At 40.6% G+C, this 233758-nt stretch overlaps 2 protein-coding genes and 2 pseudogenes across 3 annotated transcripts; 2 read left to right on the top strand and 2 right to left on the bottom strand.

Moving 5' to 3' along the window:
* Positions 1065-5119, bottom strand: LOC100624717 (annotated as a pseudogene).
* On the top strand, positions 62231-83795 carry MSH6 (mutS homolog 6). Of its 2 annotated transcripts, none has more exons than XM_005662566.3 (10): positions 62231-62605; positions 70773-70975; positions 74565-74734; positions 75557-78101; positions 79733-80001; positions 81891-82008; positions 82558-82647; positions 83042-83196; positions 83307-83506; positions 83623-83795. In XM_005662566.3, the coding sequence occupies exons 1-10, from the start codon at positions 62346-62348 to the stop codon at positions 83702-83704; spliced, it is 4092 nt and encodes a 1363-aa protein (XP_005662623.1). In that variant the 5' UTR covers positions 62231-62345; the 3' UTR covers positions 83705-83795. The 2 variants fall into 2 exon arrangements, with proteins under 2 accessions (XP_005662623.1, XP_003354884.1); XM_003354836.5 differs by having other exon boundaries at positions 62236-62605; positions 70776-70975; positions 83623-83741.
* Positions 83762-179983, bottom strand: FBXO11 (F-box protein 11). The gene is made up of 23 exons (XM_003354838.5): positions 178941-179983; positions 114263-114390; positions 114053-114137; positions 113482-113626; positions 111803-111932; positions 109930-110013; positions 109718-109850; positions 108614-108720; positions 108418-108529; positions 108232-108338; positions 108014-108151; positions 96317-96534; positions 95085-95170; positions 94152-94246; positions 91783-91905; positions 91613-91698; positions 90647-90723; positions 90409-90552; positions 86901-87011; positions 86134-86241; positions 85713-85821; positions 85166-85264; positions 83762-85078 (listed from the first exon to the last, which is right to left on the bottom strand). The coding sequence occupies exons 1-23, from the start codon at positions 179161-179163 to the stop codon at positions 84949-84951; spliced, it is 2778 nt and encodes a 925-aa protein (XP_003354886.3). The 5' UTR covers positions 179164-179983; the 3' UTR covers positions 83762-84948.
* On the top strand, positions 132190-135283 carry LOC110260016 (annotated as a pseudogene).

Below are 233758 nucleotides of genomic sequence, written 5' to 3'. Positions count from 1 at the left end.
ATTAAATGAAGTATTGAACATAAACTTTTTTAAAATGTGCAAGTGTTTATTTTGATTACTCCTATTTGAAGTTCTTTTTCTTCTTCTTCTTCTTCTTCTTCTTCTGCTGCTGCTGCTGCTGCTGCTGCTGCTGCTGTACCCGAGGCATATATATGGAGGTTCCCAGGCCAGGAGTCAAATCAGAGCTACAGTCACCTGCCTACGCCACAGCCACACAGGATCCGAGCCACATCTGCAAACTACATCACAGCTGACAGCAATGCCAGATTCTTAACCCACTGAGTGAGGCCAGGGATCAAACCCCAAACTTCATGGTTCCTAGTCAGACTGGTTTCTGCTATGCCATGATGGGAACTCTATTTTTGAAGGTTCTTGTATTTGGAGAACAGCAAGGTATTTTATTATTCACTTCTTCCATTATTTTTTTTCCCTTCTTTTTTTAATTAAAGTGTAGTTGATTTACAATGTTGTGTTAGTTTCAGGTGTACAGAAAAGTGATTGGTTTATATTATATATATTTGTTTTCTTTGGCTGCATCCATGACATGCAGAAATTCTTCAGTCAAGGATCGAACCTGCACCACAGCAGTGACCTGAGCCACAGCAGTAACAATGGTGGATCCTTAACCTGCTAAGCCACCAGGAAACTCCTATAGATACATGTAGGTATATATATATATGTGTGTGTATATGTATATATACATATATTTGCATGTGTGTGTGTATATATACATTCTTTTTCAGATTCTTTTCCATTACAGGTTATCATAAGAACACTCTTTCTATTCTTTAAAAGATTTCCATGGGTGGGAATTCTGGTTGTGGCTCAGCAGTAAAGCACCTGGCTATTAGTCATGAGGATGAAGGTTTGATACCTCGCCCCCCCCCGCCCCCGCCTCAGTGGGTTAAGGATCTGGTGTTGCTGTGAGCTTCAGTATAGGTCAAAGACAGGCTTGGATCTGGTGTTGCTGTGACTTTGGCATAAGCCAGCAGCTGCAGCTTCAATTCAACCCCTAGCCTGGGAACCTCCATATGCCGCTATGCAGCTGATGCAGCCCTAAAAAAAGGAAAAAAAAATAGATTTCCATGGGTTAGCAAATTCACATTATTGTCATAACTATGTTTCAGAGTAATTCCAGGTGTGTCAGCAGATACATCATCAATCCACTTTGTATCTTTCTGTAATGCTGAAGCCAATAGCACTCTGCCTCTTGCATACACAGGGCAAAGTTGAGGGGGTGCTGGTCAGCATCCCCCAAGTGGCTGGAGCTTTGCAACAGGCATGCAAGCCACTGGCAGAGTCAAAGTCCAAATATGTGTCCAATCTCAGGGGTTAAAGTCTTACAGGAATGAAGCAGCAAAAGGTCACTTCAGGAGTGTAATCGTTATCAAAAACCAAATAGTCCCTTTGAAGATATTTTCTGCAGCTTCTTCACTCTGCCTTCAGAGTGAGATAAAAAACTACTCCCTTACCTGGCAAAGCTGGATATCTCCACACCATCTGTCAAAAAGGCCTGTCCCAAGACAAAATTCCAGGAGTCTCTTGGGTAGAGATCAGTCACTGTTATTCCCACAACACAGAAAGCATCTTCAGGTCCCTACCTGTTTAAGAACTTCAGGATGTGTCCCGCATGAATTGGGTTTTGTGTGTTCTCTTTGACTCCAAAGGAATCTTGTTGCAGAGACAGGAACCAGTTCTGGGAGTTTTACTGTGAAGCCATAGAAAAACACTTCAGGGAGTTCCCGTCGTGGCTCAGTGGTTAACGAATCTGACTAGGAACCATGATGTTGCAGGTTTGATGCCTGGCCTTGCTCAGTGGGTTAAGGATCCGGAGTTGCTGTGAGCTGTGGTGTTGGTCGCAGACGCGGCTCAGATCCCACATTGCTGTGGCTCTGGCATGGGCCGGCGGCTACAGCTCCAATTCGACCCCTAGCCTGGGAACCTCCATATGCCGAGGGAGCAGCCCTTGAAATGACAAAAAAGACAAAAAAGAAAAAAAGAAAAGAAAGAAAGAAAAACACTTCACTTCCCAGATAATTTATTCTTCACTGATCATTCTGATGTTTCCTAGAGATCGAATGCACTGGGTATAAAGACTGCATTTCTCTGGAGAGGATGAGTTTCTGTAAGGATCATTGAAAAACTGTTCCAAGTCTTGAGGAGCCTCAGGATGGGATACGATCCAATCTGATTGCAAATACAAGGTCATGGGTACAGAGAGATCACTGTCTGTTTGGAGGCAACATTCATCAAACGCTGTTCTGCCAGCCCCCGACTTATACTGTGACACAAGCACTGGGTTTTTTGAGATAAAATCTGCTTTTAGAGTCTGCTCAGAGGGCCACATTGTTTTTATCTTTAGGAAGGAAGGCTCCCATTGAAGTTTGTTCCTTACAAGGGCAGCATGCCTGGGCCGGGCTGGGAAAATATTGCAGGGTGTGTTCAACCCACCCCAGGCATCACCTGCCTCCTGGGAGGGCTCCTGTGCACATGCGCAGAAGCTCTTAGAACAGAGCCTAACATAGTTTGTTATTCTGAGCAGAAGGATGGTACAGAAATTAAGAACATGGACTTTGGAGCTACGTTGCCTGAACTTGAATCTCAGCTCTGTTACTATGTGACCTTGGGCAGATTACAGATTACTTAACTTCCCTGTGTCTCAATTTCTTTTTCTTTTTCTTTTTTTTTTTTTTTTTCCGGTCTTTTTGTTTTTTAGGGCTGCACCCGTGGCATATGGAGGATCCCAAGCTAGGAGTCCAATCGGAGCTATAACTGCCGGCCTACGCCAGAGCCACAGCAGCTTGGGATCTGAGGATTTTTTAATCTGTAAAATTGAAAATATAGGCGTTCTTTCTGTGGTGCAATGGGATTGGCAGCATCTCTGGAGTGCAGGAATATATGTTCAGGCACAGTGGGTTAAGGATCTGGTGTTGCTACGGCTGCAGTGTAGGTTGCAACTGCAGCTTGGATCTGATCCCCAGCCTGGGAACTCCATATGCCTCAGGGCAGCCAAAAAAGGAAAAAAAATTGAAATTATACTTCATCGGGTGTTTAGTTATTAAATGGATGTCGGTAAAGCACTTCAAGCAGGACCTGGTATGTTGGAAGTTTTACATAAATTTTAGTCATTTGTGTTATCCTGGGCTCAGGGAAGGGGAAGTAAGCCAGCAGTAGTGATAAGCTGACAGATCCTTTCTGGCTTCATCTGTGGATGGGACAAAGCCCCCCCTACTGTGAGTCAGGACCCTAAAGTGTGTTCCCACCCACTGTGCTGGGTGTGACCTTGAGCTGTCCCTTTTTGTCCCTCATCTCATTTCCCCTTCTGTAAAAATGTGGGGGCTGGGTGAGGGGGTCTCAGAGGTGGGGCCTTCATATTCAGTGATTGGGAGAGAAGCAGAGGCAGGGACTAAAATGACAAAGGAGAAATCTGAGATGACCTTTTGGAGCACCTGAGAGTGGACCCACAAGCAGGAATACTGCTGGCCTGGGGGCAGCCACCCAGTCACACTACTGGGGGAAATTGGGTGCTCAGGAGGGGGACCTTGGACTGGAAGAGATGAGCAGCCCCAGCCTCTCCCACTCCCCCATGCAAGCTCCTTGCCAGCTGCAGCAGTGTGGCATCAACCCCTTTTCCTTGCTCTAGCAATCTAGTTTACTGTGCAAGTATAAAATATTCATGCTGAGAGAGGCCCAGGAAGCTTCAGTAAATGCTTCCCAGGGGTTAATCTGTGCCGGGGGCTGGGATTCAGGGGAAAAATGAACTGTCTCTTCCTCCTCCTGGGAAGTGATGCTGGGAGGCGCAGGACACAGCTCTTGGGGAGAACATGATGCCCAAGGGGTTGTGAGCCGTGGTTTCTCAAAGGAGGAGCTTGGGGAAGAGCTGACCGAGGGCCCCAGAGAAGGGGCCATGGCCCTGGGAGAAGGGTCTTTTGAGACCACATTTCCATACTGACTTGGAGAATCTAGGAGGTAAGAGGGAGGTCTTGGCTGCCTCTGAAGGGGTGAACCTGCCAGCTGAACCAGGAGGAGGCAGGGCTTAAGGGTCAGGGATTGACTTCTTTGCTGGTGGCCCCCCTGGGGAAGGGCCTTGGGCCAGGCCTTCCTCAGAGTGACCCCATGGTATGGGGAATCCTTTTCATTACTTTTACAACATGCCCAAGACAGGGCCAGGTGCTAAACTAAGAAATTCTGTGGCACAGCTTGAGGATTCAGCATCGTCACTGCTATGGCTCGGGTCACTGCTGTGGCATGAGTTCCATCCCTGGCCCAGGAACTTCCATGTGCAGCGGGTATGGTCAACACACACACACACACACACACACACACACACACACACACCCCATAACCAAAATGAAAATGCAGCCCCTGCTCTCCCCATGTTTGAAAACACAGACCCAAATAGAAAATTAAAATACAGTTTAGCTCAGTGGTGAAAATCAACAAACCACACCAAACTAAAATGTCCAGCTAAAGAGGAGCATCCATACAGAGGGACACCCAGCAACTGTTGGAAAATGAGGCATTGCTTCGTGTGCTGTTCTGCAAAGATGTACAAGGAACATGAAGTGGGAAATAGCAGTGGAAACAACAGTTTCTAGAGCAAAGTCCCATCATGTAAAACCAAAAAAGAATATGCATGTGGTGTATGGGGGCGGGTGTGTATACTTGCCTATGCATACAATATTTTTTAGAAAAATACTCAAAAAAAATTAAAATGCTTATCTCTGGGCTGGCACCAGGCTGGTGAGGGAAGAGGAGAACTCTTACTTCTCCCTTGTACCCTTTTTCGTTGCTTGGATGTTTTAATCATAAACATACTGTCTTGATCTGCTTGAGCTGCTATAAGAGTACACCAGAGACTGGATGGCTTATAAACAACAGAAAAGTATTTCTCGCCATTCTGGAGGCTGGGAAGTCCAAGATGAAGGCACCAGCAGACTTGGTGTCTGGTGAGAGCCTGCATCCTGGTCCGTAGATGACTGTCTTCTTGCCGTGTCCTCAGATGGCAGGAGAGGGAAAGCAACCCCCAGGAATCTCCTTTATTAAGGGCCTTAATCCCATTCATGAGGGCTGCACCCTTATGACTTGATTACCCCCCAACCCTACCTCCTGATACCATTACACTGAAAGTTAGGATTTCAGCATATGAATATTGAGGGACAAACCTTCAGTCTATAACTCATATATTACTTTAATAATTTTAAAATAGTTTAAAAGGGAGTTCCTACTGTGGCTCAGCGGTAATGAAACTGACTAGTATCCATGAGGATGTGGGTTCTATCCCTGGCCTCGCTCAGTGGGTTAAAGGATCTGGCGTTGCCGTGAGCTGTGGCATAGGTCACAGATGCAGCTTGAATCTAGTGTTGCTGTGGCTGTGGTGTAAGCTGGCAGCTGTAGCTCAGATTCAACCCCTAACCTGGGAACTTCCATATGCCGCAGGTGCAGCCCTAAAAAAGACCAAAAAAAAAAAAAGTTTAAAAGGTTAAAATAATACAGTAAATATAATCACAGAAATGCACATAGAGCACATTCAGGTGGTGCAGAAGTAGGATGTAGAGGAAGTAAGTGGGCATAGAAAAAGTTTCTATGAAATCAAAGGAATTAGGTAAGAGCTTAAGGTGAGGGAGTTTTGTGGGTTTCTTCAACCTTGTTGACGAGGTTGGGCCAGCAATGAAGTTTTAAGACGTCAGGGGAGGGGAGATGGAATGGGTAACCAATAATATCAGGTAAAAGAATTATTGGAGTTCCTGCCGTGGTGCAATAGGATTAGCAGCGTTTGGGAGCGCTGGGACACAAGTTCAATCCCTGGCCAGCAGAATGGGGTAAGGATCCAGCATTGCCACAGCTGCAGCTTAGGTTGCAACTGCAGCTCGATCTGATCCCTGACCTGGAACTCCATATGCCAAGGGGCATCCAAAATAAATAAATAAATGAAAGAATTCTTGAAGTGCCCCTTAAGCCGCAAGTGAGTGAGAGCAGTAGATATTTGTAGGAACATCAAGATGCTGGCTTACAGAGGTTCCCATCGTGGCAAGGTTCCTAGTCGGCTTCTTCGAATCCGACTAGGAACCATGAAGTTGCGGGTTCGATCCTGGCCTCGTTCATTGGGCTAAGGATCTGGCGTTGCCATGAGCTGTGGTGTAGGTCACAGACACAGCTTGGATCTGGCATGGCTGTGGCTGTGGCCAGCAACTGTAGCTCCAATTCGATCCCTAGCCTGGGAACCTCCATATGCCTCAGGTGTGGCCCTAAGAAGCAAAAAAAAAAAAAAAAAAAAAAAAAAAAAAAGATGCTGGGTTTCAGGAGTTCCCACTGCAGTGCAGCAGAATTGGTGGTCTCTCTGGAGCATTGAGACACAGGTTCATCCCCAGGCTGGCACAGTGTTTTAAGGATCCAGTGTTGTCACAGCTGCAGTGTAAGTCACAACTGTAGCTGGATTCTGATATCAGGCCCAGGAAAACTCCATATGCTGCAGGGTGGGTAGCAAAAAAGAAACAAGGAATGGGGAGAAATACTGGATTACAGTTAGAAGCACAGGTCAGGGAGTTCCCATTGTGGCTCAATGGTAACAAACCTGACTAGTATCCTTGACGACTCAGGTTTGATGCCTGGCCTCATTCAGTGGAATAAAGATCCCATGTTGCCATGAGCTGTGGCAGAAGCCGGCAGCTGCAGCTCCAATTGGACCCCTAGCCTGGGAACTTCCATATACCTCGGGTGGGGCCCTTGAAAAAAAAGAAACAAACAAACAAACAAACAAACGTAGGTCAGGATCTAAAAGGGCTTTTCACTTTAATCCTTACAACAGCCCTTAGATATAGGTAGCTTCTTTTTTGTTTATAGATGTGGAAACTGTGAGGGATGGAGAAGTTGAGCAACTTGCTGGTGGGTAAAAACTGAGTACCCCACTCAAATCTGACTGACTTCAAAGCCTGTGCTTTTCCCACAAACTCTATAGAGATGCATTGGAACCCCTCTTCCAACCACATACATATACAAATCTCCAGTAAACAGTGACTCAGTTTCTGCTTCACCACCAGCATTGCATGTTCAGGTAGAAGTTCTGATGCACGGAGAATTCTTAACATCTCTTCTGGCTCATATGCTGCTCTTTTCTTCCTTTCAGTGGCCTTAGTTTTACTCCCCGCAGCAGCTACCCTTCAGTATAAAAGATACCCATTGTCACCTGCCTACATCTTCTCCAGAACAAACGTCTCTAGTTCCTTAAACTTTTTTTTTTGGGGGGGGGGCTTTTTAGGGCCGAACCTATGTCATATGGAAGTTCTCAGGTTAGGGGTCAAATTGGAGTGATAGCTGCTGGCCACAGCCACAGCCACAGCCACAGTAATGGGGATCCCAGCTGCATCTGTGACCTACACCACAGCAACACTGGATCCCCAACCCACTGAGTGAGGCCAGGGATCGAACCCATATCCTTATGGACACTAGGCAGTTCCTACATCATAGCAGGAACTCTGAATTCTTTAAACTTTTGATATATGACATGATTTCTAAACGCTTCATCATCCTGGTATCTCATACACAATGGTCAGCATACAACAAAAAATTACTAGACATTCAAAGAAGGAAAATATGAACCATACTTTAGAGAAAAATCAGTCAATAGAAATAAACCTCAAGGTGACAGAAACAATGGAATTATTAGGTGAACCAACCAAAGGTCCAACCAGGAAATAGAAAGCATGGAGTAATTTGAATAGAAAACATTTAATGTAAAGAATTATTGGACTTCTGTGGTGGCTCAGTAGGTTAAGGATCCAGTGTTGCCAATGCTGTATCTTGGGTCACTGCTGTGGCACAGGTTCAGTCCCTGGCCCAGGAACTTCTGCATGCCACAGGCAAGGTCAAAAAAAAAAAAAAAAAAGAAAGAAAAAAGAAAAAGAAAAAGATAGGGAGTAGTTAACTGATTTTTGACAAAGGATCCAAAGAAATTCAATAGGGAAGAGATTTTTTCAACAAATGTTACTGAAATAACTGGACAAACGTATGGGGGAAAATGAATTTACCACCACACACAAAAATTAATTTGAGATGGTTTATGGTCCCAAACAGAAGAAAATGCAAAACTTCTAGAAGAAAGCATAGGAGAAAATCATGAGCTTGAGCTAGGCGAAGCGTTCTTAGACTGGACTCAGAAAGCAGTAACCATAGAGACTGATAAATTGAACTTCATCAAAATTTAAATCTCTGTTCATCAAAAGGCAAGCTATTGGGATATGTCTAGATCCTACTCTATATTTGTAACTCGTATTCTGCCACGGATTTGTATCTAGATTATATAAAAATTCACATATCAATTAAGAAAACAATAAAAAATAGTGAAAGAACTTATTCACATCAGACATTTCACAAAGAAAGATATACAAATGGCCAATTAGCACATGAAAAATTTATAGCATCATTAGTCATTGGAGAAATGTGAAATTGAAACCAAATGATATATACCATTAGAATAACTAAAACTTCAAAGACTGAGAGTGATGATTGTTAGCAAAGACGTAGAACAACTGAAATTCTCATAACTGCTCATGGGAATGTAAAAAGATATAACTACTGTGGAAAACAGTTTCTTATAAAGTTAAACATATACCTGCCCTATAATCTAACAATTCCACTACTAGGAATTTACCTGTGAAAAATGAAAGTATTTATCTAGGTGTGTAGCCAAACATTCAGGTTTGATGCCTGGCCCAGGAACTTCTGCACGCCACATAAGCTATCTACTTTATTTTTTTTTATTTGTTTGTTTGTTTTGTTTTTTGCTTTTTAGGACTGCACCCATGGCATATGGAGGTTTCCAGGCTAGGAATCAAAACAGAGCTGTAGCCCCTGGCCTACACCGCAGTCACAGCAACACAGGATCTGATCTGTGTCTATGACCTACACCACAGTTCAAGGCAACGCTGGATCTCTTAACCCACTGAGCGAGGCCAGGGATTGAACCCTCAACTTCGTGGTTACTAGTCGGATTCCTTTCTGCTGCACCACAATGGGAACTCCACATAAATTATATACTTTAAATGCCCATTTTATTTGTAAATTTAAATAAGGTTGATTTTTTTTTTTTGGCACCACCACAGCAACCTGAGCCATAACAGTGACAACACCAGACCCTTAACTACTAGGCCACCAGGGAACTCCCAAATTTGATTGTATAAAGAGATGTATTGAACTTGATCTCCTTGCTGTACAGTGGGGAAAAAATTAATTAATTAATTAATTAAAAGCTTAAAAAAAATAAAGAGATATATTGAGCATCTACTAGATGCCAAATTGGTGAACTGTGAGGAAAGGATGAACAAAGAAGCAGTAGATGAAGATAGAGAAGAAAAGAAATAACAGATAAAGTCCTTAAGGAAATAAGAAGGAGGGAGGCTGAGTACTCAGTTGGCTGTGGTCATCATGGTGGACCCTGAGTCATGAGAAGGAGGACAAGGGAGGGAAGAGCTGGTGAGAAACAGGTGGAAGGACTGTCAGGCCGTGGCACGGTCCCAGCTGGGCCTGGCAATCGCACATTTCTGATCTCCCCAACGGTAGGATTTTTCCAGCATTGCTTGGTAACCTAGTGGACAGGACAGGGAGAGAGGGTCCATACTGTGGGGTGTTTAACAGCATGTGGCGTGGAAGGAGAAAATAAGAGTCGGAGGCATTGCCATGTAGTTGAAATGATACATGGGCGCTAACTACGCTGGGAGGGAAGGAAGTGCGGCAGGAGGGGAGCAGGTGGAGAAAATGAAGGCTTTGCAGGGACAAGTGGGACAGGGAAGAGGGCTGGAGGCAGAAGGCCTTGGTCAGGCTGGGTCTGGAGCTGACGATTTCTGGTCTGCTCCGCTTTCTCTTACAGACAAAACACTTGGGATTTCTTTGGCAGTCTTCCTTCATTTCCGTGAATTCCACACATCTATTGAAAGCCTATTGTGTAGTAATCCAAACTGTCTTGAAAAGGAAAGTTTGTGTAGGTTGCCTCTACCTAGTAGAAGACAAGTTCTCCTGAGGCTGTACGCACACAGCGCTATATCTGCCCTCCTCTGCAGCAAGCTTCACACTGCATTTTAAAACAGAGTGCAGGAGTTCTGTGGTGGCGCAGTGGAAACAAATCCAACTAGGAACCATGAGGTTGCGGGTTCAATCCTTTGCCTCGATCAGTGGGTCAACGATCTGGCGTTGCTGTGAGCTGTGGTGTAAGTCACAGACACGGCTCAGATCCTGCATTGCTGTGGCTGTGGTATAGACCTGCAGTTGCAGCTCCGATTCCACCCCTAGCCTAGGAACCTCCATATGCTGTGGGTGTGGGCCTAAAAAGACCAATAAAAATGAAATCGAATTTTGAGAGAATAAGAGAGAAAGAGAAATTGAAAAATGGAGAGGCAAAGAGGAAGGGAAGGAGAGAGAGAGAATGAAATGATGAGTGAATTGCTTGTCGGTGACGGGAGGAGAGGGGGAAAGCTCAGGGTGCAGCTGGAATGATGGACTTTTCAGACTTGATCCCCCAGGATCCCTCAGTAGGCACTGTGCTGCTGACCTTTCAGGCCCTAAACAACTGCACTTCAAAGGGCTGGACTCTGGAAATGGGATCTGCCACTGACCTCTGTACAGACACCTCCCCATTCCTCAGCTACCTGGCAACCTCACCTGCCCAGAGCACAACTAAGATGCAGAACATTTCTTAATGACTCTGCGGTATCACCATAAATGTCAGTGCAGCTCATACATTTCTAACTCAGAGCCCATTTGCCTTTGTGGGGACTCACTCGGCCCCCCAGATTTGGTGTGAAGATCACTCTAAATGGAGTTAGAGCAGATACAGAAGGAAGCCTCTATGAAGCTTCCCCTATCTGACTCAGAGGCAGAAACTTTGGAAGCGAAGCCGTCATCAGTCCCTTCTTCTGAGAAGCTTTGCTCCCAGGAGAAGACGAATCACTCTCACTGGATGAGAAATTACACACATTATCACAAACTTTCATATCGTCCCTCTGTTTCCCTAAAAGTCCGTTTGTCATTTGTCCTTCCCGTAGGAGCCCTTTCTCAACCCCTTCCCTTTCCCCTGATAAGTTGGTCTATAAACCCCTATTTCTCGATGTTCAGTGAGCCTCATCTCCCCCATGCCTATGAATAAAACTTGGGGTTTTTTCCCTCCTGTTAATCTGTCTCTTGTCAGGGAATGTTCAGGTCTCTGATCACCAGACCTAAAGTGGCAGAGGAAAAGCTTTCTCTCCCAAAAACTTCCTTGTGGTTTTAACCAGGCTTAGTGAACAGGTTTACAGGCCCATAGGGGAAAAAAAGACAGCACATTACAAGAAGAGAGGGATGTTATTTCAGGCAGAAGCCTTCCTTCAACTTCATGAAGTGACAGATGACAGCCTAACTGCTCAGGGGAAGACGGAAACATCTATATAAAAAAACAATAATAACCTCAGATCCTTCGCCACTTCACACGTCTTGATGTCACGAGGGCATCTGGAGTCACCCCACAGCCCAGCCACTGGCGTCTGTAATCAAGACCTTGTTTTAGCACAAACTGCTAAATTTCCATCAGAGTTCTCTGATGGGGAAGACAGATAAGAGCCAGTGCATGTCAGGAAGATGTCTATATAAGCCTTTTTAAACTGTCAGAGGGTTAAAGGGACAAACTCCATCACCTAGAAATCTCGGCTTTTACAGAATGATTCATTCTGCCAAGGTTTTACTTAGGAGAAATGGGAGAGGGAGGGGAAGGTACATTCAGTGTTTAGTAGATTATAAAACTACTGAATTCAACCAAATAGACAAAGGAAAATCAGCGGCTGCTTGCCTCCAGGGGCTCCTGAATGAGACCAGCAAGGGAGGAGTCTGTCCTACCCAGGGGCAGAGGCCTCAAAAACAAGGTCTAGGTCCTTGCTCTGCAAAAACCTCTAGATACACACAGTCACTTAACTCTCCAAGCCTCCGTTTTATCTTCTGTACAACGGAAATAGCAACCTCTAAGCTCCTAGTGTTACCAAACCATTGCAATGATTTCATGCAACTCATCTTACTTCCACAAACATCAGTTGAGAGTCTACTGTATGCTCTGCCTAGTGCTAGGTGAGCCCAGAAGGGAACAGAAAAATGAATAAAACAACTAACAGATGGTGTGAGATAATAGGAAATATATGTCAGTCTCTGTTCCTCATTTTTTTCCCTCTTTTTCTCTATTTATTTTTTCTTTTTTTCTTCTTTTTCTTTTCTCTTTTTTTAATTGTCACCCTCCATGGCTTCATATGGAGTTCCCAGGCCAGGGATTAGATTTGAGCCACAGTTGTGACATATGTCACAGTTGTGACAATGCCAGATCCTTTAACCCACTGGGCCAGGCAGGAGATCGAACCTGCCTCCTGGCACAGGCGTGCTGATCCTGTTGTGCCACGACTGAAACGCCACTGATCTCTGTTCTTGACACAGAGCTCCTGAAACCCTTGTAACTGCCTGAGTGAAAGCAGCAAATTGTGCTCTAATGAAGAGACTCCAAGTGGGCGCCTACACAGCTTCTGGATGGACGAACCAAACCATGAATAGAAGCTTGGAATTTTCAACCCTGCCTCCCATTCTCTTGAGAAGGAAAAGGGCTGAAAATGGAGTTCATGATGGATCGTTCGAAAGTGATGAAGCCTCCATAAAAATCCTAACTCTATAGGATTTGGAACACTTTCGGGTTGGTGAAAATGTGGAAATTTGGAGACAGGTATAACTGCAGAGGGTGTGGAAGCGCCATACCTTTTCCTCCTATCTTGCCCTATGCATCTCTTCTGTCTACCCCTGAGTTATATGCATCCGTGATAAAACAGTAATCTAGTAAGAAAAATGCTTTCTAGGTTCTGTAAGCCACTCTAGAAAATTAATTGAACGTAAGGAGAGGGTCGTGGGGACCTCCGATTTACAGCCAGTCAGGCAGAAGTACAGGTAACAACCTGGACTTGCCATTGATGTCTGAAGTCCAAGGAGGGGTTGTTGGAAGCCACAATCTGTAGCCAGTTGGTCAGAAGCACAGGTGGTCATCTGGGGATGGGGCAGGGAGAGTGGGGAGCAGTCTTGTGGGACTAAGCCCTCAGCCTGTGAGATCTAAAGCTCTTTGGGTTGATAGTGTCAGAATCGAGTGGAATTGTTGGACACCCAGCTGGTGTCCCAAGAATTGTTTGTTGAGGATGTGGGAAGAATCATCTCTGTACATTGAAAATTGGGACCCAGGTTGGGCCCCAGGGGGCCTGGTGGGTCTCAGCCTTTGTGCTTTGCCCCTCCAAGAAAGAAAGAGAGAAAGAAAGAAAGAAGGGAAAGGGGGGGAAAGGGAAAAAGAAAGAAGGGAAGGAAGGACGGACGGACGGACGAACGAACGAACGAAAGAAAGTTTAAGTCCACATAAAAATGCACCCAGGAGAGTACCTGATACATAGTGGGTCTCAGTGAATGTTATTCACTCTGTAATAATGATCCCACAACTCCTTCAAAATAAGCCCTGTGGCTTTTGTCCCAGCAGTTTCAGCTTCTATCAGAGGGTTTTTGCATATAGTAATTATTTGATAAATATATGATGAGTAGATGAATGAATCATAAGAAACCAGGAATGGAGGGAATCTTGACAGCCCATCTCAGAGCATAATCTCTTTGATTACTTTATATTAAAAAATACCTAAGCTTGGGGACCCCCTCTTTCCACCCTGACATCCAGACCATAGCTCTGTCTTGAAGCTAAGGCAAGCCTATTCTCCACCCATTCCACCCAGGGAGGCTCAGTGAGAGGCCAGTCTCTGGCTCTCAATGGTACTCTGACTTTACTAAATAATTCAGGCATTTTCTTAATTACCAAAGGCTTTAAACTCCCTCTCTGTCTTTTTGGGAGCCTTCCCACTCCTACAATTGGTACTATGGAAGTTGATGTCAGTATTTACAGTCTGACTCAGTAGTTTTCAAAGCTGTCCTGATCCTTCAGGTTAACAGACCAGACCAGAAATCTCTTTGACCTTGACAGAGCCTGTCTTGCAAAGAAGCAAGGCCTTGGAATATAGCAGCTACAGCAGGAACATCTTCTAACCTCCAGTCCCTCTGCCTGGGAGCAACACCCTGTCCAAGCTCCACCTTTTTTTTTTTTTTTTTTTTTTGTCTTTTTGCCTTTTCGAGGGCCGCTTCCCGCAGCATATGGAGGTTCTCAGGTTAGGGGTCGAATCGGAGTTGTAGCCACCGGCCTATGCCACAGCCACAGCCACAACCACAGCCACAGCAATGTGGGATCCGAGCCGCGTCTGCAACCTACACCACAGCTCACGGCAACGCCGGATCCCTAACCCACTGAGCAAGGCCAAGGATCGAACCCGCAACCTCATTGTTCCTAGTCAGATTCGTTAACCACTGCGCCACAACTGGAACTCCCCAAGCTCCATCTTGGATCCACCCAAGGATCCATCTTTCTTGTAAACATTTCCAGGAAAGAGATATAACTCTACCTTCCAAAACCAAATGACCCCTTGGTCCAGCTAATCTTTCCTCTTAAAGCCCCCGGAATCTGTCCGCTCCGCACCAACCCTCATGTATTTGTCATGTTTCAGATTCTCATAAATTCTCCCTTGAGCAAGAGCAATGCCTTCCCAACTCCAGTCTTCCCCTGATCCATCTCAGCCTCTGGTCCAATGAGATGACCCAAGTCACTTTTCAGTTTTCAACCCTCCAAAAACGCCTCATCACATACGGATTAAAGTCCAACACCCTTCAGAGTTCCCATTGTGGCTCAGTGGTTGACGAATCTGACTAGGAACCATGAGGTTGCGGGTTCGATCCCTGGCCTTGCTCAGTGGGTTAAGGATCCGGCGTTGCTGTGAGCTGTGGTGTAGGTTGCAGACGCGGCTCGGATCCCACATTGCTGTGGCTCTGGCGTAGGCTGGCGGCTACAGCTCCAATTCGACCCCTAGCCTGGGAAACTCCATATGCCGCATGAGCTGCCCAAGAAATTGAGAAGAGATAAAAAAAAAAAAAAAAGAGTAAAGTCCAGCACTCTTCAGATGGCATCCATGGCTCTTCACTGAGCTCTCCTGGCCTGCTTTGTCCCCTACCACTTCTGCCTTGCACCTCACTGCCTAGAGCCTCTGCGCTGTCCAAGATAGTAGTCACCCGTTGCATGCAGCTCTTTAAGTTTTAATTAAAATAAATCAGATTAAGAATTTAACTTCTTAGTTGCACTATCCTCATTTCAAGTGCTCAATAGATGGAGGTTACATAGTGAACAACACAGAGAGAGAACATTAACACAGAAAGTTTTACTGAACTCCTCTAGAAAAACCCAAGGGTTCATGTTTTTATGCGCATATCATGTGTTTTCACCTTGCCAGGACTTTGTTCGTGCCTCTGCCCAAAATCTGGGTGATTTCTTCAAGACTCAGTTCAGGGGTTATTTCCAAGAATCCTTGTTTGAAGCCCTAGGCAAGGGTGCGCGCTGGGCTTCTGAATTCTAATAGCTTCTCATGTGAGCTAATGTTTATCTGACTACTTACTATTTGCTGACATGTCTGTCTCCTCCATGAAACTGTGAGTTCCTCCAAGGCAAACAGCATGTCCCCAGTGCCAGTCAGAAAGCGGATGTCTGTTACTGTTGGCTGAATTCATCTGAATAAAAACCGTCGGCCGTGCGTGACCGCAGGGCAGGGTTTAGCTGTGTGTCAGCCAAGACCCTCAGGCAGAGAGAAACTAGTCCAGAGGAAAGGGGACTTAATGATTCAGTATTGGGGAAGTTTAGGCGTGGTTCTTTCTCCCTGTATGACCGGATCCAGGGACTCAGATTGTGTTATCATGGACCTGGCCCCTCCTCATCTCTTGGCTCTGTTGATTACCCTCTCTGCTGATTACTGGGGGCAAGATGACCCCCAGAACTTTGTTTATAAATATTTCCTATTTTGTAATCTCCAGGAAGAGAGACATTCTCTCTCCCAACCTCTACTAGTGGCTCCAGTAAGATGCTGTTGGTTCTTGCTTGAGTTGTGTGCCTTCCCTGAAGGCACCACAGTGGCCTGGAGTAATTGTTGGCTATATTACTCTAGCTCACGTGTTTTCCTAGAGTGGGTGATGGAATGGGTACAAGGTCATCTTGATTGACAGGCCACTTGGGAAAGGAAAGAGTCACTCAGAGGAACCAGAAGAGTGGGATGGAGAAATGCCGGGAGACAGGAGGGTCAGCTGGCTGCACCTCTCACTCTGGAAGGTGGACTCCTGCTAGCTTTCTGCTGTCCTTTGCACTTTTCCCGTCTAGACCAGACCCTCAGGGGAGCCACCCTCAGGTTTCAGCAGCCAGTAAAGGAGCTTGAATTTAGCTTTCTCTGACCTGGGAATACATACTTAAGGGAGCCTCTAAGGACACAAGATGTATTCTGGAAAGATGCCTTGTAGAATTGACCACCTGCCTTGTCAGTGCCCCATAAGCTGCTGTAAACTCTTCCCCTCCGCCTCTTTTTTATCCATTTAAAGTGTTAAGGTATATATTACATGCAGTAAAGTTCACCATTTTTAGTGTATAGGATTGTAAGTTCTGGGTATTTGGGGGGGGTTGTTTGGTTGGTTGGGTTTTGTGTTTTTTGTTGTTTTTTGTTTGTTTGTCTTTTTAGGGCTGCACCCACAGAATATGGAAGTTCCCAGGGTAGGGGTCAGATCTGGGCTATACCAGAGCCACAGCAACGCCAGATCTGGGCCACACCTACGACCTACACCACAGCTCATGGCAACACCAGATCCTTAACCCACTGAGCAAAGCCAGGGATCAAACCCATGTCCTCATGTATACTAGTTGGGTTTCTTAACCACTGAGCCATGACAAGAACTGAGTCTGGCTTCTTTCATTTAGTATAAGGCAATTGAAATTCATCCATGGTGTCCTGTACATAAATAGTTCATTCCTTTTTATTGCTAAATTTCATTGTATGGATGCAACACATTTTATTTATCTATGCTCTACTTGAAGGGCATTTGTTTCCAGTTACTGGAAATTATAAATCAAGCTGCTATAAACATATTTTCATTTCTGTTGGGTAAATACCTAAGAGTGAGTTTTGGGGGGTCAAATGGTAAATGCTTAACTTTATACAAAACTGCCAAACTGTTTTCTGAAGAGGCTATCATTTTGCATTCTTCCTATCAACTTAGGAGCACTCCAGTAGTTTAACATCCTCACCGGAACTTGGGTTTGTTGGGTTTTTTATTTTAGCCATCCTAACAGATATGCAGTGGATCTCAATGTGGTTTAAGTTTGCATTTCCCTAATGACTAATTATGATGAACATTTTTGCATGTTTTTTTTTTTACAATCTATATATTGTCTTGGGGAAAGTGTCTATTCAAATATTTTACCCATTTTTTAATGTTGATTTGAGTCTTTTTTTTAATTATTGAGTTTTGTGAGTTCTTTATATATTCTGGATTTAGGTCCTCTGTAAGATATATGTTTTGCAAACATTTCTCTCCCAGTTTTTAGCTTGTCTTTTCATTTTTTTAGAGTGTCTTTGGAATAGCAAAATTTCTTAATTTTATTTATTTATTTATTTATTGGGGGGGGCGCCTGTGGCATATGGAGGTTCCCAGGCTAGGGGGTGATTTGGAGCTACAGCTGCTGGCCTCTACCACAGTCACAGCAACGCCAGATCCGAGCCACCTCTTCAACCTACACCAGAGCTCACGGCAATGTCGGATCCTTAACCCACTGAGCAAGGCCAGGGATAGAACCTGCGTCTTCATGGATGCTAGTCAGATTCGTTAACTGCTGAGCCATGACAGGAACTCTCTTTTTTTTTGGGGGGGGGAGGGTCTTAATTTTAAAGAAACCCCAATTATTAATTTTTTTGTTTTATAGGTTATGCTTTTAGTATCACATCTAAGAAACCTCAGCCTAACCCAAAGCTACAATGTTTTCTCCTAGAAGTTTTACAGGTTTTTTTTTTTTTTTTTTTTTTTGCTTTTTAGGGCTGCACGCATGGCATATGGAGGTTTCCAGGCTATGGGTCTAATTGGAGCTACAGCTGCCGGCCTACACCACAGCAATGCCAGACCTGAGCCACATCAGCAACCTACACTAAAGCTCATGGCAACACCGGATCCTTAACCCACTGAGCAAGGCCAGAGGTTGAACCCACAATCTCATGGTCCCTAATTGGATTCGTTTCCACTGTGCCATGAGGGGAACTCCCGTAGAAGTTTTACAGTTTTAAGTTTCACATTTATGTCTATGATCCATTTGTAGTTCATTTTTTATAGGCCATGGAGTGTGGATTGAGGTTCTTATTTTGCATTATGGATATTATTCCAACACCATTCTTTTTTTTTTCTTTTTTGGTCTTTTTAGGGCTGCACCCATGACATACTGAGGTGCCCAGGCTAGGGGTAGAATCAGAGCTTTAGCTGCCAGCTTATGCCACAGCCACAGCAACGTCAGATCCGAGCCCTGTCTGAGACCTACACCACAGCTCACAGCAACACCAAATCCTTAACCCACTGAGCAAGGCCAGGGATCGAACCTGTGGTCTGCATGGATGCTCGTCAGATTCATTTCAGCTGTCCCACGACAGGAACTCCTCCAAGCCCATTCCTTGAAATGCCTTTGTCCATTGAATTATCGCTGCATCTTTGCCAAAAGTCAATAGTGCAGATAGATGTGGGTCTGTTGCTGGGCTCTATTCCGTCCTTCTGATGTCTTTCCTTCCTTCTCCACTGTGCTTTCTTGACTACTATAGTTTATGGTAAATCTGGAAAGCAGGTACTGTGAGTTCTCCAACTTTGTCCTTTTTCAAAATTGTTTTGGCTGGTCTAGCCATTTTGCATATATATATTTTGTTTGTCTGTTTGTTTGTTTTTGCCATGGCATGTACCAGCTTAACGTGGGATCTCAGTTCCCAGACCAGGCATTGAACCCTGGGTCACAGCGGTGAAAGTGCCAAGTCCTAACCACTAGCCCACCAGGGAACTTACCCTCCACATAAATTTTAGAATCAATTTGCAGTCTCCATTTTTCTCTGAGGTGCCCTTAGGCTTCCAGGGGCTGCTGGAGCAGGACCCACACCACTGTTCATGATTTAGCATGAGAGGTTCTAGTGTAGAATAATGGTTAGTTCAAGACTCTGGGACCAGACTTCTTGGACTCAAATCCTAGCTCCAATTCTTACTAGAACTTGGAATTCTTACTAGTTACTTGGCATTCTGTGCCTCAATTTCCACTTCTGGAAAATATAAAGAAAACAGCAGTACCTATTTTATAGAATTTTTGCGAGGATGGCAATAACACCTGGAAAACAAGAATGCCTGGCACACAGTAAGCCCTTGATACGTGTTGGTTATTGTTTATATATCTCTGTTTATCTTAGCCTTTCCCCTTCTCTCTGTTCTCCCGCTAACATCCCATGACCGCTGAACTACTGATTTTTCCTTCAAGGACAGTACTTAACAACCAGCTTAAAGCCACTTAACAGCCAGCTTATCACATTGCCATGGCCCTCCTGGAATTCAATATACAGATGTTCTTTGCTGTTGGACCTTAGCTGTTCCCTCTCATTATGACATTTATAGAAAATTTGCTTTGTGAGCCATATGATTTGGCTGCTAGTGAAAGGCTGGACTGAGCTCTGCCTACTGTGTCCCTGAGGCTGAAAGCCAAGCACAGTTATGACCCCATGACTGCCAGCAAACATGGCCTGTGCCTCGCCTCTCAGACCGGTTCCATTCTTCCTCCATCAGCCTGGCATATCCCAGAGGCAGGGACTTGGTGTCTTGTTACAGAAGAGACCCTGCAACCATGGACTCCACTTCCCCTATAGACCCAGGAGTTGTATGAGGGCAAAGCAGCACGGTCTTGGATCTACCACGAATCCCCAGCGGTATTCTTACCTTTCCCAGTGGAATGGGATGGCTGAGGGTTGGGCGTTATCTACTTTAATGCTAGATACTTTTTTTCTAAATTTTTTTTCTTTGTCTTTTTTTTCTTTCTTTTTTTTTTTTTTTTTTTTTTTTTGCTTTTTGGGGCTGCACCTGCAGCATATGGACGTTCCCAGGCTAGGGGTCAAATCAGATCTGTAGCTGAACTACGATTACAGCAACTCCAGAATCTGAGCCGCATCTGTGACCTATGCAGGAGTTTGTGGCAATGCTGGATCCTTAACCAATTGAGCAAGGCCAGATATTGCTTCATCTTCATGGATACTAGTCAGGTTCATTACTGCTGAGCCATGATGGGAACGCCCCTAAATTTTTAAATAATTTTTACAGTCATAGTTCTAAAATGGATTGCTTTTTTTTTTTTTTTTTTTGTCTTTTGTCTTTTTGTCTTTTTTGTTGTTGTTGTTGTTGTTGCTATTTCTTGGGCCGCTCCCGCGGCATATGGAGGTTCCCAGGCTAGGGGTCGAATCGGAGCTGTAGCCACCGGCCTACGCCAGAAGCACAGCAACGCAGGATCCGAGCCACGTCTGCAACCTACACCACAGCTCACGGCAACGCCAGATCGTTAACCCACTGAGCAAGGGCAGGGACCAAACCCGCAACCTCATGGTTCCTAGTCGGATTCGTTAACCACTGCGCCACGACGGGAGCTCCTGGATTGCTTTTTCATTGCTTTCTTTAAAGGAAGGGACTGGGTATCAGTTAACCTTTGCTTGATAATTCAAAGCCATAATCGTGTACACTAATGGCTTCACAGGGATGTCATGACTGGGGCCATTGAAGGCAGGTCAGCTGGAGTTCTCCTGTGGCTCAGGGCATTAAGAACTCAGTCAGTATCCATGAGGATGCAGGTTTGATCCCTGGCCTTGTTCAGTGGGTTAAGGATCCAGTGCTGGCACAAGCGGTGGTGTAAGTGGCAGATGCAGCTCAGATCTGGCGTGGCTGTGGTGTAGGCCAGCAGCTGCAGCTCTGATTTGACCCCTGGCCTGGGAACTTTAAATGCTGTGGGCGCAGCCCTTAAAAGACTCCACCCCTCCAAAAAAAAAGAAAACCCTCACAACTAGAAAGAGCAAAGCAGCCCCTGGGAGCCAGGTTCCAGGCTTTGGTGTCCTGCTGTTGACCATGAATGCCCCCACAGAGCATCAGCATTCAAGAAGATCACTTTGGAAGCCGAGTCAGAGCACGACATTGGGGCCCTGGGCAGGCTGCCCCAAAATGAGCCCCAATGGCGTATCGATTATTTTCCACCAAAGTTACTTAAGAAAAAGCCAATGCAAGAGGGACGCTCTGACCCTCCTCTCCATCTCCCTGAAAGTAGGAAATAAGCCTCTCATGTGAAAGGTGCCCTCCCTGCCTCTGGAGGTAGAAGAACACCCTTTTCAGCAGTGACAGGGATTTCTAGACATGAAGTTTCATACAAACCCTGACACTTCTTTATCTTACTACCCCAAGTCCAAACTCTGTTTGGATTCTTCACTAATTTAGAACCCAAAACCTATGTTTCTTTTTTCCCCTTTTTTTGGCCACACTTGCAGCATGTGTAAGCATCTGGCAAAGATTTACCCAGCAGTGACGCGAGCCACTGAAGTGACAATGCCAGATCCTTAACCTGCTGTACCACCAGGGAACTCCAAACCTATGTTTCTTTGTTCTGTCAATTCCTCACAAATTTATTGTTTCTTTGTCTAAAAAATATAAAAGCTGTCTGCTCAGGCCACTTCTTAGGTCCTCTTTCTATGAGAACTCTGTGCACATGAATTCAAATGTGTCTCTTTCTCTCCTGATCTGCCTAGTGTCAATTTCATTATTGGTCTAGCCATAAGAACTCAGATGGGGAGGAGGGGAAAATTGCCCCCCTCCCCCACAACAGCATGGGACTACTCACCCACCAATGCAGACCAAATAAGAACATTGTCCAAACCACAAAAATGACCAAACATCCCTCCTGTTTGTCCCCTTGATGGCTGCTTTTCTACCCATTACAGCTTTAGCCTCTCTGGATTCCCCTATCTTCTAGGTAAGAAAGATTATGATTCCCAATGATAGAATTACCTCCGCTTTCTGATGCTATTCAATTCAGAGCCACACCCTGCTTCCTTGAACCCTCTTCTAAATCACCAGCCCAAATCCCTCATAAATCCTTAGTGTGCAGTTCCGCAAGTTGTGCCTTAATTCCAAAAGGAGGCTCCCAGTGGAATTAAGGAAGGACAGTAGGTCCGTTGGAAAGTGTCCTGTGTCCCTCAGATCCCAAATCTTTGTAAAAACCTGGTTCTGCTTCAAATGTAGGTGAAGAGTAATCCATGAATCTATCACACATTTTGGATCAACACAAAATCCAATTAGGAACGGGGTAGTCCCTTCTTGCCTGCCCACCCCCGCCCCACTCCTGATTATCCTGAGAGGGATGTGCTCAGTTCTATTGCATTAAAGAGAAGAAGAAAATTTAACTGCTCAAAAAATTATTGGTAGAACAATGTCTGCCAACAGAGATTGCTTCAATAATGGAGCCCAAAATAGAGTGAACAAATAAAGCTGTCGAGACGTCTGTGGGTTTAGTTTCAGCAACCGTTCCCTGCTATTTAGAAGACATAAAAATGATCTTTGCAATGAGCAAGTCGCCTTTTATTTCCATAGGGGAAGTATTTCTCAACCCATTTCATTTCCTTTATGAAACAGGAAGCAAATATCTCACTCTTTTGGAAGGTGGTAGCAATATAAAAACACATCTGAGTGTACATGTGAGCCTATTCAGTCCACTGGAGTTAAAAGTTTGAAATTTGGTCTATGTTTTCAATGGGAGAAAAGAGAGCGGAGAGTCTAGATGATGTGCTTCCTTTCAGTCCTATGTTCCCAGGGTTAAGAAAGAATTTAGGAGTTCCCGTCGTGGCACAGAGAAAATGAATCCAACTAGGAACCATGAGGTTGCAGGTTTGATCCCTAGCCACGATCAGGGCGTTAAGGATCCAGTGTTACCGTGATCCGTGGTGTGGGTTGCAGACGCGGCTCAGATCCCACTTTGCTATGGCTGTGGCGTAGGCTGGCAGCTACAGCTCTGATTCGACCCCTAGCCTGGGAAGCTCCATATGCCAGGGTGCAGCCCTAAAAAGCAAAAAAAAAAAAAGGTATGTATATATGTATGACTGGGTCACTTTGCTCTATGGCCAAAATCAACACAACATTGTAAATTACCTTATACTTTAAATTTTTTTTTTAATTTTTATTAAAGCATAGGTGATTTACAATGTTTCCTTAGCTATATTTTAATTTAAAAAAATATATATATATGCGCCACAGGTGTGGCTGTAAAAAGATAAGTGAATAAATACAATTGTAAAAATTTTCTTTAAAAGAGAAAGAATTTAGGGCCCTAATTTAAGCAAAAAGGAAGTTGGCGGTTCAGCTCAAGCTGGAGACAGGAGCAAGTCAGGACCCCAATGCGGGGAGGTGGGGAGGCGGGGGGACTGCCTCCCACCCCTCCTCTTACTTTCTCAGGAGCTCAGAGGATCAGGAAGAAGCCCCAGACAGGAAGCCCATGGTAATTTTCCATTCTCCTGCTGACTGTGTTCCTAGCTGACTGTGTCCTCTCCTAGAGAGCTGCTTTGCCCTATGAGCAGGGGGAAACAATTATTTTCTCCAACATGGCAGTGTTTTCTTTTTCATTCCTTATTGAGCTGTCATTAAGTCATGAGCTCCTCTGGGGAAATCACTTTAATCTCTTTGGGGGTGGCTTACAAGCCCCTGAAGGTGATTCAAGTACACCCAGGCAATATTTCACCACTGAAATCAGGGAAGGAACTGTTAGGAAAACTCATTTGCGGTTTCACTCCAAATCTCTCTCTCCAGAGGTGGCCCTCAGCTGAATGGCCTCCCGCTGCCCCCTACCTCCTTCCAGCTGCCTTCAGAACAGCTGCATCCCTCGCGGTGTCTCTCCACTAACTGAGGCCTCACCCCTGCCACTGTCTCAGCTAACTGCCTAAGGCTCTGGAAGGCCATAGTGGGAACAGTGGGATCCCTTTCAGGGAGTTCTGCAGCTAAAGACACAAGATAAACCTTCAAGAATCAAAGTTATTGTGTTGGGTTTGCAGGGAAGGAAAAACATCTTTTACCGTGTATCTTTTGAGGTTCTCTGCTGATCTCTGTAACAGAAGACAGATGAACAGGAGAAAGGCGTACAGATGTTTTCAGTGTAGGTTTCACATGACCCAGGAGCCTAGAGCCTTCATGAGGAAATGACCCAAAGAAACAGTCAAACCAGAGCATTACGATGCTAGGTTTCATGAAGAGTGGGAATTTGTGATATATGAGGGCTGGGGATGTGTGATAAGGTATGAGCTTAGTGTATTAAGCTGGGGGAAATTTAGCAAGGCCTGTGTGTTCAGATTCCTCCCAGTCATGCCCCCATCTTTGGAGATAAGGGTTCTCCTTTCATGCAGGACAGGGAGGCCACCTCTCACATAAGGGTTTTATGCCCTGCTGCAGGGGAAGGACAGAGGGTCCCTCCCACAGTTGTTCTTTCTCAAACTCCTTCAACTTCATATATTAAATATGGGGGTTCCTGAGGTGGTAACAAACTCAACTAGGATCCATGAGGATATGAGTTCAATCCCTGGCCTTGCTCAGTGGGTTAAGGATCTGGTGTTGCCATGAGCTGTGGGATAGGTCAAAGACGCAGCTCAGATCCAGTGTTGCTGTGGCTGTGGCATAGGCCAGCAGCTGCAGCTCTAATTCAACCCCTAGCCTGGGAACTTCCATATGCCACAAGTGTGGCCCTAAAAAGACAAAAAAATAATAATAATAATAATTCAGTATGCCAAGGTGCCCTGTGATGGAGTAGCTTGTCCTGATAAGCATCCGTCAGGATTACAGGCAGTGGGGCTGACACTGCCACAGGAGACCCTGCTCTAGGCATTGGGGCAGCCTCTCTCTCTCTCTCTCTCTGTTGCTTTCCCTGCTTCCAATCCTGATGAGCTCAGCATTAACTTTCTAAATACACAAGGCTGACAAACACTTTTTATTTTATTTCATTAGCTTTTTTTTTAATTTTTATTGAAGTATATAGTTGATTTAAAACGTTGCAATAGGAGTTCCTGTCGTGGCTCAGTGGTTAACGAATTCGACTAGGAACCATGAGGTTGCGGGTTCGATCCCTGGCCTTGCTCAGTGGGTTAGGGATCCGGCGTTGCCGTGAGCTGTGGTGTAGGTTTCAGACGTGGCTTGGATCCTGCGTTGCTGTGGCTCTGGTGTAGGCCGGTGGCTACAGCTCCAATTGGACCTCTAGCCTGGGAACCTCCATATGCTGCAGGAGCAGCCCTAGAAAAAAGCAAAAAGACAAAAAAAAAAAAGTTGTGATAAATGGATGAGCAATGAGATCCTGCTGTATAGCACTGGGAACTATATCTAGTCACGTATGATGGAGCATGATAATGTGAGAAAAAGAAGGTATATATGTATGTGTGACTGGGTCACCTTGCTGTACAGTAGAAAATTGACAGAACACTATAAACCAGCTATAGTGGAAAAAAATAAAAATCATTCAAAAGAAAAAATAAATAAAATGTGATAATTTCTGTTGTACAACAAAGTGATTCAGTTATACATATATACACATCCATTCTTTTTCAGATTCCTTTTCCATATAGATTATCACAGAATATTGAGTAGAGTTCCCTGTGCTATACAGCAGGTCCTCAATCTCAAACCCGCAGTCCATCCTCCTACCAACCTCTCTGGTAACCATAAATTTGTTTTCAAAGTCTGTGAGTCTGTTTTTGTTCTGCATTGAGTTCATTTGTATAATTTTTGAGATTCCACATGTAAGTGATATCATATGATGTTTGTTTTTCATTAACTTCACTTAGTGTGATAATCTCTAGGTCCATCTGTGTTGCTGCAAATGGCATTATTTCATTCTTTTTTACGGCTGAATAATTTCATTCTTTTTTACAATAGAATATTACCCAGCCATAAAAAAGAATGAAATAATGCCATTTGCAGCAACACAGATGGACCTAGAGATTATCATACTAAGTGAAGTTAATGAAAAACAAACATCATATGTATTCTATTGTATATATGTACCACATCTTCTCTCTCTCTCTCTCTCTTTTTTTTTTTTTTTTTTTTTTTTTTTGCTTTTTTTTAGGGCTGCACTTGCAGCCAATGGAGATTCCCAGGCCAGGATTTGTATCAGAGCTGTAGCCGTTGGCCTATGCCAGAGCCACAGCAATGCAGGATCCCAGCCATGTCTGTGACCTACACCACAGCTCATGGCAATGCCGCACCCTTAATCCGATGAGCAAGGCCAGGGATCAAACCTGCATCCTCATGGATCCTAGTCGGGTTGATGAACCTCTGAGCCATGGAGGGAACTCCCATATGTACCACATCTGCTTTACATAGCATATCTATGGGTCTTATTTTTGTATCCATTCAGCCAGTCTATGTCTTTTGGTTGGAGGATTTAGTCTATCTACATTTAAGGTAATTATTGATATGTTTGTTCTTACTGCCATTTTGTTAATTGCTTTGGATTTGTTTTTATTGGTCTTTTTTCTTCTCTTTTTGTTCTCTTTTGTGGTTTGATGACTATCTTTACCAAACACTCCTTTTAACACTTGTAGGTTTCCCACCCATCCCATCTTCCAGAAATTTCTCCTACACAGAAGACATTTACTGAACAGAATTGTTAAAAACTTTGGGCTCCCTACTATAGATTCTGCCAACAGCCGTACTCTTGATTATTTTCAGGGCGATTCCTTTTCTCACCTATGAAATGGAAATGATCAAAGTATGGGTTAGGTTGTAGTCCTTGCAGGATCATTCATTGGACAGTGTAACAGGAGCCAGGATATTTCCAGAAGGTGGGAAAAGATTCTTTTTATATATATATATATATATTTTTTTTTTTTTTCTGTGAGGTCTTAGAGTTGAACTGTATACTCCTGGAAATAATTATTATATATGCTCTTTTCTCAGAGCAATGTTATAGCGTCTCTACCTCATTAACCTGACCCAGTCTAAGCTCACAGATCATGAGAACTGGAGGGGACCTCAAGGACCATTTAACTCAGGGATTCTCAGCTGTAGCTGTTCTGACAATCACTCACTGAACTTTTCAAAAATGACTGAGCCTGTGCCCCACCTCCAGACCAATTACATCAGCCTTTCTGGAGGCAGGACCAGGGCTTTCTTTCCTTAAAGGTGCCCAGGTGACTTCAGTATCCAGCCAGAATCCATCTCTAATGATCTGGCCCACCTCTGCACAAGGATAAGACAACATGGGGAGGTGATGTGAGTCAAACCGAAGTCTCACCGGAATGGGATCATATGGCTTGTGGCAGCCAAATGGGGGTGAAATCACTCAAGGCCAGGAGCATGGAGAACTGCAGGAGAGCCTGTCTCCATCATGTAGTCAGTCACCCGGTTTTGAACCTGCTGTTTGCCAAGGTCTGGACCAAGTCCTGGGGTAAAAGGATACAAAAATGAATTATTCACACTGCTCTCAAGAAGCAATATATAACCTGATGGACTTGACCAGATACCCACAACTGGAGGAGGGGAAAGTGGGCCTTGTGCTCAAAGATGTGCATTTATAATATTATCATAATTATTAGAGTAATGAATTCTTATGTGAACACTAGTTTATAGCTACACTGTGCCATGTTTTGACACCTTTAAGTTCAGTTTTTCAAGGAGATTGTAACGTCACAAGGAAGTGTCCTCATTTCAAGTGGAAAGAATAAGATGCAACCTCACACATTGGCTCTGGGCATATGATGATGGGTTATGTGCACAAATGAAAGGCTAGAAGGAAATGCACCAAACTTAACACACACTGGGAACAGGGTACTTCTTTTTTTACTTCTTCCTTTTTTTTTTTTCTCCATTTTTTATTTATTTTAAAATGAGCCAGTCCAGGGAGTTGGGACGAACTGGGTGAATGCCAAGGGCCATTCCTTGCCTGTGTAATCTTCACGGGCCCTGCAGTTTGAATCTCATCTGGGCATGGGCTCAGAGAGACCTGCCAGGGTCTGCCAGTGCACTAAGTGGAAAGTCAGAGATGGAACACAAGGCGCCTGTTTTGTAGTCTGGACCTTCGTGGGGCTGCACGGTCTGAACACGTGGGCAAGCCCGAGGGGTGGGAAAGAGGCTGTGATGAAGGCCTGTGCTCATTCTGTGGGACCAGGCCTGTTCCCAGAGGCCTGGGGCGAGATTTCCATCCTCCTGACTCCCACACAGGAATGAAGACCTGTGGGCAGCAGACCCTGCAACCAGGTGATGCAGGAATGGCATCTGTGGGACAGTGGCTCCTTCCACTGTCCCAAAATGATCCTTAAGACCATTTGTTTGTTCCAACCATGTGAGGCTGAGCCAGTCCTAGGAGCATCTTGGAGAAGGGAGGGCAAAGGCTGGTTGAAGGTGGGTATCTGGATGCCGAGACCTGATTAGTATTGAGTGAGGATCATATTATAATAGTTTAGGATTGATGGATGTCTGGTCAGGCCACCCAAGATGGCTATTCTCTTGCTCTTTTTCCATTCCTGCTGGACCAGTCCCTGCCTCACCTACGCCCTACTGACCTTCCCTCTTAATCATAGAGACTAATCAATAAACACCTATGTTCTTGCCTCCGGCCCCATCTACTGACTAGTCTAATCTTCAGATCAGAACTACCTCCATTAGGACAGTTTATCAAAGGGGTGGTGAGGGCCATGCCCCCTCTGCTGGTTTCCTTGGCAACTAATGAGCCAACCTGAAGCCAGTTCCCCCTATAACTGGTAACCTCTCCCCCCTACCTTGTAAGGAAGACCAATACCATGTCCCACCCACAGTCTACCATACATGGTGGGGTGTCACTCTCCAGGACTTTGCTTCAGAAGTTTGAGATCCCCATCCATTAAACCATTGATGTCTCTGTGACCCACCCCAGGCTCTTTCCTTAGTCTTGAGTCTGGACAAGTACAGAGCTTGCAGGCCTGTGGGGTGCAGCCCAACAATGGACATAGCAAGGCAAGGGTTTGGAGACAAAGATTTTGAAGAGTCTTGGGAGTTAATTATCTTTTGATGTTTTTCAGCTATTAAAATGAGGCATATTAAAAGTTTAAGAACTGGAATTCCCGTTTTGGCCCAGGGGGTTAAGAACCTAACTAGTATCCATCAGCATATGGGTTCAAGCCCTGACCTCGCTCAGTGCGTTAAGGATCTGGGGTTGCCAGGGGCATATGCTGCAGGTGCAACTCGGATCTGGTGTTTCTGTGGCTGTGGTGTAGGCCGGCAGCTGCAGCTCCGATTTGCCCCCTAGCCTGGGAACTTCCATGTGCCACAGGTATGGCCCTAAAAGAAAAAAAAAGAAAAGTTTAAGAACTTATTTGAGCAAAAATCATTCAAATTAGGCAGCATCTAACCAGCGTAGTTAAAAGTACTCCATGTACAAGGAGTCCCAAGCAAATTTTTATAGAGGAAAAAAAAAAAAAAGAAATTTTTCTTTGGCTATAGCTTAAAACCTAGTTAACTGTGATTAGTTGTCCCTAGGTTTTGATTTGTAACCGTGAGGCATTTACAGGCTTAGATTTTGGTTTGCTTATGTAGACTGCCCTCAGCCTAATAGCTTCCTTGCCTGATTAATTTAACACTATGAGGAGTTGATCTGTTTGATGTTTGTATAACAAGAGATCTCAGGGAGTTCTCATCATGGCTCAGTGGGAACAAATCTGACTAATATTCATGAGGACACAGGTTCGATCCCCAGCCTCCCTCAGTGGGTTAAGGATCCGGCATTGCCATGAGCTGTGGTGTAAGTTGCAGATGTAGCTCAGATCTGGAGTTGCTGTGGCTGTGGTATAGGCCAGCTGCTGCAGCTCCAACTCAACCCCTAGCCTGGGAAGCTCCACATGCCTCAGGTGGGGCCCTGAAAAAAAAATTTTTTTTAATTAAAAAAATAAATAAATGAGAGATCTCAACCTCAGCAGTTTTGACTTTTGGGGCCAAATAACTCTTTGTGGTTGTCCTTTTCGGTGTAGGTTTTTTTTTTTTTTTTTTTTTTTTTTTTTTTTTTTTGTCTTTTTGCCATTTCTAGGGCCACTCCCGCGGCATATGGAGGTTCCCAGGCTAAGGGTCGAATGGGAGCTGTAACCACCAGCCTAGGCCACAGCAACGTGGGATCCAAGCTGAGTTTGCAACCTACACCACAGCTCCCGGCAACGCCGGATCCATAACCCACCCATAATCCACTGAGCGAGGCCAGGGATCGAGCAGGCATCCTCACCGACACTAGTCAGATTCGTTTCCGCTGAGCCACGACAGGAACTCCCTCATTACCCATTTTATAGATAAAGAAATTGAGGCTCAGAAAAGTGAAGAGAATTGCTCCCATCACTCTGTGAATAGTGAGGTTGGTATCTGGATGCAAGAGTCTGGCTCCACATTAGGAAATCTAGCAATACTATTGCGTGGGCCATATTTATAGTCAATGAATATTTGTTGTTTATCTGAAATTTAATTACGTGTCCTATATTTTATTTTATAACGCTACTTGGTACTTTTTCTCTGACCCCAGGGGGCCAAGGCGAGAGGTGTGGGGATGCTGGTCGCTGAACCAGCACCGTACACTCCTGCTGGTATGGCGGACTGACCCAGGAGCCCTGGGAGCCTTGACAAAAGAGGAGACAGTGTGTAAAGCCTGGCTGCCCAGTCTCTGCTTTGAGCGCCTAGTGAAGAGTGACCCCTGGTGGCCACTGGGCGCCCTGCAGCCACGGCCGACCAACTTCTGCCCTGACCACAGGGCCTCAGGGGTCGCAGTCTGTTCTTAGTTCCCATACCCAGAGAGCTGATGTGCGCCCAGGAACTGTGGGATAGGAAGCCAGGCTCAGAGCTACTTAGGAGCCTTTTCAAACCCTTCAGCTGGACTGGAGGTTCATTCCCGCACCGGGTTAGCCACTCTGTCGCCCCCACGTGGCTGATCTGCAAAAAGCAAGTCTCTTAAGCCTCCTGAACTTCAAGGATCCAAGGAAGTGTTACCCAACCAAACTGAGGTCCAGTCCCACGCGCAGTAAAGCCAATCTACTGACACCGGGATGTGGCAAAGGAAAGTGCAGCATTTATTGTAACGCTATACAAGTAGTCCAGGACAGCTCATGCTCAAAAAACCCAAAGTCTCCCATGGGTTTCAGGAAAGCATTTTTAAAGGCCAGGTTAGGGGTGGGGGGGTGCCTCAGGGTGTGTGATCCCCTCATGCACAATTCTTCAACTGGTGGATTGTAAGGTAACAGGAGTTAACAATATCAACCATAGTCTCTAACCCAGGGGCTATGTGCCCAGTCATCAAGTAGTTAACTTCTTCCTTTTGATGGGGGAAAGGTTTACATCAGTAAAACAACTCAGGAAATGTGCATCAGATACTGTTATCTTGATTCTTCAGAGCGGAACTAAAGAAGAGGATATGGGGGAGGGTCTGCCCCAGGAAGGCCTCATAGGGTCCTGCTCGGTTACAGGACTGCTGAAACCCATACCCCCCTACCCCTTGTCACCCACAGGGCCTCCTGGCCCCTCTGCCCACTCCACTCTGTGGGGAGAAAATCTAAACTAAGGGCAATGCTGGAGGGAGGTCATTAAAACTAGCATCACAAGTCCTTTTGATGCCAGAAAGATATTACCGGAATCCGGGTTCTTGTTCACCCAGTAGAAGAATGAATTCCACAAACACACAGGCAGCAAGCCAGCGAAGTCTTTATTAAAGGAAAGCAAATAGCTCTCAGGGCTGCTGGGAGGGGGAAGAAGAGTCCCCCTGCCGCGCTCTTTATTGCCCTATCTGGGTTTTTATCCCTTAAAGATGGGGCGGGGTACCAACAGTAGGTCCAGAAAAATGCGGGGGTTTTTTTTCCCATTGGCCTTGATCAATTACCTATATCAGTCCGTATCCAATAGAGGTTTTAGGGGTGGAAATGTCCTGTAGGTCTCCTGGTTTCTTTGCCCTTTTCAAACTGAGTCACAGGGAATTAGGGATTAAGGTCCATCTAGGGCATAGGTACACTCCCTACAGTAAACAAGGCCTGTGGGGATGTTACTCCCTGGAGCCCTTAAGCCACAAATGTTCATCAATAGCCATATTAAAGAATGTATTGAAGCCCATGTTCCTCCACTGACTACCTGAGTTATTATTCTGCCTCACTTTTATGGGGTGGAGACCCATGGCTTAGCTTCGTAAATCTGCTTTTCAGTAGAACACTTTGGTGCTCTGCGGGCTCCACACGTCCCTCTTTGAGGACTCATTCCTTCCCCAGAAGTTTTCTGTGCCTTAACTGAAACTGCACAACTCCGAGTAGAACTCAAACCCAGGGATGGGGACCTGAACCCAGCCAAAACCCAGATGGGGACTTGAACCCACTATCTTCTTTTTTTTTTCTTTTTTTTTTTTTTTTTTTTTTTTTGTCTTTTTGCCTTTTCTTGAGCTGCTTCCAGGGCATATGGAAGTTCCCAGGCTAGGGGTCGAATCAGAGCTGTAGCCACCAGCCTACACCACAGCCACAGCAACGTGGGATCCCAGCTGTGTCTGCAGCCTACACCAGAGCTCACTGCAACGCTGAATCCTTAACCCACTGAGCAAGGCCAGGGATCGAACCCGCAACCTCAGGGTTCCTTGTTGGATTCGTTAACCACTGCGCCACGACGGGAACTCCTGAACCCACTATCTTAATTAAAATCATTCGCCTGGTGTCAGGTCTTACTGAGCCTCAGGTTCTTTGTGTCCCAACACAGAAAGAATTCAGTGAGAGACAGAATGATAGCTAAGAAGTGGATGTATTGAATTCCAAATGTGTCACTGTCTTCTGCAGTGCTGTCACTGTTCCCTGGCCATGGAACTCCATCTGCCATGGGGTAGTCAAAAAAGAAAAAAGAAAGATGAAAGAGGAGGAGGAGGGGGAGGAGAGGAGGGAGAGGGGAGGGAAATAGAGGGAGGAGAAGTGAATTTATAGAGAGATACACATTCCATAGACTGAATGCAGTCCTTCTCAAAAGAAGAGCCCAGCCCTGAAATATGAGGTGGCTTGTTCTGGGGTTTTTGTTGTTGTTGTTTCTATTTTGGCTTCCCCATAGCATCAGATCCGAGCCACAGCTGTGGCAAGGCCAGATCCTTTAACCCACTGTGCCAGGCTGGGGATTGAACCTGCCTCCCAGGGCTGCAGAGAGCACTGCTGATCCCATTGCACCAGTGGGAACTCTGAGGTGGCTAGTTTTTATGGGCTGGGTAATTTCATAGTCTAAAATGTAGGAGGCTTATTCCAATTATTTTGGAGGACCCAGGATTTCCAGAAATTGGGCCACTGCCCACTTTTTGGCCTCTTAAGGTCAGCCTTGGGACTGTCACGGTCCCTGTGGGCATGTTATTTAGCTAATATGTTACAATGAGCATGTCAGGGGCTCAAGGTCCACTGGAAGCCAACTCTTCCGCCATCTTGGACTGAGTTGGTTCTAACCAGTTTATATCATATCCTCAAGGGCTCTGTCGTTCTTTTAAAGGTTGTGCCCTGCCCTCTTTTACAACCTGTGTCAGGATATATCATATGCTATGGGTTAAAAATATGATCTACATGGGACCCCACTTTCTCAGGCTGTTGAGACAACACACCTGGACGTAGTCACACAGCTCAGAGTGCCTCCCACAGGAAACCCTCTTGCAGCCCTTTCCTCTGAGAATCGTTGGGGAGGTGATGGGGGTCCTGGGGACCCCTCCTCCATCGGGACCCAGCTTACCTTTCACGCTCTCTTTCTGTGTATTGGCCCCTAAGGTCCCATGAGCTTGGAAGAGGACTCAGAAGGGCGCAGTGTGAGACCACAGCCCTGGATGACATCTTGACTTCAGACGGGTGAGATCCTGCTCAGGCTCCTCGCAGAAACCCTGAGGTATTGGTACTGTTTCAAACTGCTAAGTGTGTGGTAATTTGTTATGCAGAAGCAGGAAACTAATATAGGCAGTGTCTACAGGCCTCCCCCTCGCCCTTGGTACCTTTATTCTGGAACATGCCCCCTAACCCCTGGCCTCCTTCATAACCAGAAAGAGCTAACTGAACCCAATGAAAGCCACGGCATGGGATGTGCTGAAAGGGAGGTCCCTTAAGTCCAAAGAAATCTGCCAGCACTCTGCCCTGCTCTAGCAGCTAAAATTCCCTGCTGCTCATCTAGCCAACAAATATTTATTGAGTGTTGTATCAGCTATGTTGTGGCAATCAGGCTGTATAGTAAACTATACAAAAACAGTGAGCTAAAATAAGTATTGTTGCTTGGGAATCTATAGGTTGGCTTTTTGGGGTTTCTGGTCTCAGGTGGCTTGACTGTGAGTCTGCGGCCAGTTGTGAGTCAGGTACGTAGCTCTGCTGATCTTGGCTGGCTCTGTTGCACATCTGAGGGCCAGCTGGCTGTGAACCACCTCAGCTAGGCTGACTTGGGCCTTCTCTGCTTCTTCTCACATCCCTTCAGCAGAATAGCAGGGAATATTCTCATGGCAATAGCAAGGACCCAAAAACGAACAAGCCCAAGTGCAGAAGGAGAAAGTGGAAATGCGCATGTGCTATTCAAGCCTCTGCCTCCTGTCACACTTGCTAATCTCACCTCGGCCAAAGCCACCCAGCCACAGTCCAGAGAAAAAGGAGGGGCCTACAAAAATACAAGAACAAAGGAGGCCATTAATGCAATCAGTTTACCCCAAAGGCCAAATATACACAAGCATTATTTTGGGTATTTACTTGTTTTTTGTTTTGTTTCGACCCCAGGCTTGGGGTCGAATCAGAGCTACAGCTGCTGACCTACACCCCAGTTCACAGCAACACAGGATCCTTAACCCACTGAGTGAGGCCAGGGATCGAACACACATCCTCATGGATACTAGTCAGGTTATTAACCTGCTGAGTCACAACTGAAACTCCTTTGGGTATTTATGTACAGTGATGACCATGCTTTTAAACTTGTAGTACAGTGGAAAAGATAAAATAAATAAACAGATACATACAATTAGAAAGTGTGAGTGGTATTTTGGATGAGAATAGTCAGTGGGACCTATTTTATTTTATTTTATTTTATTTTATTTTTATTTTAAAAATAAATAGTTTATTGGAGTTCCCGTCGAGGCTCAGTGGTTAAGGAATCCGACTAGGAACCATGAGGTTGCGGTTTCAATCCCTGGCCTTGCTCAGTGGGTTAAGGGTCTGGCGTTGCCGTGAGCTGTGGTGTGGGTTGCAGACGGGGCTCAGATCCCGCGTTGCTGTGGCTCTGGTGTAGACTGGTGGCTACAGCTCTGATTTGACCCCTAGCCTGGGAACCTCCATATGCCATGGGAGCAGCCCAAGAAAATGGCAAAAAGACCAAAAATAATAATAATAATAATAATAATAAATTTGGGGGATTCTCTGATGGCCTAGTGGGTTGAGGTTCATTTTCATTGCTGTGGCTCTGGTTGCTACTGTGTGGCGCACGTTCACTCCCTGGCCCAGGAATTCCCACATACTGCCTGTGTGGCGAAAAAGAAAAAGAAAATTAAAAAAATTAAAAAAAATAAAAGAGAACCTGAAATAAATGTTGCAACTTTCGTTTTTAAAAAAAAAAAAAGAATAATAAATTTGTAGAGAAATAACAGAACAAAGGAAAGCAATTTTATGCTTCCAAGAGTCATTCTGTGGGAAGGTACATATGTGGGAGGGAACTAAAGGAGTCAGGCTTGTTTGCAGATTCCTCTGGTGAGTGGGACCTTTAGATTACTGAGGACCTGGAGAATGAGCCAAGGAGAGAAAAACCAGATGGAGGGGACAGACGATGCAGAGGCTCTGAGCGGGCTGAAGTACAGTGAGCAAGGAAAGTGATGGCATAAAATAAGATTGGAGAAGGGGCAGGACCCAGTAGTATGGAGTTTGGATTGTATTCTAAGTGGGATGGGAATTCTCTAGCAAGTTCTTATGGGGAAGCGGGGGAGGTGACAACATAATCTGATTCGTGCTTTTAAAAGGTCACTCTGGGAGTTCCTGTTGTGGCTCAGCAGGTTAAGAACCTGACTAGTATCCATGAAGACACAGAGTCAACCCCTGGCCTCAGTCTGTGTGTTAAGGATCCAGCTTTGTTGAAAGCTGCAGTGTAGGTCATGGATGCTGCTCGGGTCTTGTATTGCTGTGGCTGTGGCTGTGGCATAGGGTTGCAGCTCTGATGCAACCCCTAGCCTGGGAACTTCCCTGTGCAGCAGGTGTGGCCCTAAAGAGAAAAAAAAAAAAAAAAAAAAACCAAAACAAAAGGCCACTTTGGCTATTGCATAGAGAATGAATGAAAAATGGGGAGATAGCAGCAGAGCAGGAAGACAAGTTAGGAGAAGGTGTTGGGGTTCAGAACGAGCCTTTCCCAACATGTGTCACTTTTGCATGAGGATTCTTCTGAGCTAAAGGCAGTTGAGACTCTGCAGGTTCAGGAGAAACTACTTCTTTCACTACCTAGAAGGATTTAAACTGAGGATTTTCCCCAGGAAATGAGTTATTACCAGAGATAAATTTTATGTATATGGCAAAGCAAATATCTAATTATCAAAACTTTCCTTATCGTCCAGAAATGACCCTCCTGTCCTTGAAAGCCCCAGGCCCCATCCCATTCCTTGGCTCAGGATGACGGGGACACCTCATTTTACCTTTCTGTCTCTGAAACTCTCATGTATATGCCTTCCCATACATACAAAATTAAGTTTGATTTTCTTCTGTTAGTCTGTCTCATATTGGACTTCCCACTGTGGTGCAGTGGATTAAGAATCCAGCTTCAGGGAGTTACCACCGTGTCTTAGTGGAAACAAATCCAACTAGTATCCATGAGGACGTGGGTTCAATCCCTGGCCTTGCTCAGTGGGTTGAGGAGCTGGTGTTGCTATGGCTGAGGCTGTGTTGTAGGCCAGCAGCTATAACTTGTATTCAGCCCCTAGCCTGGGAACTTCCATATGCTGTGGGTGCAGCCCTAAAAAGCAAAAAAAAAAAAAAAAAAAAAGAATCCAACTGCAGTGGCTTGGGTCACTAGAGAGGCACAAGTTTGATTCCCAGCCCAGTGCAGTGGGTTAAGGACCCAGCGTTGCTGCAACTTCAGCTCAGGTTCAGTCCCTGGCCCAGGAACTTCCACATGTTGCCGGTGTGGCCATTAAAAACAAAAACAAGGAGTTTCCACGGTGGGGCAGTGGTTAAGGAATCTGACTGGGAACCATGAGGTTGCAGGTTCGATCCCCGACCTTGCTCAGCGGGTTAAGGATCCCGCGTTGCCGTGAGCTGTGGCGTAGGTCACAGACGTGGCTCAGATCCAGAGTTGCTGTGGCTCTGGCGTAGGCTGGTGGCTGCAGCTCTGATTAGACCCCTTGCCTGGGAACCTCCATATGCTGCGAGAGTGGCCCAAGAAATGGCAAAAAAGACAAAAAAAAGACCAAAAAAAACCAAGTCCATGTCAATTTAATTCTTCAGCCAGCCAGAAGAACCTAGAAGTGTAGAAGAAAGTTTTCTTCCTCTTCTGCAGAGGATTCTAGGAGTAGGACAGAGATGGGAGGGGATGGCCTATGCTCTGTTTGGAGTGGAGCTGACAGAAGTTGCTGAGGCTTTGGATGTGAAGAGGAGGAAGAATCAAGGTCTCTGGTTGAACAACTAAGTGAACAGAGGTACCACTTACTAAGATGGAGAAGAGGCAGAGATCCTTCCCTTGGGAGGAGGGATCAAGGGTTCTGCTTTGATAGGAGTTCCCACTGTGGCTCAGCAGGTTAAGGACCTGATTTGTCTCCTTGAGGATATGGGTTCCATCTCTGGCCTCGCCCCGTAGGTTAAAGATCCTGTGTTGGCCCAGGCTTCCATGTAGCTCACAGATGTGGCTCAGATCCAATGTTGCCGTGGCTATAACATAGGCCACAACTCCAATTTGACCCCTGGCCCAAGAACTTCTGTATGCTGCAGGTGCAGCTCTAAAAAGAAGAAAAAAAAAAAAAAAGAATTCAGCTTTGACAGAGTTTTCTTGTGGCTCATCGGGTAAAGGAGCCAGCATTGTCACTGCTGTGGCTTGAGTTCAATCCCAGGCCCAGGAACTTCTGCATGCTACAAGTATGGCCAAAAAAACAAAGAAAAAAGAAGAGTTCAGCTTGAATGTTTGAATATGTTAAGTATGAGATGCCTGTGAGATAGCCAGAAAATTAGATATATGGGGCGAGAACTCCAGAAAGAGGTCTTTTTTTTTTTTTTTTTCATCTTTTTAGGGCTGCACCTGAGGCATATGGATGCTCCCAGGCTAGGGGTCAAATCGGAGCTGCAGCTGCCATCCTACACAGCAGCTCACAGCAATATCAGATCCTTAACGCACTCAACGGGGCCAGGGATTACACCTACATGCTCATGGATACTAGTCAGGTTCAATACCAGCGAGCCACAATGGAATTCCCGAAAGGTCTTTTGAGGTTGGTTCTTGCAAAGGAGGAAGCTGGTTGGGTGGGCAGAATTTGTGACTGTATGGATTGATGGGTTCTGGGGCAAGGGTCTCGAAAGAGTCTTGATCAGCCACCTGTTAGTCTTGATAAGTCATCTGCTTAGTTTCCAATCTTATCTTTCAGGAGCAGATATTTCCTGGAGCCAGCAACTGAATTATTTTTGCTTGGTCCTGGTATTGTTGAACACAGGGACGGGAAAGTGTGTTCATTTCAGTTTTCATCAGTAACTGAGTGTCTTCAGGCAAGTGCCTTAAAAATAATAATAGTAATACTATATGATGCCTACTCTGCTGGACAGTTCTGAGCACTTTATGGGTATTACCTCATTTAATTCTCACAACAACCCAGTAAGATGAGTTGTTATTTGCGCCACGTTACAGATGTGCCTCTTATTACTATTATTTTTTTAAGGCTACACCCTTGGCACATGGAGGTTCCCAGGCTAGGGAGTCCATCAGAGCTACAGCTGCCAGCCAACACCAGAGCCACAGCAACGTGGGATTCGAGCTGCATCTGCAAACTACACCACAGCTCACGGCAATGCCGGATCCTTAACCCACTAAGTGAGGCCAGGGATCGAACCCGCAACCTCATGGTTCCTAGTCAGATTTGTTTCCGCTGCTCCACAGTGGGAACTCTCAGATGTGCCTCTTTTAAACACAAACAGATTTATTAATCTGTCTGAGGTCACATGGCTGTCAAGTGGTAAATCTGGGTCCCAGAGTTCAAACTCTCCCTGGTTTACCTGATTAACTTCAGTTTCTCCTGATACACAATGAAAGGTCTGCCCAGATAAGTGCTGGCAGGAAGGGGAGTTGTTAAAGAAGGAATCATTCATGACACTTGTTAAAGATGATAAGGTAGGAGTTCCCATCTTAGCGCAGTAGAAACTAATCCAACCAGGAACCATGAGGTTTCGGGTTCGATCCCTGGCCTCTCTCAGTGGGTTAAGGAACTAGCGTTGCCGTGAACTGTGGTGTAGGTCACAGATGTGGCTCAGATCTGGCGTTGCTGTGGCATAGGCCAGCAGCTACAGCTCCGATTCAGCCCCTACCCTGGGAACTTCCACATGCGGTGGATGTGGCCCTAAAAAGACAAAAACAAACAAACAAAAAAGATGATAAGGTAGGCTTTATTCTAAAGGAGCCTTTAGGATGGGGTTTTGTAGTAGGGGAGAGAGATCATGTTCAACTTAGAATAAAACAAAGAAAAGTGGGTATTTATTGCCGAGGAGCAGGACAGTGGTTCAGGGGATAGAAGATTACTCAGAGGTAGAGTAATTCTTTGCTGAACTGACTTGGCAGGATTTTTGCTGAAGGCAGACCAGAGTGGAAAGGTAGCAAAGGGGGTCAGACCAACCGTGAGGGGTTTTCAGTAAACTGACTCAGTAGGAATCTCGTTACAGCTAGACAACGCAGAAATGAACAGGAAGCCCTACAGTCAGGGTCTAGTTGAGAAGAGAGTCCAGAGGAACCTGCTTCAGAGTTTGGTCAAGGAGAAAAGCTTTGTCACGTGGAAAAACTTTTCCTCTACCGTCTATATTAAGGTAATTCGGCCTTCGAATTGAACTGCCTAAAAAACTGAGTTGCAAGAGGAAAAAAAGAGTTTATTTCTGCATGCATTACCCATACAAGTGGGGACATTCAGAGCATAACTCAAAGGGGTGGTTAGGATTTGAGCCTTATATATTATTGAAAAATAAAAATCAAGAGTTCCCATCACGGCTCTGAAGTTAGGAACCCGACTAGCATCCATGAGGATGCTGGTTCGATCCCTGGCCTCACTCAGTGGATTAAGGATGCTGCGTTGCTGTGGCTGTGGTGTAGGCTGGCAGCTGCAGCTCCGATTAGACCCCTAGCCTGGGAACCCCCATATGCCCCAGGTACAGCCCTGAAAAGCAAAAAGTAAAAAAGAAAGAAAGTAAAAGGCTTTGTTGTACAGGTAAATGCAATGATGGTTGAAATGACAGAGGCCCCTTATGGGCTGGGACCCCTTATAGCAAATTTTCCAGAAAGCTGGCACAGCCAGATGAAAAGACTGCTTGGAATCCCAGTCTATTCAACTGGCTGTCAAATGTACACCATCTGTGTGCCTTCTGGATGGCAGAGACTGTGCTCTCAAAACGCAGAACAAAATGCCTAAAAAGATCAAGGAAAGGCACAGGGAAAGAAATGTCTAGAAGGGCTTTTGTTCCTTTAAGGTCATAATTCTGAAAAGATGTCATATCAAGCTGGCTTTCTTTAACTGGATATGCAAAAACCAGTTTTGCATAGTCAGAAAGAGTTCCATCTCACCCATTTTTACTTTTTTTTATTTTTTAAATTTTTTTGTTTTTGCTTATGGAGCATATCACAGCATATGGAGGTTCCCAGGCTAAGGGTTGAATCGGAGCTACAGTTGCTGGCCTACACCACAGCCATAGCAACGTGGAATATGAGCTGCATCTTTGACATACACCACAGCTCACAGCAACACCAGATCCTTAACCCACTGAGTGATGCCAGGAATTGAACCCACAACCTCATGGTTCCTAGTCAGATTCATTTCCGCTGCGCCATGACGGGAACGCCATCTCACCCATTTTTAGGACAAGATTTCCTTGGTTCCCAATTAAATAAGGATTTGCCAATATAAAATCTGTATGTACAGGAGTTCCCACTGTGGCATAGTGGGTTAATGATCCAACTTGTCTCTGTAGAGGCATCAGTTTGGTCCCCAGCCCAATGCAGTGGGTTAAGGATCCAGCATTGCTGCAGCTGTGGCATACGCTGCAGCTTCACCTTGTAGGTCCCATCTCTGGCTGGGGTTCGAACCCTGGCCTGGGAACTTCCATATGCTGTGGTGGCAGCGGCATCAGGGAGCAGCCAAAAAAGAAAAAATCTCTATGTACAAAATCTGGCTGGAGTGTTAGTTGTAAGTTGGCTTTCTATTGCCCCTCATTTTGTTTGAAAAACTCTATTTTTCATTTTTAAAGTTGAAATTGTCAGAGTTCTCTTGTGGCTTAGCCACTGGTTAAGGATCCAGTGTTGTCACTACAGTGACTCAGGTCCGTGCGGTGGCAAGGGTTCATTCATATACATATATATACAGATATAGATATAGACATATATAGATACACACACACACATATTTTTTTTTAAGTTGGACGTTCCCATTGTGGCTGTGTGATAACAAACCCAACTAGTATGCATGAGGATGTGGGTTCGATCTCTGGCTTCACTCAGTGGGTTAAGGGTTTGACGTTGCCATGAGCTGTGGTAATAGGTTGAAAATGAAGCTCAGATCCTGCATTGTTGTGGTTGTGATGTAGGCCGGCAGCTGCAGTTCTGATTCAACCCCTAGCCTGGGAACTTCCATATGCCTTAGGTGCAGGCCTGAAAAGCAAAAAATAAAAAATAAGCTGAATATGTCAGGGATAAAATTTACTGACGAAACTTTGTTGTGAGTCAGTGTGCTGCTTATGCGTTTAACTCCTGTAGCTGTCACCTGAGAGTGGTTTCAGCTCTTTTATTTGTGTTAGTTTCTCTCTCTGGCAGTCCAAAACTGCTGTGGGTGTTCAAGGCACTGAGTGGCTAACTCTGTTTTTGTTGTTTTGTTTTGTTTGTGGCATATGGCAGTTCCTAAGCTAGGGGTTGAATTGGAGTTGCAGCTGCAGGCCTATGTCACAGGAGCAGCAACACTGGATCCAAGCCACAGCTTTCAGCATCACCAGATTCTTAACCCACTGAGCAAGGCCAGGGATGGAACCCACATCCTCACAGAGGCTGTGTTGGGTTCTCAACCCACTGAGCCACAGTGAGAACTCCAGTGTGGCCAACTCTTTTTCTCTTTTTGTTTGTTTGTTTTGCTTTTTAGGGCTGGGCTGTACCCAAAGCTTATGGAAGTTCCCAGGCTAAGGGTCCAATCACAGCTGCATCTGTGGCCTAGGCCATAGCTCATGGCAATGCAGGATCCTTAACCCACTGAGAGGGGACCAGGGATCAAACCCAAGTCCTTATGGATACTAGTTGGATTCATTACCACTGAGCCACAATGGGAACTCCCAGAATGGCCAATCCTTATATGCGCTCCTTGGATGGGCAAGTTTTATATTAATGAGTGGGTTTTCCTATGGGACCACTCCATATATGAGGACTCTGCCTCCACCACTCCCCGTATGTTTCTCAGTTGCCCAAGAAAGCAATACTGACTGGGAGAAGTCTTGCCCCTTCTCTTCAGAGCAAAGCTCTCATGTGGTAACTTCACTATTATCTACACAAATTCTGTCAACGAAAAATGTCAGGTCATCTGCCTACCTAATCACCCAGTCAAGCCTCCTCAGTATCTTGCAGCTAAGCAAAATCATCCCAGTGTTTCTCAGGGTCTTTCAACTGAACAAAGATAAGTACCTCTTCTTGAGCCAAAGTTCAATAATATCCTACTCCTCATAGTGAAGAGTTTAACAACCTCTGGATAAACTCAGGATCTTCAGTCAAGGGTGAGAGGTCAGGAGTTCCCACTGTGGCTCCATGGAAATGAAACCAGCTAGGATCCATAAGGACATGGGTTCAATCCCTGGCCTCCCTCAGTGAGTTAAGTATCCGAAGGTGCTGTGAGCTGTGGTGTAGGTGGCAGACACAGCTTGGATCCTGTGTTGCTGTGGCTGTGGTATAGGCTGGCAGCTATAGCTCTGATTGGACCGCTAGCCTGGGAATCTCCATATGCTGTGGATACAGCCCTAAAAAAGACAAAAAAAAAAAAAAAGAGTGAATGATTAGGTACCAGGGGAGACTCACCCAAATTCTGGACTCATTGAGGAGGCGATGGATATAAGCAGCCCTACTGGTACCAAGGCTCTAGAACCTCACGAAGTTCAGGCAAAGGAGAGAAGTCTTTTCTGGGTTCCTATGTTGTTGCCAAAATGGTCAACTTGGAAAAAAAAAAAAAAACACATACACACAACATTAAGAGCTGTGGGTTGAGTTTATTCAGTTTCTCACTGAGGATTTACAGCCCAGGAGACAGCCTTTCAGGTAGCTGAGAAACTGTTCTGAAGAAGTATGGGAGGAACCAGAACACATAAGAACTTTTTTTGGGGGGGGGGGCTGTGAAAAAATGTAGTCAAGCATAAAAAGACTGCTAATCACAAAGAATAGACATTTCAAGTTGATTATTTTATTTAATTTATTTATTTTTTTGTCTTTTTAGGGCTGTACCTGTGGCATATGGAGGTTCCCAGGCTAGGGGTCGAATCGATCTACACCACAGGTCACAACAACGCTGGATCTTTAACCCACTGAGCAAGGTCAGGGATTGAACCCACAACCTCATTGTTCCTAGTCAGGTTCATTTCCACTGCACCACAATGGGAACTCCCCCAAGTTGATGATTGTAGTGCTTTTCTATGTATGAGAAGACGTAAGAATCTGAGGTCATTGGCAATTCTCCTTAGATACACATCTTAACAATCTAGGGGCTGGTATATCCAAAGTACAGAATGCTTCTTGTTTTTCTGCATCCCGAATTCCTTCAGGCACACGGTCAGCAGGTGACTGCAGGGGTGAGTGGCTTGAACCTTGTAGAACTGGAATGACAGGCAACATTTTTTTTCTCTATAGTATTAAGTCTTGGTTTGCTGATATCAGGTAGGAAGAAATTTTCCTCTACCTTTCTAGGTTCTTCTGACTACCTAAGAACTCAGTTGCCATGACAGATGAACAGGAGAAAATCAAAGTTTAATAACATGTATACATGTAAATCAACTATATTTCAATACAACTTTTAAAAATGGGAAAAAAATAACATGTATACATGGGAGATACCCAGGAAAACTGGATAACTCACAAAAATGACTGAAACCCTCACCTTAAATACCATCTTCAGCTACAGACAAAAGAGGAGGTTGAGGGAAGTGGTTTGGGACTTCAAAGGGGAGGAAGGAAGTGCTTATAGAGATGGAAAAGCAAGTGTTTGGTAAATAAGTGCTCAGTCATCCAGAGCCACTAGGACACAGTGAACTCTGATCACTAGGTCTTACAGTGTCCCCACTATACCAAGCCCTTATTCTTTCAAAATCCTAGGGGGTTCCCAACATGTATCAGCAGTAATGAACCTGACTAGTATCCATGAGGACGCAGGTTTGATCCCTGGCCTTGCTCACTGGGTTAAGGATCTGGCATTGCCGTGAGCTGCCATGTAGGTCGTAGACATGGCTCAGATCCCACATTGCTGTAGCTGTGGCGTTGGCTGGCTACAGTTCCAATTCAACCCCTAGCCTAGGAACTTCCAATATGCCATGGGTGCAGCCCTAAAAAGACCACACACACACAAATTTTAGGTAGTTGGGGGAAGGGCAAAGTTTCTTACTGAGTCTTTGAGCCTTGATTTTTTTTTTTTTTTTTTTTTTTCAGTTTGAAATAATCCACATGCCAGAGATTTTGAGATGGCAAATGTTTTCTCCTATACCTCTGTGGGGCTTAGCACATGTGACTCCATTTTGATCCTGTTGTTTCTTCTTTTTGGCCACACCCATGGCATTTGGAAGTTCCCCAAGGCAGGGATTGAACCTATGCCATAGTAGTGACCAGAGCCATAGTAGTGACAATTCTGGATCCTTAACCTGCTGAGCCCCCAGGAAACTCCATATTGTTTCTTTTTTTTTTTTTTTCCATTTTTGTCTACCCCACAGCATATAGAGTTCCTGGGCCAGGTATCAGATCCAAACCACAGTCTTGACCTAAGCCTCAGCTGTGGCCACTCAGGATCCTTAACCCACTGTGCCAGGCCAGGGATCAAACCTGCATCCCAGAGCTCCCAAGATGCCAATGATGTGCCACAGGGGAAACTCCCATATTGTTTCTTTTTTGACAATATCTAACTTAGTAGGTGAAGGAAAGTAAACTTTACCACCTCAAAATGTGCCTCTTGGAGTTCCTGTCGTGTCTCAGTGGTTAACGAATCCGACTAGGAACCATGAGGTTGTGGGTTCGATCCCTGGTCTTGCTCAGTGGGTTAAGGATCCGGCATTGCCGTGAGCTGTGGTGTAGGTCACAGACACGGCTCAGATCCCACGTTGCTGTGGCTCTGGCGTAGGCCGGTGGCTACAGCTCCGATTCGACCCCTTGCCTGGGAACCTCCATATGCCGTGGCAGCAGCACTAGGAAAGGCAAAAATACAAAAAAAAAAAAAAAAAAAAAAAAAAAAGTGCCTCTTTGGCATATTACTTATTTTAGGCTTATTATTTTTAAGAAAGAGCAGACAGAAGAAAAACTCCAAAAACTTTTGTAGAAGTTATCCTTTTATAAGAAAGGGAAATCTCTATCTGCAAGGGTGTTGCCCTCCCCGTGCCAGGAAGAGGAGGAATATCTCTAGAAACTGTTACCAATAAAGATGGCACATAGTAAATCTACATAACAAGCTTACTGTTATTTACTGTGACTCTCACTCCCCAAACTGGTCTCCCCGCCCCTCCCCCCCAACACCATTTCTTTTTTCTTTGGCTGAAGATAGTATATAAAGTGACAGCTTTGGCCATTTCAGAGTGTTACTCAGTTTTCCTGTAAAAGGGAAGTGTACATGTTGTTAAACTTTTGCTTGTCGCCTGTTAATCTGTCTAACATCAGTTTTCTTACTGGACCAGTCAAAGAACCTAGAAGAGTAGAAAGGAAACTTTTCCCACCCTTCCATAGAGAAAAGGGTGGTGCTGGAAAGCCTCCAATGAGAAGAACAGATAGATTTCTTTTGGAAAGATAAATGGGTTTTTAGGAGAGCAAAAGGGAGATAAGAAATTTTGTAACAGGAATTCCCGCTGTGGCTCAGTGGGTTAAGACCATGACTAGTATCCATGAGGATACAGGTTTGATCCCTGGTCTTGCTCAGTGGGTTAAATGATCCCACATTGCCATGAGCTGTGGTGTAGGTCACAGATGTGGCTTGAATCCCACCTTGCTGTGGCTGTGGCACAGGCCAGCAGCTACAGTTTCAATTTGACCCCTAGCCTGGGAACTTCCATATGTCCCAGGGGCTGCCCTAAAATTAAAAAAAGTTGGTGATAATGTTTGTTTCTGTAGGTGCCAGTGGTCTTTCTATCTTCAGGGCCATAAAACTTCCCAGGAGAGGAGATTTATTGTATATTTCCTCTTGGTCTTTCTCTTGGAAGCAGATTCACCTCAAAGAGAATGTATGGCTGTCTTCATTTCACGGAAATTTCTGCTTTTAGTAGATGAGAGACACTCTGAGATGGCTTCTATCTGTATTCATTGAATCTTAAAAATGTCTTCAGTTTAAAATAATCTTTATAACAGGAGTTCCTGCTGTGACACCAAAGGATTGGTGGTATCTCTGCAGCATCAGAACACAGGTTCGATCACCGGCCTGACACAGTGTGTTAAAAGGTCCCACGTTGCCGCAGCTGTGGTATAGTTTGCAACTATGGCTTGGATCTAATCCCTGGCCTGGGAATTCCATACGCCACAGGGTAGCCAAAAAAGAAAAAAAAAAAATCTTGGCGTTCCCGTCATGGCTGTGGTTAGCGAATCCGACTAGGAACCATGAGGTTGCGGGTTCGATCCCTGGCCTCACTCAGTGGGTTAAGGATCCAGTGTTGCCATGAGCTGTGGTATAGGTTGCAGACGCGGCTTGGATCCTGCGTTGCTGTGGCTCTGGTGTGGCCAGTAGCTGCAGCTCCGATTCGACCCCTAGCTTGGGAACCTCCATATGCCGCGGGAGCAGCCCAAGAAATGGCAAAAAAAAGAAAAAGAAAAAAAAATCTTCATACCAATTCTCAGGTTCCAAGTGGGTCCCAACAGGGCTTATCCAGTTCAATTATTCTTTGGCTCGCCATGAAATGACAAATGAAAACCTGAGATATGTCACAGGATGAAATATATGCCACAGCTATTGGGGCCATAGCTCTCAAATCATAGCTTGGTGTCTGCGAACTCAAGAGGCCATACTTTGAAACTGAAGCTACTTGATTAGGGAATGATGTGTTCAAAGGAGGGAGCTGCCTGGGCAGGTACTTCAACTGAGCTGGCAAAGGCTTTTTGTGTTACTGAATTCAGGTCTGGCTGCTCACTGCCTGAAAATCAATACTCAGGAGGCAAATGTTGGTAGAAATAGAAAGCACTGCTTTTAGGAGTTCCCGAAATGGCTCAGCAGAAACAAATCTGACTAGGAACCATGAGGTTGCAAGGTTGGATCCTTGGCCTGACTCAGTGGGTTAAGGATCCAGCGTTGCCGTGAGCTGTGGTGGCTTGGATCCTGAGTTGCTGTGGCTATGGCATAGGCCGGCAGCTGTCGCTCTGATTCAACCCCTAGCCTGGGAACTTCCATATGTCATGAGTATGGCCCTAATAAGCAAAAAAAAAAAAAAAGAAAGAAAGAAAAAAAAAGAAAGAAAGCACTGCTTTTAATCAGAAAGCCAACATTCTGGGGGAGAAGGTGGACTCGCATCCCAAATCCAACTCCAAAGAGTCTGCTTAGCCATGAAAATTTTTAAAGGGAATAGGGGAAGTAAACTCAGTTAATCATGAAGATAGAGGATCAGGAGTTCCCTGGACGTTCAGAAGGTTAAGGATCTGGTGTTGCTCTGGCTCAGGTTGCTGCTGTGCTGCAAGATTGATCCTTAGCTGGAGAACTTCCAACACAAGTGTGGCCAAAAAAAAAAAAAAAAAAAAGAAGAAGAAGAAGAAAGGAGTTCCTGTCGTGGCACAGCAGAAACTAATCCGACTAAGAACCATGAGGTTGCGGTTTGGATCCCTGGCCTCACTCAGTGGGCTAAAGATCTGGCGTTGCTGTGGCTGTGGTGTAGGCCAGCAGCAATAGCTCCAATCGGACCCCTAGCCTAGGAACCTCCATATGCTGCTAGTGCGGCCTTAAAAGAACAAAAGAAAAAGAAAATTTTTTAAAAAAAGGAGAAGAAAATGATGATAGGGGATCAGACGCCTTCATCTTCCACAATGTGCAGGCTTTCAGCTCCTCATGATCTTCCTTTAGATGCTCTCTTGTTCAAACAGTTTGTGAAATTACTGAAGGGGAAACTAGGAAAGAGATCTGGCCATCTGTTAATTACTTAGCTTTCATTTCTACTTCTTTGATTTACAGAAAGAACCACCTGGTTAGGCAAGGTATTGTGTAATCAGAAGATTTGGAAAGTGTGCTTGGGCCAGAGATGAGCAGAGCATGGTTTAAAGTTAGCTACAATATAGCTTTGCAAAAGTGACAAGACAAAAGGGGCCTCTTACAAGAAAGTTCTTTCCTATAAAGATCTCTTTCTTGCCAAAAGCTGCTTACCAATACCCGCTGGTCAGAATATTATTATGTTTCCACGGGGTCATGCGTAAAGGTCCATCTTTTGTAACTTCTGCACGTGGACATAGAGTGCCCTATTCTCAGAGTGGAAGACGTTGATATGGGTCTGTAGTCTCTCTGCTGATAATTTTAGCTACCTGTTTGCGTATACAGGCTAATCAAGTTATGATTATTTTGATGCCCACAAAGACATAGGTTATTTATTTATTTATTGCTTTTTAGGGCTGCACTCGTGGCATATGGAGGTTCCCAGGCTAGGGGTCCAATTGGAGTTACAGCTGCTGACCTACACCACAGCTCACAGCAACATCAGATCCTTAACTCACTGAGTGAGGCCAGGGATCGAACCCACATCCTTGTGGATACTAGTTGGATTTGTTTCTGCTGAGCCACGACGGGAACTCCCAAGACATAGGTTATTATGAGCAGTAGTGTTAATCCCATTCTCTTAAGGCCAGTTTTTTAGAATTTCGCAAGCCATAGACTCAGTACTGCTCAAAATGAAGCAGCTTCTGTCATGGCTGTAGTCTGGTCATCCTTCAGTTAGCTTTTTCCCTCTGGCAGCTGTTAGAGTATCTGTAAAACAACTCAGGAATGTGCATCAGACTGAAAGATTCTGTTACTCTGATGTACTATTCATTGACTGCTCTTTTTTTTTTGAGATTTATGGTTTTTTGTTTTTTGTGTTTTTGTTCTTGCTTTTGCTTTTTTTTTTTTTTTTTTTTTTTTTTTTTTTGTCTTTTTGCCTTTTCTAGGGCCGCTCCCGCGGTATATGGAGGTTCCCAGGCTAGGGGTCTACACCAGAGCCATAGCAACGTGGGATCCGAGCCGCGTCTGCAACCCACACCACAGCTCATGGCAATGCCAGATCCTTAACCCACTGAGAAAGGCCAGGGATCAAACCCGCAACCTCATGGTTCCTAGTCGGCCACGAAGGGAACTCCTGTGGGGTTTTTTTTTTCAGCCATCCTTCTGCATATGAAGTTCTTGAGCTAGGGATCAAGTGCAGACTAAGCTACGGCAATGCCAGATCCTTAATCCACATGAGCTGGGCCGGGAATCGAACCTGAGTCCCAGGGCTCTGGAGACACGAATGATCCTGTTGTGCCACAGTGGGAACTCAGAGTTATGTTTTATTCATCAGGCAATCCTAGGGTCTCAAGCCGGGGAGGCAGCATCTCAAGTAACCCTGAGAAAACTGCTCCAAGGAGGCGGAGGCGGGGAGAAGAGCCAGCATATATAGGAATTTTGCAACAAAAAGCAGGTGGTCTAAACATCAAAAGATTGTTAAGTAAAGCAAGTCAGATATCTCAAATTAAGGAATTTATCGCTTTTCTGTGTGTGGGAAGATGCAAGATTCTGCGCTTACTGAAATCCTTCCTTTGATAACACATCTCAGCTATCTGGGGCCAGAATCCTGTGTTCCCTCAGGGCATACGCTGCTAGAAGTGGCTGAAATCTGTTGGCTGCTAGATGGCAGGTATTCTTTGCTTCCTTTCAGAGTTCCTTCAGGGCTCACTGAGGCTATGATCTCTGATGACCATGATATCCTGTGTTTATTGATATGGCAGGCAGTATTTTATTTCTCAGTTCCTCCTCTTGTTCCAAAATTTGATCAACATTTGGGAGACATTTCATGACTGCATTTTGCCCCATGGCACTAGGAGGCTCATCCCAGTTCAGGTGACACTTCCTGTTGATATGACTGACACTCCAGGTGCTAATTTCTGGATTAAGTCCTGTTGATGATGAAAGATTCTCTGGATCCTCTGCTTTTATTTATTTATTTTTTTGTCTTTTGTCCTTTTTTGGGCCACACCCTTGGTATATGGAGGTTCCCAGGATAGGGGTCTAATCTGGGCTGTAGCCACTGGCCTACGCCACAGCCATAGCAATGCCAGATCTGAGCCATGTCTGCGACCTACACCATAACTCATGGCAACGCCAGCTCCTTAACCCACTGATTGAGGCCAGGGATTGATCCTGCGTCCTCATGGATGCTAGTCAGATTCATTAACCACTGAGCCACCGTGGGAACTCCTGGATCCTCTGCTTTATTGTCTAGTATGATCCAGAAGATGTTTTCCCTTGTTGCTTCTTTCCACACCTAGAATCGCAATATTATAATTATTCTCTAAGAGTCATAAATGTGATCTGTTTTCTCAAGATATTTAGCCATCATCAGTTTTGTCAGAGATCTAGTTACACATTGGGTAATGTCAGAGACAACAATCTCGTAAAACAGACAGGTTATAAGTAATACAAGTAGTTAAAACTGAAAAAGTCTTAGTACAGCAGAGAGACACAAATGAACCTGATCTTTTATGACTCAGGGAGGCCTAGGGGACTTTGGCTTTTCTACAGACAATGTAGACAGGGCCTTTGTACTTGGTGGGAGTGGGGCATGCAGGGTTCTGTCCTGTTCCATTTGTTGTTGGTGGTGGGTTTTTTTTTTTTTTTTTTTTTTGTCTTTTTGCCTCTTCTAGGGCCACTCCCATGGCATATGGAGGTTCCCAGGCTAGGGGTCTAATCGGAGCTGTAGCCACCGGCCTATGCCACAGCCACAGCCACAACCACAGCCACAGCCATGGGGGATCCGAGCTGCATCTGCAACCCACACTGCAGCTCACGGCAATGCCGGATTGTTAACCCATTGAGCAAGGCCAGGGATTGAACCCAAAACCTCATGGTTCCTAGTCGGATTTGTTAACCACTGCACCAGGACCGGAACTCCCGTCCTATTCCATCTGAATTGGGATTAGCAATGGAGATGTGAGCGAGAGCAGTGTGAAGGGCAGAAACTGCCTGTCAAAGGGAAGGGACTTACATTTACAGGGCACGCATATGCTTGGTAACTGTCTTTTTTTCATCTCATTCCATCCTCCCAGTAACCCTAGGAGGTAGATATTCCTTAATCACATTTATCAGATTGGGAAGACCAAGGCTCCACTGCAAATAACGTACCCAGCTAGACACCATTTGTATGTGAGGTTCCTGAGATCTAAACCAGGCCTGTGTGGCTTCAGAGCGGAGTAGTAGACTGAAGGCAGAGAGTAGGAATGGTGGTTACCTGGGAAGGGAGACTGTAGGAGAAAATGTCCTGATAAAAAGTAGAAAGGAGGGGAATTCCCATCGTGGCACAGTGGTTAACGAATCCGACTAGCAACCATGAAGTTGCGGGTTCGATCCCTGGCCTTGCTCATTGGGTTAAGGATCTGGCGCTGCTGTGAGCTGTGGTGTAGGTCGCAGACACGGCTCAGATCCCATGTTGCTGTGGCTCTGGTGTAGACCGGTGGATACAGCTCCGATTCGACCCCTTGCCTGGGAACGTCCATATGCCACGGGAGCGGCCCAAGAAATGGCAAAAAGACAAAAAAAAAAAAAAAAAAAAAGTAGAAAGGAGAGACCCCGCCATGATGACTAAGCAAAGTCCAGTCAGCTGCCCCAACCACCCCTCCCCCACGTATCCGCCTCTGTGAACTTTTGCTTCCACATCTACTACCTTGCCTGTCCTCACTCTGGTCCGTCCTGTCAAGCCAAGACCTGGAAGAACTAGCCCAGGAAACCTTGTGAAACCTTTCCTCGGGGCTCAGACTCTTGAGAGCGATCCACTCTGAGCCCGCCGGCATAATAAACCTGAGTTCTCCAGCTCTCCGAGGGCTCTCTTGGTTTCTCACTGGGTAAAAGAGATGCTGGAGCTGATAGACTGCGGCCACAGGGCTGCGGCACAGTGGCCATAACAAGACAAGGGCCAGAGCTCAGAAGCTGAGACCACATTCCGAACAAAAGGGCTTGCTCTAGGAGTTCCCTTCGTGGCGCAGTGGTTAACGAATCCGACTAGGAACCATGAGGTTGCAGCTTTGGTCCCGGGCCTTGCTCAGTGGGTTGAGGATCCGGCGTTGCCATGAGCTGTGGTGTAGGTTGCAGACGCGGCTCGGATCCCGCCTTGCTATGGCTCTGGCGTAGGCCGGTGGCTACAGCTCCGATTAGACCCCTAGCCTGGGAACCTCCATATGCTGCGGGAGCGGCCCTAGAAAAGGCAAAAAGACCAAAAAAACGGGGGGGGGGGGCTTGCTCTAGTAATAATTAGCAAAATACCAGGCAATTCTACCTAAGATAGCTCTGGGAACCAGCGAAATGCCTGTGCTAGTCCTTCCCCTTGGTGGTCTGAAATAATGGGAAAGTTTGTAAGAAAGAAGAATGCTGGGGAGTTCCCGTGGTGGCTCAGCAGTAAGGCACCCAACTAGTATCCATGAGGACTCGGGTTCAATCCCTGGCCTCACTCAGTGAGTTAAGGATCCAGCGTTGCTGTGAACTCTGGTGTAGGTCAGTCAGACAAGGCTCAGATGTGGTGTGGCTGTGGCTGTGTTGTAGGCCGGCAGCTGTAGCTCTGACTCAACCCCTAGTCTGGGAACTTACATAGGCTGAGGGTGAGGCCCTAAAAAGGACAAAAAAAAAAAAAAAAGACTGCTGGGAGTAGGGGAGGGGAGTGCTCTAGGCTGTGCAGGGTGCTGGCCCTTCTCCCATCACTCCAGGTGGTCTGGCCCTGTCCTTCCCGAGCCTGAGCCTCGGGCACTGCAGGGAGTGCCCTGGTGCCTTTGATTTCTGTCCCCTTGCTGCCTGAAAGAAAGACAGGATGCAGCTGTTGTCTCCTTTTACCTGGCTGCCACAAAGTTTCCCTCCTCCTCATTTCTCAAATAAAAATTACCCAGGAATGAGAAGTTAAAATGTGCCCTGCCATTCATCCGGCTGGGATAAACAAAGATAAAGCCAGTTACAAAGTTGAACAGGAAGCATTATTTCTCCCAGGGACCAGCTGCAGGGGTCAAATGCCACGAGGCCTCCTGCTTTTCTCCTCATGGAGGAGTCCGGTCTTCTAAAATCAGAGACCACCTGAAACTTAACTGTTGGAAATTTGGTCAGCAGGAATGAAACACCCTTGCCTGGAGCTTCTAATTCACTTTGACACAGGGAATCAGCTTCAATTTACCACCCAGGTGCAGCACATTAGGTAAGGATTTTTGGACACACTGTGCCACATTTATCTTAACAAAGAAACCCACCAGGAGTCCACCTTTCAGTCCAGACTGACTTTACACACTGCTTTGCTCTGAGCCTATCTAAATGGCTTCAGGTGAATTTCTCCTCAACTCCACCCTCCCCCAAAGCACAGAACTGTAGGTTTTCTTTTGTTTCCTCTGTTTGGTCCTTTGTTCCTCCTGTGCTGTGGAGTCTCCTGTGCAACTAGCCAAAAAAACCCTGATTTTGTCAGACTTTGGACTTGTCTCTGGTGATCCAGGGCTGATTACACGACGACAGTAGGGCCCTCACAAAACCTTCCCTTCTTTTCTCCAGACGTGACTTTATCTTCCAAGGCCCAAGACAAAGGCGAGGATTGTTCAGTCAGCCTGATCCTGGGATGGGCGGAGTGGAAACACAGAGCACTGCATTCTTCTAGAAAACCCTCAGAGCTTTCTTTATGTAACGCTGTCCCATTAACCAGTGTGCACGGAGGGGGCCAGCACTGGACCGAGGGCCTTACAAGGCCACCCACTTGATCCTCATCACAACCCTGTGAACTGGGTCCTGTTGCCATCATTCCCAATTTACAGGTGTAGAAACCGAGGCATGGAGAGAAGTTAACCTACAGTTTTGTGCTCTTAATATCTCAATACTTTTTGCACCAAGCCCCCTAGGCCAAAGAAATGCTTAAAGTTTCCATTTATTACGTTTTATGTCCACACAACTTAATAAGCATGTAAGTCCTAAATATTTATTTATTTTAATTGTTATGTCCTAATAATTTAGTAGCTGTTTGGGGAAAATTCCATATAAATTAAAAAGGAAAAAGAGGAAAAATAATATTTTTATTCAGTACATACTATTGAGATGTGTGTGCTGGTTGCACACTGCACAACTTCTCAAACTTTATTTTATTTTTCTGTCTTCTTAGGGGTGCACCTGCAGCATATGGAGGTTCCCAGGCTAGGGGTCTAATCAGAGCTACAACTGCCAGCCTAAACCACAGCCACAGCAATGCCAGAGCCTGAACCCACTGAGCAAGGCCAGGGATCAAACCCACAACCTCATGGTTCCCAGTCAGATTCGTTTCTGCTGCGCCACGACGGAAACTCCTCAAATTTTATTTTTAAAAAATTTTTAAATGTTTTCTGCTTTTTTTTTTTTTTTTTTTTGGTCATTTCTTGGGCCACTTCCTCGGCATATGTAGGTTCCCAGGCTAAGGGTCTAATTGGAGCTGTAGCCGCTGGCCTATGCCACAGCCACAGCAACTCGGGATCTGAGCCGCGTCTGCAAGCTACTCCACAGCTCACAGCAACGCCGGATCCTTAACCCACTGAACAAGGCCAGGGATCAAATCTGCAACTTCATGGTTCCCAGTTAGATTTGTTAACCACTGAGCCAGGATGGGAACTCCAATTTTTTCTGCTTCTTAAGCCCGTACCTACAGCATATGAAAGTTCTTAGACTAAGGGCTGAATCAAGCTGCAGTTGCTGGCCTCATCACAGTCAGAGCAACAACAATGCAGGATCAACCTACACCACAGCTCACAGCAATGCAAGACCCTTAACCCACTGAACAAGGCCAGGGATGAAACCACATCATCATAAATACTAGTCAGATTCATAACCCACTGAGCCACAACAGGAACTCCCTCTCAAATTTAAAATTAGATTTAGACATCACTGGCCTCATTCCACAGGGTACTCACTTTTTTTTTTTTCTTTGTCTTTTTAGGACTGCAAACGTGGCATATGGAAGTTCCTAGGCTAGGGGTCAAATTGGAGCTACACCACAGCCACAGCAAGGCCATATCTGAGCCGCGTCTGTGACCTACACCACAGCTCATGCCAACACTGGATCCTTAACCCACTGAGCGAGGCCAGGGATCAAACCCTTGTCCTCATGGACACCAGTTGGGTTCATTACTGCTGAGCCATGCTGGGAACTCCTGAATAAAGATTATTCTAAGCTGAAGACATTTAAGATTCAACAACATGCAGGAAGAAGCCTTCTTGCAGTTTCCTTTTTCTGACTAAAAGCAGCAACTTTTTTGGGGGGGGCACCCCTCTGCATATGGAGAATCCAGGCCTGGAATCAGATCTAAGCCATAATTGTGACCTACACCACAGCTTTGGCAGTGCTGGATACTTAACCCACTGTGCCGGGTCAGGGGTGGAACCTTTGTCCCAGTGCTCCAGAGACACTGCCAGTGGGAATAACCAAAAACAGTGACTTCTGAGAAATGAGGCTGCGATTCATTCTCTTTCCAGGGGAGTTTCATGACCATGAAGAAGACAGAAAGACCACTTGTACCTACATAAGCTATTATCACAAAGTTTCTAGTTTTGTATTTGTTATCCTAAAAACCCATTTGTCTTTCCCAAAGAATTCTTTTCCTATAGAAGTCCTTCCTATAAAAGCCTTTTTTTTTCTTTTTTTTTTTCTTTTTTCCTTTTCTAGGGCTGCTCCCTCGGCATATGGAGGTTCTCAGGCTAGGGGTCTAATCGGAGCTGTAGCCACCGGCCTACACCAGAGCCACAGCAACATGGGATCCAAGCCACATCTGCAACCTACACCACAGTTCACGGCAACGCCAGATCCTTAACCCACTGAGCAAGGCCAGGGACCAAACCCACAACCTCATGGTTCCTAGTCAGATCCGTTAACCACTGTGCCACGACGGGAACTCCTAAAAGCCTTTTCTTTTTTAAAAAATTTTTTATTATAGTTTATTTATAATGTTCTTCTGTACAGCAGAGTAACCCAATTATACATATATATATTCTTTTTTTTTTTACATTATCCTCCATCATGTTCCATCACAAGTAATCAGATATAGTTCCCAGTGCTGTGCAGCAGGATCCCATTGCTTATCCATTCCAAATGCAATAGTTTGCATCTACTAACCCTAAACTCCCAGTCCCTCCTATTCCCTCCCCCTCCCTCTTGGCAACCACAGTCTCTTCTCCATGTTCATGTTTCTTTTCTGTGGAAAGGTTCATATGTGCTGTAAATTAGATTCCAGATATAAGTGATATCATGTGGTATTTGTCTTTCTCCTTCTCACTTAGTATGAGTCTTTGGTTCCATCCATGTTGCTGCAAATGGCATACTTGTGTTCTTTTTATGGCTGAGTGGTATTCCACTGTGTATATGTATCACATCTTCATTAATCCATTCATCCGTTGTGGGACATTTTGGTTGTTTCCACATCTTGGCTATTGTGACTAGCACTGCAATGAACATAGGGGTGCATGTATCTTTTCCAATGAATACTTTGGCTGGATAGAAGTCTTTTCTCACTCTTTTCCTCACTAAGTTAGATACATAAGCCCCCAATTCTAACTACCCCTTTGAGTTACTCATCACTGAGCACTTCTGCATGTAGACACATTACATGAAAAGTAAACTCTCTTTTGCCAATCTGTTTTGTCAGCTTAATTTGCAGATGCCCAAAACCGAACCCTAAAAGGCTAGAGGAAATATTGTTTTACTTCCCCAAAGATATTTTTTTTTTGTCTTTTTTTTTTTTTTTTTTTTTTTTTTGCCATTTCTTGGGCCACTGCCACTGCATATGGAGGTTCGTAGGCTAAGGGTCCAATTGGAGCTGTAGCCGCCAGCCTATGCCAGAGCCGCAGCAACGCGGGATCCGAGCCGCATCTGCAGCCTACACCACAGCTCACGGCAATGCCAGATCCTTAACCCACTGAGCAAGGCCAGTCATCTAACCTGCAACCTCATGGTTCCTAGTTGGATTCGTTAACCACTGAGCCACGATGGGAACTCCTCCCCAAGGACATTATTAAAAGCAATGTTGAAACTGTGAAATACCTGACATCAATAGTCTTGCGCAGTGTAAGAGGTGTTGCTGAATTTCTCCTGAAATTTAAAAATACCCCATGGTGGGAGTTCCTTTCATGGCTCAGTGGAAAAGAATCTGACTAGGGTCAATGAGGCCGAAGGTTCAATCCCTGGCCTTGCTCAATGGGTTAAGGATCTGGCGTTGTCATGAGCTGTGGTGTAGGTTGCAGATGCAGTTTGGATCTCACATTGCTATGGCTGTGGTGTAGGACAGCAGCTTCAGCTCCAATTCAACCCCTCTCCTGGGAATCTCCATATGTCATGGGTACGGCCCTAAAAAGATAAAAAACAAAACCAAACCATGGTGCCCCTGTGAATTTGGTCTTGTTCTGTGGGATGCCTTGGTGCCCAGTTTGAGAACCATGGTAGTAGCTTAAATCACTATTAATGTGATCTAACATTGTCTATGAGCCCACTGGGACTGGCATACTATAAATGCTTGTTTTTTTTTTTTTTTTTTTTTCTGCAGTATCGGGGAGGAACAAATTTTCTTCTGTCCTTCTAAGTTCTGGCTGGCCTAAGAATTAAATTGAGTAAGTGATTAAAATTAACAGAAGAAAATCCAGCAAAAGTTTAATAATATTTATACATGGGAGAGGCCCAGGAAAACTAACTCACCAAAATGGCAGAAGTTTTCACTTTAAATATTGCATTCAGCTAAGGACAAAAAAGATGTTGGGGGTAGTGTTTTGGGACCTCAGAGGGGGTCGGCAATTCCCATGGAAAAGGAAAAGCAAGTGTTTGGTAAATAAGTGTTTGCTGGGCCAGGCTGAGCGTGGGACACAGTGGACTTTGATCTCTAGGCCCTGCTGAGTCTTCCCTACTACACTTAGCCCATACACTTTGCAGACATGTCTGGGGATAGCCCTATCCAGGAATAGGCCCTTTAACGGAATTCTTTCAGGCAGTTAAGGGGGAGATAATAAAAGAAACTTTCCAAGTATTCTATTTCTTTAAATTCATCAGCCTAAATTAATCCTCATGTCAAAGAGATACATCTTAGGGTGAAAAATTTTGTTCCCTACTCTCTCCTCTGGATGTGACTGTCTGATTCATAGCTGTATCTGCTGGGCCGACATCAGTGCCTGGCACAAAGAACCAAGTTGAAGGAGGTGTCACATGAGTGGGGAGCACAGGTGCAGAGAACACACAGTTAACTCTTGAGGAATATTTTACCTCCCCCACCCCCACTGATGAGTCATCTCAGAATAAATGTGTCCAGAATTTTGGATATAAATACCACTGATTCCTGCTCTTCTGGTTTTTTTCCCCTAGACTTCATGCTTTCTATTTCCACACTCTTTCTTCTGTAGAGAACAATGTAGCTCAATTAGGTTACTGTTTATTAAATACAGTCTATTCTCAACATAGCAGTCTGTGTCAGATCAGGTCATTCGTCTACTCAAAACCTGCATGGCTTCCCAGCTCACTGACAGTCAAAGCCGTAAGTCCAAGGAGGGCTTGGATGATCTGCCCTTGCCTTTCTTCCTTGACCTCATGAACTACTGCTCCCCACTCCCCCCTGCCCCACACCCCAGTTCATCCTCCTCCAATCATTCTAGCCAACTTGCTGTTCCCAAACTCAAGGTGTTTGCTCTTCACTTAGAGGCTGTTGACTTCTGCCTAGAAGGTTTTGCTCTTGGACTCATGGAAATGGTTAAGACCTCTCAAATGAGTTCTCACTGTGGCTCAGCGGTAACAAACCTGGCTAGTAACTGGGAGGATGCAAGTTCGATCCCTGGCCTCACTCAGTGGGTTAAGGATACAGCATTGCCATGAGCTGTGGTGTAGGTCGCAGATGCAGCTCAGATCTGGCATTGTCATGGCTGGCAGCTGCAGTTCCTATTGAACCCCTAGCCTGGGAACTTCCATATACTGCAAGTACGGCCCTAAAAAGACAACAAAACAAACAAGACTTTCCAAATGAGAAGAAGCAAAATCTATTTACTCAGCACCAGCTACATACAGCAAGGGAGTCAGCCACCGTGATTTGCATTTGGCAATGACTCAAGGGCATTGCTACAGGTGTTGCCATTCAGCTCCCTGGCCTGGTTGCTGCAGCTATGGATGACTTCCTGAGCTGGTTGCTGCAGACTGAAGCCAAATCACAATCCCTGCAGCAACCAGTCCAGAAGATGAAGACCTCTGCAGCAGTTGCCCCAGAACTGTCAGGACTTGGTCTGTGGCTAGTCAGCTTCTCTATTTTTTTATCCCCACTTCCAACTTAGGGCTAATCAGAGAATATGTTCCCCAAACCAATCGCAGAGGATGCTCTACTTCTAGTTCGCCCACCTCCAGCTTCCCCATGTCAGCTCCCTCCAGTCACAGGATACCCGAAGCCTTCCCTTTTTCACTATGAAGCTTTTCTACTCCTCTGCCTGCCTTTGAGTCTCTGCCAGAGGCCCAGTGGTAGTAAGAAGCTCTGAATAAGTAGCCTCTTCTGTTTGTTCCTAGTTGGGTATTCTTCATGTATTTCTACACACAATATGTACCTTCTGCGTGGAGAAGCCTGGGTGATTTCCCTCACCAAGGGATTATGTGTTTAATGATTCTAAGATGTGTGACTTCTTGCTTGTTTAATGGAGTTTGTGGGAGGCATCTAACTGTCCTCCAAAATTTGGTTCAAAGCTATAATTGTTCTCATTAATGATGAGGAAACAAGTTCAGAGAAATAAAATTGCTCAGTTATCTGGCTGGTGGGCCAGGGTCAGAGACTAGGTCTTGATTTACCCCACAAGCACTGGCTCATAACTTCTGTCCTATAACTGGCTCATTCTCCCTGAGCCTGCAGTTCCTCTTTGTAAAACAAGAATAATAATATCACATGAAATTGAGCCAAATGAAAGAGAATTTTTGTACTTCAAAAAAGGTTGAATATTGACAATTTCATACGGTTCAAACTAATATAAGGTTGTTGTGAGGATTAAATAACATAAGATGATGTTAAATTGAAGGCAGGATAACATTTCTATTAGTAACATGGGTCTCTAGAAACACTTCTCAAAAGTGTTTAAATTTCTACTCCATCCTTTTTCTAGCTGTTTGGTCTTAGGCCATCTGATCCATCTGTGCCAGTTTCTTCACCCATAAACTGAAAATATAATACAGGTCAACAATTCCTTACATGTAATTCTGAAATCCAAAAAACTCTAAAAAATAAACGTTCTGTGGCAAACTCATTTGGTAGCAAATTTTGACCTGAGCTGACCTATATTTTGACCTGAGCTGATCAATATTTATATTGATCTCACTTAGTATGAATAAGCATATGTTCTGCTCAAGAAACATTTGACTTCAGGGTGTTACCCCAGACCCTCTGGGGGTATCCTGTGTTATACCCTCAGAGGGAATAGTATTGTTTCAAATACTACTTCTGAAACAAAGTTGATTTTATTACTTGCCCAGCAAAGGAGAAATGTGTGGCAGAACACAGCCTCCTGCACAAAGCAAAGAGTTGATCCTAGACATGTTTGTACTAAAAGCACAGCTACTGCCGATTGCGGCTGGTTTCTGGAATTCTGGATTCCATAGTTATAACGTTTGGGATTAGGGCCAAAGAGCTGTCAGTCTTCCAACTTCTTTCCTGAATCTGAAGAATAAGAACCTTTTTTTTTTTTTTTTTTTTTTTTTGTCTTTTTCAAGGGCCGCACCTGGGGCATATGGAGGTTCCCAGGCTAGGGGTCTAATGGGAGCTGTAGCTGCCAGCCTAAGCCAAAGCCACAGCAACGCCATATCCGAGCTGCATCTGTGACCTACACCACAGCTCACAGCAGTTCTGGATCCTTAACCCACTGAGCAAAGGCCAGGGATGGAACTGGCAACCTCATGGTTCATAGTCGTATTCATTAACCCCTTGAGCTACAACGGGAACTCCGAAGAATGGGAACTTTTTATTCACAGCTTGTGACTTTTCTAAAATCTGAAAAATCCTGCATTCTGAGACACCTGGCCCATGAAGTTCAGATAAGGAACAGTGGGCCTGAAGTACTTACCTCTTAGGTTATTTGGAGGATGAAATTGGTTAATCTTTGCAAAAGGATTGGATTGATGCCTTGCAGAGGAAAGCAGTGTAGCTGGCAGATTTGTTCATCATAAAGGGCCTGCTACTTAGCATGAATTTGTAAAGTATTTATTTCCTACTCTGTGCAACGCTTTGAGAATATAACGTGAACAAGTGTGAACAGGAAATGTGATTTTCTGCTGAGTTACGTCTGGATCTTTTTTTTTTTTTTTTTTTTTTCGGTTTCTTAGGGGAAGCGTTCTAACCGCAGGATTTTTCAGGCAGGTGCTGGAAGACTGTCCCCTTGGGTTTATTCCTTGCACCGCGGCCACTCTCGCCTACGCGGTGCACACGCCGGTCCCCGCGTGACTGCAGCCCCAGTGACCCCGAGATTCTCCCCCCAAAAAGAACGTCTTTCCCGAGGAGGATAACCCCGCAGCCGCATCCCGCTTGGGCGGTGGTGCTCCACTCCCAACCAGTACCCCCTCAGGCCGGCCGTTTCCACCGCTGGGGGCGTCACCGCCAGCTGCCTGGCGCAGAGTGCCAGCCCCTCCTCTCCCCACGTCGCCTGGCGCCCGAGTGGGCGGGGCCGGACGCGCAGCGCCTATGACGACGCCCGCGCACTCCCAGGCGCCTGCCGATTGGCCTCTGGGGCCAGTGTTCCTCCCGCGGAGCGCGCCTCCTCCCAGATTTCCCGCCAGCAGGCGCCGCGCGTTAGGGTCCGTGCCTCTGGTGGCTCGGTCCGACTGAGCGGTTGGGCCTCGGCGACCTTCGCTATGTCGCGACAGAGCACGCTGTACAGCTTCTTCCCCAAGTCTCCTGCGCTGACTAATGCCAACAAAGCCCCAGCCAGGGTCTCAAGTGAAGGCAGCGCCCCCGCCGCTGCCGCCGGGGCCTCTCCTTCCCCAGGCGGGGATGCGGCCTGGAGCGAGACTGGGCCTGGCTCGGGGTCCCCGGCGGGCTCCGCGTCGCGGGCTGAAGCGAGGAAACTTAACGGAGGGCTGCGGAGGTCGGCAGCGCCTGCTGTCCCCGCCAGGTAGCGGGGTGGAGGGGTGGGTGTGGGGAGGTTGCCTCAGGGGCTTGAGGGGCGCTTAGCCAGGCCCTGGGCTCCGAGGAGGTGGGGCTGCACAATTGGCTGGAAAGAGTGCGGGGACTGAGTTTGTAGCATGGCGCGCGGGGGGTGGGGTGGCGGTGTAGCTTGTAAACAGAGTGGGAGGAAATAGGCCGTGCTGGAAGAAGGGTTGGAGGGCAAGAAGGGTTGGTTGGAGGGAACGCGCCTAGTTTGTTGGTAGGGGAGGAGACGCGGTCCGCCAGGTGGGGGGGCTGGGTGGGTGGGGGGATGGAAAGTGCTCGGGTAGGGAGGAGAAAGGGGAGATGGGAGCGTTGGGGGTGGGGCGGGAAGGGAGAGGAACCAGCCTCCTCCGCTAGGGGTGCGCCCCCGCCCCCGGGCCCCGAGGGAGGGAGGGGGTGGTGCCGGCCCGCGGCAGGGCTGGGGTGGCGGGAAAGAGAAATCTCTTTTGGAGAGGCTGAATGCCTACAACCTGCAGGCCACGGGGGCGCGGCGTGCCGCGAGTAGGATTCCCGGAGGTTCTGAGCTGGGGTAGTGAGTTGGGGGGTCCTGTAGTCGTTCGAGGAACAAGCTCGGAGGTTTGGATAAGAGCCTCAGATGCCAAGGCTCTAAGGGGGCGATGGGCCCCCGGCTTGGATATGTGGGTTGTGGTGGGGTGGACAGCGAGTCGAGAGCGCGGGGGTGTGTCACCTCGTGGACCAAGGGGCCTGATTGGCCTGAGTGAGGATTACCCGGGCCGGGGCGCGCAAAGTGCTGGGATACCGCTGGGTCATCCCTTTGGTAGACAGCCTATGCACAAAAACAGAAGGAAAGTTCAGGAGCAGGGTTAATTTTGACACGTGTCGAGTTGAAAAAAATGTTGAATTTAGAAATAGCACATCTTTTGTTGACGATTCCAGGGGAGATGGAGCGCGGGATTTTCTTCGGAATTGAGTGTGAGCATCTAAAGGCCCTCTGGGCTAGGCTGTATGGACGCGGTTATGGGGAAGCCTGCCTGGAGGTGTCCTCCTCGCCCTCTCGGCAGTTCGCTGCAGTTACCAGGGCTTGGCTGGCCTTTGTCGGAGTAGCGGGCGACATTTTGAAAAGCTCGCATTTACTGTATCTCGGATACTGTCTTAGGCATAAAGTGTAATGGTAGCCGCCTGAGAGGATGAAGAAGTAGAATTACAGAAAAAAAATAACGCATTCAAGATCAGAGAGTTGTTTCATGGTTCGGTAGTTGATTTCGAATGTCCCGAGTTTTAGCTGTCCTATAGATTTTTCAGTCTGAGTATGATTATAGTGTTATCCTTCTTTAAGCGACCCTTTCATGCAGTTTATAGTTTTCTGAAGAATAGCAGGCTATGCCACCCCAAAATATGCTTCTGGCATAGAGATTATTTTGAGCTCATTATGTTTGAGAAACTGGACACACCGGAGAGGCTCTGAGAACCTTAGAAGTTATTCTTCAGCAAGGCAAATTTACATTTAAAAAGGAAATGATCCTTTGTCTCCCTCTCTGAACTTGAAGAGAAAGAAGACTAAATCACAACCATACCCTCGTTGTTTTTTTTTTTTTCTTCTTTTTTTTCTGGTAACCTCCCTTAACTGTCCCGCCTCCCCCAACAACAACAAACATCTTTCTTGTGTCTTTAGTTGGGGTGGATGTTTAACTCTGGGAGTTAGTTTTCCTTATTATCTCCAGTGTATACAGGGAGATAATAAGATAAACTTTTATCTTGCTCTTTTATTACAGGGGCTCTTAGCTAAGAACTCAGAAGGGTAGAGGGGAAAAATATTTTTCCTTCCCTACATGTGCATCCTCCATAACAGACTATTTTTCATGGTGAGAGATGCAGTGTGTTATGTTTACTTAAATATCCTGCATCCGTTCTAAATGGACAGAGTATTTATTGTATGGTTGAGCTTTATGTATTGAATAGGGGATGCGATTTATTTTTGAGATCTGAATTTAGGAGACTTGTAAAAGTGTAACATTGTTATACTAGCCCTCCTGCTATGGGGATTTTTTCCCTAGTATTCAAGAATGGTGGGCATTTGATATTAGGCTTATAAAGAACTTTCTAGTGTATAGGTTTGGCCTTTGTTCAACAAATGTTAATGGCCTTTGTTCAACAAAAGTTAATGTACCGCCTCTGGCAGACATAGTATCAGGCTTTGTGGATCCTGAATATAACACTGAACAGGAAACAGGACAGTTGAAAAGGAAATTCTAGAGCAGGAGCAGAATGTAGGAGGTCTGTCCTTTGGGGATATGTATGGGTCTGATTGGCTTTCACCTCTCTAGGTTGAGACCAGAGGACAGATTGGAATTAGCCTGGAGGTCGAGCGGGTTTTAGGAAGCCAGTTCAGGAAGGGTAAGGTCTTGAAAATTGAGGGTAGAATGAAGAGCAGATGGGCGCCTTAGGTATGCAGGGATCCAGTCACGAACAAGCTGAGGGGCCACAGAGACTTAACGGACTTTTTCTGAGTGTCAGTTGAAAGCTTTCAAAGATGTTGAATATCTTATGGACACTGGTCCTTTGGTTTCCTCTTGTGCTCCAGTGTTACAGTCTTTGCCTGTTTTTTTTCCCCCTAGTTAGTCAGTCAGATGTGATGCAAAACTCTTCATCTGGGTTGATGAGAGGTGAGGAAAGAGTTGAGGTGACATCAGCTTGAGTTGAGTAAAGGGCTACAGAATGTCAGTCTATGCACCTTGGACCACCTTCTCAATACTTTTATTTTTTCTGTAGTTGACTGATTGATCGATGCCAACATATGGAAGTTCCTGGGCCAGGAATTGAATCTGAGACCTACTGGCCACTGAGCCAGGCTGGGGATTGAATCCTGGCCTGCGCAGTGACCCGAGCTGCTACAGTTGCTTTCTAACCCACTGTGCCACAACAGGAATTTCTCTGTAGTTTATTAAGACCATAATTTAAAGAGCTGTGAGCAAGGCTTTTAACCACTTAAATTTGACCATTTATTTGTTTATTTACTTAGGCTGCCCTGCAGCAAATGGAGTTCCCCTGCCGGGGGTCAGATCTGAGCCTCAATTGTGACCCACACCACAACTCTGACAATACTGGATTTTATAACCCACTGGGCTGGGCCCAGAATTGAACCTTTGTCCTAGAGGTTCAGAGATGCTACAGATCCCATTGTGCCATTGCACCACAGTGGGAACTCCAAGTTTGGCTTTTTAAAGCATGTCTTAGCAGAGTTCCTGTGGTGGTGCAGTAGTTAATGAATCTGACTAGGAACCATGAGGTTTCTGGTTTGATCCCTGGCCTTGCTCAGTGGGTTAAGGATCCGGCGTTGCTGTGAGCTGTGGAGTAGGTTGCAGACGTGGCTTAGATCCCGAGTTGCTGTGGCCCTGGTGCAGGCCAGCGGCTACAGCTCCGATTGGACCCCTAGAGCCTGGGAATTCCACATGCTGTGGGAAGCGGTCCTAGAAAAGACAAAAAGACCAAAAAAAAAAAAAAAAAAAAAAAAAGCTTGTCTTAGTTTACACAATTTCATTTCAGTAATAATTGTTGATTGTAAGAAAGGAGGAAAGTAAATTTTAACGTGTATGCCTTGTACTCATTTATAGACAAGGAGTGGTATGTTAAAATTTGACAATTTTTTTTCCTAAGCCTTTGATTAAAGATTACTATCTGCCCTAGTTATAGGTGCCTTTCCTGAGATTTTTTTTTTTTCAGAGTTAAATCTATTTGTAGCAGTATATTTTTCCAAATAATATCACACCTAATATAATATTGGTCATTGTAAGAAAAGAATTCAAGCTGTTAAAAAAGTATCATTGTGGACTCAGTTTTACAGACCTAACTTATGTAATTGATATAATTGAAACCAGTATTTAAAAAGATGCTGAAGTTGTCATAATTTGGTTATTGGAAACCTCTTTTTTTTTTTTTTGTCTTTTTCGCCATTTCTTGGGCCGCTCCCATGGCATATGGAGGTTCCCAGGCTAGGGGTCGAATCGGAGCTATAGCCGCTGGCCTGCACCAGGGCCACAGCAACTGGGGATCTGAGCTGCGTCTGCAACCTACTCCACAGCTCACAGCAATGCTGGATCCTTAACCCACTGAGCAAGGGCAGGGATCGTACCCTCAACCTCGTGGTTCCTAGTCAGATTCATTAACCACTGAGCCACGACAGGAACTCTGGAAACCTTTTAAGCTGGCTTTTATTTTTTTAACGTTACCTCAAAGCTTTTTTCTTTTTCTCTTTATGGCTGCACCTGCAGCATATGAAAGTCCATAGGCTAGGGGTTGAATTGGAGCTGCAGCTGATGCCTATGCCATAGCCACACCGTGTCCGAGCCACATCTGTGATCTTTGCTGCCGCTTGCAGCAACACTGGATCCTTAACCCCATTAATCGAGGCCAGGGATCAAACTCTAATCCTCACGGACACTGTATAGGTTTCTTAACCTGCTAAGCCACAATGGGAACTCCTAGGCTTCTTTTCCAATAATATTTAGGAGTTGGTATTAGAGGTTAGCTTGAATGATAACTAATATGGTTGCGCTAGACCTAGTGCATAAGTGATGGATGGCATAGTTACTCAAGCTGAAAGAAAGCGAGCCCGGTATATGGGCAGAGGTACAGGTAAACAGGTAGGCATGATGGGAGCCCTTGGAATTAATTGCTCTGATTGCTTTTTTCTCAGTACTCGGTACTGCTCTAATGGTCCACTTTGACAGGTAGATACAAACTGAATAGTTTGATCTCTAAAGTTGATTTGAGAGCATTTTCACATTTGTGAAACTTGTATGTATATATGCATACTTTTGTAAGATGTAACCAGTCTTTTATCTATAGAAGCAGATTCTATCAGTACTTTGGTATCTATGATTCTTTTTTTAAAAAAGTAGATAACCCAGAATGTTGCTTATAAATTTGGGGCACAACTAGTAATCAACATCAAGGTTATGGGCTAAAGAGAGAGCAAGAATAGTGTGATTTTTAAGTCAAAAGTTTAAAGATCTGTTCAGTGTATATTTAGTCTTATGAAGTCATTTCTTGTTTTTTAAATTGTATGAAGACATTAACATTAGTTTTTCTGAGCTTCAGCTTTTCCTCTTAACTTTTTTTCACTGTCTTTAAAATCCCCAGACTATCAAACATTTAAGATATGCTGTTGTTTTAAAAACACTTGTAAAATCATAGTTGAATCTTATCTATAAAGTATAACATAAGATAATTTCAGTATTTATTTTGGCATTTTAGCTTGGACTTTAGGAATAGTCCATGCTTTTTACATTGTACTTAATACCTAGGTGTGAGGTGACTTTTTGGCCCATTTATTTTCAAATTGGACTTGCATAGGGTTCGATGATCATTGTTAATGTTTAACATAGTCCTAATTGTATGAAAAGAGAAGGATATTAAATTGTCAGAAATATAGAAATATAGCCAAATATTAAAATACAGTAAAATCAGTATCCGACTGTTTTAACTTTTACTTATTTATTTATTTATTTATTTTTTTTGTGTGTGTGTTTTTCCTTTGGTCTTTTTTTTTTTTTTTTTTTTTTTTCCCACTGTACAGCAAGGGGGTCAGGTTATCCTTAGATGTATACATTGCAGTTACAGTTTTTTCCCCCAACTTTTACTTATTTATATATAAGAATATATAAAAGAATATAGGTAAGACATGTATAGGGTTTTTTTGGCCATGCCCATAGCATGTGGAAGTTCCCCAGGCAAGGGTCAAACCCACACCACATCAGCAATCTGAGCTGCAGCAGTGACGTCAGATCATTACCCCACTGAGCCACCAGGGAACTCTCCATATGCACATTTTTTAAAAGAAAGGAATGCAAAATAATACAGTTACTATTTTTTTTTTTTTTTTTTTGCTTTTTGCTTTTTAGGGCCACATCCATGGCATATGGAGGTTCCCAGGCTAGAGGTCAAATCGGAGCTGCAGCTGCAGCTGCCGGCTTACACCACAGCAATGTAGGATCTGAGCTGCATCTGTGACCTACACCACAGCTCACGACAACACGGGATCCCTAACCCACTGAGCAAGCCCAGGGATCAGACCCACAACCTCATGGTTCCTAGTCAGATTCATTTCCACTGTGCCATGATGGGAACTCCCAATAGTATAACTTTGAAGACTGCTGGTGGTTTCTTTTTTCTTTTTCTTTTTTTTAAATGGCCAAACCTGTGGCATACGGAAGCTCCTGTGGTCAGGGATTGAATCTGAGCTGGCCTCTGCTGCAATGCCAGATCCTTTAACCCACTGAGCTAGACTGAGGATCAAACTCCACCTCGTTGACAAGAGTTGCTATGGTCGGATTCTTAACCCACTGCACCACAGGGGGAACTCCAGGAAGACTTTTAAGTTTATGATTGGGCCTGATTAAGGTGGCCTCAATTGACTGTTCTCACATGTGTAAAACATTCTTTTTTGTAGTATGCTTATTTTACTTTTGTAGTTTTTCAGCAAAAGCATTTAAGCAGGCTTAGAAAATCTTTGTGTATAGTACTTGGTAGGGTTTATCAGTTGTGGCCTCTATCACTGAGGACTCTTCTGTTAGCTAGATGCTTCTGTTCCTCTCCCTCCCCTTACTCCCTCTCTCCCTTTCTCAGGAAACCTTCAGGACTAGATCAGTTTTTGTGAAGATTGAATCTTCTGTTGATTGTGTAGGCATATGTACTCATCATTCTGGGCACTTTAGGCACTTCTCTCTTGACAAGAGTTTTTCCAGAAAAGTAGATTCTAAGGGATGGGTTGGGTATAGTAGTGTGCTACATAGCTTTTGGAGTATTTGGAATACATTGGAGCTTAGCTGGAAATAGAGTACTTTTTGTTTATTTTTTATGGCTGCCTGTGCAGCATATGGAGGTTCCCAGGCTAGGGGTCTAATTGGAGCTACAGCTGCTGGCCATGGCCACAGCCACAGCCACACCAGATCTGAGCTGCATCTGCGACCTACACCACAGCTCATGGCAATGCTGGATCCTTAACCCGCTGAGCGAGGCCAGGGTTTGAACCCCCAACCTCATGGTTCCTAGTGGTATTCATTTCCACTGTGCCACAACGGGAACTCCTGGAAACAGATTCCAATTGAAGTCTAATGAGATGATGTTTAATAGAGGTAGCAAATTTATGTAGTTGGTGTATTTGGTATTTTATTAACAATTTGGGTCAGATTCTGTTCCTACTATATACCATATTGTAGTACAGGTGTTAATTATTAAAATTTGGGGAGTTCCCATTGTGGCTCAGCGGTAAGGAATCCAACTAGTATCCATGAAGATGTAGGTTTAATCCCTGGCCCTGCTCAGTGGGTTAAGGATCTGGCGTTGCCATGAGCTGTGGTGTAGGTCACGGGTGCGGCTTGGATTCCATGTCACTGTGTCTGTGGCATAGGCTGGCAGCTATAGCTCCGATGCGACCCCTACCCTGGGAACCTCATAATGCTATGGGGGGGGGTTGCCATAAAAAAGCAAAAAATAAATAAAATTTGGAGAGCATGTACAATTAATTTATGCTTTTTTCCTGTTATCAGTGATTTTTTTTTTCTGTCTTTTTAGGGCCTTATGGCATATGGAAATTCCCAGGCTAGGAGTCGACTCAAAGCTGTAGCTGCTGGCCTACACCACAGCCACAGCAACGCAGGATTCAAGCTGTATCTGCGACCTACACCACAGCTCTAGGCAATGCTGGCTCCTTAACTCTGAGCGAGGCCAGGGATAGAACCTGCATCCTCATGGATACCAGTCAGGTTCATAACCTACTGAGCCACAATGGGAACTTTGTATCAAATATTTGGCATGGTTTTGAATGATTCTGAGATAGTTTCTTTTTTTTTCTTTTTCTTTCTTTTTTTGGTATTTAAAAAAATTTTTAAACATTACTCAATGAATTTCTGAGATAGTTCTGACCTTAATTCCAGAATTCATTATATTTGTGTTTGTCTTAATAAGTATTGTGATATTTGCTTATATTTTTAAAAAACCTTGAAAATCTGATTTAAAAAAAATCATTCTGCAATCTCTGTACCTAAATATTAATGACAGGAAACTTCAAAGGAGTCTTAAAAATACCTTCCTTAGAATTGCTTATTTGTAGGAAACTGCCTTTAATGTAGCTTAACCAAATATTAACCAGGTTATGTATCTCTTTTCGGCAGCAGTTCTTGTGACTTCTCACCAGGTGATTTGGTTTGGGCCAAGATGGAGGGTTACCCCTGGTGGCCTTGCCTTGTTTACAACCACCCTTTTGATGGAACATTCATCCGGGAGAAAGGAAAGTCTGCCCGAGTTCATGTACAGTTTTTTGATGACAGCCCAACAAGAGGCTGGGTTAGCAGGAGGCTATTAAAGCCATATACAGGTAAGAGAGTCACTTCACAGATTGTGTATGTTTGGGAGAGAGAGTGAGCATGCCTGTACACGTGAGCACAAGTGTTAGTATCTCCCATATGGTGGAATTAAGCATATTTTACTCCAATAAATTGGTGAAAGCTTCTAGCATGGGACAAGGATAAGATGTAGCTGGTCTTGATCCATTTGGTAGGTTGGATTGGAATTTTTATTTCTGTCCTTTTGAGAGACTGACAGCAATATCAGACCCTTAAAGGAAAAATTATTTCATCATTGGATCTTGTGATTTGGACCAAAATGCCAAAATCAGACATGAAAAGAGTAAATTAAACAGTGTTCCGATCTTAAAGGCTCCAAAAGAAAGACAGTGCAGTCAGGATGGGTAGCATAGCTCACTGACATTCTCTAGGACAGATGCTGATACATGCTATATCTGACCTTCAAAATCCTAACCTTAGGAGCACATTTGAGTTGAGTTTCACATCAGACTTCTGGAACCCTAACTTTCTCTTCCCAGGTTGAACCTGTTTATCAGACATCAGTGGTCCTGCATGTGTAGCTCCATTTGGGCTGAGTGCACCCTATCAGTCTGTGGAATCGTACAGCGCACATGCAGTGTGATTGCAGGATGCGGTGCCTGTATCCTCAGGCATGTACAAGTCTCTCTGTTGTCAAGAATCTCCAGGCTAGACCGTGTTGAACTCAATGTTTTGGAATCAGAGCAATGGTTGGTTCTTCCAGAAACCTCTGGGAACCATGCCTTTTGGTCTTGTTCCTCATGCAGTGCTCCTCATCCTGCAAGGCAGGGCGCGTATACTGAAGGAAATTAAGTCTACACAGAAATCTGGTATGCATGATAGAAAGAGAATAAGGATATTTGGTTATTCCCCACTAATTTGCTATATGATCTTGGTCAAGGTAACTTAATTTCTGATTCTGTTTGCATATAAAATAAAATTAGAAGAGTTGGAGCAGATAATAAATAAGGTCTTTTTCCAAGACTAATTAGGAGATTCTAAACAAAGCTTTGACAGAAAAATATCTTTAAAAAGAGATTTTTAAAGTTTACATTTATGTTGTAGTTATTTTATACAGCACCTCTGTGCATACTGCTCTTGTTCTTTCTTTCTTTCCTTCTTCCTTCCTTCCTTCTTTGGCTGTACCTGTGGCATATGGAGGTTCCCAGGCTAGGGGTCCAGTCAGAGCTATAGCTGCTGGCCTGTGCCTCAGCCACAGCAACATCAAATCTGAGCTGTGTGTGCAACCTACACCACAGCTCACGACAACACTAGGTCCTTAACCCACTGAGCAAGGCCACAGATCGAACCCACAACCTCATGGTTCCTAGTCAGATTTGTTTCCACTGTGCCACGACAGGAATTCCCAATAGTATAGTTACTTTGAAGACCATGATGGGAACTTCTGCTCTTGCCCTTTAAATTTCCAAATTATTGCAATACATGTGTGTGAATAAATCAGCAAAGAGGCATAGATAAAAAAGGTAGGTCTTGGAGGGCATGGTCTTAGAGTTGTAGTTTGTACCTGAAGCTTTGGGGAATTATGACACTAGATAGGTGGGAGGTGAAGCTCAGCTGCAGCAGGTACTTGGGGAAAAGTTCAGAGCCACCCTGTATGATTTTGATTGTTGTAGTTTGTAGTTCTGGTGCAGCTCTTTAGAGAAAAGGGAAATTGCAGCTTTGTCTAGTTTGAGCATGAAAGTTGCTAATTCTCTGAAATTTAGGATGTCCCATCAGTTTTAGTATGTAGGAAGAAGGGAGTTAGTTTTGTTTTAGTTTTAGTTTGTTTGGATCTGTTAAGTTTAGACAAAATCAGGTTTGTTATCCAATTATAGTTACATTCATGTAGAACAAGAGAACAGATATTCCTAGTTATGGCTCTTGGAAAAAAAACCCCAAACATTTCTATACAATTTGACTTGTGATCTTCTACATCAGCTTTTTGATCAATGGATAGAAATGTCATTTAATACTGTAGCTCTTTGAAGTGGCATAAAGGAAGAGTTTTAGTATAAAGCAGAGCAGGACGTTTGCGCCAACTGTTTTGAAAAAATTTAACACATTCAAAGTCTGAACTGGATTACCCTCCGAAAATGTTAGGGTTTCTTAGAGTAGGGTGTGGCTTTTTGTTTGCTTGTTTGTTTTTGTCTTTTTAGGGCCGAATGTGTGGCATATGGAAGTTCCCAGGTTAGGGGTAGAAGCTGAGCTGTAGATGCTGGCCCACACCACAGCCATGGCAATGGGGGATCTGAGCCACGTCACAGCAATGCCAGAACCTTAACCCACTGAGTGAGGCCGGGGATTGAACCCGAAATCTCATGGATACGTCAGATTTGTTTCCACTGAGCCATCACAGGAACTCCTGTTGTTGTTGTTGTTGTTGTTGTTTTATAGCTTATCTAACTGCCTTGGGAACCCACTTATTTTTGCTTCATTTAATTGACAGTGTAATTTTTGCCTTTTTTTTTTTTTTTTGTTTTTTGTTTGTTTGTTTTTTTAGGGCTGCACCTGCAGCATATGGAGGTTCCCAGGCTAGGGGTTGAATCAGCTGTAGCCGCCAGCTTACGCCACAGCAATGCAAGATCTGAGCTGTGTCTGCGACCTACACCACAGCCCTGGCATCGCCGGATCCCTGACCCACTGAGCGAGGCCAGGGGTGGAACCCAGATCCGTTTCCTCTGTGACACAACGGGAACTCCTGTTTTGCCTTCTTGAAGTAATTTTTTTCAATGGTCTCAAACGCCTTCTATATAATTAATTAATTGATTTTTACAGCCATACCTGAGACATATGGAAGTTCCCAGGCTAGGTAGGGGTTGAATTGGAGCTGCAACTGTAGGCCTATACCACAGTCACAGGAACACCAGATCTGAGCCACCTCTGTGATCTAACACTTCAGCTTGAGGTAACGCTGGATCTTAACCCACTAAGAGAGGCCAGGGATCCAACCTGCCTCCTCACGGACATTATTTTGGGTTCCTAACCCGCTGAGCCATAATGGGAACTCCTCAGACCCCCTTTACATCTCATGAAGTGTTTTGGGTCCACAGTCAGAGCTCATCATATGGTCCTGCGTGACTCAACAGTTAAGGCAACTGAAAGGAGGTGGAAATAGGTAATTTCAGTTTCACTGGTGGTTTTCCCCTGAAAATCCCTTCCTTATAGGCTTTCTTGATCTATCTGTATCAAAAATAATGGGACATTTGGGAGTTCCTGTTGTGGTGCAGCAAAAACAAATCCGACTAGTATCCGTGAGGATGCTGGTTCGATCCCTGGCCTCACTCAGTGGGTTAAGGGTCTGGTGTTGCGTGAGCTGTGGTGTAGGTCACAGATGTGGCTTGGATCTGGCGTTGCTTTGGTTGTGGTTTAGGCCTGCAGCTACAGCTCCAATTCAGCCCCTACCCTGGGAACCTCCATATACCGTGGGAGCAGCCCTAAAAAGATGAAAGAAAAAAAATTTATACTTGATTGTTGTCATTCTTCATTAGGGCAAGGATTGTACATTGAGATAAATATCCAGCCAACAGTTTATATAATAATCACACACACATATTTATCTATCTCTATATGTATGTTTTTTAGGTTCAAAATCAAAGGAAGCCCAGAAAGGAGGTCATTTTTACAGTGCAAAGCCTGAAATACTCAGAGCAATGCAACGTGCAGATGAAGCCTTGAATAAAGACAAGATTAAGAGGCTTGAATTGGCGGTGTGTGATGAGCCCTCAGAACCAGAGGAGGAAGAAGAGATGGAGGTGGGACTTTGTAAACAGGTGGTTTACAATGATAGGAGAGTGATGGAAAGGGGGAAGGGCATATTAGAGTGATACTGTTATTTTACTTGTATATATTTGCAAATATATTTATGTAGTACTCATACACACTTCTGTACATCGCTGCACTATAGTTTGTGTTAGATTACTCAGAATTTCAGCAGCCTAGCACCCCTTTTACTTAAGTTTTCAAGCCTGCTGGAAAAACACATGCCGTAAGAGGTAGTTCCATTTTGGTAATCAATACAGAGAGCTAGGGACAGTGAGAACATGGTTGGTGATAAAATTGGTCATGGTATCTGGTAGTAAGCTTCTATATGAGGGTGTGGAAATTAATTATCCAGTTTTACGCTCTAATATTTTTTGTTGTATTTTGTATTGGTAAGAATAGAGGTTGGGCATTTCCATTGTGGTTCAGTGGTAACGAACCTGACTAGTATCCATGAGGACCTGGGTTTGATTCCTGGCCTCGCTCAGTAGGTTAAGGATCTGGCATTGCCATGAGCTATGGTGTAGGTTGCAGACTCAGCTCAGACATGGCATTGCTGTGGCTGTGGCTGTGGCTGTGGCGTAGGCTGGCAGCTGTAGCTCCAGTTCGGACCCTTAGCCTGGAAACTTCAGATTTGTTTCTGCTGCGCCATGACCGGAACTCCTGAAATTGATACTTCTTGAGAAAGAAGTTTATCATTTCTGGAGGTGGGTTCTTCTCTTGGTATGTGCAGTTGCAGCATACTGAGAGATAGTCCACAGCTGTGTTGTCATTTTCCAAATTTTGTCTTTAAATACTCTTTCTTTGCCTGCCAGGCAGGTGCGCCTTATGCATCAGAAAAGAGTGAAGAAGAAAATGAAATGGAGAGTGAAGAGGAAGTACAGCCTAAAGTGCAAGGATCCAGGCGAAGTAGCCGCCATATAAAAAAACGAAGGGTCATATCAGACTCTGAGAGTGATGTTGGTGGCTCTGACGTGGAATTCAAGCCAGACACTAAGGAGGAAGGAAGCAGTGATGAAATGAGCAGTGGAGTGGGAGATAGCGACAGTGAAGGCCTGGACAGCCCTGTCAAAATTGCTCCAAAGCGTAAGAGAATGGTAACTGGAAATGGCTCCCTCAAAAGGAAAAGTTCAAGGAAGGAAATGCCCTCAGCCACCAAACGAGCAATTGGCATTTCATCAGAAACCAGGAGTACTTTGAGTGCTTTCTCTGCCCCTCAAAATTCTGAACCCCAGGCCCACATTAGCGGAGGATGTGATGACAGCAACCGCCCCACTGTCTGGTATCATGAAACTTTAGAGTGGCTCAAGGAGGAAAGGAGGAGAGATGTGCACAGGAGGCGACCCGATCACCCTGATTTTGATGCATCCACCCTCTACGTGCCTGAGGACTTCCTTAATTCCTGTACGCCTGGGATGAGGAAGTGGTGGCAAATTAAGTCGCAGAACTTTGATCTTGTCATATTTTATAAAGTGGGGAAGTTCTATGAGCTGTACCACATGGATGCTCTTATTGGAGTTAGTGAACTAGGGCTTGTATTCATGAAAGGCAACTGGGCCCATTCTGGTTTCCCTGAAATTGCATTTGGCCGATATTCAGATTCCCTGGTTCAGAAGGGCTATAAAGTAGCACGAGTGGAACAGACTGAGACCCCGGAAATGATGGAGGCACGATGCCGAAAGATGGCACATATATCGAAGTATGATCGAGTGGTGAGGAGGGAGATCTGTAGGGTCATTACCAAGGGCACACAGACCTACAGTGTGCTGGAAGGTGACCCCTCTGAGAACTACAGTAAGTATCTTCTTAGCCTCAAAGAAAAAGAGGATGATTCTTCCGGCCACACTCGAGTGTACGGTGTATGCTTTGTTGACACCTCTCTGGGAAAGTTCTTTATAGGTCAGTTTTCAGATGACCGCCATTGTTCCAGGTTCAGGACTCTAGTGGCACACTATCCGCCAGTTCAAGTGTTGTTTGAGAAAGGAAGTCTCTCAACGGAAACGAAGATGATTCTGAAGGGTTCATTATCCTCTTCTCTTCAGGAAGGTCTGATACCAGGCTCCCAGTTTTGGGATGCAGGCAAAACTTTGAGAACTCTCCTTGAAGAAGGATATTTTACAGACAAGTTGAATGAAGACAGTGGGGTGATGTTACCCCAGGTGCTTAAAGGTATGACATCAGAGTCTGATTCTATTGGGTTGACACCAGGAGAGAAGAGTGAATTGGCCCTCTCTGCTCTAGGTGGTTGTGTCTTCTACCTCAAAAAATGCCTTATTGATCAGGAGCTTTTATCAATGGCTAATTTTGAAGAATATATTCCCTTGGATTCTGATGTGGTCAGTGCTTCAAGACCTGGTGCTGTCTTTGCTAAAGCCAATCAACGAATGGTGCTAGATGCTGTGACATTAAACAACTTGGAGATTTTTTTGAACGCAACAAATGGTTCTCCTGAAGGGACCCTGCTAGAGAAGATTGATACTTGCCATACTCCCTTTGGCAAGCGGCTCCTAAAGCAATGGCTTTGTGCCCCCCTCTGTAACCCTTATGCTATCAGTGATCGTCTAGACGCCATAGAAGACCTCATGGTTGTGCCTGACAAAATCTCTGAGGTTGTAGACCTTCTAAAGAAGCTTCCAGACCTTGAGCGGCTACTGAGTAAAATTCATAATGTTGGGTCTCCCCTGAAGAGCCAGAACCACCCAGATAGCAGGGCTATAATGTATGAAGAAACCACATACAGCAAAAAAAAGATTATTGATTTTCTTTCTGCTCTGGAAGGATTTAAAGTAATATGTAAAATTAGAGGGATTATGGAAGAAGTCATTGATGACTTTAAGTCTAAAATCCTTAAGCAGGTCCTTACTCTGCAGACAAAAAATCCTGAAGGTCGCTTTCCTGATTTGACTGTAGAACTGAACCGATGGGATACAGCCTTTGACCATGAAAAGGCTCGAAAGACTGGACTCATTACTCCTAAAGCAGGATTTGACTCTGATTATGACCAAGCTCTTGCTGACATAAGAGAAAATGAACAGAGCCTCCTAGAATACTTGGAGAAACAGCGCAGTCGAATTGGCTGTAGGACCATAGTCTACTGGGGGATTGGTAGGAATCGTTACCAGTTGGAAATTCCAGAGAATTTCACCACCCGTAATTTGCCAGAAGAATATGAGTTGAAATCCACCAAGAAGGGCTGTAAACGATACTGGACCAAAACAATTGAGAAGAAGTTGGCTAATCTGATAAATGCTGAAGAACGGAGAGATGTTTCACTGAAGGACTGCATGCGACGACTATTTTATAACTTTGATAAAAATTACAAGGACTGGCAGGCTGCTGTAGAGTGCATCGCAGTGTTGGGTAAGGCTTTCAGCAGGCTTGTTCCTAAAGTTCTGGTTAGTAATTTTCTGTGTCCCAGTTACATGTTAAAATTGAAATCCATTGGAGAGTCCCCATTATCTCGTACTCCTCAAGTAACAGGTATATATTTTGATCAGATTTCAGTTGAATTTTCAGTATTCGATAAATGCTGTTTTTTGTTTTTTGTTTTTTTGTCTTTTCTAGGGCCACTCCCTTGGCATATGGAGGGTTCCCTGGCTAGGGGTCTAATCGGAGTTGTAGCCACCGGCCTATGCCAGGACCACAGCAACACTGGATCCGAGCTGTGTCTACGACCTACGCCACAGCTCACGGCAACGCTGGATCCTTAACCCACTGAACAAGGCCAAGGATTGAACCCGAAACTTCCTGGTTCCCGGTCAGATTCATTAACCACTGAGCTGTGACGGGAATGCCGATAAATGCTGCTTTAAAGCTTCTTTTTTATTTTGTTGTTAACTACTTCAAGCTATCCCCTATCACTTAGTTTTTAGGTAAATATACACCCATGCATTCATTTTTGCATTTCAGTGACTGTCAGTATATGCATATTTCAAAAGATTTATTTAAATCATCCCTTTTTTTCCTCTAAGCAAATTTTTTTTTTTTTTTTTTTCAAATGGCCATACAAGCAGGCTAGGGATTGAATCTGAGCCACAGCTGCAGCTGTGGCAGTGCCAGATCCTTTAACCCTTTGTGCCCCTTGGGGATTAGACCCACTCCCCTGTAGCGACCTGAGCTGCTGCACCCACAGTGCCTCACTTCTTTTCTACAGTTGATTTTTAAAGAGCCCTGATTTATGTATTTGTAACTAGGTAACCTTTTCAGCTTCATAAATAATTTTTTTCTTTAAATTTAATGGCCAGCTTACTTGGAGCCTTTGCTTATTTTACAGTTTAGGGTTTTTTTTTTTTCTTGTGTTTTAGAAATATAGCAGAGTTAAAACCAGTTTAACCAGATTTGTAAGCAAACTATTTTATTCTGAACACAGCTGTCAAGAATAGAGTAGCATTCTATTCTACTTTCGAGTGTGCATCTATCCTTTTTTGAGTGTGCCACACTTATTCCTTAAGCCAATACAGCTTCAAACAATTTTGAATTTAAAATTGTCTTTCAGCACAGGTGTTCAAATGATTGTGTCTAGTATCAGAATGTTCTGCTTCTAAGAAGTGTTAGCTCCAGGATTATATCAAGGAAATCAGTACATCATCTTTCTGTTGTGTATTTTAACTTGCCTTTGGCACTCCTTTGGTCCCGATGTTAGGGGACAAAATCCTACTTTGAGAGGAGAGCTTCTTGGGTTGAAATTGAAAGTTATTTCTCATTTTATTACAAGTGCTATAATGAGGACATGTAAAATATTTAGACTGATGACTCATTTTCAGCTAGTGAATACATTATCACAGCATTTTATGCATCATGCATTTAGTGAGAAGGCCACTAGAATGCCTGTTGAGAAAAAAGCTGCAATGTCACATTAAAGAGTAAGTAAGCAGAACCTGCCACCTCCATCATAAAAGCATTTTTGAAGATTTTTTATATAAAGTGGGCCTTTGTGCTTATAAAGAAACCTCAAAAATGATGAAGCCTTACTTTTTGCCTTTCTTTAACAGATGTCTTATTGTGCCTGGCTAACTACAGTCGAGGGGGTGATGGTCCTATGTGTCGTCCAGTAATTCTGTTGCCAGGAGAAGACACTCCTCCCTTTCTGTACCTTAAAGGATCACGCCATCCCTGCATTACAAAGACTTTTTTTGGTGATGACTTTATTCCTAATGACATTCTCATAGGCTGTGAGGAAGAAGAGGAGGAAAATGACAAAGCTTATTGTGTGCTTGTTACTGGGCCAAATATGGGGGGCAAGTCTACACTTATGAGACAGGTAAATTTAAAGTTTTGTTATACCAAGTCATTTGTAACATTATGAGTAAATATATTACATTATTTAATTCACTCTTTCCCAAATAGCACATGGTAGAATTCACTCACTGACTTAACAGGAAGCTGAGAATTATTTTTATCTCATTGGTTAAATATTCCTTGATGTTAAAAGAAGGTGAAGGTGTTTTTTTGTTTGTTTTTCTTTAGGGCGGTGCTTGCAGCCTATGGAAATTCCTGGGCTGGGGTTGAATTGGAGCTACAGTTGCTGGCCTATGTATGCCACAGCAACACCAGGTCTGAGCCACATTTGCAACCTATGTCGTAGCTTGCGGCAATATCGGTTCCTTAACCCACTCGAGGTTAAGGGGGTCAGATGCACATCTTTGTGGACACTGTGTTGGGTTCTTATCTGCTGAGCCACAACGGGAACTCCAGGCCATGATTTTTTTTTTTTTTTTTGGTCTTTAGGGCCGTACCCATGGTATATGGAGGTTCCCAGGATTCGTTTCTGCTGCGCCATGATGGGAACACCAAGGCCATGATTTTTGAATAAGCTCTTTGACTTTGAATTCATTTCTCTGTAGGTAGATATATTCATAATGAATGAAAATTATACAGGAGTTTTCCACAGTGGAAAGGAATCCGACTAGGAACCATGAGGTTGTGGGTTCAATCCCTGGCCTTGATCAGTGGGTTGAGGATCTGGCACTGCTGTGAGCTGTGGTGTAGGTCGCAGATGCAGCTTGGATCCTGCGTTTGCTGTTGCTCTGGCGTAGGCTGGTGGCTACGGCTCTGATTACACCCCTAGCCTGGGAACCTCCATATGCTGTGGGTATGGGCCTAAAAAGCAAAAGAAGAGAAAATTATACAAATTTGTTTTTAAATTGATTTCTAGGAACTTTTCTTATATAAGAATTGCACTTACTCAGATAGGAAAGCATATATAATTCACGACCCAGTTAACTGCTGGGAACTGCTTTTATGGAAGACGGTTGGCTAGCTACTGAGCTAAACATGATTCAGTTTTTTTTTTGGGGGGTGGGTCTTTTTAGGGCCGTACCCGCAGCATATGGAGGTTCCCAGGCTAGGGGTCAAATCAGAGCCACAACTGCCTGCCTTTGCCACGGCCACACCACAGCTCACAGCAACACTGGATCCTTAACCCACTGAGCAAGGCCAGAGATCGAACCTGCAACCTCATGGTTCCTAGTGAGGTTCATTTCCGCTGCGCTATGACGGGAACTCCATGATTCAGACTTTTAAAGGGTTGTGACAGAGACACTGAGCTCCTGTCAGAAAATGTCGACCTCCTTATTTTATTGCATTGTGTTAATATACTTCTGTACAAATTAGCTAACTATGCAGGGGTAGTAGTAAAGTGGTTTTCAACCTCCTTTTATTTATTTTGCATTTTAGGGACCCATGTGCAGCATGTGGAAGTTTCCAGGCTAGGGGTTGAATCATAGCTGCGGCTGCCGGCCTGTGCCACAGCAATACAGGATCTGAGCCCACACCACAGCTTATAGCAACATCAAATACTTAACTGTTGGAGCAAGGTTAGGGATCAAGCCTGCATCCTCATGGATACTAGCTGGGTTTGTTACCACTGAGCCACAAAGGAAATTCCCTCCTTTTCATTTTTAAATCAAAATCATCCAGAGAGTACAACAAAAAAGTACCTGGGAATTGGGGTAGGGGTGTGTTCTTCCTCAGGTTTTAAGCCATTTATGCCCTAAGCTTTTTGCCTTACTAAGTCTTTGTTTTCCTACTTAAGATTGTGAATTTTTTCTGAGTGCTTGACTCCTAGTTAATAAATGTCTGCTAGCCTGGCTTATTAGCTGTCTTCTGGATAAAGATAGACTCTAAGACCTTTTCCTCCCTCATTCACAGGCTGGCCTATTAGCTGTAATGGCCCAGATGGGTTGTTATGTACCAGCTGAAGTGTGCAGGCTCACACCAATTGATAGAGTGTTTACTAGACTTGGTGCCTCAGACAGAATAATGTCAGGTGAGTTTTTTCCTTTTATTATTTGACAGTTCATTTCTATATTTTAGGTGATAAACACACTTGCTTTTGAATTTGATCTTTGATTCCCCAGTGTTAGGCAAACCAGAATGCTTTCAGACATTTGAAAGCATTATGCAATTTTTAACATAAAAATTGTCTTTTTGCCATTTCTAGGGCCGCTCCCGCAGCACATGGAGGTTCCCAGGCTAGGGGTTGGATTGGAGCTGCAGCCACAGGCCTACGCCACAGCCACAACCACAGCAACTCGGGATCCGAGCCATATCTGCAACCTACACCACAGCTCACGGCAACACCAGATCCTCAACCCACTGAGCAAGGCCAGGGATCGAACCCGAAACCTCATGGTTCCTAGTCAGATTCGTTAACCACTGAGCCATGACGGTAACTCCAAAAGTAACTTCTTAATGAGATTTAACCTTTAGAACCACTGGGTAGTTCATGATAGATTCAAATCATAGGAATGTAAAAGATGAATCTGTTAAAATAGGATTGTTAAAGTGATCATCCATTTGTGATTTTTTTTTTTAGGTGAAAGTACATTTTTTGTTGAATTGAGTGAAACTGCCAGTATTCTTACACATGCAACAGCACATTCTCTGGTGCTTGTGGATGAATTAGGTAAGACATTAAAATTTCCAAAATTTTAGTACAAAGAATTATTTTTCTGGAAAATGGTCTGAAGGACATCTCTTAAAGAAAATGTGAATATACTCACCTTTGTCCATAGACCCCACAGTTGGAGGGAGGTAGGACAATCTTATTAAAATTTAGTTATAATACAGTCATGAGAATATTTATTGGATGAGACTATTTAAAGAGAACTAAAAGGAAGTTTCTGAAGTGCAGTGATAGTTGAGTAGTATTCTTTCTTGGACTCCAAGGGCTGCTAAGAATGCTTTTGGATGTATTAACTGATGTCACTGTTCTGTTTTCATTCCTTTGTGAGGCACATCCTTTTTGGTGTGTGATTTGGCAGATTGTTTCATAGCTTATGTATATTTTACTTTCATAGGAAGAGGTACTGCAACATTTGATGGGACAGCAATAGCAAATGCTGTTGTTAAAGAACTGGCTGAGAATATAAAGTGTCGTACGTTGTTTTCTACCCACTACCATTCATTAGTTGAAGACTATTCTCAAAATGTTGCAGTGCGCCTGGGACACATGGTATGCAGATTGTTTATTCGAAAGTTGTTTATGTTTTTGAATGGGTACTTATTTCCATTGCTAGCATGTAAACGTCACTAATTTTTTTTTTTTTTTTTTTCCTTTTTTAGGCATGCATGGTAGAAAATGAATGCGAGGATCCCAGCCAGGAGACTATTACCTTCCTCTATAAATTCATTAAAGGAGCTTGTCCTAAAAGCTATGGCTTTAATGCAGCAAGGCTTGCTAATCTTCCAGAGGAGGTTATTCAAAAGGGACATAGAAAAGCAAGAGAATTCGAGAAGATGACTCAGTCATTACGATTATTTCGGTAACTATAATTAAATATAATTTTACCATGTATCTCGACTTACTGAAACAGTAAAGGGGTGGATAATGCACTGTGAAAAATGTAAACTAAAACTTTTTTTTTTTTTAAATTTTAAGGGAAGTTTGTCTGGCTAGTGAAAGGTCGACTGTAGATGCTGAAGCTGTCCATAAGTTGCTGACTTTGATGGAGGAATTATAGGCTACGTTGGAAGCTTTAAGTTCACTTTTGACAAAGGTGGTAAATTCAGACAATACATTATGATCTAATAAACTTTATTTTTTAAAAATGACCATTTTTCCATTTTCTTTCTAGGAAATTAAACCCTTTTAATTCTTATCTACCTTCTACATAATGGTTATTGAATACTCCACAATATATTAAGTCTAGATGTTATGGTACATGCATACACTTTCAGGCTGTTTATACCCACTGTCACCAATACACATAAATGGGGAGGGGACTATGAAACTGTATAGGGCTGTATATATACTTGTCTCAGCTTAATGCGGGAAATTGTTTTAATTTCCAGCAGTTTGTCTAGACTGTTCAAAAAAAAACTATGAACAGAGTTCAAATACAGGACTGTTTTGAAGAGACTTTCTAAAGTGTACTTTTAAAACATAGTAGTTTTTACCTTTCACAAAACTGAGTTACAAGAATACTTTTGTTTTACAGTGCATCCCTTCCTAGGAAGTCTCATTAAAACACTCACTTTTTCTAGGGTGATTTTGAATGCTGCACAGGGAAGGGAATAATAACTTTTTCTTAAAGGATACCAGAAACATTGCTGGATATAATTTAAGATTAGTGTTTTCTCTTTCATAGAAAGAACGTACATACTGGGACATGAGTACAGTTACAGCAAGTCTAGGTGTGCTAACAAAACAGGGCACATTCAAGTACAATAAGATTTTGCTTGAAATTAAAAACAAACTACATGAGATTAAAGCATTAAAATCATATTTCTCAATCTGAATACATGTTAAAAAAATCAAAAGAAACGCAGAAGTGCTAGCTCACATTTTTTTTTTTTTTACCATATTACAAAAGCAATTGGTACCCACGTCCATAAAGGCAGCAACAAAGCTGCTTGTCTATTGAAGAGAGTACTACTGCAAATTGGACTGCATTCAATGCTAGTTGTAAAAACACCAGCTTTTTTTCAGAAGTTGGTATCTGTACAAAATTGCAGCTTATTTTCTTCACTTCTGTCCCTTCAAAAGTCTTTACACAGTAATGCTAAAACACCCAGCTTTGAGATCCTGAGTCAATATATTGCCACTTTCTTTTTGGTAGCTTGAGCTTCATAGTGTCAACTGACCTCGTGTATCCATTTTTAATACAGTCTCTTCCTGTAGCATGGGCAAATATCTTAAATCTTCCAAAAAAATGTTTTAAGTTACGATGTTAGAATGGCAGGACTTTTTCCTTAGGGAAGGAATTCAGTTGTGCTGCAATGTATTAGATTCTATAGGTGGTGCAGAGTCATATAGTGTATCTGTATCGTGTGTAGGCTCACCAGCTAATGTACAAGGATTAGACAGTGTTCCAGCACCACAGTCACAAAAAAACCTAAAGGAAAATGAAAACCCAAATATTAGGAAAGAGAGGGGAGGACAATAAATGGTAACACAGCAAGCAAGTGTGCTACATACATACCTATCATGTCTAATAAATTCTACATCATGTCCCTGATGGCACTTCTTAATGCAGTTCACACATATGGCATTTCGATCTGTGGTGTTACAAGTGTGACATCTAAAAAGCAAAAGCTTACATTACTTTCCCTTGAACATGTAACAGTGCATCCCTTCTGCAGATTAATTCTGTAAAGGGACTTCTATCTGAAGAAAGCATATAAACCCCTATCAAGTCTTTTACTGAGTCATTAAGAGGGAGAGGGGAGTCAAAACCCACTCAGTAACTGGGATATATGGAATACTTAATGACAGCTTTACTTTTTCTTAGGAAAGCAATATAAAAATTACATTTTTCCATACTTTAGGTCCCAAACAGAATCCCCAAGGTAGATGTCAATCACAGAACTCAACGTGGACAATTAGTCTCTTTCCACTAGCAAAAAAACCCTGTTTATTGCTTAGCTCATACACTGAAAGGAAGTCTAAAGATGTGAGGTTCTGTCAGTTTAAAAAAGAAAATCGCTATCTTCCCCCTTTTCAAGACTCAAATAATTTAGAAATTATACCTGTAGAAATCATGCATGGGGTAGCTGGTATAACTTGATATTTTATATAAACACTGGCCTCTACTAACAGCCTTTTCTATGGCATCTTGATTGTTCATTATTTTGTTATCTGTAATAAAAGAAAAATAAGTAAAATTCTAGAGTATAGAGACAAGATAAATATAAGATTATTCTAATTAGAAGATTTCTAAGCTTTAAAAGAGGATAACCAATGAAGTAAAAAAATTGGCTTAGAAATAAATGAGTTTTCCTGGTGTAAGATTCCAAATATTTAGAACAATTTGATATTCTTTGAAAATAGTTCTTTAGTTGTTAACTACTGTAGAGTAACAGAAAGCATTGTTAATGAATAACAATGCCTTCTGATTATCTTTTCATGGCATATTGAGTGCATTTAAAGGCAGAAAAGACTCCAACATACCTTTCATTGTCACATTAACACCTGATGCTAAAAACAAGCCTCCGAAACGGTTGTTAAAAATCTGATTGCCTTCTAGTGTTGCAGTTGCATGATTTGTAATTTCAATACCTGGGGCAAAAATATAGCAAATGTAGTAAACTTGTTCTCTTATACAAAAAGTACATTTGCTCTCAACATCTGAAGAATAAAATGCAAATACTTATTTGAATCATTTATAATAACATTCATTTTCCACTACTGATAATCCACTATCCTTGCTAAAGGAAGAAATGGTATAGATTGTTTGTCACTTAATAATGTCATTTAAAATAAATTCCTTTGCAAACTAAGAAGACAGGGCCCATAAATGTTTGGTAGGAGCTAGATAGGTTATACAAAATTAATAAAAGTAATCATTGTCTTCACTGGGAAAAGCTGAAAAACTTGGCGTTAACTTACCAAGATCTTTAAAAAAAAAATAAATTTCTCTCTGTGTGTGTGAGGCCAGAAGGCTTACATTTATTTGAATTTATTCCTAATGGTAGTACTAGCATGTATTTAGCCTGCACTGTATTTACTCAATGATTCATAAATATTACTCTTGCAGCTCAGCAGTAATTATGTTTGGCTTAGACTGGAAGAAGGTGCTCTCATAAGTGACTGTTAACAGGCATTCAGCCAACTTCTTCTGCAGCACACTTTGTACACCTTAAGCAAAAAAAATATTATACCAAGAATCAAATAATTTAATGTACAGAAAACAAGCTATAGGTAACGAAAATACAAACCTGCAGCAAATCCATCAAATATTCTGTTTTTCCTCAAGACTGGATGACTGTTAGTGCTGATGAGAACACCTGCTTGAGCATTCCTGAAAATATCATTTTCTTCAAGGAGACCTACAATAAAATATTTCCCCAGATTAAGGCTACTGCATACAGCAAATTTTACTAAGCTTTTTGGTATTTAAGTTTTTCTTTTAGTTTACCTGTATTGCAAAATTCACAGCATTAACTTTCCAAATGAGAAGAAAGTTTATTCACAGACACCTTAAAGGAGAATTTAACCAAAACTTGCTAAAACTGGCAGGTAGCCATGCTAACCAATAAACCCAAAGTTCTGTGGTAGCATGGACTATGTCTAGCTTATCACCACTGCATCCCAGAGCCCTGGCACAAAGCTGATTCTCACTGAACAATGCTGAATTAAAATTAAATTCTTTGAAATATTTTTAGAACCTTTGCACTCTCCATGTTTCAGTTCAAGCCCTGATTATTTCTGGCCACTATCAGCAATTTCCAGTCTCTTTCCAGTCTCTGTTCTGTTGTATTTCCCCCAGTTTTCTACAATTCTAATCATGTCCCTTTATCTGTATAAAAATCTACTTTTATAACAAAGTTTAAAATTAACTTGCAGAATTCCCGTCCTGGCGCAGTGGTTAACGAATCTGACTAGGAACCATGAGGTTTTGGGTTCGATCCCTGGCCTTGCTCAGTGGGTTAAGGATCCAGCGTTACTGTGAGCTGTGGTGTAGGTCACAGACGCAGCTCGGATCCTGAGTTGCTGTGGCTTTGGTGTAGGCCGGTGGCTATAGCTCCGATTAGACCCCTGGCCTGGGAACCTCCATATGCTGTGGGAGCGGCCCTAGAAAAGGCAAAAAGACAAAAGACAAAAACAAAAACAAAAAAAACCAAACTTGCTAGCTATTTACAGGTTTTTGTTTGTCTTTAGCCACACGTGTAGAGTGTGAAAGACCCCCAGGCAGGAATCGAACCTGCACGACATCAGTGACCCCAGCTGCAGGGACACCACCAGATCCTTAGCCCACAGCCCCACAAGAGAACTAATTTTTCTTTTTCTTTCTTTCTTTCTTTTTTTTTGTCTTTTTTCCTTTTCTAGGGCCGCTCCTGTGGCATATGGAGGTTCCCAGGCCAGGGGTCTAATCGGAGTGTAGCCACTGGCCTACGCCAAAGCCACAGCAACGCAGGATCCGAGCCTCGTCTGCGACCTACACCACATCTCACAGCAACACTGGATCCTTAACCCACTGAGCAAGGCCAGGGATCGAACCCGCAACCTCATGGTTCCTAGTCAGATTCATTAACCACTGCACCACGATGGGAACTCCAACTAGTTTTTCAAAATATTCCTCTAACCTACTCCATTGTCTTATTACATTACCTATGCTCTGAATATGCTATACATTTTTATTCCTAATGCCTTTGGTTTATATTATTTCCTCTTTTTGCAATGTCCTGTATTCTTTTTCTTTTTGTCTTCTGTCTTTTTGGGCCTCTCTCGTGGCATATGGAGGTTCCCAGGCTAGGGGTCTAATCAGAGCTGTTGCTGCCGGCCTACAGCACAGCCACAGCAACGCCAGATCTGATCTGAGCCGCATCTGCGACCTATATTACAGCTCACAGCAACACCAGATCCTTAACCCACTGGGCAAGGCCAGGGATCGAACCCGCAACCTCTTGGTCCTAGTTGGATTCGTTTCCACTGTGCCACGATGGGAACTGTATTCTTAATGTCACTTCCTCTGGGAGGTTTTCAGTTCCCTTTCCCTACATCAAATTATTTTCTCTCTGGCAGGAAAACAGTGATTAAAAGTGGGCCGAGGAATCAAACTTTATGCCTTCAAATATTGACTCTACCACTTACTATGTGTGGGTAAGTTACTTTCCTTCTGTCTTGGTTTCCTTATTTCTAAAATGGGCATAATAGCACATACCACATATGGTTATTAGTAGTTAATGTATGTAAAAATACACAGTACTGAATAAATATTTAATATTACTCCTATAAAACCTATTTATGTACAGTGAATTATAATTAGTTGCATACTAGTGCTTCTCTGCTTCCTGAAGACGTGAAATTTTTTTAATTTATGCAGACATTTGACCGCTCTGTAGTAGTTCACAGTATTGAATTCTAAATTCCTTTGGCCCTACAAGAGACTGTTCAATTCCCTCCCTGCCCCTAATCTTGCATATGTCCACTATAATCTCCTCAAGCACTATTGCTAAGATCTAGTCCAAACTGTACTGCATATATACAAAGTTTTTTCATTATACTGCATACACAAAGCTTCTTATGATTCAGGCCCTACACCCTTTCAATTTTCAGTATCTCTTATTACCTTACTAAACCACTTTCAGTTTCCTTTACACTTCTGCTTAACAATGTGCCACTCATTAGACTAAACTTTCTGGATATAGTACTGTTTTATTCACCATTTTATCATTAGCATCTGTATCACGGTATTTGGTACAGAGATGTTTAATTGATAAGTATGTAAAGAACAAATGAAAGAGCAAAATAACTACTTTTTACAACTGGAATGGCTCTCGATTTCCTACCCAACTTACCAGTAAATATTCGTTTTTCAAGACACAGCTTCAGTGATTTTACTCCTGAATCTTTCACAACACCTTACAAATAAAATCAACCATTCTGTATTGTTTCCTTATCAACACATAAAATAGGGTTACATCTTACAAAGAACCCTATCGGAGATATGTCACTTATGAGTTACTGTATTATAAGTTCCCTGAGAACCTAGTTTAATAGAATCATCATTGCTTGGTGGTATTCATAAAATTTTGTGGATTAAATCTTTATATGTTAGAGTAATAACTTGCTAACCCTCTATACAAGGTTAAGTATAATGCTGCATTACTGATTATTTCAGGAATGGTGATAATTTGCATTTGCCAGTCTTTCCCAGTCTCTCTTTATGAACAATATGCACTTGCAAGGGACAAGGACTGAGCTTCTGCCTCAGTGCAAAGTGATTTGATTTTTATGGATACCAAACAGAGCACATATTAGCTTCATTAATTCCATTCTCCAACAAACAGTTGTGAACAGATACAAAGCAATACTTGTTTACTATAGACATTTAATATATTTACAGACCAACTGTTCACACCTAGTTGACTTTATTACTTGACTTTAAAGTTTATTATATTGACTTTAAAGTTTATTATAATCATATCACTTCTGAATAATAAAAGGTCCAGAGAGGGGGTATAAACAAACTCTGCTACCTTAAAAAAGCTCTACTAAGTGACACACTCAAGGTGGCTACAAAAGGAAAAGAAAAATTCTGTAAAAATGTGTCTCCTTTAACTCTATGCACTATCTCCTAAACCCCATCTCAAGACTTAATAAGGAAAAAGACTGAGCTTCCCTTATTTATAATATATTAATTGGCAATGTCACTGACCATTAAAGATATGGAAGAATAACGGAATACTGGGTTTTTTACTAATGCAAAATTAACAACAATACCTCGACCCCCATTAAATATACAGATGCCACCATCTCTTCCATCATGGATTTTATTTCTTCTTAGTGTAGGATTACTATCTGTCTTAATCCAGACTCCAGCCATTGCATTGTCAAATATTTCATTGTCTTCTATACAGCCTAGACCTATAAATGCAAAAATTTAGGTTATATTATTTAGAAAGTTTATTTCTGAAGACTATTAGCACTGAGAAAAAAAAAAAATTAAGATTAAACATACCAGAATTATAAACTAGAATTCCACCATTCTGTCCTCCCCAGATTTTGTTGCGTCTAATTTTAGGGTTACTTCCAGTCCTATGGACAGAATAGAAAATAATGCCATTTCAATTGGTTCTACTCCTACATGCCATGTTAGGTAACAGTAGAAAAATCTGTATTAATCACAGTAAGAACTGACCATATAATTAAGCATCACCTTCAGGATGCTCTGAGAAGTCTGTCAGTTATGAAACTGGTTTAATTTTGCTTATTTCTATTTCCTACAGAACATACTTAGCTATAGATTATATTATTACTGTTGAACATTCTAATATGTAAACTAAATTGAGGGAGTTAGATAAGGTAACTTTTATTATTATATAGTCTCCTCATATGTAAAATAAAGGGTTAAACTACAACCGGGACTTCTAAAGTTCCAAGAACTGTTAAAATATGGGAAAGAGGGGTGTAAAAAGTATTAATTTTACAGAAATAGCATAAAAACAGAAACTCCCATTTAACACGTACCCATGACATGCCAGGTATAGCTCAGAAGTATTTTTATACAGCCTTCCCCTCTGCAAGTACGATGGAGTACAATGACAGCTGATACAATTGTCATAGTGGATGACAAAACAGTGGACATGAGCTCTTACAGCATATTTGCCATTGGCTACTGTCCTTAGCTAGTCTAAGAAAAGTTATATTCTTTTTTTGGGCACACCCATGGCATGAGGAAGTTCCTAGGCCAGGGATCGAATACAAGCCACAGCAGTGACAATGCCAGATCCTTAACCTGCTGAACCCACAAACCTCCAGCAAAGTTATATTATGATGGTTTAAGCCAGGAGTGTGATAGAATGGAAATGTATACACAAAAGGAGGCATAAAGATTGAGCATTAAATAACCAGGAAATTTCCTCTATTTATTCCCCACATACTCACAACTTCCTCCCCAAAGAAAGCCAAATGTGAAAACATTTACCTTATCTGAACCCCTGAATACATATGATTATAGATATCATTGTCCTCTAGCACTCCATGTCCATTGTCATAAAAATAAACACCAACCTAAAATTAAAAAAAATTTTTTTTCAAATAAAAAAAGTGTTTACAACAATATATTTCCCGTACAAGAGTCCAAAATAATCTTACCTGCTTGCCACTGTGTATCCTGTTTCTTCTCAGTACTGGAGTGCTGCCAGTTGTCACCCAGACTCCAGCCAGAGTATTACTATAGACTTCATTCTCTTCTATTACACCTTGTCCTTTCTCATGCTAAATAAAAGTTACGCTGATTACAATATGTATCATGTATAAACCAAGCAGTTTATAGCCTATGTCCTCTTTTATGACCAAAAAAACCCTCAATTTTTGTTTTTTATCTGAATAGAAGGTAATGATAACATTCTTTTTACAGTCTCTATCTGAGTTTAAATTCCCAAAGTTTTTATACTGTTCTTTATGTGGTTTTGAACTTTTTTTTTTTGCTTTTTAGGGCTGCACCTGTAGCATATGGAAGTTCCAAGGCTAGGGGTTGAATTGGAGCTGCAGCTGCTGGCCTACACCACAGCCACAGCCACAGCAGATCCAAGCCATGTCTATGACCTACACCACAGCTCATGGCAATGCCAGATCCTTAACCCACTGAGCAAGGCCAGGGATCAAATCTGCATCCTTATAGATACTAGCTGGGTTCGTAACCCACTGAGCCACAAAGGGAACTCCTGGTTTTATACTTTTAAATCTCAGTTAATTAATAGTTATTTCAATACATTGCTGGTGAAATCACTTCAAAACAAGACTAAAGTTACTAAAACTTATTTTTAGCAGGTTTAAGATATGAACATTTCCAAAACTGTTAATAAAAAACAGAGTCACACTTGGCATTACACAAAGGCCTTTCTAAAATTTCCTACATGTTCTTACTTGAAAAGCAGTTTCAGATACCATGGTGACAGAAGACTTAAGACTGATAAATACATAGGTAGGTTTTTAAAGTTTCTTCTTTTTTTTTTTTTTTCTTTTTTCTTTTTTGGCCATACCCGTGGCATATGGATATTCCTGGGAGAGAGGCTGAATCTGAGCCGCATTTGTGGCCTATGCCATAGTGTGGCAATGCCAGATCCTTAAGCCAGTGTGCCAGGCTGCCAGGCCCAGTGATCAAACCAATGCCTCCAGAGATAAGCTGGATCATTAACCCACTGTGCCTCAGTGGGAATTCCTAAATTTTGTAAGATTTTATATTTCAACATAAATTCAAATGTTTGGCTTTTTCAGGAGATGAAAGTATTCAAAAGTCTAGCATTATTAATACTTTCACTGATATGATTTTACTTAATACTTTCGAAAAATTTCAAAGACTCAGACAATAGTGACAATGGCAAAATTCCAGTGTTAACAAATATAACTCAGAATGCCAACCAGTCGATTTTAAGAGATCAGCCTATACTGCCAATTATAATCAGAAGCTTAAATAAAAAGACCTATCTCGGAAGTTCCCATTGTGGCTCATCGGTAACGAGCCCAATTAGTATCCATGAGGATGTAGGTTCCATCCCTGGCCTCTCTCAGTAGGATAAGGATCTGGTATTGCTGTAAGCTGTGGTGTAGGTCACAGACACGGCTCAGATCTGGTGTTGCTGTGGCTGTGGTGTAGGCTGGCAGCTGTAGCTCTGATTCCACCCCTAGCCCGAGAACTTCCATATGCTACAGTAGGCAGCCCTAAAAAGCAAAAAAAAAAAAAAAAAAAAAAAAAAAAAAAAAGACTTACCTCCTATGCTTAAATTCAGCTGACTAAATTTTACAGACCAGTCACAAAAAATTAGGTCATTCATAGACTGGCAGAGCATAAGAGTCTTTTTTTTTTTTTTTAACCATTTCTTGGGCCGCTCTCTCGGCATATGGAGGTTCCCAGGCTAGGGGTCCAATCGGAGCTGTAGCCACCGGCCTATACCAGAGCCACAGCAATGCGGGGTCTGAGCCGAGTCTGCGACCTACACCACAGCTCACGGCAACGCTAGATCCTTAACCCACTGAGCAAGGCCAGGGATCGAACCCGCAACCTCATGGTTCCTAGTCAGATTCGTTAACCACTGCGCCACAATGGGAACTCCAAGAGTCTTATTTATAGCCTAAATATTAAAGGTAGTCACAAAATCATACTTTGAATAGGAATAGTTGAATATGGCCTACCTAAAGGTAGACATAATTCTGAAGTCTCCCCCTTTTCTGAGTTTTCAAGTCTTAAAAATTTTTTACTTTAATTTTTTGTTAATGGCTGCACCTGTAGCATATGGAAGTTCCTGGGCCAGGGACTGAATCCACGCCACAGCTGTGACCTATCCGTAGCCGCAACAACCCTGAACCCTTTTAACCTAGTGTGCTGGGCTGGGATCAAACCTTCAGCATCCACAGTGACCCAAGCCACTGCAGGCCGATTCTTAGCCCAATGTACCACAGCAGGAACTCCTTTCCCTGAATTTTTGAAGCAGGAGATTCTAGAACTGTATTCCTTAACTTACCACATAAATTCCACCATGCTGGCCATCATGAATTTTGTTATGTCGAACAATGGGACAACTGTTTGTCCTAATCTGAATTCCCGCTAATGCATTGCCTATTTAAAAATAAAATTAACAATATCAACGTATGCAACCTAATGCAACACAGTAAGAGCAAAATTTTGTTAAAAATGTCATAGTCAGAGAGATACTTATGGTCCACTAACATTATAAGACAAAACTAAGGAAACCAGAAGTGTAAAAAGATACAGAAGGACCATGGGCAATGTAAGTATAGTGGTTAAGAACAGCTCTGGAGCTGCGCTGTTAAGTTTTAAAACCCAGAAATTTGACTGATTGTGTGAGTAAGTTACTTAACCTCTGAGTACCTTTGCTTCCTGCTTAGTAAATAGCGATATTTAATAGCATCTATTTCACGGAGATGATGTAAATATTATATGACTTTGGGTAAGGTGCTCAGAAAAGTGTCTAGCACTAAGTAAGCTTTATGTAAGCATTATCCAGGTAAGTGTTAGCAAAAGAGGAAGTCCAGGAACATATGTCTAGTACATAGATAACTAATAAATGTCTGCTGAGTACCACGAAAATTTTAATAAATATTTTTCCTTTCTAACTAGTACCAAAATATATCAAACTACCACAGAAATAACTTCTTAATTGTTAAACAATGGAGTGAATCTAAGGGAACTGTAGATTCATTGTAAGACTAGGGTTTTAGTTTTATTTTCATCCCTGGTATGTAAAATAGTGCCTAGTACATAGTAGGTCTTCAGTAAATGCTTGTTAAGTGAATAAATGTCATAGAATAATCTTTATTGAGAATTTAAAGAAACTGGATCAGTTCTCCTCAGATAGTTTCCAAGTGGTCTACTTGCTAATGTCAGGAAAACAGGCTAAGCTCTAAAATTTTATAGAACAAAACCACATGCTTACCATAAATGTCATTTCCTTCAATAAGGCCTCGTCCATCACCAAAGATGTAAACTCCCCCCTGATTTCCATTAAATATAGAATTCCCCCTATAATTATGTGGGAAAAAACCAAAAAGCATCTATTCAGAAAAGCTAGCTTGTTTTATACAATTAATTCTAAGGCCACTCATGTTCATGTGACCTTAGAAAATTATTTAACTTCTTTGAGTCTCAGTTTCCTAAACAATGAAATGAGGAACTAGATGATTTGTTTTCTAGTTCTAAGACCCAAAAACTTTGGAAAAGTCACCTAGTATTTGAGACAAAATAGCATGCTTAAATATCCCCCTCAAAAAAATGGATATATTTAGGAGTTCCTGTTGTGGCACAGCAGAAATGAATCCGACTAGGAACCATGAGGTTGCGGGTTTGATCCCTGGTCTCACTCAGTGGGTTAAGGATCTGGCGTTACAGTGAGCTGTGGTGTAGGTCACGACTAGGCTCGGATCATACGTTGCTGTGGCTGTGGTGTAGGCTGGCAGCTGTAGCTCCGATTTGACCCCTAGCCTGGGAACCTCCATATGCCATGAGTGTGGCCCTGAAGAACAAAAAAAGAGAGAGAAAAAAAAAAACAAAAAACCTAATACATTTAAAAGATTTTTTTTAGCTGATCTATAAACATTTGCTGAGTATTAATAAAATGGAAATCACGTAATCGATCTTTATAAAGCCAGTGGAAAAAAACTCTGGCAAAAATATTCATGGTTTTTGATTAAATTAGAGCAGCTCTGCTCTACATTCTTAACCAGTGCCTTCAAGTCTGGATCTGTTTGCTTCCTTACTGTGGCCAGAGGGACTGATGAAAACTATTAAAAAAAAGTGACAGCTTGAAGTTTTGACTTTTTGTTATTCTTGGTCTCTCTGTCCAAGTATCTGTGAGATAATTTCCTGAGTTATTCTATCTGCTGACTCTCAGGAGAAAAAAAAAAAAGAAGACAACATTCAGATTCCAAAGGAAGATCACAGCTCTATTTACTCATTTACAGTACAGTTTGATGAATTTAAAATAAAATCATGGCATTTGCAATTATTCATAAAAAGTATCTTGCATGGCTTAGATCACTAATAAAAATCTATTTTACAGTAGTCAGGTGTCTTGGAAAAACAATAAGAATTAAAGCTATTTTAACTACTCTAATAATTCAAAACACAAAGTTGAAAAAGCAGTTTCCATCTATATTTATATATAAATACCTTATTGTTGGGTCACTATTTGAGGTAATCCATACACCTGCAAAGTTGTTTGCATAGATTTTATTCTCTATGAATTGTCCTCTTCCTTTTTCATGAACATATATTCCTCCAGTCTGACCATGATGAATTTCACATCGAACCACTGTAGGGTTAGCATAGGCTTTTACTTCAAAGCCTGCTATCCTGTTTCTGTGTATGTTGCAACTTTCAAAGTAACCCTAGAAAATATAGAAATTAAACCTGTAGGTTAGGCTACTTTCCAAAAAGAAATGACATTAAAAAATCTTTTTAATGTATACCTCAAATTAAGTATCAGAAACATTCAAGCGCTAATTAAGCATGAAACAAACAGATATACATTAAGTTTTTAAATTTTTTTTCTTTTTTGGCCACCCTGTAGCATAAGGAACTCTCTGGCCAGGAATCAGATCTGAGTGACAGTTGTGACCAGCACCAACATTGCACACAGTTGTTACCAACACCAGTAGCTGCACCAACACTGGATCCTTAACCCACTGTGCCAGGCTGGAGATTGAACCTGTGTCCTAGTGCTCCAGAGACAGCACTGATCCCACTGTGCCACAGTGGGAACTTCTATATTAATTTTTATTTTTTATTTTTTTCTACATTAATTTTTAAATGATAAATATTAAATATTTTAGTAAAACAGAGAACTACAAATCTAAAGCTAGAAAAGAGGAGTTCCCCCCACAGTGCGGTGGGTTAAGAATCTGACTGCAGAACCTTGAGTCACCGTGGAGGCATGGGTTTGCTGCCAGGCCCAGTGCAGTAGGTTAAAGGATCCAGTGTTGCTACAGCTGTGCTGTAGGTCCCTGGTCTGGGAACTTTCATATGCTTCAGATGCAGGCATTATCTAAAAAAAAAAAAAAGAAAAAGAAAAAAAAAAAAAAGCCAAGAAAGAATAGGGAAAGATTTACTCAATAAACGCAAATATAAATACAATTACCAAGTATATATCTTTCAAAAAAAAAGTTTATTTAGGTACTAAAGAAAATAAACAAACAAACAAAACAAACAAACAAAAAAAAAGAAAATAAACACACACAGCTTTAAAAATTTCCGAAGAAATAACTTCTAAAAAGTTTACTTGGTAGTTCCTGTCATGGTGCAGCGGAAAAAAATCCGACTAGTGACCACGAGTTGTGGGTTCAATTGCTGGCCTCCCTCAGTGGTTAAGGATCTGGCAATTGCTGTGGTGTAGACTGCAGATGCGGCTCGGATCTGGTGTTGCTGTGGCTGTGGCTGGCAACTGTAGCTCAGATTCTAGCCCTAGCCTGGGAACCTCCATACACCAAAGGTGCAGCCCTAAAAAGCAACAACAAAAAAAACTGACTTGAGATAAAGACTACAGAAAAAGACATACAAAATAAGTTTACTTTAGCCCAATAATAGGAAACTGGCTAAATAAAATGTTGTTGAAGGCTTATGCTCATGTTACACATGCTATCATGTTAAATGAAAACAGTATATATTTCAAGACAGTACACTTCAATATAGTATACTGGATGATCTCAGTTTCATTTGAAGAAAAACTAACTTTGATGAAATAAGAATATAAGGGTATGGAGTTCCCGTCGTGGCGCAGTGGTTAACGAATCCGACTAGGAACCATGAGGTTGCGGGTTCGGTCCCCGCCCTTGCTCAGTGGGTTAACGATCCGGCGTTGCCGTGAGCTGTGGTGTAGGTTGCAGACGTGGCTCGGATCCCGCGTTGCTGTGGCTCTGGTATAGGCCGGTGGCTGCAGCTCTGATTCAACCCCTGGGAACCTCCATATGCCGCGGGAGCGGCCCAAGAAATAGCAACAACAAAAGACAAAAAAAAAAGAATATAAGGGTATGATTAATTAAGGTGTTATGGATGCTTACTGTATCCTTTACACGTTTTTAAATTTCTTAAATTTTCTATAATGGATATATTTACTTTTAAATGAGGATAAAAGCTACTGTAATACTGATATTCTAAGTTCTAAGACTCAGACTGAATATTAGACGGAAAAATGAGAAATTTATTCTTCTTAATAATGATTTTTATTTTTTCCATTATAGCTGGTTTACAGTGTTGCGCCAATTTTCTACTGTACGAGGTGACCCAGTCACACATACACGTATACATTTTTTTCTCTATCATGCTCCATCATAAGTGACTAGATAGTTCCCAGTGCTCTACCCCAGGATCTCACTGCTTATCCATTCCAAAGGCAATAGTTTGCATCTATTAACCCCAAATCCCCAGTCCATCCCACTCCCTCTATCCCTCGGCAACCATAAATCTGTTCTCCATGTCCATGATTTTCTTTTCTGTGGAAAGGTTCATTTGTGCCATATATTAGATTCCAGATATAAGTGATGCCATATGGTATTTGTCTTTCTCTTTCTGACTTACTTCACTTACTACGAGTCTCTCTAGTTCCATCCATGTTGCTGCAAACGGCATAATTTTCTTTTTTATAGCTGAGCAGTATTCCAAAAATTGAGAAATTTCGATGAGATCTCTAAAAGCCATTTCCTCCTCCTTGCCTATCTCCCTTCAAAAACTGAGTGTTGGGATTTCCCTCGTGGAGAAGTGGGTTGAGGATTCAGCATTGTCACTGCAGCAGCTTGGGTAGCTGCTGTGACACAGATTTGATTCCTGGCACAGATTTGCTGCCCCCCGCCAAAATGAATGTGTTCTCCTCTTTCTGAATCCCCTTCAGCACTAAGTATTTTCTTTTTTGGCCACCCTGCAGCACTGGCATTCCCAGGCCAGGGATCAGATCTGAGCTATAGTTGTTACCTAAACTGCAGCTGTGGCAACACAGGATCCTTAACCCACTGTGCTTGGCTGGGGATCTAACCTGCATCCCAGTGCTCCCAAGACACCACCAGTCCCGTTGCACCATAGTGGGAACTCCACACTAAGTATTTTTTTTTTATACTACCTCCATGTACTATGTTGTACTGCGTTTGTCATATCTATTTTTACCTGATCATAAGCTCCTGAAGAGAAAGGACTATACTATCTTCTGGAGCATCTATATAAGACTTTACACATGGCAAGCACTCAAGTAGGACTTGATAAACTTTTTGCCCAGTCTAGTAGAGGTTTAAAACAGGATATAATTCTGAGTATTCTAACACATTACATATTTAACTCTTTAAGAAAAGAGATCTCTGAGAATATTTAAAAGTAGCTTTCAGGGAGTTTCTGTTGTGGCTCAGCAGTAATGAAACTGACTAGGATCCATGAGGATGCAGGTTTGATCCCTGGCCTTACTCAGTGGGTTAAGGATCTGGCATTGCTGTCAGCTGTGGTGCAGGTTGCAGAGGCAGCTTGGATCTTGCGTTGCTGCTGTGGCTGTGGGCTGCAACTGTAGCTCCAATTCGACCCCTAGTCTGGGAACTTCTATAAGCCGTGGGTGCTGCCCTAAAAAAAAAAAAGTTTCCAGGTTTCATTCTCCACAAGTAAAGTACAAATCACCTATAACTTACCTATTAACATATGGATTATAATCTTATTCCTTTAAAAAATTGGGGGATTGCATAAAAAATAGCTTCTTAAAATATAAAAATGTTTTTCCGTCTTTGATTTTTTTATATACACCAGGTGTATTCAGAGTCTATTATGGCAAAACGAAGCATCAAGGAAACAGAAACAACTTCTAAAAGAGGCTAGACTAAAAGTGTCAGATTGGAACAATTCTGATGGTTTCATCATCGAGAAGAGAGCTCAGTTAGTTTCTCTCTGCCAAGAATTGAATGACATATCTGAATGGTAAACTTATGAAAAAATAAACTGAGTATGCTCAATTCAGTGTCACCCCTTTCCTCATGGAAATGAGCTCCCATCAAGGGAGCATGCCTTCTGTTACTACTCCATGAAGAGTGCCTGTGACTAAGTAGATAAGCTTATTTAATTTTGGTGTTTGGTTAAACAGACCCATTTGGTTCTCATTCCAAGCTGTAACCTCCAATTTACCCTTTAAGATTAATGAGGTTGATAATTCAGGCTCCTCATGGACTTCGTGGATTTTATAATTTGTTCAGAACATGGCAGGAAAAAGTATGCTATTTACTGGGCTTCCATGAAGATTCCAGTAACAGGCCACTGTTGTATCCTGGCTATACTAGTTTAACACAGAGTACTGAAAGTACTTTGCTATAGTATATCTACTAAACATTTTTCAAATGCAGGGATGCTCTTTCTGTTTTAAGTTTCAATTTTGTACAGTTAAGAGAATCAATTAGATCCACAAGGTTACTAAGGCAAGCAGAAGCCCCCCTCTTCATTTTCCCTTATCCAGAGGCCCCCACTGTCATTATTTAAGCTAATTATTTTGATTTACCTCCACACTTCCCATCCCCCTTTTCTGCCACACCCATGGCATATGGAAGTTCCTGGGCCAGGGATTAAATCTGAGCTGGAGCTACAACCTACACCACAGCTGTAGCCAACACTGAATCCTCAAACCAGGCTGGGGATTGAACTGGCACCTCCACAGAGACAAGCTGGATCATTAACCCACTGTGCTACAGTGGGACCTTCAACCTCCATATAAAACTTGTATTAACCTGACCCCCTTGCTGTACAGTGGGAAAATAAAAAATAAAAATAAAAAAATAAAAAAAATAAAAAAACTTGTATTGCTTTATCCTGAGTCTGCAGTTTTAGGTATTTATTACTTGGTGACTTCCTATTACGGAAGATGAAATTTTGCTCTCCTACCATTTGATCCCCCATCATACATTCACATATTGTATCCTTCCAATGTAGTTATATCAAAATTTTGGTTAGGCTAGTGTGCTATTTAGAGCTCAGCCATAAAGCATATGTTCTTTGCTATACAACCTTTAGTTTTCCCTGAAGTGAGTAATTACCTTGTTTTTTTCTTTTGCTTAGATCTCTAGTGATAGTTCTATCCTGAACTTGCTACTAGTTCTTTCAAATCACTTCTTAATATGTTCATATTCACATTAAGTTTACCAATTTATTGGAGTTCCCACTGGGGCACAATGGTAACGAATGCGTATCCGTGAGGATGTGGGTTTGATCCCTGGCCTTGCTCAGTGGGTTAAGGATCCAGTGTTGCCATGGCTGTGATGTAGGCTGGCAGCTGCAACTCCAATCTCCAATTCAACCCCTAGTCTGGGAACTTCCATATGCAGCAGGTGCAGCCCTACAAAGCAAAAAAAAAAAAAAAAAAAAAAAAAAAAAAAAAAATATATATATATATATATATATATAAAAGCAGGGGTTTTTTGGTTTTTTTTGGTCTTTTTGTCTTTTTAGGACTGCACCCACAGCATATGGAAGTTCCCAGCCTAGGAGTCAAGTTGGCACTGTAGCCACCGGCCTACCCCAGGGCCACAGCAACACAGGATCTGTGTCTGTGACCTACACCACAGCTCATGGAAACACCAAATCCTTAACCCACTGAGCGAGGCCAGGGTTTGAACCTGCATACTCATGAATGCTAGTTGGGTTCTTTAACCACTGAGCCATGACAGGAACTCCATAAGCAGGTTTTATAACCTACTCTAATCCAGACTGCTTGCCATGGTCACAGGCACATGGTTATTTACCATACTGTAATTTAGATTGGAGGATAAAAATGACCCCTAGTTCCATCAAAGATGGGCACTGTAATCTGTATCTTTTGTTTTAAGGTTACCTTCAAGAAAAGGAGCAAAAATTAAAAAAAATTCTTATGTTTTTAATCCAGAACCATCTTAACATTGCTACAACTGTGATTACATTCAGAAAGGACAAGTGAATGACATATAGTTTTATGATATCACAAGAAAACTTACCTATTATTATGGATTAAAGGATTCAGTTAATGTATTTTGCTTTAAAATAAATTTTAATGAAATGTATCTGTTTTATTTGGAAATGCCTTTATTGAAATCTGTTTTATTTGGAAATGCCTTTATTGAAAGTAATACAGAACTTTAAGCAGAAAGACAGACCGAATTGTACTCTGCCTTTTAAGATGCAAACCACAAAAACTCCAACATAATTCCTGTTGTAGCACAGTGGGTTAGGAATCCGACTAGTATCCATGAGTTTGATCCCTGGCCTGGCTCAGTGGGTTAAAGGATCCAGCGTTGCTGTGAGCTGTAGTGTAGGTTGCAGACGTAGCTCAGATCCCACGCTGCTGTGGGCACACGCCAGCAGCTGCAGCTTAACTCAACCCCTAGCCTGGAAACTTCCATATGCCGCAGGTGTGGCCCTTTTAAAAAAAACAAAACAGAAAAACAACCCTCCAAAGGTATGGAGATTTTACTGGACTACCTCATATTTAATTTTATTTATTTATATTTTTAATTTGTTTTGGTCTTTTTGCCTTTTCTAGGGCCGCTCCCGCAGCATATGGAGGTTCCCAGGCTAGGGGTCTAATTGGAGCTGCAGCTGCCAGCCTACGCCACAGCCACAGCAACGCCAGATCCAAGCCGCGTCTGCGACCTACACCACAGCTCACGGCAATGCCAGACCCTTAACCCACCGAGCAAGACCAACAATCGAATCCACAACCCCATGGTTCCTAGTCAGATTCGGTAACCACTGAGACACAACGGGAACTCCTTACCTCATATTATTAAATGATTTATTTCCCTACCAGAAGAATATTTTCTATATTTTAAAATAAGAGCTTGTTAACTTTTCAGCACAAGCTTTCTAAATTTCTGCCACATACAACAAAAATCATCCTGAAAATTATCATTCTATCAAGTTACAAAGTTAACACTGATACAAAAATGAAAGGTGAGACTTAAGTTTTTTATTAAAAATTTTTTGAAGCGAAAAGTCTTCATTCATTCAAGAGTTCCTCTTAAAACTCTCCAAATAAAACAAGAATGCAAAGTAGAGAGAAAAAAAAATGCTACCTTCACTGAAATAAACTTCTATAACCCCAAACTATAATCAAACACATGCCAAATACTGTGATACTAGATAATGAAGAATAAGATTCTGAGAGCTAGCAAATGTTACCTTATACCTTTAGCAAGTTTCCCCAAGTAACTTTTCTAAAAATCAAGTCCAGCCTTTTTTTTGAGATTCAGTGTCATGACTAGAACACAGGAGAGGAAGGAAATACTCCCACAGTAATATTTTCATAGAAATAACTTAGGGAATTCCTGTCGAGGCTCAGAGGTTAACAAATCCGACTGGGAACCATGAGGTCGCGGGTTTGATCCCTGGCCTGGCTTGGTGGGTTGAGGAGCTGGTGTTGCTGTGAGCTGTTGTGTGGGTTGCAAACACTGCTTGGATCCTGAGTTGCTGTGGCTCTGGCGTAGGCTGGCGACTACAGCTCCGATTAGACCCCTAGCCTGGGAACCTCCATATGCTGCATGTGCGGCCTTAGAAAAGACAAAAAAAAAAAAAAAAAAAAAAAAAAGAAAAGAAATAACTGGCACAAGAAGTAAATCTGAAGAAGAAAATGCACTAACATGCCACTGCTGTCATCCAAAACTTCTATGTCCTATCTAAGGGGGACTATCCAACGTAAAGTGAAATGAGGGGAGAGGACAACCATATTTTGACATAGTCAGTCACTTGTCAACCTATCATGAGTTAAATTCACAAACAGAATAAATGTCTCAAAAATGTTATAACAATTTGGCATTGATATGGTATTTAGGTTTGTTTTTTTTTTAAGGACCGAATCTGCACCTCATAGAAATTCCTGGACCAGAGGTCCAGAGTGCAGGTTCAGAGCTGCACCTGCCAACCTACTCCACAGCCACAGCAACTAGGGATCTGAGCCATGTCTGTGACCTACACCACGGCTCATGGCAATGCCAGATCCTTAATGCACTGAGCAAGGCCAGAGATCGAACCCATATCCTCATGGATACCAGTCAGGTTTGTGACCTGCTGAACCGCAACAGGAACTCCCTATTTTATGAAAACAACACTGCAATAGATTGACTATTAAAAGGAATTGGGGAACTGTAATCATTGATAGAAAAATTACTTTCAGGAGACTGGCACTGTGGTTATGTAAAAGAAAAAGAAAGATCTCATCTTTTTTTTCGAATGTACCTGTAGCATGTAGAAGTTCCCAGGCCAGGGACTGAACCAGTGTCACAGGAGTGCACCAAGCCACTGTAGTGGTAACACCTGGGCCAGGGATCAAACCTGCACCACAGCAGTGACAACACCAATCTTTAACCACTAGGCCACTGAGGAACTCCAAAAACATTAATTCTTTAAAATAAATAAAGAGTAGAAGTTCTTTTATGATTCATTCTTACAAATACAGGAGTTTACATTTTTCTTCATTTTTTTTTTTTTTTTTAAGCTTTTTAGGGCCGCTCCCTTGGCATGTGGAAGTTCCCAGGCTAGGGGTTAAATCTGAGCTACAGTGCTGGCCTATGCCACAGCCACAGTAACACCAGAATCCAAGCCATATCTGTGATCTACACTGCAGTTCACAGCAACGCTGGATCCTTAACCCACTGAGTAAGGCCAGGGATCGAGCCTGAGTCCCCATGGATACCAGTGGATTTGTTACCACTGTGCTACCATAGGAATTCCAGGAATTTCAATTCTAAGTAGGTCACAGACAAGTAAAAAGAAAGATAATTTCAGAGGAAAAAAAACAATTAATATGAATATATTTAAAGACATAGAAGCTCCTGTTGTGGTTCAGTGGAAACAAACCTAACTAGTATCCATGAGGACATGGGTTCTATCCCTGGCTTCGCTCAGTGGGTTAAGGATATGGCGTTGCTGTGAGCTGCAGTGTAGGTTGCAGACACCACTTGGACCTGGCATTTCTGTGACTATGGTGTAGGCCAGGAGGTGTAGCTCTGATTCGACCCCTAGCCGGGGAACTTCCATATGCCAAGGGAGCAGCCCTAAAAAAAAAAATTTAAAAAAAAATAAGATAATAGTACAGAAACTTGTTTAAATACATACTCTGATGTTCTCTGAAGTTCTTTAAAAAAAAAAAAAGTCAAATTTTAACAAGGTTAGCTTTAATGATGTCATTCTATCAATCATGGGCTGCCAACACAAAGAATACTTGGAATAGAAGAACATTCTACCAAAAGGATTTTGAAGATACTCTAAAACACAATTCTAAAACAGATGATAGGTCCAGGATGTGCTTTTTCCCCTTATAAATCTGTAATACTTTACAAATCTCTTTATCAATCCTTTTTTTTTTTTTTTTTTTTTTTTGGCCACATCCATGGCATGCAGAAGTTCTTAGGCCAAGGATCAAACCCAGCCACAGCAGTGATAATGCCAGATCCTTAACCCACTGACCCACCAGGGAACTCCCTCCTCATCCATCCTTAATGGAAAATATCTACCTATAGGATTCCATAAAATATTAATATGAGTTCTATTTAAGAGTTATTGCCAGAGTTCCTGTTGTGACTCAGAGGTAACGAACCTGACTAGTATCCATGAGGATGCAGGTTCCATCCCTGGCCTCACTCAGTGTGTTAAGGATCTGCATCAAGCTGCAGTGTAGGTCACAGACATAGCTCAGATTCCCAGGTGGCTGTGGCTGTAGTGCAGACCAGCAGCTGCAGCTCCAATTTGACCTGGGAACTTTCATATATCGCGGGTGCATCCCTAAAAAAAAAAAAAAAAAAACTACAGCCAATACGAGACTCTAAGGGAAGAGAGCTTCTTAAGACTCTTAGGTTTGGAGAGCCTCCACACTTTTGCCCAGATACCCTAATTCCCGAAACTCCCCTACCCACTCCTTTGTAAAAAGAGCTAAAATTCACAAGATAATGTCAGGTTTTAAATTCTAGCTGGGGAAGCAAGTGATCATCACCACTGTGCTTTCTCATCCAAAGGCCCCAACTATATATACCTTGAGTTTTAGGTGAACTGTTTTTCCCAGGTTACAGCTACCCCAAGAATATAATGAATCAGGTGGTCTGAAGCTATTTAAGTTTTAAGTCTAATCAGAATTTGATAAAAGGGTACTTACTCTTCATGGTCTAGTTCAGTTTTGAAAAAGAGTTCTACATTAAGGTTTTAGGCACAAACAATAAAAATGAAAAATGTCCTTAGCAAACTAACAATGGGATTTTTTTGGGGGGAGGAGGGGTACACCCAGTGCATATGGAAGTTTCTAGGCCAGAGGTCAAACCCATGCCATATTTTCGATCTGTGCCACAGCTACAGTAATGCTGGATGCCCAACCTGCTGCGCCATAAGGGAATGTCCACAAATCTACAATCTGTATATGATATCTGACACTGCTAAATTGCCGGTTAATGATCATATAATAGCAACAAAACATCACCATGCCCTGTCACCATCTCCTATCCTATCTAATTCCTTAACAAAAAGTGTTGTCAATGCTGTACTAGCACTTAAAAAATACTTCAACAAAAATCAGACGTTAAATGAAAAGAATACCTAACTAGGCACCCAAGAACATTATTTTGAAATAGCGGCCTAAGAGAGCTCAAAAGGTCTTATCTCTAAAAACTGTGGAAAATGACCTGGTAGTATCTAAAACACAGTATGATCCATAAAGATGCCTAATTACCTGCTACATAACAGTTTTAGAATCAATATATTATCATCATTGTATTTCTTACTAAAGTTCTACCAGTTGGAGTTCCCATCATGGCACAGCGGAAACGAATCTGACTAGGAACCATGAGGTTGCAGGTTTGATCCCTGGCCTTGCTCAGTGGGTTAAAGATCTGGCGTTGCTGTGAGCTGTGGTGTAGGTTGCAAATGCGGCTTGGATCTGTGTTGCTGTGGCCCTGGCATAGGCTGGCAGCAACAGCTCCGAATGGACCCCTAAGTCTGGGAACCTCCATATGCCGCAGGTGCGGCCCTAAAAAGACAAGACAAAAAAAAAAAAAAGTTCTACCAGTTTAAAAAAAAAAATTAAGAGGAAGAAAATGGAAATCAAATGGTGAACTACTGCTTCTCAAAGGGTAGTCTACAGACAACCTACATTAAACTCACCTATGGTGTTTATTAAAAATGCATATCCTGGAGTTGCTGCTGTGGCACAGGGGGTTAAGGATCTGGTATTGTCTCTGCTGAGGCACGGGTTTGATCCCCGGCCCAGAAACTTCCATATGCCATGGGTGGGGCCCAAAAAAAAAAAAAAAAAAAAACGGGCATATCCTGAGCCCCATCCTTAAAAATTCTGATTTACTATATTCTGGGTGGTTTTTATGCATATTTACATTTGAGAGCTACTGGATTAGAACTTACTCCCCTCAGAGATCACATTAATTCCCTAAGGATTCCACTTTCTCTACATGTATGTAATGTTAGATTCATGAATTCAGAGAATCGATATTACATACTGATTTAAAAATATTATACTGAAATCTTTTTGTTTTCTTTTTTTGTTTCTTTTGGCTTTTTAGGGCTGAACTGGTGGCATATGGAGGTTCCCTAGGGGTCGAATCGGAGCTATAACCATTGTCCTACGCCGTGGACATAGCAACGCAGGATCCGAGCCCAGCCGCAGCTCACAGCAACACTGGGTCCTTAACCCATTGAGACCAGGGCTCGAACCCGAATCCTCACAGATACTAGTCGAATTTGTTAACCACTGAGCCACGATGGAAACTTCTGAAATCTTTTTAAAACCTATATTCTTCAATTCATACAGTTTGGTGATGAAAAAAATGCTGAAGCCTATTTGAAATTTAACTGACATGAGTCACTTTTTCTATTAAGAAGAAATGCTCTTACCATGCCATGATCAAATGTGAAGACACCAACATCACGTCCATGATGAATATGATTTCTTCTAATGATCGGGTTTCCATGATTTTTAACCCAAATCCCAGCTAAAGCATTATTGGAAATTTCATTATCCTCATATATTCCCTACAACAATCAACCACAAACAAACATTAGTAGTGCTAAAAAAAAAATTAGCAAAGAAAAAAGACAAAACTGAAAAATACCTGTGCATGATCTGTTATATAAAGTCCAACATTTTCACAGTCACTGATGTTACAGTGCTTGATAGTGGGACACGCTCCTTGACCACTAACACATACTGCAGAGCCAACTGTAAGACAAAGAATTAACTAGAAACCCACCAGGTGACAGTGACTCATTTTATAATAAAACGTAAGAGGAACACTAACCTGTACAAGTACTTCGGATGATACAGTGATCAATAATAGGGCTACAATTTACTGTAATCTCTAAGCAGTGGTGTGCATTGTGGTGTTGAGCAGATTTGTCATCAGGGTTAAACTGAAAAGTAGAAATTTTGTGTGAATTAAACAAGCAATGCCTTAATGATTTACATACATATACTTAAAAATTTTAATTTCTTACCCTTATTGTCATATATCCAACATAAGCATCCTCAGAACCTTCCATAAATACGAAGGTTGAATCTCTAGTGTTTTCAATTATAACTTTGTCTGCTACTTTTCCAGGTGCTGTGAAGAAAATATTTAAAAGCACATTACCTTTATGAGACAGATGAAATGGAAATTTAAAAATACTTCTTTAAAGAGCAGAAGTACTCTGCCATGAAACTAATAATTCAGTAGAAGTCTTTTTACTGTTTTTAAATTGAGGACTTTTTTTTGCAAAGAAAACTTTTTTTCCTTTTTCAGCCACACCTGTGACGTACAGAAGTTCCTGAGCCAAAGATCAAACCCATACCATGGCAGTGACTGGAGCCACAGCCATAAAAACATTGACTGGATCCTCCACCTGCAAGCTACCAGGGAACTCCTAATGAGGGAACTTTTAAAGAATCTTAGTATTGAGTAGATAGGATTAATATTCATTTTACCAGATAGATAACTATATTTCATTGGCCTTCATACAGGCAGTCATACTTAACATAGGTGTTTTTGAGTACCATTACATTCAAATGCATGAGTAATAATACTTCTAATAAAATGGTCTGTGTACTACTGTATCCTTAAAAAAATGCCAAAGATAGCATAAATCTTCAAATAACTTATCAGTGTTCAACAAACACTACATTTATACTCAGAAACCTGAACATAAAAACAGCTTTGAATCAATATACCAAGTATTTTAAAAGTACATTTGTTTCATTAAAAACACAGTAATAAAAATATCAGTATCTGTATTAATAAAAGACAAAATTATCCTCCCCAAAAAGACAAAATTAACAAATAAAATATTTTTCTCTCCTTAACGAACAACTAAAGCAGTTGGACAAAGGGAATAACAACATCAAGGAATATATACATCTAAAAAAAGAAATAGGTACAATTACAATTTCTGAACTTTGAAGTTTTCATTTCCATCATATAAAATAAATATGATATTTCCTATTTTTTTGCTACGATTAAGGTATTATCAACGTTCATCTGGATATTAAGTCACCTAAGCATTTAAAAAACCCATCATGTAAGTAAAATGTTAAAATCTTAATGACAATGCATTTCAAAATACCTGCACCAATCATGGTGATTGGAGATTCAATATATATCCATTCATCAGTATATATTCCAGAATGAACAAAGATAAGTCCATCAAAATGAGCTTCTTGTACGCCACCAAGGGCATCTTCAATTGTATCATAATACTTAAAAAAAAAAAAAAGTGTCAGTATAGAACTGTAAGGTCACCATTTTAAATCTCTGAAAAATACAAATCAAACATACCAACATATTTTCTCTTCCTTTATATCTTGCAGGGTTACTGTAGAAATGTTCAGCAAATCCTGGCTTTACATGTGCACCTTTATACTAAAACATCAAACACAAACAAAAACACTGACTACTAATATAAACACTATAGTCCAAGTTATTTTAGTACTGTATGGTCTTTTTTATTAATTATCAAAAACAATTATTGGTTCAATTAATTTTCTGTTGCATACTGCAATGTAAAATATGAAATAGCTTATGACTTGTAATATCCCATAGCAGGACAAAATTTGTCAACCTCAGCACTAGTGATATTTTGGGACAGATAATTCTTTGTTGGGGCTCTCTCGTGCACTGTAGTTAACAGAGGCATCCCTGGACTCTGTTAACTAGATAGCAGTAGCAGTCTCTTCTCCAGCTGTGACAACCCAAAGTGTCTCTGCACACTGCCAAACATCCCCGGTGGAGCAAAAGCACCCCCAAGTTGAGAACCATTCATAAAGGACCATATGAAAATTAAGTTGTGAAACTTTAAATAACTACTCAACACTAGTAATTTAAATATAAGTTCAAATTGATCCATGGAAAGTAATAACTACTCTTAGGCAACTGATCTTATTGCTACTGTTTAAATTATTAATAAATACTCAGTAGTGAAATGAATTGTTGAATCTTCTGTTTGTTGATAAACGTCCATTGGCTTGAAACCTATTCTTTTTGTTTTTTGTTTTTGGCTGTGCCTGCAACACGCACTAGTTCCTGGGCCAAGGATCAAACTCGAGCCACAGCAGCAATTATGACAGATTCCTAACTTGTTGAGCCACCAGGGAACTCTAAAACCTATTCTTGAGTTTATATTTTAAAGACAGAATTTTTTTTTTTAGGGCCGCACCCGCGACACATGGAGGTTCCCAGGCTAGGGGTCTAACTGGAGCTGTAGCCGCCAGCCTACGCTGGAGCCATAGCAACACCAGATCTGAGCCATGTCTGTTCCTAGTTGGATTCATTTCTGCTGCGCCAGGACGGGAATTCCTAAAAAAGGAATTTTTATTTAAAAATAACTAATACAGGGAGTTCCTACTGTAGCACAGTGGAAACAAACCTGACCAGCACCCATGAGAATGCAGTTTGATCCCTGGCCTCACTCAGTGGGTTGGGAATTCAGTGTTGCCGTGAGCTGTGGTGTAGGGTACAGATGTGGCTTAGATCACGTGCTGCTGTGGCTGTGGCATAGGTGGGCACAGCTCCTATTCAAAACCTAGCCTGGGAACCTCCATATGCTGTGGGTGTGGCCCTAAAAAGACAAAAAATAAAAATAAAAAAGGAATTTTTAGGAGTTCCTGCCGCAGCTCAGTAGAAACAAATCCGACTAGGAACCATGAGGTTGCGGGTTCGATCCATGGCCTTGCTCAGTGGGTTAAGGATTGGGCAATGCTGTGAGCTGTGGTGTGAGTCGCAGACACGGCTTGGATCTGGCATTGCTGTGGCCATGGTGTAGGCCGGCAGCTGTAGCTCCAATTAGACCCCTAGCCTGGGAACCTCTATATGCCGTGGGTGCGGCCCTAAAAAGCAAAAAAGAAAAAAAGGAGTTTTTATTTAAAAATATTGAATATAGGGAGTTCCCGTTGCGGCACAATGGAAGCAAATCTTAACTAGTATCCATGAGGATGCAGGTTCGATCGCTGGTGTTACTCAGTGGGTCAGGGATCTGGTGTTGCTGTAAGCTGTGGTGCAGGTTGCAGACATGGCTCGGATTCTGCATTGCTATGGCATAGGCCTGCAGTGACAGTTCCTATTTGAACCCTAGGTTGAGAACCTCCATATGCCGCCCTGAAAAGAAAAAAAAAAAATCTAATGTAAGTTAATGTTTTTGATTTATACTTCATACCAACTGCTGGAAACTCTCTTTCCAAGGATTTGGATGTTCATATTCTTCTGGATTAATCTGATAGAATTTGCCAGGTTCAGGATGCATCATAGGGCGGGTATATTCAAATACTTCCATGTATAATCGTTTCCTGAAGGGGGAAAGGAATTAAAGAATTTTTCATAAAATGTCCTTTAAACAACTATAAAAATTATTTGAAGACTCAAAACTTATAAGAATATAAAAGAGCAGAATTTTAAATATAAAAATATAATTTTTTCCTAAAACAACATAACTGTATATAAAAAAACAGTCCACCCAAAACAGTAAGAAGTGTGAATTCTTTAAAATTTGTTTAGTTCAGGGGGAATAAAAGCCATCTTTATTGTAAGCTTCATACAGTTATAACTTAAAATGATTATTGTCAATAATGAAAAATAACTATGATGCTTCATTTACATCCTATCAAGAAGCATAAAATCTTAGAAGTGGAGTAACATTAACTATTATCACTTCCTGAAAGCAAAATGTTTCTTCTTCTGCTCTTTCTTTTTTCTTTTCTAACACAAATATACTTTTATTTCTTAAATTTAAGGTGTACCTTATTTTGAGTACCATAGAAGTAATACATATAGCTGTTGTAAAATACAGAAAAGTATAGAGATAACCTATACTTTCAATATATTCACTGTTAAGAGCATACTGTATTTCCTTCTAGTCTTTTTAGCTACAGTTTCATTTACTATAGTTGTGATTATATAGCATATACAATTTTGTATTCTGTTTTTACTTTTTATAACATGGTATTTTCCCATGTTACTAAAAAAGCTGTGAAAATCATGGTTAATGATTCTATCACAGCCTCCCAGTAGTCACTACATTATTTTTAGTCCATTCATTTATTGCTAGAAATTTAGATAATTTCTAATTTTGCCTCACTATTTACTATGCTATTATAAAAAATCTGTACATAGGGTAAACAAATTTTCAGAAGTGGAACTGCTGGGTCAAAGAGCATGTGTATTTTAAGGTTCATGAATACAACTGTCAAAACTATTTTTCAAAAGTAACGTATAAGGAGTTCCCGCCGTGGCTCAGTGGTTAACGAATCTGACTAGGAACCATGAGGTTTTGGGTTCCATCCCTGGCCTTGCTCAGTGGGTTAAGGATCCGACGTTGCTATGAGCTGTGGTGTAGGTCGCAGATGCAGCTCGGATCCCGTGTTGCTGTGGCTCTGGCACAGGCCAGTGGCTATGGCTCGGATTAGACCCTAGCCTGTGAACTTCCATATGCCTTGGCAGCGGCCCAAGAAATGGCAAAAAGACAAAAAGACAAAAAAAAAAAAAAAAAAAGAATGTACAAAATCTACATTTTTACTAGACTATTAGATTTAATTAATTAGCTCTTTAAATTAGATTAGTTGTTTCTAAAAAGCAATTAGATGAAAAGCATTTCCCATCATCACTCAATCACTTTTAACCGATAAAAAACAGAAAAAATACTTTACAGTTTTATAAACTCTGCCTGGACTGACAACCCACATTTGTAATAAGCAGCTAACCTGAATTTGGCATTTATAAGCATTCTACTTATTCTATTTAACTGTAACCATCAACTTACACTGACTTTCCTACCATCTTTAGCATTTTGGGCAGCAACTAAAATATCCTAAGATAATAAGAAATAAATTTTCCACTTACCACAAAATTGGATCATTAGCAAGCTCACTGAAGCGTTTACACACACAAGCTGCTCTGCAAAGATCTTGTTCCAGCAAGTAAGAGAAGATTTTTAGAACCACTTCATCTGGCAGTTTCTCCTGAAGATACTGTTCAGCAGGTGCAGCTATAAAAAGATCAACAAACACAATATAAATAATGTATTTGTTGTCCTAGCAAAGACTTTCTCATTATTTAAAGGGCACAATTTCCATTTTATCTAATGAACGCTTTTATTTTTTTGTTGAAAATCATTTTATAAACATTTGCTTTCATAAATGATACACACTTATCTTTTATCTTGACCTAACAGTATTCACTCTTTTAACTAGTATGTACCATTTCAGAAACTGGTTACAAATAAATATACAAAAAGGATTTTTATACAAAAATCCAAAGATGGAGGTGAGGGTTTTATGTTTATTCTGTAATAATCACTTTCTCAATCTCCAATGTACAAATAAACTACATTTTAATTTAATTTTTTTTGTAGCAAACAAAAATTTTAAAAGAATTACTTGACCCCATTCCTTAGCTTTCTCATAGAAAATACCTGATAGATCTTGTGATTTTCCAGAGACTCTTGCACGTTTTGCACGATGACCAAAAAAGTTTTCTGTAGTTGAAGTTGAAGCACCCTTCAAAAACAAAATGAAAACTAGTTAAGAAAGTATTTTTTACCATAATCATTACTTCTAAAAAATGACTTTGTTTAAAACAATACTTTCATTACACAGAAAAAAAGCAGTTACATTTAACTTACCTCCATATTGCTCTTTGTAGGACACGCTGTTCTTTTTGGCAAAAGAGTTTTTCTACGAAGTTGGTATGGACTATTTTGTGCACCAGGACCTGATTCTTCTGCAACCATATCTGCAGGTACATCATCATCTGTTATAAACAAAAAAAAAATATGAAAAATGATACCCATTTTAAAGAAAACCTCTATGGATACACTGAACTGAAAAAAACCTCATAAGCTTTTTTTAGGTGGGAGATATAGTTGAGTGTGTGTGTGTGTGTGTGTGTGTGTGTGTGTGTGTGTGTGTGTGTTTAATATCAGCCGCACCTTTGGGATAGAGAAACTCCTGGGCCAGGCTGAAATCAGAGCTGTAGCTGCCAGCCCACATATGCCACAGCTCACAGCAACACCAGATTAAGGATCCACTCAATGAGGCCAGGGATCTAACCTGCATCCTCACAGAGACAATGTTGGTTCCTTGATCTTTTGAGCCACAATGGGAACCTTGTTTTTGCTTTGTTTTGTTGTTGTTGTTTGGCCATGCCTGAGACATGTAGAAGTTTCTAGGCCAGGGAATCAAACCCACACCACAGTAGTGATGGCTGCAGTGACAACATTTGATCCTTAACACAGTGCCACAAGGGAACTCCGTGAACTCATTGTTTTTAATAGATGGATAAACACAGGCATAGATATAGATGTTCAGAAATCTATATGGATTGGATTTACATGTGAAAATTCCCTAGCTCTGATCACTGACAAAGACCGGAAGCAATTCCACTCCAACAGCAATGAGCATGACGAGCATTTGGATCTTTGCTAATGAATACTTTTCTTTCTTTCTTTTTTTTTGGCTTTGCCCACAGCATGTGGAAGTTTCTGGGCTAGGGAGCAAACCTGTGGCACAGCAGCGACAATGGCAGATCCTTAACTGCTAGGCCATCAGGGAATTTCTTGAATATTTTTCTTTCTTTCTTTCTTTTTTTCTTTCCTCGCCTTTTCTTGAGCCACTCCCATAGCATATGGAGGTTCCCAGGCTAGGGGTCGAATTGGAGCTGTAGCCACCGGCCTACGCCACAGCCACAGCCACAGCAATGTGGGATCCAAGCCGCATCTGCGACCTACACCACAGCTCACAGCAACACCGGATCCTTAACCCACTGAGCGAGGGCAGGGAACAAACCTGTCACCTCATGGTTCCTAGTCAGATTCATTAACCACTGCGCCATGACAGGAACTCCTTGAATATTTTTTAATAAAAGGAATAAGGGTTCCTTGAAGAAATGGTTGATTCCAGGTCAGGGGAAATACAAGATGAGCCTGGAATATCCTGTGGTAAAAACATGAAAGTGCTCAAAGGATGATGAGGCCCTGTCAAAGTCAGCCTGAGTGGTCACCCACTAGCAAAATTACAATGAAGCATCAATATTTATTATGATAGCAAAGGGATTATAATCCACTGAATGGAAACAACTGTATTCATACTACTATAAATAAATGAATAAATAAATGTAAAGTTTGATAAGGAATAGGATGTTTAAAACATCCCCCCCACACACAAAATATTAGTTAAGAAAGGTAAAAACAGTGTAGAGCTGCCATCATATACTGTCTTAATCGAGTGATCAAAGTGAACATCGTCATTATTAGGACAAACTGAAACTGTGCGGCACTTGGGAGCATACAAGATCACAGAATCACTTTTATGATATTCCTGACAGAGATGCATAACCTAAATCTAATTATGAGGAAATATCAGAACAAACCTGAATTAGTTCTAAATTGTTTTGAATAATCTTCAAATTGTCTGTCATGAAAGTCAAGGAAAGCCTAAAGAACTGTTCAGATTGAAGGACACTAAAACTTGAAGTGGGGGTTTAAAAATTAGAAAATAGTAATGTGTCAATGTTAACTTTTTTGTTGTTGTTGCTTTTTAGGACTGCACCTGTGGCATATGAAAGTTCCCAGGCTAGGGGTCAAATCAGAGCAACAGCTGCAGGCCTACACCCACAGCCACAACAATGCAGGATCCAAGCCATGTCTGTGACCTACAACACAACTCATGGCAACGCCAGATCCCCCACCCAGTGATTGAGGCCAGGTACTGAACTCGCATCCACATGGATACTAGTTGGATTGCTTTTGCTGTGCCACAACAGGAACTCCCAATGTTAACTTTCTGATTTTAATAGGTGTAATATGGTTATTTAGGAGAATATCCCTTTTTCTAAGAAATTATACACTAAAGTAATAGGAAGTGACAAAGGCTGGGAACTTATTCTTGAAGGGTTTGGGGACAAAATAAACTTATTTGTACTGTACTTCTATAAACTCTTTCCTAAATTTGGATTATTTAGAAACAAACTAATAAATTTGAGTGATATTTTAACATTTAAAAATTATGCGTGAAAATGAAAATATAAACATAGTCAAAAGAAGCAACACAATTAGGAAGATATATTTGTGACACATGTCACAAAAGGGTAATTTCATTATTATATCTGAGTGCTACAAACCAATATGGAAAAGACTGACAATTCAACAGAAACTAGGCTAAGGACATGAACAGACAAAAAGGTTTCAGAGCATCTTTAATTGATTGATTGACTGATTGGTTTGTCTTTTTGCCTTTTTCTAGGGCCCCTCCCACAGCATACGGAGGTTCCCAGGCTAGGGGTTGAATCAGAGCTGTAGCTGCTGGCCTATGCCAGAGCCACAGCAACTCGGGTTCCGAGCCTAGTCTTCGACCTATACCACAGTTCATGGCAACGCCAGATCGTTAACCCACTGAGCAAGGCCAGGGAACGAACCCGCAACCTCATGGTTCCTAGTCGGATTCATTAACCACTGTGCCACAACAGGAAGTCCCTATTTATTTATTTTTTTAACTTTTTTTTTTGCCATTTCTTGGGCGGCTCCCGCGGCATATGGAGGTTCCCAGGCTAGGGGTATAATCGGAGCTGTAGCCACCGGCCTACGCCACAGCAACGCGTGTTACGAGCCACATCTGCAACCTACACCACAGCTCACAGCAACGCTGGATCGTCAACCCACTGAGCAAGGCCAGGGATCGAACCTGCAACCACATGGTTCCTAGTCGGATTCCTTAACCACTGAGCCACGATGGGAACTCCATCAAAGCATCTTTGAAAGAGTCTAGTGAAAACCAATCCATCATTGTGAAAACTGGAATATAATAAAAACAAAACGTAACAAAACATTTACTCTTCCTCTCTTATATAAACTGAACCACCAGGTAACCAAGTATTAGATGAAGGGAAGCTTCTTTACAGAAACATTCCAGCAATAAATGAAATAATAAAATTAGAAATAATCAAAATTTATAATCTCCAAAGAGTTAATGGATTTAACCACAGAGTATCAATAGTCCTAATACAACAAAAAGAAAAACCACCAGACATTGTATGTCTCCTGATTAAAGCACACAACACACCTACAAAATTTGCTAAAACCATCTGATCTCAATCTGACCAAACCTGTTAGAAACTCTAAAAGATCAAACTATACCATTTTTTTCCAACAAGTAACCTCTGTGGGGAAAAAGATGGGCAAAAATAAGCAAAAATAAAGCATAATGTTCAGAATACTACACTACTAAAAGTATAAAGAAAGCCAGAAACTGGTAACAATTAAAATGCTTTTTATGGGGAAGCAAAGAATGGGGCACTTAAAAGGCTTATGCTGGTAAAGTTCTACTTCTTTACCTATTGGTATTACATTACAAACTTTAACAAAAATTCAATAAATTATACATTTGTTTTGTGTGAGCTTCTTTATCTGGCTTTATTTTATAATAATAAAGGTGTTTTTCAAAGGTAGGGGGGTTGTAAAATAGTGTATTTAAAAACAAGTTTTTGGAGTTCCCATTGTGGCTCAGTGGTTAATGAATCCGACTAGGAACCATGGGGTTGAGGGTTCGATCCCCGGCCTTGCTCAGTGGGTTAAGGATCCGGTGTTGCCGTGAGCTGTGGTATAGGTCGAAGACTAGGCTCGGATTCCAAGTTGCTGTGGCTCTGGTATAGGCCCTCGGCTACAGCTCCGATTAGACCCCTAGCCTGGGAACCTGCATATGCTGCCCAAGTGGCCCAAGAAATGGCAAAAAAGACAAAAAAAAATTAAAAAAAAATTAATTAAAAAAAATCAAATCAAATAAAAAGTTTTTTTCCAACTATAGACTTTTTTTGGGGGGGGGGGCTTTTCTAGGGCTGCTTCCCTTGGCATATGGAGGTTCCCAGGCTAGGGGGTCTAATCAGAGCTGCAGCCGCCGGCCTACACCACAGCCACAGCAACTCGGGATCCGAGCTACGTCTGCGACCTACACCACAGCTCAGGGCAACACCGGATCCTTAACCCACTGAGCAAGGCCAGGGATCGAACCTGCAACCTTATGGTTCCTAGTCAGATTTGTTAACCACTGCGCCACAACGGGAACTCCTGGGCTTAATTTTTAAGACTACATATTCCCATCTAGAAAGATGGTAACAGTATCTTATAATTTATATGACTGCTGAAAGTATTTAAATAGAGTAATATATGCAAAACACTCAGCAGTATGCCTGGCTCATATTAAGTATTCTAGCTATTATTATTTTATGTAATTATTGTTCTATTAATATCACTTTCAAATGAATCTTGGAAAGCCCTGGCAAGTTTTCTATGCACTACACTGTAGTTAGAAAACAGCCAGTGTAATATGCTTGGGTATTTGTGGAGTCACCTCATTGTAGTTTAATATATGGTTAATTTCATGTGTGCTTGAAAGGAGTCTACATTCTATTTTTCTGGATAGTATAAGTTTTAAACACATTTGTTAATTGTGTTGTCCAAATATTCTATGTTTTTACTTTTTTATTGCTGCCAAAATTTTTATTTTTACAAAATCCTTGAAGTCTATATTTCTCTTAAAGATGATACAATCTATCTTGAATTATTTCAGTTTGGGGGGGTAGGTGGGCATTTCCTTTTATTAGTGACTCTAAAGTGCCCTATGTATACAGTTGGATAACAATAAATGATTTGGATGACTCCATTTTCTCCCTGAATTCTCTATGACTTGTGAGACAGTTTTCCAGCAGCACACACTCAGCAAAATGTTCTCAGCAGAAACGAGTATGACTAGCATTCATGAGGGTGCAGGTTCGATCCCCGGCCTCCCTCTGAAGGTTAAGGATCCAGTGCTGCTATGAGCTCTGGCATAGGCCAGCAGCTACAGCTCCAATTCCACCCCCAGACAACTGGGGACCTCCATATGCTGTGAGTGCGGGCTTAAAAAGACAAAAAAAAAAAAAAAAAAAAAAAAAAAGGTTCTCTTTTCTCTCTCTCCCTCTCTTTTTTGTCTTTTCTAGGGCCACACTCGTGGCATGCGGAGGTTCCCAGGCTAGGGGTCGAATTGGAGCTGTAGCCGCCAGCCTACTCCAGAGCCACTAGAACGTGGGATCTGAGCCACATCTGTGACCTACACCACAGCTCACGGCAATGCTGGATCCTTAACCCACTGAGCGAGGCCAGGGATCGAACCTGCAACTTCATGGTTCCTATCCAGATTTGTTAACCACTGAGCCACGACAAGAACTCCTCTCTTTTCTCTTGATTTCCTCAAATCTTAGATTGTTCTTTGTCATAACCAAAACATTCTCAAACTATACCTGTGCCCCAGAGAGTACACATAACTGAATCTCCACTTTAGTAGATCTTTGCCATGAGGCTGAGGTATATTTAGGCAAAAGAATGGTCAGTGCACTAAAGGGCCATCTTCACCAACAGAAAAATCCAAGAGGAGATTCTCACTCCACAGACTGAAACGGTCTTAAAACTATATAAACTCTTTCAGTTAAGGTGATGGGAAATCTTATTTTAGAATTCCCATTTTATGTCTTGGGGATGGTGGTAGCAGTGGTCTGATTTATCTGTTGGCTTCTGAAGGAAATGTGTTAAAATTTCCCTCTATCTTTAGGTACTCCATTTTTAGTACATAAAATTTTGTTTTATATACTATTTATAGACATAAAGATAATATTATTTAGACATAAAGGCTCAAAATTATTATTTCTTCCTGGTGAATTATTCCATCATACCATTATGCAATGGCCCTCTTTATCCATAACAATGTTTCACCTTCAAAATCTATTTTTGCCTGATATTTTCCTAAGGGTTTTTTGTTTTGTTTTACATCAGCTAAGCATTTTTTTCAACTCTGTTTTTTCAACTTTTTACTTTTGGGTCATTACAGTTTAGCTTTAGTTCTTAAACATTTATTGTTATATTTTCTTTCATTTTCAGTGAAAGCAAGAATATCTAATATGCTATTTAACCCATCTAAAGCCAATTGCCACAATTATATTTTTAATTTCTGAATGTTCATCTGGTTTTCTTCTGAGTCTTATTCTTTCTTTTTCATGTTGGTCTGTTACTTCATCATGTTTCATTTCCTTTTTTTACCCTTTTAATTCATTTCACAAACACTTATATTCTCTTTAGACAGATCACTGGACACTTTTAAAAATCTATGCACAATCAGGTAGGTTGTTTTAGTTTCTAGGCTGCATGCCTGGGTCTCAGAGCTAGCTTTATTATAAAAAGGCCCAAGGCCACATCTCCATTCCCCACATATGCACTAAAATTGCACCCCAGACCTTTTAGAATACATACATACATACACACACACACACACTCAGGACCAAAAGGTCCTTGTTGTATTTCACATACTAGCATCAGTTCCCATGTAAGGCTTTAATTTGATTTCTCTTATTCCTGGAACTTGGGAATTTCCTTCTCTTCTTTCCTTCCTTAGAGTTTAGCTATGCATTTACAATTTAGCTCTTGTTTTGTCTTAATTTCTATATGTTTCTGGAATGTATGCATATGGGTGTGGTATCTCTGTCAGCTTGGTTTATCATGCGAATAGTCAGTTTCTAAAATACTCAAAAGAACATTCTTTTTTTTGTTTTGTTTTTTGTCTTTTTGCCATTTCTTGGGCCACTTCCAGCACATATGGAGGTTCCCAGGCTAGGGGTCGAATCGGAGCTGTAGCTGCCAGCCTACGCCAGAGCCACAGCAACTCGGGATCCGAGCCGCAGCTGCGACCTACACCACAGCTTGTGGCAATGCCGGATCGTTAACCCACTGAGCAAGGGCAGGGATTGAACCCGCAACCTCATGGTTCTTAGTCGGATTCATTAACCACTGTGCCACGACGGGAACTCCTCAAAAGAACATTCTCAAACTTTTCATCCTATAACATCCTATTCTCTCACTCTACTCCTATTTAAAAATCTATGGCTTATGATTACAGATACTTACCCAGACACCACCCTGGACTTCATCTTTCCTTTTCCATTAACACAACAAATATTTAAAGGACTGAAAAGTAAGGAGTTCAGAGGTGATAACAGGAAAGAGAAGGTGCTTGTTAATTCAGGTGCAACCTCAAGTTTACACCAAGTAAGTGTATGACACTATGTGATTTGAATCATGCAATGCCACAGTCATCTCAACTTCCTATTCATAAACATTGTCCTGTTCTAAAGCACTCAAAGCTCAGCTGTAAAATACTATTAAACTCTTAGTCACGCTGAGATAAAGAATCTGCACTAAATTTCTATACAGCTCTCACAGTAAATTACCACTGATTCTTCTGAGAATCACATACAATGCCAGAAGGTATTTTACAAAGGAGTCATTCTTTTAACGATCACTTGGCCACTATTGTAAATAAGAAGCAAAAGGAGAAAGCTTAAAATAAACAAAATCCCCTAAACAGACACAAAAAAATCTCATTACTGTTCTCTTCATCTTTTCGGAGTCATTCTGTAAAGATCACTTGGCCACTATTATAAATAGGACGCAAAAAGAAAGTTTAAATAAAACCCCCAAAACAGACATAGAAAAAAATCCCATTACTGTTCTCTTCATTTTTGAACTACTGTAGTACTGTTTACACACCATATATTCTTTACCATATCACATCTACCTTATTTGTTATTTAGTTTTTCAGTATAAGCCATATTTTACTAACAAAATTATAAGTTTTAAGGGCAAGGCCCCTATTCTGTATTTTTCCTCCATGTTCAACTCAGTACCCAATAACTACTCAATAAATGTTGATTCTCATCTATGGGGAATGCTTTAATTTTATTTAATTCAAGGGGTTTTCCCCAGAAACCACCATTACTGGTGGGCTAAGGTGATCTTACATACCATTCTACAGAAAATAAAAACCAAGATAGGAACTACTTCATTTCTTCCTACCTCCAACTCTGCAAACTCATTTACATGCATATCCATTTTTTTGTTCCCCCCGAAATTATGGAGTATTCCTTAAGATAGACTGGCACATATGAGGCAACCAAAAAATGTTTGTTACATAAATAAATGCAATAATGAATAAAGTGAATGGTCCATGATAGCTGCCAAACTGTGCCCAATCCAAGAAGCATGAAATCATAAAGCACTAGTTATGGTATTGTTGCAAAGTCTAAAAATAAGACCTCAAAATAATATTTTGTTAATTTTTTTTAAACTTTATAGCTTTCACTTTTACATCTAATATTAGAACACCAATATTCAGATGTCATATTGTAATCTAAGACTAATAAGAACTACATCTGCATATTGCAGGTGTAGCTGAAAAAAATTTATTAAAATTCTGTTCTTTTTTTTTTTTTGGTCTTTTCAGGGCCACACCCGAGGCACATGGAGGTTCCCAGGCAAAGGGCTGAATCGCTGGCCTACATCACAGCTACAGCCATAGCAATGCTAGTCCAAGCCACGTCTGCAACCTACACTACAGCTCACGGCAACATCAGATCCAACTGTGTCCTTGTGGATATTAGCCAGATTTGCTTCCGCTGAGCCATGACGGGAACTCTGAAAAAAATGTTTTTGATCAGAGATCACAGAATGTTATCCATATATATATATATATAATTTTAAATTTTCTAGCAGCTACATTAAAAAATCAGTGAAATTAATTTCAATATAATTTAACCCACTTATCTAAAATTTATCGTCTCAACATGTAATCATATAAAACTATGAAATATCCCTAACTGGACAATACACACATATACATACAGATCCTTATTAAATTCTTATCAGTCCTCTTGAAGGATAAATTTTTTTTTTTCCTTTTTTGGTCTTTTTGTCTCTTTAGGGCCGCACCTGCAGCATGGGTGGAGGCTAGGGGTCTAATCGGAGCTGTAGCCTCTGGCCTACGCCACAGCCACGGCCAAGCTAGATCCGAGCTGCATCTGTGACCTACATCACAGCTCATGGCAACGCCAGATCCTTAACCCACTGAGCAAGGCCAGTGATCGAACCCATAACCTCATGGTTCCTAGTCGGATTTGTTTCTGCTGCGCCGTGATGGGAATTCCAAAGAATAAAATGTTAACATCATACACTTTTAAAGGGATGCTATACACATATATATAAAATCAAAATTTATAATTTTTATATTTTACTACAACTCCTATATAAATATACTAGTCTTCACTATCAACGGGAACCACAACGGGGATAAATAAAGGCTTCTGGAGAGTAAGTATGCTTAACTAAAAAATACCTTTGAAATCTTTAATATTAAATAGCTCTGAAAATTTACATTGATTCACTTTAAGAAGAGACTTAATCTATATATCTTAAGCAGAATACCTGAGTTTTTATATACCTTTACAACTATCTTAAAGATTTACAAAAAAACTATACTATCAATTGGCTAGGGTTTGAAGCCTATACATTTTAGGTTTAAAAACTAAGTTAAAGAGTAATTTATAGAATTTAATTACCGGAAGTTTTTCCCCCACAAATATTACATATGTTCCATGTTACTTACCCTTAGCCACAGATCAGATTGGAAACTTAAGCAAATCTGTGCTAGTAACTGTGTGTTTAGAAACAGCTCCCAGTCTCACAGTGTAAAGAACCACACTTGACAACTGTTTCTAACACAGTTGGGAACTACCACAGTTTTTTTTTCCAACTACTGAAGAAATCCACGAATAAACTGAAATCAAGAAAAATTTTATTTTAAATGCATTTTAATTTAAATATTTTACTTAAAAGTTAAATACTTTACTTTAAAAATTATTTGTTTATTTATTTATTGTCTTTTTAGGGCCACACCTCCAGCATATGGAGGTTCCCAGGCTAGGGGTTGAATCAGAGCTGTAGCTGCCAGCCTAAACCACAGCCACAGCAAGGAGGGATCCGAGCTGTGTATGCAACTTACACCACAACTCACGGCAACGCTGGATCCTTAAACCACTGATTAAAGCCAGGAATCAAACCTGAGTCCTCATGGATACTAGTCAGGTTATTAGTTCATTAATCACTGAGCCACGACAGAAACTCCTAAAAATTTATTTAGATATTTTAAGGTAGGGAGTCCAGAAGTAAAGTTATTATAAGAAACTGCTTTTTGAAAGTTTCACTTGCTACAATTGAAATTACATATTACATATTATATAGAGTTACAAACTATAAAAAATTTAACTATTCAGGTCACTGTTCTACACTTCCATTAACATATTCAGTTATTATTTACACACACATGGACATAATTTTGCTGAATTTTCACAACATTAACTATAGGGTTTATCTAAGACTGGTCAAAGAAAATATATTTTACCACTGAATAACCATCTCTTTTAAATTATTTTTTTATTTTTTGGTCTTTGTCTTTTTAGGGCTGCACCCGCGGCACATGGAGGTTCCCAGGCTAGGGGTCAAATCAGAGCTACACCACTGCCACAGCAATGCCAGATCCGAGCCGCATCTGCGACCTACACCACAGCTTATGGCAATGCCAGATCTTTAACCCACTGAGTGAGGCCAGGGATCGAACCCACAACCTCAAGGTTCCTAGTTGGATTTGTTTCCACTGCACCACGATGGGAACTCCCTGAATAATCATCTTTAGATGCCATTATCTTTAGTATTATACGGAATTACTGAAAACTCAAATAAGGATTCATTTCAAAAGAAGAGATTTAGACTCCTTCATTTTATTTTATTTTTTTGTCTTTTTGCCTTTTCTTGGGCCGCTCCTGGGGCATATGGAGATTCCCAGGCTAGGGGTTGAATGGGAGCTGTAGCCACCGGTCTACGCCACAGCCACAGCAATGCCAGATCCGAGCCACGTCTGCGACCTACACCACAGCTCACAGCAATGCCGGATCCTTAACCCACTGAGCAAGGCCAGGGATCGAACCCGCAACCTCATGGTTCCTAGTCGGATGGATTTGTTAACCACTGTGCCAAGACGGGAACTCCCAAGACTCTTTCATTTTAAACTGCCTGACAAAGCGTATTCAACAAATATTTGCTGAATTGGAGTTCCCATTGTGGTTCAGCAGAAATGAACCTAATCAGTATCCATGAGGATGCAGGTTCTATTCCTGGCCTCACTCAGTGGGTTAAGGATCTGGCTACACCAAGAGCTGTGGTGTAGGTCACAAACGAGGCTTGGATCTGGTGTTGCTGTGGCTGTGGTGTAGGCCAGCAGGTGTAGCTCCGATTCGACCCCTAGACTGGGAACTTCCATATGCTGAGGGTATGGCCCTAAAAAAAAAAAAAAAAAAAAAAGCTGAATGAAGAATAAATGAAGGAATGTGTCATGTACTGTGTGAGGTGCTGGTAAAACAGGGCAACCAAACAGTGCACTTGCCCTCCACCTGTTTAGAAGAGACGTAAGTAACTAAGCAGATAATAATAATACGGTATGTCATATGCTGTAATAGGGATAAACAGAAGGTACTATGGGAACACACAAGAATATCTAATCAAATCTTAAATGATGCTGGGGTAGGACATCAGGGTATTAGTGAAGGTTTTTCAAAGAAAGTCCAAGCTGAGATAACTACTGGGAGTTAAGCAGAAGGAATAGTGTGTGTGAAGACCTGAAGGTGCTCATCTCCAGGAGTCTCAAGGAACTGCAAGTTGCTCCATGTGGTTGTATAATATAGCCAGGGCCAGATTATGAAGTGTACTATAAACACTTTAAAGAATTTAGGTTTTATCTTGAAGACCAAAGACAGCCTCCAAAGGGTTTTAAATAGAACACTCACATGTTCTGATTTGTGTTTTAGGGAGATTACCTGCACAATGTATAAACAACTGGAAATGGATTGCACTGGTAATTAAGAGACCAACTAGAAAACTATAGAGTAATACAACAGCTAGTAAGTGGCAGGGTTGGGATATGATTAAGGAACTCAGTCTTAACTTCTTCCAATATTTCCTCCCTAACAACAATAACAGCAACAAATTCAACAATACAACCAACAACATCAGCCCAAAAACAAAGTACAACTAACATTTTATCGATATGCCAGTCACTGTGATAATTATTTTACATACATTATTCTCTATATTCCTATGAAGAAGACCTATTGACTATTAGTCAAACTTATCTATTTTGTTCCCGGGATATGTTTACATACACAGTTGACCCTGGAACACACAGTGTTAGGGACACCAGTTCTTCCTGAAGTTGAAAGTCTACCTATAACTTAGCCCTCCATATTTGAGGTTCCTGATCTGTAGATTCAACCAACCGCGGATCATATAGTAATGTAATGTTAGTATTATTGAGGAAAAAACCCCCACGTATAAGTGGATACAAGTAGTACAAAACTGTGTTGTTCAAGGGTCAACTATATCTCCATCCCTTTGTCACAGTGGTCTTCTTGCTTATAATATCCACCTCTTTTCTCTCTACTTATATAAGGTTATAATTCAACGTTCTGTCAAGTCCCATTTTCTCTATAAGCCTTTCCAAACTTTCCCATTTCTGACGGCGTTCTGATTGCAATGCATAAAAAGTCAAATCAGCATAGAGTATTAGAAAACCTAGTTGTGTGAGTTTGGACAAGCCAATTAACCTCTCTATCTCAATTCTTTGCCTATAAAATAAAAGGGATGGACTAGACCACCAGCCCTCAAATGGGGTGGTCTTGTTAAAACACCTTGTTGAGCTCTACACCCTCAGTGTTTCTGAATCAGACTGGGTTGGGGTGGAGGTTGGGGGTGGGGAGAATTTATAATGCTAACAAGTTCCCAGGGATGCTGCTACTGGGCAAGGGATGAGACTTTGAGAAGTACTAGGGTCAAACAAAGAAAAGTCCTTGAATGCCAAGGTAAAGAGTTTGGTCTTTATTCTGGTAAGAAGACATGGAAAATTTTCAATTAGTGTTATAGCATTTATTAAAAGTTAAGAGGTGGCTCAGGCAGCAAGAGGGTGCAATAAAAAGAATCATTCTATAATGGCAACATATCAGAAAGCCCTGGATTAAGGTAGCGGTAATAAGAACAGGAAAAAAACAAAAGAGCTTCAAAACATATGGCTCAGTCATTCTTCCCTGCTAATGTTTTTGCCATTATCCACTGGAAAACTACATGTATACATACTACTACTATCTATAAAACAACATTAAATCAGGAATGACATTCTGGTATGGTGAAATCACTATAATTGTTAGGAATCTAATGTTCAAGTAAATTTTTACTTTTATTTTTAAATTATCTTTTTGCTTTTTAGGGCTGCACCCATGTTATATGGAGGTTCCCAGATTAGGGGTTGAATCCGAACTACAGCTGCCAGCCTACACTATAGTCATGGCAATGCAGGATCTGAGCCAAGTCTGAGACCTACATCACAGCTCATGGCAACAAGGGATCCTTAACCCACTGAGTGAGGCAGGGATCGAACCCACAACCTCATGGTTCCTAGATGGATTCATTTCCACTGCGCCGCAAAGGCAACTTCTCAAGTAACTAAGTATATTTCAACTTCTAACTTAAAAAAAAAAAAGGGGAGGGGGGAAGACAGTATAGATAGACTCATTTTATCTCCAAGACTCCTTATTAGTAAGGAAATAAGAAGATATAAACCCTTACAACAAAGACAATAGGAATAAAACCACTAGTACATAAGGGATTGCAATGATTTTCAGAAGACACAAAAATAAAGGAGTACTGACTAGTGAAGCAGAGTAAAGTTAGAAGCTACAACAGAAGAGTGAGGTGTCAAGTTTCTCAAAATCTGGGAAGCTTGAACTCTGAAAATACAAGTAAAAAACAAAAGACAACAGTGATATGTGGATCTGGAAACAAAGGCATTCACTGCAGATCAATAAAAGAAAGTCAAGTCTCCTCATTAAACTATCAAGTAAGAGTGAAGGCAGAATGAAGAAATTTCCAGACATGCAGAGGCTTACAAAGTTTTTCTCTTACATAATCTTTCTTAGGAAGTTATTGGGGAAATTTTTCAATGAAAATAGGGAGTAAATCCAGAAAGGGGAAGACTTGGGATGCAGCAATTAATGAAATTATCACAGAAAAACAACAAAGGGAATACAGTCCAAGATAAAAGGTGTGAAGGAGGCCCAAAGAACTATTATAGATTGGACCAGACCTCCAAAGGGCTGCAGGAATGAAATTTCCTGGAAAAGGGGGGAATTAACAGATTAAACAGTAGGGAGCTTAGAAAACTTGAGGATGTGACAAAGGCAATAGGTGAAATATAAAAGAAAATGCATCAGAACAGTTAGGAATAATTTCTTTTGAGTGGCCTAGGAATTTATCAGGTAGTGGAGAAAAAATCTAGCATACATTTGGCTCTACAGAGAAAACATTTCATAAGTATAATAAGATGAACTCTCTTATTTTCCAACCTCTAGAATCAACCTACATACAAATAAATAAAAACCCTCTATTAACAATATGATAAACACATTACCAACCTTGATAATGAAAATGGAGAGCCATGAGTATTCTCATCTTATGAAGAAGGGAGTCTACAGACAGATACTGCCCATAGTTGAGGAAAACAAATTAAGCTTTAAGTATATAGTTTAAATTAACATTGGGAGGAGGCGGGTAGAGAGAATACTATAAGTAAACCATCATAGCAGCAATCAACAGGCAATGTTTAAATGTGATAGAGACAAAAGAGGATAAGCTTTATGCAGCCAAAATAAACCTCATGCATTTATGCACAGAAATTCACCCCCTATACTCCAAATTCACTACTCAGGATCCATCTATTTTTACTCTGCACTCAATTCTCTTAATTAAGGCATAAGATTTCCAAGTCTTCATACTTAATCATGCAGGCAGATATGTTATCTAAAGATTACAAAAGCAGTATATAAACTGTCCCAAGTCAACAAAGAACATGCCATGTTCTTGTTGTTTGGAAAGAAAAGACATACATGGCAATTAATGAGCAACAGTGTGTTTGGTGTACCAGAACACTACCATATCACGAGTCAATTAGAGACGATTAATGTAAAATATGATGTTATCCATGCAGTGAAAATGATTTACATAAAATAAAAGCAATAAAATAAGTTTTTACTATATAAAAGCAATAAAAAGGCATTCAGAGGCACTGAATGAATATGCAAAAGTGGCAGTCAAAATAGTTCAGAAATGTTTTTTAAGATAAGCCTATTTATAACCACCAAAATTACGAGACAGCCTTCATGGTTAGAAGCATGGGAATCATAAAGCAGTTCCAACAGATTAAAAAAAAAATCTCCAATATTTTTGTGCTGTATATGGGTAACAGAAAAAATATTTGAAGCTACCTGCAAGTTTTACTGAAGTAGATGAAAGAAGCACACCAAAGAACAGTAGATGGCGCCAAAGTGTTATTTTTTTTTCCCACTACTGCCTTTCTTGGGCCACATAAATGATTAACTGAAATAAAAAAAACTCTTCATACTATAATGGAAGAGTTAAAAAAAAAAAAATCAAACTGAAAATTCCCTCATGGCGCAATGCTGTCACTGTAGTGACTCCAGTTGATGCTGTGGCACAGGCTGGATCTCCCTGGCCTGGGAACTTCCACATGCCACAGGTGCGGCCCCCTAAACAAACAACAAAACAAAGCAAAACATCAAATTATCCAGATTTTCATGTGGTATACTGACAGACTGATGTTAATAACAATGTTCTAGTGCATGAATACATATTGAAAAACACAAGGTTGTATCAAATGCAAAAACCTGAACCAACTGTGAACACTTTGCCTTTTATTAAAAATTCAACCACTTACAAAGGAGTTACTAGTTCAGAAAAAGTACTGATATTTACAAAACTAAAGGGATTCATAGCAATATTTTCATAATAAACTCTTAACAGCACTAACAGAACTGATCGACAATATGGGTAATTTAAAGGTACTCTTCAAATGTATTTCCTTTCTGATTTTTTTTTTCTTTTTTTTTTTTTTTGGCCGAGTCTGTGGCATATGGAAGTTTCTGGGCCAGGGATTGATCCTGGGACCCGAGCCACTCACTACAGCCACAACTCAGGATCCTTAACTCTCTGCACCACAGGGGAACTACCTCCTTTCTATTCAAAGATGTGTGAGGAGGAGCATTAGCACAATAAAACATATCCACTGCTCTCAAGATCACCCAGAGTTCAAAATACTAAAATGTAAAAATAAAAAATAGGTGACTTGGGGAACAACTGTGTTAAGGTCAATGGTTTTTATGATGTATGGGTTACACTAAGATTTAAACTAGTGATTGAGGTAGTGGGAGAGGGAAGTAAACCTGGCAAAACTTAAAAGTAATAGGCGCTGGATGATTTACACAGAAAAAAAGTACGTTTTCATAAATTCATAAATGGATGACACTTAAAGATTCCAGTCCAATCCCTCCCTCACGTACCAACAGCTAAAGGTTTACTGTGCCTCACCTTTACCTATAGCTACTTTTTCAGGATACCTGAAGGTTTTACAAATGCTTCAAAAAACAAAACAGAATTTTTAATCATTTTGACTGAAAATATTATTTATTTTTTGACTTTTTGGTTCCGAGGCTAGGGGTCAAATCAGAGCTGTAGCCGCCTACCTAGGCCAGGGCCATAGCAACAACACGGATCCAAGCCACGTCTGCGACCTATACCACAGGATCCAGTGTTAACCCACTGAGCGAGGCCAGGGATCGAACCTGCAACCTCAGAGTTCCTAGTCGAATTCGTTAACCACTGAGCCACAACGGGAACTCGAAAATGTTTTTTAAAGCAACGTACATTATATTTTGCATTTAAATGAATATCTTACTTAAAATAATTTAACACTTTCTTAGTTTTTATAAGATAATCATTAGGATCATGAAATAAGTCTACTGCTTTGTATTATGATGAGACCTGGAGGACCCACTTAGTAGTACAAAGCAATTTTTTCTTTCAGTTGTATTGAGTTATAATTGATATACAATACTGTATATGGTTAAGGTATATAACATAATGTTTTGAGTTACACAGATCATGAAATGATCACCTCAGTAAGTTTAGTGAACATTCACCATTCTCATAGAGATACAAAAGAAAAAAGAAAAAAATATTTTTTGTGATGAGAACTCCCAGGATTTACTCTAACAACTTGCATATGTAAAAGTATAGCAATGTTATTATATTAATCATATTTTACATTACATCCCTAGTTTTTATTTTCTCTATAACTGGAAGTTTGTACCTTTTGACCACTTTCATCTTCATCCAATCTGCTTTCCCCAATCCCTGCTTCTGATAACCACAAATCTGATCTCTTTTTTTCGAGTTTTTTGGTTGATGTATAACTGACCTACAACACTGTTTGTTCTTGGTGTACAACATAGCGATCCAGTATGTTTTTTTCCTAATGATTTTTTTTTCCATTATAGCTGGTTTATAGTGTTCTGTCAATTTCCTACTGTACAGCAAAGCAAGGTGATCCAGTCACACATACACATATACATTCCTTTTTCTCATATTATATACTCCATCATAGTTGACGAGATATAGCAGTATTTCTATACATTACAAAATGATCACCACAAAACTTTTTAAAAATTAAGTTGTCCTAAATTGCTGGTTTTCTTGCATTACTCCTGCATTTAACAATTTTTTTCTCTTCCTTTCTTGCTGTTATGTTGTTAAATGTCACTTATTTTAGCTATTCCTGAAAGTAACTATAGACTCCTCTTTTCTCCAATAAGCCAAAGAAATGGCTTGCTAAACTTATGTTTTACAAGTAAGAGTAAACAGGCACTACTACAGGAGCTTAGGAGACTTTCCTAAGAAGAAAGTCATTAGCTTCAGAACTATGTCATGCTGCTTAAAAGTCATTATTGCTTCTGTTCTTATGGGGTTGTTTAAAATAAATGAGATTGCTGGGCAGCTTTATTCCAAACAGTTAAAATATTTCTTTTTATCACTGTGTCTGAGTGGTTAACTCTTTTGCCAGACAGCACATAGTCAAAAGATCTCTAATAACAGCCACAATATTAGAAATCACCTCTCTTTCACCTGATTGATAGATTTAAATGACCATTATGAATACAGTTTTTGATCCTTAACATTTTACCCTGGAGACTTAACCAGAGCCAACCAAACAAAACTTTAGCCTCTTCAGCAGAAATCAAGAAAATAAGTTAAACCAAGCTGCCCTTCGTTCCATTGGAAAATGGGAAAAAATATAGTTTTTTTCCTTCCTTATTATTTTCTGAATTACCAACAACAGCAGTGCTCAAACTTAGTGTGCACTGAATCATCTGTAGACCTTATAAAGACACTTTACTATCACACTTTACTTTATAACTTATGAAGTGGACATTGTAATTGACTTCAGAATATCCATTCCACCACATATGAACATGACCATGGTAATTCCATCCTCAAGGGTGAGTAGGCCTGAACTAATTTGGCCTAATGAAACATTGAGAAGCAGCTTGCATTTTTGACTTTTGGGTAAGAGAGGTCCTTTTCTCTTTTCTTCTAGTAGATACTAACAAGGATAAATGCTGCATTATTATCCTAGGCAGCCATCCTAGGTCCTTGAGGAGAAGTAACCTGAGACAAAACTTCTTGTCATGTAAAATAAAGTTTTTCTTTCTTTTCTTTTTTTACTGTTTAAGCCAGTTTGAGTCAGATTTAAACTACTCACATCCAAACGCATCTTGAATTTTGGCTAAGTTCCAATGTTCATGATACCACAACCAGAGTTGAAAGCCAATGGACTACACAAGTAATAATACGAAATTCAAAAGGAATTAAAGTGGAGTGATGTGAAGAACTAGGAAGCAAAGGGAAAAACAATCAAAACCCAATGTATGTGCAAATCTCAAAACATGCACATATGTAGAATTCTTTGAATCCTCCTTCAACAGTGATTATCGTAATAGCACCAAGCATACCAATGCTGTTTAATAACTAATAACTATAAATGTAAAACATTTACTTCAAGACCTTCATTAACTTACATATAATGTTCTCCCCTTTGCCTTCAAATCTGCTTCAATATAGAAAATAAAGCCAAAACACTGTCATTAAATTGGCTCAATATGAAATTGTCTCAAGTTTAAAATGCTGTATGTAGATTTGCTGATACCACAGGAAAGCTAAAGAGCTAATTATTTAATGATACTTTTATTTACACATTTTTGTCAAGAATCACTACCATATAGTTGATTTTATAGATGGTGTTCTGCTATAAGGCTAATAGAAAACAGAATTAAATGAAAATATATTTTAATTCCCATGAATGTTCCTAAATAGTTCATTTACACGGCTCTGAAATAATCCAGTTACAGAGAAACTAAGTGAAACTCATAATCAAATCACAGGGCATTAGTGTAATAAACTGTTTAAAACAAAGGGTCTATAAACAGCTCCTAATTTATAAAGTAGCTAAGTAAAAGTTACAACTTTATTTCAAAAGTTCCATGTAATTTTCTTTAGACCTAGTATTTTGGGGTTGTGGTACAAAAATGTTCAAAGGTATTGACTAAGACTTCTACTAGAGCATAAAGATAAAGCTAAAGGTGGCTCTTCCTCAGCGCTGCTTTATGGAGGTGGCAGCCATTTCCTTGCCTGGCATCATGGCCGCTCTCAGACCCCTCCTGAAGCCCAAGACTGTCAAAAAGAGGACCAAGAAGTTCATCTGGCACCAGTCAGACCGATATGCCAAAATTAAGTGGAACTGGTGGAAACCCAGAGGCATTAACAACAGAGTGCATAGAAGGTTCAAGGGCCAGATCTTGATGCCCAATACTGGTTATGGGAGCAACAAGAAAACAAAGCACATGCTGCCCAGTGGCTTCCAGAAGTTTCTGGTATACAATGTAAAGGAGCTTGAAGTGCTGCTAATGTGCAACAAATCTCACTCTGCTGAGATTGTTCACAACGTCTCTTCCAAGAACTGCAAAGCCATTGTGGAGAGAGCGGCCCAGCTGGCCATCAGGGTCACCAATCCTAAAGCCAGGCTGCACGGCCAAGAAAATGAATAGAAAGGAGTTGCCGTGGTGGCTCAGCAGGTTAAACACCCAACTAGTATCCATGAGGATGCTGGTTTGATCCCTGGCCTCAGTGAGTTAAGGATCCAGTGTTGCAACAAGCAGATGTGGCTTAGACCCCAAGCTGAAATGAATAGTGGGCTCATGTGCATATTGTGTCTGTGTTAATAAAACCATCAAACTTGTCCAGTTAAAACAAATAAACAAAAAAAACCCCTAAAGGTGGATTTATGATTTGGCTTGCTATTTTGAAAAAACAGAAACCAATTTACACAGTAGCTTATTTGCTGGAATTTTTCATTCATTTAAATCTGAAAGTTGGTAATTTGGACATGTTTATAAAGACATGTGACTGCTCTGATCTTCAGTTTATAAGACTACCACCACAACTAAGATACCTAAACAGAATCCATCTTGTATCAATTTTCCTGTTCTATACTAATTACTGATATGACTCATGAGAAACGACATAAAGTGAGATAGAAAACTTTGAACAATGCAATTAAAGACAGTAATAGCATTAATATTAAATAAGTACTTAGATTTAATAAATTGCTACATATAAACAAGAGTCTTCTGTCAAGATGAGTAAAAGTTCTTATAAGACACTAGGTAAATCACCAACTCATACCCACTAGAGAAATGTCATGCATATCAATTATGTATTTTGACCCACAGGTAGCAGAAGTCAAAAGTAAAAGAGGCAAAGCATTGAAATTTTTTTTTCCCCCCTCAGGATGGCACCAACGGCATATGGAAGTTCCCAGGCTAGGGGCTGAATGGGAGCTGTAGTTGCCAGCCTACACAACAGCCACGACAACGTGGGATCAGAGCCTCATGTGTGACCTATACCATAGCTCATGGCAATGCCGGATCCTAAACCCACTGAGTGAGGCCAGGGATTGAACCTGCGTCCTCATGGATTCTAGTTGGGTTCACTATTGCTGAGCCACAATGGGAACTCCAAAGCCTTGAAATTTAATTCTACTTTTAATTTTTTGTCTTTTTAGGGCTGCACCCGAGGCATATGGAGGTTCTCAGAGGAGGCTGAATTGAAGCTGCAGCTGCTGGCCTACACCACAGTCACAGCAATGTGGGATCTGAGCCACACCTGCAACCTACACCATAGCTTCATGGCAACAATGGATCCTTAACCCACTGAGCACGGACAGGAATCAAACATGCGTCCTCATGGATGCTAGTCAGGTTCATTTCCACTGAGCCATGATGGGAACTCCTAATTCTACTTTTTAGATCCCGAAGTGAATCTATATGTATTATTAATCTTACTATTTGCTACATGAGACAAAAATTCTCTTTTCTTGTTAATTTTGTCAAGAATATTTTAAAGTAAAATATTAATCTAACACTTTCAAAACTTTCTTATATACATACAAAATACCTACGTACTCTTTATTTTAACCTATTTTAGGGTAAAATTTTTCTAACCTGTAAACAAACACATGAATTTAATAATTTTCCACTGCAAAGATTTCTAAACCTCAGCATGTGGTACATGTAAGCGTTTAATAAATACCTACGAATAAACAATTTGAGACAAAACTGATCACATTGCTGTCACAAATGGTTATTACCCCACATCTATTTACTTCTGTGACAGACTCTAGATATTTAGTTGAGCAGATGACCACCTAGAATACGACCTACATTTCGCAGCCTCCCTTACTGCCGAGCTGACTGAAAGGTTTCAGCCAATGGGATATGCATGACTTCTGGGATAGATTCTGAAGGAAATGAAGAGGGCCTTTCTTTATCCTTTCTGCTTCCCGGTAGGTAGAATGTTGGAACACGAGCTGACAGTCTGAATCATTTAAGCCATATGTTTAAGAACAGTGAAGTAGTAAAATAGGAACCCAGGTCTCTAATGTCATGGTGGAGCATTAATACCAACTTTAAGATGCTTACCTCTAGACTTTTATCACAACAGAGAAGAAAAAACTTCTATCTTTTAAAATACCTATTGCTTTGGGCTTCCTGTCATTCTGACAAATCTAATTTTAATTAATAATCACATAGGGTAAAAACACTCTCTACATTTGTATATGAATCTTTGTAAATACATTTAAGACACAGATGTAAATAACATGGGTTAGAAGAGTCTGCAGAACCTGTTCAACTCCCAGCTCTGAAATTTAGCAATATGATCCTGGGCAGATCACTTCGCTAAGCCTGTCTCCACAACTGCAAAATGGCAGAAAAATTATCTACTTCTTAGAACTATTAAGAGGATTAAATATGATAAAGAAGATGGAAAATGAGGAAGCAAAACATCTATAAAATAAGGGTATTGAATTACATGATAGAAGGGTTCTTCCAGTTCTAAAATTATATCACAAAAATATGTGTTATGTCAGAAATATCTATAATATATCTGGCAAGGTTGTTTAAAACCCTTTAGCTCCATGCTACTTTTGGGAAACACCCCCCCCCCCCCCCGCCGCCATACCCACACACACCACTGACAGCAAGCAGGATTCTCTATGATAAACTCTGATGATCACTTTCTCAATGTTTTTATGCTTACAACTGTGCTGACTCTGCAAAATGTTCTGTATGTTCTCTTACATATCTTTTGTGTCTACTCTTTTTTTTTTTTGTCTTTTTGCTATTTCTTGGGCCGCTCCTGTGGCATATGGAGGTTCCCAGGCTAGGGGTCTAATCGGACCTGTAGCCACAGGCCTACCTACGCCAGAGCCACAGCAATGCGGGATCCGAGCCGTGTCTGCAACCTATACCACAGCTCACGGCAACGTCAGATCATTAACCCACTGAGCAAGGGCAGGGACTGAACCCGCAACCTCATGGTTCCTAGTCGGATTCGTTAACCACTGCGCCACGACAGAAACTCCCTGTGTCTACTCTTGAGTTGCAATTTCTAAGAATTACGACCTTTGATGACAAAACTTATGAACTCCAAAATCTCTGGCTTAAAACAACAAAGATTTAGTTCCCCTTCACTTTACATGTCTATCAACTGGTTAGTGAAGAGCTCTCTCTGTATAATTCTTCTCCTTTGGAACTCAAACTTATGGAACAGTCATTCTCTGAAACATTTCTAGTAGCCACGAGCTCTGGAAGGCCTAACACTGGAAATTAAATGATTGGCCTGGAAGTGACACACACATTTTCATTCACAACTCCACTAGAACTGTTCGCACAGTCCAATGACAGAGGGGTGAGAAAGTACCAGATGGTGCAGAGAGAAAAATATTTAGTAAGCAGTATAAATGACTACCCAAGTGCCCAGCCTCATGACACAGAAAGAAGTTAAATAAATGTTTTTTAGTGATACAGATTTGAGAAATTATTAATTCTAATAGTCATATAATCACTCGACATAATTAGGACCCACCTTACTGAATTCACCAACACTCTTCCTATAGAAACTATCAGACTCCAGGGGAATCAACATCAAATGCTTTGAGTACATCAATAAAAAATGGATATACATATCTATACATCTGTACCTACACAGGCAGATTATTTACAAGCACATATTCTCCTGAAGACACAGTACCATTCAGGAAAAGAGAGATGGTAATGTTAGCCCCAATTCAAGACCTTAAAAAAAAATTAATTTATCCTAATTAGTTTCCCATGCCACAATTAGAAATAACAAAAAATTTTTAAAAGGCTCTTCATGTGAGTCAATAAGTTATCAAGGATTGAGTGATTATTTATTTATTTATTTATTTATTTTTGCTTGTTAGAGCCACACCGCAGCATATGGAGGTTCCCAGGCTAGGGGTCGAATAAGAGCTTCAGCTGCTGGCCACAGTCACAGTCACACCAGATTCGAGCCACGTCTGTGACCTACACCACAGCTCATGGCAACGTCAGACCCTTAACCCACTGAGCGAGGCCAGGGATCGAACCCACAACCCTATGGTTCCTTGTCGGATTCATTTCCACTGTGCCACAACAGGAACTTTCAAGAATCATATATTTAAATGCCTATAGAGCTTTCAAGTAAAGAAAGTGGGTGAAGTAAGACATCAATAAATAGTGGGGGATAGAAGTGGAGAGTTTTATGGCTCATGCAATCCTTACCCAGTGCTAAACACTGGCCAACTGTTGCCATGTTGAAATTCAAGCCAGTCCTACCAGATGATCTAAATGTTAAAGGAAGCCAGGGATCAAGATTATGTGGAATCTCACATTTAAAATGTTAGAAACCAACTGAATTCATTTTTTAGAACACTGCAGAATAAATAAGACATTCTATTGAGCAGATCAGTGTGCTGGCTGCAAATCTGAAGCCTTTGGTCTAGGCAAAGAGACCTTTTGTGCACACATCTTTTTGGAAGCTGCCTGATTCTTGACTGTTGTCTAAGAACAACAATCTTATTTTACAGGAGGGGGAATCATGAAATAAACTAGAAGTCTGACAGAACAAACTTAAAATACTTCATACAATTCTACTTTTTAAGTTATTTAAAATATATAACCATAAAAATTACTTTAAGAAGCACTTTTAGCAGAAGCTCCTAATGTATTATCATAATGAAGTCAAAGCATGATAGTTCTTTTGTAGGGATCAAACAAAGGAAACCAAAAGACATATCCAAGATCTCCCCAAATCTAATTAAAATAGTTTAGATTCTTCTGAAGTAACTCTAGTTCTTTAAATACATGCTATACTACAGAACCCTAATATGCCTTAGGGTTGTTTTGGGACTATATACATTAAAAAAAAAAAAAAAAAAGCTACAGTATTCTACAGTTTACCTAATAATGACTGATAGGGATACATTTGTGCAACTGCTTATTTGGGATCAGGGATCTTCGAAATTAATTTATATGACTTTTGCTTTGTTTAGCACTGTGTTCAAATTAAACTTAACTCTCAGATGTATGCTTATCACAATTCAAAAACTATGCTAAGAACACTGTGCTACCATATTTAATTAATAAGCTAGGGAAAGCTTATTTTTTTCTTTAATCCTTCTATAAGGGATTAAAAGTGCAATTGTTCTATGTAAAAAAGAATTTATATGGAAAGAAAAAGGATATCGAGGGTTTATGTTTAACACGTTAAAGAACACTGGTAAAAATTATCACTCTCTGCCCCCTTTATCAATATTTGTTTCTTCTTGCATTTATCTTATCAATATTTATCATTTGTCTTACACTAGACTGTAACTCCATGAAAACAGGACTGATTTGTACATTGTTACATCATTAATAATGCCTAGTTTCTGGCAGATGGTGTATGCTTAATATCTGCTCAATCGATATATTAAATACTTTTTTTTGCCTTTGTTAGAAGTGACAGGTTATATTAAGAGGTTTTTCTGGAAATAAATTTTGTGTTTCTGGGATTAACTCCACTTGATTGTGATGTGTTCCTATTAACGTAAACTGAATTTAATTTGCTAATGTTTTAAGATTTTTACATGCTTGTTCATAAGATTAAGTTATATCTTTTTTTGTACTGTCATAAATTGCTTTGGGTATTAAATATTTTAATATTATTTAACTTAATGTATATAGTATAGATGCTCAAAATATTTGTTGAATGATTAGTCTTATAAAATGGACAACTCTTCCTTTTTCTCCTCTCTATGAAATTTGAGGGTTAGGTGTATCTTTTGGTGGGTAGTTGGTACTGGGGGATTTTTGTTTTATTTTTGGCATTTACTGATTAATTTATTAGCTTTATTTATTTCTAAGGTTAATTTTAGAAAATTACATTTTTCTAAAAAACTGTCATCCGATGAAGTTCCCTGGTGGCATAGTAGGTTAAGGATCTGGTGTTATTGTTGCTGGCACAGGAATTTACTGCATGCTGCGGGCACAGAAGAAAAAAAAAAAAAAAGTCATCTAAGATTCAAATTTATTGACAAAATATTCATGAAATTATCTTATGATTCTTAAAAACTACTGAGTAGATTTCCTTGTGCTATACAGAAGGTTCTTGTTAATTATCTATTATACAAATAGATTTGTTTCTGAGAATTTCAATGATATTCTGACTCAAGATCACTGGTAGGTGACTCCTTTCCTCTCTAGAAGCTTGTAGGTTTTTTCTCTTTCTCTCTAGATGTCCTGAAACTTCATCATGATATATCACAATGTGAGCTTTTTATCATTCACTGTCTGAATACTTGGTGGGCCCTTCCAATCTACAAATCCGTGCCCTTTATTTTTGAGATACCTTCTTGAAATATTTGAATTACTTGGCAATTTTCTTTTTCTGAAACTCTTACTATTTGAGAGTTGGGCCTCCCAGACTGAAAATTCTCTTCTTTTCTTACCCATATTCCATATTTTTGATCTTTTGATTCTAGCTTCTGGGAGACTTCTTTGAAATTTTACTTGTAAATTTTAAGTTATTTTTCCATTTTCATTCCCCTCCTTAAAAAAGGCAACTATTCTAAAATGTTTAACGCGAATCTTTTTCTTTTCTTTTCCTTGGCCACAGCATGCAGCAGCTTGATGTAGGATCTCAGTTCCCAGACCAGGGACTGAAACCTGGGCCATAGTGGTGACACTGAGTCCTAACCAATAGGCCACCAGGGAACTCCTCTAACATGAATCTTTATCACAAAACAAGGATAAATTTGTATGCATGATGTGGTAAGGGATCATTTTTTCTCTTTTTAAATTTTTAAATGTATTTTGAAATATTTAAAAAATTGAAATGTAGTTGATTTGCAATGTTATTAGTTTCTGGTGTACAGCAAAGTGAGTCAGTTGTACATAATTATATTCTTTTTCATATTCTTGTCCATTATGACTTACTACAGGAAACTGAATATAGTTCCCTATGCTATACAGTAGGACCTTGTTATTTATTTTATATATGCTAATCCTCAACTCCTAATTTATTCCCCTAATCCCCTTTTGTAATCATAAACTTGTTTTCTATTTCTAAAAGTCGGTTTTGTAAATAAGCTCCTTTTTTTTTTTTTTGCTTTTGCTTTTTAGAGCCACAACTGTGCCATTTTGGAAGTTTCTAGGCTAGGGGTTGAACTGGAGTTGCAGCTGCCAGCCATGGCCACAGCAACATGGGATCTGAGCTGATCCAGTGGCCTACACCACAGTTCACAGCAACACAGGATCCTTAATCCACTGAGTGAGGCCAGGGATCTAGCACACATTCTCATGAATTCTTAGGTTCACAACCTGAGCTACAATAGGAACTCCGAAGTTCATCATATTTTAGATTCCAATATAAGTGATATTATATGGTATATGTTTTTCTCTTTCTGATTTACTTCACTTAGTATGATAATCTCTAGGCCCATCCATGTTGCTGCAAATGGCATTATTTCATTCTTTTAAATGGTTGAGTAGTATTTCCTTGTATATCTATACCCCATCTTCTTTATCCATTTGGTCTGCTGATGGACAAATGTATGCTTGCATGTCTTGGCTACTGTAAATATTGCTGCTGTAAACACTGGGGTGCACATATTTTTTGAATTAGAGTTTTATCCAGATATATACCCAGGACTGGGATGGCTGGATCATATGGCGACTCTATTTTTAGTTTTTTAGAGGAACCTCCATTTTGTTTCTCCATAGTGGGTGAACCAATTTACATTCCTCTCAACAGTGTAGGAGGGTTCCCTTTTCTCCACACCAGAAATTTTATGGTGTCATGTCTTTTATTTAAGTCTCTAAGCCATTTTGAGTTTATATTTGTGTATGGTGTGGGAGAGTGTTCTAAGCTCACTGATTTACATGTGGCTGTCCAGCTTTCCCAACATCACTTGCTGAAGGTAATGAGGAATCTTGGTCACTTTTCCCTTTGACAAGATCTACAATGGTGACATTACACTAATGGGACTTAATGAGCAAGAAGTAGCAAATACTCTAGACTTATTGGTCTAGATACATTTATGTATCAGGAATTGGGAAATAAATTCAGGGGACTTTAACTTCAGGGAAATTTCTATGAGTCCAGTGATATAGGGCATGTTGAGATATGCTTTCTAAGGTGAAAGATAAGTTGTTGCATCTGGACCATCCCATAATTAAACAAAACAAAACAAAACACCCAGGCATAGAGAGAGAAACCTTTGGATTTTGGAGGCAACATACTCCCCATTTGGGTGTGTTACTCTGGCCCATCTATTGAATGACCCAAAAAGCTGCTAATTTTGAGTCAAGCCCAGAAAAAGAGATGGCTCTGCAACAGATTCAAGCCATGGTGCTGCTCTGACGTGAGCCATATGATCCAGCAGATCCGACAGTGCTTTAAGTGCCAGTGACAGACAGGGATGTTGTTTGGAAATTTTGGCAGGCCCCTACAGAAGAACTGTAGCACAGGTCCTTAGGCATTTGGAGTGAAGCCTTGACATCTTCTGCACCTAACTATTCTCCTTTTAAGAAACAGCTCCTGGCCTGCTACTGGGTCTTAGTAAAGACCAAATGCTTAACCATGGGTCATCAGCTTACCAGCTGCTGCTCATCATGTACTATCTGACCCATCCAGCCATAAACTGGGGCATGCATGGCAGTACTCCATCATCAAACAGAAGCTGTACATAGGAAATGGTCCCAGACAGGTCCTAAACGCACATTAAGTTATAAGAAAACACGAACCAAATACCCCTTGCCACACTACCTTCTCTCTCCTAGACTGCATCAATAGCTTCATGGAGAGTTTCCTACAATCAGTTGACAAAGGAAGAGAAAACTCAGGACTGGCTTACAGATGGTTCTGCATGCTTCGTAGGCAACACCTGGAAGCAGAGAGCTGCAGCACCTCAGCCTCTTTCTGGGACATCTCCGAAGCACAACTGGTCAAAAAAAATCCTCTCTATGGGCAGAAATTCAAGCAGTGTACCAGGTTGTTCATTTTGCTTAAAAGGAGAAATGGCCAGTCACATTATAAACCAATTCATGGGCTGTGTCAATGGTCTGGCTAGATAATCAGGGACTTGGGATATTAGCCTCCTTCCCCAGCCACCTCTGTCACAATCATATGGGCTCATGAACAGTGACTTTGGTGGCAAAAATGGAGGTTACACACGGTTCTGCAACATGGGCTCCCTACTCGCCAAGGCTAGTTTGGCTATAGCCATACTAAGTGCCCAATGTGCCAGCAGCAGAGACCAACATGGAGTCCCCTAGATGGCACCTTGGGAGGATCAGCTGCTAAGAGGCTGATTCCATTAGACCTACTTTCATCATGGAAGAGGCAGCATTTGTGCTTACTGGAATATATTTACTGTGAATATGGATTTGCATTCCTTGAAGGCAATGCTTCTGCTAAAACATGGACTTACAGCATGGCTTATCCACTCTTGTGGTACTGTAAACAGCATTGCTTCTGATCAAAGGAATTCACTTTACACAAGTGAAGTGCAGCAATGGGCCCATGCTCATGAAATTCAGTGATCTTACCATGCAACCTAAGATCCTGAAGTAGTTGGCTTGATGGAATGGTGTAACGGCCTTTTGAATACTCAGTTACAGCACCAGGTAGATGGAAGCATCTTACACGGTTTGGGCAAGTTCTCCAGAAAGCTGTGTAATATGCTCTGAATCAGCATCCATTACATGATGTGATTTCTTTTATAAGCAGGATTCACAAATACAGGAATCAAGGGGTGGAAATGCAAAGAGTATCACTCAGTGTTACCTCTAGTGACCCTCTTTGGAAAGTTTTTGCTATCCTGTCCTTCTGACCTCGTGCTCTTACTGACAGAGGTCTTAGTTCCAAAGGAAGGGAATACTTCCATAAGGAGACATAACAATGATTTCACTGAACTGGAGTTAAAACTGCCACTTAGACATTTTGGACTCTTCATGCTCCTGAACCAACAGACCAAGAAGGAGTTACTGTGTTGCTGGAATGACTGGATCAAGGAGAAAATGGACTGCTACTCCACAATGAAGGTAAAGACAAGTATGTCTGAATATAGGAGATCCCCAGGGGTATCTTTTAGTATTACTATGCCCTGTCATTAAAATCAATGGAAAACTACAATGACCTAATTCAGACAGGACTACAGATAGCCCAGACCCTTTAGGAACGAAAGTTTTGGGTCACCACACCAGGTAAAGAATGACCAGCTGAGCTGCTGAAGACAAAGGTAGTACAGAACGGGTAGTGCATAAAAGCAGGTGTGAATACCAGCTAGGACCATATGACCAGTTACAGAAATGAGGACTCTAACTCCCACGGGTATTTCTTCCTTATTTGTTATGAATGTTTGTGTGTGTGTATAAAGCAAACATCTTTGTTTTTCTTTCCTCTTATCCCTTATCATTCAATGTAAGATGTAATGATTTTATAGTACATAAAATATAAATACAAATAATATAACAATATTTAGGTTATAGCATATCAAGGAGAAGAGTAATAAAGATTATCCAGAGTTTGCATCCTCCTCTGGGAAAAAGATTAGTGTGTTTTTGGTTGTACACAGGATACTTGTGTCATGTTAGGTGGAAGTATGACCTTGTTACTGTCCTTATTTGGAGATTCACTACGATTTTAAGGAGATGTCTGTAGGTGTCAATTTGACAAGAGGGGAACTTGTGCTTGTTAAATTTGAAGTGTTGATGTGGAGACTGTTTTGGACAAGAGTAACATTAAATCAGCTGACTTTAATTCAACACACTGACCTCCATAATGTGGGTGGGCCTCATCCAATCAATTGAAGGTTGACTAAAACAAAAATATCAGCATCCCCAAGCAAGAGGGAACTCTTCAGCATACTGTCTTTGAGTTTCATCTGCTCTCTAGAGTCTGGGTGCTGGCCTTCAGACTGGTACTGTACCTATCAGCTCCCTCTGATCTCCACCTTGCCAGAAAATACTACAAATTTTGACTTTCCGGACTCTATAACCATGTAAGCAAATTCCTTAAAATCTCTGAATCTCTCTATAGATCTATCTACTTCCACCCTACCAGTTTGGTTTCTCTGCAGACTCCTGATGAATGCACATAGATTTTTCATATATATAAATGTTATTGTTACTATCTCTTCATTCTGTTTCTAACATTTTCCACTATGTACTATGTGCATGTGTACACCTAATCAATTGCTTCTAACTGCTGTAAAAAAGCCCATGTGTGTATATGGGCTGAACTGTACCCTTTAAAGACATATTAAAAGTTCCAACCTCTAGTATCTATAAATGTAACCTTATTTGAACATCGAGTCAAATGAGGTTAACAGGACTGGCCCTGATGCAGTATGACTGATGTCCTTATATAAGAGGAAAATACCATGTGAAGACATACAGTGAGAATGCCATGTGACAATGCAGGCAAAGGCTGGAGTGATATAGCTGCAAGCCAAGTGATGCCATGGATTAACAGCCACCAACATAACCAGGAACGGGCAAGAAAGGATTCTACTCAGTCTCAGAGAGAGTATGGCCCTACTCACATCTTGATTTTGGACTCCAATCTCCAGAACTGTGAGAGAATAAGTTTGTTGTTTTAAGCTACCCAGTTTTTAGTACTTGGCACTTGCTTATGGTAATCCCAAGAAATTAATACAATGTGCATTCACAAATTTTATCTATCTACACTCAGATGGATACAGGATACCTAGATTGCCTCCAACTTCCTACTGGTACAAATAATACTGCAATGAACATCCATGTACACGTTCTCTACGAAGTTCTTATAAATACCTTGAGATATATGTCTAGAAATGAAACTACTGGGTCTTAAGGCATCCATATTCTTAACCTAAGTACTCCTAGACTGAGGTCCAGAATGGCTGCAGAGTCTACACTCCTACTAACACAGCTGGCACTGTCAGTATAGTAGTTTTAGAAAGACCACAAATTTCTCCCTTCATGAGTGAAGACTTATTCCTCTCCCCATAAATATTGGCTGGACTTAGTAACTTGCCTCTAATGAACAGAAAGGTGATCATATTTAATTTGGGAGAAGAGACATAAAAGGCACGGTGACTTCCTTGGATCACCTGCTCTGAGGGAAGCCAGATGCCATGTTTCTTAGCTCAAGCTACCGTAACAAAATTCTATAAACTGAGTGGCTTATCAACAACAGAAATTTATTTCTCTGTAGGCTGGAGGTCTAAGATCATAATGCTAGCAAGGTTAGGTTCTGAGGAGGACCTTCTAGGTTGCAGATGGGTAGCTTCTTGTATTCTTACACAGTGGAAAAAAGATTGAGTATATTATCTGGTCTCTTCCTTTAAAGGCACTATCCCATTCATGAGGGCTCCACTGTTGTGAGCTAACCATCTCCCAAAGGCCCCACCTCCAAATACCATCACACTGGGGATTAGATTTCAACGCAACAACTTTTAACATGTAAAGTGTAAGGAAGAGGGGGGAATACAACATGCAGTCCGTACCACCATGACATTAGGAGCAAGCAGGATCCACTCAAGCAGCCTTGTGAAAAGGCCCACACAGTGGAGAACTAAGACCTTCTACAAACAACCATCAAGGAATTGAGTCTTCCTGCCAACAGCTGTGTGAATAAACCATCTTGGAAGCATATATTCTAGCCCCAGTCAAACCTTCGAATTAACCTGCAGCCCTGGCTGACAGCTTGAATGCAACCTCCTGAGAGATGCTAAGCTAGAACTACCTGGCTACACTGCTACCAGATTCCAGAACCTCAGTATCTGGGAGGTTATATTTGTTGTTTTAAGACGCTAAATTTGGGGGATAATTTGTTATGAGGAAATAGTTAACTAATGCATTCAGTTGTCTCATCTTGTACAAATTAACAGGTATAAATTGGTATCTCATTTGTTTTCATTTACACTTTCTGACAAATAAGGATTCTGAACACCTCTTTATAGCCCTGTTACCTTTGGGGTTCCTCCTATAAACCGCCTCTTTAGAACCATGTATTAGAATATACGTATTTTTATATTAGGGTGGCTGTCTTTTTCCTTTCAATTTTTAGGAGTTCCTTGAATTTTCCAGATGTTAGATCCCTGTTAGTTTTACATTTTACATGTATCTCCTCCCATTCTATCATTATGCCCTTTTTAATACATCAAATACATTAATCCTGATATAAACAAATTCATTCCACTTTTTGACTCACGCAATGCGCTTTTCTTTTTTGATGTAGTCCAATTTAACTCTTTTGTTGTTGTTGTTGCTTGTATTTTTGGTGTCATATTTAGGAAAGCCATTGCCTAATCCAAGGTCATGAGGTTTTACTCTTATGTTTTAAGATTTTTATTGTTTTAGTTCTCTTTTTTAAAGTATGTTTTTCTCTCCTTCTTTCTCTCTGTCTTTCTTGCCGCCCCAAGGCATATGAAGCTCATAAGCCAGGATCAAATCCTAGCCTCAGTAGCGACCTAAGCTGCAGCTCTGGCAACATGAGATCCTTAACCCACTGTGCTAGGCCAGGGATTGAACCTGTGTTCCAATGCTCCCAAGATGCTGCTAATTCCATTGTGCCACAGTGGGAGCTCTGCAATGTGCTCTTAAAATTTGTATACAAAGTCTTTTCCCATTCCTGTTACAAACAAAATCTGTCAACATTTCCTTCTATTACCTTATAGTTATATTTCACATTTCATATCTGCTCTGATGTTATTTATTTTTTTTAGGGCCACACTTGCGGCATATGGAGGATCCGAGGCTAGGGGTCAAATCAGAGCTGTAGCTGCCGGTCTATGCCACAGCCACAGCAATGCAGGAGGCGAGGCCTTGTATACAACCTACATCACAGCCCATGAGCAAGGCCAGGGATTGAACCTGCGTCCTCATGGATGCTAATCAGATTCGTTAATCACTGAGCCATGATGGGAACTCCTTTTCTAATATTTTAAATTTAGAACTTGTTCTTGCTCTATGATGCTCCTTATTTATAACCTCTTGTTCTGGTTTCACAAACAGAATAGCTTCTTTTAGCCTTCTGAGACTATAACTGTCCTTCAAGTTTTCTTCTTCCCTGTACCATTTCTGCTTTTTCCAAGTCACTTGTTTCCATCTTTCTGCTTTGGCTTCCATCTCCTTTTTCTTTTGCTTTTTGCTTTTTAGAGCTGCACCTGAGGCACATGGAAGTTCCCAAGCTAGGGGTCGAATTGGAGCTACAGCTGCTGGCCACAGCCACATGGGATCCAAGCCACATCTGTGACCTACACCACAGTTCATGGCAACACCAGATCCTTAACCCACTCACTAAGCAGGGCCAGGGATCAAACACGCATCCTCATGAATGACTAGTGAGGTTTGTTACCACTGAGCCATGATGGGAACTCCAGGCTTCTATCTTTCATGTTACAGGTTTTCCTCAATTGTTTGGGACTCTCCGGCTGTGCATTTGTGTTAAAATAAGGCATTAAATGCTGTTTAGAAATTCTGTGTGGGGTTATGACTGGTGAGTTTAGTACAGAGCAGCTGTTCTCAAAGTGTGGTTTAGTAATTCAGGAATTATCAACCGATGACTTTCAGAGAGTCTTAAGGTCAAAATTATCTTCATTATTAATACCAAGGTATATGACTTTTCCATTCTCATTTTCTCACAAGTACACAATGTTTTGCTAATTGGAGAATATCCTATTTTTGTCCTTAGAAACATACTCTGCATTCATCAGAAATAACTGTATGTTCATCAATTCTTAAGTTTGAAATGTATTTTCATACAGGATATGACATCTGAAGTCTCAAAATCTGAGAGTTCATGCATATGATCAATTTCACCAACAGTGATATGATTTTCGCTATCATAATTAGAGTCTAGAGAAGTGTTATCCAATAGAACTTTCTGCAATGCTGAAAATGTACCACATCTCTGCAGTCCAAAATACGTGGTCACAGTCAAATGAAACAAGTTACATTCCCTAGAAAAAAATCACTTCATGATTAGTGTGAATGAGAAACTGAATTTTAAACAGTTAATTTTTATTTTATTTTTTATTTTAGAATAAATAGTCACCAAGTGGCAACCATACTGGACGACTCAGGTGTACAGTGCTATTTCTCTCTCTGCATTTACCTTTTTTTTTTTTTTAATTGTCTTTTTGCCTTTTCTAGGGCCGCTTCCCGCAGCATATGGAGGCTCCCAGACTAGGGATCTAATGGGAGCTGTAGCCGCAGGCCTACACCAGAGCCACAATAACTCGGGATCCGAGCCGCGTCTGCGACCTACACCACAGCTCACAGCAACGCCGGATCCTCAACCCACTGAGCAAGACCAGGGATTGAACCCGCAACCTCATGGTTCCTAGTTGGATTTGTTAACCACTGCGCCACGAGGGGAACTCCTGCATTTATCTTCGTTTAAATTTTTTTTTTTTCTTTTTCGCTGCGCCTGTAACACGTGGAAGTTCTCGGGCCAGGGATGGAATACATGCCATAGCAGCAACTTGAGCTGCTGCAGTAACAATGCAGGACCATCTTAATTATTCTCAAGTGTACAGTATAATAATATTAACTATACGCATATTGTTGCGCAAGAGATCTCTAGAACTTTGTCATCTTGCAAAACTGAAACTCTATACACACCGAATAACAACGTCCCTTTTCCCACTCCCCCAACCCCTGTGAACCACCATTCTACTATTTCTAAGCATTTGGCTACTTTACATAGTACCTCATATAAGTAGAATTATGCAGTATTTATCTTTTTATGACTGGCTTATTTCATCTGGCATAATGTCTTGAAGGTTTATCCATGTTACAGCACATGACAGGATTTCCTTTTTTTTTCTTCTAAGGCTGAATAATATTCCATTGTACGTATATTACCAGATTTTCTTTACCCGAACTGCTTTTTCAATGCAACAGAATTTATCCATTATTTTGTGAATTCTGGATTAAATTTAACAGGTTTTCCCCACAGATTTCTTTAATGTTTTGTCTATTCTTTCACGGCTTTATTTTCCTTTGATCTATTTGGTGTAATACAGATACAACTTGTTTCATGTGGCTATTTAGCCATCCCAGATTAACTAACAGTTGATCTTTTTCCAGTGATTCTAGATGCCACCTTTATTTATTTTGTGTGTGTGTGCTTTTTAGGGCCGCACTCATGGCACATGGAGGTTCCCAGGCTAGGGGGTCGAATTGGAGCTGTAGCTGCTGTGCTACGCCACAGTCACAGTAATGCAGGATCTAAGCCATGTGTGTGACCTACAACACAGCTTACAGCAACGCCGGATCCTTAACCCACTGAGCGAGGCCAGGGATCAAACCCGCAACCTCATGGTTCCTAGTTAGATTTGTTTCCACTGTGCCACAATAGGAACTCCTAGATGCCACCTTTATTATATTCTTACCTGTATCTGAAACTATTTCTGGACTTCCTAGTCTGTTCTACTTACTCGTGTGTGTTTGTTGGCTGGTGTGGTGCCTGATGTGTTTATTTATTTATTTTTTTTGGTCTTTCTTTTTTAGGGCTGCACCTGCGGCATATGGAGGTTCCCAGGCTAGGGGTCTAATTGGAGCTGTAGTCACTAGCCTATGCCAGAGGCACAGCAATGCCAGATCCAAGCCACATCTGCAGCCTACACCACAGCTCAGGGCAAAGCCGGATCCTTAACCCACTGAGCAAGGCAGGGATCGAACCCCCAACCTCATGGTTCCTATTGGATTTGTTAACCACTGTGCCACAACGGGAACTCTTGATTTGTGTATTTTATCTTTATACCTTAATTCCTGGAAAGGTAATTTCTCCCTTAGTTCTCTCTATTTCAAAGTTTTCTTGGCTATTCTTGATTATTTTTCCTTATTAATTTTGGAATCAACATGTCTAGTTTTAAAAACTTACGATGAATTACAATTTATTCCCACCTTAGTGGGAATTGTAATAATGCTGTTATTCTTATCCAGGAAACATGGTATGTCTTTTCATTTGTTCAAGGTCATTTTGTGTCTTTTTAAATACTTCCTATTACTGATATGTTTCCACTGTTCATCATATTTTCTGTAACTTCTGCTTACCCTAGGTTGCTATTTTAGTTGATATACACATATTCACAGCCATTAAACTTTCACTGCATTGTTTAAGAAACTGTACTCTTTGCCTACTGCTTTTTAGAATGAACTCCACACTGGATGTTAAGATAATGACATCCCTAAACTCTTGTCACTGTTTCATCTTTTAAAATGTTAACCTTTCACAATCATATTCTTGTAGGTATATACCTCGTATAAGCCACAGAATTTGTTTATTTTGAATCTAATCTGAAAATCTTTTTCTTTTCTTTTTAAATTTTCTGGCTGTATTTGCGACCTATGAAGTTCCCAGGACAGGGACTGAAACTAAAATGCAGCTGCGACCCACACCAGAGCTGAGGCAAGGCTAGACCCTTAATCCACTGTGCCTGGCCAAGTTTTGAAACCATACCACAGCAGCAACCTGAGCTACTGCAGAGAAAATCCAGATTCTTAACCCACTGTGCCACAGTAGCAATTCCGAAAATGTTTTTCTCTTAATAGTTAAGCCTATTTATGTATTTTTATCATGATTTTTATTTTTTCTATTATAGCTGGTTTACAGTGTTCTGTCAATTTTCTACTGTATAGCAAGGTGACTCAGTTACACATACATGTATACATTTTTTTTCTCACATTATCATGCTCCATCATAAGTGACTAGACATAGTTCCTAGTGCTCTACCCTAGGATCTCACTGCTTATCCATTCCAAAGGCAATAGTTTGCATCTATTAACCCCAAATTCCCAATCCATCCCAATCCCTTGCCCTCCCCCTTGGCAACCACAAGTCTGTTCTGCATGTCTATGATTTTCTTTCCTGTGAAAAGGTTCATTTGTGCTGTATATTAGATTCCAGATATAAGCGACATCCTATTTATATTTTTTGATATGCAAGATATGTTTGGTCTTAGTACTGCCATATTTTACTACATGTGTGGCTGTATATGAATATTCTTTCCACAGACAATGGGTTTTCTTTTGATAGGTCTGTAGTTTTTTAATGTTTAGTAAAGTTTATATTTTTGTTGTGGTTAACTCTCATAATTATGATAGCAGAATAGCACTAAATTTCTATTTTTTTTTGTCTTTCTGCCATTTATTGGGCCGCTCCTGCAGCATCTGGAGGTTCCCAGGCTAGGGGATGAATCGGAGTTGTAGCCACCAGCCTACACCAGAGCCACAGCAACGCAGGATCTGAGCCGCGTCTGCCACCTACACCACAGCTCACGGCAACGCTGGATCCTTAACCCACTGAGCAAGGCCAGGGATCGAACCTGCAACTTCATGGTTCCTAGTCGGATTCGTTAACCACTGAACCATGACGGGAACTCCTAAATTTCTATTTTTTTACGATAACATCTTTTAGTTCCTTAATATGAACAATGTTAAAGTGAACATGCTTCCTCTTTCTCCCCTTACCTAAGTCAATCAATAGTATTACATTTAGGATTTCCTTTGAAGTATTAATAATTTTATACATCTATTACTTGATTTATGATCTTTTTTTGACTATTAGTAATTACAGTGAGGCAATTCATAAACTTCTCTCTTTTTTAAAGTTTTTAATCATTTCTACATCATCAAGGTATAACTTTAATATGTTCTGTCATCGTGATCTCCGCATTTGTTTTAATCTTTTGCATTATAAAATCTATCCATCTATTCAATGCTTACAACTAATCCTTTCCTCAGATGTCTCTTGGTTAGCTGAAGTTTATACTTTAGCAGTTTCCCCAAGAAGGGGCTCACATACATAGTATTCCCTGAGATCTGTTTATACTTTCTATACTTGCAGAACAGCATGGCTGCTATGAAATCTCTGGCTCTCTCACTTTACTTTTTTACTGTGAAAATGATGCTCTATCATCTTCTGGCATCGAATATTGGTAGAGAAATCTGAGGCGAGCCTAATACCAACCCCTTATAAAGAACTTTAGGAATTCCCTTCGTGGCTCAGTGGTCAACAAACCCAACTAGGATCCATGAGGTTGCAGGTTCGATCCCTGGCCTTGCTCAGTGGGTTAAGGATCAGTTGTTGCTGTGAGCTGTGGTGTAGGTTGCAGATGCAGCTTGGATCCACTTTGCTGTGGCTGTGGTGTAGGCTGGCAGCTGGAGCTTCGATTCAACCCCTACCCTGAGAACTTTCACATGCCGAGGGTGCAGCCTTAAAAAAAAAAAAAAAAAAGAACTTTATGGAGGGGATGAGGAGGGCAACTGGCTTTAATCTTATAACAATTCTGGTCAGTTTTCTCTGGTACAGGTGCCCTTTCCAACAGGCAATTTTTTCTTTTTTTTTAACATTTCAAATAACAATTTAATACAAACCAGGAAAAGAGGCACTATGGCCCATTTCTGTTTCAATAGGTAAATTTTAGTTCAGTTGCGTTACAACAGTACCTAAAACAACCTGTTCTGTTGCACTGCTTTGGTTTTCTTATATACAGACAGGGGCTTCAATTTTAAGTGCATTGAATCTATTGTCTTTTCTGTCATTTTCTAAAACTTTATCTCACATTTAACCATCTCCTGCTACCTTGTCTTCCCTGAGTTCTTGCTTTTTTAATAGAATAACTTTTAAAAGTTTTTCCATCTCTAAAAAAAAAAAAAAAATGTATGGCAAAATGGTGTGTCACAATTTTTAACTGCCTTGTGGCAACATTTTTATGACTGCCCTTTGTTCTTTGGGAAGTTCTGCTGCTCTATCCGCCTCCTCTGTATTTTTTCATCATAAAATAAGTTGGATTTTTCCTTAACCAGATATTTACACAGGTTCTAGCGGTGGGGTGGTGAGAGGAGGTGTGGAGTGAAGGAAGGACAGACTTCACAGTCCAAAGACTGACTCTCGGAGTTCCTGTCGTGGCACAGTGGTTAACGAATCCGACTAGGAACCATGAGGTTGCGGGTTCGGTCCCTGCCCTTGCTCAGTGGGTTAACGATCCGGCGTTGCTGTGAGCTGTGGTGTAGGTTGCAGACGCGGCTCGGATCCCGCGTTGCTGTGGCTCTGGCGTAGGCCGGTGGCTATAGCTCCGATTCAACCCCTAGCCTGGGAACCTCCATATGCCGCGGGAGCGGCCCAAGAAATAGCAACAACAACAACAACAACAACAAAAAGACAAAAAAAAAAAACCAAAAACAAAAAAAACACAAAGACTGACTCTCTTCCTTTGATGCTAGAGAGAATAGAGAGAAAAGCTGGTTCCTACACATACAGCTCTGTGTAAAAGTAGCTCTACCTTTACTTCTTTCTGAATCAAACCAGGTATTTCTGTCACCAACCTTGTCATTACAAACAAGAGATTTAGCTTCTGAACTTCAAGGTAAACCCTTAACCTTCAATAAAATATATTTAAGCTCACAGCTTCTACCCTTTATCAGATGCTTTTGACAGCCTTTAAATATAATTTGGAGTCTACATATTATGTCTTTCAGCTCACTGAAAATAAACGTTGAGGCATTTTTCTTATTTTTTTTCCTTCTTTTAATTTTTGTGACTTCTAGGGGGGAAAGATGTAGAGTTGTGCAGCTATAATCATGCCAAAGTCTACCTATTAAAAGTGTGAGCATGTTTTTTTTTGGGGGGGGGGCTGTACCTGCAGCATAAGGAAGTTCCTAGGCTAGGGGTCGAATTGGAGCTGTAGCTGCCAGCCTACACCACAGTCACAGAAACTCAGGATCCAAGCTACATTACAACCTACACTGCAGTTCATGGCAATGCCTGATGCTTAACCCACTGAGCCACAATGTAAACTCCTGTGTGAGCATGTTTAATCTATCACTGTTGTCTTTGGAACAGTGGGGAGTCTCAATGTTGGAACTCATAGGACCCAGGCTGATGATATGTCCTCACAGTCTAACTTACAATAGAGAAAAATCAGAGGTAACCTGCCTATCTAACAATAGGGGAATGATAAGATAAATTCAAGTACATACATAAAATACATTATGCAGCCACTGAGAACCATTTTCAAAGAATGTATTTATAGTGGGAAAATACATTAAATAAGATAATATAAAATTATACATATGATTCTGATAAAAATATTATGTAATAACACATTTCTATATATATTTCTATCAAATGAAAAATATGTTTTCTCCAGCTTATTCACTGTTAATTTTCACTTTCTCATTACGCTTTTCTGAATTTTCAAAATTTTCTTGGGAAACGCCTAATTGATTATCCATTACCTGCTTTCTAAAAGCAGGTAACTGCAGTGCAATCAGTGTTCATTTCCACAAAACAAATATTTCCGAGAAATACGTATTTTTAAAAAGTTATACATGAGAGATAATGATTACTGACATAGCATAACACAGTAATTCAAACTTTATTCAGGCTATTTAATCAGAAAGACATGGACTCTAACCCTACGGTTGCCATTTATTAGCTCATGTTAGTTAAATTCCCTAAACTTCTGTTTCCTCATGTGTAAAATGGGTATATTACCCATATGCTGGGAGGTGTTGTAAATATAAAACCAGCATTTAATGTCTACCTAGAACAGGGTGATCAACAAATGATGGGTATTAATATTACAACTATTAAATAGCAATAATAATAATTACAAAAATCCCTTATATTGTTTTCTCCTGGATATCAAGATAGCTAACTGGTACTAAGGGCCTTCAAAAATATTTCTTCTTGTTATGCTTAATATAGAAATTATACATAGTTTCTATTGTGTATTACAAAGTCCATTCACCAATATCAGATATCTATTAACAAGGAAAATACATTCTGGTGAGTTTTCAGAAACTTTGTTGCCAAACAGTATTATAAACAAAATATTCAGGGCATAGAACAAGGTAAGACATAAATTAGTATCAAATATTTACTGATAATCTTTCACACATTAAGCATAAATGGACCTACTAACAACTGTAAATAATAGCAAGCACCTGACACTGGGATATGAGTAGACATTAAGGCATAGGGGTAATAAAGGAAGTATCAAATACTGAAGTCAAGCAACCACTGAGTTCAAAATTTTATAACTGTGTGTGTGGACTAGCAATGTTCATTCAGAAACAGTAACAGAAACAGTAGGCAGATAAGTCTTTCAAGAGAGAACCATATCAAAGAAAAATAGGCAGCCAGAGTGTAAAAGATTTTGAATTCTGGACTAAAGGATTTGGATCAGTCCACAAGTGGTAGAGTAAAGCCTTGAAGACAAGAATGCTAACTCCACTTTAATTTCCTTACTGGAAAAGAAACACCCAAATAATGTGAACTGAGAGGTGAACAGAATATGACAACAGAGTAAAAAAAAAATCCATACCCTATTGGCCCATCTCCTTTTACTAAGGTTTTTTTCCCCCCTTTCCTCTGAGACATACTCATTTTTCAAGATCTAAAGTACCCACTTCCTCTGAGAAGGCTTTCCAAACTATTTTAGTCCTCAGACTAGTTTCCCCTCTATTCTTAAGTATTTCATTCATTCAGTAACACTTAATCTCACACATTAATGGTGGAATTATTTTCTTTAAACAGATTGGGTAATAAGAGCTAACATAGTGTTGTAGATCTATTACATGTTTAAAAGAAATTCACAGAAAAAGAAAATATAATTGTGGTTATCAGAGGTGAGGAATTGGGGAGGGGAAACTGGATGAAGGTGATCAAAAGATACAAACTTCCAGTTATAAGATAAATAAGTATTAGGGATGTAATGTACAACATGATAAATATAATAACACCATTTTATGGTATATATGAAGGTTGTTAAGAGAGTAAATCCTAAGAATTCTCATCACAAGGACAATTTTTTTCTATTTCTTTAATTTTATGTCTATAGGAGATGAGAGATGTTTGCTAAACTATCTGTAATAACCATTTCATGGAGTATGTAAATCTTATCATCATGCTGTACACTCTAAATAAAACTGGAAGAAAAAATGCAAAAATCCCTTTGACTAACTTTTTCATAAAACTAGTGATGTGACATAAACATGTAAAGACTTTTACAAATATGTTCACTGCAATCCTATAATAGCAAAAAAAAAAAAAAAAAAGAGAGAGAACCTAAATGTTTTTCAATAGAGGTATATTTAATATAAATTTTTTGTACATTCATGTAATGTACTATTCAAATAAAAAAGAATGAGGTAACTTTTATATTGTGTATGTATGTATGTATGTGTTTATATATACACGCACACACACACCACCCAGGATATATCTAAGTAAAAATAAAAACTTAATTTAGAAATTAATATATATAGTGTGGTTTCTTTTTAATGAGAAAAGTATGTATATTTATATACACATGCATCAAACAAATTCAAAAGTAAACACACAATTAAGAATTACTTCTGGGAAGTAGAAGGACAGGGGAAGAGAAATGAACTAATTTTCTTCTTTGAGTTTCATACATTTCTGGATTCACTAATTCACTTAGCAATCATTTAAAAATCTCAAGAGTGTCAGGCTTGAGACACTCATGATTTATACCATTTACTTAGCACTTACACATTAAATGTCTTTTGAGAGAATATTTTGAAGGCAGCTCTTTTTCACAGCAACAACCATAACCATAAATGTTTACAGATGCACACATATAAAGTTATTTAAAAGGAATGGACAAGTTCTTAAATTTGTGACAGTGGTTGTTTCTGAAAAGGGTGAAAGCAAGAAGGGTAACAGGATAGAAGGTATTTTTTTAAAGAGAACTCCAATCAATAAGTAATATTTTTTTTCATAAAGATTCATATACTTGGAGTTCCTGTCGTGGTGCAGTGATTAAAGAATCCGACTAGGAACCATGAGGTTGCAGGTTTGAAACCTGGACTCGCTCAGTGGGTTAAGGATGCGGTGTTGCTGTGAGCTGTGGTGTAAGTGGCAGGCTCGGCTCGGATCTGGTGTTACTGTGGCTCTGGCGTAGGCCAATGGCTACAGCTCCTATTAGACCCCTAGTTTGGGAACCTCCATGTACTGTGAGTGTGGCCCCAAAGAGACAAAACATAAATAAATAAATAAATTTAAAAAATGCGTATACTGTTCGTATGTTGAATAAGAAAATTTTTTTCTTCCAGTGTTTCATTTGCCTTAATTTTGTTTTTAGTAACTTTTTTGTACAGAACTTTCAATTTATTTTGCATAGTCAATTTCTTCATGTTTTTTTAATGACTTCTGGATTTTTTTTTTTTTTGGCCTTGTTTAGAAAAAAGTGCTTTGTCCATATTCTTTTTTTTTTTTTAAATGTCTGATTTATTTATTGCCCTTTTTTTTTTTTTTTTTTTTTTAAAGGGCCATACCCAGGGCATATGGAAGTTCCCAGGCTAGGGGCTGAATCAGAGCTACAGTTGCCAGTCTACACCACAGCCACAGCAACAAGCTGCATGCACAACCTACACCACAGCTCACAGCAACACCAGGGTCCTTAACCCATTGAGTGAGGCCAGGAATACCCACTGAGTATCCTCATGGATACTAGTCAGATTCGTTTCCGCTGCACCATCACAGGAACTCCTCCATATTCTTTCATGGTTTTTAAAAAACAATGAGCTCTTGCTCAGAGAACACTATGCTAAGTGAAATAAGTCTGTTACAGGAGAACAAATACTTTCTGCTTCTACTTATATGAAGTATCCAAAACAGTCAAATTCACAGAAGTATAGAGTAGACTGCTGGCTGCCAAGGGTCAGGGGGAAAGGGACATGGGGACTGCTGTTCAACAGGTATAAAATTTCAGTTGTGAAAGATAAATCTAAGTTCTCAAGATTGGATGTACACCATACGTACGTACAGTTAACATTACTGTAGTGTATACAGAATCTGTTAAAAAGGATAGATCTGCTAGATGTTCTTATTACAATAAAAAAATTTTGGAATTAAAAAATGTTGACCTCTAGGAGTTCCCGCTGTGGCACAGTGGGTTAAGAATCCAACCAAAGTTGCCTGGGTCACTGTGGAGGCTAGGGTTCAATCCTTGGCCTGGGGCAGGGGGTTAAAAGTATCCAATTCAAATGGATTCAATCCATGGCCTGGGAATTTTCTTGTGCTGTGGGTGTGGCCATTAAAAAAAATGATGAGCTCTAATCATTTGGAATATATTTTTTGTTACTGAACAAAGAAGGACATTAACTGAATGTTTTTCCAAATGAACAATCAATAGTCTCAGTATGATTTATTGAGTAGTAAATCTTGTTTATTGACCTGATATACCACCAGTATCTTAAACGAACTCTTAAATTCACAGTGGGAAAAAACTGCTTTACCTCTTCAAAAGCATTAACCAGTTTTTGTTCATCTAAAATTAGTTACACTAAAAATCATCACATGAATCTATCATCAACATATTTTACCTTACGCTTAATAATATTATTGCCTTTTTTTCCCAAGCAGTCACAGCTAAAATTAAACAAAAAATTACCTCAATAAATATATTTTGATTTTACTTGTGTATCTTTTTAAGTTACTAAATAAGACAAGTATTACAAAAAAATTAACTTTGGTGCAATTAAGGAATTATACAAAAGTCTCACTAAACTAAAAAATGAACAGAATGATAATGAAATTCTGAACAAAAACAGATAATAACATCATCACTGATTGGGAGCCAGGAAACGTGGGTTCTAATTCCAACTTGAATAAGTGAAAAAAACCTCAAGAATTGGGACTATGGTTTTATTTCTTACAATTCCCTAAGTTCTAATTTACCATTTTTAAGACAGTTAAAATATCTGATACTGGGAGTTCCCTGGTGGCCTAATGGTTAGGTCTCCGCACATTCACTGCTGGAGCCAGGGTTCTATCCCTGTTTTGGGAACTAAAATCCTACATCAAGCTGCCGCATGCTTTGGCAAAAACAAACTCCAAAACTAATATTAATAGATGCCAACAAAGAAAGTATATAATCTTTAAATATGTTTTTATTAGATCATCAATATAATTTAAATTCATTTTCTCTAGCTATCTTCTGAGCATACAAAAAAATAATTGAAAAACATTTTTTGGGGGGGGGGGCGCTATGCCTCTGGTATGTGGAAATTCCCAGGGCCAGGGATTAAACCTGCACCACAGAAGTGACCTGAGCCACAGCAATAACAATGCCTAATCCTTAATCAGTTGTACCACCAGGGAACTCCCTACACATAAAAAAATTGAATTATAGTGATTTACAATGTTGTGTTAATTTCTAGTGTATAGCAAAATGATCCAGTTATATATATATATATATTTCAGATTATTTTCCAGTATACATTACTATCAGATACTGCATGTTGTTCTCTGTTACACAGTAAGTCTTCATTACTTATTCATTTTATATATAGTATGCAACTGTTAACCCCCAAACTCCTAATTTACCTCTCCCCACCTTCCTCTGGTAATCATAAATTTGTTTTCTACGTTGGTGAGTCTGTATCTGCTTTGTAGATAAGTTATTCTGTGTCATAGTTCAGATTCCAAATATAAGGGATATCACACGGTATTGACTTTCTCTTTCTGACTTCACTCAGTATGATAATCTCTAGGTCCATCCATATAACTGCAAATGGCATTTCACTTTTATGGCTGAGTAGTATTCCACTGTGTATGTACACCGCATCTTTATCCATTCATTTCTCAATGGACATTTAGTGTGCTTCCATGTCTTGGCTACTGTAAATAATGAACACTGGGGTGCATGTATCTTTTTGAATTAGTTTTCTCCAGATTTATGCCTAGGAGTGGAGTGGGATGGCTAGATCATATGACTTTATTTTTAGATTTTTTTTAAAAAGGAACTTTCATATTGTTTTCCACAATAGCTGTGCCAATTTACATTTCCACCAATGGTGAAAGAGTTCCCTTTTCTCAACACCCTTTCCAGCATTTGCTATTTGTAGACTTTTTAAAGATGGCCATTCTGACTGGTGTGAGGTGTTCACTGTAGTTTTTGCTTTCATTTCTCTAATAATCAGCAATGATGAGCATATTTTCATGTGCCTATTAGCTATCTGTATGTCTTATTTGGAAAACATCCATCTAGGTCCTCTGCCCATATTTCAATTGGGTTGTTTTTTTCTTACTGAGTTGTATGAGCTGTTTATTTGGAAATTAAGTCCTTGCTGCTTGCAATGTTTACAAATATTTTCTCCTAGTTCATAGGTTGTCTTTCAGGTTTTTCTTTTTACAACCATACCTGTGGCATATGCAAGTTCCCAGACTAAGGGGTACACCAGAGCTGCAGCTGCTAGCCTATGCCACAGCAATGGCAACACCAGATCCAAGCCACATCTGCAACCTACACCACAGCCTGCAACAATGCTGGATTCTTAACCCACTGAGTGAGGCCAGGGATCAAACCTGCATCCTCACAGGCACTATGTGTTTTTGTTTTGGCTTTTGGCTTTTTAGGGCCACACCTGCAGGATGTGGAGGTTCCCAGGCTAGTGGTCAAATTGGAGCCATAGAAACATGGGATCTGAGCTACTTCTGCGACCTACACCACAGCTCACGGCAACACCGGATCCTTAACCCACTGAGCAAGGCCAGGGATTGAACCCACAACCTCATGGTTACTAGTCAGGTTTGTTAACCACTGAGCCATGATGGGAACTCTTTTTTTTTTTTTTTTTTTTTTTTTAATGATGGGTTCTTAACCCACTGAACCACAACTGTAACTCCTACCTTTTGGTTTTGTTTATGATTTCCTTTGCTGTGCAAACACTTATAAGTTTGATTAGGTTCCATTCGCTTATTTTTGCTTTTTATTTCTAATGCCTTGGGAGACTGAATGACCTAAGAAAACACTGGCATGATTTACACCAGAGAATGTTTTTTGCCTGTGTTTGCTTTTAGGAGTGTTACAGTATCATGCCTTATATTTAAGTCTTCAAGCATTTTTTTTGAACTTCAGAAAAAGTGTAATTAATGTTTATACTAAAAATAACAGTAAATATTGCATCAATGAGGAAAGAGCTATTGCATATTTAATATCAAGTATTAAAATATTTGCTAGCAGAAATAAATTCATAGAACAAAAAGACAAGAAGATGGGATAAAGATGAACGTTAAAAAATCTATGTTAAGTATACATGCAGCCTTTATTTTGTGTATGGTGTGAGGGATTATTCTAACTTTTACTGACTTGCATGCAGTCATCTAGCATTCCACCACTTGCTGCAGAGAGTGTCTTTTCTCTGCTGTATATTTTTGTCTCCTTTGTCAAAGATTTAATTGGCTATAGGTGTGTGCGTTTACATCTGCACTCTCCATTCTGTTCCACTGATCCATATATCTATTTTTGTGCCAATTCCACACTGTTTTGATTATGGTAGCTTTGTAGTATTGTCTGAAGTCTGAGAGCATTATGTCTCCAATTTTGATCTTTTTCTTCAGAATTGCTTTGGCAATTCTGGGTCTTTTATGGCTCCATATAATATTTAGGATTATTTGCTCTGTGAAAAACATCACGAGTAATTTGATAGGGCACATTAAAATCTGTAGACTGTAGACTGTTTTAGGTAGTACGGCCATTTTAACAATATTAATTCTTCCAATCCAAGAGCACTGGCCATCATTCCATTTCTTTTATCAATGTTTTATAGTGTTTAGCACATAAGTCTTTCACCTCCTTGATCAAGTTTAGTCCTAATTTTTTTTTTTTTTTTTTTGGTCTTTTTGTCTTTTCTAGGGCCGCACCCATGGCATGTGGAGGTTCCCAGCATAGGGGGCTAATCAGAGCTGTACCCACTGGCCTACACCACAGCTCACAGCACTGCCGGATCCTTTACCCACTGAGCAAGGCCAGGGATCAAACCTTCAACCCCATGGTTCCTAGTCAGATTTGTTAACCACTGAGCCACAACAGGAACTCCTCCTAAGTATTTTTTACCACAATTTTAAAAGGAATTTCTTACTTCTGAAAGTTAATTCTTTTTCTTTTTTCTTTTTTTTGGCCACACCTGTGGCATATGGAAGTTCCCAGTCCAGAGAGTGAATTCATGCTGCAGCTGTGACCTATGTGCCACAGCTGTAAGAACACCTGATCCCTAACTCACTGTGGCCGGCTGGGGGTTGAACCAGCACCTACACAGCAACCGGAGATGCTGCAGTCAGATTCTTAATCCACTGCACCACAGCAAGGATCTCCAAAAGTAATTCTTAATTCACCTTTTAGCTTGTCCCTCTTTAGAATAACACTTAAGTTTTTTAAATATACTTTTTTTTTGCCTTTTTTTAGGGCTGCACCTGTAGCAAATGGAAGTTCCCAGCCTCGGGGCTGAATCGGAGCCACAGCTGCCGGCCTACACCACAGCCACAGAAAGGCTGGATCCAGCCTATGACCTACACCAAGGCGCACGCACAGCAATGCCGGATTCTTAACCCACTAAGTGAAGCCAGTGATTGAACCTGCATCCTCATGGATACTAGTCGGGTTCATTACTGCTGAGCCACAATGGGAACTCCAGACATTTTTGCCAACGGTTAACATTGCTATGATACAATATTATGTGTTTACACGGACACACACACTTTAGGATGATTCATTCAACTACAGCCCAAATCACTTTTTGCTATACTTAGTTTTGGCTCAAATTTCTAAACTAGTACTCATTTTTCGGTTTTTGTTTGTTTTTCTACAAAGACTAAAGCAAGATGAAATCTGTTGCTGTCTGGCCACTTCCTCAGCATGTGGAAGTTCTTGGACCAGGGATCAAACCCGAGCCATAGCAACAACCTGGGCAGCTACAGTGACAAAGCTGTATACTTAATCTGCTGTGCCACCAGGGAACTCCATTTTTTTTTTTTAAACAGACTATTCAAAGTAATTTGATTTCTATCTTTGGTTTTCTAAGTACTCAACCTCATCCCATTTTAAAAAATTATGAAGTTAATGTGCTTAGTCACTTAAATTAGTGATTATATGAACAAATTTGAATCCAGGAAAGGAAGGTGAAGGAAAACGGAAACAATCATTTGCTGAATATCTACGTGCAAATGTTTAACACTATTTTTACAAATTACTGCTTCCATATAATACAACTTAAAAAAGGTCTTCCCCACCAAAAAAAAAAAAAAAAAAAAAAAAAGGTGAGTTCCCACTGTGGCTCAGTGGAAATGTATCTGACTAGCACCCATGAGGATGCAGGTTCAATCCCTGGCCTTGCTCGGTGAGATCCGGCATTTCTGTGAGCTGTGGTCACAGCTATGGCTATGGCTGTGGTGTATGCTGGGAGCTACAGCTCTGATTTGACCTCTAACCTGGGAACCTCCATATGCCATGGGTGTGGCCCTAAACACACACACACACACACACACACACACACAAAAAAAAAGTTCCCCCCAACTGTCACAACATCAATGTGATAGCTTCTTAAAAGAAGAAAAAGGTTTATTCAAAGCTGGCTCTGGCTGTTCTTGCTCCCTCTTCAGTTAACAAAAGCCACTATTTTAGAAAAATACTTTACTTTTTAATTTTTATTTATTATTTTGTCTTTTTAGGGACAAAATACATCTTATATGAGAAAAAGTATATATATATATGTATAGCTAGGTCACTTTGCTGTACAACAGAAATTTACAGAACATTGTAAATCAATTATAACAAAAAATTAAAAAAAAAATACATCTGAGACTTCCTGTCATGGCTCAGTGGTTAACGAATCTGACCAAGAACCATGAGGTTGCAGGTTCAATCCCTGGCCTCTTCAGTGGGTTAAGGATCCAGCGTTGCCATGAGCTGTGGTGTAGGTCGCAGATGCGGCTCGGATCCTGCGTTGCTATGGCTCTGGCGTAGGCGGGCGGCTACAGCTCTGATTAGACCCCTAGCCTGGGAAACTCCATATGCCATGGGAGCGGCCCTAGAAAAGGCAAAAAGACAAAAAAAAAAAAAAAGAAAATACACCTGTAATCAGTTCTTCATAAAACTACGTTGATTACTGTCTAGAATGTACATTTAATGAATGATTTGCCCTAAACCATATTAGTAGCCCCTACTTTAAAATCAAACAACAACAAAGAAACAGTTCACCTCTCTCAATGAAGGTTTTGGTGTATTTTGTAAGAGAGAAATGACTGTTTTTTCCTGGTTTAGGTTTTTAAAGCCTCTGTAAAATGATCAGAAGATTCATCAGGCAAGTGTGAGATGAGTTAATTCCAAATTTAACTACTAAATTTAAGCTTTGAAGGCCTATATTTTTTGAAAGCCATTGCCAGGTTCTTATTTATTTCCAAACACATTAGATCCCAGAATCAAAAACGTCTTAGTATATAATATCTTAAAAAGGGAGAGATGTGGCTTTTTAAAAAACTGCTGTGATGAAACAATGTTTCATTGTTTGCAATCTGTTTCAATTTAATAAACTGACAGCCATTATTGTCTTCAGAGTTAACTCTAATTTTATGAAAAGAAAAAATCCCTCATATAACATTATCAAACAGACATGAATCCATACCACTGGGGTACATGTTGAGGTATCTGTTGTGACCAATAATAAAACTTTTTTTTTCTAATTATCCAGCTCCTCTGCACACTAAATTTCTATCTTCCATCATTCAGCCAGGCATATAATTAAAATATTATTTGAATGTATTTACTACCATAACGTACAATTACAAACTTATCCTAGAATCACTGGCTTAAAGTACCAAATATCAAATTTTGTTTTTAAGTCTGAATTCTAACTCTCTGATCATTAGTTTTTCTCATTTTTTCTTTTTATGGCTGTACCTGAGGCATAGAGAAGTTTCCAGGCTAGGGGTTGAATTGGAGCTACAGGCCTACACAACAGCCACAGCAACACCAAATCTGAGTGGCATCTGTGACCAACGGCGAAGCATGCAGCAATGCCAAATCCTTAACCCACTGAGCAAGGCCAGGGACTGAATCCTCAAGGAGATTACGTTGGGTTCTTTACCCACTAAGCCACAATGGGAACTCCCTATCCTCATTTTCTATAAATGATATAGCCAATTTTATCCTCATCTTAGTGTGAGTACAAAACCTCAAAAAATGTCCATAAATTAATAAGCACTTAAAACACATAGCAGTGAAAAATGTAGTTTTAAGCTTTTATTCAAATTTTAAATGACCCATGTGGGGACTATGTCATCAAACCAAGAAGAAGGAGTACACATCACAATCAGAACTATTAAATTCTTTAAAAAAATATGAACTTCCCTTTCCTTCAGATTCCATATGTAGTCTTTGAAAAACAAAGAAATATAGAAAGAATTTAAAAAAATTATCTCACCTTCACCATCCTAAGATAATACTGTTAACATTTTACCAAAAAATTCTGGACACTTCACGAAATCAAGAGTGCCTCTTTCCCAGAGTTCCCATCATGGCTCAATGGTTAACAAAACTGACTAGTATCCATGAGGACGCAGGTTTGATCCCTGGCCTCAATCAGTGGGTTAAGGATCCAGCATTGCCATGAGCTGTGGTGTAGGTCATAGACTCGGCTTGGATCCTGCGTTGCTGTGGCTGTGGTGTAGGCCAGCAGCTATACCTCCAACTTGACCCCTAGCCTGGGAACCTCCATATGCCATGGGTGCAGCCCTAAAAACACACACAAAAAATAGACCAAAAAAAAAAGAGTGTATATTTCCCGTTTTACTCTGTGTTACCAAGTATATCTATGATTGGTATGTGATACTTTTCTATTTCTCTAAAACTAGACTTAGTTTTATTGACCCTGGATAAGTTCACTATATCCAGATCTCCAGCTCAGTTTTTCAGCTTTAAAGACTTCAGATAAGAGGTTCTCAAACCAAATTACTCAGAAATAGAAAACAGGCTTCCTGTGAGATACAGAAATAGAGATACTAGAATCAGAAAAATCCATAAAGGCACCCTGAGAGTTACAACTACTAGGTATGTGGGATTACACATGCAATGAAGAACCTGAAAGTGTTTTATTTCTGCAATTGAGCTTAAATTCTAACAACATATAATCTAACTTTAACCTACCATCAGTTTCTGGATAAAAGGGCAAAACAATATATATAATGAAGAAGGACAAATACAATGAAAACAAGATGAATGACCCCAACTCCGTGGGTAATTTCCTTCACTAGGCACCCATTTCTTTCGTATTTATGTAGAAATGTTATAACTTGGCTTAATATTTGAGCTGCAACAACTTTTTAAGTATGGCACAAAGGGAATTTAACAAATGATTAAAGGGTAAATAAAACATGTACCAGAGTAGGGGGTCATAACAAACCTTCATCTTAATAGCATATCACTGAAAACTCTCTAAAAGACTACGGTCTTGCTAACAGTCTAAGATTAAGGTTATAAATGAAACTCCAATGCACACATGCACTCTCATGCATGCACAAATACTATTAAAAATATATACCAGAAGACAATGAAAACAGTATCAACATGCTTATTTGCAAGTCATCTTGAACTCAAATGTCTCTAGCGCATAAGTTCCATCATGGCAAGAACTGTATTTGTACAGTAATACCCAAATTCCGACCTCACTGTTGTATACTGGTAACTCAACTGATCAGAGTTTTAGAGCATCTCAGAAGTCATCTTATTTAAAATCTCCTAATTTAAAAATGAGATTAAGAAACCACTGCAGAAAAAAAAGAAGAAAAAAGCCACTTTGAAAAGGTTCAGGCTCCTTATCCTTCCAAACTTATTAACAAGCAACATTTATTGAATGTGGCTATGTATAAAAAAATAACAAAATAAAATGGAAAGGAATGTGACAGTCTCCTCCATACTTGCTTAGCTAGACAAGAAAGAGAACAACTGTTATCACTAACAGTGGACTGGTTAAGTGCTGAAAGAGCAGACTGAAATAATGACATCTTACTCCTTTGGTATCTAAGGCTATTGTATCATCAGTTTCAAGCAAGTAGTTCCTTAAGAACAGAGCCCAACTGTCATTCTCAGGGGATACTTGCATCATAGGGAGTACAAGCTTATAAACCACTACCACTTCAGCAAAGCTTTCACTTGAGGAAGAACTGATCAATGATGCTGGCAGAGGCAGTTTTATATCTTCTTCCTAAATGTCAGGAATCAGTAGATCTAGTCAAGGACTAAAAAATAACTCAGAGCAAAATGTGCCCCAATTTTTCTGTGAAAAATTTTAAATTCAAAAATAAACCAAAAATTCTCTTGTCGCATAGCAGGTTAAGGATCCCACGTTGTCACTGCAGTGGCTTGGATCTCTGCTGTGGCACATGTTTGATTCCCGCCCTAGGAACTTCCACATGCCATGGGAGCTGCCAAAAAAAAAAATGTTTAAAAAAAAATAAGCCAAATGTAAGATAACAAAGGATAATCAAGGTATGCAAAAAAAAATAAGAAATAGAATTAAATATCTGACCAAATAATAGCAAAATATTTTCAAAGGAGTTAAAAGGCTAAGTTTAAAAATGTTAGAGTTCCTGTTGTAGCGCAGTGGTTAACAAATCTGACTAGGAACCATGAGGTTGCAGGTTCGATCCCTGGCCTTGTTCAGTGGGTTAAGAATCCAGCGTTGCCATGAGCTGTGGTGTAGGTTGCAGAAGTGGCTCGAATCCCCAGTTGTTGTGGCTATGGTGTAGGCCGGTGGCTACAGCTCCGATTAGACCCCTAGTCTGGGAACCTCCATATGCCACAGGAGCGGCCCTAGAAAAGGCAAAAAGGCAAAAAGACAAAAAAAAAAAAAAAAAAAAAAAAAAAAGTACTAAGATGGAGTTCTCCTATGGAATAGCGGATTAAGGATCCAGCACTGTCACTTCAATGGCTCAAGGATGCTGCTGTGGTGTGGGTTAGATTCCACATGTCATGGGTATGCCCCCCACCCAAAAAAGTAGAAAACAGGGCTCCAAACTGAAATGGGAAAACAAAAATACGGCAGTTGCAAATAGAAACAACAGTTTTTGGAATGAAGACTTAGAATCACATATTAAGGTCCACAGCTAGTTTTAAAAATTCCTAAATATAAAAAAGATTTTCTGTCTCCTCAAAATAACCCAACCTATAATCTCTGGGGAAAATTAAAGAATATTAAGTTGATGGGTAAACTTCCTGACTAACATTAGACTGTTAAAGGATACAAGAGTGGATATATCAAAGAAAACATTAATATTTGAAATAAAATCATCAATGTTTGAACAATGTAATATGAAGGCCATATTCATATCCGCTTAAAAGCTATTTTATCTTTCATTTCTTGTAAAATAAATGGAAATTTTGCTCTTGGGAAAAGATAGTCAATGGTATATGTTGAACTATAAAACTTATAGTGAAATGTGTATGTGTTCATAAAGGTAAAGTACTCATAGCTGCACTATTTCCTGAGAGTCAAATACAAAAAAACCCTCCATCAGTTGTAGAATGGATAAATCATAGTATATTCATACAACCTAATGTTATACAGCAATAAGAATGAACAAACTACTGCTATAAGCAACGACATGGATAAAACTCACATACAAATATCAAGCAAAACAAGTAATACACACTGGAATACAAATTAGATAATTACAGATACATAAAAGTTCAAACAGGTAAAACTAATCCAAGTAGTTAGAAAGACAGAGTCAGGGGTAGTGACTGGGAAGGCACTGGTGCCAGTGGGGGATGCTTTTGGGATCCTGGTGGTATTTTCTTTTTTTTTTTTTCTTTTCAGGGCCACTCTTGCGGCATATCAAAGTTCCCTAAGCCTGAACCACAGCAACACAGGATCCGAGCCACGTCTGCAACCTACATCACAGCTCATGGCACTGCCAGAACCTTAACCCAATGAGTGAGGCCAGGGATCGAACCCAAATCCTCATGCATACTACCTGGGTTTTGTAACCTGCTGAACCACAATGGGAACTCCCAGAAGTACACAGAATTTAACGATGAAAAGTTAAGAATCATTCAAATCTGAATCACAGTGGAGAAGACCGAAGAAGACTTTTTTGAAAGAAATGGGGATAAGTCAAGATGCCGTATTTCAAAATCTAATATTTTTAGCAAACTGACCTATAATAAAAAAAAAAAAGTGGAATCACTCATTTTCCTTCTTTACATAGAAACAATTTCTTTACCATTATACCCTAAAAGTAGACACAGAACTGTGCATCATTATGTTGTACACCTGAAACTTACATACCTCAATTAAAAAAAATACACACAAAATTCACAACTTGCAATGATTAATATCTTTGTAATCTTTTGAAATGTAACATATTTTTTTTTGGCCACACCCATGCCATGTGGAAGTTCCCAGGCCAGTCATCAAACCCACACCACGGCAGCAACCCAGGCTGCTGCAGTGACAATGCTGGATCCTTAACTCACTGCACAAGAGAATCCCTGAAATGTATCTGTATTTTAAAGAAACTGATTATTTGGTAAAATTTTGGCATTTTAAACTCAATAAAAAAGAAAGGAGAAATAAACAATTTGGAAACATTTTGGGTAGGAATACTCCCTTAGAGGCAAAATGAGGGCATCAGGGGAGGGGATGAGTGGAAGATTCTTGCAAGAATCACTTTCTTTACATATTTATTTTTCCTAACCCACTTCTGTACCTAAAATTTTCCTTAAAGTTTCACTTTTTTTTCCCAAAAAAGTAACTTTGAGTTGATGATTTGGCGAGAAGAGGATTTGACCAGGTACAAGTGGCAGTATGTATGGGTCATTTAAATTAGCAAAGGTCATTTGAATTAGAAACAATCTATATATAACTGTTGACATACCTATATGTAATTTTATAGATATATATAAAACTACACATAATTATTTAAACTGTGGAAAAACATTATTATTTAATGTAAAGTTTTGGTAAAAATATACAAGTGCACAAATCATTGGTGATTTTTCACGAAGTGAACCTATCTGTGTAATCAGTAATGCCTAGATCAGAAAGTTCCTGTCATGGCGCAGTGGGAACCAATCCAATTAGGAACCATGAGGTTGCGGGTTTGATCCCTGGCCTTACTCAGTGGGTTAAGGATCCAGTGTTGCCATGAGCTGTGGTGTAGGTTACAGATGTGGCTCGGATCCCATGTTGCTGTGGTGTAGGCCAGCAGCTGTAGCTCTGATTAGACCCCTAGCCTGGGAACCTCCATATGCCATGGGTGTGGCCCTAAAAAAAGTGGGGGGGGGAGTAATAAAATATTGTAGTTCCCTTTGTGGCTCAACGGGTTAAGAACCTGACTAGTATCCATGAGGATGCAGGTTCGATCCCTGGCCTCTCTCAGTGGGCTAAGGATCTGTGTTACCATGTAGGTGGCAGATGCAACTCTGATCTGGCATGGCTGCAGCACAGGCCGGTGGCTACAGCTCTGATTCAACCCCTAGCCTAGAAACCTCCATATGCCCTAAAAAAAGAAGAAGGAAAAAAAAAAAAAAAAAAAAGATAGCATAGCTAAAAGCAAATATAAGTTGTATATGTTATTCCCAATTTTTGAAAATCTAGTTGTCCAATGTCTGCCCATCCAAGAGATGGAAATTGGATTGCTATGTTCCAAAAAATTGAAAAAATTATTAAACACTATTCTCTCAACTGGTGGCTAAACCTTAAAAAACATTAAGATATACTTTCACATCTCACTGGAGATGAGGTGCTGTTCATATTTTTATGAGGAGAGCCTACTTTTTTCTCAAAGCTTAGAAATTATTCAAGTGATAGAAATGGAGTAAGAAACAGAGTTTTTTTTTTTTTTTTTTTTTTTTTTTTTGTCTTTTTGTCTTTTGTTGTTGTTGTTGCTATTTCTTTGGGCCGCTCCCGCGGCATATGGAGGTTCCCAGGCTAGGGGTCGAATCGGAGCTGTAGCCACTGGCCTACGCCAGAGGCACAGCAATGCAGGATCCGAGCCGTGTCTGCAACCTACACCACAGCTCACGGCAACGCCGGATCGTTAACCCACTGAGCAAGGGCAGGGACCGAACCCGCAACCTCATGGTTCCTAGTCGGATTCGTTAACCACTGCGCCACGACAGGAACTCCCCAGAAACAGAGTTTTAAAACTGTTTTTCTGGTAACAGTGATAATCCGATTTGCACTATTTTCCCCTAGTGTACACTCAACACTCAGATGATTTGAGGAGGATTGTGTTAGAATCTTTGACTGCTGAAAGTTTGTGTGGAATTAACTGGCTAATACATGGGTTCGGTCTTTGGCATTGGTTTTTTTAGTTCCATGTACTGATAACTAACTTGAATCAGTTTAGCCTTTGTTGGTTTGCTGACTCTACCTGGGTTTGTATATGAGAATTCTTTTAGCACTCAAGTATTGATTTTGTATCTTTCATTCATTACATATATGTGTGTATATATATATATATATATGTATGTATATGTATGTCTGTTAGATAAGAACACATGGCTTTATGAGACTCTTAACACTGTGTCCTCATGGATACTAATTCGTTTCCGCTGCGCCACGATGGGAACTCCTCTTATTTGGGGTGTTTTAAAATGAAAAAAAAATACATATATACAATGCATTCATTTTCAAAGTAAAGTATTTTTGATATTTGCCTTCAACTAAAATACATTATGTAAAGGAAGTTAGTTGGTTTCATTTCTCTATTTTCTAAGGATTAAGTTTAAACACATTTCTTGTGTTAACTAAATATATATAAAATCCTGAAGCTATGCATATGAAGACACCAAGCTATGGTGAGAAAAGAATATGTGTATAAAGTTCATAATGTCATCTACAAACCTGTCAAAATTACTATTAAGGTCTAATTTAACCCACATTTTTTCCTTCCTGAAATAGTCTAGTCTGTAACCATGAGCTAAAAAATTACTTAACACCCTTTATTCATAACTTATGAGTAATTCAAAGGAAATCTACCCTTCTTTGTACAATGAGTGCTCAGTGATCTCATCAACAAGCTGGAAAAACATGGGGCCCATCACTGCAATTTCATCTGGAGACAAATCTACATGAGGTAAAATTATGATCAGAAAGTTACTTAGAAAATGTGAAACCAAATGATTTAACAATCACTGGCATCAGACTACTGTATCAGCCTCTGACAGGATAGATGGGATAGGACAGGCAATAGATGTGCTGCAAGGGCTAGGTTATTTCTTTCTCTGAAAGCAAAAGAGATATTCTGCCAAATACATTTCAGTATCTCCCCGTGTTTATGGAAAGACTAGGTGATATCAATCAAATTTGAAATTCTTCTCTACTTACTATGCATATTCACTGCTGTGTAACGGCCATTGCACAGAACTGCTGAGAGGGACAGTATATAAGAAAAGTGTCTGGCACAGACTCTAGTACATAAGAAGAAACAGAGTCAATGTTTATTATTATTCCAAATACTCATTTCTTCTGTTTTCTTATTCTTTCTTCAAAGAATATTTCAATTCACCAGACATAAGATTAGTGGTTTTTAACTGCAAATCAGCTTCTCTGAGGTTATACCACATCACTTAGACTGCATTTTGGTGTATGCCTGAAATTCTTTGACGACTCATATTTTATCTTTAAGGTTTAGTTTTATAAACAGCTGCTTCCATTCCTATTATTTTTAGTATTTAAAAAAGCTGTTATTTATTGAGCATCTACCTTATGATAGACACTTTATTATCTTTTACCTTTACAATTATTATAAGGCAAGGGTATTACCATCCCTGTTTTAAAGATAATAAAGTAACATCCAGAGAGGTTGCACTGCTTGCACCATGTCAAAGAGCTCGTTAGTGGTGTAGCTAGGACTAGAACCCAGGTCTAGCTAGCTCTAACTCTGAGAGTTCTTCCCATCATACCACCCTCAACTGTCTCATTCCTTCCATTTTGCTTTTTTATAATTTTATTTTCAGAGGATAACAACTGCAATTTGGGGTATCTTACTTGCAATCTCACATATTAACCAGAGTTCTCTGGAAGACAAGAATGCAATTTACAGGGATGAAAAATTTGAGAAATGGAAGGTCTAAAACAGAATAACCTTTCAGGGACCAGTGGGACAAAATAAGACACAAAATAAGAGCAACTTGTTATGCACAAAAGAGGGGACAATAGATCTCAAGTTGAAATAGCTCCTTAGTATATATTGTTTATTTTCAAAGTTAAAAGAAATACAAAAAAAAAAAAAAAAAAAAAAAAAGGCTGAGAAAAAACTCACTACCCTTGAATTCTGCCAAATTTTAAATTCAGGGGTCCTCACTAACAGGTCAGGATCTACTGGCTACTCTTACCTTACCTGGTCGGTCTCCAAGCTTTTCCCTGTTTGGCCCTGCCAGAATTTCCAGTAAAGAAAAAAGCCTATAGGTAACCCATACGCCTTAACAGCAAAACTCTAACATTAGCATGGTCATGATCACAGCTCTATTCCTCAAATAATTTCTATGTGTTGAGAAAACAAGCTACACACACACACCACACACACACACACACACAGAGTTGAGGGGCATTTCTCCTCTCATGGCTTTTAAGTATTTTGAAGGTTTAGCCACAAGATGGGAGACTAGTGACCCATAGTACTTAGTTCCTAAAAGAGGAAAAATCACGTTCCTTGTCCAGAACTCTTCTATCTAGAAAGGTTGCAGAAGTTCCTTATTCTGTAAGCAGTAGGAAGAATCTGAAGGTAAAACATCCTGGGCTAGAACAATCCTACAGAAAGCATAATTAACATTCATGATTATAACACTCAGGAGTTTCCCAGCTGCTGCATATAGTAAATATGTAGCCACCTCAGGAATATTTTCTGTAATACTACACATACTAAATTATTTCACCAAGTTCACTTAAAACACACACACACACACACACACACACACAACTATAAATCCAGGATCACAGATGAGATTGTAATTCCACAAATATGGGACTAAAGAGACTATTTATGTTTTTATTTTATATGATTATTTCAGAACTAAAAAGTAATGGCAAAATCCACTAATATATTGTATCCATTAAATCTCTGAATTATAAATGAGCATACAGTTAAAATTTCAGCACTTCAATCTTACGAATTTTCCGATAACTAGAATTCTCCAAAACTTCCATGTCAAGATTATTTTCAGAAGTCAAATTTCATCTTTTATTAAAATATAATAAATGAGAAACTATCAACAGATAAAATAATCAATCAATGGAGTAATTCCAGGTAGGAGAATTTGGCAGCTGAAGGCAGGTATGGAAATGGGACTTCTGAATTTTAAATCATGTGCATTTAATACCAAAGTAATAAATTTTGACAACTAAAAACTAAAAATACTTAGAATACATAGCACTTCTGCAGACTTGTAAGCTTTCCTCATACTTACTTCTAAAAAAAGACCACCACATAGATTTCAAGATAAATTCAGCAGAACAAGTTGCAAAAACCAAATCCTTTTAGGATTTTAAAAGAAAACAAATATATATATAAAAAAAAACCAACCTCACACTACTTTCAGTTTCACTGAATCTGGAATATATTATCAAAGTGTCCCCATGTGAAACACAAATTATTTTCTACTAAGCTTAAAGTGTTATGTGAAATCCTAAACTCAGGAATTTAAATTAAAAGCCTAAAAATGGTAATGATTTGTATTTCATCTTTAGACAGTGGACCATTTCAGATAAAATGAATAAAGACAGCATTCCATGAAATATCCAGGTCAATTATTTCCGTATGCGAGGTTTAAGAAAATCTTCCCCGTGAAAGGCTTTGAAAAGTCCTCATAAGATTTCACTTAATTAGGCCGTTTCTTTCTTCTTCAAACACTGGCCATCACAAACATTCAAATACATAGATAGGTAGATTAGATAGATGGATAGATAGAGAGATAGATATGGAGGAAATGTCAAGGAAGTTTTAGACTAATTAAGCTGTGGGCAAAGAAGCAACTAAAAACCAGTTCTGACAGATCTTTTGCTTGAAAAAAAAAAAAAAACTACTACTCTGTAACTGTTTTATTACCACTATAAAGCCTGAAGTCCACTCTTTATATGAAATAAGTAAGTAATTTATGTATAGACTGAATTTACTTAAGTTGTCTTAAAACAGTAAGTCTCACTTTAATTCCCTACTTGGAAGGCTGTCTGATCCACTATTATGTAACTCTACCCAAGACTCTAATGCAAGAGTTACATATCCATTAAGAGTTAGTAAAAAGTAAAACATGAGCGCACATACACAGATTAGCTGTAGTTCCTTAATTACCTTGTCAAAATTATGAAACCCAGCAATTTTCAAGCAAACAACAAAACTTTTTCTATTCAAACCAGAAATAGTGACACTTTGCATACTCCATAAAACTTTTAAAATAAAAGAGCATTCTTCCTGGCTAATTTCTGATCATTATGCAAACTGAACACTTAAAAATATAATCAAAATGTCAACATTCAAAGAATGACGTATTTTTTTACAGATAGCTAATAAAACTTCATTATTTCGTCTTTCATTTTAACTGTTTCATTCATTTTGAGACCTTTTATTTGCTCTCTAAAAGACCTATAGCATTTTCCCTGAAGGCTAATCAGTAAGTTCTTTTCCCCTCTGTGCCAACATAGAATCTCCAGAACAGCTTCTACTAGCAGCAGCAAAGCAACAATTCTACAGTGAATTTGATTTACCATTTCAGTGGGTACATACTGAAATTCTGATTCGTGAACATCTTAGTTTATGGATATCAATGAAAAAGAAAATGACACTCTGGCATGTGACTGCCAACAACCAAGTCACTTTACTTCAAAAGGAAAAAGATTTTAATAACTAAAAAATCTCAAAAAAAAAAATAAAGTGGTAACCAAAATATTAGTGCCTCAACTAAGTTTGAAATTACACACAAATCGTGAAAAGGCAATTCAAAACAAACATTTAAAAGTACAAAACAAGACTAAAATAAGTTTGGCTGAAAGGATCTGATTCAGTTAGTAATTAGCAAATCGGTACATCTTGAAAAAGCTTACTTCTAGTAACAATCCTTATGCTAGGGCTTCAATCTAGTGTCATTGTTTTCTCAAAAAAATTTGTCAAGTCTATTACATATAGTGCCAGTTCTGGAAAGAGACTTGAATATTATTTGAATGGAACACAGGAGAACCCTGACATGCAAATGTAAAAGGAAATGATGAAACTACAAATATTTTTAACTTACAGAAAATTGGTAAACGTATCAAAGTATCATTAAAATACATTTACCAAAACGTTACACTAGACCTCTAACTGGCTTGAAACATCACATTCTTTCAAGCAACATATAGCAAACAGCTTTCACAAGGACTAACTGTAACAGTGACTAGTGAAAACCCTTTAAACTATTTCTCAGATCATCACCTCCCCCTTTCATTTAAGTATTCTGATCAAGTACAACAATGAAACAATTTTTAAAGAAAGAAAGTATAATTTTAAGAAGTCATTTAATCTTAATTCCTGTAATCAAAGGAGGTGTGACAACCAACGCACGTAAAATTAACCTTAATCCGCCAACGAAAACATGCAAAATGTCTCCTAACAATTCCCTCCTCCTTAAAAAAAAAAACGTACACATAAATATGGTACTGACCTCCACCACCACTGAGAGCAACTAATTAATAAATAGTTACTTTTGGAAACCAAGGTGCAACACCCCACCTCCTAAATATCCTCAAATAACCACATCATCGAAGTAAAACATTATTTTTTGCTAAAGCAAGAATTCAACCCCCGGGAGCCTCAGCCCTTAGACAATGGTGGTTACCAGACAGAGCTGCACAGTTGGGTCCAAATGACACATTTCACTAGGCCTTGGACACAACACACACATACACACACGCACATTCTCCCTCCCAAGGGGCCAGTTCTAAGGAAGGGGCGTTCAAATCCCACTAAGAGACGGAGGGGTAGCAGAGTGGCGTGGGGGTACGCCAGGGGGAAGACAGGCGAGAGGGGTGTCAATGGAGCGGAAGGGTAACTGCACTGCACGCGAGGGAGGGGGCTGGAAATGGCGATGGATTCTATATTTATTTATTTAAAGGTCTTGATTTAACGGGTCCTTCCCAGGGGCTCCGTAACTAAAGCCAAACTGCGCAGCAAACATTGTGGGGTTGGGAGAGGAGTCGCTGCTCCCCCTACCCCGTGACTAAAGGGGGGGCGGGGGAAACAAGTTCCCCGGCCAACACCTCCGACCACTCCGATTCCCCCTCTCCCCTCCTCCACAGGAAGGGGGGAGTCTGTTAGAGAAAAGGGGGAAAACAAGTTCCCCAGCCAGCCCCACCACCCTATCACTCCTAGTCGTTCCCCGCACCTTCTATTACAAGCGGGAGACCAAACGGTGGAAGGCTTCCGAAAAGGGGGAAATCCCACCCTTCGCCTTCCCCCCACCCACCAACAGACTCCTGCGAGGTTCGTGAGCGAGCGGAGAAGCCAGAGGGATGGGTGGGGAGAGAGGGTACCGAGTCCCCGAAACCAAACAAAGCGCGGCCTGAGCTAGAGCCGGAGCGAGTGGGGAAGCCACGGCTTTTCCTGCCGGCCGGGGCCCCGGCCGGGCTGACACTGCGGCAACGGGGGACCCGCCTCCACTCAGCCTCCGGCTCCCACCCTCGGGCGCACAGGCCGCCCCCGCCCGCCCTGGCCTCCCTCCCCGCGGGTCCCGGCCGGTCGGGCGCCCAAGCCGGCGGGAGGCAGGGAGAGAGCGCGGCCTTACCCCGCTCGCCGGCGTTGTTCCGCTCCTGGGGCAGCGGCGGAGGCGGCGGTGGTGGCGGCGGAGGCTGCTGCTGCTGCTGCTGCGGCGGCGGCGGAGGCTGCTGCTGCGGCGGCTGCTGGGGCGGCTGCGGCGGCGGCTGCTGCGGGGGCTGCTGCTGCTGCTGCACCGGGCGCGGCCGCGACACTCGCCTGGGTCTCCGGTTGGCGGCTCGGACGGAGTTCATTTGCCGGGCTGAGGTGGCGGCTTTGGCGGAGGGACACACACACACACGCACACGCACCGCGAGCTCCGGAGTAGGAGAAGGGGGTGGGGAGAGGGGAGGAGGAAGGAAAGGGGGAGAGGGGAAGGGGAGACGGTAAGGGCGGAGGGGCGAGCGAGACCCCTAGTCAAGAGAAAGGCCCGTGGAGACAGACAGAGACCGAGCGAGGCCGGGCGGGCGGGCCTGACGCACGGGGAAGGCCGAGGCCGCCGGGCGGGGCGGCCGCGAGGGACGGAGACAGAAAGACGGGCAGAGGGAGAGAAAGAAAGAAAGGGCGTCTGCCCGCCTGGGGATCCCGAGGCGAAGCGCGGCGTCGGCGGCAGAGGAGACAGACCCCGGTCCCGCCGACTCCCGAGCGGCGTCTCCGGCGGCGGGGGGGAGTGGGCGGGCGGGCGAGGAAGGGAGAAGGAGGAGAAGAGAAGGAGAGAAGGGAGGGAGGGAGCAGGGGGCGCCCGGCTCTTTTTTTCCCTCTTCCTCCCCCCCGCACCCCCTGAAAGAGATTTCTGAGAGGAATTTTTTCTCTTTCTTCGGCCTCTTCTCTCTCCTCCCCCCCTTCTCTCCTCGGCGAAGGGGAAATGAGTATGAAGGGAGGAGATAGGGGGAAAAAGAGGCGTCGTCGTTCCTCCTCCTTAAAGGAACCTTTCCTCCTCCTCCTCTTCAGCCCCGTCGCCGTTGCTTCTGCTGCTGCTCCGTGGCAGGAGGAGCCATTGACACCGCCGGAGCCACCTCTCGCCCAGTCGGTCCCTCCCCGCCGCGGGGCTGGCCGGGGGCGCAGGGGAGGGCCGCGGGGCGGCGGGGGGAGGGGCGAATGGGCGGGGAAGAAGAGAGGAGGGGATTCCGGCCAAGCAGCCAATGGGAGGCGTTCATACAACCTTCGGCCCAATGGGGCTTCCGCTCTTATCGCCAAGTCCCTTCCTTCAACGCCCTGTTTCCTCTCTCGGGTTTCTCCCTCCCCCGCCAAGGAGGGGGAAGGAGGAAAGGGGGAGTGTGGCGGGGCGGGTGATAATGGGGAGGTATCAGGGCATATAATAGAGCGGGGGGTGGGCGAAGAGAGCGTTAGTGCGTAGCGACGATTCTAGGAGAGGAGGTGCTGGGAGGAAAGGGCGGGGGCTGCTGATGTAATGGGGAGAAGTGATTAATCCTTCGGTTCGCTGTTTCAGCCTATCCCCCCTTTCCTTCACCCGATTTTTTAAGCGGAAAAAAAAAAAAAAAGTGGAGCAAGGTAGCCAATCTTTGATAATTTAGGCTTCTTGTGGTAGGTAGGTTCAAAGTCTGAGCTGTAGGGAGCGCTAGAGATTCTGTGCCCTTTAGTCAAGCTGAGGGTATTTGAGAACCTTGGAGATCCACTTTACCGATCTTTAAGCTTGGTAACCGAAGTTTGGAGTCGGTTCCCAGTCGTAGTATAATAGGAGTCATCAAGATCTTGAAAAGGTGTGGTCAATACGTAATAGGTAAGGTATTACCAAAAAGGTAAATTTACTTTTGGGCAGTGTGGTCAATATAATATTTGGGAAAATAATATGTGAGAAGAAGAGAGAAGTAAAAGTGTTGAGGTTGTAATTGTGTGTGTATGTGTGTAGATCTCACAAACGCAAAGCAAAAGAAAAAAACCCAGGGGGAATTATCTTTTGTGTCTGTATCTGGTCCCCTCAGCATAATCTCTCCCCAAGGAAAATGCGTTTTTATTCCCTTGCTGCTGTTGTAAAGACTAAAAAGATACCCTTTCTCAATTCTCTTCTTTCTCTTTTGTTTATCATTGACTGGCTATGGTAAAACTGGCAGTTTACCTGATTCCCTTCTTTTCAGGCCTTTGGGTGATTTTTTCATTTGAGTTTGATCAGTTGCTGTCTTAGGTTTGAGATAGATGACTGTGTTACAAAGTACATAAGGGAAGTAAAGGTGACTGGGGAGAGTGGATTTGGGGAGGCAGGAGAGAGCCGGGAGAGGCAGTATCGTGTAGGATATTTGAGTCTCTGATTTTGATATGTGCCTCCAGGCATCTTTCTAGGTATCAGGGTCGCCTCACCTTTTTTTTTTTTAATTTAAAAAATTTTTGTCTTTTCTAGGGCCGCACCCGCTGCATATGGAGGTCCCCAGGCTAGGGTCCAGTCGGAGCTACAGCTGCTGGCCTAGCCACAGCCACACCGACTCTGGATTGGAGCAGCGTCTGCGACCTAATCCGCAGCTCACAACAATGCCAGATTCTCAACCCACTGAGCGAGGCCACGGCTTGAACCCACAACCTCAAGGTTCCTAGTTGGATTTGTTAACCACTGAGCCAAGACGGGAACTCTGTCCCCTCACCTTTTAATTAGAATTTATTTTGAATTACATAATCCTGTTTTAAATTTTTAAAAATTCCGTAATTTTGAAATGATCTCTGAAAATGGAGAAACTTAGATCTAAATTTTCTTCTCAAGAAAAAATTTGAGGAGGGAGACTTAGAAAATAACTGAACTGCAGATTTTTGTGGTTGTTAGCAAGTATAAATAGTTAAAATTTTAGATTTGGCTCAAATAACTCTAGGAAGAAAAGGAAAATTACATGCTATATTACATACTACAAGTGGATCCATAATTCTCATTTTTCTAAAAATTTACTTTTTTTCAGCAAGCATTTATTGGTTCCTTCTTTGTATGCATTGGTATGTAAGGTACTGTGAGAGATAGCAAAATAAAAAAAGATAAATAAAATGCAAAATCTTGGGCATACAGAGTTTGTATTTTGGTATGGCAGGGTTGATTTAATTAATTTAGATATACAAAGAAAATGTTTATTTTCCATAGTTTTTATCCTTCCTGAGTCCCCACATTTTCTCTTTAATAGGTAAATGCTGAATCTTACAGATTTTATCTCCCCACCTCCCTCCCATTCCAAGATATGTGTGGGAGTTGAGGGTTGCTGTATAAGGTATATATACATAGATAGAGTGTCTTTCACACCTTTGGCATCCTATGTTTTTAAATTTTTTACAACAGTTCTCAGGCATGTGGCAGTAAGATGCCTTGTTTTAACAAAGTCAGTATATTATGACAATTTTCTGACAGGTGGATATAAGTGTCTTGATAAAGGGAGTGCCTTTTTTCTAATTCTGCAGTGACTAGAGGGCTGGTAGCAGCCCTGAGAGGTGAGAAGGCTGACATTGCATCAGGGAAAGGTCCTGAGCCTTGCATGCCAGTCCTTGTGTTATCCTTTGGTATGGAGTGTCCGGTATGGTCTGAAAGCAGAACTACTAGCCTAAGAGGTAAAATCGCTCATTTCTGTCATTTTGAAAAGTTGTACTTCCTTTACGGAAGTCCACACTGAACCATTTGCTTTAAACACTGCAATCTCTGTACTGACCCCAGGTCTCTAGAGGTCCATTGATTCACATGATGCCATTCTATCTTGTCACTGAAATATATGGGAACTTCTAGATTCCCAGACCACCCCACGTAGGTCTTGATGAACCAGAGGCCTTGCTTCAGGCTCACATCTTGAGCCACCACCTCCCTCCACCAATGCTGCATTATATTGTTGAACATGCCATCAAGCTGAGAGAGTTCCTAAAGGACTCAGCTTCTCAGAAGTATGCCCAGGGAAGCAACCCTCTATCCTGTTTTCTTGTTCCCTTTGTCCATGAGAATACTTTAACTATATACCTCCAATTTTAGGAATTAAGCACACCAGGTCTGATTACCTCTTTCTGGGTCCTTTTCTTTCCATCATCTCTTAGGGCTAAAAGAGATATATTTTCCTCCTTCTCATATGACAAGAGCTTTCCTTATGTACCATATCCTCTTTTTTTTTTTTTTTTTTTTGGTCTTTGTGTCTTTTTAGAGCCTCATCCATGGCACACGGAGGTTCCCAGGCTAGAGGTCCAATCCGAGTAGTAGCCGCCGGCCTACGCCAGAATCACGAAAACTCAGGATCCGAGCCTTGTGTGCAACCTACAACACAGCTCACGGCAACACTGGATCCTTAACTCACTGAGCAAGGCCAGGGATTGAACATTTGTCCTCACAGATGCTAGTCGGGTTCACTAGCCGCTGAGCCACGACAGGAACTCCTGCAATACCCACCTCATTCTTGTGATATCACTTGCTCTGCTCCCTTTCTTGGAACCAGGATGGCTGATGAAGTGCAAGAGAAAAACTAGTTTAACAATAATGGAATATCTATTGGGAGATCTTAAATAATATTATCCTATCCCTATATCACTGGCTCCTATATATTTTTAGTTTATCTTACAGGAATAAATGTTAGAGTTCTTGGAATCTTCTTTGTGAAAAAGTGTTCAAAGCCATCTTAAAATTGTAGAACTTGGGATTTTTAGAAAAGGCTTTGGAGAGCGTTTAATTCTCATTTTTGAATTTGATAGGTTAGGAAACTAAAATTCAAAGAAGTGAGGTGACAGAACCAAATCCCATAACTACTTAGTGGCAAAGTTAATGCCTGCCAGTCCAGTGCCCTTTCCTTTACAGATATTATAGACTCAGTTCTTCCAGTGAAAACCCAAAATATCCGAGATGGTTTTAACCATTGCCAGGTCCACCTGTATTAGCAAATAATCTGTCAATTAGCTGTTACAGAAGTTATGTGTGAGAGAAAACATGGGAAAAACTTAAAGGGGATTTTTATTTGGGGTAGGAGTCTTCCAGAATGATTTTAATATACCCTTAGCATAATTTCAGAGGACTAAATTCCCTCAGGCTTTGCTCTCTCCTCAAGAACATATGTGTTTGTTTTTCTCTACTAATTACTGGTGCTTAACAGGTTAGTGTACTTAAAATTATTTGTTTATAAAAGCTATCACAATAGGAGTGTGGAAAAAATAAGCCCTTTAATCATTTTAATACCTGGCAGGTGATATTTACTGTGATTTTTAAATGATAATTTTTACTATTTCAAAGATTCAGCTTCCTTTTCCTCTGTCATTCCATCATCTAGTCCCAAGCTATCAGCACTCAGTAAGTTACATAAGACACCTCAAAGCTGCTCACTCCTTTTATGTCGTTTAGGAAATTAGTTTGATCTGAATATGGTTTTCCTGAAGGAATAACCGGCTCTATTTAAAATATCCTTGTTAGAGTATGAATGACTTATCTCACTAAGCTGCAAAAATTCATTCTTTAGTACATGCTCAGATAATATTTTATCAGTTAGGCAATGAAAATTAACTTGGAACTAAGGATTTAAGTTTAATGTATATGTGGGAAAACCTGGTAAGCATGCCGTCTAATGATACTCATAAAAGAGATTATCTTTAAAAAATTATAGAATCTAACTTTAATACCTTTCCCTGTGGAATAACAGAGACATAGCCCTATTAAAAGAAATTAATTATGTTCAGAATATAGGATGGGCTGTGATAGACTGTGGTAAATCTTTATTTTTGCTTTTTAAAAGCAGAACCCAATTTCAAAGCATTGAGAGACTAGGCCAGACAAGAAAAGGGTGTTATATTGTGGAAGGACTGGTAGGTGACCAAAGCATGGGCAGATGTGAGAGTGAAAGATCCATGAGGCTCTTACACTTACTGGCTGTCTGATCTTGGGCAAATTTTGAACTTCTCTGTGCTTCAGTTTCTGCATCTGTAAAATGGAGGTGATAAATGTCCTCATTTCATGGGATTGTTGTGAAGATTAAGAATAACTATAAAATGCTTAGAACAGTGTTTGGTGCATAGGAGGGGCTCAGTAAACAGTTATTATTGCCATTGCTGTTGGTATTGTTATTTCAGGCCTTACCTGATGAGTTTTAAGATTACACATATATGTAGGAAAGCAGGTATGGCTCTATGCCTAGAAAATGAATGGTATTAGAAATTTTTTAAAGGTACAGAGAAGACAACACCAAAAAGAAAGTCAGGCAGAAGACCAATATTTAGAGATCAAATATGGGTTGAAACTGATGGGAGAAGACTTGTGTAGGATGTTTTTACTCAAGCAATATTTGAACTGAGGATCTTGTGACAGATGCAGAATACTCTTGATATTTTTCACTATGGGAGCTTCTCAAGAGAGTCTATGGAGTATTTCAGGAAACAAATGCATGGGCCCAGAAAAAGAAAAGAAGGAAGAGAGAGAGAGAGAAAAGTAGAAAGCAAGCAAAGAAGGAAAGAAAGGGAAAGGAAAGGAAGGACGGGAAAGAAAAAGGCTGTAGCTGGAGGTTTATTTGTGTTAGTGGAAGAGTTGGACCTATTTGTTTTTTGGGGTTTTCTTGTTTTGTTTTGTTTTCTTTTTTTGCTTTTTTTAAGGACCGCACCTGTGGCATATGGAAGCTCCCAGGCTAGGGATAAAATCAGAGATACAGCAGCTGGCCTGTGCCACAGTCACAGCAATGTGGGATCTGAGCTGTATCTGTGACCTAACCACAGCCTGTGGCAATGCTGGATTCCCCAACCCACTGAGCAAGACCAGGGATTGAACCCGCATCCTCATGATACTAGAGCCTCCTTGCCTGCCCGTTTGCATGTCTCACAAGCATCTTAGCTTAATCAATATATTTCTTGCCTAAAAAAAGAAAACTCACTTAGGCCTTCTTGAAAGGAGTAGGAGTTATAGAAAGAAATGGAACAGGAGTGGAATAAGAAATGGTAGAAAGTAATACATGAAGTAGCATAAGTCTCTCAAGGATTTGAGAATTTGAAAACTAAAGGAAGAGCGTTTTAGAGGAGCACATGTCAGAGGACATATTAGTCCCTTTATGATCCTGAGATTATGGCCTCTGCCAGCATCAGCTGAAGCTTCAGTTTCAGGAATTTGTTGAGAGTGATAATCTAGCTAATATACATTTCAGGAAAGAGGATCTTAGAAGCAAGGTTGTTAGACCTAAGGGGTTCTAGAGCAGGATACAGAGGAAGCAGCTGTGTCATAAAGTTTAAAAAGACTTGAGATCCTATTGGAGATGGACAAATACCCAGAGAAGATCAGCTGTAAGGATATAAGCATGGACTGCAGGGTTGCCTATTATAAATGTGCCATGCTGAGTTCACACATGGAAAAGGAAGATATATGACTCAACAGAGACCAGGCTCAATTTAACACTGGGCTTCCAGGCCAGAAACACCAGCTTAAAAGGGAAATAGAAGTGGTTAAAACATGGGGAGGATATCAAGAGAAGGAAGACATTGAAGACACTGGAGAAGGAGACATTGTAAATCTCATGTCTCTGTACAAAGCTGATTTGCAATGTTGTGCCAATTTCTGAAGTACAGCAAAGTGACCCAGTCATACATTTATATACATTCTTTTTCTCATATTATCTTCCATTCTGTTCTATCCCAGGAGATTGGATATAATTCCCTGTGCTATTCAGTAGGATCTCATTGCTTATCCATTCTAAATGTCATAGTTTGCATCTACGAACCCCAAACTCCCAGTCCATCCCACTCCTTCCGACCTACCCCTTGGCAACAAGAAGTTTGTTTTCTATGTCTGAGTTGTTTCTGTTTTGTAGATTAGTTTGTTTGTGCCATATTTTAGATTCCACATATAAGTGGTATCATATATATTTGTCTTTCTGGTTTATTTCACTTAGTATGAGAATGCATCCATGTTGCTGCCAGTGGCATTATTTTGTTCTTTTTTATGGCTAATTAGTATCCCATTGTGTATATGTACCATGTCTTCTTAATCCATTCATCTGTCAATGGACATTTGGGTTGTTTTCATTTCTTGGCTATTGTGAATAGTGCTGCTATGAATATACGGGTACATGTATCTTTTTGAATGAATGTTATATTTGGATATATGTCCAGGAGTGGGATTGCTGGATCATATAGTAGTTCTATATTGAGTTTTCTGAGGTACCTCCCTAGTGTTTTCCATAGTGGTTGTACCAATATACATTCCCACCAAAAGTGTAGGAGGGTTCGCTTTTCTCCATACCCTCTCCAGCATTTGTTATTTGTAGACTTACTAAAGATGGCCATTCTGACCAGTGTGAGGTGGTACCTCATGGTAGTTTTGATTTGCATTTACCTAATAATTAGTGACATTGAGCATTTTTTTCATGTGCCTGCTGGCCATCCATATGTCTTCTTCGGAGAAATGTCTATTTAGGTCTTCTGCCCATATTTCAATCAGGCTGTTTGTTTGTTTTGTTGTTGTTGTTGTTCCTATGTCCAATCTTGAGTGAATCTCTGGCAAAGGTGAGAGGATTACTTTTAGGCCAGTCAGAATTGCCCCTGTAGCTTCAGATAGTGGTCAGCTGAATGGAGGAAGTGAGGGTTCCTTTTTAGAAGGAGGAAGACGTTATGTAGACAGTCAAGTCACTGTTAAAAGCAACTATGTCTGATGTCACAGTTAACCTCTTGATGGGAAATTTATCCAAGCTGGATTTAAATTCACATTTAGTAATTGGAAAATTGACATGCTGTAATAGGCATCCTGGCATGGTGGAAACCAAAAAGATATTCTCCAACTTTTGTTTCCTGTGCATTAGTCCCCTTATCCCAGATAACACTAAGTCTGCTGCAGCCTCTGCTAGGCAACAGCAACAAAGGTCTATGTACTGTGTTCTAGGAACATCATTTTGTTTGCAAAATGCTGTTACTGCAGGAGTCACATTGCTTTTATGGGATTTATGGGATACAAGTGATTCAGTAAAGATTGATTACTTTAGTTTTGACAGTTACTGAAAGTGCTGTACTCATGGTAATGGACAAAGGCTCAAGGTGCAGTGGTTGTTGAAGGAACCCAAATCCCAAGGCATTTGAGAGAGAATCTTCCAACAGAGATTGAAAAGATTAGGAAACCAGAGAAAAAAGTAATTGGACTTTACAGTCTTTGGAGTTTAGTTTACAGTAGGAAGAAAAATTCATTTTGGACTTGAATTTCTATGGTAATTTAATAATGGGAAGGGCTTCACATTGTTTTGCTTCTAGCCATTCTTTGTTGTTTTATTTGGACTTTTAAAAGTAATCTGCTGTGTTGACCATTTTTGGACAATTTTATTAGATATAATTTCAGATGGAAAATAAACTAGGGAATGAATATTTAGCCTAGGGTGCAGGGCAGCCTTGAAATTAAATTGATTAATGACCTGTTATGACCTATTACAGAGACTCCTAGGAGGACCAACCTAACTGTGCATCTCAGTGGTCCCAGGAAGTTACAGGGAGGAATAGTGGTAATAACTGAGGGAGCTGCTAATCTCTCCTAGCTGGACAATCCTGGTTGAACAGAAGTTTGATTATTAAGCCCTGTTGTTCAGGAGAGAATAGATAAGTGGGGTATGTAGGGTATTGTTCAGCATCCCTCCTTGCAGTTCTGCCAGAGCCCATGACGGAGGAAGCTTCCACCTAAGCATCTGCCTCTAACTACCCTCATATTAGATGTTCCATATGGAAGAAATGACTAGTCTGGTCAGAAACTCTGGGAACAAAATTTGGGTATTTGCCTGCTTACTAATAAAATGGCTCTGGAGTTCTCACTGAGACATGGATACAGGTGTGCTTGCTCCCTCAGGTAAGCCAGTCGGAAGAAGATATGGGGGTAGGATTTGAGTTCAGAATTCTACACCAAATTTCTAACACTGCTTTTTTTGTTTTTGTTTTTTTGTCTTTTGTCTTTTCAGGGCTGCACCCTCGGCATATGGAGGTTCCCAGGCTAGGGGTCTAATCGGAGCTGCAGCTGTCGGCCTACACCACAGCCACAGCAACGTGAGATCCTTAACCCATTGAGCGAGGCCAGGGAGCAAACCCGCAACCTCATGGTTCCTAGTCGGATTCGTTTCCGCTGCACCATGATGGGAACTCCTCTAACACTATTTTTGAGGGTGGATGGTTATTTTCTATATTTTAAAATTTTGTCTTTACTAAAAATACATCTTACAAGAGGCTGTCTAGCTCAGAAATTCCCAAAAGAAAAATGAAAAAAGAATAAGAACTTCAGAAAAGTTAGAACTGTTTTTGTGATATATAAACTAGGGGGAAAAAAGAGAACTTATAAATATATTTTGAACAAGATTTTGTGGTTGTAATTTACCTCTATGCTTAGTGAGTAACTTTGCTGTTCAAGTTATAAGTGATGTAAAAAAGTGAAATTGGAAGACAATTCCAAATAAGTGGAAATATTGTTATATTCAGTACATGTAATAAATTCTTTATTTTAACTGTAAAGGACTATACATTTTGTATTAATAGAAGATGATTTTTTTCTCTGCCCTCAACTATTTAAAGAATATTGGCTTGAAGGGGTACCAGATTGCTCCTTTCCCCAGGGCTGACGCATGATCTGAGCCAATCCTTCCTCACTCTTTCCCTCTATTATGTATCTAATGTTGCTTGGTTTATGCCACGTACTGCACAGCTCTCAAATTCCATGGCTCCTTCTGAAAAGATAAGCTGTTTTAGGAATGGTATGGGTGGAGAGATGAATGAGGGTAAAAACTGAAAAGATAAAGAGACCTAGTATACATGAGAACAGCCAAAATCCACAACACTCTCAACACCAAATACTGGTGAGGATGTGGACCAACAGAAACTTTCATTTGTTGCTGGTGGGAAGGCAAAATGGTACAATGGTACAGCTACTCTGAAGACAGTATGCTGGTTTCTTCCTTCCTTCCTTCCTTCTTTTCTTTCTTATCTTTCTTTTATTAAATGGCTACACCCACAGCATATGGCTGTTCCTGGGCCAGAGATTGAATCTGAGCCACAGATGGGAACTACGCCATAGCTACAGCAATGCCAGATCTTTTAACCCACTGCACCAGGCCAGGGATCAGACTGGCACCTCTGCAGTAACCCAAGCCACTGCAGTTGGATTCTTCCCCCCGCCCCCGGTACTTCACCAAACTTTGACAAATGGCAGTTTCTCTTTTTTTTTTTTTTGTCTTTTTGCCATTTCTTCGGCTGCTCCCGCGGCATATGGAGGTTCCCAGGCTAGGGGTCAAATCGGAGCTGTAGCTGCCAGCCTACACCAGAGCCACAGCAACGCGGGATCCAAGCCACACCTGCAACCTACACCACAGCTCACGGCAACGCTGGATCCTTAACCCACTGAGCAAGGCCAGGGATGGAACCCTCAACTTCATGGTTCTTAGTCTGATTCATTAACCACTGGGCCACGACGGGAACTCCTGCAGTTGGATTCTTAACCCACTGCACCACAGCAGGAACTCCAGCTGATGGTTTCTTACAAAATTGAAGATACTCTTACCATATGATCCAGCAATCATGCTCTTTGGTATTTATCCAAGGGAACTGAAAACTTATGTCCACACAAAAACCTGCATACAGATATGTACAGCAGCTTTACTCATAGTTGCCAACACTTGAAAGCAAACAAAATATCCTTGACTAGATGAATGCATAAGTAAACTGTGGTATATCCAGGTAATGGAATTTTATTTAGCACTAAAAAGAAAGGAGTTTTCAAGCTATGAAAAGACATGGAGGAAACTTAAATGTACATTACTAAGTGAAAGAACCCAATATGAAAAGGCTACCTACTGTATGATTCTAAGTTTATGACATTCTAGAAAGGGTAAAACTGTAAGGAATCATAATAAAAAGAATTAAAAGATAGGAAAGGTAAAACTATGGAAATGGTAAGAAGATAGGTGGTTGCTAGGGTTAGGGAGGGAGGGGAATGAATAGGCCTAGCACAGAGGATTTTTAGGGCAGTGAAACTACTCTGTATGATACTATGGTGGTGGATTCATGTCATTTTACATTTGTCTGAACACATAGAATGTACAATAGTAGGAGTGAACCCTAATGTTCCCTACAGACTTCAGGTGATAATGATATGTCAATGTAGGATCATCACTTGCAACAAATGTACCACTCTGATGGGGAATGTTAATAATGGGAGAGGTTATACATGCGTGGAGGTAGGGGGTTATGGAAATAGCCATACTTTCTGCTCAGTTTTTCTGTGAACCCAAAACTGCTCTAAAGAAATCATACCTATTAGAAAAACCAACCAACCAACCAACCACACAAAGCAAACCTTTTTTTAAAAGGAGAAAAAATTTTCCATTTTCTAGGTTTTATTTTCCAGAAAACTATATTGCCAAACAGACTGTCCACACTTAGGATGGACATCCACTCTCCAACTGCTGCTCTAGAAGGAGGAAGGTAAAAAGGCTTACACATATGTCAACTATACCAAATGACACTGGCTCTATGGGGCTCTCACCACTGTCATTTCTAGTCAGTGAGAAGTGAATTATTAACGTCAGCACTTAAGACATATATAAAATAATTGTTTTTTTGTTTTTTATTTTTTGCTATTTCTTTGGGCTGCTCCCGCGGCATATGGAGGTTCCCAGGCTAGGGGTCTAATCGGAGCTGTAGCCACCGGTCTACGCCAGAGCCACAGCAACGCGGGATCCGAGCTGAGTCTGCAACCTACACCACAGCTCACGGTAATGCCGGATTGTTAACCCACTGAGCAAGGGCAGGGACCGAACCCGCAACCTCATGGTTCCTAGTCGGATTCGTTAACCGCTGCGCCACGACAGGAACTCCTAAAATAATTGTTAAGAAAATGTTGGGAGTTCCCATTGTGGCACAGAGGTTATGAACCTGACTAGTATCCTTGAGGATGTGGGTTCGATCCCGGACCTTGCTCAGTGGGTTAAGGATCCGGCATTGCTGTGAGCTGTGGTGTAGCTGTCTCAGACATGGCTCGGCTCCTACGTTGCTGTGGCTGTGGCATATGCCAGTAGCTGCAGTTTCAGTTCAGCCCATAGCCTGGGAACTTTCATATGCAGCAGGTTCGGCCCTAAAAAGCCAAAAAAAAAAAAAAAAAAAAAAGAAAGAAAGAAAAAGAAAAAGTATTTTTGCTTACTATACAGGTGGGGAAGGGGCCTTGGTGTAGAGGTCTAGGTTTGAGAGGTATGAAAACATCAGGGAATCTTACCCAATACATTCTCATAACTTCCCTTCCCCCATTTCAAGATAGCGTCTGACACTAGAATTTTACACTTAAAGAAATTGAAAATTAGGGAACTGATCTTTTTGCATAAGTAAAACCCTCCAAGCTACTACTTACCTAGGATCACAAATGAAAGGAGTCAGACTTTTGAAAACAGATCAACAGATTAAACACCCTCTAGAGTTCTAATAGCCCTAGTTAAAAACCCTTAGTTAAAAAGTAAACAATTAAGAGATATCATCAAAGGTGAACAGCCTTTAACAGAAGCTTGTCATTTTTTGGTTTTATTTTGTTTTAGGGAATACTACGTGGAATCCATTCTGTCCTAATAAGAGGGTTAATAGAGCTCTTCAGTCATTTCTAACCTCATTTAAAGGGCCAGACCCCACCATATGATATATCTCCCTCATGATACAGATCAACTTTATTATGTGACTTATTTTAATGAATGCTTAACATAAAATTGAGGGTATTTTTGTTCTAAAATATAGTTATTAGTCTTCAGATCAGAATCCTTTTGGGTAATGGGCAGGGCAAGGATTACTCACATACAAACCAGGGTAGGGTGAACAAATACTACCAGATATTCTTGAAGTCTCCACTGATAAGTCCCCTTTCAAGCCCTACTTCTTGAACCTAAATAGTTTCCCCTTTTCTCCTTGACTCCAACCTCTAGTGTCCTACCTTTGATGATTGGGATATGATCACTTTTTGTTGCTTACCTTGTTTCCGTTTGCTGAATCTGTTCCTAATCTCTATGTTGTGGACCCTGGGCTGGTAATTTGACCAAGATTTCCTGTTTCCTTGCATAATAACTTATTTTGGCACTGTAATGAAGTAGAAAAAAAAAACATGGGTTTTGTAGTCAGGCAGACTTGGGCTTAAATCCTGACTATACCACTAACTGATGGTCTGACTGGGTAAGGCACATCTCTGAAGACAGTTTCCTTTTTGGTAAAATGAGGATATTAATGCTTACTTCAAATTATGGTTGTGATTGAAAGTAGATGGAGAAGATGGTTGTACAACACTGTGCCACTGAACTGTATAATTAAAAATGGTTAAAATGGAAAATTTTATGTTATGTGTATTTTACCACAATTTTTAAAAAAGAAGTATGGTTGTGAGAGTCAGTCTTTGTGGAACCCCCATTACAATGTCTGGTACACAGTAGGCTCTCAACAAATAATAGCTGTATAGGATAGAATATTTTATGTTGCAAATAATAAAACACAACTCAGGAGTTCATGTTGCGGCTAAGTGGTTAATGAATCTGACTAGCATCCATGAGGGTGCAAGTTCGATCCCTGGCCTTACTCTGTGGGTTAAGTCTCCAGTGTTGCTGTGAGCTGTGGTGTAGGTCGCAGATATGGCTTGTATCTGGCATTGCTGTGGCTATGGTGTTTGTCGGCAGCTACAGCTCCGATTAGACCCCTAGCCTGGGAACCTCCATATGCCATAGGTGCAGCCCTAAAAAAAGCAAGCAAACAAACAACCCCCCCCACACACAATTCAAACTGCCTTAAATAATAAAGGAATGTACTGATTCATGAAAATCCAGAGGTAAGGCAGGCTTTGGGGTTAGTTTGTCACTAAGGTTCTTCACCACTACAGGCTCAGCCATGTCACTAAGGGCTCAGATTCCATCTTTCTCTGCCTTGTGCAGTGGCAGCTTTATCCTAAAGTCACCAACTCTCATGAACACAAGATGGCTGCCAATAGCCCCCCGCCTCCCCACCAAACTACATGTTCCCTCATTCACATCTAGAGAGAATGACTTCCAGCAGTCCAGCAAGTATCCCCATATTCACTTAAATCTGAAAGCCATGCACGGGGAGACAGAATGTGAAAGTTGGCTTGAACTAGCCAGGGAATGGGTCAGCTTCTCTGGAGGCACATGGGCTGCTCTGGGAGGGATGGATTCCTCAAATGAAAATGAAGATATTATAGAGGGGAGAAGGCAGGGCTAAGACATTGAGCAGGCAAGCAACGAAAGTCTACTTTCATAGCTATTATCATTATTATTGGCTTTCTTGGCCCTTAGCCTTTGGCTCTTGGCTATTTCTTTAAAAATCATTACAAAAACAACAACTAAGAGAGTTCTTATTTTGAGTAAGTGTATTCTTTCTAGCAAAGGAAGATCGATACGTATAAAATGAAGTTAGGCGTCTGGAACACCAGCCAAACAAGCAGCAAAATGCACTGAATTAAGGAGTTTAATAGGAATGAGTTTCTGGGATGGAGAGCAGGAAGGAAGTTAGAAAGATGGTGACTTGCCAAAGTGCCAAACCAAGAAAGGTGAGGTTAGTTAGTGGCCCGTTCTTAACTGGAGCTGGATTAGAAGCCATGACCTGGATCAGGACAAAGAGACCAGTAAACAAGGGGAGGGGAAGTTACCCAAAGCAGAGTTGGCAGAAGAAAGATCTGAGTGAAACTTGATTTTGATTTTGATTTTTTAGTTTTTTTAGTTATAGCTAATTTACAATGTTCTGTCAATTTCTGCTGCCCAGCAAAGTGACCCAGCTATACATCCATATACTTTCTTTTTGAAACTTGATTTTGACTGCTCTGCCTACAACTTTGTAGCTTCTACCTGACCATCTATGAGATTCTTCTTTCTCTTTTTGATCCAGTCATTTTTGATCTAATGACTCACCAGTTTCTGTCAATTTTACTTCTGCACCTTCTGCCAAGAAAGGTTCTTCTGTATTCTTTTGCTGCACCTCATCTGGATAATTCCTGCTCTTTGACTGAGACTTTATCTAGTACACCACTGCTGTCCTACCTCCCACCCCCAAGACACATACCACAGGCTGATTTAAATAATCCTGTTTGCAGTTCCCTTGGGGCCCAGCGTGTTAAGGATCCAACATTGTCACTTCAGTGCTTAGGTCTCTGCTGTGGGTGGGTTTGATCTCTGGCCTGGAAACTTCCATATGCTGCAGGCACAGCCAAAGGGGGAAAAAAAAGTCCTGTTTTGTGCTCCCTACCTATAATCAATACCCAGTGGCCTATGGTTACTTACGGTAGTCAGGGGTTGCTTACGGTTTCAACCCCTGACTACTCTTCCCCTATCACATGAAAACTTCTGAAGAGCAGGGACTTTACATTAATCACTTCTGGTTCCATGGTGCCCAGCACAACTGCCTGACACAGAGCAGGAGCTCAATGAATGAAGGAGGCAATTCCTTTGTTTACCATCTAATATCCTCTTACCCAGGGCTTAAGAAATAGAACAACACATAAAAATGAAAATATTCTCTACCTAGAAAGAAGAAACCGGGAATGAGGAAGACAGAGACATATTAAAGATGTTTTGTAACAGTTTGTACACTTAGATTTTGGAACTGCTAAAGACAGAATCAAAATTGCCAAGAAGGTCCAGAATACTCTTTTCCTTTTCTAGTCTCCATCTTCAAACACTGCTCCTCTCCCCAAACTGTAAAGAATATTCATTTTCCCCATTTAGTCACATAAAGTTCACAATTTTTATGTTGTTTTTTCCAGTTGGAGAATCAGGATGCCATTATTACATGAAAGTGACCATTATAATAGTTCAGACTTACAAACGCTAGTTATTGGCATTTACAGAGTGAAGCAAGCCACCTGAACTAAATACCAGGTGCTCAGTAAATGTACTGTAATACTTCATTCCTGGTTACAAAGAGCTCATATGACCTTTATGTAGGGAATTTGTTTTCGGTTTAATTTATTTTTCCATTCTGGAACAGAGATTCATCTATTATAGGAAAGGAGCCAATTATTGGGTAAACACAGTAACACCTAATGACTATACCCTCTGGTATTTAGTCTCAAAACATTTTGCATTTCTTAACACATAGAATTAAAAATATTTTAACATTCCACTAAAATGAGATTAAATATAATTTTAAGTGTTCCAGGAGGTAGAATACTCAGTCCTGTTTCTTAAGAAGGCTGACTGAAAGGTCCTGTGTGTTGCCTGGTGGTTAGGTTTTGACAAAAAGCTGAGGGAAGGAAGTTAAAGAAGTGAGGGCTCACCTTAACATTCTGTAGTTTTCTGGTTAGGATTATTTGGAAGCAGAGCCAGACACAGGCAAATTTCCTGATGTTGTCTTTATGGCCAACCCCTGTGACCCTTATGATGATTGCTCTGAAGCCCCCTTCTCTCCACTCTTTTTTTTTTTTTTTTTTTTTTTTTTGTCTTTTTAGGGCCACACCCAAGGTATATGGAAGTTCCCAGGCTAGGGGTCGAATTGGAGCTTTACCACAGCCATAGCAACATGGGATCCAAAATGCTTCTGCAGCCTACACCACAGCTCACAGCAATGCGATCCTTAACCCACTGAGTGAGGCCAGGAACACTCATCCTCATGGATACTAGTCCTATTTTTTACCGCTGAGCCACAATAGGAACTCCCCTTCTCTCCACTCCTGGGGTCCTTCCTGCTAGGTTCTCACGCTCTCATGACATACATTTATGACCAGAGCTGAGGGCCACCATACTGTTTTTAGGTAATAACGCACATGTACCTTTCTCTGACTCCCCTGGCCCCGAATGGTCTCCCTTAAAAATTATAACAACTTCTTATGTGCAAGATGCACTTAAAAAAATCCTGTTTAGGAGTTCCTGTTGTGGCTTAGTGGAAAGGAACCCACCTAGTATCCATGAGGATGGGGATTCAATCCCTGGGCTTGCTCAATGGGTTAAGGATCTGGTGTTGCTGTGGCTGTGGTGTGGGCCAGCAGATGCAGCTCTGACTCCACCCCTAGCCTGGGAACTTCCATATGATGCACCTGTGGCCCTAAAGAGAAAAAAAAAAAAAAAAAAAAAAAAAAAGAGAGAACTCCTATTTTTAAAAAGTACTTACTGGAGTTCCCATTATAGCACAGCAGAAACGAATCCAACTAGGAACCATGAAGTTTTGGGTTCGATCCCTGGCCTTGCTCAGGGGGTTAAGGATCCAGCGTTGCTGTGAGCTGTGGTGTAGGTCACAGACGAGGCTTGGATCTGGCATTGCTGTGGCTGTGGTGTAGGTCGGCAGCTGTGGCTCTGATTCAACCCCTAGCCTGGGAAACTTCATATGCTGCAGGTGCGGCACCCATCCCCCCCCCGCCAAAAAAAGAGTACTTACTACATTTTTGGTCAATCTTACAATCAAAAGTGTCACAGAATTGGAGAGATGTAGCATGAATGTACCTTACTGGAAAGACATTTTTTCAAGAGTCAGAAAATGTTGCTGCATGTGGAGATTTGCGTTACCAAACAGTTAATTTAAACAAAGAATTTTGTGGTAGGAATACATGAATGGTTTAATTGTTAACAAAAAATGGTTTAATTAGTTAACAAAACTAATTGTTAGTTGGCTATGTGGACTAACTGTTGACCAGATAATTATCCCCAAATCCTTTTACATTTTCTAGTTTGGAGATTGGATGCAAAGGAAATAGGAAGCTAAATGTCTCCTCATATAAAAGATAGAGGATATTACACTTTCTTTCTACACAGGTTGTCCTAAAGCCTAATATTTGTTTTGAACAAAAGACTGGATTTATAAACAGAACTCTCTGAAGAATATCCCTTGATATGGATGACCAGTTATCTCAAACCAACCCTAAGTTCTTCCCTGAAAAGACTGTAACTTGATCTCATTAGTTCTTGCTAAAGAGATGATGGCCGTTTTGGTCACTGGTTTGTGGAGAGGGGCAAAGCATCAACACGACCATGAACAACACGTGGTTCCTGTCTTGGGTAAAATGTTATGAGATATCTGAGCCCCAGTTGTGATGTCCAGCATAATTATATAATGTTTTTATAAAATATATGAGGAAAGACAATTAATGCTGAAACAAAGCAGTATTCTTGTTATCCCCATCCAAAGTCTTAGTTGTTAAAATTAAGAATAAAATGGAGATTTTGAGAACATGTTTGTCTTTAAAATTTCCAGTAGCCAGGAAAGGCGTACAAGTAGAGGGCTATACACAATAGGTCTAAATAATTAAAAAAACTATAAAACAAGATAAAAATAAATAATTAAATAAATGTGTTATATGCACACAATAGATAAAAAAATTTAGTCTATTTTGCTACATGGCAACAGAACACTCCTAGACAACTTTTCTTGAATCATTGTATTTAGTTTCCAAAAAAAAAAGATGTATTTGGTTTCTTGTTTAACTTTTTATTATGCAAAGTTCCAAATGTTTACAAATGTAGATATAAAGAATCTCTTGAGGAGTTCCCATCATGGCACAGTGGAAACAAATCCAACTAGGACCCATGAGGTTGTGGATTCACTCAGTGGGTTAAGGATCCGGTGTTGTCGTGATCTGTAGTGTAGGGTAGAAAACGTGGCCTGGATCTGATATTGCTGTGGCTGTGACGTAGGCTGGAGGCTGTAGCTCCAACCCAACCCCTAGCCTGGGAACCTCCATATGCCGCGGGAGCAGCCCTAAAAAGCAAAAAAAAAAAAAAAAAAAAAAAAAAGAATCCCATGAGAAAAGTAAAAACAGGGAATTCCCATTGTGGCTCAGCAGGTTAAGAACTCAGACTAGTATCCATGAGGATGAGGGTTTGATCCCTGGTCTTGCCAGATGGGTTAAGGATTCTGTGTTGCCATAAGCTGCATCATAAGTTGCAAATGCGGCTCAGATCCCATGTTGCTGGTGTAGGCTGTGGTGTAGGCCAGCAGCTGTAGCTCTGATTTGACCCCTATCCTAGGAACTTCCATGTGCTGCAGGTACAGCTCTAAAAAGAAAAAAAAAAAAAAAAGAAAAGAAAAAGAAAGACAAATAAATAAGTACATTTGAAAAAATAAAAACAAAAAAAATAAAATAAAAAATTAACCCTCCAAAAAAAGAAAAAAAAAAAAAATCCCATGTATCCATTATCCAGGTTCAACAATTATTAACTTTTGGTCTTGGTCAGTATTGGTTTATCTATACTCCCCAACTATCTATATTCAGTTATTTTGAAGCAAATCCTAGACATAATATAAACATAATATCATTTTTTCATGAATATATCAATATGAACCTCTAGAAAAGAGAACGTCTTAAAAATTAACCTTAATATTTTCACATGAAAAATAATTCATTTTAATATTAGATGGTTTTAAAATTTGGTTCAATAGAACTGTAGAATTTTTTTTAGCCTTTTCATTATATTTTTTAATTAATTAATTTTATTATTTATTTATTTATTTATTTAGTCTGTTTAGGGCCACACCCACGGCTTATAGAGGTTCCCAGGCTAGGGGTATACTCATGTATACCACAGCCACAGCAATGCCAGATCTGAGCCACGTCTGCAACCTACAGCACAGCTCACGGCAACGCCAGATCCTTAACTTACTGAGTGAGGCCAGGGATCGAACCCAAAACCTCATGGTTCCTAGTAGCATTCGTTTCCGCTGCTCCACGATGGGAGCTCCAGTTGTATTTTTTTTAGAACTGGAGAAATATTATTCTGCTGAGATATTAGCAACTGAAATTGTCAATAAAATTTCTAAATCAATGTTTATATTTGTAAATGAACCATGAATTTTACATATTATGTTCAAATTTTTAATAGAGTTGAATGATAATAACCATCACAAAAAATACTGGAAACTTATTTTATTGTGCAAATTCTGTCACTTCTGTTATGATTTTTTTTCACCAGCCTTTAAGCAATATCTATATCCATAAAGTCCTAAGTTGTTCTTTAAGTTTTATTTAATGCTGGGATATTTTAAAAAACAAAAACAAAAACAGGAGGAGTCCCTGTCATGGTTCAGTGGTAATAAACCTGAATCGTATCCATGAGGACATGCGTTTGATCCCTGACCTCACTCAGGGGGTTAAGGATCTGTCCTTTTGTAGCTCGCAGACATGGCTTGGATCCCGCATTGCTGTTCTTGTTGTCTAGGCCAGCCTCTGCAGCTCCGATTTGATCCCTAGCCTGGGAATTTCCATCTGCTGTGAGTGAGCCCCTAAAAAGATGAAAAAAGGAGTTCCTGTCGTGGCGCAGTGGTTAACGAATCCGACTAGGAACCATGAGGTTGCGGGTTCGGTCCCTGCCCTTGCTCAGTGGGTTAGGGATCTGGCGTTGCTGTGAGCTGTGGTGTAGGTTGCAGACGCAGCTCGGATCCCACGTTGCTGTGGCCCTGGCGTAGACTGGTGGCTATGGCTCCGATTAGACCCCTAGCCTGGGAACCTCCATATGCCGCGGGAGCGGCCCAAGAAATGGCAAAAAGACCAAAAAAAAAAAAAAAAAAAAGATGAAAAAAAAAAAGACAAAAAAAAAGAAGAAGAAAAATATGTGGTTCAATTTGTTCAGTCTTTCTTTCTTTCTTTTTTATTTGTCTTTTTCCAGGGCTGTACCCGTGGCATATGGATGTTCCCAGGCTAGGGCTATAATCGGAGCTGTAGCTGCCTGCCTACACCATAGCCACAGCAACACCAGATCTGACGCCTACACCACAGTTTACCTCAATGCTAGATCCTTAAACCCACTGAGAAAGGCCAGGGATTGAACCCACAACCTCATGGTTCCTAGTTGGATTCGTTAACGCCTGAGCCACGACACGGGAACGCCTGTTCAGTCTTTCTTCATAGGAGACCATACCTCAACTAGCATGTTTAGAAAGTTGTATATATATGTATACATATTATATATACACACACAAATTAATATTTACATATTTATACATATGATATATATATGTATTTGTATAGGAATGTCATCATACTCATGTAATCAGTTTTACTTACTCACTCCAATTTTCTTTTATCTTACTGTAATACCATTTTATTGGTTTTTTTTCCTTTGACCGTGCTTAACCCTTAACCCACTGAGCCACGCAGGAACTCCAAATATCACTTTTTTGAGGGTGGGAGGGTTGTGCCTGTGGCATGTGGAGGTTCCAGGGCCAGGGATCAAACTTGTGCTACAGTATCCCTAACCCACTAGGCCATCAGGGAACTTCAAATATCACTTTTATTGTATGTCCCATTAGCATCTTTCTATTTAGGAAAATCAAGTTCTCTAAAAATTTTAAAAATATTTTTAAATATTTGAAAAGTAAAGTAGGCAAACTTAGATCTGTTTGTATCTTTTATAAACCTTTGCTAATATCATTAAAAGCAAGCACAATCCATACCAAATAACTGGTTAGCAAAAATAAAAATATTTTCCACCATAAACCACAATTTATTTATCTGAAGATCTTCCATCATGAATGGATGTTGGACTTTGTCAAATGCTTTCTCTACATCTATTGAGATGATCATGTGGTTTTTGGCTTTTCTTTTGTTAATGTGGTGTATGATGTTGATTGATTTACATATGTTGAACCATCCTTGTGCACCTGGGATGAATCCCACCTGGTCGTGGTGTATGATCTTTTTTATATGTTGTTGGATTCAGATGGCTAAAATTTTGTTGACAATTTTTGCATCTATATACATCAAAGATACTGGCCTATAGTTTTCTTTTTTGGTGGTATCTTTGTCTGGTTTTGGAATTAGGGTGATGATGGCATCATAGAATGTCTTTGGGAGTGTTCCTTCTTAAACCTTTTGAAAAAGTTTAAGGAGGATGGGTATAAGTTCCTCTTTGTATGTTTGGTAGAATTCACCTGTGAAGCCATCTGGTCCTGGACTTTTATTTGTAGGGAGTGTTTTTATGACATATTCAATATCATTTCTAGTGGTCCGTCTGTTCAGTTGATTTATTTCTTCTTGATTCAGTTTTGGCAGGCTGTAAGTCCTAGAAAGTTGTCCATTTCTTCTAGGTTGTCAAATTTGTTGGCATACAATTATTCATAGTATTCGCTCATGGTTTTTTGTATTTCTGTAGTATCTGTTGTGACTGCTCCTTTTTCATTTCTGATTTTGTTTATTTGGGTTTTTTTTCTCCTCTTCTTGGTGAGTCTAGCCAGAGGTTTGTCAATTTTGTTTACCTTTTCAACCTTATGAATATTTTCTCAGGTCAGTCTCCCAAAGCAACAGAAATAAGAGCAAAAATAAACCAATGGACCTAACCAAACTGACAAGCTTTTGCACAGCAAAGGAAACCAAAAAGAAAACAAAAAGACAACTTACGGAATGGGAGAAAATAGTTTCAAATGATGCAACTGACAAGGGCTTAATCTCTAGAATATACAAGCAATTTATACAACTCAACAGCAAAAAAGCCAACAACCCAATGGAAAAATGGGCAAAAGATCTGAATAGACATTTCTCCAAGGAAGATGTACAGATGGCCAACAAGGACATGAAAAAATGCTCAAGATCCCTAATTATTAGAGAAATGCAAATCAAAACTACCACAAGATACCGCCTCACACCAGTCAGAATGGCCATCATCAATAAGTCCACAAATAACAAATGCTGGAGGGGGTGTAGGGAAAAGGGAACTCTCCTGCACTGTTGGTGGGAATGTAAGCTGGTATAACCACTATAGAGATTAGTATGGAGATACCTTAGAAATCTATACATAGAACTTCCATATGACCCAGCAATCCCACTCTTGGGCATATATCTGGACAAAACTTTCCCTAAAAAAGATACACACACCCGCATGTTCATTGCAGCTCTATTCACAATAGCCGAGACATGGAAACAACCCAAATGTCCATTGACAGATGATTGGATTAGGAAGATGTGGTATATATACACAATGGAATACTACTCAGCCATAAAAAAGAACAAAATAATACCACTTGCAGCAACATGGATGGAACTAGAGACTCTCATACTGAGTGAAGTAAGTCAGAAAGAGAAAGACAAATATCATATGACATCACTTATATCTGGAATCTAATATATGGCACAAATGAACCTTTCCGCAGAAAAGAGAATCATGGACTTGGAGAATAGACTTGTGGTTGCCAAGGGGGAGGGGGAGGGAGTGGGGTGGTTGGGGAGCTTGGGGTTAATAGATATAAACTGTTGCCTTTGGAATGGATTAGCAATGAGATCCTGCTGTGTAGCACTGGGAACTATGTCTAGTCACTTATGATGGAGCATGATAATGTGTGAAAATAGAATGCATACATATATGTGTAACTGGGTCACCATGCTGTACAGTAGAAAAAAAATTGTATTGGGGAAATAACTATTAAAAAAATAATAACAACAACAAAACTATCCTAGTACAGCTCACTCTCTTGTCTAAATTAAATGTAACTGCTCTAACAGTATTTAAATGGCATCTCTCTTTTTAGCCCAGAGGTCATATTTGGTGTGTTTAATCAAGGTGGTCCATTTTGAGTCAGGTCCAGAAAATATTGTATATAATCCCTGAATCACTTCAAAGAATGTTATTACTATTGTCAGAGATGAGGCCATATCTTCTAGGAACACACTGATGGATATTTAATAAATTTGCTTATGATAGGCAGGGCCTTCTAAAATACAGGGCTCAGGGCAAGGGCAAGGGCTCCTCTCGCCTGAGTCCAGTCCAAGACTGGAGACCAATAATAAATGCATGTATTGACAATACCTTATAATATGCATGTGCTACATTTTTTGAAGAGCTTTCACATTTATGGTTTCTTTTGATTTGCACAATAACCTGTGGACTAGATAGAGCAATTAGAGATGGGAAACAGAGGTCTAGGGAGGTTAAGTGATTTATCTAAAATTACACATCTAATTTGCGGTAGAGCTAAGCACAGCACCTACGTCTCCACACACAGGTCTTCCTGTTGTACTATGTTATCCCATGCTGCCTCCTCAATGTTCTAAAAACGGAGATCTGGTGGTTGGACAGGTTACATGTCAACACATTTCATTCCTTAAAATCCTTTGGATTTTAGAAGAGAAAACAAAAACAGAATGATGAATGAAAAAAAAAAAAGCTGTATGCTCTTTCATATCTGATAAGTCCGTATATATTGACCAATGTTCAAAAACTAGAGATTTATCTCCTTCTAGGCAAAGGTTCACTTGAGTAATACTAACTAAATATTTGGAAGGGTGACAATCACATTTCTTAGGTACTAAGGGAACATAAACTTTGGGAGCACCTTCTTAGAGCCAGGGATATTTGGAATGCTACTTATTAGTGCAATTACAGCATACACACACATACACACACACATACAAATACCCAATCAAAAAATCCCACAATAAGATACTACACAACCATCAGGATGGTTCTTATACATATGTATATATAAGAAAATGACAAATGTCGGTGAGGATGTGAGAGAAATTAGAAACTTTGGGTACTGCTGGTAGGAACGTAAAATGGTATAGATGGCATTTCCCTTGTGGTCCAGTGGTAATGAACTCGGGTTCAGTCACTGGCCTTGTTAAGTGGGTTAAGGATCCCGTGTTGCCGTGAGCTGTGGTGTAGGTTGTAAACGCGGCCTGGATCTGGCGTTGCCATGGCTGTGGTATAGGCTGCAGCTGTAGCTCCCACTGGACCCCTAGCCTGGGAACTTCCATATGCTGCAGGTGAAGCCTTGAAAAAGGCAAACAAACAAACGAAGGTGTAGTCTTTGTGGAAAACAGTAGGGAAATTCCTCAAAAAATTAAACATGGAATTGCCATATGATCCAGGAATTCCACTACTTGGTGTATACCCAGAAGAGCTGAATGAGGGAAAAGGGGAACTCAAAACAGATATTTGTATACCAGTGTACATAGCAGCATTATTTACAATAGCCAAAAGGGAGAAACAACACAAATATCCACTAACAGATGACTAGATAAACAAAATATGGTTTATACATATAGTGAAGCATTATTCAGTCTTAAAAAGGGAGGAAATTCCAATACATGCTACGACATGGATGAACCTTGAAAATGTTATGCCGAGTGAAATAAGCCAGACACAAAAGGACGAATATTGTGTGATTCACTTATATGACTATTTAGAATAGTCAAAATCATAGAGACAGAAAATAGACTGGTGGTTGCCAGAGGTTGAGAAGAGGGAGGAATGGAGAGCTATTTTGTAATGAGTAGAGTTTAAATTTGGGAAGATGAAAAAGTTATGGAAAAGGATCATGGTGATGGTTGCTCAACATTGTGAATGTACTTAATGCCCCTGAACTGTATACCTAAATTGGTTAAAGTGGTAAATTATTATATATTTATATACATAACCACACACACACAAACTCGATATTTACTTAGTATTTTTTAAAAAGCACTTTCACTTGCATCATGTTATTTGTTCCTCACAACAAACCTGAGAGACAGGCAGGGAAATTATTCTCATTTGACAGATAAGGAGATAAAACCATATTTGGTTTAAGCAAATAGCTGAGGGATACAAAACTAATAGGTGTCAGGGTTAGAATTAGGATCTAGAACCCTTGTGCCTTCCTCTTTTTTCTATACCAAACTGCCTTTCACAGAAGCCTTCTTGGACCTTGACAATTGACTTTGACATTGAATTTGCTGGCAAAGGCCCAACTTTCACTTGGAATGCACATATAAAGCCTGATTCCAAAGAATGGTCTTGAAAGGGCTTTCTGGAGAATGTGGGCAAAACAACAGAAACAGAAATCATTAACAACATGTACGTCTTCTCCATCACAATAATAATATTGTCAAGGAAAAGACAGAAGTATGACAACTGAAGCAACAGCCAGGAAATGCTCAATAGCCATGTGTTAATTTATTATCATAGCTCTAGTTCCTTTCTAAACATTTCTTAAGGGATAAGGCCTTGATAGACTGGGATTTTTATTTTGTCAAATATTCCTTCAAGTTCATTTGTAGGCTGTAAGATGATTCTTGAGATTGTTTTTATTGTTAAAAAAAGTTTCATAGTTGCCACATAATATAATTTGATCTGTATCTGATAGCCTCTTTGAAAAATAGTTATAATTTTAAAAAGTATAAAGACATGAAGAATAACAGACTTTTATCACACAACTGTGCATTTGCATTGTTAATTCAATCCCGTTCAATCTTTCCAGTAAATTAATTACGGCTAAGAATCAGAAGGGACCATAAAGCAAAAAACTGCAGAGGAGTCACAGCCAGCTGTTCTTTAAAAATGGAATGCTAATTTTTATTTTTAAGTATTCAACAAACAGTCCTGAAGCACATCCTTAAGAATCTTAATCATATATTGTTGGTGGACTATGAAATTTTGTTTTGTGTATTGAAGAGAAAAATGTCTCATAATATTAATATATTCTTTGTGTTTTTTAGGTTATTTTTATGGCAGGCTGAGAGCTGAAATTATGTGGTGGCAAAGAGTCTGGAAATTTAAAACATAATAATAATTATAGAAAGACCAAAAAAATTTTTTAATTTAAATGGTGATTCTCTTGTATTATAGGGGTGATTCTCCACGCCCAGGTAACCATACTTCTCCTTTTCAGTTTTTCCCATAATTTCTACAATGAATGTATCTTATAACTACAGTAGAATAAAATAAAATTTATTTTAAAACAATAGTAATTAAGAGTTCCCATGTGATTCAGCAGGTTAGTATCCAGTGTTGTCATTGCAGTGGCTCTGGTTGCTGCTGTGGCACGGGTTCAATCCCTGGCCAGGGAATTTCCACATGACATGGATGTGGCAAAAAAAAAAACCCCAAAAAACCCACAATGGTAATTTAGAAAATCTTGAAGGTTACTGGGTAGTTTTCTTTTTGATTTAAAATAACTGAAAGAAACCAAAAGGTAAAAAATTTGTTCCCTAGTTTCAAATGAATAAATATTAGTTCCATCTTAGAAGAGAAGAATGAGGCCTAATAGAGTTAAGGGGTTAAGATCACCCAACTGGCCAGAAGCAGAGCAACAATTAAACCTGACCTGCCCTGCCGGTAGGGAGGTAGTTTACTAGAGAGGATAGGTAATTCACTTTACTACACAGCCTATGTTCTGCCTGGTGATTCTGATATATTGGTACACCATGTTTATCTCTGGTTTAATAAGCTTGCATATAAAGAAGCTCCTATATCATAGAAATATGGTTCATTCGCTCTGAAGCATCTTTTGCATTAATGATTTAAGATCTTAATTCATGGGCTGCAAATGAATCATGCCTGCAATCACAATGAGTTTCCACATGCGTTTTATAAAATTAAAGTATCATTACACCTTATCATCCATGTGTGCATTTTTACAGTACCTATCACCAAGGATGTCTTGCTGGTACCTTTGGGACTCCTCAAGTCATCCCCAATCTCATTTCAGTTAAGGCCTCATTTATCCTCTTCCTTCTCTTGGTTTAGTTATTGCTAAATCCTGTGATTGTAGGTCTTGGTTTTGATTGTAAATCTCACTTCCTTAACGTTGTCTGCTAGTTCCCTTTATATGATACATCGAATCAATAGTGATATCTATGATTTATTGAGTGCATACCATGTTTCAGTCACTTTATACCTAATATTTCTCACCCATGATGTAAATTCTGACTACTTCTGCATTTTCGTTTTCAATTATTCCTTGATTGTACCCTATATTGTAGCTCAGAAGTCAGCAAACTATAGCCTGAGGACTAAATTTGGCCTGCTGCCTCTTTTTGTATGGCCTGTAAGCTAAGAATTGTTTTTACATATTTAAATGGGTGAAAAGAATCAAAAGATGAGCGATACTTTGTGACATGTGAAAATTATGTTAAATTCAACTTCTAGCATCCATAAATAAGTTTTCATTTGAACCCAGCCACTCTCATTCATTTAGATATTGTCTATGACTACTTACGTGTGACGAGGGCAGAGCCAAGCAGTTGTGACAGACTGAATGACCCACAAAATATTTATCTAAATATATGTCTAAATGTTTAAAATATTTATCTGGCTCTTTCTAGAAAAGTTTGTCAACTCCTGTCTAACTTAACCAAAATAATTTCTGTCCTCACCTTTTGCCCTCCCATATGTTTTCCCCTCTATCTAGAATGCTCTCATCTTTTAAAAATTCCTCTTTATTCCCTTGTAAAAAGGAAGGGACTTTATCCACACTCATTCTCTCTCTCAGTGACTTTATCCAAACTCATAGGGTTAAATTTGATCTATATGCTGACAGTGCCAAAATTTATGTCTCCATTCCCAACCTCTGCCCTGATCTCCAGACCCAAATATACAACTGTTTAATATCTCTAGTTAGCATAAACATCTAAAACCAAGCATATTCAAAACTGAATTCTAGATCTATCCCTGAAAACCAGCTCCTCCTGGTCTGCCCCATTTCAGTTTACAGCAACTTCATCTTTGTAGCTGGTCAGGCTAAAAACTTTGGTGCTTTTCTGATTCCTTTATCTCACATTTCACATCCAATCCATCAGCAAATCATATTGGCTCTACCTTCAAAATACATCAAGAATTTGACTATTTCTCATCCCCCCCCCCTGCTACCACACTGGTCCAAACTGCCATCTTTCATCTGAATTATTGCAATGACCTCTCAGCTGGTCTTGTCTTCTCTAGGCCCTGTGATCACATCGTGCAGTGTCATCTTCTCAGCACGTTGTTCAACCTTCCAATGACTTCCTGTCCAAAGTCTGCCCTCTTTCTCATTAGCCGTCTCTCAAATCTCATTGCCCACTACTCTTCATCTCACTCATTCTGCTCCAGAGACATTGACCTTGCTCTTCAAACAACCCAGGGACTTGTCTACTTGAGGGCCTTTGTGCTTACTGTTCCCTGTGCTTTATCATTCCATGGTATCTCTTGGATTTAGTCTCACATTTTCCTTAGACAGTAAGAGTTGCCTTCTGAGTGAGACTTTCCAAGGTATCCTCATCTACAATTTCAAATTTGCTTTCATGGTTTAATTTTTCATCTTTAGCACTTATCACTAGTTAGATAAATGTCATGATTTACTTGTCTTCATTATTGTCCACACAAAAATGTAAGTTCATGAGAGCAGGGGTTTTCATCTGTTTTCTTCACTACTATATTCCCAATGCCTGGATCAATGCCTGACACACAGAGGCTGCAGTAAGCATTTGTGGCATGAGTGCATGAATTAAAACATCCAGCTCAAGGGCTGCTTCAGTGAAATCTTTCCTGCAGCATCCACCTTGGGTGATCTGGGTCCTCCTTCTTCTTGGTCAGTGAACGTCTATGATTTACTTAACACTGTAAAACAGCTGCTTATTTGACCTATCCGTTGCCCCTACTAATCCGAGCTTGATTCATTTTTGTATCCCATGGCCGTAGCATACCTCCTGGCATGTAACAAATACTCATTTAATGTTAAGTGAATGAATAATTGCTCAACATTTTAAAATATTCCTTACTTTTCAAGGAGATATTTCTCAGATATATGTTTAAATAGTGAATGGTACTTAAACTGGAATTGGATTTAAAAAACAACAACAACAAAGAATTATTTAGGATCAGGCTTGCTTTAGATTCTGAAACCCCTGGAGACAAGCTAGGGGTTTATTGAGGATCTAGAACCATATTCCACATATGATAGAGCATGACTCTGGAGGCCTCCTGGTCAAGGATCAAGGTGCAATGCCTTGCCTGGTGAAGTCCTGGCTACACAGCTTACTTAGGCCATTAGTTAAGATTATTGGTGTGTGGAGAAAATCCTTACTCTTATTTGTTTTCAGTCAAGACCTGTAAGTCCTGCTAATTGGTGAAGTGGAAAAGACTAACAATCTTTAATCACTGTTAGAATAAAAAATGCCCTTATTGTTTTCCTGTCTCTAAATAATATTTTCCTATCCAGGAAACAGTCACAAGTCAGCTAAGTAAAAATCTTTTCAGGTGTTCTTTAAAAGCATGTATTTACCAGGAGATCACTGACTCCAGACCGCTCCTGCAGTCAGAGAACTACCATGGGGACTGGGTGGAGGTGGGTGATGCCACCATGGCAATGGGTTTGGAGGAAGGTCATAGGAGGAAGGAAAACAGCAAAGAAAACCTTAACTCAGGCACTTTGACATTCTAGTCCAGGGTCGTCAGTAAAATTTGATTTGGATTAAAAATTATATTAGATCATTTTGCATTCTCTTCCTAGCAATTTTATGTACATTTCCTTATTTGAGTCTCATACATGCATGTCAGGTGAAGGCCTTATCTCCCCATTTAGGATTTAACAGTGGAGAAAGTGAGGACAAGAGGTAAGGTGACTTCCCTAAAGTCAGTGACTGATCAGGACAGAATCTCAGGTAGCTATTCAATGCTCTTGCCACCAGTGCTTTCTTCCAAACTATCTGCTTGCTTCAAGATTTTTTTTTTTTTAATTGCATGTGTGTAGGGAGAGAACAGGACATGTTTTAGGTGGCAGTGACATGGAGTGTCTGCTTTGTGCTCAGTACTGAGGTAGATACAAAGAAACAGAAAACAACATTCTGTCCTCAAGATATTTATAGCTACCTGGGGGAAAGAAAATGTAATAAACAAATAACAAAAAACCCTATATTGTAGAGTGGAAAACATCAGGTTACAAAAGCATGTACACTAAACATATTTATAGAATTTTATTCATTTTCAATCACTTCATTTTGCTAAACATATTTATAAGATCTAGAGTGGGAACACTGCTCAACTCAGAGGCATTCGGCCTCTACTTTCTTAACAAATCCAATCTCACCCACTCCCACCCTTCCAATTAAAGTTATCTCAGCCTCCTCCAGATTAAACAGTCTCTTGTGGCTTAACAGTCTATTTTGATGTAAAATGTTCTCTATCAGGTAAATACTCATTAATTCCATGTTCAGTTCCCAGTGAGGCTGGTTCTCTCCTACCTCCTCTTTGCCAAGATGGCATCTATGCTAGGGGATACTCACCAGTCCTCACCGTATTGGGTGGGGTCTGGTTTCCATGGTAGGGTAGCTGGTCTGGTCATTGTACACTGGCTGCTCCTCAACGAAATGTCCAGCAGATTTTTGGATTTTCCCCTGGAGGGGTCCCTTCTACATCACAGTGGAGTCAAGATCAGTTTGAGATTGCTGTTCTGCCTCCTTTAGCTCATCGCTGTTCTACTATTTGCTCATTGCCTGCCCCATACTAGTGTAGGATTTCCCTGAGCTGCAGTCTTCTCCTAGGTTTTCTTTGGGGAACCCTGCAAAGGCTCCTTTGCCTGTCACCATTCAAATGTGTCCAATATATTTACGCCTCCAGGGATTCAGTCCAGAGAGTAGCAGTCAGAATATGTCTGTCTGTCAACTGCTCCTTCCCCTAGTTTCTTCTTTTTTCCCATAATTCCCTGAATCAAAGTTATCCCCACCCCTGGACTCTCCATTTCCCCTCCCTCTGAAAGTACACATCTCTCATTCTGCAGTTTCTCTACTCCTGGCTTTTAGTAAAACTCTATGATTTAATTGACTGGCTCTGTCTCTTCTTGTATTAATGAGAAATAAAAAATAAAAATCTTTTTCTCTGTTCTCAAAAGTTCAGCTTTCAAAACTCTTAATGTCTGATCACAAATCTTATTTTAGAGGTAGAAAACTGAACATTGACTCTTTTTCCATGTTTTACATATTGCTGTGAAAATCCTAATGATTTAGAGAAAAGGTACTTCCCACAAAATGAGGGGTGGTGACATACAAGGAAGTATAAAAGAGAAAAACACATTAACATACTTCTGAAATATTTCTCCTGTTACATATGCATAGAAAGATAATCTGGAAAAATACACACCAAAATTTTAATACTGACGCTCTTTGGGTAGTGGTTTTCAAGTTATTTTATTCTTTATGTCCTCTTGTATTTTCAGAATTTTTAAATAGTGCATATGCATTATTTTTGTAAACAGAAAAGCCAATAAAAAGATTTCCATTAGGAAGGAGAGAGAGGTTAAATAGCATAGAACTATACATATAATAAATATCTCAAGACTAAGCCCCCAAATTGATTGTCAGATAAGTGATTTAGCTACAACTGCAATGAATCTTTACTGAGTCACTTTTTATTTCTTCTTCTCTTTTTCCTCCCCCCTTCCTCCTCCTCCTCCTTTTCTTCCTTTTTTTCATTTTGGCCACAGCATGTAGCAGCTTTATGTGGGGTCCCAGTTCCCATATCAGGGATTGGACTCAAGTTGTGGGGTGAAGGTGCTGAGTCCTAATCACTAGACTGCCAGGGAACTCACTTTTTTCCTTTTTTAAAAAATTGAGATATAATTTATATATCATAAAATCCACTCTTTTTTTTTTTTTTTTTTGTCTTTTGTCCTTTTAGGGCCACACCCACAGCATATGGAGGTTCCCAGGCTAGGGGTCCAATCAGAGCTACAGCTGCTGACCTACGCCAGAGCCACAGCAACTCCAGATCTGAGCCTCGTCTGTGACCTACACCACAGCTCATGGCAACACCGGATCCTTAATCCACTGAGTGAGGCCAGGGATCAAACCTGCAACCTCATGGTTCCTAGTCAGTTTCGTGTCTGCTGCGCCATGACGGGAACTCCTGTATATCATAAAATCCACTCTTTCAAAGTGTGCAATTCAGTGGTTTTAGTATGGACACAAAGTTGTATTACCATCAATATTATCTAGTTCCAAAAACTTTTTTTTTTTTTTTTTTTTGTCTTTTTGCTATTTCTTTGGGCCACTCCCGCGGCATATGGAGGTTCCCAGGCTAGGGGTCTAATCGGAGCTGTAGCCACCAGCCTAAGCCAGAGCCACAGCAACACAGGATCCGAGCCGCATCTGCAACCTACACCACAGCTCACAGCAATGCCGGATCGTTAACCCACTGAGCAAGGCCAGGGATTGAACCCCCAACCTCATGGTTCCTAGTCGGATTCGTTAACCACTGCGCCACGATGGGAACTCCTCCAAAAACATTTTTATCACTCCCCAAAAGAACCTCTTTACCCCCTAGAAGTTATTCTTCATTCCCCTGTTCCATCAGCCCTTGGCAACCACTAATCTACTTTCTGTTTCTATGGATTTGCCTATTCTCAACATTTCATGTAAGTAGAACTATACAAGATGTGGCCTTCTGTGTCTAGTTTCTTTCATTTAGCATAATGTTTTCAAAGTTCATCCATGATGACTCATATTTTTCTTGGTCGTCTTTTCTGAAAAATTTTCCCTCAGTGCTGCAACAATACTCATATTGGTCCCTCAACCCTAGCTGTACAGACCATACAATGCAGAAAAGTCAGATTACCTTTTGTTCCAAAGTTGCATTGCCTGCACTATGGGTAGGCTCTGGAATAGAAAATTCATCACAATCAACCATTAAAAAATTATATTTGACTTTGGAATACATTTTTCTTTTTTCTTTTTAGGGCCACACCAGTGGCACATGGAGGTTCCCAGGTTAGGGGTCCAGTCGGAGCTATTGCTGCTGGCCTATACCACAGTCACAGGAACGAGAGAACTGAGCCACATCTTTGACCTACACCACAGCTCACGGCAACGCCGGAGCCATAACCCATTGAGCAAGGCCAGAGATCGAACCCAAAACCCTCATGGTTCCTAGTTGGATTTGTTTCTGCTGTGCCACAATGGGAACTCCTGGAATACATTTTAATATAAGAGTGGAATAGGAGGTGTGGAGGGGGAAGCTGGGATAGGGTTAGGCTCAATGAGTTATCTTCTTTGGAATCTAAGGATGATATTATTAAAAACTTATAGAGCAAGTAGCCCAAGTGTATTTACTGATTGTAACCAGATTGGACTCTATATTTTATTGTGGATAATACTTTCTCAGGTGGACATTAACTATACTGGATAAAGGAAACGTGTATTCTCTTTCATCTTTCTCATTTCATCATATTTGATAGTACTCCTACGTATCAGTAATGTCTTTAAGAAGGAATGAAGGCCAAGACTGAGATTCTCCAATTCTGAAGGTTCCTATAATCCTACAGGATAAAAACCACAAGGGTGTCTCTATCAGTAGAGTTTAATCTTTTGAGGGTCATGGATTTAGTCATTTGAATCCTTTTTTTTTTTTGCTTTTCAGGGCTGCACCCAGGGCATATGGAGGTTCCCAGGTTAGGAGTCTAATCAGAGCTACAGCTGCCGGCCCACAGACACAACAATGCCAGATCTGAGCTGCGTCTGTGACCTACACCACAGCTCACGGCAACGCTGGATCCTTAACCCACTGAGTGAGGCCAGGGATCGAATCTGCAACCTCATGGTTCCTAGTCAGATTCGTTTCTGCTGCTCCAGCCACGACGGAAACTCCAGTCCTTTGAAACTTTGATAAGAGTTATGAACCTTTTTTCTGAGAAACGTTACTTATAATTTCTAAGGGTGTGCAAGTGCCTTGAACCATCCAAGGGATCCAGTAGCTCAGGCTACTACCACAAAATCCAGTATGTTAGCTCAGAATACTATCACAAAAATTAGACTGGGTGGCTTAAACAACAATCACTTCTCACAGTTGGAAGGTTGGAAAAGTCCAAGGTCAAGGTGGGGCAGATTTGGTGTTTGATAAAGGCCTTTTTCCTGTTTTGCAGATGGCCACCATCTTTCTGAGTCCTCACTTTGTGAGGAGAAATCTCTCTTGTGTCTCTTTACATAAGGTCACTAATCCTATCATGAGGGCTCCAGTATCATGACCTAATCTAATTACCTCCTAAAGGCTCTACCTCCAAATACTATCATACTAGGGATTAGGGTTACAACTTATGAATTTTGGAGGGACACAAACATTTAGCCCATACCACAGAGATAATCCGCAGACTGAGAATTTCTGCTCTAGGAAAATTCCTTTCTCTATTACCCACTAGGGTTTCAGCCTCAGATCCCAATTTTGTCTGCTGTTCTGATGAACTGGCTGGGGCAGAATAGCTACTGAAGATCTCTTGGTCCTATAGAGAAGTCTGTGTCTCTCCTCCTGAATCCTACTCTAGGAATAGGAGGCACCCCTAGGTGCCTGTTTGAGATACAACATCCAGATGAGGTAAAAAGGAAGAAGTGAGTGAATGACAAGGAGGATGGGAATTTGACATCACTTTCTATATGGTCCCCACATTATGTTCTGCATGTATCCTTGATATCATACTTGCTCATTATCAGAGCTTCTGTCCCTTTGGAATTGAAATAAAGTGGGAAAAAGTATTAGCTCTTTAGCATGGGTTGGAGAAAGGCTCTTGGTTATCGGTGGATGCCTCCAACCAGTTCATGAATAAATAGAGGGCAGATCAAGGTCAGAAAAAAGGAAGTGAGTGGAGGACAGGAGGAAACATCTGTAAGTCATGGACTTGAACTTAAGCAGCAGATATTTCTCAATGGACAGCTTAGGTCTTTGAATTCTTTTTGTTCTAGGGTCTGGCATAGCTCAAATTGGTTAACCTTTAAAGCATTATTTAAGTTAAGCATTTGTTTGGTGTTGTTGAGGGAAGAGTTGAGGGCATTTTCTGAAATAAGAAAGGTGGAAATTCTCTATTTTCTTAGTTTCTGCTTTGTTTTGTCCTATTTATATACAATCTTCTTCTGCCTCACTTGGTCTTGGCTCCTAGGAGTGGCTGTGTGACTTTTATTATCCCATCTCCTTGATAATCAAATCGAAAGATTCCTTTTCCACTCTAGCTCAGAGAAGAATATGCCAGTCCATATCACTTGCAGGAGACTCAGGCTGGGACAAAATTACCAACTTACCCCGTCCTGACTCTTAATTCACAGGTGAAGCATGAGCAAGACATAACAGGGTTGAAAATTTCTAATGGTGCTTTAATGTCAAAAGGTGCCATTCTAGGAGTTCCCATCAGGGCTCAGTGGTTAATGACCCTGACTAGCATCCATGAGGATGAGGGTTTGATCCCTGGCCTTGCTCAGCGGGACAAGTTCCTTCATTGCTGTGGCTGTGGCGTAGGCCGGCAGCTACAGCTCCTATTGGACCCCCTAGCCTCGGAACCTACATATGCTGTGGGTAGGGCCCTAGAAAAGATAAAAAACAAACAAACAAACAAAACCCCACAGGTGCCATTCTAAACTACCAGAGTATTTTTAATATAAATAAATATGATATGATGGTGTCTATCAATATAAAATCTCTCTTTAATTCACCCCAAGAGGAGTTGTCAAGGAAAATCGGGATCTACATTTTGCTAAGTTTGATGATTTGTCTTCAATTCTTGTATTACTTGACTTATTAGTAGTCCTTGGCACAGCTTATCATTACCATTTTGTTGAAATACTTCTTGTACTTGACTTTGGGGACATTCCACTTGTCTGGTTTCCTCCCACTTCATAGTTTGTTTCTTTTCTATTTTCTTTATGGTTTCTCCTCATTTTCCATGTCTAAACACTTGGTATACATATTAAAAATATGGTACTCAGTCCCTATCTTAGGGACTCATTCTATTGGTTGGAGTTGGAGTTTTTAAAAGCTGTTTAAGAGGATGAATTTTATGTTCTGTGCATTTTATCACAATTAAAACAATTAAAAAAAAACCCTTAGGTAATTCTTATTAGCAGCCAGCACAGAAAATTTTGACTTATCTGTTGACAATATTCAAATTTACATCTCTAGCCTGGATCTCTCCCATGAATGTTAGCATCATCTATTCCACTGGCAGCTTGACAACCCTCCTTGAATGTCAAATAGGCTTCTCAAACTTACCTGGACCAAAATCAAACTTGTGATTCCCCCGTCCCTTCCCTGCTCATCCCACAGCCCTCCCGTCAATCCCTGGAGTCATCGTTGACTTTTCTTCTCACATTCCCCACCCAAACCATTAGCAAAGCTGGTTGTCTTCAAAATATATTCAGAATTTGACAATATTTTTACCACTTCCACTACTACTAATCTGGCCCAAGCCACCATCATCTCCCATCTCCTAATTGGTCTCTACACCTCTGTTCTTACCTTTAAGCAGTATTTATAACACTTAAAACAGATAATATTCCTCTCCTATCATACCCTCTGATTGACTTCTCTTCCCAGAACAAAACTCAAACTTCTTAAAATTTCTCACAAAGCCTATACAGCCTACCCATCCCCTCAACCTTTACCTTTCTCATCTCTCACCAAGTTCTGCCTTCTCTCTCTGCTGCAGGTATCCTGGCTACCCTGCCTTGACTAGCATGCTCCCATCCCAGGGCCTTTGCTCTTCCTGCAGCCTCTGAGCCTTCAAATGGTTTACCTGTCCAAGGTCACACAACTAGTAAGTGGCAGAACTGAGGTTCCAGCCCACCTCTGGTTCTAAATCCAATGCTTTTACTGTTGTTTCATGTGGCCTTTCTATTGCAGATAGTATTCATTCAGCCATTTAAATGCCGTTCTAGGTGCTGAGGATATAGTACTGAACAAGACAAAGCCTCTAGCTTTGTGGAGCTCATATTCTAACTTGGGGAGATAAAAAATAAATACATTCAAAATTGAGGATGTAACATGGTGCTAAATGCTGTGGAGAAAAATAAAGCAAGGCAAGAGAGATAGAAAATGCAGGGCAGGTGTTGCTAGTTTATTAATCTATTGGTGGTCAGGAAGGTCTCACAACAAAGCAACATTTGACAAAGACCTGAGTGGAGAAGGAAGTGTGGGAATAAACCATAGAGATAGAAAAAGGAAAAGATTCAAGTTAGAGGGAAGGCAAAGGAATTCACATTTCTTTTGACTTGTTGTTTTCAATACAACTATTAACATACTGAAATATTTCTAAATAAGTCTGCTCACCTGTGTTTTAAATATTTTTGGAAGTGGTATGAATGGATTGCCTTTGCCCAGACATGCTTGTGACTATGCAACTGGAACAAGCTTGCAACTTTCTTTCACAAAGTCCTTCTGGTCTATGGAAGCATATATTAAGTATAGGCTCTGGAGTCAGATCACATGTAAGAAAAGCCCTAGCTCTACTCTGTGTACTGTTTGTATAATTTAAGACAATTTACTACCCTATTCTATGCCCCAGCTCCCAAATGTGAAGGTGATCATTGTAGGTAGATTTTCAACCAGTACACATCAATGCTTTGCTGTTCTGATTGGTTGGCCATTCAGTTGTTAATTATTTTCAATATCATCCTTAGATAGAGTTATTTACCTCCTAGGAGTCATTGTGATTAGGAAATGAAGTGCTCATTCTTACTATATTTATTATTAGCATATTTATCATTATTATTATAGTCTAAATCAAGGGTCAGCAAATTATGAGGACCAAACCTAGGACTTCCATCTTTATAATCTCTGTAAATAAAGTTTTACTGGAATATGGCTATGCCAACTTATTTATGTATTGTCTATGGCTGTTTTCACACTACAAAGGCAGAGTTCATTGGTGGAGATGGACTGTTCCTTTTCAGAACAAGTTTGGTGACCCTTGGCCTAAATGGAGATGGAATCCTACTTTAGCTTTATCCAAACTTGGTCTAAATAGCTCTGCTTTGTACCAAAATATTACCATTTACAACCAGTTCTTTATAGTCAAGAAAGGAGTTGTGCTTTGCCAACCTTCTGAGGACAAGGTGCTAGGGACCTACCTGGAAGTTAAAGAACTTCTCTTCCAATCCTAAGTTGAGAGTGTTGAGGATAGGGGTTCTCAGTGAGTTCTTAGATCAAATTTCCAGAAACAAAAAGCCACTTATGGATCTGTGATGTTCCCGTATACAATGTTAAGCACTAGTCCATACACTTTCTGTTTTCTCCTCTCTTTCTAGTCTCCTATTCCCATGTCAGCCTTTTCTTTACAAAACTGGATCAAGGCAGAGGAGAGGGGTATTTCCAGAGCAGTCATTTTCATTGCTAACTTGAGTGGGGCTCAGTGTCAGATTTACTCTTCAGAGCATCTTAATTCTTCAAAAAGTTATTTGAGCCTTAGTTTTAATTTTGCTTCTTTAGAACGAGTAAGTGCTTTAGAAATTTGTCTGTTTAAAATGAGTTCATTGGAAGTTCCCTGTGGCTCAGGTAGCAATTTTGGCATTGATTTGATCTCTGGCCCAGGAACTTCCACATGCTGCAGGTGTGGCCAAAAACAAACAAACAAACAAACAAACAAAAACTTAAATAGTTAATTTACTTCATTTTTATTTCTTTAAAAAAATGGACATCATGGGAGTTCCCGTCGTGGCACAGTGGTTAACGAATCTGACTAGGAACCATGAGGTTGAGGGTTCTATCCCTGGCCTTGCTCAGTGGGTTAAGGATCCGGCGTTGCTGTGAGCTGTGGTGTAGGTTGCAGACTCGGCTTGGATCTGGTGTTGCTATGGCTGTGGTGTAGGCAGGTGGCTACAGCTCCAATTATAGCCCTAGCCTGGGAACATCCATATGCCACGGGAAGTGGCCCTAGAAAAGGCAAAAAGATTAAAAAAAAAAAAAAATGGACATCGTTTTCCAATCCCTTGAGTAAATCAGGCTTGGTCACAAAATAATAGAGATTAAAAACCGAAAACGCTAGAGGTTCACATACTCCTTTCTATTCTTTAGTTTGATTTGACTCCTGTAGGAATTTGGATCTCTGGGAAAGCTCAGAATGTAACAGCTCTTGGTGATAGTCTCATTTGACTTCAGATACATGCAGCAGAGTAAGAGGGAACAAAGTAATGGATGTGGTTAATCTAATAATGGTGGGTGAATACCTGTTATGCATAAAGCAGTGTGTTCATCTAAGTATTTTATATAGGCTCACATAATGCAAAGCTGTATTGACTCTGTGCCCTTAATTCACCTTTTGTTTGTTTGTTTCTTTGTTTCTTTTGTCTTTTAGGGCTGCACCTGCATCATATGTAAGTTCCCAGGCTAGGGGTGGAATCACAGTTGCAGCTGCTGGCTTATGCCACAGTCTCAACAATGCCAGTTGACCCACGTCTTTGACCTATACCACAGGTCATGGCAATGCCAGATCCTTAACCCACTGAGAGAAGCCAGGGATCAAACCCATGTCCTCATGGATATTAGTTGGGTTCATAACCCACTGAGCCATAACAGGAACTCCCCATAATTCAGCTTTTAAAAAATCATGATTTCAGGTTTTTGAAAAGGGAATCTTGAAATATTTCTTGGTGCATTAATATTTATTTGGTTTCAGGAGACAATCAAATGTATTTTCCTCTTATTTAGGATATAATTAACTAAACGGCTTTATCCAAGTTATAAATATTCTTATAATTTTGGTTTTCCAGGAAAGCTCTAATTAGAAACCAGTTGTATCTTACAGAAGATCAATTGTTTCACACAAGTCAGAGATGTATGAGAACTTCTCTCATATCAGTGGAAGTGGTATGACTTCTGTCTTTGCCTAGATCAGGAGATGAACTAGGTCCAAATACTTATCTTACTGTACAAGAGCCCAGGAGGAGCTGAGCAGCTCTGAAAGCCTTTGGCTCCCTCTGCAGAGCCAGTGCAAGATGACTTCTCAGTCTTGAGGGACCCTGAGTGTGTGTCTCCTTCCGGGAGATGCCTCCCTGTCTCCCATTTCCTTGGGCTTTCCCTTTCCAAAATATGGTTTTCAACCCTTGCCTCAACTTTATCCTGGGTAAAAAAATTCATTTATCTTCCTGGATAAAGAAAGAAAGTATAAAACAAAGGTGTGTTTTTGAAGGGATGTGCACTAGACTTCACTGTGCCTGGTTTTTGGCTTATCACAAGTTCCGTACCTTCTCCCTGCTCTTTCTGCCTCCCTCCTCAGCCCCCTCAGTTGTGACTGCTCCTAGTAGAATGTGTAACTTCTTTCTGTCAAAGCTAGCCCTGGAAAGAAGGCCTGGTGAAGTCATTCATGCTGAGGTAACAATTAGTATCAGCCTTTAAGAGTAACTTCATTCGATCCCAGGAAAACCTCATTAAAAGGTGAAACTCCAGTGTGAACTTTGAGATTTGAGACAGTAGATATGGACTTACCCAAAGGCAGCTGGAAAGCTCCCTCTGTTTAATTAAAACAACAGTCTACAAAGGCTGCAGTGTGTTGCACTTAATCTCAAACATGAGATTTTAGGTGAATATATGAACATAATTTAATACAATTTTAAGAAGAAGGAAAAAAAGCTGTCATCGTCTAGACTGGTTTATTCTAGGTTTTTGTTTGTTTGTTTTTGTTTTGTTTTGTTTTTTAAGAAGATGGAGACTTAAAGTCAAACAGTAGAGTAAAAAAGATAATCATCTTTTAGTCTTTCAGATTTCAATCCCTTTTGGCTTTTCTCCAAGGATATCTGAACAGGACATTAAGTGGCTGAAAAGCTAGTTTTCAATGTTTCATAACTGCAATCAGTTCTATGCATTAATTTTAATTTTGAGGAATGACTACATTATGAAAATTTTCATAATAAGGCAAGCAGCTCTAATGCTCTGTGAGTTTTTCTTTTCTTTTTTTGATGGGAGGAGGAGATGAGAGACTTTGTTTTAGTTAATGTTTTTGTTTTTGTTTTTAAAACGATGAAAGAGAAAATACTTCACTGGCACACAGCAAACTTTCCCATAAAATTCTCTTTGGCCACGGACTAAGTACAACACACATAGTGCCAAGGGGAGTTTTATGGCTTCCCCCTTTTTTCCCCTGCAGGGAAAAAAATGAGCACAGGATCAAAATAAACCTAGAATGAAAACCATATTTCCGCCTCATTGGTTAGGCTTCTACTCTGACTCTTAGTAATCACTGCAAGGATTTGGTTTTATCAAATAGAAATCAAATAACCAAACCACCTTCTTTCTTCTTGTGCTTCTAGAAGAGACAGTAAACTCAGGGAATCTTGTGAGCTTTGGTTGGGCATTGCTGAGTTGGTCAGGCATATTTACATAACTTAGTGATTTGGCTGGTAGCTCCCAGGCAGCCTCCTCTGAGCCACAGGGTTGAGACAGTCCTTCTGAAGGCAAGGACAGTGTCCTGTCCAGCAGGCTCTTGATTACGAGTGCTGATCATTTCTGGAGTAGGGTGATAATGGCTGGTCATCAGCTTTAGCTCCAGCCCTGGGAACCCAGATCCACTAACTCATAACACTAACATAGCAGTTTCACTCTGTTGATTGGGTCAATATCTGCCCAGAGAAATCAGGTGATATGGGGGAACATTTTTTTCTACCAGGGTAACTGACCTATGCAGATGGGATTCAGGGAAGTAAGCAAATGCTTTCCCAGAATTCTCATTTTCTTTATTTTAAGCAGGATTGACTCTCCCCCTTCCTCTAACTGAACCTCATCTTCCTACTTTAGAAAGTAAAGAGGACTACTGATCATTCCATAGAAGAAGATATTTGTTTTCATCTAGTCATACATGATCCATATTTGGAATACAAACATTATGCTTAAACCTCATAAGCACTGGGGGAAAGCTTTAGAAGCATAAAAATAGTGGGGGGTGGGAATCACAAAATATCAATAGAATTTTGTTTGTAAGAATTTAATACTTTTATATGGCAAGAGAAACTATAAAGAAAATATCAAGTAACAAATGGGAAAATATTTATATATAACAGGTAAGGATGAATATGCTTTACTAGTAAAGAATTCTTACATAGCAATAATAAAACAAATTCCCTAATATCCCATTATAAAAGTGGGCAATCTTAGCTGAAAGACAAACTAGCAGATGTTCTAGTAATTAAGACATTGTGATATTGGCTCACAAATATACAAACCAATCAATAATTGGAACAGAATGGAAAAGAAGAACCATATATGTATGGTCACCTGATTTATGACAAAGGCAATAAATAATGTAAGGAAGAGGGTAAAAGATGGTCTTTCAATTAAATGATGCTGAGTGAACTGACTATCTATATGGAATAAAAGGCATCATTAAACTCTTATCTCACACACATATAGAACAATTCCAAATGAATTGCAGATCTAAATATGAAAGAGAAAAAAAAAACTTTCAGAGGAAAACATAGATGTTTAAAGATCATTTAAACAGTCCCCAAAAGCATTAACCATTAACAACAACAACAACAATGAAAAATAACTGACCATAAGAAAATTTAAAACATCTGTTCATGCAAAGATACCAATGAGAGAGTAAAGAGGAAACCCAGAGAGTGGGAAAAGATATTTGCATGCATATATCCAATTTACTGGATAGGAAAAAAAGAGCAGAAATTTGAACAGATACTTCACAAAAGACTATAACTAAATAGCTAATAAACATATGGAAAGGTACTCAATATTAGTCATCAGGAAAAAAAATCAAATTAAAACCACAATGAGATTTGCTATATACCCACCAGAATGGCTACAAATAAAAAGACTAACAATAGTAAACACTGGCAAGGATATGAAGCAATTGCAACTCTCATACCTTGCTGATGGCATGCAAACTGGTTATGACTACTTTGTAAATAATTTTGACAATATTTATTAAAGTTAAATATATGCATGCTCAGCAATTCTACTCCTAGGTAACTATCCACAGAAATATGGACATGTATTCTCAAAAGACACGACACAGCAGTACTATTCATAATTATATCAAAAGGTAAAAATGCCCAAATGCTCATCAATGGATAAATTGTGGTATATTTACACAATGGAACTCTAACAGCAATAAGAAGAAACAATTGAAAATATATGTAACGACATGAGTGAGTCTCACAAACATACATTGTGGGAGAGAAGCCAAACACAAAAGAGTATATACTTTGTGATTCCCTTTATATAACATAAAAAACAGGTGAAAATAATCTTTTTTGTTGTGCTAGTGAGAGTGTAAATCAACCACTGTGAAAGGCATTTTGGCAAAATAGCAGAATAGATCAAGAGTCAAAAAGTTTCAAGTTCTTTGACTGCCTAAACTCTGTCCTAACGGAAAGAATTGTAGATGACCATGTAGATTTATATTAAAAGATACTCATGGCAGAGTTCTTGTAATAATAAAAAGTTGAAAACTGATAAATATCTATAATAGAGAAGTAATTAAATAAACTTTGGTATATCTGTATTGATGAACTATTATGCAGCCACTAAATATTACGTTTTTGAAGACTAATTATATTCAATAGTCTTGATTTAATATAAGGTTAAAAATGTAGAATAGAAAAATATTTATACAATGCAACCCCAATTTTATTACACATATATACCCACATACATATATATATATATACATAGAAGAGGGAAGGAGGCATATCACCAGGTCAACAAAAATAATTGCTGAAAGTGGAATTACAGAGCATGTAAATTTTCTTTTTCTTTTTTTCTTTAAAAAAATTTTTTTTGTCTTTTTGTTTTTTCTATGGCCACACCTGCGGCACATGGAGAGTCCCAGGTTAGGGGTCTAATCGGAGCTGTAGCCACCGGCCTACGCCAGAGCCACAGCAATGTGGGATCCGAGCCATGTCTATGACCCACACCACAGCTCACAGCAATGCCAGATCCTTAACCCACTGAGCAAGGCCAGGGATAGAACCTGCAACCTCATGGTTCCTAGTTGGATTTGTTAACCACTGAGCCATGACGGGACCTCCTAAATTTTCTTATTTTTAAATATTTTCCCATGTTAGTTCCTATGGCTAACATGGTTCTGTCGTAGCCTTGAACCTACTATTCACTAAATAGGACTCAGTATCTCTTTGGTTCCCGGGATGATTCCATCAGGATCAAGTATTGATATTTACTGAAGATTTTGTAATATAGAAGAGAGTTTCCCACTGTATAGTCCATAGCACTTTATATATTTCCTTCAGGTGGGCCTTGTGATGGCTAATTTTATGTGTTGACTTTTCTGGGCCATGAGGTGCCCAGATATCCAGTTAACATTATTTCTAGGTGTGTCTGTGATGGTGTTTCCAGAAGAGAGTAGCAGGTGAATCCCTAGACTGAATAAATTAGATTGCCCTGTCCAATTAAATAATCTTATTGTTCTAGAACAATAAGAATAAGGTGAAGGAAGGGAGAATTTGCTCTCTTTGTCTGATTACTTGAGCTTGACATTCTTACTGTCCTGCCCTGCGACTAGAATTTGCTCCATTGGCTCTCTGGCTCTCAGGCCTTTGAAACTATACTAAAATGTATACCATTCAGTCTCCCAAGGCAATAGAAATAAAAACAAAAATAAACAAATGAGACCTAATCACACTTACAAGCTTTTGTGCAGCAGAGGAAACCATAAAAAAACAAAAAAACAAAAGAATAAAAAGACAACCTACAGAGTGGGAGAAAACATGTGCAAATGATGCAACCAAAAACGGCTTAATCTCCAAAATATACAAACAACTCATACAACTCAACAACAACAAAAAAATAAACAATTCAATCGAAAAGTAGACAGAAGACCTGAATAGACATTTCTCCATAGAAGACACATGGATGGTGAGTAGGCACATGAAAGGATGCTCAACATCGCTAATTATTAGAGAAATGCAAATGAAAAGTACCACCTCACACTGGTAAGAATGGTCATCATTAAAAAATCTCCAAAAACAAATGCTACAGAGGGTGTGGAGAAAAGGGAACCCCTCTATACTGTTGATGACAATGTAAGTTGGTATAACCACTGTGGAAAACAGTATGGAGATTCCTCAGAAAACTAAAAACAGAGTTACCATATGATCCAGCAAATTTACCCCAAGGCATATATCTGAATAAAACTATAATTCAAAAAGATACATGCACCAGTATGTTTGCAGCAGCACTATTCACAATAGCCAAGACATGGAAACAACCTAAATGTCCATTGTCAGATTAATGGATTAAGAAGATATGGTACAAAAAAAAAAAAAGAAGAAGAAGATATGGTACATACATAAAATGGAATACTATTCAGCTGTAAAAAATGAAATAATGCCATTCACAGCGTCATAGATGACCCTAGAGAGTCTCATACTAAGTGGAGTAAGTCAGAAAGAGAAAGACAGATACCATATGATATCACTTATATGTGAAATCTGAAATATGACACAAATGAAACAGGAACTGACTCCCAAACAGAAAGCAAATTTACTGTTTTCAGATTTTTTGCCAAGGAATAGGGAGAGGGAGTGGGATGGACTGGGAGTTTGGGGTTGATAGATGCAAACAAATGCCCCCATTATGTATAGAAAGGATAAAAAATAAAGTCCTATTACATAGCACATCAAATCTTTTGGGATAGACCATGATGGAAAATAAAAAGGAGAATATTTATATTTATATATATTTGAGTTAATTTGGTGTACAATAGAAATTGGCACATCGTAAATTGACTATACTTTAATAAAAAGTGGCACAATGGGATTGGCAGCATCTTGGGAGTGCTGGGACACAGGTTCAATCCCCAGCCCAGTACTGTGGGTTAAGGATCCAGTGTTGCTGCAAATGCAATAGCAGCTTAGGTCAAAACTGCAGCTTGGATCTGATCCCTGGCCCAGAAACTCCATTTGCTGCAGGGCAGCCAAAAAAGAAAAAAATATTTATATCATCAGTTCTTCTGGTTCTCAGACTTTTTGACTTCTAACTGAACTACATCACCAGCTTTCTTGGGTCTTCAGCTTGCAGACGGCAAATGGGACGTCTCAGCCTCCACAACCATGTGAGGCAATTCCTCCTAATAAATCTCTTTATATATTCCTGCTGGTTATGTGACATATACATACACACACACACACACACACACACACACACACACACTGGTTCTGATTTTCTGGAGAATCCTAATATATGCCTCATCTCCCCATCTCTCCAGCTACAAGAAAGACAATTTTTCCTTTTTTGTTGTCCTTCTCTGGGTAGCACCTAGACAGGCTGGTATCTAGGCAGGCTGGTTTCTGGTGTCCTCAATTCCAGAGTTTCCCCATTCCAGGTCGCCAAATCACTTTCACTTTCTTATGCAGAAAAATCTTCTTCTCCAAATATATATGCATCCACCACCACTCAGAAAAACCAACCAAGCAAAAGGTCTTGGCAATTTTCAATTTTTCTACAGTAAGTTCATATTATTTTCAGAATCAAAAAATTCTTATTTACTCATAGCAACTCACTAGAGGGAACTTTTTCTCTAGGCAGTATCAGTATTAATGAAAACATGTAATTAGCAAGACCAAGTCTGATTGGCTAAGATTAACTTTATGGCCAGAAATTTCTCAATCTAAACTATGCCTATCAGGTACACATTTATCTGATAATTTGAGTTATCTGTGTAGCATTTCCCCTTGGTGAGGGCAGAGACTGAAGAATTATTTGTATTAATATTAGCCTTACATAACATTGATCAATAATTAGATGAAGCAGTTAATTCTGGACTCAGAGAAAATAATAGCAAGAGCAAACATAACACTTAGGCGGTTTGAAACTCATTTCTGCTTAGTTTTTTATTAGCAACATAATTATCTTCCTAAATTTAGTCACTCTGAACCAATAGTGCAGGCTGCAGTTGTACACCATCTATTCATCTATCTAAGATACATGTATGCCCCTCTTATGTGCTATGCACTATTCTAGGAGCTAGGGTACTAAAGTGAAAAACATGCACAAGACTTTTCTTTTATGGAGAATATGGGGAAGAGAGTATAACACAGGGGATACACACATGCATGCACACACACACATATGCTTTTGAGATATTATCATAAGTATTGCTGTGTTCTCTAAATCTTGCTGCCATGGAACTTCTATCCACTGTAGCAGCAGCAAAAGCTTTAAGACAAGGATGAATACTGGCTTAAAAAAAAAAGTCGTTACCCAGCTATTTCTCCCTTAGGAAAAAATTGTGGTGAAAGCCTAGTGTCATGAGAAGAAAAAAGACTTTCTAAATTACTTTACACATTAATGACTAACTTGAAGGACTCAGACCGTACTATTTCTCCCATAGTCCAAAGTATACTTCTACTCAAAACTTATAGGGGAAGAAGCCCAGAGAACATCAGTGCCAGCCAGTTGGGAGGTAGAGGAGAGGGCTAGGGGCTGGGAAAGAATGAGCAATAGAATGAAGAAAGAACCAGTAGGTACAGAACATTAGGACCAGTGCCTACTTGTGGTACTAGGGCTCCAATTATGGATGCCAGTATATCAACCACAATGGTCAGACAAGACTAGATTTCCCTCACTTATCTGCAGTTCGGGAAATCAACTCAGTCATTTTACAAACAAGACCAGTGAGGAGCCAGAGGACCTCATGGATCCCAGTAATGTCTCCACTGCCACGTGGTCATGTAAATGATACTTCTTGGTAAGTCAGCTCACTATTTCAAAGGGAACGGAGGGAAGGAGAAAGAAATATGAAATATTGGGCATTTTCCAAATGAACATTTATCAATGGAGTTTAAGATATGACATCAAAAGTACAAGTACAAAAGAAAAAATAGATAAATTTGGCATAAAAGTTAAAAACATTTGCACATCAAAGAACACCACCAAGGAGTTCCCATGGTGGCTCAGTGGTTAAAGAAACCAATTAGGAACCATGAGGTTGTGGGTTCAATCCCTGGGCTTGCTCAGTGGGTTAAGGATCTGGCATTGCCGTGAGCTGTGGTGTAGGTTGCAGACATGGCTCAGATTCTGCATTGCTGTGGCTCTGGCGTAGGCCAGCAGCTATACCTCTGATTAGACCCCTAGCCTGGGAACCTCCATATGCCACAGGAAGCAGCTCTAGAAAAGGCAAAAAGACAAAAAAAAAAAAAAAAAAAAAGAACACCACCAAAAGTAAAAAGACAACTAACAGAATGGAAGAAAATATTTGTGAGTCATATATTTGATAAAGGTCTAGTATCCAGAACACATAAAGAATTCTTGCAACTCAATAACAAAAAGACAAACATCTCAATTCCCAAGTGGGTGAAGAACCAAACAGACATTTCTCCAAAGAAGACATAAAAACGGCCAATAAGCACACGAAAGGTGCTCAGCACCTTCAGTCACCAGAGAAATGCAAATGAGAACAGCAATGAGACTATCTCACACCCGCTAGGATGGCTACAACTTAAAAAGGAAATAACAAGTGTTGATGAAGATGTGGAGAAACTCCATTCTTGCATATCACTTACAGGAATATAAACTATCATAGCTTCTGTGGAAAGTGGCTTGGCAGTTTCTTAAAAAGTTAACTCAGAATTACTACATGCCCAAGCAATTCCACTCCTAGATATATACTCATCCCCCAAATTGAAAACAGATATTTAGGGACTGGAGCTCACCTTCTCTTATGAAAACAACATTACAACCAACTGCTGAACAACCATCAACAAATAGACTGGAAACTACAAAAAGGATATCCAACACAAAAAGAGAAGCCACATCAAGATGGCAGGAGAAGGTGCTTACATGATATAAGCAATCCCATACCCACTGTGTGGGCAATCCATAGACTGAAAAAGAACTATATTGTAGAGGATCACCCACAGGAGTGAGAGTTCCAAGCACCACTTCAGGTTCCCACACCAGGGGGTCTAGCATTGGGAGGAGACCTGGAGAATTTGGCATTGAAGGCCAGTAAGGCTTGTGCACAGAATATCCACAGGACTTTGGGAAACAGAGACCTCATTCTTTAAGGGTGCACAAAGGCTTTCAGATGTGTACTGGGTCCCAGAGCAAAAGTGGCTTCATAAGAATATGGGTCAGACCTACCTGAGAAACTCCTGGGAAAACAGGAGGCAACTGTGGCTCACTGTGGGAGAAAAACATTGAAAGCAAAGATGTCAGGAATAATCATCAGTGTGATTTGCCCTGGAGGTGGCCATTTTGGAAAAATCTGGCCCCACCCATTAGGGCTGAGAAGCCCCAGGCCAAACAACAAACTGGGTAGGGCCACAACTCCACCCATCAGCAAATAGGCTGCCTAAAGACCCTCTAGGCCACAGCCACCCCCAATAACACCCAGAGACAAAGCCCCACCCACTAGAGGGATAAGAATCAACTCCACCTATAGTGGGCAAGCACCAGTCCCTCCCATCAGGAAGCCTACAGCAAGCCCCCATACTAACTTAAGCCACATGGAGGGCAGACATCAGAAAAGAGAGAGGCTACAACCCTATCGCCTGCAAAAAGGAGACTACACAAAAAATCTATACAAAATGAAAAGGCAGAGAACTATGACCCAGATAAAGAAAATCCCCCAGAAGAACAACCTAAGTGATCTGGAGATTAGCAATCTCCATGAAAAAGACTTTATACTAATGATAGTAAAGATGATTCAAGATCTTGGAAATAAATTGGAGGCAAAGACTGATAAATTACAAGACACAACGAACAAAGAAATAGTAGATTTAAAGATTAAGAAAGGAGAGATGCAAAATACAATATCTGAAATAAAAAATTCACTAGAAGCAACCAACAGCATAATTCAGGAGGCAGAAGAAAGAATAAGTGAGGTGGAAGACAGACTAGTGGAAATCACTGATACAGAACAGAAAAGAGAAAAAAGAATGAAAATAAATGAAGACAGTCTAAGAGAACTCTGAAACAACTCTAAGTGCACCAACATCTATATTATAGAGGTGCCAGAAGGAGAAGAGAGAAGGAAAGGGCCAGAGAAAATATTTGAAGAGATAATAGCTGGAAACTTCCCTAACATGAGAAAGGAATCACTCACTCAAATCCAGAAGGCACAACAAATACTGTATAAAATAAACCCAAGGAGGAACACCCTGAGACACATATTAATCAAACTGACCAAAATTAAAGACAAAGTGAAAATACTGAAGGTATCCTATGTGCCAAGAACTTTCCTAAGCCGTTTACATGAATTAATATATTTAATAAATTTTAAAAATCAAAAAAAAAAAAAAAGAAAATACTGAAGGTAGCTAGGGGAAATAAACAAATAACATACAAGGGAACCCTAATAAGGTTATTGACTGATTTTTCAGCAGAAGCTCTGGAGGCCAGAAAGGAGTGGCATGATATATTTAAAGTGATGAAAGGAAAAAACCTCCAACCAAGATTATTCTACCCCACAAGGCTCTCATTCAGATTTGAAGGAAAAATCAAAAGCTTTACATATAAGCAAAAGCTGAGAGAATTCAGCAACACTAAACCAGCTTTACAACAAATGTTAAAAGAAATTCTCTAGGTGAAAAAGATGATGCCACAACTAGAAACAAGAAAATTATAAATGACAAGGCTCACAGTAAAGGCATACATATAGTAAAAGTAGGAAATCATCCACACAAAAATATGCTAACAAAACCAGAAATAGTGAGAAGAGGAGGGTACAAATGCAGGATACTGGAGACACATTTGCAATTAAGAGACCAGCAACTTAAAACAATCTGGTATATTTATAGATTCCTATATCAAAACTTCACAGTAACTGCAAACCAAAAATCTACAGTAGATGCACACACAAATAAGAAAGAGCAATCCCAACACAACACTAAGGAGAGTCATCAAACCACAAGAGATGAGAACAAGAGAAGAAGGGAAGAAAAAAGACTAACAGAAACAAATCCAAAACAATTATCAAAATGGCAGTAAGAACATACATATCAATAATTACCTTAAATGTAAACAGACTAAATGCCCCAACCAAAAGACATACACTGGCTGAATAGATACAAAAACAAGACCCATAAATATGCTGTCTTCAAGAGACCCACTTCAGTTCTAGGGACACATACAAACTGAAAGTGAGAGGATGGAAGAAAATATTCCACGCAAATGGAAATCAAAAGAAAGCTGGAGTAACAACACCCATGTTAGACAAAATAGACCTTAAAATAAAGAATGTTATGAGACAAAGAAGGACATTACATAATGACAGAAGGATCAATCCAAGAAAAAGATATAACAATTGTAAATATATAAGCACCTAACATAGGACCACCTCAATATATAAGGCAACTGCTAACAACCTTAAAAGGAGAACTTGACAGAAGTTCCCTTCGTGGTTCAGTGGTAACAAACCATACTAGTATCCATGAGCACGGGGGTACAATCCCTGGTCTTTGTCAGTAGGTTAAGGATCAGGCATTGCTGTGAGCTGTGGTGTAGTTCTCAGATGCAGCTTGGATCTAGCATTGCTGTGGCTGTGGTTAGGTTGGCAGTTACAGCTCTGATTCAATGCCTTGCCTGGGAACTTCCATATGATGTTGGTGCAACCCTAAAAAAATAAGACAAAAACAGGAGAAACTGACAACACAATAATAGTGGTGGACTTTAACACCCCACTTACAATAATGGACAGATCATCTAGACAGAAAATCAACGAGGAAACACAGGCCTTAAACAATGCATTATTAGACCAGATGGACTTAATAGATATTTACAGAATATTCCATCCAAAAGAAGCAGAATACTCATTCTTCTCAAGTGCACATGGAATATTCTCTAGGAAAGAACACATACTGGGCCACAGATAAAGCCTCAGGAAATTTAAGAAAATTGAAATCATATGAAGCATGTATTCTGACTACAGCACTATAAGACTAGCAATCAACAACAAGAAAAACACTGCAAAAAACACAAACACATGCAGACTAAACAACATGCTGCTAAACAAACAATGGATCACTGAAGAAATCAAAGAGAAAATTAAAAAATACCTAGAAGCAAATGATAGCAAAGACACAACAATATAAAACCTATGGGATGAAGTGAATGCAGTTCTTTTTTGTCTTTTTGCCTTTTCTAGGGCTGCTTCTGTGGCATATGGAGGTTCCCAGGCTATGGGTCTATTTGGAGCTATAGCTGCTGGCCTTCACCAGAGCCACAGCAGTGTGGGATTTGAGCCACGTCTGTGACCTAAACTACAGCTCACGGCAATGCCATATCCTTAACCCACTGAGTGAGGCCAGTGATCGAACCCACAACCTCACGGTTTCTGGTCAGACTCGTTAACCACTGAGCCATGATGGGAACTCTGCAAACGTGGTTCTAAGCAGGAAGTTTATAGGAATACAAGCCCACCTCAGGAAACAAGAAAAATCTCAAAAAACTTACACCTAAGGCAACTAGAGAGAGGACAAAACCCAAAGAAATCATAAAGATCAGAAAAGAAATAAATGAAATTGAAATGAAGAAAACAAAAGAAAAGATCAATGAAACTAAAATCTTGTTCTTTGAAAAGATCAACAACATTGATAAACCTTTAGCCAGAGTCATCAAGAAAAACAGAGAGGACTCAATAAAATTAGAAATGGAAAAGGAGAAGTTACAATGGATATCACAGAAATACAAAGGATCATAAGAGACTACTACAAGCAACTATATGCTAATAAAATGGACAACCTCAAAAAATGGACAAATTCCTAGAAAGGTACAATCTTCCGAGACTAAACCAGGAAGAAATGGAAAAGATGAACAGACCAATCACAAGTACTGAAATTGAAACTGTGATTAAAAAACTTCCAACAACCCAGAATAGCCAAAGATCCTGAACAAGAAAAATGGAGCTGGAAGAATCAGGCTCCCTAACTTCAGACTATACTACAAAGCAACAGTCATCAAAACCATATGGCACAAAGATAGAAATATAGATCAGTGGAACAGGATAGAAAGCCCAGAATTAAACCCACGCACCTACAGTCAACTAATCCATGACAAAGGAAGCAAGAATAGACAATGGAGAAAAGACAGCTTGTTCAATAAATGGTGCTGGGAAAACTGGACAGCCACATGGAAAAGAATGGAATTAGATCACTTCCTAACACCATACACAAAAATAAACTCAAAATGGATTAAAGACCTAGATAGAAGACCAGACACTATAAAACTCTTAGAGGAAAACATAGGCCAAACACTCTCTGACATTAACAACAGCAACACCTTCTCAGATCCACCTCTTAGAGTATTGACAATAAAAACAAACAAACAAAAAACATATGGGACTTAATTAAACTGAAAAGTTTCTGCACAGCAAAGGAAACCCTAAACAAAATGAAAAGACAACCCACAGAATGGGAGACAATCTTTGCAAGTGAATCGACTGACAAGGGAGTCATCTCCAAAATTTATAAACACCTCCTACAGCTCAATACCAAAAAAACAAACAATCCCATCAAAAAATGGGCAGAAGATCTAAACAGACAATTCTCCAAAGAAGACATACGGATGGCCAAAAAAC

The sequence above is a fragment of the Sus scrofa genome, chromosome 3 (assembly GCF_000003025.6).
Source record: "Sus scrofa isolate TJ Tabasco breed Duroc chromosome 3, Sscrofa11.1, whole genome shotgun sequence".
Taxonomy (NCBI): Eukaryota; Metazoa; Chordata; class Mammalia; order Artiodactyla; family Suidae; genus Sus; species Sus scrofa.
This window is presented reverse-complemented; position numbering and strand designations above follow the sequence as displayed.

What these genes read in the sequence shown, in the direction of transcription:
- MSH6 (XM_005662566.3), top strand. Translation starts at nt 62,346, where the DNA reads ATGTCGCGACAGAGCACGCTGTACAGCTTCTTCCCCAAGTCTCCTGCG. An exon ending in GGTGCTTGTGGATGAATTAG is followed by an intron (nt 82,648 to 83,041) that starts GTAAGACATTAA and finishes TTACTTTCATAG; the next exon opens with GAAGAGGTACTGCAACATTT. An exon ending in CAGTGCGCCTGGGACACATG is followed by an intron (nt 83,197 to 83,306) that starts GTATGCAGATTG and finishes TTCCTTTTTTAG; the next exon opens with GCATGCATGGTAGAAAATGA.
- FBXO11 (XM_003354838.5), bottom strand. Translation starts at nt 179,163, where the DNA reads ATGAACTCCGTCCGAGCCGCCAACCGGAGACCCAGGCGAGTGTCGCGG. An exon ending in GCTAATGATCCAATTTTGTG is followed by an intron (nt 111,933 to 113,481) that starts GTAAGTGGAAAA and finishes TTCCCCCTTCAG; the next exon opens with GAAACGATTATACATGGAAG. An exon ending in TGTTAATGTGACAATGAAAG is followed by an intron (nt 85,822 to 86,133) that starts GTATGTTGGAGT and finishes CTTTTATTACAG; the next exon opens with ATAACAAAATAATGAACAAT.